Source organism: Paroedura picta, chromosome 5 (genome assembly GCF_049243985.1).
Source record: "Paroedura picta isolate Pp20150507F chromosome 5, Ppicta_v3.0, whole genome shotgun sequence".
In the NCBI taxonomy this organism is placed as follows: Eukaryota; Metazoa; Chordata; class Lepidosauria; order Squamata; family Gekkonidae; genus Paroedura; species Paroedura picta.
In genome coordinates, this window is record NC_135373.1 from 129,703,801 (window position 1) to 129,948,101 (window position 244,301).

The window sequence follows — 244,301 nt, forward strand, 5'->3', positions numbered from 1 at the left end:
GAGAATGGGGCCAGAGAGGATAGTGGCACAGAGCTAGAAGGAATTTTCGCATCGATTTGCAATGAATGACCAGCCAAACCTTACAAGGATTTAGCATCTATTTTATCAATAAGGAATCCCCTGGGAAGACTATGTTAGTTCAACCCATTGGATAGTAAACCTTTTTATGCTCCCTTAAGGCAGAGAAACTGCAAAGATCATTAAGACAATTGCTTGCTGCTCCTGGTAGCGAGCGGCCAATTAACTGAATGAGCTAACTGTTGCACCCTTCCTCCAACAGAGAAAGAGGAGAGACATCATACTTAACGCTGTATGCCCACGAGCCGCGTTCAAATGCTCATGCACAAGCTCAGGCTTATATGTATATGCTTATATAACACATTGACCGAATGCTGTAAGAATCATGACCTGCTCAATTTAAAAAATTCAGGGAAAAGACTGAGAAAAAGAACTGATGTACTTGAAAAAAACAGGTGCTCACGTGTCCAAGCAAAACTGAGGTTTAAAGCGGAGGCATCTTTGTCCTGCAGTTCTACGCCCTACGAAATCAAGTCCTACTGGGTACCTGCTATTAAAATCTGCTTCTAACAGTGTACAACCATTATAATATGTTCCCCACAGAGCAATTGGGTCATCTAGCGCAAACCTACTGGAAACAGAGAGCCAGCTTGGTGTAGTGGTTAAGAACGGCAGCATCTAATCTGGTGAGCCAGGTTTGATTCCCCGCTCCTCCACATGCAGACAGCTGGGTGACCTTGAGCAGGTCACAGCCCTGACAATGATATTCTTACAGAGAAGTTCAGTCAGAGCACCCTCAGCCTCACCTGCCTCACAGGGTGTCTGTTGTGGGGAGAGGAAGGGAAGGCAATTATAAGCTGCTTTGAGAGTCCTTCAGCCACGGAAAAGCAGGGTATAAAAACCAACTCTTGTTCTTCTACTATTAATAATAATGTGTTTGGATTCTCTTTCTGTTAAGATACAGAGAATGCCAGGAAGGGAAACCAGCAAAAGGTGGTTTTACTCACTAGGTAGGGGCATGTGCCTGACTTGAATGGCCCAAACTAGCCTGATTTTGTCAGGTCTTGGAAGCTCGGGGGGGGGGGGGGGGGGGCTTGGTTGGGAGGCCAGCAAGGAAGACTAGGGCAGCTTTGCAGAGGCAGCCAATTACAAGCCACCTCTGAACATCACTTCCCTTGAGAACCCTACAGGGTTGCTGTAAGTCAGCTGCAACTTGACAGCACTTTTTACACACACACACACACAGGGGAGCTTCCTTGCCATCATGCAAATGTCTATTTGCATTCTTCTGTCTAAGAACATAGCCAAAGACCAACATCCTCGGGGGCAGGGGCAGGAAATAATTTCCCCTTCTGTACCAACAACATCCAGCAGCCTCTTCCTAGGCATAGCTCAAATGGAGGCAGGAAAGCTGCGCTGACTAACAGGCCTCCAGTGAGGTCCTCAGGGAGGGGCTGTGTCTCAACAACCAAGCATCTGCTTGGCACACAGAAGGTCCCTGGTGGAAGCCCTGGCATCTCTTGTTGAAAGAACAAGGTAGTAGGTGATGTGGCCCGAGATACTGCCAACCTATGAATATTAGCATGCAAGACTGATTGATTGCATTTGTAGGACCACCCGTCTTGGGGCGGTGTCCAACAGTTTAAGACCAAGAGACAACAAACCATAAAATTAAAACTATCACAAGACAGCAATCGACATCCTTAAATTCCCAAGTCCAATCCACCAGGAGGCTGTGGGGTGTTTACATAAATTCCAAAGGTGGCTGGCTCAGTCTCCTTCTCTTGTATAGTAAGAGTAGTAAGGAGGAGAATTGGGTGAGAACGCACGAAAAGACTCCGTCTTGGCCATGCTGTTCAAAAACTGCAGTACACAGAAGAAGGAACACTCTTGCAGTGAAGGGGAACCCAAGCTATGGCTAGCCAGAAGGGCAGGTCCTTTATCCCGGTCCCAAGAGGCTTCTTTCCCCCATAGAGCAGATGGTTCCTTGCTTTTTGTCCAGAACCAAAAGCACCAGGGAACATCTATCACCTTATTTCTCTAAACTAGTCATGGCAGCAGGCATGTACCTCCCCTTCCAAGCGTTCCTCAAGGCCTTTGGGAAAGGAAAGCTGCCCTCTAAGGTTCATGACAGACAGTACGATCTAGTGGTTAAGGGTCTCCCAGTTCCTTGTCCCAATCCTCACTTTGCCATGAAGCTTCCTGGGTGACCTCAGGACAGTCTCACCGTCCCAGCTTAACCCTTCTTGCAGGGCTGTAGTGAAGATCATAGAATCATAGAGTTGGAAGGGGCCATACAGGCCATCTCGTCCAACCCCCTGCTCTATGCAGGATCACCCAAAAGCATCCTAAAGCAAAGATGAAAGGAGGTGAGGAGTCAAAGATAAAAATGCAACAAGGCACTAATACCAAGTTTTGAGAGCATAAGTCTGTGGTAGACCTAGCCATACACAATCTCTGCACATATAACTCAAGCATGTTTTGCATAGATCCTATTGTCAAGAATGGCTGGACATCATGTCCCCATGCAGCCTTTAATATGGTCTACAGCAGTGGTTCTCAACCTGGGGGGCGGGACCCCTTTGGGGGGGCCGAACGACCCTTTCACAGGGGTGCGGCAGGGCAAGCAGCCAGGGGGGGGCATCCACACAACAGCCTTGCGGGGTAGATCAAGATAGAGCGTTCATCTGTCTGGAGCAGCGGAAAAGAGCGAGATCGGCATGGTGGGACAAGAGGCAGAACTGAACGGAGAAACCCCGGGAAAACAAACAACTTACATACAATCATGAACCATGGATCTTCACGCCATTGGTCAGTTTCGGTTTAATTTCTGTGAAAGAACACTTGCATAGTTTTATGGTTGGGGGACAGGATTAAAGGGTCATGGCATTAGGAAGGTTGAGAACCACTGATCTACAGTTAAGGGCCAGAATATGCTCCCTTGGAACCACCACCACTAAAAGGTAAAGGTATCCCCTGTGCAAGCACCAAGTCATGTCTGACCCTTGGGGTGATGCCCTCTAGCGTTTTCATGGCAGACTCAATATGGGGTGGTTTGCCAGTGCCTTCCCCAGTCATTACCGTTTACCCCCTAGCAAGCAAGCTGGGTACTCATTTTACCGACCTCAGAAGGATGGAAGGCTGAGTCAACCTTGAGCCGGCTGCTGGGATCGAACTCCCAGCCTCATGGGCAGAGCTTCAGATATCATGTCTGCTGCCTTACCACTCTGCGCCACAAAAGGCTCTACCTTACCAGTAGTGATCTCCAAGTCCCAACTTAAAATTTTGGGAAGGAACAGGGAGGAAAACCCTCCTCAGCAGAATTTTGACTGCGATTCCCCTAAACAACAATCAAACAAGACCATGCTCGAAAAACTCCCAGGCACCCTGCAGGGTTCAAGTCGGTGTCTGGCACCCTGGCGGCAATGCGAGTGTCTCTACTCAGCTTCCCATAAAAACAGCCCTGCCAAAGACTTCCTAGCCCCCGGGGGCAATAGATGCTCATCGTATACAGCTCAGTGAAAAATTACAAAACAGATAATAGCTGGTTCCTTCTGTTCAAGATAAAAAGACATTGCAGAGCAAGGAAAAAACAAGTTCCTATCATGCGCACACACCTGTCAACCCTACCAAATTCCCCGGCTGCAGGAGAGTTGTCTGCAAATGACAACCAGAACACCATACAAAGAATTTTAAAAAATAGGTGGGGGGAGTGGAACTGTGTCCAAAATGAAGCAGGATTTGGATAAGCTTCACAGGATTTGGATAAGAGTTCGAAAAGCGTCACAAGCTCCAAATGCTCGGGGTGGCTTTAAACAGACTCACCCCATCAAGGGTCTGCTGCTGCAGAAGCAAAAAGGCTTCCAACAATAGGTTGGAACAGACAGGCTGCCTGGCCGGCCGCCCCTTTCTTTCCCCTTTCCAATCCAAACTAGGCTTCCTGACTGCTCAGACCTAACCCTGTTGCCAGGACGAGGCTCACAGAGAGACCTTTTGTTTCAAGGGAAATGATATTCTCTCCCCCGCTCACGTTAACGCCGAGGACTTCTCTGCTAGCTGCTTTGCCCTGGACCGTAAAAGACAAACCCTCCAAGGATGCTGGCAGGCCCAGAAACAGCCCTCGGTCGCTCCGGCCAACAGAACTCCGGATCTGGTCGCAGATCCTGCTCTTCTCCTCACAACAAGGGGACCCAGTTCCCACCACCGCTCCTTGTCCAAATTGACAGCTTTGGCAAAGAGAGCCCTTGGACAGGGTCCCCGCTGCTCACAATCTGCCCTTAACCACTGAAGGAGCCAGTCTCTCTCTCTCTGATCTGCTGGGGGTTACAGTAGATGAGTGATAGGGATGTGAGTGTCCTCCATAGTGCAGGGGGTTGGACTAGATCAGGGGTAGTCAACCTGTGGTCCTCCAGATGTTCATGGACTACAATTCCCATGAGCCCCAACAATTCCCATGGGAATCGTAGTCCATGAACATCTGGAGGACCACAGGTTGACTACCCTTGGACTAGATGACCCATGAGGTCCCTTCCAACTCTATGATTCTATGAAAAACCGACTCTGAGCATGGACAGAGAGCCCTCTTTAACCCCAAGCACCACATACACACACACAGCAGGGCTTCCACAAATGCACAACATCTGGGCAAGTCTGAGCCTGCTCCTGCTTCTGAAAACCAAGCAATGCCTAACTAAACACAACATCAAAGACCGGGGGGGGGGGGGACGGGCTCAATGCCAGGGTAGGGAAAGGGGTGGGAGCCCCCAAATGAGTGCGATGGCGGGCAAGGAAGAGGGCCACAAAGGCAGGAACTTCCCTGCTTCTGTGCTCATAAAACCCAGAGACTCCGGAGGCTGCCCAAGTCCATGGCAGGGCTAGGATTCTGGCCCCAATAAGAAGCATGCAGTGGGGCAGGAACACCTCTTGGGGTGGAGGGTGGGTCGCGGGGTAGTCAACCTGTGGACCTCCAGGTGTCCATGGACTACAATTCCCATGAGCCGATGCCAGCATTTGCATGGGAAGTGTAGTCCATGAGCATCTGGAGGACCACAAGTTGACTACCCCTGTTTTAACGCACAGCAGGGCCTATTTAAAAAGGCGGATTTCCTCCCGCGCTTTTCCGTCCACTCTGCGCGCTTTTCAGGATGCGATCGGACCGGGGGGGGGGGGGTGGCTTCCTAGGCTTATCGAGCAAGCGGCGACAGCGACCAGGAACTCCGACAGGGTCTCGCCTCCCTCCCTGCCCGCAGAGCCACGAATCCGGAATGCCAAACCCAGGCGCAGCCCGCGCGCCTAGCGACCGGCCCGGACGCTTCGAAAGCCGCCTTCGCGGAGCGGCGACACACAGCAAACGCGACCGGCCGGGCGAGCTGCCTTCTGCGCGGCCCCCGCGGAGGGCGCTGCGCCCGCTCTTGTCCGGCCAGGGAAGGGAAGGAAGGAGCCCTTTCGCCCTTGGGAGCTAAACCCCCAAGCCCCTCCCGTGCACGGAGCCGGGCAGCCCTGGCAATCTCCCCCGCATTGCAAAGAGCCGAGCAAGGCCACCCAAGCGGAGACCTCCCCGGGGGTCTGCGCGCCCAGCCTCCCGCTGCCCACCCTGGGACCCGGCCAGCGACCCCCCGGTGCACTGCAGCTCCCCGTACTTGCCCGCGGCTCCGGCGCTGCGTCCCGGAGGAAATCGGCTCGGCGGGCGTTAAGCCATCGCGGGAGGAGGGGGGAAAGCCTGACCCAGGCGGCGGCGACGAGGCTGCCTCGCTTCGCTCAAGGTCCTCCGCCTTGCAAGCTCCGCATCGCGGCGCGCCGCCCGGGCGCTCCAGACGCTCTTCGCCCGGCGCGAGCGGGACAAGGAGGCGCAGTGGCTGCAGCCCCGCCGGGCGAGTGGCTCGCGCACACCTTGGCAGCGGTGGCTGCAGTCGCTGCTGTTGCTGCTGCTGTTGCTGGACACGCGGGAGGGAGCCGCGGCCAGCTTGTCCTTTGCCTGCTTAAAGCGACACGCACCGTCTGCCCGGCTCGGAACGTTAAGGGAGTGGGGGGGGGACCGGCCAATGGGACGCCGAGCGCCAAGTGTGGATTTTTTTTCCCCTCCTCTCTCCCGTCTCACCCCCTCGCTCGGAAGCGGCGGTGGTACGCTCCGAACGCTGATTACAAAAAGCGGTGGCGGCGATTGGTTCAGGGACGCGGGGATGCGAATCCCGCCGGCCAATGAGAAGCGCGCCAAGGGAGGCTCAAAGGACTGCAGCAGGGCTAGGGCGCGATGCTTTTAAAGGGGCGACGCGTAACGGCCAAGGGCGGTTCCAGGTGCGTGGAGGGGAAGCCCCGGGGGAGGCAGCAGCCAAGCCGGCGGCCGCGCGCGCCCTGCAAACGTCAGCCTTGGCTTCCAGCGAGCCGGGGGAGCTGACATGCAAGCGCGGCGCCGGCAAAACCAAGGACGGGAAGCGCAGGCGCCGCGGAGAGCGCTGCATGGGCGGCCGAGCCACGGTGCTGGGGGCCCACCCGTTGCAGACCACCACCCCACTGGGCAGGGCTAGGGAAGGGTCTCTCGCGGCAGAAAAGCCATGCTGCTCGGGGGGTGGGGAGAGGGAGGGAGTTGGCTTTAAGATGAATTTCATTTGTTTTTCAAGAAGGACTCAGGTGGGTCTGAAGCTGCACAAGTGTTAATTTGAAGATCAACAGATAATCACTAAAAGAATGAATAAAATGTCGTCTTCAAGGTGCCAGTGGAGTCAAGCCTTCCTTTGAAAAGATATTTATAGAGCAGTTCCTTTTGCAGCCTGACCTCATGCATACCTACTTAGAAGCCCCATTTACCTTAGTGGCTTTCCTCCCAGGTTAGCAGGTATAGGGTTGCAACGTAACCTGCAAACCTCCGCAGCCACTTGTTTCCATGGCTTTGGCTACAGCCAGGACCCACAAACAGGGTTAGCCCTGCCTACTTCCATCTAGGATCTTGGCAATTTTGTGGCATTACAGGTAAGGTGATCTGGAGGGCGGTCTAAAAATCCAATAAATAAAAGAAATACGACACCTCAAGAGCCGGCATAGTGAAGGGGTTTAAGAATGGCAGACTCTAATCTGGAAAACCAGGTTTGATTCCCCGCTCCTCCACATGCAGCCAGCTGAGTGACCTTGAGTTCTCTTAGAGCTGTTCTTAAAAAGCAGTCCTTTCAAAGCTCTCTCAGCTTCACCTACCTTGTGGGGTGGGGAAGATAAGCTGCTTTGGGACTCTTGTGTTTACAGCACACACTGCCCCATATTAAAAGGAAGGTCAGACAGTTCCTCCAACTTTACTTCAGGGGTAGCTGCTTAGGGTTGCCAACTCCAGACTGGGGAGTCCATGGAGATGGGGGGGGGGGGCTGGGAGGGGAGGCATAATGCCCTGGACTCCCACCTTCAAAAGCAGCCATTTTCTCCAGCAGAATAGACCTCGGTCATCTTGAGGGGCTTGCTAAGCCTCACCTGTAGCCTGGTAACCCAGTACATGGAAATGTGCCAGACTCACACTGGAGAACAGGCATATGCCCCAAGTGTACTAACAGTACAATATTTATGCAAAACACCGATGCTGTGTGGAGTGGAGTCTTTCAGTACTGGAAGTGGGTATTTCTAGGGGGCTGTCAGCCCCTGCAGTAGCACAGATTTGCTCCAAACAGCAACCTAGTCTGCTCATGGGCATCTCGTGCAACAATCCTACCCAGGAGGCATTTCCAGCCATCTTTAAATCCAATCACATCTCCCGGCCTCCTCCTCCCTGTCTTGTCTCCGAGGGGCATTAAATTAGCTCAAGTCATCCTACTCCACTTCTAATCGCTTGTGACCAGATTGCAGCATAATTGTGTAATTAATCCCGGGATTAGGGGGGAGGGGTTAGTGTTCAAGTGCCCCTGCGGACCCCCTGCTGCGAAGTGCCAGATTGTTTAGAAGACAGGGTACTGGCGGAGGAGAGAGGACTGCAAAAGGGCAGGGGGGGGGAGGACCGGATGAAAAATTAATAATGCTTTCAAAAGCATTATCGTGCCATTTGAGGCATACAGGCAACATAAAACTATAGCAACAGGAAAGGGTCCCTCGCTCCTTCGCCTCTGCCTAACAGTCAGTGTCATAAAATGTTAATAAAGACCACAGCGTTTACCACTAAGGGGAATAAGGGAATCTGGCATTCTCAGCTGGAAAATGAACAACAAAAACCTGCCTAGGTTTCACAGGGCGATTTGCATCACACTTTTCTATCCACATCCATAGATAAGGGCACAATGTGTTGTTAAGAAGGGGCCACCCATAATTAAACTGCAGTCAAGTGTGCTTTTTCTCTCCCCCTCCCCCCTCCTTGAACAAAACCGGACCCCTTTAAACCCAGTTTGCCAGAGCAGCTGAGTCTGGTCACTGGGAGGTCATAAGGAAGATGGCAGGGATGGATCCAGGACACGTTCAAAGTGGCAGCCAAACCCCCATTCCCAAAATCCCCAGGCCTTGCAGCTCTCTCTTGCATGTTTCAGGGCCCTGCCGGAACTTCTACAATTCCGCAGGGCCTGCAAAAAGAAGCTCTTCCACCAGGCATTTGCTTGAGGCCGACTGTCCCATAACATCTACAGGTCCACCCCCCACCCCCCCAGACTGAGAGGTTGAACCTACCAAGGGTGTGTCAGAGTTACTGTTGTCGAAATACTCTTCTAGTTCTAGTTGGTATGTTATTGTTGTTATATTGTTATATTGATACTGATATTGTTCCATCTAAATGTTCTGAAATGTTTTCTGTAAACCGCCCAGAGCCGTAGGGAAGGGCGGTATAAAAATCAAAATAAATAATAAGTCTCAGAGGACAACTGGGGCACCCCCATGGTTATTCTTTAAGAAGCCCAATTTGGCTTGGAGACTACCAGTTCTTTGAGTGATTAGAGCACTAATTAGGGGGGAGGGGGTTATTGATTTTCTTTTCTCTGTTCCATATGCTCCAGTTAGCCTTATTTACTAGGCAGATTCTGGCAGGTAGCTGTGTTGGTCTGAAGCAAGAGAACTGAATCCAGCAGCAACTTTAAGGCCAACAAAGTTTATGTTTGGATATAAGCAAGAACTGAGTGACTTCACATGTGTAGATTCTTGCTTATACCCATAATTTTGTTGGTCTTAAAGGACTAGTACGCTCAAACTTAGTTCTCTTAGTTTGTTAATTCAAATGTTAATTTGCTGCTATTCATAGGTCTTACAAACTGCCTTAATCCAATCTCAGCTATAGTTATTGTCCAGTTACCTATGCATCTTAACTCTAACTAGCCCTTCCTGGCAACTAACCCCATACCAATCTATTTCAAAGTATCTGAAGAAGTGTTTGTGCACATGGAAGCTGATACCCAGAATTAACCTTTGTTAATCTTAAAGATGTCACTCAAGTCAGATTTTGTTCTCTTACTTACTGGGGACAGCCCCAGTTTCTTGATACAACTTCCCAGTAAATAAGTTTTGTTTTGTTTTTGGAAATGCCTTGTGCACATTAGGTGCTAACAGCTAAAGGTTCTGTTCTTTTCCCATTCATACTCTGAGTGCAGAAGAGCTCCTTCCATCTCTACTGCGCATCCACATGCACGAACGCTAAAGCACTGTGCAGTCCACATTCCACTATTTCATACACTGCATCTGCTCATAGCAGTTTGGAGTTTTTGACAACATATTATAGATCAGTTCTATTTTCTCCCCTCATATCTTAATCCAAATCACTCTTTTAGCTTTTCAATCAATGCTGGCTAGACGATTGCAGAGTAAACCAATAACCACCAGACAGAGATTTCAGCCACTGGGAGAAGGGATTGGGCAGAGATTCCTGGCATATGGGAAATAAAAAACATCCCTGTTTACATCTGCAAAATTATTATTATTGTTGTTTAGTGTATTTATTATCCACCATTCCCTTTGGACTCCGAGTAGGATGCATCAGAATACAACATACAAAAATAAAACATATGTCAATGCAGTACACAATAAATGATTGAAATCTAAAATCAGTTCCATCCCTAATTGCCTATTCTGACATTACAATGGGAAGGATGGAGAGAGGGGGCAGAGAAGTTTTACCGGCCCCAAATGGTGCATAATTGGGGCACTGATAGGAGATTCAATTCAGCTGTGTTTTGGGGCCTCAACCATAGCCTGTATAAAAATTCCATTTTATAAGCCCTGCAGAACCATTCTGATTGAGTAGCCTGAGCTGCTGCAGGTTCATTTAGTTACTTGTCTGGAGTGCATCTTAAGAGAAGTATGAGTTAAAGTACACTGAGATGGCACGATTTTCCTGTAAGTAGATTGCAGGACAGTATCCAGCTCCCTCGGAGCACAGCAACATCTCTCTCGTCAAGCTTTGCTCCCAAAACTAACATAGATAAACGCACAACATATGCCAAGTGCAACAATACAGTCAGTGCAGCAATCGGTTTTGTGTCTGTCTATAGTCAACAGCGGGCAGCGAGAGAGAGAGAACACGAACAAGGAAGATAACAGCCAAGCTCAGAGGAGATACAAACAGGAGGGATACAATGCTGTCAAATTATAAACATCTGGAATAATGCATCATTGTATCAGCAGTGACAGGGATCCTTTGATGGCAAATATTTTTCATCTACTGCACACGGCTTTCTTTTGAAGTCAGTGCCCCATCCACAGGGGCGTCTTTTTAAGTTCACATTTGCTGGAGCAGCCCCAACCATTTAAACAAGAGCTGTGTCTCCTGTAGTAATTGCTGATTCTCAAAACTATTCTCCACATACTCACAGACTACATTCTCATGGCCTTTCCAGGATATCAATCTAACAAACAAATAACTTTTACTTATTGGTGCTCACCAAGAAGTTAGAATCATAGAGTTGGAAGGGAACTCCTGGGTCATCTAGTCCAGGGGTAGTCAACCTGTGGTCCTGCAGATGTCCATGGACTACAATTCCCATGAGTCCCTGCTGGCAGGGGCTCATGGGAATTGTAGTCCATGGACATCTGCAGGACCACAGGTTGACTACCCCTGATCTAGTTCAACCCCCTGCACTATGCAGGACACTCACAACCCTATTGCTCATCTGCTGTAACCTGCCACCCCCTTGAGCCTTTAAAGAATCAGCCTCTCTGTCAGATGGCTATCCAACCTCTGTTTAAAAATTTCCAAAGATGGAGAACAGGATGCCTACCTGGGACTGGCTGGCTCATTGGGTGCAATCTAGTTTATACAGAACAAATTTAGAGAGTTCAGTGGCACCTTTAAGACCAACAAAGTATTAGCTTTCGTATTGATACCTTGAAGAAAACTTAGTGCGTCTTAAAGGTGCCACTGGACTCTCAATCTGTTCTGCTGCTTCAGACTAACATGGCTACCCACTTGAATCTAGTTAATACGGAGTCAGAGTCTTGCAAGGTTTATTTAGTGGTCATCTCTGTGTACTGAAGACTACATACTATATTAAAAAATATCAGTGCAACTAATTAAGCCAATGCAATAAATGAGAAGACCAAGTAGACATGATCAAACACATTTTTATCCCTCCCTTTGTCCAAGGAGGGCCAAATATATGCCTCTCACTAAGGTTACCAACTCTGGATTAGGAAATTCATGGAGATTTGGGAATGAAGCCCAGGAAGGGAAGTTTTGGGAGGGGAAGGATTTTGGGGGGTGGGCAATGCCAGAGAGTTCATCCTACAAACCAGTTATGTTTCCCCAGAGAAGAAATCACTGTAGTCTAGACTAGTAACTCCATGAGATCTCCAGACCCCATCTGGATTCTGGCAACCCCATTGTATTGAAAGGTTTTTTTTTTTTTTGGGGGGGGGGAAGAACTATATACATACAGTTGCTCCAGCATTACCAAGTGGGCCATACTGGCAAAATGGGAATTTGAAGCTGGGGTACCACAATCCTAGTCCAACCACTTCAGCATTCTGTAAATGTAATGTGCCAAGAGGGACAAAAATTATAGTGCCTACAAGTAAAAACAGGTGCTTTTGCCAAGCTGTAGCACAAAACTATAGCAAGAAGTTCATGGGGGAAGACTCTCATTAATAAAGTTCCAAGGTACTAATAAAGATAATAAAGATACCAGGGTTTTCACTGCTTGCTATAAATCTCTTATGCATTGCATAATGCATGTGCTTTTTATGCACTATTTGAGAGGAAGGTGGGCGCAAGGGTGTTTGTTTTGTAGTTTCCCAGCAAAGTCTGAACCTAGAAAGTGGGCTTTTTTTAATGCCCATCTGAATGACTCTTCCCGATCAGCATTTGGAACACTCATGTACACCCACACCCCAGACACCATAAAATACCATTTTCCGAATTTAGTTCTACATCTTGCTTTGCAATCTGGGACGTTAAGCCGTTTCCCCTTTTCTTTGTAGTAAGGCTGCCACAACCGGCTGACACATTGCACCTTTTTTTTAAAAAGTAGGCAAGGCTTTAAAATAGCTTTCTTAAACATAAATTTGTTACAATGACTCATCACACGCTAATTCAAATTCAATAACAGGAAGATGCTGAATGATTCAGTGGAAGGATGCATTGGACAGATGTCGAGAGACTCCCATTGATTACATTGACTTTTCCAGGTACAAGAATGAGTCAGAGGACAACCTGATGCAAACACTGTAGCAGGGCGAGAGCTCTTATAAACCACTGCTCACTTCTTCAAATTTTCACAATAAGCTCCTAAAGGTAAAGGTAAAGGTATCCCCTGTGCAAACACCGAGTCGTGTCTGACCCTTGGGGTGACGCCCTCCAGCATTTTCATGGCAGACTCAATATGGTGTGGTTTGCCAGTGCCTTCCCCAGTCATTACCATTTACCCCCCAGCAAGCTGGGTACTCATTTTACCGACCTCGGAAGGATGGAAGGCTGAGTCAACCCTGAGCTGGCTGCTGGGTTCGAACCCCCAGCCTCATGGTCAGAGCTTCAGACAGCATTTCTGCTGCTTACCACTCTGAGCCACAAGAGGCTCTTAATAAGCTCCAAGCTTGCCACAAGTCGGCCCCAAGCAAGCATGTCCGTCCTCAGCAAGGGCCAGAGCGTTTTCTATCCTGGCCCCCACCTGGTGGAACGAGCTCCCTGAAGAGATCACGGCCCTGCCTGAACTCCTAGAATTTCGCAGGGTCTGCAAAAGGGAGCTCCTCCGCCAGGCCAAACCCAACAACATCCATAGATTCCCCCTTCAGACTTCCATGCCTAGAACCAGTCTGACCTCTCTGGGGGCCTATTTAAGTTATCATTCCCTTTACATTGTTGTTGATGAAGATTTAGAACCACTGTTGGATTATTGTTGATGTTATTTTGGACTATGTTATATGTTAGATCGTTCCATGTATCCCCCCCACAACGTTATATGTAAACCGCCCTGAGCCATATGGAAGAGCGGTATAAAAATCTAATAAAATAATATAAATAAAATAATAGTCCTTAAGGCAGCCTTTCTCAACTTTTTTTTCAATGTTGAGAACCCCCCGAAACAGTCGTCAGGCTTCAAGAAACCTCCAAACAATCTTGGAAAATATGGATCAAATTAGAGACTAATGTGGATACATGACAAAACACATAGATGCATGGCAGAATTAATAATTTCTAACAGGAAATTACTACCTTGCTGGATCAGGGGAATGCTGTGGAGAGTTTTCCTCTCCGTAAAGCTTTTGATAAGGGTTGGGAAGCATAACTGGGCACATGCCCGTCCAGGGTCCCTCCCCTTCCCAATCCCTCCAGATTGCCTCATTGGCCTTTTTTTTTGGGGGGGGGGATCAACATGAACATATATGGTAATTTCACCTAAAAAAATCTTTGACAAATGTTTAAAAGTATATAAAAATAATTATCTCACACCCATTTGGAAAACCTTTCCAGGGCCATCAAGAAACCCCAGAGCTTCACAAAAGAAGAAGAGTTGGTTCTTATATGCCGCTTTTCCCTACCTGAAGGAGGCTCAAAGCGGCTTACAGTCGCCTTTCCCATTCCTCTGGTTGAGAAAGCTGGTTTTAAGGTGTTACTGGCCTCTTGCTCTTTTGCACTGCTGCAGACAGACTAACACGTCTTGATCAGTCTGATGCAAAGGACAGTTACCTGATATAATATTTATGTAGCACAGTTTGTTTACCTGCCCTTCCTCCTCCAAGGAAACTTCATCCTCTTGGTTTTTGCCCTCAAAACAGCCCTGCGAAGTAGGTTCAGCTGCAAGCGATATGGGCCCAAGATCGCCCAGAGAGCTTAATGGCAGAGCAGGGATTTGAGCCTCCCAAGATGTTGGTTCAGTAAAAACCATTGTGCCACTGGTGAGGATAAAGGATAATGCAGGACAGGGCTACTGCGCCTTTAATATTTCCTCCACCTTATAACTTCCTGCAGAAGCAGCTGGACATGATTCAGTGCTTTGGAGGTGGGGAAAAGCACACCTGCTGATGTTTGCCAAATCATTAAGCTGTGAAGTCTTGTTGTCCATTGTACTGGACTACCCTAGGCCTCAGCAATTCCCACAATTTTCTGAAGCACGACCCACTTCTAAAACATACAGTACATTCAGGACCCACTTGTACATTAACTCTACAATATGTTCCCCAGTCTGATATGAAATTAGGGATGCCAGCCTTCAGGTAGGACCTGGGGATCCCCAGGAATTACACCTCAGCCTTACAAAGATCAGTTCCCCAAGATGGAAATTGATAAACATTGCACTAAAACATATAATTCTCATAATTTACCCTAACACAGACCCTGGATGTTCCTGTGAAAGTTCTATACAAGATGTTTCCTCTCTCTCTTTTTCAGTCCAGCTATTGTTGATCTTTTACAACATCGTATCTTTTGCGTCCCAACCAGGAAATATTATTCCTAATTTGACCTGGCTGATAGATGCATTTGCTTTAAAAAAAAAAAAATCCTGGAAATATGTGTGGCTGCTGCTTATTTTGAAAGCGCTCAAGAGAATTGCTTGCAAGCAATCAAAATACAGCATTAGATGACTCATGGCCAAGAAGCACGATGTCTCCACCAGAGAAAACATACAAAGCTGCGCATAAGGACAGAGAACAAACTAATGCTTGGGAAACAAATGAATAATACATCGTTTGCCCTATAGGCAGGGATGAATTCAAAGCAGAGATTCAAACTAATCCGACACCAGGTTTATTTTATGCCCCTCCTTTAGTCAGAACAGTGCCTGAACTATTTAGAGTCCATGCTGAATCGGAACAGCAGAGAAAAAGAAATCCAGTTACTGCTTTAAAGGGCTCAGCTAAAACAAAATGTGGCCATGTAGCCTCTCGTACTTTGAATGAATGACGAACACGCATGGCAGAAATGAATAGCAAACAAGGACAAATCTCACCTATGAACGGCTGATCAACCCATCATTCTCTCTCAGTCTAACCTACCTCATGGGACACCATGAGTTCTGTGGGGGAAGGACAGGACCATTTGCATCATTCTTCCCTCCTGTTTTATTTTCATAACAACCCTGTGAGGTAGGGTAGACTGAGAGGGTGTGACTGGCCCAAGGTCACCCAGCAAGCTTCCAAACAGGAGTTTCCCAGATCCTAGTCTGACACTTTAACCATTACACCAGAAGAGAACAATCATCACCTGGGCAATTCTGACTTTGGCAGCGTCATCCTGAACCAGCCTAGCTCAACTTTTTTTTACTGTTGAGAAACCTCTGAAATGTTCTTCAGAAATGTTCTTCAAGAAACCCTAGAAGTGGCACAATCGTGCAGAATATGGTTGAGAAGCAGAGCTGTGGACACCCAGGGCCCCTCCCCTTCCAGGCCCAACATTGGTCATTTGGGGGGGATCAACATGACTATATATGGTCATATCACCTGATAAATTTTTAGCAAATTTTAAAAATATATAAAATATTAATTAACTCCCACCTATTTGGAAACCCCTTCCAGGGCTAAGAACCCCCAGGCTTTCACGAAACCCTAATTGTGACAGCCTGTCCTAAACAGAGCTGTACCCTTCTTAGCCCACTGAGGTCAATAGACTGAGAAAGGTATAATTCTGCTTCAGATTATACTCTAAAGCTTCTGCCTGCTTGTTCCTCATGCACATTTTTTGCTACTTGTGGAGCAGACCCAACTTCCTGCTGTCAGTCTGCCCATCACTCCAACCCCTTTGCAAAGCAACAAATACTTTACAAAATACCACCTATGACAGCTCCCTCAAGGGTTCTGCCTCGCTGCTGTTCAAATGGAAGCAAATGAGCAGATCCCGGCCCATTATCACCAATTGGAAAAGCCGTACCCAACTGAATAGTTTCCCCGCATATCACACAGCTGTTAAAGACGCGGCCCCTTTCTCAAGGACAAATGTTGCTATGTTACATAATACTGTTCCAAAACATCTTTCACACTAAATAAGACCAACCAGCAATAATCACAGAACGAAATACCAACAAGTTATTAGGGAAGCAACACGGCTTATCTTCTAAACTGAAGAACAAAATGAACTGCAAACAAACAAATTCTTCTGGATGGGAAAAAGCGGTCTGATGTGCTACTCTTCACAATTCTGTTTTCCTTCCTAGGAAGATGACCTGTGTTGGGGGGATTCTAAAAAAACCTAAGACAGATGTAAGAGCAAACTCTGCAATTTTAGCCCTTGGGACTGGTATACTATGAACCTTCTTCCTTGGCCTTTTTAATTGATCCATATTGGCATCTGTTCTTATTTTATGGGTAAGGCTGCCAACCACCAGGTGATAAATTACAAAAGATCTCCAGACCACAGAGATCAGTTCCCCCGGAGAAAATGGCTGCTTTGGAGGGTAGACTCTGGGGCATTTTAGGCCACCAAGGTCCCACCCCAGCTCCCAGCCCCAATTCTCTATGAATTTTCCAGTTCAGAATTGGCAATCTGTTCCAGAGATGAGCAATTTTTCTGAGTAAAATTCCACTTGTCATTCCCCCCCCACCCCTCAGCTCTAGTCAGCCAAGAACAGGTGCTAGCCTCCCCACCTGTTACCATCCCAAGGTCGCTTACAGCAGTGCTGTTAATTAGCTCATTAGTTTCAGCCAGCAACAGATGGGAAGAAGGGGGAATCTGGTCATCTTCCAGAAGGCCCTTTGGAGACACCTTGGTGATCAGCTGCAAGAGGTCAGAAGATCCATAGCCTAGGTTTTCTAGGCCATGTAGTATATTTTGCTAGGTCATAGTCTATCCCTTTCCATCCATGTTCCACCATCCTCAACTTTTCCATTTGTTGACTATGCTGTTTGCTTATGGACTGAATATGCTGAAGCATCAATAAATTAAGACCTGCACTGCAGAAAATGTGGCAAACGTATCTAGACAGTCAACTTTATTTTTTTGCGTGCTTGAATTCTTCACTAGAACTATGTTGTTTTAAGATATTTTTTCTTATAATAAATCCCATTGTAGCTTTATGGTTAACCAGTAACAACCCAGAGTAATCTTTGTTATGTTATTCATAGACAGTCATGCTCCAGATTTTCAAGAAAGGGGAACAGGTCTTTCAAACCAGGTTGGGTTAGCCAAAGATCTGTTAGACCACTTTCTTCTTCTGTGATAGGAACCATACTCTGGTTTCTCTTCATATCGCATAAATCTTTCGCCTTTTACTAAAGATAGGAACCCTAGATCTATTAGACCACTTTCTTCTTCTGTGATAGGAACCATACTCTGGTTTCTCTTCATATCGCATAAATCTTTTGCCTTTTACTAAAGATAGGAACCTTTCCTTTAGGAAAGACACCCCTGATCACAATTCCTGCTTCTTCTTTTAAATGTACAATACAAAAAAAGGAAGGTTCACAATAGAAAATGAAAAGAAAAACAAGGAACTTATCCAAGGCAATATTCTTGTTATAACAATATACATATTCAATACAATTTTTATATACATGAAGAATCAACTATAATGGTTTCTAGATCATTTCCATTTTCAATATCTTTTTCAGTGGTTGAGTCCTCCTATATAAGATTGTTGTAACAATAGTGAAGGTATTAGTGTGGAAAAATCCCACAGTATTTCCTTAAATTTGTGTTTTAATAATATCCATTGGCTCAAAGGTATCGGGGAATGTTAGTCGAAGACTCAACCACTGAAGAAGATATTGAAAATGGAAATTATCTAGAAACCATTATGGTTGATTCTTCATGTATATAAAAAAATTGTAGCTTACGTTCACCTTTCCCTCCTCTCCCCACAACAGACAATCTGTGAGCTGAGAGAGCAGGTGAGCTGAGAGAGCTTCTGACAGGACTGCTAGGTGAGAACAGCTTCTAAAAGGACTGTTGCAAGCCCAAGGTCACTCAGCTGGCTGCATGTGGAGGAATGGGGAATCAAAACCGACTCAACAGATTAAAAGCTGCCACTCTTAACCACTACACCACAGTGGTTAAGTGCTGGCTACCAGTCAAGAAATTATAAATCAAGGTATCCCAAACATTGAGATGAGCCAGGCCATCACACACCTGGCATCTAGTAGTGATAGCAAACAAATCAGGACTTGAAGATAAGAGGGAATTAGATACAAGGCACAGAGGTCTATTACTGGCTACTGGACATGGTGGTTGAAGGGAGCCTCCATATTCAGAGGCAGTAGACCTGGGAATACCAGTGCTAGCAGTCACCATGGGGAAGGCCATTGTATGCTCTGTTGTTCCCCTCCAGGTCTCTACAGGAAACAGGATGTTGGACTAGATGGACTACGAACCTTATCCTGCAGGATATTTCTTATTTTTTTTAAATTGAAATAAACATAGATGGAGACAATAATGAAAGGAGTAGACTGAAGGGCATACTAGCTGAACAGAGAATCCAGACCCTGGAACTCCAGATTAAACTAGAATAAAGAACAGGAAAGTTTGTATGTGTGTGTATACAGTTGCTTACATTGCTGAGTGGGCAAAACATGCCAGAAGAGAATTATTCTGCACTGGTTTCCGTGGGGATGGATGGGCAAGATGAACAAGTGATTTCATGTTCATTTCTGATGTCTATTATTCTTCCCCACTATGCCAGCATCCATGCCAAAACTCACACAGACACGTCTTTATGCTGCTTGCACATTGAGGGGGTGGCTATGGTCCTCGGTGCTTGGGGAATTTCAGCTCGTGACTCTTATTAACATTGACAAGAGTTATGCGCACACATCTCTCTTTTGTGCGTCTCAGCAGCTGACCCTTCTCTTCCTCACCGATCTGAACCCAGCTCTATTCTGAAGGCTGCCCCAGCCTCAAACGGTTTTAGCCCGCCCACAATCTGCAAAAAACTCTCTCCTGTTTGAGCCAAGAAGCCCTGCCAAGTGCAGAGCGAAAACACAGCTTCATGGTCTTCATGAGGTGACAACTTCAGGTGTTCCTCCGTCTCTCACCAGTGCTGTGGTCAGGGTGTGAATTCTTTTTTTTTTTTTAACAAGTTAACGAAAGCAAAGAGAAATAATTTGGGTTTCTACTCATCCCAGCTGGCCAAATAAATGTGGATTTTAGGTGAATTTTAGGCCAATTGAGGCATCGTAGTCTATCTTTACAGATATCTTTCACCTCACAAGTCCACCACAAAACACGCAGTTCCATAGATTGATTGATTTATTATACATTTTCCTTCCATCAAAGGCACTCAGAGTGGTGTCAGGATAGCCCGCTCTGGGTTGAGAAATTCTTGGAGCTTTAGGAAGTGGAACCTGCAGAGGGCTTGAAGAGGTAGACCTCAGAGAGGGATGATGCCATATAACATAACCTTCCAAAGCAGCTGTTTTTCTCTAGAAGTAATCATTGTAGTCTGGACGACAACTTTGTGAGGGAAGTTAGGATCAGAGTGAGCAATTAGGCCAAGGTCACACAGTGAAAATAGCGATGCCAACCTCCAGGTGGGAACTGGGGACCCCCCAAAATTACAGCTCCTCTCCAGACTACAAAGATCAATTCTAGAGATAATGGATGGTTTGGAGAGCAGACTCTATGGCACCATACCCCACTGAGGTCTCTGCCCTCCCAAGGATCTACCCTCAAATCTCCAAGAACTCCGCAACCTGGATATGGCAACCCTGTCTCCCCCAACCCCCACTGGTGGCCAGGGGAATCTGACACCCTATAGCAGTGATGGCGAACCTTTTAGAGACAGAGTGCCCAAAAGGGCAACCCTAAAGCCACTAATTTATTGCAAAGGGCAAACATGGCAATTTAACCTGAATATTGCACTCCTAACCACTACACCAAGCTGGCTCTTGATAAATAAATAATAAATAAATAAATAACAGCATGGCTAGTAGAGTCGGCAACTGACTGGGGAAAAAGCTGCCTAGCTGGTTAGTTCTTGTGCAAAAATGTGTAGGGGAAGCCTTTGCACAACACAGACATAAACATTATCACCTGCTGTGATCTTCCTCGAACTGTTGTTAAAGACACAAATCCCGTGGTTGGCCGAAAAGTAAAATGCCTGATTGCTGCTATGCCTCAAAAGATTGTCTTATCTTGGAGGATCCTTTCCCATATTGGTCTGAAAGGCCAGACCATGTTTCCAGTGCTCACACCTGTGTCCAGAGATACATACAAATCTACCGATAAAAGGATAATGTACATTTGGCTTTTTTGAAGAAAATACTTAGGCCAGAAAACATTTTTAGTTTTTTGTTCCAAGGCCAGCTCATCTGTCAAGCTGAATGCATGCTGTGATACAAATTAGTGTCACTTCGGGATTTCTAAGGATGGCTGACAGGAGATGTCCCTTTACTTCTAGTAGCTAGAAACCTGCCTTCATGGCTGCCAGGCTGCAAAAGAGAGCTGTCTCCAAGTTGGGTAAGGAAAAGGCTGTTTGTTTACATAAAAGAAAATCCTTCAGGCAAAAACAGCCCATTCCCTTAATTCTAGCCACATAAAGAGCTGGGATATAGGGATGTATATTCTTTATTAAAAAGTAATTTTAAAAACCACCTCAATGGGTACAATTGTACTCCAATTACACTGCTTAAGGCAGTGTCCCGAACATGGTGCCCACGGGCACCATCTAACGCATTTTCTGGCACCCACTTCATGTTTTTAGAAAGCGGGCAGGACCTGGTGGGCCTTTTCCCAACAACGCATCTAAGAATTACTTGGATTTCCGTTGGAAATCTGATTGGCTGTGCAGATTTTTTAAAAAATGGCTTCAGTTGTAGTTGCCACCACAACACAGCAGTCTTCACTGCGTATGACTGAAGAAAATCTGCAGTGGCCGATATGCTAGCACCACCTCGTGCAGCAGCCATTTTGTGGTTGTGCTCAACATGGTGTGTCAGAATTCTGAAGGTGCCTAAGAGCTCCAAAAGGGTGCAGGCCCCTGGTCTAAAGCATAGTTTGGGTTGCCAACTCTGGCTTGGAAGCTCCTGGTGACTTTCCTGGTAGGGCCTGGAGTTCTCCCAAAAGTACCACCATTCTTCAGACCACAGAGATGAGTTCTCCCATGGAGAAAATGGCAGCTTTGGTGTACGGACTCTCTGGTGCCACATCCCCATTGCGTTCCTTCCCTTCCTCCACCTCCATCTCCCCTCGGCACCATCCCCAAATGTTCAGGAATTTCCAGACCAAGGTGGGAAAATCAATTAAACTGTAGAATTAGACATTGGTCCAAGTGACCAAGTGCTGTATGTCCATTATCACCATCCATTTTCCCTGCAGGCAGTTGGCAACGCAAACAGGGAACCACCTGCAACACATTGCACTTTGCTTTTATTAGTTGCTGTGCCATAATGTTCTGCACCATAAGCTCTTTCATCTCGAAGATTAGCAAACAAAATGCTTATGGTTCAGGTTGGAAGGCACTGTAGACTCCAGTGTATCACTGAAAGGCAGCACAATGCCTTCCTTCCTTCCTTCCTTCCTTCCTTCCTTCCTTCCCTTCTCCATTCTCTCCATTATTTCCTTCCTTCCTTCCTTCCTTCCTTCCTTCCTTCCTTCCTTCCTTCCTTCCTTCCTTCCTTCCCTTCTCCATTCTCTCCATTATTTCCTTCCTTCCTTCCTTCCTTCCTTCCTTCCTTCCTTCCCTTCTCCATTCTCTCCATTATTTCCTTCCTTCCTTCCTTCCTTCCTTCCTTCCTTCCTTCCTTCCTTCCTTCCTTCCTTCCTTCCTTCCTTCCTTCCTTCCTTCCTTCCTTCCTTCTTCCTTCTTCCTTCCTTCCTTCCCTTCTCCATTCTCTCCATTATTTCCTTCCTTCCTTCCTTCCTTCCTTCCTTCCTTCCTTCCTTCCTTCCTTCCTTCCTTCCTTCCTTCCTTCCTTCCTTCTTCCTTCCTTCCTTCCCTTCTCCATTCTCTCCATTATTTCCTTCCTTCCTTCCTCTCTTCCCTTCTCCATTCTCTCCTCCCTCCCTCCCTCCCTCCCTCCCTCCCTCCCTCCCTCCCTTCCATTTCTAAACCACCCTCCCAGCGAGCCGGCTTAGTGATAGATAAATACAATGTTTAAAACAATAACATATACATTTAAAATTAGTTTAAAAGTTGATAACAGAGTAAAAATTAACAGCAACGGTTTCTCCACAGCAGGTGTTGAGGTTATTCCAAATAGGTCAGGCTGGTCTGAGGATGCACAGATAGACAGATAAATGGACAGATGGAATGGGTGGAGGCATAGATAGGTATGTAGGTAGATGTTAATTTTGGATCCTACAGTTGAGTATGAGTTTGAAGGGCAGGCAGTGCGGTGTGGTGGTTAGAGAGGCTGAGAGACTCAGGCTGAAATCTTCACTCTGCCACAAGGATCGCTTGGGCCAGTCTAAGCTACCTCACAGGATTGTCCTGGGGATAAAATGGGGGAAGGAAGAAACCAATATGCCCCCCAGAGAACCTCCCAAGGGAGGTGGGGATAAACATGTCTGATAGAATCTCCTTCCATACAGATATCTGACTAGGGTAACGACCCAGGCTACTCGGTCTTTCCCATGTGGCGGCTAGAGTAGTAATATACTTCGGTGTAGTAGTTAAAGTGTTCAACTAGGATTTTGGAGAGCCAGGATTGAAGCTGCACTCTGCCATGGGGCCTCTTTGGGTGACCTTGGGCTGGTCACATATTCTCAGCCTAATTTACCTCACAGAGTTGTTAGGATAAAATAGAATTGAACAGAACAATGGAATTGGGGATACAAATGAATGAAACAATGAAATAAATGCATTTGTGCATATTCTGTAATCCTTATCCATTTCTCTCCCCCCTCCTCCCCCCCTTTTCTTCCTCCTTAATTGTTGGAATGTAGGCAGCCAACATATTGGAAGTCAAGGCCTATTTTTTTACTTAAATTACTATGTTAAACTCCATTGAAAGTTAAAGATATATAAGTACACACAGTCACAAGTCTAAATATTTGTGCACATGCATATCAGTGTTCTAGTGGATATCCTTGCAGGATTCCCTTGGAACAATCCCACGTCTTATTTGTTTAGGGAACTGTGCAAACCAGCGTGGGCACAGATGGTGTTAGACGTACAAGCTAGCAATTCAGATGAGGGTTCTCAAGCAATTCTTAGGGCAGACCCCACCAGCTTTTCATAGCTAACCACACTGCTGGTATACCCACCCATCTTTATGAAAGCAACATATTTACAGAGAAAATTGACAAACCATTTTTTTCCTTCTTCCTAACCTGCAATTAAGAACAAGACCATGAAGGTTGTTTCAATTACAGCACATGCACGCACAAGGATCAATACTCACAGAACGGTGCTTAATTTCCCCCTCCTTCTCATGGGCTAAAATCCTTGCCGATCAGCACAGCGCTCACAATTTTAATAGGCTCCGCCGTGGCCAAGCTCCAGAATTATTGCCTCATCCTCTGCTTTTGTTCTTTGGTTTCCCCCCCGCACTGCCTTCCCCTCTGGTCCCATTTTCTTCCCTCTCCCAGACTGGGAATGTAGAGGATGCTGAAAACCAAGGTGGAAAAGGAAAGGCATTTCATATGCACATCTCCAGCATCTCAAGGGGGGGGGGTGGATTATGGATATGGCGCGATGATGCAGCAGGCCACTGGTCGTCACTGTTGTCATGGCAACCAAAATGTGGTCCCCTGTGGTAGAGAAACTAGAGGCAAAGATGGGTAAGAAATTGTGCTCTGGGCCCTCTGGAGAGGTGGTCGTTGGATACTTTTCACTTAACACCCTTTTTTCCCTAAAATACCACTGCAGAAAGGGAGTTGCTTTTTCAATTCTAGTTTCCAGTGTAATTCTGCTTTTGTATGATACAGAAAACCAATCTGACCTTTGATTAGATTAACATTTCCTTTGTAAGAATACTACAGGCATCTGAGAACACACACACATGCATATATATATATATATAGATCAAGGGGGCAGGATGAGATTCCCCTCAGAGCAGGAACTAGGGTTGCCAGCCTCAAAGCAGGACCTGGGGATCCCCAGGAATTACAGTTCATCTTCAGACTACAGAAATCAGTTCCCCTGGAGAAAATGGGTACTTTGGAGTGTGAACTCTGTGGCATTGTACCCACTGAAGTCCCTGTCCTCCCTAGACCCCATATCCAAATCTCTAGGAGATTCCCAATCTGGATCAGACAAAACCTACCCCCCTATCCTCTACTGGTGGCTGGGGGCACCCTGGCAACCCTACAGAAGACAAACCTTTAACTCATGAAAAAGCATATGGCAGCAATCCTATCAACGTGTTTGGGACTAAATCATAGAGTTGGAAGGGGCCATACAGGCCATCGAGTCCACCCCCCTGCTCAAGGCAGGATCAGCCTAAAGCATCCAGGATAAAGATCTGTCCAGCTCCTGCTTAAAGATCACCAGTGAGGGGGAGCTCTCCACCTTCTTAGGCAGCCAATTCTACTGCTGAAGTACTCTGACTGTGAATTTCCCCCACCTAATATCTAGTTCTACATGTAGTTTAAAGCCTCTGCTGCCATCAGGAACCATTCCCTGCCTTCCTCTAAGTCAGTGGTAGTCAACCTCTGGTCCTCCAGATGTTCATGGACTACAATTCCCATGAGCCCCTGCCAGCATCTGCTGGCAGGGGCTCATGGGAATTGTAGTCCATGAACATCTGGAGGACCACAGGTTGACTACCCCTGCTCTAACTGACAACTTTCAGATACTTAAGGAGATCAGACATGTCCTCTCTCAACCTCCTCTTCTCCAGGTTGAACATTCCCATGTGGCTTGGACCCCAAGCCCTGGGTCAATCTCATCGCTCTCCTCTGCACCCTCTCAATTTTGTCCACATCCTCTTTGAAGTGAGGCCTCCAGAACTGCACACCATCCTCCAGGTGGGGTCTGACCAATGTAGTATAAAGCGGGATCGTGACATCTTATGATTCTGATGTGACACCTTTATTGATGCAGCCCAAGACTACATTCACCTTCTTTACCACCGCATCTGCTTATATTTCGCTTATGGTCCACAACTATCCAAAGATTTCATTCATACACACTGCTTCCTAGAAGTGTATCTTCCATCCAGTATGCATACTTCTCATTTCTGTGACCCAGATGTAGAACTCTGCACCTATCTGAATTGAATTGTGTCTTGTTCTCATTTGCCCGTTTTTCCAGCGTGTTCAGATCTCGTTGAACTCTCTCTCTAGCCTCTGGCGTGTTCACTACTCCTCCCATTTTGGTGTCCCCTGCAAATTTAATGAGGACTCCCTCTACCTCCTCATCCATATCATTGATAAAAATGTTGAAAAGTCTTAGACCCAGTGCCAAACCCTGTGGCACCCCATTGCTCGCCTCCATCCAATCTGATGAGATACCATGGACAACTGCTCTTTAGATGCAGTTTTCTAACTGGTTCCCAACCCCCCCTAGCCATACGAAAGTTAGTTAAGACTCACTTCTCAGTGAAGGCATGTAATAGCAAGCTGTCACACTGCAAGTCTGTTCGTACTTGCTCATGAGTAAACCCCATGTACCTATCACAAGTTGCAACCCCCCAGCTGATGTACACCCCATGAAAATAGAGGTGACATGCACAGGATGTAGGATTGTTAGCAGGTTTGGAGAAAAATGGGTGAGCAATAAGCTTCGAAGAGCAGCTGCCTTGGTCTGAAGCAGCACAGTAAAGTTTGAGTCCAGTGGCTCCTTTGAGACCTATGCTTAGGATTGTATTTTAGGGAATCTTCTCACCCTATCAACAGAAAACATTCACAGAAGGTGAATCAAGAGCCTATGGGCTGAGCCTTGAAAAGCATGAGAAATGATTTTGGATTCTGGAGACTTATTCAAAAGCAATGTTTTGGAGTGCATCAGTATAGTTCATTTCCAAGTTACAGGCTCATATATCTCAAGGGCCTGTCAGATTTCTGACCTCCATTAACAGTCTGAATGAACTTGTGCTTGATATACACAAGCTGCTTTATAATTTCCAGTGCCCTGCTTTCCCTCACAAGTAGGTTGCCAACTCAGGGTTGGGAAATACCTGGAGACTTTGGGGGTGGAGCTGGGGTGGGGCGGGGCCTCAGTGGAGTATAATGCTAAGGAGTCCCCCCACCCAAAGCAGCCATTTTCTCCAGGGGGAACTATTCTGTGTCACCTGGAGATGAGCTGTAAAACTGGGGGATCCTCAGGTCCCACCTGGAGACTGGCATCCATACCACCTTAGGAGATGGTTAAGATAAGATTTTTGCTCAAGACCTTGCAGCAAGTCTTAGTCCAGTCTAATATCTAATAACAATGAGCCTATTAAATCTGTAGGTTCTCTCAGCGCCTACAACCAACAATTTTACAGGAACCAGAAATACCGAGCAGCAAACAAGCCAACAGTGGAACTTATATACAATTTGGAACTCCTGTCAAAAGATGTGATTGGTCCTCAGTGGAGGCCAGTGATTCAACCTTAAGCCTGGCTCTCGATTGGCCCATTATACCTTCTGCTATTGGTTAAGAGCCTGGGGCTGGCAAATCCCAACCAGAAGTTCAGGATGTTAGCCTTATGTCCCAAGGCCAGTCTTCTATCTAACAGCAACGGGCCCCTCACCATATGGATCCAACAGTGCTGTTTGTCGAAGTAAACAGTTGCTGCTCCCCCTCAACACCCGTCCCCCCAAGAACTGCAGGGAGCGATTGTGCAGTAGCAGCTGCTGTGTTCCGACCCACAGGGTTCTTGGGCAAATATACCTGTGTGTATATTTCACCTTATTTTAAAGTGTACTCCTAAAAGGTAAATATCTTAGAATCATAGAGTTGGAAGGGGCCATACAGGCCATCTAGTCCAACCCCCTGCTCTAGGGCTGATCCTGCGTAGAGCAGGGGGTTGGACTAGATGGCCTGTATGGCCCCTTCCAACTCTATGATTCTATCACATGTAGAAAAATATGTGTTTTTAATAATCTAAGTGCAAAATTTAGGGCCATTAAAAAAAAACAAAAAACCTCTCAGCGTGGTATAAATTCACGGACAAAAATAGGGTTTGTGGTTCCAATAAATGGCTATTGATGGTCAGAAATGCTTCCAGTTCTTCAGCGGGTGGCTTGCATTCTTGGCTTCAGTCTGCCTGCAGACCTTTCTGGACATTGTTTGGCAGCGGCGGTGGCTCCTTGCTAGGCCTGAGGAACAGGCGGAGGTGGCTAATGAGATCAGGAGGCTCATCTGCTCCATCACTCATGAAGGGAGGCATAAAAGTGATGGCGGCTAATGGCAGGCACATTCTCATCAACTGCCTCATCGGCTCAGTTCTCTAAGCGCACGGCTGTAACTGATGAAGAATGGGCAGTGCCACTGATGCGGTGGCCAGGCCATTGCAGAGAATGCACACTGCCGCGGATGTGCGCAGATGCTGCTTCTGCAGCCACAGACCAGAACGTCAGGGAACCCTTCAAATTTCTACATGTGCTTTAAAAGATTGCTCTCTTTAAGATTAACATCCTCCTGACAATGTGCCAAGCCTCTCACTGGCCCTCACTGGGGAAGATCCCCCCCCAAGAGGGACAGCAGTCCCCCACTGTGGGCCAATCACTGGCTTTTCCCTGCCCCCTTGCTCCTCTTCCACCTCTATACCACTTCCTTGCACTTTGTGTAAGAAGAGCTGGTAGGGGGTAAGATGGGGAGCTGGGGACAGGCATTCAGTCTCACTGCTCAATGCTCCACAGATATGCCACACTCCCGGCCTCCTGGCAGTGTTTAAGGTTTGCCCAACAAGGATGTTTTAAGGGTCATTCAAATAAATACAGCAAAAGCTGTCTGGTTGGAATTAGAAATGGTTTGTTAATTCTCTAATCTCTGAAAATCCAGCTCTATTTAAAAATAAAGACTATTTAGCATTAGAATAGAGCCTCTTGTGGTGCAGAGTGGTAAGGCAGCAGACATGCAGTCTGAAGCTCTGCCCATGAGGCTGGGAGTTCGATCCCAGCAGCCGGCTCAAGGTTGACTCAGCCTTCCATCCTTCCGAGGTCGGTAAAATGAGTAGCCAGCTTGCTAGGGGGTAAACGGTAATGACTGGGGAAGGCACTGGCCAACCACCCCGTATTGAGTCTGCCATGAAAACGCTGGAGGGCGTCACCCCAAGGGTCAGACATGACCCGGTGCTTGCACAGGGGATACCTTTACCTTTACCTTTAGCATTAGAATGCCAGAGGAAGATAATTTATATGACTATTTAAATCAGTCTTAGTCTAACTAAACAACTCAGAAGTGCTGGTAAAGAAATTTCAGAACAAGATTTAATTGTTTGGATTTAAATTAAAATTATTTAATTTTAATAATTCTGTCAAAAGCTTATGAAAACACTGTATCATAAACTGAAGCAAAAAGCAAACTATCTCTCAAGGACATAATAAGCCAGCTTAAAAAGACAAGCATAAACAATTTGAGGGCTGCAAAGTGACACATGGTATTGGACAGCATGTTCCATGCATATGTCTTGGCACAGAGACTAACTGAAAACTAAAGATAAGCGACACCAAGACCCATTATGCACAGAGCTGGAAATCCAGGATGGTGGCAGCAGGGCAGCCCCGATTATACACCCTGCTGCTGCCATCCCAGCCCTGGCCCAGCGCAGCGCCCCGGAAGACCTGCAACAAGGGAATGTGGAATCTTCCTCATTCCCTGTGATGCCACGGGTGCCTGTGGGGGCTGGGTCGGGCCAACCCCCTGCATAAGGGGCAGAGCCAGCCTGGCACTTCCCTCAACCTGGAGAGACACTGCACGCCCCTGTCGGCTCCGCGGAGCCATGGAGCTGACCGGGAAGTCCCCCACCACCACCATGGTGGGAGAGCGGCATGCTGCTCCCCGCCATTGTGCGGTGGGGGCCCCATTTCTCCCACCACCACCCCACACCTCCTTGCTGTTGCTGCCTCCAGGCAGCATGTCGGGCTTTCCAGCCCCGGTGTTGTGTGCGTGTGCACACCCGTGCTACGCCGGGGCAGCCCGCATACTCTGGGGGATTCCTCCCCTGTGAGTACACGGGAAGCGTGGGGCATCCTGCCCTGACGCAATGCCCGGCAGCAGCCTGGCGTATGCTGATACGTACCACAACTAGCAAACAACCTGATTTCAATAAAAGTACTAGTGAATTGCTATTTGTGCCATGGAGAAACTAACATGTAGGAATGAGCTGTGTATAAGTTTCCTTAGTAGGGCAAAGAGGGGCTCCCCAGTACAGGGGGTAAAACTGAAGCCCCTTCTTCCTGCGAGCCAGCCACATACTCTTAGCGTAAAGAGAAGGGAACAATGTCAGCCACTTTGTGTCCCCTGTTGGGGAGAAATGGAGAGTATAAACATGTTTGATGCAGTGTAGGGCTTGTGCCTGGAAGGCCCAGGTTCAAAACCTCACCCATGCCATAGAACCTCACTGGATGATCTTGATAAGGTCACCTTCTTTCATCCTAATCTACCTCACAGAGTCTACAAGTCTCTCCCCTTGTAGTTCCATTATTTTGTACAGACATCTGTGTAGAGGAGGCAATAAAACAGCACGTGCAAGATTTCTTTTTTATTATTAAGATGTACAGGCCACCCCACTTGAGCCTGTCATCTTAAGCAGTGTGCTACATTATGAGAATATACAGCGTAATAAAACCAATAAAAACATAGCTCTAGTTTAAAATTACAAAGTTACTTAAAAAGTTATGTGCCTAGAGAGTTTTTGCTCAGTGCTTCCCCATGATAGGGAGATGCTGGAAGACATCCCACCCAATCCATCGGGGAGGCCCACGAGATGTCCTGAACTTCCGGGCATACTGGCCTCAACCTGGCGGAAAAGCTCTGTCTTGGAGGCCCTGCGGAACTATGCAAGTTCCATCAGGGCCCTTACGTTCCCCAGGAGCTCATTCCACTGCGCGGGGACCAGGGCTCTTCTTTGGTTCTGGAAATATCCAGCTTCAACGTTGCTTGTTTTACACAGAAAATATCTGTCTATATATGCCATTTTTTGAAATTTTCCTAAAAGGTTTGCTGAGAGTAAAGCATTACATCTGGCCAAAGAAATGTCTCTGCATTGATTTGGCATTTGAAGATGATATAACGCTGTGTCTCCTGTATAGGGCAACATGAGCAGGCAGTGTGATGCAGCGGTAAAAAAGGCAAATGCCATTTTGGGCTGTATCAACAGAGGCATCACATCAAAATCACAAGATGTCACAGTCCCATTGTATACGGCACTGGTCAGACCACACCTGGAGTACTGTGTGCAGTTCTGGAGGCCTCACTTCAAGAAGGACGTAGATAAAATTGGAAGGGTACAGAGGAGAGCGACGAAGATGATCTGGGGCCAAGGGAACAAGCCCTATGAAGATAGGTTGAGGGACTTGGGAATGTTCAGCCTGGAGAAAAGGAGGTTGAGAGGGGACATGATAGCCCTCTTTAAGTATTTGAAAGGTTGTCACTTGGAGGAGGGCAGGATGCTGTTCCCGTTGGCTGCAGAGGAAAGGACACGCAGTAATGGGTTTAAACTTCAAGTACAACGATATAGGCTAGATATCAGGAAAAAGTTTTTCACAGTCAGAGTAGTTCAGCAGTGGAATAGGCTGCCTAAGGAGGTGGTGAGCTCCCCCTCACTGGCAGTCTTCAAGCAAAGGTTGGATACACACTTTTCTTGGAGGCTTTAGGATGCTTAGGGCTGATCCTGCGTAGAGCAGGGGGTTGGACTAGATGGCCTGTATGGCCCCTTCCAACTCTATGATTCTACGATTCTATAATTTTTTAGGCATCGCTCTGTGGCTCCCGCGGCTGATGTCTTAGGAGGGCTCTGAGGAGCGGATGGTGTCCCTAGACTCCCCCACGTGGGAACCAACTTGGCCATAACAATATCCAGATGTGAGATTACTTGCTAGACAGGCCTGGCGAGGGCACGGCAAACAGGGTGCCGGAGATTCCTGGAACTGCACGGAGAAGCAACATGCCGGAAGACTCGGCTTACGGTTCAGGCCGATCGGTAGCAGTAAAAATAACAACAGACAAGCATCTCTGCCGGCATGTCTCTGGCATCAGGCAGCTGGACAAGTGCTTTGTCATGTGATTGTTGAAGCACTCGACACGGAGAGCCCCTGAACTGTGCCAACACGGAAATGCCCTGGAACAAAAGACTGCCAGGATCTTCCATCCCCAGCAGACCTTGGAGTGGGGGGGGGGGACACAAGGAATGACCTATTTGGTGCATGTGGGGGGGGGGAGCTGTCTTGAAAATGCCCCTTGCACTTACTGGAGGGCCATTGAGGGAGGGAGGGACATCTCACCCACTCTGAGGAGTAAAAAGTAAGAGACAGAACAGTTGACTCTTTGTTGCGGTGTTATCTAGGGAAAAGGACACTGTATGTAACGCCATCAGCTTGTGCTGGGCCTCCGGCTTAGCGGATTTTTTCCTGGAAGGCAATCGAAGGGCCAGTTTTGGCAACATTGTAAGTTCTAGGAAATTGGTCTGACAGTTTAGATATTTCTTTGGAAAACTAAATGAAAACTTTGTACTTAAAAAGCCTTTAAGGATTCTAACAAAAGAAGCAAATAGTCTGACGCAAAAAAGGGACAATGTGGGTAAATCACTGTCAGGCTGTAGTTAACATAGGGCAAACTCCAACAAAGGGGTTTTCAAGGTAAATGAGAAACACAGGTGGTTGGACATTGCCTTCCTCTGCAGAGTCTTCCTTGGGGGGTCTCCCTTCTACGCCTTGCTTAGCCTCTGAGATCTGACAAGATGGGGCTATACTATACCACTCTACATCCCCCAAAATAGACAATACAAAGAATATATAAACACAGAAAAATAAAGGTGTGTGTGTGGGGGGAAACAGCAAACAGCAGGAATACTTCACACTAATCAACAAGCACAAAAGCAACAGTCATCTGGACCAGGGGTAGTCAACCTGTGGTCCTCCAGATGTCCATGGACTACAATTCCCATGAATTGTAGCAAATGCTGGCAGGGGCTCCTGGGAATTGTAGTCCATGGACATCTGGAAGACCACAGGTTGACTACCCCTGATCTAGACCAGCCTTCCTCAACTTTTTTTTACCATTGAGATCCTCCTGAAACATTCTTCAGGCCTGGAGAAACCCCAGAAGTGGCATGATCGTGCGGAATAGGTTGGAAAGCATAGCTGTGACACACCCACCCAGGGCCATTCTCCTTGCCACCCCCTCCAGACCCAGCATTGGCCATTTTGGGATGGGTGGGTGGGTTGACATGACTGTATAAGGCCATGTCACCTGATAAATGTTTAACAAAAAAATCAGAATATATAAAACATTAATTAACTCCTGCCCATTCAGGAAACCCTTCCAGGACCATCAAGAAACCCCAGGATTTCACGAAACTCTGCTTGAGAAATTCTGATCTAGACATATAGGAAGATCGAGTGATCTTAACCCAGCACTTAAAAGAAGGCAAAGCTGGTGCCTGGTGGGCGTCATTGGTGAAAACACCAACTCAGAAAGAACCATATCATTGACCATCACTTCTTAGCCTCAGAAGCTGCGGGTACCCCCAGAGCAGAACCTGAGAAGGTGACCTTAATGTAGACAAATTCATAAGGGAGGGGGTGGTCCAAGTTGGTCTAGTTGACGTACAAGAGCAGCCTTTCTCAATTTTTTTACCACTGAGAAACCCCTGAAACATTCTTCAGGCCTCAAGAAACCCCAAAAGGGTATGTTTATGCAGAATATGTTTGGGAAGCATAGCTCTGTACATGCCAACCTGGTGCCCTCCCCTTCCCTCTTTCCTGGTCCATCATTGGCCATTTTTTGGGAGGGGGCTGGGTCAAAATGACCCTATATGGTCATAAAGGTAAAGGTAAAGGTATCCCCTGTGCAAGCACCGGGTCATGTCTGACCCTTGGGGTGACGCCCTCTAGCATTTTCATGGCAGACTCAATACGGGGTGGTTTGCCAGTGCCTTCCCCAGTCATTACCGTTTACCCCCCAGCAAGCTGGGTACTCATTTTACCAACCTCGGAAGGATGGAAGGCTGAGTCAACCTTGAGCCGGCTGCTGGGATCGAACTCCCAGCCTCATGGGCAGACAGCTTCAGACTGCATTTCTGCTGCCTTACCACCCTGCGCCACAAGAGGCTCTTATCATATCACCCAATAAATATTTAACAAATTTAAAATATATTAAAAATTAATCAGCCCCCACCCATTCAGGAAACCCTTCCAGAGCTGGTAAGAAACCCCGGAGTTTCACAAAACCCTGGTTGACAAAGCCTGTATTAGAATGATAATATACCCGTCAAAAATTTCACACCAGAAAATAAGGAGTGCTCCAATATACTCCTGACTCCTCTGTTCTTACACTAAAGGTCACCCCGTTGCCAAACTATATTTATTATTATTTTTATTTATTACATTTCTGTATTGCCCTCCCAGCAAGCTGGCCCTGGGCGGTGGACATCACATTAAAACATCATCATAATAGCATAAGATATTTAAGGATTAATTAAAATGTCTGAACAAATTAACATTTAAAATTAAATTTAAAATTAAATTGAAGCAATAGCTTACATTCGAGTTATATACAATAACCGTCCAGATTTTAATTAATTATTTTAAAGCTTTTAGGAGCTTTGATCTGATGAGAGGGAGGGGGAGGAGCATGCAAAATTGTTGCTTCCCTTGTCCCAATCAGAGCAGAAGAGACATAATTTCCTCCTTGCGGCGGGAAAAGCAGTTGGGAGGGCGAATTTGAGTGGGAAAACATCCAATGGGGAAAAGTGTTGCATGCTCTTTCCGCTTGCTTGCTCTTTTACTGCCAGTCACGGTCTTCCAAGGCTGCTTTTCATTTTTAAAAAGGCAATGTGTTTGCATTTAATGTCTAGTTTGCCTGAATCCAAAGCCTTTTCTTTGCTATTATGTGCTATATTGTTTTATTCTATAGCCATCTGTCCTGGCCTGCAGGTGTTTTCCATTTGGTCAGAAATACTGAAAAATTATGTTCTGCAATATGTTATCACCAGATCAAAGTGCATCTTACCCACGGCACCATCTGACAATGCAGACTGTATATTTACACGGGACTTGAAGAATGTTTGTCTTTATTTATAACATTTCAGAGTCTTCATAATCCTTTGATTATGACCAAGAACTATGCATTAGATTGTATTTAATTTCTTTTTTGATGGCAACTTGATAGACTTTGTTGTGGTTCTATTAAACTGCTGGTATGTAAGAACTCTGTAAAAGTAAATAAGTCTTTTTGGTTTATTTTTTTCCTTTTGCATTCTTATTTATATGTGTGTTAAGTTCTGTCAAGTCACAGCCAACTTATGGAGACCTCAGCAAGGGGATTTCAAGGCAAGTGAGAAACAGAGGTGGTTGGCCATTGCCTTCCTTTGCAGAACCTTCCTTGGTGGCCTCCCAATCCAAACCTTATGGAAAAATCTCCCACTTAGTGATTTCTCAGCAGCACCTACTCCAAAAAACTGAGACTTATCTGATAAACAGAGGGAGCAAACCTAAGCAGGTTGCCTCAGAAGTAAATAGCACTGAGTTCAATAGGACTTGCTCCCATGTAAGCATGCCCAGGAGTGCGAACAAAGACCTTTTGATTGTAATAATTGGTAAGCACAAAGCAAGATTGCTCAGCCTTCATAATCACAATCTATGTGAATGACACTTATTGTTAGGAACCTTTTAAATCAGGCAATATAACAAGTGCTGTGCGAACACCAAACAACAGGACCTGCTCTCTCCTGGCTTACTTCACATCCCAAAGACAACAAACAAGAAAGGAATCTGTAAGACCAACACCCAGCAATGGCATAGTTTCAGCTCTCCTTATTAGGACAGCCTCCAATAAATTGCTGTCCCCAATTCTTGCCTCTAAACTTGTTTGTATATTGAACTGCTTAGCCTTGCCTTTCTTCAGAGTTCCTCAACCACCCCAGAATCTCTAGAGCAGGGGTCCCCCAACATGGTGCTCACTGAGTGCTTTTAGAAAGTAGGCGAGTCAGATGGGACTTTTGCCAGCAAAATGAAGATCCTTGTGCTATATGGTAGAGCAACGTTTTCTAAAAACCCAGGAGCCAACCATATGTCTCCGGGGTTTTTAGAAAACGTTGCTCTACCATATAGCACAAGGATCTTCACTGTGCAACTGAAGGTTGGCTGCTACGACCATAGAATCACAGAATCATAGAGTTGGAAGGGGCCATACAGGCCATCTAGTCCAACCCCCTGCTCAACGCAGGATCAGCCCAGAGCATCCTAAAGCATCCAAGAAAAGTGTGCATCCAACCTTTGCTTGAAGACTGCCAGTGACCATTTTGTAGCTGGCTTTGCCTCCTGCAGCAGCAGGATTTTAAGCCCTGCAGCTCCTCTTGGTAAAATGTCCTTCCCAAGAGCCCCTGACCCAATACTGATTAGCCGCATCTCGGATTCCCGTTTTACTGTAGCTATCTGCTTTCAGCTCTTGCACCTTCATGACCCAAAGCAGGTGGCAGATGGATCCGCCATGGTGTAACAACAAAAGGCGGGGATGGCTGAACTCCCTCAGCTCAGAGGAGCCGTGATATCCAATTCCGTCCTAAAATAAAGCTTGAGCGGTTAATTTATTAACCACCGCACCAAGCTGCCTCTAGGGTTGGCGACTGACTTGGAGAAACACGTGCAGTATTTTTAACAGGGGTTTAATGAGATACTATTTAAATAGATACTGTTTATTTAAGGGAAATTTCAGCAGCTTATTTCCACGTATTAGCTCTCTGTTAAGAGACAGGACATTTTTCTCCTGACTCGTTGAATGATCCCAGGCTGGAGCAGGTTAGCAGAAATCAACTTATTTACTCTGTATATACAAAAGGAAATTACCATATTTCTCTGAACATAAGAATAAATTTTTTTTCCAAGCGTGCTGTCAAGAAAAGAAGGAATTGACTTAAACTCAGGTATGTTACCAATATGTACGATTAAACAGGAAACCATGTCAATTACCTTGGTTGGGGAAGGGGTTATCTTACATTCATAGGCATCTTCTTTTTGGCTTAATATGGTACCATCATCTAGAGCAGGGGTAGTCAAACTGCGGCCCTCCAGATGTCCATGGACTACAACTCCCATGAGCCCCTGCCAGCATTCGCTGGCAGGGGCTCCTGGGAATTGTAGTCCATGGACATCTGGAGGGCCGCAGTTTGACTACCCCTGATCTAGAGCCTCTTGTGGTGCAGAGTGGTAAGGCAGCTGTCTGACAGCTTTGCCCATAAGGCTGGGAGTTCGATCCCAGCAGCCGGCTCAAGGTTGACTCAGCCTTCCATCCTTCCGAGGTCGGTGAAATGAGTACCCAGCATGCTGGGGGGTAAACGGTAATGACTGGGGAAGGCACTAGCAAACCACCCTGTATTGAGTCTGCCATGAAAACGCTAGAGGGCGTCAACCCAAAGGTCAGACATGACTCGGTGCTTGCACAGGGGGTACCATCATCTATCTTTCCACCCACCACCCACCCCCGCATCTGAGGCAAAGATGTCACAGAATACCCTCAAACATTTGGACTACTGAGAGTGAAGTATCAAGTCATGGAATACAAACTCAACACAGTCGCTAGAAAGGCGCGTACGGCTGGTTTGTGTGGTACTGAAACCTAACACATAGCCTAAACACAGGAATGGCAATGTATTCTATTAAAGAGGAAGAATTCTTTGTAGCAGGGGTAGTCAACCTGTGGTCCTCCAGATGTTCATGGACTACAATTCCCATGAGCCCCCTGCCAGCAAACGCTGGCAGGGGGCTCATGGGAATTGTAGTCCATGAACATCTGGAGGACCACAGGTTGACTACCCCTGCTTTATAGCATTGCAAATCAGCAAAATGTTTTGCGAATCTCATACAGAGGCAGTGTTGTTTAGTGAGCAGACGGTCAGATTACAATGGAGGAGACTGTGATTCAAATCTCCACATTTTCCGTGGGTGATCCTAGGCCAGTCATCCTCTCTTTCTTAATCTACTTCAAACAATTTTTGTGAAGGCACAGATGGGTAGCCATGTTGGTCTGAAGGAACAGATCAAAGTTCCCAGTATTTAGTACAAATTCATACAAGTTGTCCATAACCTGCTGTTCTGTATGTATAACGTTTGTCTTCGCAGAACAAATTTTGAGTCCAGTGGCCCTTGTAAGACCAACAAAGTTTTAATCAGAGTATAACTTTGAATATAACTTAATTTAACCCGCCCTCCCACCCTCTCTTTACCTATATGTGATGGTTGAGGAAATTCTGTTTCACAGTTTCTGAAGAAGCAGGCATGCACATGAAAGCTTCTACCTTTGTTAAGGTGACCAGATTGTCCCAATTTTGAAGGGACATCTGGGGGTACCTGGCAAATTGTACTTATGTTGAAATTAAAAAATATGTATTACAATACTATTTTTGCGTTCTATGCATTCTATGAAACTTTTTGTTGCTCCATATAGACCAAATTTTTAATCAAGAACCCCCCCAGTCAATGGTGTCCCGCTTTACCAATGTTAAAATCTGGTCACCTTAACCTTTGTTGGTCTTAAAGGTGCTACTGGACTCAAACATCTTTCTGTGAAGCTCCCCCTTCCACCCCGCCCCTGGCAGAGATTGTTTTCAGGATTACAACACCCAAATGGAGACAGTGGTCTACATAGTCCTCATTCTTCTCAGGGCGGGTCTGAGAAGTGTCCCGTCAAAGCGTCTATCAAAGGCACCGAAACAGCGAAGGGCAGCTCCAGACAGGATAAAGCCTCTTAACACCCCTTTCCTCTCTGTCTGGCCCACAGCCGCTAACCCCCAGATTATTTCTGAGTTGGGAAATCAAAGGGGGAAAGAAATCAGCTAGAGCTGTCATCTCTTGGGTTTTTGAAATGCAGCATGGCCGCAGTGTGTGGGCATAGAATCCCAAAGGGGGCAGGACGCCGACAGAAAGCCGTTCCCACATAACACAATCTCCCTTTCAGGCCTAAGCACTTCAAAATCTGACAAGTCACACCAGGCTACAAGGATGGTTTTGGCATTCCGATTGGGGAGGTCAAAAAAGCCACAAAGGTCTGATTTAGGGGTTATGTATAAAGATGGTTCTTAACAGGCCCCACTACCTGTCTCCCTACTGCATTTTTTCCTGCCTTTCCATTGGGGAACTCAGGGAAACATAATGATTCTCTCCTGATTCATTTTATTCTGACAACACCTTGAGCTAGGTTGGAGAGTGGATGACATATGGTAAGGTATCCAACCCTAGGTTAAGAAACTCCTGGCTATTTGAGGGTGGAGCCTGGGGTGGCAGGATTTGGGGAGGGGAGAGGCCTCAGGGGTAGTCAAGCTGCGGTCCTCCAGATGTCCATGGACTACAATTCCCATAAGCCCCTGCCAGCATTCACTGGCAGGGGGTCATGGGAATTGTAGTCCATGGACATCTGGAGGACCGCAGCTTGACTAACCCTTGGTACAATGCTTTGAGTCCACCCTTCAAAGCAGCCATTTTCTCCAGAAGAACTGACCTCTGCCATCTGGAGATCTGTTGTAATTCTGGGAGATCTCCAGGCCCCACCTGGAAATTGACCACCCGAGCATATAGTCACTCAGTGAGCTTTATGGCGGAGGGGAGATTTCAGCCCAGTCATTCACTTTTCCACCCCACTGTCTCTCCAGACATTTTAAGACTTTTTCACCAAGCTGGGGAGAAAACAATAAAGAGAGGGGGGGTGGAAATCCAGATTCTTTTAAGAGAAGCTGCATGGCTTCCTGTTCTGAACAATTTGTATGACCAGCGCAGTCCCTGAGTGGCCCCAGGATGCACCTGTCCACTGCTGATAGAACTAATTTTCTCTGGGCTTAAGCCCTGGCTCAAGTAACAGCCCAGCGTAAAGGTCATCTGAGTCATCCAGAAGAGAGCAATCTTGCCTGTCAGCAAGTCTTTCCCCTGGGCCTGTTTCTATGGCTTCCAGGTTGCCTAGATCTTATTAACGGTACCTGAGTTTTGAGGAGGGGACATGCCTGCCTTCACACAACAGGTTGCCAGGAGCACTGTGGCTGATAAAGGAACGTCATGCGTGCAGATATAGTGTCCACTTGACAGTGAGTGAAAAGAGACACTGACCAGGATAAATGGCAAGTGCTCCAAAAGGAGAACCAACCTTTTATTCAGAGCATCTGTTCCAGTACACAGTGGCAAGAGCCAAGCAAAATAAATAAATCGTTCCTTGGGTTGCTGTACCCAATTTTCAGTTTAACTCACAGGCACACACATGAAGCTGCCTTATACTGAATTGGACTCTTGGTCCAGCAAGGTCAGCATTGTCTACTCTAATCTTTTTTGACAGCCAGGATGGATTTCCCAAATGGGTGGGAGTGAATTGAATTTATATACGTTTTAATTTTGTTAAACATTTATAGGGTCATGTGACACAGCTCTGCTTCCCAACCATTCTCTGCACAATCGCGCCACTTCTGGGTTTTTTCAAAGTCTGAATGTTTCAGGGGTTTCTCGATGGTAAAAATGTTGGGGAAGGTTGGTCTACTCTAATTGGTAGTGACTTTCCAGGGTTCAGGCAGAGGCCTTTAACATCGCCAGTTACCTGATCCTTCCACTGAGACCCTACTCCTCCCCATAAAACTCACACATTTGAGGCTGCATTCCAAAACCAGGTACTGTAGAAGCTTATTGAAAGCACAGAAAGATTACAAGGGGCATCCTGGGATGATTCTCCGCCATTACCGCTTTTAATAAACCAAACTGTAAGGTAGGACTGAAAATATGCTGGGACTTTGACTTGACTTTGGCATCTTCTTTGCTCTTCCTTGTGCTGGACCTATGCAGAAATGGTCAAAATTATGCAAAACAAATCCGTACATGCAAATGACATTCATTGGTATAATTGAGACGTCACAGAATCCAGCTGTCTGGGGCACAAAATACTTTATTTTCCACATAGCATTTCAATCAGATGCATAGACATGGCCCTGCCCAAAGGGATCTAGGAACGTCTATGCTTCCGAGCTCAGGTTTCATGGGCTGAAAGGTAGGGGAAGATGATGAGGGTTAGATTTCTTTGGCCTGCCCTTCCCCTTGCACAAAGAAGTAAACAACAGTGCCCAGGGACACTTAATTAGAAATCTAATCCCAGTTTCATCTGCATCCAGTTTGATCCAGCAATTTCATGAGGCTGAAGACTTAGGGCAGTGAGGAGGCACTGAAGCTACCACTAAGAGAAAAAGCAATGCACTGAGTACAGCTCTCTCTCTTTCTCAAGCTCAAAGTCCAAAGAGCCAGCTTTGGTTAGGAGTGTGGACTTCTAATCTGGTGAGCTATGGTTTGATCCCCTGCTTCTCCTCCACATGCAGCCAGCTAGGTGACCTTGGGCTCCCTGCAGCACTGAGAAAGCTGTTCTGATTGAGCAGTAATATCAGGGCTCTCTCAGCCTCATCTGCCTCACAGGGTGTCTATTGTGGGGATGTCTGTTGTGGGGAGAGGAAAGGGAAGGTGATTAGAAGCCCACTTTGAGACTCCTTCAGAAAGAGAAAAGTGGCATATAAGAACTAACTCTTCTTCAAATGTGTGAACATAACTTTTCCATGTTGCTTGTGGTTTCACTTCATTATTGTTAATCTGAATTATCTGTATTGTTCTGTTGTATGTGAACTGCCTGAGCCTTCGGGGAGGGCAGTATATAAATATAATAAATAAGTAAGAGACAGTAAATACATTCTAAGCCTGCTGGTATGTCAGTCCCAAGGAGTTGAACATTTACAAACCCCAATTTGTTTCATCCAAATCCAACATTCAAACCACTGGGATTTACTTTTGGATACAGTAACTGGGTCTAATAGGGACAAAAATGTTGGCAGAGCAATTAACACAGCAAAGGTGCACAACCTGATGAACGTTTTGACAAAGGTTTATTCAGGAACTAACATACTTGATAATAGAGGAGAGGCAGAGATAGGTTGTTGCTACATCACTAGCTGAGAGAGTGAGTATGGAACTTCAGAGAAGAAGCAGGGTATTGCCCTAAGACCAACAATCCATAAACAGACAAGGAAAGACATCTAAACAGGTGCCTATTCCAACAACAACAAAACACCAACCCAAGCGAGACCATACAGAAGTCTCCAAGGTTCCAAAATCCCACTCAAGAGATTCCCCAAGCCAAAAGTTGACTGACACCACCAACAACCAATGAGGCGCTGAGACAAAAGCTTTTCATCATCAGAACAATCTTTAATTAGCTGATCCTTTCTTGAGTCCAGGGTGCTGTAGCCTAGCAACTGCTGAGAATTGCCAGCTTGTACAAAACAGTCTTTCGTTTAACTGCCTCAGGAGTGACTGGCAGCAAGAGGGGATAGATACACCGCTCCTCTATTAGTTTGAAAACCGTTCCATCCCTTGGTACTTTGCAGTAACCACAAGTTCCAGCGCTAATTCACAGAGGCTATCAAAGCAGGGAGGGCAGAAGAGTACTGGCTCAGCATTTCACACCAGAGAACCAACAGATGGAGACCTTCTTCTAGGAAACAATTCAAATACATTGTGGCCTATTTGGGACTAGGAACCCCAACCAGGCCCATTTTCTGTGAGGAACCAGAGACTGTCACACCTGAAGGCAGAAAAGCGTGTACAATTCGGCCCAATCCGCTTCCTTTCTGGATCAACTTTCTCCCAGATCAAATGGGCTAAAACTCTGGATATTTTACTTCCCTTCACCAATTCTTCCTCCCCCTAACTTGTGAGTCACCAGGTTCCGATTAATCAAGCCACTTGAGACCAAGGGAGCACCCCTAAGCAGGTCTACTCAGAAGTAAGTCTTTTGTTCAGTGAGGCTTACTCTCAGGAAAGGATTGCAACCCAAGGGATGGTTATGCTTGTGTGACTCAGTTCTCCAGTTGCAAAGAAACGAAAGCCCTGTCATGCCTTTTATTAAGAACGATCATAAATAAAACAGCATGGTGTTATGCTTTCCAACTGACTGGAAGGGGGGATTCTCCTATCCCTATAACTGAGGTTTAGCGGGATGTTATTTATCAGGGGATGTTTTTTACCCCCCATGCCATGAAAAGATTCAGTTACCCATTTCCAACAGTAAAGCTCAATTAAAGCAACCCTACCATTCTCTCCCGGCCTGGTAACAACCCTATAGAATACACAGGCTTTTGAGCTCTCAAGAACTCTTTTTCAGACTGGATGCTAAAAAAGAAGAACAAAACCTCCCAAATTGTGCGGGGAGAGGAGAAATGCAAGCTCTAGGGATTTAACATGATGGGTTGTATTATTTTGGTTGGCCTTACTGAGGACCAACCTGGCTTCTTACTTTTTGGTTCCCTGTTACTGGAGATAAAGAAACTGTTTCCTGTGTCAAGCAAACAAACCCCCAGGAAATAACGAATGGCCTGTTCATTAAAGGAAGCAAAGACAAATTATAGCTATAATTCTTATGGTGCTCCTTGGTCCTAAAATATCATGCCATTCAGAATGTAGCACAGACAGAAGGACTTCTGTGAAGTTAAAATGGTCCAATTCAATGACAATGAGCTATCCGATGATAAATATATAAATAAGTGATTTCTTGAACCACAGTAGCTGAACAATGGTACAGAAGCTAGTATTTATTTCTCTAATATACAGATGTGATGAATTCAGCCTTGGTTTATTCTTGTTTTTATTAATATACCTGTCTGAAATGCAACCTGTCTTCAGGCTCTGGAGGAAGGACCAGCAAGAGTCCCACAACCAGCAAGTTCTAGAAGTTCCACCATAAATTGACCTGTTATCACACAGAGACCTGTGCTTTAGTGTATTTACCCACTGCTCGCCTTCTGTTGTTATCCTTTGCTTTGTAAGGAGAAGATAAAGCTTTGCCTTTAACTGATTTTGTTCAGTTTAAGACAAAATAGCCAGAAAACCTGGCAGACTCTGATCAGGAGCAGGTGTAGTATTTGTAAGCTGACAAAGGAGAATTCAAGCTGACTGTACTATTTTATTGACCAATACCTAGTAACCAAATAGTAACTCAAATGCCTTTTGTTAAGCAGCCAGATGAAGTAATTTATTAACAGGGTAACTGAATGGAGACTCTAAGGCCTCCGCACTCCAAGCTCTTTCCTGGCATCTAACACACAGATCCAAAAAACAACAACAACGAGATATCCAAAATATGGCCAAAAAGTTCTATACTGTTCTGAGCCTTCAGGCACCTACGGAATTCTGATACAGGGACTTTGGGCACAATCACAACATGGCTGCCGCGGTAGGTGGAGCCAACGACAAAATGGTTGTCATGGGGACCACAGAGAGAAATCGCATGTGCAAAGAAGGAGAGGGGTAATTTAGCAAATACACTGAGGAAAAGATGTGAGAGAGAATAAAACAAACCCTGTACTGGCAAGTGCGTCTGAAACATTATTCTAATTTGTACGGCCAATCTGATCTCCAGCGGCCAATCAGAGGCCCTGTTTGTTGGAGGTACTGGGGCAGGAATCTGGCTTTCTGCATAGAAAGGGTGCCTTCTGCACAAGCGATGGTCTTATTGAGAGTTTTTATGTCTTTGTATAGAGTTGTATTAGAGCACTTACATTAAACGAAAGAATGTCACATTTGGCTCATCAATCACAAGCACACATAAATCTTTCCGCTTTCTGTTTCCAGAATCCTGACTACATTTAGTAGTATTTCAGTGGGAAAATGAAGGGTAATTTAGCAAAGTGGAAAAGATGTGAGAGAGAATAAAACAAACCCTGTACTGGCAAGTGCGTCTGAAACATTATTCTAATTTGTACAGCCAATCTGATCTCCAGCAGCCAATCAGAGGCCCTGTTAAGCAAAAGCTCCATGTGACTCCACCCACATCCGGCAAGTTCTTTATGAGTGCTAGCAAAGGCATCATGCTGAGGTCTACAGGTTGACCTCTTTGTGGGTAGCAGAGAAGGGCGGCCAACGTCCCCAAATTTTATAAACCCAGGTGTTTGCTGAATATCACAGCTGGTACAATATCTGCCAAATGTGAACCAAACCTATGTTCTAATATTCTCTCATTGAGGTACAATGGGACCAAAGAGGAGGAACATTGCAGTTAATCAAAACGAAGCATTGCATCTTGGGAATGGCAGCCTGTGGAAGAGACTGAAAGAGCAAGAGACTGAAAGAGGAAGGCTCATTGTTTGGATGGGGAACAGCCCCCTTTTCTGCCCTCCCTCCCCTCCAGGTCTGCTGCTGGTGTAGCTTGTCTCTCCTCCGGGGCACAGGGAAGCTGAGACGGCATGTTCTCCTTCCAGCTCTGTTGTGTGGCCTTGCTCCTTCCAGCTCAGCGTCTTAGTGCTGCTAATCTCCAATTAACAACCCACTAACACAGAAGAAACTCGGCGCTAGAGAGACAGCCCACCCTGTCCGCTGGCCCTGTGACCGGGCAGCGTTCTGAACAGGATTAACATGTGAGGCGATTTGCCCCCGGAGGCCTTGCTACAAGCCCTGGCCTTTTCTAATTCCCCTTGAGTGGCACCTGGTGGCATTCAAGAACTTCACCATTTCTTGCACTATGCCCTGTCGTAAAGAGCCCCAGTCACCATGCTACTCACTAGATCATGCTGTGGCTGCTATCGGTGGTCCTGGAGATCGCCCAGGAATCGTAACTGATCTCTGAACTACAAAGATGGGTCCTCCTGGAGAAAAAATAACTGCTTTGGAGGCTGCTGTAGCATCTCACTAAGGTCTCAATTATCCTCAAATCTGCATCCCTAGTCACCACCTGCAAAATCTCCAGTTGTTTATCCTCTTGGAGTTGGCAACTTGGATTCTGCCTGCCATCGCCCCGTCCCCAAAGGGATTTAACAGATGCAAAAAGAACAGCAAACCGAACAGCACCACAGATCCCTGGTTGGGAATTCCTGGTCTGACCACAATTCACTAAACTCTCCAACAGTGCTGCTTCTCAGTCCTTTAATTCAGGGGTAGTCAACCTGTGGTCCTCCAGATGTTCAGCAAACGCTGGCAGGGGGCTCATGGGAATTGTAGTCCATGAACATCTGGAGGACCACAGGTTGACTACCCCTGCTTTATAGCATTGCAAATCAGCAAAATGTTTTGCGAATCTCATACAGAGGCAGTGTTGTTTAGTGAGCAGACAGTCAGATTACAATGGAGGAGACTGTGATTCAAATCTCCACATTTTTCGTGGGTGATCCTAGGCCAGTCATCCTCTCTTTCTTAATCTACTTCAAACAGTTTTTGTGAAGGAAAACTCAGATGGGTAGCCACGTTGGTCTGCATAGAAAGGGTGCCTTCTGCACAAGCGATGGTCTTATTGAGAGTTTTTATGTCTTTGTATAGAGTTATATTAGAGCACTTACATTAAACGAAAGAATGTCACAGTTGGCCCATCAATCACAAGCACACATAAATCTTTCCCCTTTCCGTTTCCAAAATCCTGACTGCATTTCAGTGGGAAAATGCTTATAGCTGTCCATTTATGAATATTTGCTAAACAGTATGACACACTCAAGACAATGGGATTACTTCCAAATATACAGGGCTAGGCTACAAATCTTTCCTGGTCAGGGTTACCAACAGCCTAGAGGGAAAAATGCCCTGGCCTTTCAATAGAAGCGTCAGGTGTGGAAATTAGCAGTTGAAACTTATAGTATAGAGATAAATAACATCACCTGGCAAATGACAGTCCCTTTAAACCTCTGTTAAGGATAGTAAAGATAATGAACCTCAAGATGACCTAACTAAACCCCCTCTGGGCTCCCCATATATATACTCACCCCCCCCCCGAAAAAGCCAAGACCCTCTGATTGTTCTAGTTCACCCACACAGCTGTATGTTTTGTTGTTTTAAAATGTTTTAAATAATTTTAATAATTGTTTATAATTATCATTGCACTGTCTGTTTTATGTTGGAAGTCGCCCCGAGCTGGCAATGCCGGGAGGGACGGGATATAAATCAACGAATAAATAAATAAAATAAAAAGTGCTGATTACATTGTGCTCACAATGAAACTCCTAGGAGCCCTCTTTATTCGGGGAGATGAGGGATCATACTGTTTCTGAGGTCTAAGGAGACAACTCTGTGACTCTTCTGCACCACAATCACTACTTCCACAAATGTTTCAAAGCAGAGAGCTGTTAAAGACTTTAAGTTTTGAGCCACAAATCAGGAATTTCACCTGATTTCACCTGTTTTCTGTCTCTCCCACTGTCCTCAACCCTCCCCCAACCTCCAAACCAGGTGCGCTAACACTTTTGCAGTGGCTTCTGTTTGCATGGCAGGTTGATTTGATTCAGAAGTAAAAGCCTGTCCTATCGTACCAGAACCTGTGCTTGTCCCTGAAGCACATTTACCAATCACATTGGTGAGACTCACCTTCAAATAAGTCTAGACTATCAAGTTACATGGGGGGGGGGAATTGCGTGAGCCTAGGCCTTGATAGCTCCACACTGCCCCCAAGAGGCGTTTCAATGGAAATACAAAAACACTTGGAGACTGTCACTAAGTACCTGTATAGCTCAGGCCAGCCTGATCTCATCAGATCTTGGCTGCTAAGCAGGGTTTGCCCTGGCTAGTCTTTGGATGGGAGATCCCTAAGGAATACCAGGGTTGCTACACAGAGGCAGGCAATGGCAAACCACCTCTGAAGCCTCTTGTCTTCAAAAACCACAATAGGGGTCACCATAAATCAGCTGTGACTTGACAGTAAGAAAATAAAATCAACTGAATCCCTGATGGTCTTCAAGCAGCAGCTGGACAGATACTTCTGGATATTTTTAGCCTGATCCTGCACTGAGCAGGGGGTTGGACTAGATAGCCTGGATGGCCCCTTCCAACTCTATGATTTTATTATTCTTATATCCTGGATGCCTTTAGGCTGATCCTGCACTGAGCAGCGGGTTGGACTAGATAGCCTGGATGGCCCCTTCCAACTCTATGATTTTATTATTCTTATATCCTGGATGCCTTTAGGATGATCATGCACTGAGCAGGGGGTTGGACTAGATAGCCTGGATGGCCCCTTCCAACTCTATGATTTTATTATTCTTATATCCTGGATGCCTTTAGGCTGATCCTGCACTGAGCAGGGGGTTGGACTAGATAGCCTGGATGGCCCCTTCCAACTCTATGATTTTATTATTCTTATATCCTGGATGCCTTTAGGCTGATCCTGCACTGAGCAGGGGGTTGGACTAGATAGCCTGGATGGCCCCTTCCAACTCTATGATTTTATTATTCTTATATCCTGGATGCCTTTAGGCTGATCCTGCACTGAGCAGGGGGTTGGACTAGATAGCCTGGATGGCCCCTTCCAACTCTATGATTTTATTATTCTTATATCCTGGATGCCTTTAGGCTGATCCTGCACTGAGCAGGGGGTGGGACTAGATGGCCTCTTCCAACTCTACAATTATATTACCTCAATGGACTCTGCTTAGGATCCCACTCCTTAGAAAGCCAGCCAAAATAGATCTAATTCAAGCATCCTACTGAAGTCTATTGAATGAGGCTTACTCCCAGGAAAGCGTTCTTAGAATTGCTCTGTTAAGCTTGTGCTTAGTTCTTTCCTACTGATAATAAGAGAGACTGAGAAGGCTTTCACTTAGGCTGGATTGTGGGAACGATTGCTGTTTACCAGACAGTTTTCCGAGCAAGAAATAAAAAAAGATGGTGAGGCAGTGCCTTTAATTCAACCAACCAATGTTCACGGTATTGAATGCAAGCTTTTAAGTTGCACAGAGTTCTTCTTCTGGCACAGGTGGGTTACAAGGTGAGAGTTTCGACTCCTCCCTCCCTCTCTAAACAGCGGGGCTTAAGAATGCACAACTTTGGCTGCCTCATACCCCTGGTGACATTACAGTTCTTACTGTGTATGTTGTTTCAGAAGGGGACGGACCGTGGCATGGTATAGCCTGATCTCAGAAGCTAAGCAGGGTCAGTACTTAGATGAGCGACCACCAAGGAAGACTCTGCCAAAGAAGGCCATGGCAAACCAACTATGCTTCTCACTTGCCTTGCCTTACTTGGGTTGCCATAAGTTAGTTATGACTTGACAGCACATACCAACGTTCAGGAACGTAGCTGTTAGATCCATGGGTTCATAGGAGGCCGGGACCACTGGGAGTTTGATCATCTCTTTATTGTGACCCCAGCATGATGTTACAAGAGTCAAAACTGAACCAAAGAAACCCACAGCCAACCCTAACATATACAAAAGCTCCACAATAGATCTTCTGGCCAGGGCGCACTATTGATCACTTTCACTTTAAACCGACTGGATCTGGCAGAGGGGATCTAGCCATGCATTGGGTTACAGTGCAGGTTTAGAATCCTACCTCAACCTCAGGCTTGGTCCTCACTGGGTCCACAGACACAACAGTAGTCATGTTGGTGTGTAGTAGTCAGACAACATTTGAGTCCAGTAGCACCTCAAAGACAAACAAACAACAGGCCAGGCTAGATTCTGGAAAATTTTGGTGGAGGGATGGCTTGGGCATGAAAGTGGGCTCACCGTGGGTGGGCAGGTAGTTGTGAGTGTCCTGCATTGTGCAGGGGGTTGGACTAGATGACCCTGGAGGTCCCTTCCAACTTTTGATTCTATGATTCTATTAACATCTTATCTTACAAGATATAAGCTTTCATCAGTGCTCACATTATTAGATAAATGTGTCTGGTAAGGATTGCAGCAAAGTTGTCTGAGATTTAAGCACTGTCACCAAGCAGGAAACTGTTACAAAATTCGTACCAATATGCATTGCCCATTAGTAATTACATATAACAAAGAATAGAAATGCTGATCATTGTGGATCACAGCAGGGAGATCATGAGGTCTTCTTATGGCAGTCTTGGCACACACCCCCTATACTCCCCACACGAATTAAACTTATGTGCTCTTACACCTACCGGATGAGGACACCGATTTTAAGGAATAGGGTTTATGAACTTGAGGAATGAACTAGCTAATGGCTACCAAGAGTCCTGGAAAAAAACTTACTGTCCCTTTAACAGAGGCTGTTAAATTTTCCAGGTGAGGTTATTTTTGTTGTTGTTCGTGTCAGCCAGTCTTGAGGTTATTTATCTTCATAGTAGGAAAAGTTTCAAATGTTGATTTCCACATGGGAGACCTCCATCCAAAGAGCAGGACATGAGTTACCTCCAGGCTTTGGGTAACTCTTAACCAGAAAAGATATGGAGCCCAATCCTGTACATCTGGAAGTCAACCCGATTGAGTTCAGCACATCTTACTGTCTAGGACAGGGGTAGTCAACCTGCGGTCCTCCAGATGTCCATGGACTACAATTCCCATGAGCCCCTGCCAGCGTTTGCTGGCAGGGGCTCATGGGGATTGTAGTCCATGGACATCTGGAGGACCACAGGTTGACTACCCCTGGTCTAGGAGATAATCATAAACAGACCTCCTTAAGCACTTTCCAATGGAAACAGAGTAGTTTTTTTTCCTCCAGCAGAAACATGGGCCTGAATAACATTCAATTCCCTTGTCCCTTACTGGAAGCTGCAAGAGCTGACAAGGAGGGATGTGATTCATTTTAGGAGCCGGTCTGCTTCCTGAGGCTGCACGGTTCCCTCCACCTGAAACAACAGCCCTCCTTCGAAATGCAGAGCAATTCCCACAGTCACCAGTCCTCAGTGCTCTCAAGCCCATGCACAAAACCCCTTGGCCGTCCTCCAGACAGAAACATGTCTGGGGAGAAGGTTTGCAGCCTCTCACTTACCTCCCGTTTGGCTCCTCTCAAACGGTGCCTCTCTTCTTCACTCGCAGCAAGTTTTCAACGGTGAGCAACTGTCAGGATCCGATGCTTCTCCATATTTGGGAATCTGTGTTGGGTACAAGCTGGTAGAACTCAGTCTTCGCTCTCATGGTGCACACTGGGAATTGTAGTTCTCGTCAGTAGCACCCACTCAGAAACTTTGGCCAAGGTTTTGCTTTAAAACTGCAGTTTGCTTCAGTTTATTTCCCTGCTTTCGACACAACAGTTCAATGTGGATTTTAAAAAGAGTTCTGGTTTCTATAGGTCACTATGGGATATTGCTGTGAGGCCTCCCCTCACAGGGGATGGGAAGGGCATAGGGTTGCCAGCTCCAGGTTGGGGAAGTCCTGGAGATTTGGGTGTGGAGCCTGGGGAGGGAAGGGGAGGGATTTTGGTGGAATACAATGCCTGGAGTCTGTCCTCCAAAGCATCCTTTTCTCCAGGGTATGTAATCTCTGTGGTCTGCAGATGAGCTGTAATTCTGGGGATCCCCAGACCCCACCTGGAGGCTGGCACCCCTAGTATTGGATATTATTGATTTGGATCACCCAATTAAGATTTGGGAGACTCTCTCTTCTGAGGTTAGGAACTTCCAATTCTCTTTGGGGAAAAACCCGGATGCGTTAATTTTAATAGTTGAGGTCTAATTGCTTGTGACATTTGGGATCAGAAAGCATGTAGTTTAGATCAAACTGGATCAGGGTTATCGACTCCAGATGGGGTCTGGTGCTCTCTTGGGATGATAACTGATTTCCAGACTCCATAAATGAGTTCCCCTGGAGAAGATGGCAGCTTCAGATGCAAAATCTACCACATCCCACAAATTCTAGGAAATATTCCTCCCCAAATTTGTCCCAGAAGCACCATCTCCAAATCTCCCACACTAGGGTTGGCAACCCCAAGTTGAAGTCTTGTAAACTGACTCGTTTTTTTAGGGTATCCTGGAGATATTTTGCTGTGTACCCTGTGATAGCTGGATTAGTAGGTAGAACCTCTGTGGGCTGCTAAGGAGATAGAAGAAATAGGGGAGCTTTTCCTGTATGACACCCATGTTGAAAGGGAAAATGGTTGGCTTTGGAACGTAGCATCTTCAGCAATCTCCTAACCCCCATAGTTGATTTTTGGCAGTTCTCCCCAGTGCCAACCAGATGCTCCCACCAGAAGCTCTAGATCAGGGGTCCTCTGAAAAGGAGCTCTGAAGTGATGTGGTATTGGGGAAGGGGGTCCAGGCTGTCTTCTCTGCTCCCACTCTTCTTTCCAGCCTACATGAGGCAAAGCCACCATAGTAGTAGTAAAAGGCGGGGGGGGGGGAGAAAAATGAGGGCTAAGGGTGCTGGTAGTGATGTCACTTCTGGGGGTGTGGCCAGCTGACATCACTTCCAGGGCTCCTTGAAGTCTGAAAAATTATTTCAGGGGCTCCTCCAGGGTCAAAAGGTTGAGAAAGGCTGCTCTAGATAGTGAAAAAAAAAAAGGGAGGGGAGGATTTGTACTATAATTCAGTTCATCTCCCTGAAAAATCTCTTCCAAATGCTGCGTAACTAGAAAAAAAAACAGCATTTCCCCATTTCTGACTGCTATTATTTAAATAACTGTGCCCTAACTAACCTCTCCTATGCCCTACAAATTACACCCAATTACAAATTACACCCAAAATATGCATGGTTTGAGCGACCCCTAGTGACCAAAAAACCAGCTCCATCTGCCAAGCATGTTAATCCTTGTTTAAATTCTTCCACACTTTTTGGAAAAGGGCAGTTGCCAAAATGACATCCAATTCCAGCAGGAGATCCATCTGGTGCTTATGTGCCCTGTCCTATCTGGCTACCTGTGGCCTAGAATCTTCTGAAGCTTCTACACTTGCGAAATGGAGAAGGAGTTTTGCTCGCAGCCATCAAAGTCAGTAATTCACATGCTTCTCATAGCTAGAAGAGAAATTGGTTCTTATATGCTGCTTTTCTCTACCCAAAGGATTCTCAAAGCAGCTTAAATTTGCCTTCCCCTTTCCTCTCCCCGCAACAGAAACACTGTGAGGTAGGTGAGGCTAAGAGAGCCTTGACAGTACTGAAGAAGAGTTGGTTCTTATATGCTGCTTTTCTCTACCCAGAGGAGTCTCAAAGTGGCTTACAATTTCCTTCCCTTTCCTCTCTCCACAACAGACACCCTGTGAGGGAGGTAAGGCTGAGAGAGCCCTGATATTTCTGCTTGGTCAGAACAGCTTTATCAGTGCTGTGGCAAGCCCAAAGTCACCCATGTGAGGGAGCGGGGAATCAAACCCAGTAACCAGATAAGAAGTCCACACTCCTAACCACTACACCAAACTGGCTCTAGGGTTGACAACTGACTTGGAGAAACATGTCCTGTCTCTTTAACAGGGGTTTAATGAGATAATATTTACCTTCAAGTTAGGGGAAATTTCAGCAGCTTATTTCCACATATTAGCTCTCTATTAAAGAGACAGGGCATTTTTCTCCAGACTTGTTGAATGATACCAGATTGGAGCCATGGGATGATGTCCTGTCTTCAGTATAGAAGGCCACAGGCCCAGCAAGAATAGGAGCTAAGTAGACCAGCCCTGGTTTCTGATGGAATTAATGAGTGCATTCCCTCTTGGAGATGCTTTAACGAATGAATCAGGCAGCTGTATGCCAAACAGCCACCTGGAGATCTGGACATCTGATTGGAGGTAAACAGCAAGCTATTTGGAGGGATTTAATCTTCGTTCAAGTTGGATCAACCGCTGGATCAAGTAAAGCCCGGACATGCAAACTTCTCCTCCAGATACCGCATCCCACTGCGAGTTAGATTCTTTCTGACATTGTTCTAGAAAGGTGGCGGTGTCAGTCGGTGGAGGCCAAACCAAAGAGTTTGGTAGCATCTTAAAAGATGGGGGGGGGGGTTCTTGATTAAAAATTTGATCTATATGGAGCAACAAAAGTTTTCATAGAACGCATAGAATGCAAAAATAGTATTGTAATTTATATATATATATATATATATATATATATATATATAAAAATTTCAACGTAAGTACAATTTGTCAGGTGCCCCCAGATGTCCCTCCAAAAGTGGGACAATCTGGTCACCTTATATTATTCTAACCCACCTACCTCCACAGATCAGAACACCAACCAACCCTGGCTAGTCAGAAACGGTAAGCTAGGTGGTTTTAACTATGTTTTTAAAACCTCATTACTTATATTTAAATAGTGTTTATATAATAGCAAAAGGTATTATACCTATACATGTACATATTATACCTATTCTCAACAGACCCAGGGCCAGTATAACATCCATAAAACAGCAATAGGTATGGGTGTACATATATGTACATATACCTCCGGCTATTTCATGGGTGTTACTGGCCCTGAGTCTGTGGACAAAGGTGGGCTATAAACATAAATTTATTTATTAAAAAAATCAATGTATCATTCTGTCTGCCAGCCGTGCGGCGGCGCTTGCCCCTAAAACTACAGCCCCCAGAATGCAGCGGGGCGCTACGGAGGCGCAGGAAGGCCTCCGACTGGGCAGCAAAGGCGGCGCTGCGTGGGGCGGGACCCTTCCTGCTGGGCGGGGGGCGTGCAAAGTCCAAGCGCTTCCTCCCGTCCCTCCCTCCCTCCCTCCCTGAGCCGGCGCGGTGCTGCAAGACGCGATCCAGGAGAAAAGCGCATCTGTCCGCGCCCCACCCGGCGCCAAGGCCAGACCCGGGCCGGACTCGGTGCATGCACTTGGCTAGCCAGGGAAGCAGCAGCAGCGGCGAGGGCTGCGCGGGCATCGCAGCTCCGGGGGCACCATGAAGAACGACCTGCCGGGCGCGTCGGGCATCGGGGGCGGCGTCTGGCGGGGCAGCGATCCTGCCTGGCTGTCCCCGGGGGCGTCCCGGGCGGCCTCCCTGCTGGAGGAGGCGGCGGATCTGCTGGTGGTGCACCTGGATTTCGCCGCTGCCCTCGACCGCTGCGAGAAGGGCTGCCGGAGCCTCCCGGGCGAGGCGGACGGGGAAGACGCCGGAAGGTCGGTAGCGTTTCCTTTGCAAAATGGTTCCAGGGAAGCCAGTAGACACCTCAGGATCGCGCCCAGCGGGAAGACACCGCAAAGGACTGGGGAAACGCAGCACACCTGACAGGTGTGTCCTGAAAGTTGGATGATCTCCTAAAACAGGGGTAGTCAACCTGTGGTCCTCCAGATGTCCATGGACTACCATTCCCATGAGCCCCTGCCAGCAAACGCTGGCAGGGGCTCATGGGAATGGTAGTCCATGGACGTCTGGAGGACCACAGGTTGACTACCCCTGTCTTAAAAGGCATCCCATGAAGGAGACACCACCACTCTCCAAGGCAGCATGTCCCATCAACAACCCATGCTGCCAGGAAATGCTTCCCAATATTTCAGTGCAACCTCCTTTCCCGTCATTTGAACCCGCTGCTTCTACTCCTTGTCTCCAAGGCTGCAGGAAACCAGCTGGTCCCCTCTGTAGATTGAAGTGGGTCACCGTGTTGGTCTGAAGTAGCACGACAAAATCAGAGTCCAGTGGCACCTTTAAGACCAACAAAGATTTATTCAAGTCTTGAGCTTTCGAGTGCAAGCACTCTTCCTCAGACTATGAACTACCATCATGACAGTGGGAATATAAAGAAAAAGTTAATTCTGTTAAATTAGTAAACTGTGTCACAACATCCAAATGCAGCCATATGATCATTCTTTGCTAAAATAGCCAATCAGTCCCCTCGAATTCAATTGTAGTACACAAAAACATTGGAGAAATAAAACTATGTTTGTGATTAACAGTCTCTTGCTTATATATTCCCACTGTCATGATGGTCAGTTCTTAGTCTGACGAAGAGTGCTTGCACTCGAAAGCTCACGCCTTGAATAAATCTTTGTTGGTCTTAAAGGTGCTACTGGACTCTGATTTTATTGTCTTTTATGTAGTTCAACACAGCTACCCTGTGCCTTGTCCTGTAGAAATTTGGCAGGGGTGAGGAGTCCAATCCCCAGAAGTGATGCATGGAGTTACCTCTTCAATGCTCAGTGCAGAATGACAGCAAAGTTATTTTAAATGCTGTCCCAGAGGAATCTTTTAGCAAATGTTAATCTCTTTAACTCCACCTGAAGAGGGAAAGAGAGCTGGGCTTCAGTCCTCCCATAAGACTTAGAACTTTACAACTGCTTGTGAGCTACAGATGGGGAGTCTAAATTTCCTCTGGAATCATTGGAGGGGTTGGGTGGGGTCTGGTGAAACTGCCCTCAAAGTTGGGTTGCTGCTAGGAATTATAACATTCTCCTAACCCTGCTGTTGTTTGTCCTGTCTTCTTTCCTGAACCAGCTCAGAAGAACTGAGGTGCTCCTTATGCATTGTGGGTATCCAGGCGCTCGCTGAAATGAACCGGTGGAGAGAAGTCCTCCCCTGGGTCCTCCAATATTACCAAGTTCCTGCATGCTTGCCTCCCAAAGTTCTGGAATTGTGGTGAGTTCCCTTTTTGTATACAGATCTAATTCTCACTGTAGTGGTAAATCCATCCAGACTGCAGGTGAAGGGCTGAAGTTAGAGGAAGTTATACAAACTGTTCCCATGTATGCAGAAAACAAGATGTCAGCAAGTATCCTAGCATAGTCTTCTCCCTGAACACTAGCTTTCTTCATGCAAGGCGATTTTTGGGAGGCCTGTAAGGATCTCACTATGCTTCTTCCAAATGAATTTTATTTAAATGGGGGATGGGCTGCTTTTTTTCTCCCACTACAATCTCTCAAGTTTGGTGGCAGAAAGTGCGGTCATGTCTCGGCTGAATTATGGCAATTTATTTATTTATTAGATTTGTATACCGCCCTTCCATATGGCTCAGGGCCATAGGGTTTTCAAGGCAAAAAACATTCAGAGGTGGCTTGCCGTTGCCTGCCTGTGCATAGCAGTCCTGGACTTCTTGGGGCTCTCCCACCCAAGTACTAAACAGAGCTGACCCTGCTTTGGTTGGACAAGATCGGCCATCCAGATCAGGACTTCCAGAGCCTACTAATATATGTATTTTAAATTCATAAAGCGGAAGAGCCAGTGTGGTATAGCAGTTAAAGAGCAGCAGACCCTAATCTGGAGAATAGGATTCACTTCCCCACTCTTCCGCAGGCAGGCAGCTGGGTGATCTTGGGCTAGTCACAGTTTCTTAGAGCTGTACTCGCAGAGCAGTTCTGTTAGGGCTCTCTCAACTCCACCTACCTCACAGGGTGTTTGTTATGGGGAGAAGAAGGGAAAGATGTTTGTGAGCCGCTTTGGGTAGTGAAAAGGGGAGTATAAAATACCAGCTCTTCTTCTTCCTCCTCCTTCCCCCCAAAGCACATGTGAAGTGAACCTGGTTGTGCTCGTGCTGAAGAATGTAAAAAGAGCTTTGCCAGATCACTTCATGTTTCATATAGTCCAGTGTTCTCTGCAGGAGTCGCAGCAGTTCACCGGGGGCTAGGTGGCCAGGGGTCAAGATGCTTTCTGCCCTCGGCTTCAGTCACTTGATCACAACAACCCGTCCTGTTTGTCTTTGATGTCTGCAACGCAGTTATGGAATAGGCCTCCTACCCAGTCATTTCTGTCCAGAAGCACAAAGGTACAATACCTGCAGAAGCGACCTGCTGCTGTCCTTTTTGGAGCACACCGGGAGAAACAGCAGCTGAGTCACATCAAACAATCTTGCCCAGTGTGCATCCCAGTGTGCATCCCAGTGTGCAGGATCTTGCCCGTTATGCAGGAATTGGGGCCTTTGGGGCTGCATGCTCCTCGCTGTGCATATAAAGCATCCGCCCAGATTTATCTTTTGGTTGCAAGTTTTCTGTCTGCCCTTCTGGCTCAGGGCAGCACGAACTTGTGTGAGGTAAATGAGGCTGAACAGGAGAAAGTCACTTAGCAGTTTATGGGTTTCAGAGCAGCCCAAGAATCCAGCCTCCCCAGGGGAGTTCACCTCTCTTTTACTTTACTGGCCTTCGGTATGCCCTGCGCTTTGAGAACTCCCAACAATAAAAAAAGAAAAGTTGTTTTTATATCCTGCTTTTCAGTACCCAGAGGGGTCTCAAAGCGGCTTACAATCACCTTTCTCTTCCTCTCCCCACAACAGACCCCCCGTGAGGTAGGTGGGGCTGAGAGAGCTCTAAGAAAACTGACTGGCCCAAGGTCACCCAGCCGGCTTCATGCAGAGGAGTGGGGAATCAAACCCAGTTCTCCAGATTACCGTTCTTGACCACTACCCCACACAGTCCCCCCGTAAAAGCTGCCAGTGCCTTAAAGTGGTGTTTTGTTATTTCTTTTTCCCTAGCATCCTCCTCCATAACAAAGTCAAAGAGCCTCGTGTGATGCTGGATGTCGGGAGCGATTGGCTACGGGCCTCAGCCAATCAGCACCTGCCGACTTACGGCCTATTGGTTCAGCTGCATCTCTTTCACGTTCTTTTGCCCCTCGGGCACTTTGCAGAAGCCCAGGAGATGGTTGAAGGTTGCAAGGCATTGAGCAAGGAGCAGCGGCTGGAGGCATGCAGGATCCTTAAAGAGAAGAGGCAGCTGTGGTTGCAGCAGCCTGAGGAGCCCCCAGATTCTGAGGCACAGGCAGAGATAGCCTGGAAGACGCAGCTGGGTAAGGTTTCTTTTCAACCCGCTTCTTCTGCAGTAGAAACTGTGGCTACACAATTAGATTCATGATTCTGGAATAAAACTGCCCTCGGGGTTCTAGTATTTTGGGAGAGGGGGGGAAATCTGTGTCAATTCTTCCCCCTCATGCGTAATTTTATAAGCCTCTAACATGTCCTCCCTTAGTCATCTCTTGTTTAAATTGAAAAGTCCCAGATTCTTTAGCCGTTCCTTCTAGAAAAGCTGCTTGGTTCCCTCCTCTGTACTGTTTCCAGCCCTGCGATGTACCTTTTGGGGAGACGGTGACCAGAACTGTCCACAGTATTCCAAACGAGGCCGCGCCATAGGACTTTACAGGAGCATTAGAACATTGGCCATTTTATTCTCAATCCTTCTCCTAATAATCCCTAGAGCCAGCTTGGGATAGTGATCAGGAGTCTGGATTTGTAATCTGGTGAGCCAGGTTTGATTCCCTATTCCTCCCCCGCATGCAGCCAGCTGGGTGACCTTGGGCTCACCAGGGCACTGATAAAGCTGTTCTGACCGAGCAGTGAAATCAGGGCTCTCTCAGCCTCACCTCCCTCACAGGGGAGAAGAAACGGAAGGCGACTAGGATGCTTTGGGTAGAGAAAGAGAGAGATTTCCCCCAAAGATAGCTTGTCTTTTCAGACAAAATGTGTGCTGCAGCAGTGAAAAAAGGCAAACTGTACTTTAGAAGAGTTGGTTCTTCTATGCCTCCTTTCTCTATCTGATGGAGTCTCAAAGTGGCTTACAATCACCTTCCTGTTCCTATCCCCACAACAGACACCCTGTGAGGGAGGTGAGGCTGAGAGAGCCCAGATATTACTGAAGAAGAAGAGTTGGTTTTTATATATCACTTTACCTGAAGGAGTCTCAAAGCGGCTTACATCTGCCTTCCCTTACCTCTCCCCACAACAGACACCCTGTGAGGGAGGTGATGCTAAAAGAGCCCTGATATTACTGAAGAAGAAGAAGAGTTGGTTTTTATATGCCGCTTTTCTCTACCCGAAGGAGCCTCAAAGCGGCTTACAGTCGCCTTCCTTTTCCTCTCCCCACAACAGACACCCTGTGAAGGAGGTGAGGCTGAGAGAGCCCTGATATTACTGAAGAAGAACAGTTGGTTCTTATATGCCGCTTTTCTCTCTTTTTTGCTGCTTTCCCATTGTGTCTTTTTCTTATTTTGCAGGCTTAGTGTCCAAGAAGGTGTTGACCATCTTGGCCCAGCTGGGCAGAGCGCTGGGGTCCCTAGCGGGCCAGTTCGGCTCCATCCCCTACAAAATGGCTCTCCTAGCAGCTTTCGTGCTGTTTCTCATTGTGGTGAAGCTTGACCCAGGTATGAGAAAGGAAGACGCGCTCAGTTACTTCTGGTTTACAGGGAGATTTGGAAAAGCTGGATTTAGAAAGGGGGGTGATCTGGGCTGTTAGGCAGCATGGTCGAAGCCCCAAGTGTTTGAGGAGGAGGGGCACCGTGGGGATATTTAGAAGTGTGTTGAAGCCGCTGCGAACAGTGTAAGGATCGGGGTCTTAGAGAGGTCCAAAATAAGGGCACCGGGTCTTCAGGTGGAAGCTGGGAGGCCAGTTGTTGGGGAAGTTGTGATTATTATTGCTAGGTTTATTTATTAGATGCATTGGTTGCTCCCACCTAAGACAGGCTTAGGGTGACTACAATTGATAAAACAGATATACAAAGTGTGTCTTCCAGCTTGGTGTAGTGGTTAAGAGTAGCAGCTTCTAATCTGGAGAGGCTTGAGTCTCTAGTCCTCCTCCACATGCAGCCAGCTGGGTGGCCTTGGTCTCATTACAGTCCTCTTAGAGCTGTTCTTGCAGTTAAAATTAAGATGTTAAAAATCTTACAGGGGGGCTATTTTCTATCGGGCGGATTTGATGTTTTGTGGATGGGATTTCTCAAGCAGGGAGTCCAGCGTTCCTCTGCATTTCCTGGGGTTGCAGGGTGTATTCAGCTACATGAGAATCCGGAGGAGAGATGTCATTTGTAATGTTTAACATTGCGGCTGGACTGGATCGCTGCCTTGCATAGGTAAAAAAAAAAAATCAAACATGTTCTTTCTCTCCTCTTCCTCAGCATCTCCCACCTCCCTGCCCTTCGTCTACAGACTCACCCGGCTGTTCCATCAAGCCCGCTCGGCTGTATTTTCCTCACATTACAGGCCTCCCATCTGAGGTTCAGCAGGGCCATTTTCCTCGGTAATGAAACTCTGCACACTGGAGGACTGCTGAAAAAATCCTCTGTAAGCCCGTCAAAGTGATTCTGCTGCTGTGGTTGTGGAAGCTTCTTCAAGTCCGTAAAAATTGTAGCTGACGGCGCATTTGGCCTGAAGATGATCTTCACTGATTATTTCCCCTTGGTTATTTATCTCTTGAGGAGTCTGTGCAGTTACTCTCAAGCTCACTCGTGGACTGCCAAAATTCTTATACTCCCCAACCACCCTACTTTATAAACATACTCTATTGAAAGCAATGGGGCTCTCCCCCACGATAAATATATTCAAGATCAGGAGCGTGAAGTCTCCTCTTCAAACCTTCAACGTTCGGTTCAACTCCATCTTTTTAAAAGACATCTCAATTTCTGCTTGGTTCTGGGACTTCTCCTGGTGCATGCTGGGAAACTTGCTCTTTCTGGAGTCACCATTTTGCTCCGTAAGGGAATCGGAGCTTGGGGACTGTCAAATATTTTTTGTCTCTCGGTTTGGCAGGGTGTCTTTAGCCATCCTTTTCAACATTAAGATATGACCCAGGCTGCAAAAAAAAAAAAAGCCCTCCAAAAATTGGCCACAGCTCCTGTGCATTTAACAATCTACACGTGTTTAAGCAGGAATTCAACAGCTAATTTTTTTCATAGTATGGAGCTGATAAAAAGAAGGGACAAAACTTTAACCTCCTTTAATTTTCTGTTTCTCCTGGAAGGCCCTTTAATGATACAGGAGCCTTTGCTAAGAAGAAAAAGAGTATCAACTTGGGGAACACTCCACAAATGAATAATGAGGTTTTTGTATAAAAGAGAGCTATAATTTTTTATCAGCATGTGTGCTGGCTAGTTTAAAACAAAGAAACAGCTTGAGGAAAGGAACTGTTTTGCATTTTGCGGGGAAAGGGTTTGTAAAAAATGTTGTGCTTTTTTAAACAAACATTTTAAAGGGGTGGTTGTTATTTAATCCATCCATTAAAATAATTTCATTTTTTTTTGAAGACTGCATTCCGATCTTTAGTGCTGAGGGTTTGGAAGGGGATTTAAAGGGATTCCCATAGTCCAGAGGAAAGGCATCTTTCCCAAGGAGACGGCAGGTAAACGCTGCAAGCATAGGAATCAGAAACATCACAAAGAATAAAAGGATCTGCTGATTTCCAAAATGGCTGCCAGAGGGCGGTTGTCATATGTTAATTGTTCGCTGTTATCAATCCTTGCATATTTATGCACCGTATCAACTGTGGGTAAGGCATTCTGTATCTTGAATCTGTTTAGTCAACACACCACACATCGTGGTTGCCGGGATTCCGGGATTATGCAGCTGTGAAAAGAGCTGCATTTGCATGTTTGAAAGCAGTTGTGTTTGGTGGCGAATCATCCCTGCAGGACGACAAAGGAAAGGTTCAGCCTCGGCCATCTTGAGAGATCCTCTGTGTATTCCACAAGAGACCGCTTGAGTAGCAAAAGGGTTGGAATTTCTTTTGCTGTAGCAAAAAGGAAGAAAAAGTCCCCTTGCTTTCAGATAAAAAACTAGATTCAGATACCTTTATTGGCACAAGGAAAAAAAAGTATTTTCTTCGATGCAGCAAAGATAACTCTATTCTGTTCCATTCCTATCCCCGTGTGCCATTACGATTGCACATGTGTCTGTTTCTCCATTACATCAGCTGTTTCTGATTGGTCCCTGATCTCACATGTTCCCCCTCTGTCTTGCCCTGTGAAGACAGACGAACCTGGGTCCCTCCTCCCTCCTGCACTGGAAAGCTTAAAACTTCATACAACTGAAGTCTGTCCCACAATGGGAGAAACTCTGTACATGTTCTCTCATATCTTACGTCCTGTAATGCTTCATGTAACACAAATGTGCCGAGTGTTGTTTTTAACTGTTTGGGATCAGTCAAATCCTGATTTATCCGGCCTGACATAGAGAGTCCAGGACATTTTCTCATCCACTTACTGCTTTTAGTACGAGGAGAAGATCCCATCGTCTTTGGAGGGTACCCACATGGCCCCCCTCTTTGACTGTGGGCGAGTGATGCAGAGGGGCAGCTGAGGGGAAATGGAGGTTGCCAGGGCTGATTGTGACCTCCGTCCTCCACTGCACTGTGATGCTCCAGGACACTCCCCTGGGATGACATGCTTGGCCTAGGCCCCTTGGCACCAAACTGCTGAGAGTGAGGCAGCAGTGGGAACATCAGCACCCAAAGCTGCTGTGGTTGATCAGGAAGGAGGAAGGAGCTCCACTGCAGGCACCATGGTAAAAAGGGTTCTCTGGGGAAAGGGTGGCTCTCACTTCTAGAGAAGCAGGACCAAGGAGGTAGAAAACTGCTTTGGGCAACTGTTCTTCTCTAGGTCTGTGGCAGGGGGAAGAGAACCAAGAACAGGAGCTTCTGGAATGGCTAGGGGAGGGATGGAATGTGGCTACGCCAGAATTCAGCCAATGTTTGTCCATTCACATCACCACTGGGCGTGTGGCTGTGGCAGGGAAACACTCGGAAACTCCTGCCAGGGTGGGAGAAGGATGGGAAGGCTTAAATGTAGGCTGGGGGAGCATCAAAGTACAGCCAATGCAGTTAGTTTGAGATTAAAGTTCTAGGGGGGAAACTCAGTTTGGTGTTTGGCTAATGGCCGCATAGGACTATGAGAGGATGAATCTGAATCCAGTTTGTTAAAATGCTGCTTCCTGGTTGTGCACAAGATGGGTACTTTAATGACATGCACTTTAATGATGGGGACTAAGAAGGGATTGATGCACTTTAATGACGTGTCCTCAGGAGTGATCGATGGCCACAAAGTCCTGTTGTCCGATCCTTGAACACCAAAGGAGAAATTCTCTACAATGTATGCTGAACAGGATTCCGGTATAACAAAGCCTGTTTCATAATTTTCTTCAGTCGTATTAGCCAGATATCAGGACATAAGCTCTCAGTGGCACTTGGCTCACATCAGCTTGTGTTTCACTTCTTAAATGAGCGACTGCAGGAGGTATTTTTCTAGTATCTACTTATCCTCCATTTGAGATGCAGAAGGTGTTTTTTGGGGGGGTCCCCTAGCCCTATCTCCTGCTCAGTGCAGAAATATGCAAATACAGCATCCCCAACCAGGGATGGGCACAAACCGGCTCACAAGCCAAAATTTGGGCTGAACTTGGGCTGGTTCAGAGCTTGGTAACTGGTGTTCAGGGATGGCCTATTCGCCAAACATTTAGTGGACTTTTGGCCTGTTTGATTCAGCTGCTTGGGTTGCCCATTTAAGCCTAACAGCTGAGCAGTACAGCATCCAGCGTTCAGCTGATAGAATGGCTGGCAGCCATTTTTATCTTCATTTTCACTCTGTGATGCTTCTAAGTTGGGACACAAAACTGAAAGGTTAAATGAAGCCCCTTCCCAGGCAATCCCCCCCCCCTTCTTCTAGGAGAAAGAGCGAACATAACTGTGCTGAACCATTTTGATCTGTGTGGGGCATGTTCCATTCGTGGGCTGCCGTTAACCCTGAATTTAACTACCCTTTTTTGGTTTGGCATAACTCTATCCCCAGCAGATGGCTCTTCCAACCTCTGCTTAAAGTCATGGTGCCTTTCTTCTGACCTCTCTATCAATCAACTTTTAACAACTGAAGCAGTCTTAGAGTCACACACTTCTAAGTTCGTACAAGTTAGCGAGGCTAAAAGTGTATGATTTTGGTATTGCCCCACAAGTCACTGCTAAGTTGTTAACTTTTTGGACAAAGAGTTGCCTCCCTCTAACAGACTCTGAAAGGTATATGTTAACACAGCCCATGGCGCCGCGGACTAAATAAAGCCATAAGGGCTTAGGGGGAGGAGTTAGGGCGGGCTCTGTCCGGAATGAGGAAGGGTGCCGATTGGCCCCTTCCTCTGGACAGACCATCGGCGGGGCCAATTGGCAGGCGCGGGCCGATTCCCGCCCTGGTGAAAAAGGAGCAACTGCGAGCCGCGCGTAGCTCCCTTGCTGGCGGCCTGATGCGTCGGGAGGCGCAAAGCTGCACACAACTGCCGGAGGCTCCCTTGCCTAGCGCCCGCTGTATTTTGATTACAACGGGCTTGATTACTAGTTATTTTATAAAAGTAATGTTCTTGATGTAGTGGTTAAGAGTGATGGATTTTATTCTGGAGAGCCAGCTTTGATTCCGCCACTGCAGCCAGCTGGTGACCTTGGACTAGTCTCAGTCCTGTTAGTGCTGTTCTCACAGAGCAGTCCTGTCACAGCTGTCTCGGCCTCACCTACCTGGCAGGGTGTCTGTTGTGGTGAGTGGAAGGGGATTGTAAGCCACTTTAAGACTCCTTCGGGGTATAAAAATAACTGTTCTTGCCTCTGAGTCACCAAAAGCTTCTGTTGCCCATTTCCACACATTAATCCTTCATCCGTTAAGATAATTTTTCCTCAGGCCCTTTGGCGATCCTTTTCTGTTCTACGAACAATACCTCTTTCTGCCCACTGAAATGCCTTAGAGCAGGACAAAGGCGGCTGAAGGGGGTCTTTTCTTCTCAGCCGCCCCCGTCCCCTCACGGTTTCTCAAAGCTGCTTTGTTTTAGGCAGGCAGAAGCAACACCAGCGTGCATGAAACCATTAAATTTCATCCACAAACTATTTTGATATCTGCAAGCGCCAATCTAAGACACACAATGCAGTTGGGTTACAGAGCAGGGGGTATGTGGTGCACCGCTGAGCTGCAGATTTGTGGAAATGCAGACTTTCCCCAAGGAGGATGTTTTGGGGCCTCTCAGAAAACATGACCCTATCTAGATATATCTGAGAAAATTAAAAAAGAAAATACTTAGGGGCAGGGTTGCCCACTGATCTCAAAAACATGCCCTGTCTATTTTTAGATAGCCAGCTTGGTGCAGTAGTTAAGAGCAATGGCTTGTAATCTGGTGAACTGAGATTGATTTCCCACTCCTCCACATGCAGCCAGTTGCATGACCTTGGGCTAATAACAGTCTTGTTAGAGCTGTTCTCATAGAGCAGTTCTCTCAGAGCTCTCTCAGCCCCACCTACCTCACAGGGAGAGGAAGGGAAGGCGATTATAAGCCGCTTTGAGACTCCTTCGGGCAGTGAAAAGCAGGATATAGAAAACAAACCTCCTTTTTAAAAATAATCTTTGTCATCAAATGGCAGCCCTGTAGAGTTTTCAAGACAAGAGGCATTTGGAGGTGGTTTGACATCCTGCCCCAGGTTAATGAGCCTGGGTTTCCTTGGTGGGCTCCCATCCAAGTTCTAATTAGGACTGACCCCACTTAGCTCCTGAGATCTGAGTTGAGTCTGCACGGGGCTTTTTACCTACTTCCAGTCCCAATAAATCCCTCCCGTCTATACTGAAATCGATTTCCATTCTGATTTGGGGCACTTTAAATTTTCCCTCTGCAACATGCTTGACTGATCCAGAGTGACTCTACCTTTCCCCCATGATATCCAGGAGTGGATATAAGCTTCGATATTTGAAAAATCACAACCAGTATAAGTGTAGATTTCTGCTTTTTGCGAATTAACTTCCTGCTCCAAAGCAGTCTTCCCTGACTGGCCGGGGTGTCTTAACTGAGATCAATTGAACTACCTGGGGCAGTGGGAAGAAGGGGTACAAGGATGAGCATCATGCATTGTTTCCTCTGACTCTCTTTCTTGTTCCTTGTGCTCCAGCGTGAGTGCATCTCTGTTCACATTGGCCAGGCCGGAGTTCAGATTGGCAATGCCTGCTGGGAGCTGTTCTGCCTGGAGCACGGGATTCAGCCTGACGGCACCTTTGGCGAACTCCACAACGTCAGCAACGATGACTCCTTCGCAACATTCTTCAGAGAGACGGGCACTGGGAAGCACGTGCCACGGGCCATCATGGTGGATCTGGAGCAAACGGTTGTTGGTGAGTCTAGGAGGAGGTGCCCAAATTTTGCTGAGAGCAGGTAGGGGATGCCACCACAAAATGGCTGCCAAGAGACCTGGGGCCATTTTTGAAGGTTGAGAATTTCAGCTAGAGCAGGGAAGGCCAAACTGGGGCTCTCCAGATGTCCATGGACTACAATTACCACGAGCCCCTGGCAACACTGGCTCATGGTAATTGTAGTCCATAGACATCTGGAGAGCCCCAATTTGGCCAGCCCTGAGCTGGGGCTTCCAACTTATCCACTCTGGCAGGCAATGACTTGCAGCCACCACTTGGCTCTGATCTCTGCTTGAACTAGCAGTGGGGAACTTTGGGGGTAAGGAGACACTCAAGGATTTTACTGATTTCTGGTGAAATTCTTGAGAGCCAGTGATGTCGCGTCTCAGTAGGGATGTCAGCCTCCAGGTGGGACCTGGGGATACCCTGGACTGTTCTTGTGTGGTGGCCTTCCTCTAGACACCCTGAGGTGTTTGGAGCCTCTTGTGTAGGGTGGTCCAAGGGTGACTCTTCTCAGGCAGGCTTTCCAGCCCCAATCTGGGTCTAGAAGACCCCCTTCTCCAGAAAAATTAGAAAAGGGCTGACAGCAATGGTTTGACATCACTTCTATGGAAAACCCGGAAGTGAGTGAAGCCTTCTTTTTCTTGCTCCCTGTCTCAGAGTTTACCTTTTCCTTCCGGTTCTAGATGAAGTACGGGCTGGGGCCTACCGGCAGCTATTCCACCCTGAGCAGCTGATCACTGGCAAAGAGGATGCAGCGAACAATTACGCCCGTGGCCACTATACAATTGGCAAAGATAGAATCGATCTGGCCTTGGATCGCATTCGAAAACTGGTAAGAGCCCAGTCCCTTCAATGTATGATGTAGCCGAGTGGGGGAAGCATCTTTTAGGATGGACGCATGAAGATGAATCAGCTCTGAGCTGGGTTCCCCAGGTATGCCTGATCCCGTGAGATCTCAGAAGCGAAGCAAGGCCAACCCTAGATAGTATTCGGATGGGAGACCTCTAAGGATTGAGGTGGAGTTCCTCCAAGGAACACTAGGGATCATGACACAGAGGCAGGAAATGGCAGACCACCTCTGAATGTCCCTTGCCTGGCTGCCAGACAGTCCTCAGATCTGCTGGCTACAAGGCACACCTGCCAGAATCGTAGAATAATAGAGTTGGAAGGGATCTCCTGGGTCATCTAGTCCAACCCCCTGCACTATGCAAGACACTCACAACCCTATCGCTCATCCACTGTAACCTGCCAACCCCTTGAACCCTCACAGAATCAACTTCTCCATCAGATGGCTCTCCAGCCTCTGTTTAAGAATTTCCAAAGATGGAGAACCCACCACCTCCCGAGGAAGCCTGTTCCACTGAGAAACCGCTCTAACGGTCAGGAATTTCTTCTTGATGTTTAGACGGAATTTCTTTTGAATTAATTTCATCCCATTGGTTCTGGTACGTCCCTCCGGGGCAAGAGAGAACAACTCTGCTCCATCCTCTACATCAGGAGTAGTCAACCTGTGGTCCTCCAGATGTCCATGGGCTACAATTCCCATGAGCCCCTGCCAGCATTGGCAGGGGCTCATGGGAATGGTAGTCCATGAACATCTGGAGGACCACAGGTTGACTACCCCTGCTCTACATTGCATCCTTTTAAAGCCGTACCATAAATAATACTGAATCAGACCATTTAGGTCCCTCAAAGTCAAAACTATCCTCTCAGACCGACAGTGGCTCTCCAGGGTCTCAGGTAGAGGTCTTTCCCATCACCTCTCTCCAGATCCTTTTAACTGGAGACACCAGGGACTGTACCTTGGACCTCCTGGATGTCAAACAGACGCTCTATGACTAAGCCACACGGTCTCTCCACATTTTGGCAGAAGTCACATGAATATTTCCAGATTAGTGCACAATATGTGTCCTTGTTTGCATTAAATCACCAGTGAAATTGGAATATTCAGTTTCTGCTGCACAGAGGTTAGAATCAGACTGGGATTTGCGAGGCACAAGGTCAAAGTGTCTCTCTGCCATGGAAGCTCTTTCGGTGGCCTTGGGAAGGTCAGTCTCTCTCAGCGTAATGTTCCTCCTCAGGTTCTTGTTTTGAGGATTAAATAGAGGAGGGGAGAAGGATGTTGTGACCTAATCTGAGCCCTCATTGCAGGAGCACAAGAGGTGTAGATATCTTAAGTATGGGGATAAATGACCCTAAAGAACCATGGGTTCCTTCCTCCCAACGTTACAAAAATAATAACAGAAGGAAAATCAACGCAGAGGGAGTATCTCATTATTTGTAGTCTCCCTCTAAGATAGCCTTTCTCAACTTTTTAACCATTGAGATACCCCTGAAACATTTTTCAGTTTTCGAGAAACCCCAGAAGTGGCCCAATTGTGCAAGATACGGTTGGGAAACCTACGCCCACTCGAGGCCCCTCCCCTTTCCACCCCCTCCAGGCACGTCATAGGCCATTTTGGGAGGTCAACAGGGCCATATATGATCATGTCACCATATAAGTATAAGTATAAGTATAAGTATAAGTATAAGTATAAGTATAAGTATAAGTATAAGTATAAGTATAAGTATAAGTATAAGTATAAGTATAAGTATAAGTATAAGTATAAGTATAAGTATAAGTATAAGTATAAGTATAAGTATAAGTATAAGTATAAGTATAAATATAAATATATTAACTCCCACCCATTCAGAAAACTCTTCCAGGGCCACCAAGAAACCCCACGGTTTGACAAAACCTGTCTGAAAAACTTGCTGTAAGAAAAAGGCAAGCAAACAGACAAATCCTGCATGTAGAAAGTTAGCATTTCATTATGTTTTTGTTTCCAGGCAGACACCTGCTCTGGTCTACAAGGATTCCTGATATTCCACAGCTTTGGTGGGGGGACGGGCTCCGGCTTTACCTCCCTGCTGATGGAACGCCTGTCCGTGGACTATGGCAAGAAGTCCAAGCTGGAGTTCGCCATCTACCCAGCCCCCCAGGTGTCCACGGCCGTGGTGGAGCCCTACAACTCCATCCTGACCACCCACACCACCCTGGAGCATTCCGACTGTGCCTTCATGGTGGACAACGAGGCCATCTACGACATCTGCCGTCGCAACCTGGACATCGAGCGCCCCACCTACACCAACCTCAACCGTCTCATCAGCCAGATCGTCTCCTCCATCACCGCTTCCCTGCGCTTCGACGGAGCCCTCAACGTGGACCTGACCGAGTTCCAGACCAACCTGGTGCCCTACCCTCGCATCCACTTCCCGCTGGTGACCTACGCCCCCATCATCTCCTCCGAGAGGGCTTACCACGAGCAGCTCTCTGTGGCGGAAATCACCAGCTCCTGCTTCGAGCCCAACAACCAGATGGTGAAGTGTGACCCCCGCCACGGGAAGTACATGGCCTGCTGCATGCTGTACCGCGGCGATGTCGTGCCCAAAGACGTCAACGTGGCCATCGCCGCCATCAAGACCAAGAGGAGCATCCAGTTTGTGGACTGGTGCCCAACTGGATTCAAGGTGAGATAGAGCAGATTTTCTTCTGTTTTCTTCTGACATGCAATCTTGTGACTGGATACAACCATTTTCTGCACATGGAAAAGGAAGGAGATGTTCACTTAGACCAAGCTCTGGAATGGTTTTCCGAATGGGTGGAAGTTAATTCTCTTTTTATAGGTATTTATCCGGAGTATGAACATATATGGTCTTGTTGACCCCAGCCTCCTCAATGGCCTAGAGGGGGCGGGAAGGGGAGGGGCCCCAGATCGGCATGTGCACAGCTATGTTCCCCAACCATGTTCTGCACGACCGTGCCACTTCTTGGGTTTCTCAAAGCCTGAAGAATGTTTTTGGGGTTTCTCAATGGTAAAAAAGTTGAGAAAGGCTACTGAGCAGGGATGAAGAGGAAGCAGATGAGCTACTACTTCCTCTTTCAAGTGATTTCCGAAAGGGCCAGGATTGCCTTTACTTTCTCTTCTCCCTTGGGCAGCCCTCTCCTACAGGTGTGTGGGGCTGCAGACCTCGCATCTATATAAGCCTGAGCACAAGTTGAAAAGTTCATCAAAATATAAATAAAGAATCTATTCCACATAATATATTTTTGGTGGGGGGAGGAGCGTAGAGGGGCATATCTCTTGGAAGAGGAGCGTATCTCATAGCTGAACCCTCCCCACTCCGTTAACGGGGAGAAAGCCAAGACTGACTCTTTGTTATGGGGGGCAATCCAGTGGATCCCAGGGAGCATATCAGCAGGCACCGTGGGGATCCCAAGTTCCATACTGGGTGTCACCACTCTCCTTTGTTTTACGTCTCTCTTAAAGTCAATTTAAGCACTGTGGTTTAAGAGTGATCTCATTGGTTGTTGTCACTTGCTTTCTTCTGCTGTCCCTACCAGGTCATTTATAAGACAGTTACCTTTATGGACCTTTGATACTAATAGACCCAAGTTATATGGCTTAAAATATAAAGTATAAAGTATATAAAATATAAGAATTAGGTCGTGGGTTGAAGACTTCGTTTGTATCCCTGAAAAAAAAAACAAATTAAGAAATAAGTTTACTGAGGAATTACTGAGGAAATAAAATACAAAAAAGAGGATTTATACCTAGGAACTTATTTTGAATAAAGCTTTTTGCCATCACCAGCTTGGAAATTTCTTTCTGTTTATTCATCTTCGGCTGACGGGTCGTCTCTGCTTGTCCCTACCAGGTGGGCATCAACTACCAGCCTCCGACAGTCACCCCAGGAGGAGACCTTGCCCAGGTCCAACGAGCGGTTTGCATGCTCAGCAACACCACCGCCATCGCCGAGGCCTGGGCCAGGCTGAACCACAAGTTTGACCTCATGTTCGCCAAGAGAGCCTTCGTGCATTGGTATGTGGGCGAAGGCATGGAAGAAGGGGAGTTTGTAGAGGCCCGAGAAGACCTCTCTGCCTTGGAGAAGGATTACGAGGAAGTGGCGACCGACTCGTTCGAGTCCGTCATCGATGGCGAGGACCTTTAAAATACAGTTTGCTCCTCTCTGTGCGTTTCCGTCTACACTGTGTGTTTGTGGGAAACCAGATCTGTGACCGAAACTCCCAGCAGGCCGTGGCCAAATGCCCAGAAATATGTCATCCACCTTCTGTGCCAGGGGTGGCCAAACTGTGGCTCTCCGAATGTTCAGGGACTACAATTACCATGAGCCCCTGCCAGCACCTGCTGTAGTCTATGGATATCTGGAGAGCCACAGTTTGGACAAGGCATTCTATGCCATCATCCAGTTGTGCCCGAATGAGGGAAATGAATGAACAGCAGCCAAGGAAGGTTCCCAAATAGGTCAGAGGAAGTCAGGTGGGAGTGGAGCATGGGATGGAAAGCTGTGATGTCACTTCTGGGTGCTCTAGGAATTTCCCTATTCTCTATGGAATACACCATAAAGACTTGGGAAGTTCCTAGAGTATTGTGGACAATGAGCTGTCATCGTAAGCTCCCATACTTTTTCTCTTACCGCTCTTTTCAAGCATGTGGCAGGGAGTGCAGAAGTGCGTGAGAGCCAGTGTGACACTGTGGGTAGAGCCCAAGACTAGAGTTAGGGAAAGCCGGATATAAATCCTCTTTCACTCCTTAATTATCCTGGGCAACCTCGGATGAGTTGCTCACTGGCAGCTTAACCTTCCTCGCAGGTGAGGCCAAAGCCGGTGAGGATAAAATATCACCCTGGATATTTTTTCTCAGTGTGTTTGGTAGACGCATACTGATGTTCCCTGACCCCTCTAAATCTTGTGGATTGGGCTTGCTTCCTGTTCTGACTTGTTTTTGATGAACACAAATGACTCGTGTCTCTCCGCATCCTGCCTCCCTGCATCTCAAGCACTGCCACCTCTGGGTTAGAAAATACCTGGAGATTCGGGGGGGAGGGGAGTTTGGGAAGGGGAGGGGCCTTAGCAAGGTACGATGCCGCAGAGTCCACCCTCCGGAGCAGACATTTCCTCTAGGAGAACTGGTCTCTGTCATCTGGCCATAAGGTGTAATGCCAGGAGAACTGCAGGTCCCACCTGGAGGTTGGCCAACCTATAATGCTCTCAGCTGCATGGTGACTGCACGGGACAGCCTCTTGTTTCATGTAAACTGTCCTGAGCCTTCAGGGAGGGTGGTATATAAATTAACAAACAAATAAATAAATAAATACGGCCCGACCAGGAAGTTCTCCAGGCTGAAATGAACGGGGGCGGTTCCACAGTATGTCAAAGGAGCAGAGCAGACAGTCCTGTATGTTGCCTAATCCTGTAGGATGAATGTTCAAAGCAGCAAGAGAAGGGCTCAGGTGCCAAACAAGAGTCTCTGGCCCATACAGCTGCTGAGACTCTGTGGACAGCCCACATTCAACCTGTTCTCCAGCAGCCGCCCTGGCTGCCGGTGGAGTTCTGGATTAGGTTCAAGGTGTTGGTTTTAACCTTCAAGGTCTTACACAATCTGGGACCTGCGTATCCTACGGACCTTCTCTCCAAATACATGCCCTAAAGCAGGGGTAGTCAACCTGTGGTCCTCCAGCTGTTCATGGACTAAATTCCCGTGAGCCCCTGCCAGCATTTGCTGGCAGGGGCTCATGGGAATTGTAGTCCATGAACAGCTGGAGGACCACGGGTTGACTACCCCTGCCCTAAAGAGTATTTTGCTCAGCTAGTCCCAACTTACTGATGGTCCCTGCCGTGTCTGTAGACCTGCCAACAACCAAGCTTGAGATTCAAGGCAGGATCCTAGCTTACGATGTAACTGACCAATGTGGACTGGATCCTATTTGCCGGATCCAGTCAGTTTAAACTGAAACTGACCAATAGTGCACAGTGGCAGGAAGATCCATTGTTTGCTTATGTATATTTGAAAGGTTGTCACTTGGAGGAGGGCAGGATGCTGTTTCCGTTGGCTGCAGAGGAGAGGACACGCAGTAATGGGTTTAAACTACAAGTACAACGATATAGGCTAGATATCAGGAAAAAGTTTTTCACAGTCAGAGTAGTTCAGCAGTGGAATAGGCTGCCTAAGGAGGTGGTGAGCTCCCCCTCACTGGCAGTCTTCAAGCAAAGGTTGGATACACACTTTTCTTGGATGCTTTAGGATGCTTAGGGCTGATCCTGCGTTGAGCAGGGGGTTGGACTAGATGGCCTGTATGGCCCCTTCCAACTCTATGATTCTATGATTCTATGGCCTGTATGGCCCTTCCAACTCTATGATTCTACGATTCTATGATTCTAAATAAGTTGGGGGTTTCAGGGGGGGGAGTGGATCAGTTGCTACTTCTAACATGCCGGGGTTCTAATAAAGAGCTCTAATCACTACTATTTATTTATTTATTATATTTATATTTATACGAGTGTCCGTGTCCACCTAAGAACCCACCAGTCCCAGAGAAGGTCGCCTGGCCTTAACCAGAGGCAGGGTCTTCTTAGTTCCGGCTCCAGTCTGGTGGAACAAGTTGCTAACAGAGTTCCGGGACCTTGTGGAACAGCCTGTAAAATGGCATTCTTCCACCGGGCTTGTAAGGTAAAGGGATCCCCGGTGCAAGCACCGAGTCATGTCTGACCCTTGGGGTGACGCCCTCCAGCGTTTTCATGGCAGACTCAACACGGGGTGGTTTGCCAGTGCCTTCCCCGGTCGTTACCGTTTACCCCCCAGCAAGCTGGGTACTCATTTTACCGACCTCGGAAGGGTGGAAGGCTGAGTCAACCTTGAGCCGGCTGCTGGGATCGAACTCCCAGCCTCATGGGCAAAGGTTTCAGACGGCTGCCTTACCACTCTGCGCCACAAGAGGCCCACCGGGCTTGTAGTTGTGGCCAAAGCTAGCACTTCTTAACATCCAAATGGGCCCCCTGCCCGCTCCACCCTCACCACGTTTGCCTGGGGGGGGGGGGTTTCAATGTGATCTATCTGCCCTCAGGCTTCCACGACGGACCTTGTTGTTGTTGTTGTTGTTGTTTTAATGAATATGGAATTTTAAAATGCTGCTAGCCGGCCCAAGACTGTCGCCAGAGAGGGGTGGCCTAAAAAGAAATGTAAAATAAATCTTGGAGGCTCGATGGGTTTCTGGGGCTCTCTTCTTGCTTGGCTCTTTAATATTGATGCCACAGGCCTAGAAGTTTATATATAAATAAATAATCTATTTTAATTGCTTTAATTGATTTGAACTGCTATTCTGTTTTTTAACATGTTATAAACTGTCCCGAGGTGGCTGTGCCAACAAGGGCGGTCTAGAAATTTAAATACAAATAAATTAAATATAAATAAAACCATTGTTATTATTGATTTATTTATGTATTGGATTTTTATCCCACCACTCTCCAGAGACTCGTGGCGGGTCACACAAAAGACAGAATTACACCCCCAATAAAATAAATCACAACCCCCAATACGAAAACTCATAAAACCCATAAAATGGTGGCATAATCCCCAAACCTTCCCCAATTTATTGTCAAACCTGCACAGGTACAGGATCACAGAGCGTGGTAGCGCTGGCCAGAGCAGTGGCCCTAGTTGTCCCTGAAACCGGGCCTCAACCCAAAACCTTTCTTTGTTATTAGACTGAAGTTCGGAGTCCTGGTTGCCAACAGTGAATTTGGAGGTTACTTTTTTGACTGGAACCACATTAGAATTCATCTTTCCATTAGGGGGAATGCTGGCCCCCAAGCTCCCATGGGCACATTTGAAACTTCTTCTTTGTATGAGAGTCCTCGTGAGATCACTGTGGGGTGTCCAGTGGGTGATAACGGGCCAGGAGATGTGCAGATTGTTGTAAATTCTACCATTGACTAAACTTCCAGATGGATAACTAACCAGGAAGGGAGGAGAGGACAGATTTCTGCCTTGTAAGGGAGGTGCTAATGAGCCAGGAAATGGGTTTTTGGAAGAAGCTGTGCCGTGAAGGAGATGCATGAATAGCCTCAAGGAATTCCAAAATAACCGGAAAGGATGTATTACTGTCTTGCAAGCCCTGTTCATTCCCAATAGACGGAGGTTGATGATCCTCAGAGGGGCACAGGATGGACCTGTTTAATAGGGTGATTCCAGGTTTCCATGAGGCCCATGTGTAATGGGGAAGGATTGGGAGGAAGCAACATCTAAATTCTTGGCAAATAGAAGGTTATCACAAGTATCGAGGCATGCAATCCAGACTACTAATCCCGTAACCCTTTAAGAGCCAGGTTGGTATAGTGGGTTAAGAGCAGCGGCTTCTAATCTGGAGAACCGGGTTTGATTTCCCACTCCTCCACATGAAGCCAGCTGAGTGACCTTGGGCCCGTCACAGTTCTTTTAGAGCTCTCCCAGCCTCACCTACCTCACAGGGTGCCTGTTGTTGGGAGAGGAAGGGTAAGTGACTGTAAACTGCTTAGACACTCCTTTGGGTAGTAAAAAGAAGGATACAAAAAAAAACAACAACCCTAGATCTTCTTCTAAACGGAATATTTGTCAATGCATCCATTTAGAACTGATTCAAATGGGTAGCCGTGTTGGTCTGAAATAACACAATAAAATCAGAGTTCAGTGGCACCTTTAAGACTAACAAAGATTTATTCAGGGCGTGAGCTTTTGTGTGCAAGCACTCTTCCTCAGACTCAAGAGTGCTTGCACTCGAAAGCTCACGCCCTGAATAAATCTTTGTTGGTCTTAAAGGTGCTACTTTACGGTCCATTTAGAACTGCGGACAGCATCTGTTGGAATACGGAAACAGGTCAAGGCTCTCTCTGAAGTTCCTTCAGGTTTCATGATTCATTTGTGGTTGACTTTTATCTTAAAACGCCACAGTTGGCTTGAAGGATTCAAATGCCAATGAGATAATTCTGCCTTTGAAAGCCTGAACAGCCGTGCTGACACGGTGTCATAGTTAAAAGTGTCCCACAAGGACCTGGAAAATTAAAATCCCCACTTCTGCCATGGGAGATTGCTGGGTGATCTTGGGCCAGTCTCAAACTCTCATCCTCGCCTACCTCACAGGGTTGTTGTGAGGGGGAAACGAAGGAGAGAACAACAACATTAGCTGCTTCGAGACCTCAAGTGGGGAGAAAGGTAGAGGATACACAAAGTAAGCAAACAATGCTGAAGCCAGAACCCCTGAACCCCCAATTTTCAGTAAAATTCATGCTCCTCCCTGTTTCTTCAGTGATCTATACACAAATGCCTGTGCTTTCCTTTCCCCCAAACATCCAAGGGCATCATTTCCTCTCTCAGTTCATTCGCAAAGAATATGTGCCCCGTGGAAATGGGGATTAGCATGCAGGAGAGAGAAACCCATGCAAAGGGCTCCCCCATGATGTCAGCAGGCAAGGGTGTGAAAGTGTCTGGGGTGTTAATTATGACCTCTGTCCCCCCCTGCTCTGTGACACTGAGGGCCACTAGCAGCTGCTGCTCCTGCATTACAGCAACACGCTGTTCAGGAGAAGAGTGCAGAGACAAAACAGAACTTTCCGTGGCCGAACTGCTGACCAAGAGGGGAAGTGAGACTCCGTCAGAACACTATGGTGAGTGGAGATATGGGAAACAGAAAGTGGAGAGGTTGTTTTCAGCCACTGAATCCCTTGTGAGAACTGAGTGGCAGAAAGCACCATCCCCCCCCCCCCACTTCCTTGACTAGGTTATATTTTTTCTGGGCAGCCCGGCAATTGTGAATTTATGGAAATGACTTGACTGATGCTTTCTATCCGAGATTAAACCCTAGGGAGTTCATCGTAATATATCTGCTTTGGATTCTTGGGAGAAGGAGGGCATATAAATATGATAAATGCAATTTTTAAATAGAATATTTATATGTAGAGAGATGTTCAATGTTACCCCATCTGTTCCTACATTTGGGAACAGGGGAGCACAATACTGGATTTATTTATTGACCGAGCAGAGGAACTACGTTTGTAATATGATGCCGGTTTGATACATGAAGCTGACTGATACAATGCAGTCCTAAACAGTTATACCTTTATATGGGGCTTCCAACAGGTCTCTTTTAATTTCTTCTTTTCACAACTGCGAAAGCGTCTGCCATTAATCAATAACCTTAGCATTTTTATTTCCCTTATGTTCTTGTGAACCGACAATTGAACCCAAAGGACTGATAACTCTGTTATTCTAGCAAGATATTAAGTTGCATATTTGTGGGATAGCTTCACAATGCTGTTGACTAATTTCCTGCTAATTTACTGTGTCCTTATATCTGCACACTGAAGATACCTATTTCATGGTCTGAGGAAGTGTGCCTGCACACGAAAGGTCACGCCTAGAATAAAACTTTGTTGATCTTAAAGGTGCCATTGGACTCAAATTTCCTTCTGCTAATTCAGACCAAGACAGCTATGCACCTGGATCTAGAGTTATCCCTTTGGAAACCCACTGATCTCAATTGAGTTAGAAGGGTTTAGCTCGGTTTAGGACTGCACCATCAATAATTTGCCGGGTCACTATCCAGAGCTGAGGTGGAATTTCAAATTAAGTCTACCAGGTCAAAGGCTATTGCCTTACCTGTGGAACCATATTCTGACTTTGAACCTTCACCCCTTTCCTCGGGCAAAGAGGGAAGCACAGAGCTCATTTGAACCCATTCCTGATGCAGATGAATGGTCCCAGAGACCATGGGGAAGTAAACTGAGGTTAGTACTTTTATGAAGGAGTTATGGATCTCTATAAATGGATATGATTCTATGATTTTCAAGTCCCATAGAAAATAAAAATGCCGAGGGTTCTTTGACAGAAGTCATTTTTAATCTGGATTGTGAACTCTAGTTTCTGTAATTCCTAGAGCATGGGTAGTCAAACCGGCTCTCCAGATGTCCATGGACTACAATTCCCAGGAGCCCCTGCCACGAATGCTGGCAGGGGCTCCTGGGAATTGTAGTCCATGGACATCTGGAGGGCTGCAGTTTGACTACCCCTGTCCTAGAGAACGGGGGACAGTGGCCGTAGAGAGCACAGAGGGGATGTGACACCATAGAGTCCACCCTCCAAAGCAGCCATTTTCTTCAGGGGAGTGGATCTCTATAGTCTGGAGCTGTCATTCCAGGACATCCCCAGGACCCACCTGGAAGTTGGCATGCCTATTTTGAACCAGTTTAAAATTTTAATCTAGATGTATCTTTAGTAAGGTGGCCAACCTTCAGGTGGGACTTGGGGGTCCCCTGGTGTCATGGTCAAGAGCGGTAGCTTCTAATCTAGTGAGCTGCGTTGGATTCCCAGCTCCTCCTCATGCAGCCAGCTGGGTGACCTTGGGCTCGTCACAGCCCTGATAGTGCTGCTCTCAGAGAGCCATAATATCAGGGCTTTCTCAGCCCCACCTAACTCACAGGGTGTCTGTTGTGGGGAGAGAAGGGAAGGCAAATGTAAGCCGCTTGGAGACTCCTTTTGGGCATATAAGAGCCAACTCTTCTTCTTCAATAATATCAGGGCTCTCTCAGCCCCCCCTACCCCACAAAGTGTCTGTTGTGGGGAGAGGAAGGGAAGGCCATTGGAAGCCACTTTGAGATTCCTTTGGGCAGTGAAAAGCGAGGTATAAAAACCAACTCCTCCTCCTCCTCCTCCTCCTCCCCTCCCTTCTTCAAGAGCAGTTATAAGAAAACAAAAGAAATTCCTGCAGCAGGAACCTCAAACAATGCTAATAAGAAGACCTGCTAGCCCTGGAACAATCAAAAGGAGAAAAAGACCTAACCTAAGCAATCCACAATAAAGAATATTTTACAAAAATAAAGAGTGTCCTGCCCACCGAGCCCTCTGGGTGGAAGTGGCCAGTTCCTTAGCTTGCGGTCAAGACCATTAAGGCCGGAGGGGAAAGGCTGGGGACCCCTCCCTGAGCTCCCACAGACCCCTGGGTATCTGTGGACTCCTGGTTGGGAATCCCTGCCTTAAAGACTCCCACACCTAATATGGATAAACTTTCTAAGACAGAGCTTGCATTGCGAGATGCTGTCCATCACACATTTTATTCTGGAGACTTGGCAGAGTTGCCTTGGGCTGCTTTCATGCCTTTGGTTCACTCGCACGTAAGTTGTTTCCACAGGCTACTGCTGGGAAGCAAATCTGGTTCCCACTCTGCCCCCACCCCTCCCCACTCCTGGCATTATGCTGCTTCACAGAATCATAGAGTTGGAAGGGACCTCCTAGGTCATCCAGTCCAACCCCCTGCACTACCCAGGACACTCACATCCCTATCGCTCATCCACTGTAAGCTGCCACCCCCTTGAACCTTCACAGAATCAGCTTCGAAGCACCTTTCTGGTTTCCCCCCTCCTTCTTGCAAGCCTTCTCGTGCTTGTTTTGCTGCAGTTTCAGGGAAGATTACAGAAAAGTCAAAATTTGGTTCTTTCCAGCCCTCTTTGCATAATAAGCCCCAATGTAAAGGACTGGCCATTTATCTCCATGTCAGTCAGCAACATTATGCAAGGAACTGTTATTGCAGATGATGGTTGTTCCTTTTCCTGGCAGGCAGCTCTTGGGGCACAGTGGGAGTGCTCTGATTACGAGACTCCTGGCAGCAACTTGTGTCCCTTTCACTAACTTCCTTGGCTCCTGTTTATCAGACGTTTTGCAAGACAAGAGGAGGAGAGGATGGCCGGACGTTGTTTTTGCGTTAACTTAGAAGCATCTGCAAGTTTTCAAGCACTTTAACTGCAACTCCTACACGATCCAGGCTGTAAGAGTTTGGCGACCTCTCTGTGATTTGTGAAGCTGAGCTGCTTTTATGGATGGAGGGGTAGAGAGAAAGGTTTTTGGAGGGCCTGCAGTCAGTCCCGCAACCCGAAAAGGCCCTCCGGCCTTCTTGAGTTACAGAGAGGTGGAGAAATTCTGTTTCGCTGGGCCAAGTCCCAGGCAGAAGTAAAAATAACCCCACTTAGCTTGGGATCTCATTCCCAAGAGGTCTATCTCAGGGCATGATGGCTCTGTACCCAACTCTGTGCATTTGCTGCATGGAGACATTCAGGGGATACAGGTTTCCTTTGAGTTTGCAAACTTTAGAATTATATCAACTATTTGAAGCGGACTCTTTTGCTTGTCAATTATCTATCCAGTGCATTTTTAGCCCACCATACTAGGGATGCCAACACTCAGGTAGAACCTGGGGTTCCCCTGGAATTATAGCTCATCTCCTGGAGAAAATGGCTGCTTTGAAAGGTGGACTCCATACCATAATACTCCACTGATGTCCCTCCCTCCTCCAAATCCATCCACCCGGCTCTACCCCCAAAGTTGCCAGGCTTACGTGAGTTGGCATGACCGGTCATATCACCTGATAAATGTTTAGCAAATTTTAAAAATATATTTAAAAATTAATCCCCACCCATTTAGGAAACCCTTCCAGGGTTCTCCAGGAACCCCAGGTTTCACGAAGCCTGGGGCAGGGGTTATCCAACTTTTAAAGATCCTATTCATTTTGCACCATTTGTTTCTTTCTCTTTTTCTTGCCCCCCTCCGCCTCCTTGCCCGTTTCTTTTCACTGCACAAGAACAGCCTAGATTTGTCTTTCAGATTTGCTTGCTAGTGACGCTCCACCAAAAATGACACACGGGGAATAGAGGCAGGCCGAGTGGACCAACGGAGAGCAAGCGTGTTGCTTCTTTTTGACCTTTCTCTCTTCCCCCTCCGCAGCGTGAATGCATCTCTGTCCACATCGGCCAAGCTGGAATTCAGATCGGCAATGCATGCTGGGAGCTTTTCTGCTTGGAACACGGCATCCGCCCGGATGGCACATTTCACAACCAACCCAGCAAGATTACCGATGACGACTCTTTCACTACGTTCTTCAGTGAAACGTGCACAGGGAAACATGTGCCACGGGCCGTCATAGTGGACCTGGAACCCACCGTCGTAGGTCAGTGAGGATGGAAGCAAACGCCAAGGAGCCTACTGTATGGTGAAGGAGGAAGTGCAGGAACCAGATGGGAAGGCAGCCAAGATGGCGGAAACCTTTAATACCTTCCATTTCTGGTGCAATGCCTGCCTCCAGCCTGGAGAGCCAGCTGGGTGTAGTGGTTCAGAGCGGCGGCCTCGAATCTGGGGAGTCGGGTTTGATTCCCTGCTCCTCTACATGCAGCCAGCTGGGTGGTCTCCAGTTAGTCACAGCCCTGTTAGATGCCGTTCTCACGGAACAGTCCTATCAGAGCTCCCTCAGCCTCACCTTCCTCACAGGGTGTCTGTGGTTGGGAGAGGAAGGGAAAGCGATTGTGAGCCACTTTGAGAGTCCTTCAAGCAGTGAAAAGTGGGACATATAAACCAACCCTTCTTCTTATAGAATCATAGAATTTCATGAGAATTATCTGTTCAGCCGCTGCTTAAAGGCCGCCAGTGAGGGGGAACTCACCACCTCCTTAGGCAGCTGATGCCGCTATTACTGCAGGTCCTATTCTCTGCTGACAAGAGAAACCACTCCCTGCTCTCTTCCATGAAAAACTTTCAAATACATGACAAAGGTCAAGAGGGGACATGATTGCTCTCTTGAAGTATCTAAAAGGTAGTCACTTGGATGTGGGCAGGGATCAATTCCTGTTGGCAGCAGAGGACAGGACCCCCAGTAATGGGTTTAAACTTTGTGAAGAATGATAAGAGGAAAAAATGTTCATAGTTTAGCAGTGGAATCTAAGGAGGTGGTGAGCTCCCCCTCACTGGCAGTCTTCAAGCAATGGCTGGACAGATCCTTATCATGAATGCTTTAGGATGTTCCTGCATTGAGCAGGGGATTGGACTAGATGGTCTTCATGGCCCCTTCCAACTTATGATTATATAATCTTTCAGCGTTCCGCAGGGACTGTAAAACGGAGCTCTTCTGCCAGGTTGAGGCTGGGCCACGAGGTCGATCTGGCCCCCCATAACATCTATACTACTGTAGCAGTAGCCAAGACCAACTTGCTCCCTCATTCTCCCTCCCCCTTGGTTGGATATTGGGGGGGGGGTTAGTTTAGATGTTCTGCCGCATCTTGGTTTATTGTGCTTATTAGGTTTTGTTGTGATTTTAACGTATGGGGTTTTAATTGGGGTTTTTATTACTGTAACTCGCCTCGAGCCTCCAGGGAGAAGTAACTTACAAATTTAATTTAACAACTACAACAACAACAACAACAACAATATAATGTATCACCCCAAATACATAGAGTTTGTGGTGGAAAGTGCCATCGAGTCATAGCTGACTTAGGGCAACTCTTTAAGGTTTTCAAGTCCAGAGACAACGAGAGGGGGGGGTTTGCCATTGCCTGGCTCTGTGTGGCAGCCCTGGGCTTCCTCGGTGGTCTCCCATCCAGCAACAAACGAGGGCCGTCCCTCCTTAGATTTTGAGAGTCAGTGAGATCAGGCTAGCCTGGGCCAGGTCAGGGCTTATGCAGTTAAACACCGAGATATGCTGCCCGTCCTATCATGTCTTCCATGCGACCGAAATTATTTCCCCAAAAGTCATCAGGGTGTGCATTTCCTGTTCTCCGCAGATGAAGTGAGGGCGGGCACCTACCGCCACCTCTTCCACCCGGAACAGCTAATAGCTGGCAAGGAAGATGCGGCCAATAACTATGCCCGTGGCCACTACACCATTGGCAAGGAGATCATCGACATGGTCCTCGATCGGATTCGTAAGCTGGTAAGTACAAAAGGTGCCATTAAAAGTGGCAAGGAGTAGGTTTTGGGAGCAAGGAAAGAAAGCAATCTGGACTTCTAGAAATCCTCATCCCCTCACAGCTGTATAGTGCATGGCGGGTTTGAAGGACACCATTTAATTGTTTACGCCAGCATTTTTCCTATTGTCCTCTTTGGCAGGACAATATGTATGTCCCTTTGTCTTCAGAGCAAACCTTTTTATATGGAACCCAGCAGGACTCTGGTTACATAGACCTCTCTCCTAAATTAGTTTTCCTAATAGGAGAGTGGTGGCCAGGAAGGAATTTTTAAGGTGAAGGTGGGTGAGCGATAGGGTTCTGAGTGTCCTGCATAGTGTAGGGGGCTGGACTAGATGACCCAGGAGGTCCCTTCCAACTGTATGATTCTAAGTAGGCGGTTTTGATAATATTTTAATGATATATTTTAATTTAATGTATATAATAACTATTTAATTCATGAACATTAATATTCCCCCCGTCCCCATCCCCATCCCCAAGAATGGCTGCTTCTGAATTTTAATAATATAAATAAATAATGGAGGTAAAGGTAAAGGTATCCTCTGTGCAAGTACCGGGTCATGCCTGACCCTTGGAGTGACGCCCTCCAGCGTTTTCTTGGCAGACTCAATACGGGGTGGTTTGCCAGTGCCTTCCCCAGTCATTACCGTTTACCCCCCAGCAAGCTGGGTACTAATTTTACCGACCTCGGAAGGAAGGAAGGCTGAGTCAACCTTGAGCCGGCTGCTGGGATTGAACTCCCAGCCTCATGGTCAGAGCTTCAGACAGCATGTCGGCTGCCTTACCACCCTGCACCACAAGAGGCTCTTAAATAATAATTTCCTTCCTCTAAATAATGGTAGGAAGTCCAAAATGTTAGTTTAAAGAAATGTAGGACTGCTTCTCCCCCATTTGCCATTCAACAGTGCTTGTTGCACCTGCTGTTACCACTCCAGATATTTTCTCTGGGTTGGGCCTGCAAAGAAATCAGCAGGTTTCCCCCCTCCCTCAGCTGAGCACTGGGCCTTCTCTCCTGCTGCAGCCCTGATTGACTCATTCCGGCGGGAAAGAGTTTGAAACCAAGTTTTATTCACAATGCAATGACTGCAACTCAGCTTGGCAAACGCACTCTACAGAGGACATTCTAGGGTGCAATTCCTCTCTGGTTAGCTCCAGCACATACCTTCAACTAAATCCGCAGTTTACCTCTGGGCCTTTTCTCTCCAGCTGTTGGGGTCTTGCAGCTGGTAATACGTAGGCAGCTTCGAAGATTGCACATGCTTTGTGATCTTTTGCTCCCTAGGCCCTGAATTCTAAAACTTTTGACGGAGATAAAATAAAATGTTAAAGTGAAAATTACACATACTTCCCACAAATCCTTTGTGCCACATAATATTTTCCCCCCCTCCTTCATTTTTTAATTTTTGCAACATCTGCCTGAGGAATGGTTCTAATGAACTCAAGAAGTTGTTCAATGTTTTGTGCCCTTTGGGTTTCATCTCCTGGATATTCTAGATCAGCCATTCCATTCATAAGGGCCACTGGCCAACCCCATTGGACCTTGGGGTTAAGTAGAAGGAAGACATTTTTAGGAAATCTTTTCACCCGCTCTGAGAACCTTCCCACTTTTAGCATCGGGGGAGGGGCTGAAAACAGGAACAAAATTATTTGCTATGTTTCCAATTTTCTCAAAAATCAGTTCTTGGCACAACGGGCTCCTAAAAATCCCAGTAGCATCCTGAAAAAGCTTAGGTTAGGCAGTTGAATACCAATCGCAAACTGTAGATTCAGGTGAAACCGTTTTACGTATAGGCACAGTTTCAACAAGGCTCTGACCAAAGAACCCTGTATAACAGACCTACAAAAAACATATACTGTTACATTTCTGTGTTGGATCAGCCAGTCAAATCTGGGTCAGAAACATTTCCAAATAAGTTACGAATTAATTATTGCTGACACACACACCGCTTGGTTAAGCTTCGGTGTTAAACTGAGCATGCCTTCTACAACATGATAGATTCAAATGAGTAGCCGTGTTGGTCTGAAGTAGCACAATAAAATCTGAGTCCAGTAGCCCCTTTAAGACCAATAAAGATTTATTCAGGGCATGAGATTTAGAGTGCATTAATAAATTTTTGTTGGTCTTAAAGGTGCTACTGTCTTGCTCCTGCACACATGCACAGTAAGTTTCCCTCAACACTTGCTCCTTGACACCCTGACAACCTGAAGGCAATATACTGTTTTGTTTCATTGGGATAGCAATATCTAGATGGGTGCTGTGTGATGCCTGATTGGTTGAATATAGGGTGGCCAGGACCTTTGATACTGCCAGTGGGGCTTGTGGGGGAGCTTTCTGGGAGACGGAAGGAGTGTTGGAACATGCTGACATCACTTGGAAGTGACATTGGAGATGTCGGGAGGTGATGATTCTAACTTTTGTGCAAAACTCTATAGTAGAATTTGCTTCAAATCATCGAGTTTTGCCCAAAAAGCAGAGCGTCCCCTTTAATCACCCTGATGTTCCAACATTCCTTCTGGTTAAAGGTATGTGAGGGGAGTTGGGGGGTGAGTCCAGAAAGTGGGGCATTCCACCTGGACCACTAGACCTTGCAACCCTCATTAGATCACATAAACCACAAGAGAAGAGAGGTTAAAAGAAAAAAAGAGATGGTCCAGAAGGAGGAGCTGAAAGCAGGTGAAAATGGCATTGAACAGGTGTAAAAAAAGACAAATGTTGGAATTCTAACCAACTGAACACACTGGACTTGAGCTGAAGAAATCATATCTGAACACAGCAGAAATTGAAACGTAGTCGAAGAACTACTAGAAAGCGGAACACGTTTCACAAAATTGTGTTTTTCTTTTCAGACTGATTCCTGCTCTGGTCTACAGGGATTCCTGATATTCCACAGCTTTGGTGGGGGGACGGGCTCCGGATTTACCTCCTTGCTGATGGAGCGCCTGTCCGTGGACTATGGCAAGAAGTCCAAGCTGGAGTTCGCCATCTATCCAGCCCCCCAGGTGTCCACAGCCGTGGTGGAGCCCTACAACTCCATCCTGACCACCCACACCACCCTGGAGCATTCCGACTGTGCCTTCATGGTGGACAACGAGGCCATCTACGACATCTGCCGTCGCAACCTGGACATCGAGCGCCCCACCTACACCAACCTCAACCGTCTCATCAGCCAGATTGTCTCCTCCATCACCGCTTCCCTGCGCTTCGACGGAGCCCTCAACGTGGACCTGACCGAATTCCAGACCAACCTGGTGCCCTACCCTCGCATCCACTTCCCACTGGTGACCTACGCCCCCATCATCTCCTCCGAGAGGGCCTACCACGAGCAGCTCTCTGTGGCGGAAATCACCAGCTCCTGCTTCGAGCCCAACAACCAGATGGTGAAGTGTGACCCCCGCCACGGGAAGTACATGGCCTGCTGCATGCTGTACCGCGGCGATGTCGTGCCCAAAGACGTCAACGTGGCCATCGCCGCCATCAAGACCAAGAGGAGCATCCAGTTTGTGGACTGGTGCCCAACTGGATTCAAGGTCAGGAGGGACATGTTTTGGCTTTCCTTTATAAGGCCTTTGGTGTAGATGGCACAGTGCAGCATTGTTCTGTTGTAACGAAGCTGCCTTAAATAGCTGCCCTAAACTGGAGCTGTCTTTTCATGAACAAATCCTAGGCAGCTGGAGGTATTGATCCCCATTTCAGGGTGTCCGTTTTAAGGTTAAGGCCTGCACAATTGGTGCTGCCCTTGTGGTTGCATAATTTCATAGATGCAGATCTCAGCTGCATAGGATCTACTCACGGTAAAGGCTGAGAGACTTGAGAATGTTCAGTCTAGAGAGGTGGAGAGGGGACATGATTGCTCTCCTTAAGTACTTGAAAGGTTGTCAGCTGGAGGACAGCAGGGAGTGGTTCTTTGTGGGCAGCAGAGGATAGGACCCACACTAATGGCTATAAACTACATTGTAGAGTGGTACTGGCTAGATATTGGAGAAAAATTTCCACAGAAGAGTACAGTAGTGGAATCGACTGCCTAGGGAGGTGGTGAACTCCCCCTCTCTGGTGGTCTTTAAGCAGTGCCTGGATAGATCCTTATCACGGATGCTTTGGGCTGATCCTGCATTGAGCAGGGTGTGGGACCAGATGGCCTGTATGGCCCCTTCCAACTCTAGGATTCTATTTGAGGAAATCCCCCTCCATTGTTTTGGCAGAATTAAATTATGATCGCCTTTTGTTAAAAAAAAAATTGGTGCAACAGACTAACTCAGTTATCCCTCTAGGAGGATATATTGGAAAATACAGCCTGCTCTCAAGAGAGGAAGTGCTTAGGAGCAAAGATTAGGGGCAGGGCTTCTACGTTGGCATGTGTGGTTTTGCATGCCGTCATCTTCCTTACACGGAAGATATTGGCGTAGAGCAGAAAGTGCATATTTCCTGATGCCTGCTCCTGTGCCAGTCCACAGCTGAGCTTCCATGTGTCACAGCTCCTTCCGCATCCTCATATCCCCCTGGAACTAGTCCTAGCGGTTGCAGCTTCACTTACACTTTCCAAGGAAACCCACACAAATCCGGTTTCTGTGGTCGCAGCTAGGCAGTGCCTCCTCCCCATCTCTAAGAAAAGATGCTTGGTGGGGTTAACCCTTTAAGGACCACCCGTTTCGATCAATTCCCTATTGAATGTACAGAAGTGCATCCGGTGGAGATTTGGAGGAAAATGTCTTTTTAATAGAACTGCCTCATCTCGTCAGAAATCAGAAGCGAAACAGGGTTGGCCCCAGTCAGTACTCAGATGGGAAGATCACCAACATGTCCGGGAATGCTATGCAGAAGCAGGCAATGGTAAAGTTAATCTCCTGGCTTCAAAACGCTACAGGGGGGGTGGCCAAACTGCAGCTCCCCAGATGTCCATGGACTACAATTCCCATGAGCCCCTGCCAGCATGGGCAGGGGCTCATGGGAATTGTAGTCCATGGACATCTGGAGAGCCGCAGTTTGGCCACCCCTGGCTCTACAGGTTTGCCATCAGTCGGTTGCAACTTGATAGCACTTTTCCGTTACCAGCGTGCGGAAATGGGCCAATCACTCTTTTTACGGCACGGAGGGAAATGACGTCTCCTACCAAATAAGAGCCTCTTGTGGCGCAGAGTGGTAAGGCAGCCGCTGAAAGCGCTGACCATGAGGCTGGGAGTTCAATCCCAGCAGCCGGCTCAAGGTTGACTCAGCCTTCCATCCTTCCAAGGTCGGTAAAATGAGTACCCAGCTTGCTTGCTGGGGGGTAAGTGGTAATGACTGGGGAAGGCACTGGCAAGGCCACCCCATATTGAGTCTGCCAAGAAAACGCTAGAGGGCGTCACCCCAAGGGTCAGACATGACTCGGTGCTTGCACTGGGGATACCTTTACCTTTACCTACCAAATAAGAAAGTGCAAGGCCACTATGGAAAGTACAGAACATTTTCCTTTGGAGCTGGCAACCTTGCAGGAGACCCTAGGTTGGGCCAACAGATGTAAAGTACCAGAACACCATACATACTTGGGGGTGGGTGCGATAGAACGACTCCCTCTGTTCTGCGTCAATGCACTCCCTGCGGCCATGTCCGAAAGGGAGCTGTTCCCCAAATAAGGTTATTTTAATCTAGCACAAGCAATGCGATATTCAGGAGCCAGTCAGAAACTGTGGAGGAAGGAACCCCAATTGGTGCCACCTGCTTTCTCAAACAACTCTTGGTGGCTTCAGCCATCATGCTTGGGAGGCCAGGCTCCAGGTGGCACCTGGGGATCCTCTGGATTCACACCTCATTTCCAGGCATACGGAGATCAATTCCCCTGGAAAAAAAGGCTGCTTTGGAGAATGGACTCCGGAGAAGAAGAAAAGCTGGTTTTTATACTCTGCTTTTCCCTGCCCGAAGGAGTGTCACAGCGGCTTACATTCACCTTCCCTTCCCCTCCCCACAATAGACACCCTGTGAGGTGGGTGAGGCTGAGAGAGCCCTGAGATTACTCCTCTGTGAGAACAGCACTATCACGGCTCTGACTAACCCAAGGTCACCCAGCTGGCTGCCTGTGGAGGAGCAGGGAATCAAACCGGGCTTCCCAGATTAGCCGCCACTACTGTTAAACATGACACCAGGCCAGGCTACTGTTTCTATAGGCCAGGAGTAGTCAACCTGTGGTCCTCCAGATGTACATGGACTACAATTCCCATGAGCCCCTGCCAGCATTTGGACTAGATGGCCTGTATGGCCTCTTCCAACTCTATGATTCTATGATTCTAGGGGATGGCAAAGCTTATATACCTGGGCCGTGAAGATTGGGCAAGGGAACGGTCTTAGGTGAGAAACAGGCATTCACACAGGAAAAGAGCATTCTTGGATATGCGTAGGGATTAACACAGTTCACACGTCTGTTGTTTAGCCTAACAAGGGAAGGCAGCCTTGAATGAAATAGCGAGGAGTAGCGGAGGTGGGATGAGCCTTTGATATGCAGGCGGAGGCCAAAGGGAAGGTGGCCTCAGCCGAGGTGCCAGAGCCCAGCGGGAGTTCTGGGAACAGCAAACAGGTTGCAAAATAGATTCAAGTGGGCAGCCATGTTGGTCTGAAGCAGCACAACAGAACAAAATCAGAGCCCAGTGGCACCTTTAAGACCCACAAAGATTTATTCATGGTGTGAGCTTTTGAGTGCAGGTATGTTAGTCCGAGGAAGAGTGCTTGCACTCGAAAGCTCACGCCTTGAATAAATCTTTGTGGGTCTTAAAGGTGCCACTGGACTCAGACTGTAAAATGTCAAAGAGTCAGGGCAGGAGCTGTAGCTTCATGGCATGAGCTACCGCCGGCCTTCCCCTGCCACGTATGAAACCTCCCGTTCGTCTGACGTTCTTCGCACTGCCCGTTTTTTAAAGCTCGCCTCTCCTTGGCATTTCTAGGTCGGCATCAATTACCAGCCTCCCACCGCAGTCCCCGGGGGCGACCTGGCCCAAGTGCAGAGAGCCGTCTGCATGCTCAGCAACACCACAGCGATTGCCGAGGCCTGGGCCCGGCTGGACCACAAGTTTGACCTGATGTACGCCAAGCGGGCTTTCGTCCACTGGTACGTCGGCGAGGGCATGGAGGAAGGCGAGTTTTCCGAGGCCCGGGAGGATCTAGCTGCGCTGGAGAAAGACTACGAGGAAGTCGGAATGGACACTTTCGAGGAGGAAAATGATGGAGAAGAATTTTAAAATACAGTTTGCTCTGGAGTGGACCCAAAGGCGTCTGGGCGGCTCTCCTTCCCACCCGGGCATCACTTGCTGGCTTCTTCGCTGAGCACTTCTGTTCTTTCCACGGGTCTCGTATGCCAGACCCCTTGAAAGGAACGGCAGGTGCACAGCAGGAGTTGGGGGAGTGGTGTCCAGGCTCCATCCTTTCCAGGTTGCTCTACAGCAGGGGTGGCCAAACTGTGGCTCTCCCAATGTCCATGCATGTCCACCACGGCAGGGGCTCATGGTAATTGTAGTCCAAGGTCATTGGGAGAGCCACAGTTTGTCCATCCCTGCTGTACGGCACAATAGCCCAGCCTTTTGGCTCAGGGGCACCGAGTGAAAATCACCCACCTGTTCTTTGGATACCCGAATAGTTTAAGGTGATTGGATCCCTGACGGACTTTCCCAATCAGGGCACGACGGTTGCTTTTGAATTTACTGGCTCCCACTGGGAGATCAGCCCAGCACAAGCCACTCCACGGTACCTGATTCTGATCCTGCCTCGGACCTCGAACTCTGGTGCTTTGCAGATACACTGTAAAACCAAAACCAAAAAAGGAACACAACACAACCTTTACAAGTGGGAACTCAGAAGTTGAGCTGCACAATAAAATATTACAAAAACAGTAATTATTTATTGTGATGCACAATTTAAAAACAGAATAAAAACTACGTATATTTCATTATTTTCCAGGATCCCACTCAGCCACACTTTATAATCAGTTCAGACTTTGTATATAGTGTGTATTGTTATAATTCTGACCACTGAAGGGTCAAAACGTGTTTGTTCTTATGTGCAGTTAGTTCTCCATAGTTCTTATGTAGTTTTTATTCTGTTTTTAAATTGTGCACCACAATAAATAATTACTGTTTTTGTAATATTTTATTGTACAGCTCAACTTCTGAGTTCCCACTTAGCAGATACACAACAGCTGGCTCCATTTTCGGCCGCAAACATTTTGTGGTTGTGCCCTGTCTTAGAATTCCAAAAGTGCCCAGTGCCAAAAAAAGTCCCGTCCCCCCCCGATTAATGTGTAGAAAAAGGAAATTAACCTTTCCTGGCATGAGGATAAAGAACTTCACTTGGAAACTAACAATTCCCCACCAGCTCTGAGCAACTGTCCCTCTCTACCTTGGATTTGCTACTCCTTGCTGTTGATGAGCAGCATAGCAAAGCTTGACAGTCTAGTGAGGATCCACCTGCTGCATCTGATGAAGTGGGCCTAGTCCTCACAAACCTACGCTGGAATAATAGCTGCATTTCACAGGAAGTTGCTTCCTGCTGACTTAGACCTTGCATCCAGCAAGGTCTGAATGGCCTGCTCTTAGAAGCTGTAGCTTTCCAGGGTCTCAGGTGAACATCTTTCCACCTGCTACCTGTACCTCTGAGTTGCAGGTGCTGGGAACTGAACTGGGGATCTTCTCCATACGTTGATCTTCTCCCATGCCCACCCACCCCCACCTTTGCTAGTGTTTTAGCTTTCCACAAGGTCCCTCTCTGTTTTTTGCTGCCACAGCCTAATTACTGGGCTGTCCCACGCTACCTTCCTTCTCCCTGCTGCAGCTGCCCCTCTGAAATGACATGTTGCCCGAAGGTTACGGCAGATCTTTGGACTGCCCTGATTCATCCTGTGTCTAAAATAGCAACACAGAAAATAACCCCACCTCCCAATGCAGAGCTCAAACAACACCCGTGGTCTCATTTTACATCACATCCCACGGCTGAAACGAAACTTATGACAAGCCAACTAACTTATGCGCTAAAGAGAGGGTTTTTTTTTTTGCCTGGTCTGGGAGAACCTGCCCCCACCACAAACACTGGTCTGCTCACAGAGTTTTCAGATCCAGGTTGGGAAACTCCTGGAGATGTGGGGGTGGCACCTGGGGAGGACATGGACCTCAGTGGGATACAAAGCCATGGAATCCACCCTCCAAAACACCCCCTTTCTCCATTGGAACTGATCCCTGTCTGGAGATGAGCTGTAATTCCAGGGGATCCCCAGGTCCCATCTGGAGGCTGGCATCTTGATCTGCCCCTTTTCATTATACAAAGTCTGCAGACATCTGCTGCTCAGACTCTTTACAGCCAACCACTCACTCTAAATATTTATTCTTTGCCTACAAAGCATCTTCAGGGCAGTTTACAAAATGCTACCCAGATAACACCTCAGCTAACCCCTGAGCCTCTGGCCTGCCAAAAAGACTCTCCTTGGAGTTGCCAACTGCTTGGAGGGGGAAACTCCCTTTCGCTTTAGCAGAGGCTCGATGGGATGGTATTTATAAAGCAGTGTTATCTTTATGTCAAGGAAAATCTCAAGAACAAAACAAAGGGCCACACACCGACTGGAGCCAAGAGAGGAGGAAAGAGCAATGCTGCAACGGAGAAGATGATTTGATTCCGAAATATTAACAGATATTTTGCATTGTGCTTCTTGCGGGGGGGGGGTCTATACATATATTGCAAATGAAAGGGAAAAGTGAACCATTGTCTTTGAACTGTTTCACATAATCGTTAGTTAAAAAAAACAAACAGACCGAGGCAATGATTTTTAAAATGTTTTCAAAGTGGGAACTTCTGAGCACGTACAAGGAATTTTTAAAGATCAAAAACCACCGGAAACTTAAAATAATGTTGCAATCATTATTGCAGGATTGCGGAACAAGACAAGCCGTTAATTTCAAAAAGTGATTGGATCGAGTGGGGAAAAAAGGAAGAATGACCAAATCATACAGATCTGTGATATATAAGAGCAGCAATACTCCCATTAAACCAGCTTCAGAAATTTTTTCCCCCATTTCCTCTGCATTTGGCAAAGTGCCAGCCAGGAAAGGTTTCCGTTTAACCCATGAGGTACCAAGGTTGCTAACCTCCTGGCTATCAGATCTATAAGGAGCCTTGAAGAGGCAATCAGTTTGCACGTTATTCTGTTCTAAAAAATGTACTAATGGTGCATCTGTTTTTGATGTAAGGTATTATGCTCATGTTCCCCAATGGGTGCCTTAAATTTCCCTTTTGATTTATCACATGGAATTTGTCACAGGGACACAAAAAAACACCCAATCAAAGCTGCGTTGTAACCGCATTGCTGCGTTGTAACTGCATTGCTGCATTGTAAACCAGAGTTGGAAAACATGGTAGGGTGTCCTGGGTGTTTTTTAAAATCATGTTGGATGATAAAATCCTTCATAGAACTCGTGAAAACTGCAGAAGGTGGTCTTTCAAGGGAAAACGACCCCTTGGTAAATTAAATTCTGGCAAGGTTTAGGGATGCCATCCTCTTGGTGGGACCTGGATATCCCCTAGAATTAGAGCTCATTTCCAGACTATAGAGATCAGCTCCCCTAGAGAAAAGGGATTTATTATTATTATTATTATTATTATTATTATTATTATTGAAATATATTTCCCGCCACTCCCAAGAATGGCTCGTGGTGGGTTGCAAATTGCCCCCACTAAAACCCCAATGAAATCCTATTAAAACAATATGGAACATAAGTACAATAAAACCAAACAGGCAAAACCATGGTGGTATTATTCAATTCTCCAATCCCCCCAGACACGTATCTAAATAAGGGAATAGGGAGGTGGCCACGCAAGGCCCAACGCTGCTTAGCACCGTGGGGAGGGGGAGGGGGTCCCAATCAGATCTTCCTCCTATGGAGGGTGGACTCTATGGCATTATACCCCACTCAAGTCCCTGTCCTCCCCAGGCTTCATCCCCAAATCTCCAATAGTTTCTGTTGGGTGGCAAATCTGATGAGTTGGCCCAAAGGTACATCATGCAACACGCTCCAATTCTCATAAATGCTCCCCCCCCCCCAAATCCAACACTGATGTGATCAGATTGTGAGTGGGTGGTCAGGAAGGGCTACATCAGTGCTTGACTCTTGTGGTCCTTTCTTGCCCACCCAGGGAAATGCAAATCGCCACTTTGGGACTGGGAAACAAATTTCTTCCAGGCCAGAATAGCCAGAGATTTCTTTTTTTTTTGGGGGGGGGGGGTTTGAGGTATCATCTGGTCATGGAATGGGGGTCACAGTAGGCGGGCAGGTAGTTTCCTGCATTCTGCAGGGGGTTGGACTAGATGGCTCTGGGGTTCTCTTCCAACTCTATGATTCTCTGATAAGTAAGAGTTTGTAACTGAGACTTCTTGAGTCAATTGTTAATTTTTCTCTGAGCGGCATCTCCCCCTTACACAATGTGGTCTTGGGATAAGCAGCACTGAAGCATTCCCCTAGGATACTAGAGCTGCAGGTTGGGAAACACCTGGAGATTTTGGGGGTTGGGGTCTGAGGAGGTTTGAGGAGGGAAGGGACTTCAATCAATGGAGCATAATACTCTTTCACAGCAGCCTATTTCTCCATGGGAAGCTCTCCATCCACTCCCTGAAAGCTGGAAGCTCTAGAGCAGGGGTAGTCAAACTGCGGCCCTCCAGATGTCCATGGACTACAATTCCCATGAGCCCCTGCAAACGCTGGCAGGGGCTCATGGGAATTGTAGTCCATGGACATCTGGAGGACCACAGGTTTGACTACCCCTGTTATTGCTTGGGCAACCTCCACTAGCAGGATAATCCTTTTCCCCATGCATGGAAAGCGTCACTTCCCGATTTCTCGAGCTTAAATAGCTGAAAAGGCACAAGAACAGGACAAGACATTTTTTCTCTGATCAGTTGGTAACCCTCATTGTTACTCCTCACACACTGCCCTTTTCTTTGAGGATCTGTTTCTTCCATGGACTGACAATAAGCACATGAAGCTTCCATGGTATACTTGTGAGCTCTAGATCAGGGGTAGTCAACCTGTGGTCCTCCAGATGTCCATGGACTACAATTCCCATGAGCCCCTGCCAGCATTTGCTGGCAGGGGCTCATGGGAATTGTAGTCCATGGACATCTGGAGGACCACAGGTTGACTACCCCTGATCTAGATCTTGGTCACAATCAACAGGACAAGTAGCTGTCAGGCCTTGTGAGTCAGCATCCCAGAAACATCTGTCCAAGAATAAACGTGGCTATAGCAGCAGCAGCAATTAGGATACCGGGACATGTAAGCTGAAATGAGTGGAGAAAAAAATGTTCTGAGCAAGCCTGTTTAAAATAGGGGGGGGGGGGAGAGAGAGAGCTTCCTATGTTCTATGTATAACTCTGGGATTATTTATTTAAATACCAGTTAGGGAGGTTCCAGGATAGAAGCGGCTATTTTAATGCAAATATTTATCTTCGCATCGAAATGTACAGACTGAATTTCTCGTGTTTTCTGAGCCCTGAAAAACCAACATTGTAATAAAACTGCAACATTAAACACAAAGTCTCATTAAATGCCACAGCATGTGTAAGAGCCAGTTTGGTGTAGTCGTTAGGAGTGCGGACTTCTAATCTGGCAAGCCGGGTTTGATTCTGCCCTCCCCCACATGCAGCCAGCTGGGTCACCTTGGGCTCGTCATGGCACTGATAAAGCTCTTCTGACAGAGGAGTGCTATCAGGGCTCTCTCAGCCTCCCCTCCCTCACAGGGTGTCTGTTGTGGGGAGAGGAAAGGGAAGGCGATCGTAAGCCATTTTGAGACTCCTTTGGGTAGAGAAAAGCGGCATATAAGAACCAACCCTTCTTCAGTAATCTCAGGGCTCTCTCAGCCTCCCCTCCCTCACAGGGTGTCTGTTGTGGGGAGAGGGAAGGGAAGGGAAGGCGAATGTAAGCCGTTTTGAGACTCCTTTGGGTAGAGAAAAGTGGCATATAAGAACCAACTCTTCTTCTTCTTCTAAGCTAACCTTATAAGGCTATTTGTTTTTAAGGTAGACTCAGGTGAGTAGCTGTGCTGGCCTGAAGCAGCAGGACAAAGCCTGAGACCAGGTTTTATATAAACTGCCAAAACCTTTACGACCAACTAAGTTTTATTCAAGGTATACGTTTTGGTACCTGACAAAGCGTGCGCGCACATAAAAGCTTATACCTTGAATAATACTTGGTTGGAGGCAGAAGTGCCACTGGACTCAAACTTTGACCTGCCGTTAGCGTTCTGCACAGGATTCGTCCTCTTAAAGCAATACAGATTTAACGACAGTGGGTCTTTTCTGGACTTTAAATTCCATGTCTTCAACTTAGGCATGTGTTGAATTGTATTAATTTGCTGGTTAATGTTTGTAGGCTAGCAGGCTACAGTGGAATCTAGATGTACAGCAACCCCAGGGGCATTTCAGATCTCCCCCCTCCTCCTTGCCTTGCTTTTTCAAACTTTTTCAAACTTTCATTTCCACTGATTCTAGCATAGTCCTCAGAAGCAAGGAAACAGAGGGTGTGGCTCCCTTTGCTTGCTTTCATATCACAAACCCTCCAGTTCTAGGCCAAGGACTTGTCCAGCAAGCGAAGAACAAGCGATGAGAAGACCCAGAGAGCAAGCTTATCCTTGTGCCGAACAAAACTGTTATGTAGTGTCAAGGAACATTTCACACGATGAACTCTGGCACCAGAGCGGATCCGAATAAGCCAGCGGAAAACAAGTTCACAGCAAAACAGGAGTGTTTTGCAAGGGAGCGTGTGGCATCGATGATCCCTCGTCACTGCTGCAGTGCGGGAGCATTTCCCCTCTTTGCTCCTGTCTAGACATTGGCCCCCTGGCAGGCCAGAGATACTAGTAGATTGTGGATCTGACCTGGCTAGCCCAGTCTTGGAACAGGATCGTCCCTTGTTAGAACTGGAATGGGAGACTAACAAGAAAATCCAGGTTTGAAATGCAAAGGCATGCCATGGCAAACCACCCCTGCTTAATCCTTCCCCTGGAAAACGTGCAGGGTTGCCGTGAAGATAGATCCAGGTGCGAGGGCCGCATTGGTCTGAAGCAGCAGGACAAGGTTGGCGTCCGGGCGACTGTGGCCCTAAACCAGTAAAACTCAGAAAGTAAAACTCGTGTGGAGGCTTCAGTCTGCATGTCGAACCTCATCCAAATCTCTGTGTGGAATCACTGACAGTGGTGCTGTCAATGTCTGACCCTTGGGGTGACACCCTGCCATGTTTTCATGGCAGACTCAATGCGGGGTGGTTTGCCAGTGCTTTCCCCAGTCATTACCGTTTACCCCCCAGCAAGCTGGGTACTCATTTTACTGACCTCAGAAGGATGGAAGGCTGAGTCAACCTTGAGCCGGCTTCTGGGATTGAACTCCCAGCCTCATGGGCAGAGCTTCAGATAGCATGTCGGCTGCCTTACCACTCTGCGCCACAAGAGGCTCATTCATTATTGTATATAAACTGTTTTTTTTTCTGGGGTTTCTCAGTTCAGTTCTGCCTCTTGCCCCACCATGCCAATTTCGCTCTTTTTCACTGATCCAGACACACAGACGCTTTATCTTGATGTACCCCACAAGGCCGTTGTGTAGATGGGCTGCTTGCCCTGTTGGGACCCCTGTGAAAGGTTTGTTCGACCCCCAAAGAGGTCCTGACCCCCAGTTTGAGAACCACTGCCATAGAGTTAGTGAGATAGACAGGGATACTGACCACTCACCTTTGATCTCACTGACCTGTTCCTAGAAGGCAGTTTCCTGTTCCTGTTTCCTGGTCTCTCTTCCTCTTCTCCATCTCTCAAGCTTGCCACACGATGGAACGGAGATGCCTCAAGCATCTCTCTCCATCCAGCGATTTAGACTACAATAGAAACCTCTTTGAGCCTCTTGTGGCGCAGAGTGGTAAGGCAGCCGCCTGAAAGCTTTGCCCATGAGGTTGGGAGTTCGATCCCAGCAGCCGGCTCAAGGTTGACTCAGCCTTCCATCCTTCCGAGGTCGGTAAAATGAGTACCCAGCTTGCTGCTGGGGGGTAAACGGTCATGACTGGGGAAGGCACTGGCAAACCACCCCGTATTGAGTCTGCCATGAAAACGCTAGAGGGCGTCACCCCAAGGGTCAGACATGACTCGGTGCTTGCACAGGGGATACCTTTACCTTTACCTTTAGAAACCTCTTTACCTCTAAGTATGTACGGTCTCTAATAAATAGTTTTCTATTAGTTTAGTACCATGTTGGTGAGCATGTCTTTTTTGTTGTTTTCTGACCACATGCTCTCTGCCCCCAGGCTTGCCTCTGGATATTAAGGCCTTACCAATGCTTCATGTCCTTCAAATCCTACATTCTGGAATTAAATCTCAGTGGTTTCTCACTGGGTACTCCTCTGGGTACCTGTGCACCTGTGATTCCAGCTTCCTGAACATACTCCTCTGAATATGAACACCACAGTTGGATGCAAGAGGAACAAGGACTAACCACAGAGTTGCCCGCTCCAGTCCGAGAAATTCATGAAGATGTGGGGGTTTGGGGAGGGACCTTGGAGGAGTATAATGCTAGGCCAATTCTGCAGACATGCAAAATTTCGCTGCAGCACTCTCTCAGCTGCCCGGAAATTTTCTGCCTTCACACTAAAGTCGGGGTCCTCAGGCGCAGAATGCCGACATCAGAGGCCATCATGCCGTTTTTTGAAGTTGGGAAAAACCACAAACTGTCTCCCCCAAGCAAAAAACCCCACAAGACAATGTGATTTTGTGCTAGTGCACTTCCACCCTTCTCCCACTGAATTCCTGCCTTTGTGTAAAATTGAAAGACAACCCTAGTTATATACAATAACCAAAAATGTATATTTGATGGAATTCTGGGCATGCTCAGAGACACTCTTGTGTCCAGCAGCTTCCACTAGAACAGCCATCTCCCCCCCCCCCCCGAATGCATTAATTAACAGTTACTTTGTTATTATCAGTCAATAATATCAATGTTAGAATTAGTTCTATGTAATGTTTCATGTATAGTTTCTTCAATTCCATGTAAACCGCCCTGCGCCTTCGGGGAGAGCAGTATATAAATGTGGAAAATAAATAGATAAATAAATAAATAAATCTGAGCACACACCAAGGACCAGATGATATGATTCCTTCCCTTTTCTTTCCCTTGACCAAGGTCGAATTTTCTAGCAATTAATGACATCAACAGTGACAAAAAAAAAGAGAGACGATATTTCATGTGGTCGGTTCATGTTCAAGCCAATTTAAGAGGCGGATTTGCCCAAGCCCACCGACGACAGCGCATTATCTGACCTGTGCCCCTTCCCCCATAGACCAGCCCCCTCCCCATAGACCCTTTAGGATCCCCCTCTCACATTTCCCCACCTGAAGCCCCCTCCAAATGCGCCAGGGTCTCCCAGGGGAGCCTCTGGCCCCAGGTGAGCATGGTTGAGCTCGACAGAAGCCAGAGGGCTACAACACCCCCCTCCCCCCCAAACGATGCCGCTTGGCCCCGCAGCCAGGGGGGGGGGGTCCCTGCCTCTTCAAGAGACCCAACCTCTGCTCGCTCCCCCGCTCGCTCGCTGTCGTCGGGAAGCCCACCCTGGCGGCGCTTCGCCCGCTGACTCCGGAGCGCGCCGCTAAGTTTCGCTTTCTATTCTCGCCGTCGCCGCGGCCGGGAATCAAAACCGAGGCGTGGGCCGTCGCGGCGCTGCACTGCCCCCTGCAAGAGGCGCCGGAGCGGAGCGCTCGCCGCCAAGTGGAAGCGGCGCGGGAAGCAGTAAGTCGCCTGGCCCGTTCGCTCCTAGCCGGCCGCCTTCTGCTTGGGTCCCGCGGGAGTTTTCGTGCGTGGGGGGGTGGGTGGGGTTCCCCCTCCGGCCAAATGCTTCGGCGAAAGTCCGGCTACAGCGCTGGAAAGGGGCGCCGCGTTGGTCTGCAGCAGCAGAATCGGAGTCCGGAGTCCAGTCCTTTAAAACAGGGGTAGTCAACCGGTGGTCCTCCAGATGTCCATGGACTACAATTCCCATGAGCCCCTGCCAGCATTCGCTGGCAGGGGCTCATGGGAATTGTAGTCCATGAACATCTGGAGGACCACCGGTTGACTACCCCTGCTTTAAAAGACCGACTGTGTTTAATTCTGGGCGAGAGCTTTTCGTGTGCACGCACACTCATTCGGATACTGCGGAACGAGACTTCCTCAGCAATTGAACATAGGTAGAGTGTGTGTGTGTGTGTTTGTGTTTCTGTGTGTGTTGGGGGGGGGTAAACCAGTTGCTTCAACCCCATTTTAGCTCGGCTTGTGATTCCGTGGCTTATGCGTCTAGATCTTGATTAGCCCATCGTGGCAGCCAACCCCCCCCCCACACACAAACACACATGCCTTACCTATAGGTCAGGGGTAGTCAAACTGCGGGTCCTCCAGATGTCCATGGACTACAATTCCCATGAGCCCCTGCCAGGAATTGTAGTCCATGGACATCTGGAGGACCCGCAGTTTGACTACTCCTGACCTAGAGGTAATGGTTGAAGAAGTTTTGTTTCCCAGGATCAGAAGAAATGTCCATGCACAGGAAAGGTTATGTAAAGGTGTCACCTGTAAAGGTGAGGCTGGGCTCAGACTTTGTTCTGTTTGTGAGGTTGGGTGGGACGGACTGATCCCGAATGCAGCCAAATCCTTACAGGGAAAACACAGCGGAGCCTTTGTAGGTCTGCCCAGTGAGCGGGCTTCATCTCCAGGGAGAGGGCGGGAGATTGCAGAGGTAGGCAAGTGGAATTGGTTGGTTTTCTTTCATCCTGCTAAATAAAAATTGTGCATATATTTTTTTACAGAGAATGTTTATTTTTCTGTATTAAAATTATTTTCCCCATGCAAGAACCTCTCATATCCAATGTTTATTGATTTTGGGAATAGCTTTCTTCCCCCTCCCCCCCCCCAAAAAAGGGTGAATGCAATTCCGGCTGCCCATGAAGGTCATTTAATTCTGACAAAAATAGAGTCTATTTTCATAGTGCTACTTCAGACCAACATGGCTACCCACTTGGATTTCATTCTGAGTACTTTGGAAAAGCTGAGTAAAATTCATCCCAGTATGTTTTTGTGGACTAGAACCAGCTTCTTCAGATAGCTAAGGCGGGTTCTCTCTAGGAAACAGAATGGGAGCGATAGTAGACAGGTCTACTTAGAAGTAAGCCCCATATTAGTTAATGGGACTTACTCCTTGGAAGGTGTCCTGAGAATGCAACCCAAAGCCTATGCTATGATAAAATTTGACATTTTTCTTGCAATTGAGCTACACTCCTGGGCTTAATTCTGAGCATCGGAACACTTAATCAAAGTAAGCTCACCTGATACACTGGCTAGGAACTGTGATGTTGTCTTAGATACAATGAAATTATACAGTCCGGTCCTATACATCAATATAATAACAATGAGAATTGTTTTTATACCCCACTTTTCACTCCCTGAAGGAGCATAAAATTTCCTTTCCTTCCCCACCACAACCACGTTGTGAGGTAAGTGGGGCAGAGAGAGCTCTGACAGAACTGCTTTGTGAGAACGGCTGGATTCAGGGGATGAGCTTTCAATAGTCAATGCTACCCTCTCACAAGCCCACATCCCAAATATCACGTTAGTCTCTCCAGTGACCTTGGGATAAAATCTAATTGATTGTCTTTGGCCATGTTTACTGACTCTATGGGAACAAGGATTTGTGCTTCCCAGGGTAAACCACCCCAGAAAGGGCTATTGTGCAATAAGTGCTCATTCCTGCATTTTCACCAAAAACTGGGTGGCAGTTCTCCATGGATTCCCTTTTCTGTCCTGTATTTTAAACATACTCCTCTATGCACAAAACTGCCCCGATCCTGCCTGCTAAAGGATGGAAAAGTCTGATCTGGGAGGGGGAGCTGCATGCAAGGGTCAAAATTAGGGGTAGTCAAACTGCGGCCCTCCAGATGTCCATGGACTACAGGGGCTCATGGGAATTGTAGTCCATGGACATCTGGAAGGCCGCAGTTTGACTACTCCTGATCTAAATAAATTAATTTATTTTTGGTACTAGGATGTGTGTGTGGGGGGGATCTCATGGCAGAAGGTAGGGAGGGTCCATTTCAGTCCCTTTCTCACCCTTTCCTCAAATTACTTTCACCCCCTGTCTGTCCCGTGTGCAGCTCCACTCAAATATACAGTGTGATCATCTGTCTGAGGGGGAGGTATGAATCTAGCCCTCAGGTCTTCCCTCTGATTCTTCAAGATAGCCCTGGTTCTTGCACGGAACTAGCCAGCCTCAGGAAATTCGCAGTATAATATTTCCCTTTGCGGCTTGCCTTCTTGGGTCGGAGCCAAAGCATGCAATAAGGTGGGTTTTAAACTTGCTCGAGAGCCTGTGACGATTCAGTCCTGCCCAACAAAACAATATGGCCATCTTCTGCACAGGATCCCTGAGGACTGCGCTGCTTGTCTTTTGTGAATCAGAGTTTGTTGCATTTTCGGAAAGCTTGTGTGTCTTTTCATGCTCCCCCCCCCCTCCCCAAATCGATAAACATCCCCTTCAACAGCCAAATGCACACACAGTGTCTGCAGTAGATCAGCTAGATTCCAGTCCGGGAGGACCTTTGAGACCTACACCATTTCCATGGCTCAAAGCTTCCTTCGCCTTGAAACCTCATGGGCCAAAATGCTTACCTTGTTCATCTCTAAGATGCTGCTGGACTTGGGTGTCGTTTCATGGAGGTAGCTGCCTTCCGAGGGCTTGCAAACCTATACATTAGGGCCGTGGCTACTGTGGGCACCAGCATCTCAGGAAGCGATGCCTGAGCGGATTCCCAGCCTTCATTTGTCCGGAGAAAGCGTGCGAGGAGCAGACCTAGAGATAAGGTGTGCCACACCCTTTCCCCTCCTCTGCAGGATTCCCCCCCCCCCGCTCAAAATTCCTTCCGAATGCTGTCAGCATGGTAGGTGAATTCCTTCCAGGCTGGATTCTGAAGATGTTTGGTGTGGGGGGATCACTTGGGCATGAAATTGGAGCCACTGTGGGTGGTCAGGTAATTGTGAGTTCTTGTATTGTGTAGGGGGTTGGACTAGATGACCCTGAAGGTCCCTTCCAACTCTGTGATTCAAGCTGCTAGAGTCAAGCACCTCAGAAATCAACATAAGTGTTTTGCAGGATAAGCTTTCAAGAGCCAAAGCTCCCTTTGCCTAATTTGGTAGCAGACAATGTGAAAAGAACGTAATTGGGAAGCCACCACTGGGGTAGATGGTGCAAACCTGAGATCTGACTTGGGAGGGGACTGTCTCATATGCAAAGCCACTGAGGGGAGTGACGGAGCAAAGAAATGACCGGCAACCTTCACTGCAGCTGCATTTTGGTAAAGGAAACTCCCCCAGTCCTCAGTGGTTCGCACATCTGCATTGCGTCTGGTTTGGCCCTCTGCCTCCCTCTCTGAGCCTGCCAGATGGGAAAGGAACTGATTTTAGTCATCGAGTGGCAGCCCACATATGGTGTCCCTTTAGGGTTTTCAACGCAAGAGATTCGCACAGGTGGTTGGCCATTGCCTGACTCTGTGTAGCGACCCTGGTATTCCCTGGCGATCTTCCATCTAACTACTGAGCGAGGCCGACCCTGCTTAGCTAGTGGGCTCTGACAAGATCAGGCTACGCTGGCCCATCCAAGCCAGGCTCAAAGAGCCGACGGCAGGGATCTAAGAAGCGGATTCCCTGCTGCCACCCAGGCAGTAATGGAAGGAAGTCTCAGGTACTGCAAAGGCTTCTGGGGCAGTTTCTGGCTGGGAGGGGCACCTGTGGGAGCATGGCTCTCCTGCAAGTCCCAGACACATAAAGCACAGAGGGGCTGTTGATTCTGACAAGCAGCAGAATTCCACAGTTTTAAACCGCTCTGGATGTAATCGTTTGCAGCAAAGGGGGGTCCGGAACCTTAGCAGGGAGAGAGGTTTCTGGGGAGCCGTGCAGTGGGTGGCAGATCCGGTTAACTCCCCCTCCTCAGGTTTCCCCTCCGAAATGCCCTCACCCACCATGCGGCTGTGGAGCACGTACACGGCCCCCAGGCATTCAGAGCTTCCCTAGAAACCTGTAATTCTAGCTTATTCCCCAGTACCTGTGCATAGCAGTGATGAATTCAGGGATAGGCTTAGGGTCTGAGCTTCAGGCAGGTAAGATATGTATTGCATGAATTTCTCCTTTCCTTCAAATCACCATTCTTTTTAGAGGAAAATAACCCCACCCTCCATGTTGCTGGGGGGTAAACGGTCATGACTGGGGAAGGCACTGGCAAACCACCCCGTATTGAGTCTGCCATGAAAACGCTGGAGGGCGTCACCCCAAAGGTCAGACATGACCCGGTGCTTGCACAGGGGATACCTTTACCTTTACCATGTTTTTAGGCTTTTTTAGGCTGGGTAGCTGTGTTGGTCTGAAGCAGTGGAACAAGCTTGGAGGCGGGTGCATGCACTTGAAGACCCAGAATTGAATGTTGCTGATCTTTAAAAGGTGCCACTGGATTCAAAAGTCATCGTCCTGTCTTCCCAGGGATTTAGGTAGAGGGGAAATGAGAATGCATTAACTAGCGTGAAATGACTCGAAGACCATCGTTACTCAGGTCTGACGAAGGAAGTGGTGACTCTCGAAAGTTCATTCCCCCCCAAAGGTGTTGTTGAACTCAAATCTAACCGTTCCGTGGATCAGCATGGCTGGCCCCTGAAACTAGAAGGCAATCAGTAATTCAGAAATTCAATTTCTCTAAAAATGGGTTTTTTAATGTGTGTGTGTTTGTTAAATTGTACTGAGTCGCTGAAATGTAAATGCAGCTCTGCAGAACCCAAAGGGCCCAGCTGCCAAGTCAGGCTGATTTGATTGGTTCGTAGGCAATTTCCCGCAGGGGGAAGCAGCTTGGGATGGCTCCCCCCTCCCCTCCCGCCATCGGTCCTTTTGCAAATAATCCTTTCCTTGTTCATGAAGTGCAAATGATAGCTGTCTTTGATGCATTGCCAGGGAAAGCCAGGCGCTGTTCACTTAAGATGGTCCGTGGCGTTTCAGGAAGTTCTTGGAAATTTGGGTTGGGAAACAAACCTACTAGTGTTTGGTGCTAGTTGGGTTAGTCCAGGAAAAGGGATCACATGTGTTTTGTTTGTGTTTTGGGGAGGGAGCTCCGTGGAAGCTGTTATATCCCGGTTCGAAGGAAGCCAGGAGGACTGGGAGTTCAATCAGCTCTCTATTAGGATCTCAGCATGGTGTTAAAGGTAAAGGTATCCCATATGCAAGCACCGGGTCATGTCTGACCCTTGGGGTGACGCCCTCCAGCGTTTTCATGGCAGACTCAATAGTGATTTGCCAGTGCCTTCCCCAGTCATTACAGGGTGATTTGCCAGTGCCTTCCCCAGTCATTACCGTTTACCCCCCAGCAAGCTGGGTACTCATTTTACCGACCTCGGAAGGATGGAAGGCTGAGTCGACCTTGAGCCGGCTGCTGGGATCGAACTCCCAGCCTCATGGGCAGAGCTTTCAGACTGCATGTCTGCTGCCTTACCACTCTGCGCCACAAGAGGCATGGTGTTACAAGAAGCAAAACTGAACTGAGAAACCCTGGAACCCCACAACTTATACCCAGTAGGAAACAATGGATTTTCATGCCAGTGTGTGCTATTGGTCAATTACTTTGCCGGCTTCAGTCCTGCTTTGGACCTCAGCAGAACCACGAACAGAACGGAAGCCCCCCTACAAAGCGTCTTAACTCCTCCAGAAAAAAAAAATCTTCAGAGCTTGGAGATCAATTGTAACTCTAGAAGAACTCCAGGTACCTCTTGGACCTTGGAGACTAGGGTTGCCACCTCTGGGTTTGGAAATAGCTGGAGAGTTTGGGGGCAGAGTCTGGGGACGGTGGGATTTGGTGAGGGACCTCAGTGGGGTCTAATGCTATACCCAGCCATTTTCTCCAGGGGTCCTGATCTCTTGTCATCTGGAGATGTCTTTCATGTGTAACCCTAGAGCAGGGGTAGTCAAACTGCGGCCCTCCAGATGTCCATGGACTACATTTCCCATGAGCCCCTGCCACAAATGCTGGCAGGGGCTCATGGGAATTGTAGTCCATGGACATCTGGAGGGCCGCAGTTTGACTACCCCTGCCCTAGAGTACCTATGTTACGAAGACTCTCCACACACACACACTCTCTCTCTCTCTCTAACCAACCGTATTACGTTTTATGGGGTCCTGAATCTTTTTACTTCTGCTGGGAAAACTGTAAAAAAGTTTGGGAGATGCTGAAAGGGCAGTTAATCGGGAAGAAGAGGGCTAAACGGCCCCCACTTCCCCTTCTTGTTGTGCTTTACATATTAAAGCAACATCTCCAGGAAACACTGCACATTTTTCGAGATCGCTGTCATTTGTATCCTGGACAAGAACAACTAGCAGGCCTTGACTGGCACGATCTAGAACGATAAGCATCCTTCTACAGCAGTGTTCGTACCAGTCAAGGTCGGCTAGTTGTTCTTGTCCAGGATACAAATGACAGCGATCTTGAAAAAACAGGAAGGGTGGTAATGTAAGGAAATGTTTGTCGTAAGTAGGAAAACACTCAAAACCATCGAAAATTAAGCATGGCTTTTATTCAGCATCTGATCCCAACGCTTATTAGACAAGAGGACACAAGTAGACAGGCTAGCTTGACAACAGGGGCCAGCCTCCAGGTAGGACCTGGAGAGGCCCCAGAATTATTGCCTGGCTGCTGAGATCAGCTTCCTTGGAGAAAATGGAAACTTGAGTTCTATGGTGTTGTACCTCACTGAGGGCCCTGTTCTCCTCAGGCTGCTTCCCCAAATCTCCACGAGTTCCCAAACCTGGATCTGTCAACCGTACCCCCCCCCCCATCTCAACCCCATAACTAGGGGCACTTGGAAGTTCATATCATCATCAGGGAATTGCGGACATAACAACTTGTTTTTGAAGCCTCACCTGGGAACGTGGTAGCCGCAGCTCTCTAGGGTCTCTGACAAAGATCTTTCACGTCTGAGGCCTTTCACAGCAAATCCTGCTCAGTCCTTTTATCTAGGACCTTCTGCATGCAAAGAAAATGCTTCGCCACTGAGCCATGGCCCTACAGAGAGACAGGAAGAGGGGGAAAACTTCATATGAAAGTCTCCCCCCCCAAAAAAAAAAAACCCCACAACCCTTCAGGTAATAAAATTGAGCTATTATCTGAAATAACATAAGCACCTTTCTCTTTTGTTGCACTGTACAGTTGATGGGCCAGGGATTGGGACGGCCAGAAAGAAGCAAGTTTGTCAGGCTGGAAGAGTACCAGACCATCATGACTGTTGAAGAGGAAGAGGAGGAGACACAACATCCCGCGGATGCCTCAGAGAAGCACAGTCAGAAGCTGAAATCCATATGTGGACTAGCCGACCTAAAGAACGGTACTTGGTAGAATGCCTGCTTTGGTCTTTCTCCCCTTTCCCCTCCGCCTTCCTCTTTTCTGTCCTTATGGATAGATGGGAGGGATGCATTCAAGTGCCTGTTAAGGAAACTCGTAGTAGAGCTGTTGGGAGGCTGCGACTCATGCCACAAAGGCATTGATATCGGAGGTGAAAGCCCGCTCGATGTGTGATTAAGAGTGGCGGTCTCTAATCTGGCGAGCTGGGTTTGATTCCCCGCTCCTCCACATGCAGCCAGCCTTGGGCCGGTCACATTCCTGATGGCGGCCTTCTGACCAAGCAGTCCTGTCATGGCTGTCTTGGCCTCCCCTCCCTCACAGGGTGTCTGTCGTGAGGAGAGGAAGGGAAGGTGATTGTAAGCCCTTTGGAGACTCCTTTAAGTAGTGCTAAGTGGGGTATAAAAAACCAACTCTTCTTCCTCCTCTCTCTCTCTCTTTGCTGTGAAGTCACAGCTGACTTATGGGGACCCCTTGGAGTTTCCAACCCTAGAGATGCTCAGAAATGGGGTGCCAATGCCTGCCCCTCTGTTGCAAAACTTGGTGGTCTCCCATCTGTCCCTGCTTAGCTTCGCAGGTCTGATAAGAGCAAACTAACTTGGCCTATCTGGGTCAGTATCCTTATTTTACTTAATGCTTTATTCGTTTATGAATAAAGGCCTTTTCGGTCCTGGCCCCAACCTGGTGGAATGAGCTCCCGGGTGAGCTGCGGGCCCTGCGGGATTTGTCAGCTTTCTGCAGGGCCTGTAAAATGGAGTTCTTCCGCTAGGTCTATGGTTAAGGCTGGGGTCAGCGAATCAGGGACATCGCTCCCCCCCTAGGAGTTGGAGTGTACGCTACTCCCCTATCCTTTCCTCTTCACCTCTTTGATAATTGGGGGAGGGATGGGGTTTTTAGCCGTCATGTTAGTAGATTGATGTTTTAATGGGAATTGTAATGGGGTTAGTTGTTGTGACCCGCCTCGAGCCTGTCGGGAGAAGCGGGAAATAATAATGATGATGATGATGATGATGATGATGATGATGAACTGCTTTGTGTGTGTGTGTGTGTGTGTGTGTGTGTGTAGGAAATCTCTTCAATCTCTTTTCCTTTGACTCTGTAGCGGTGAACTTGAGGGTCTCCCTTGGCTCAGAATTCTATGTGAGGCAGTGGTTGGCGTGTCTGTCTAGGATCTGGGATGTCCGGATTCAAATTCCCATGCTGCAATGGAAACTTGTTGGGTGACCCTGGGCCACTCATATCCTCTCAGCCTAGCCTACCTCACAGGGTTGCTGGGAGGACAAAATGGGGGAGAGAAGAATGACGCAAGCCGCTATGTTTCCCCATCAAGGAGAACGGGATAAATGCAGTATGCGAAATCATAAATAAATTGCAATGGCTTCCCACCAATCCGTCCTTCCATTTTGAGGAAACCCTAAGCTATGTTGTTCTATCTGCAGAGCTTAATACATTTCAGAGATCCCCAAAGGCCTTAAATTAAGCGTAAGCATTGAGCAGATAACTCAACATTGGTAGGTTGTTTGATATGGGGGGGGGGGGGCAGATACTTTGGGGCTTATGGGTAGGGACCTGCCCATTCTTCTCCTTAAACAGCATCTGCGGTCCATATCGGAACAGAGAGCCTGTAACTAATTAAGGGAGCATCTTTCTTTTCCTTGCCATTTGCATGATGTTTGTCTTTCATTTTTCTCTCTGCCCCCAGAAGCTGTTGGCCTGTACAATATTGGACTCAGCTGCTGCCTCAACTCTTTGCTTCAGGTTTTCTTCATGAACAGACACTTCACTGCAATACTCCGGAGGTGAGCCAGGCCAGGAAAATGTCTATCCCCCCCCCAAAAAAAAAACCTGGGACCACTGAGGCAACCTTGACTCCCCCAGGCTAAAGCTGAGAAAAACCCAACTCACTTACACTATCCCATCTCCCCAAAAATCTCCTAGAGGGGATGTGAAGAGGGGCGCAGATGGAACCCACAAGCCACCATTCACACCACTCTAGAATCACAGAATCATAGAGTTGGAAGGGACCTCCTGGGTCATCTAGTCCAACCCCCTGCACTATGCAGGACACTCACATCCCAATCGCTCATCCATTGTAACCTGCCACCCCCTTGAGCCTTCACAGAATCCGCCTCTCCATCAGATGGCTATCCAGCCTCTGTTTAAAAATCTCCAAAGATGGAGAACCCACCACCTCCTGAGGAAGCCTGTTCCACTGAGAAACCGCTTGAACTGTCAGGAACGTCTTCCGGATGTTTAGACGGAATTTCTTCTGAATTAATCTCATCCCATTGGTTCTGGTACGTCCCTCTGGGGGAAGAGAGAACCCTCAATATGGCAGCATTTTAAATACTTGAAGATGGTTATCAGATTCCCCTCTCAGTCATCTCCTCTCTAGGCTAAACAGACTAAGCTCCCCCAACCTTTCCTCATACGTCTTGGTCTCCAAACCCCCCTATCCTGGAAGATAACCAGTATATACCACATTGGGTTTCATAACTGGTTTACTGAAGAAGAATAGTTGGTTCTTATAGGCCACTTTTTTCTACCCACAGGAATCTCAGTGCCTTCCTTTTTCTCTCCCCTCTGTGAGGTGGATGAGGCTGAGAGAGCGCTGGTATCACTGTCTGGTCAGAACAGTTTTATCAGTGCTGTGGCGAGCCCAAGGTTACCCAGCTGGCTGCATGTGGGGAAGTGCAGAATCGAACCTGGCATGCCCGATTAGAAGTCCACTCTCTTAACCACTACACCAAGCTGGCTCTGCAGCATTAGAGATAAGGACAGGGCACAGTTGGTTCAAATGACGGGAAAGGAGGTTCCATGTCAATATTAGAAAGCATTTTCTGATGGTAAGGGCTGTTTGCAGATGAACTGTGCTGGCCAGGAAGGTGATAGACTCTCCTTTGCTGGAAGCTTTTAGGAAGAGACTGGATGAGCACCTGTCAGGGATGTGTGATTTTTAAGTCCCCCAAAAGATCAGGAGCTGGACTGGATGGCCCTTTGTGGTCTCTTCCAGCTCTGTGCGATTCTGTGAATTGACTGATAATGGTCTTCAGACTGTGGCACAATCATAAGGAAGCATGTTAATTAATTTTCTGCTGCTTTACAGTGTGGTCCTTAAGTCTGCTTACCAGCGAGCCAGTCCAACCAGCTTATTTCCAAGCAAGTTACCATTAGGAGTACAGCCTTCAAGGATGGGGCCTGGTTTTTGCTCGACTAAGATGCTTTGGGTCATGATCCCTACCCTCTCTTTTCCAGGATCAAAGTGCCATTTGATGCCGTGGACCAGAAACAGAGCGTCCCTTACCAAATGCTTTTGCTTTTGGAGGCGATGCAGCGGGGCAAACAAAAATCCGTGCATCCGGTGGCTCTCGCCAGGTGCCTTTCAAATCATGGAGTCAAATGTAAGGAGCAACTGGAGGGCTTTTTCCACTCAGGGGGACAGACTTGCTTTTTCATTCTCTGCCCTGTGTAACTGAAGAATGGGGAAATGCAGTTTATTGGGCATGGTGGAAAATGCAACCGTTTTGTCTGTGGGCTCTTCCCTGTTCCCATTTTTGCCACTTGTGTATCCCAGTTTCCAGGGTGGTGGTGGTGGTTGTCCTTTTCCACATTTGTTTTGCTCCCTTCAGTGGGCAAGTCGATGCTACATCTCTGTATGTCCGGCATAATTCCTTGCTGATTTAAACTGCAGGTTTTTGTATCAGACATACAGCTGTGCCATAATGAATTGGCCACCAGGGGGAGGAAAACATTTGCAGAAAAGAAAAAAGAAAGAAAGCAAAAGAGACAAGGGCTGAAAACAAGAATTTGAAAGAGCTCTCCGTTTAGTGGACGATGGGCCAGGATGGAGTGCTGGGGGAAGATTAAATGGAGGGAATGGATCGGATTTGGGAAGTGCTCCAAAGAGCACAAGCAACACAGATCCATGATGCTGAATTGTAACTTCTCATTTTTGTTCAGTGTTTGTTCTCTATGACGCTTCTCAACTGTACCTGATCTTCTGGAACCTAATTAAGAGCCAAATCACAAATTTAGATCTGGTAAGTTTCTGGCTTTGTAAAGAGGAACATGCCCTTGCAGTTCTGAAATCATCCATGGTTCTGCGTAATATTGGTGCGCTTTCTGCTTAGAAATTTGATTTCAACACCAATATTCTAGACCTCATGAAAGTTGCCGCTTTGGTAGCAGCTGTATACACCTGTGTACACCTGCAGCTGTCTCAGCCAGGGTCTTGTGAAACCTTGCGGTTTCTTAATGGCCCTGGTAGGGCTTGCTGAAGAGCTGGGAGCTAATGCATTTTTAATACATTTTTTTTACATTTGTTAAACGTTTATCAGGTGATATGACCACAGATGGTCACGTTGACTTGCTTCCCCCTCCGAAAATGGCCAATCATCAACCGGGAGAGGATGGGAAGGGGAGGAGCCCTGGATGGGTTACACTTCCCAGCCATATTCTGCATGATTGAGCCACTTCTGTGGTTTCTTGAAGCCTGAGGAACGTTTTAGGGGTTTCTCAAATGGTAGAAATAGTTGCAAAAGGCTGCTGTAGCAGTTCTTGCCCACCGTTGATGATGTTATTGACTGGCTTCATGGTTGTCTCTGCCCCCTCCTCTTTCCTTTTAAGGCTGAGAATCTGACAGAATTGTACACCATCCGCTTGCAAGAGTATCTGGTGTGTCAGAAATGCTTGCTGGAGACAAAGAAGAACAGCAGCATGCTGATGCTCCCCCTCCCGATGTTCAATCATGATTCTCAGCGGGTCTGGACCTTGGTAAGCTGAGTGCTCCATCGCGGAGCGCACACATCTAGGATAGGTGCACACCCTTCTAGGCCTGTTCGGCACATTCAGAAGAAGAAAGAAAAGCTTGTCATCTTTGCCTAACACAACCCTCCTTCTGTCCTTGCAGGAAGATTCGTTGCATTGCTTCTTTACACCAGAACATCTGACAGGGGACAATATGTGTCACTGTGAGCGATGTGACAAGGAAACAACGTGTCTGCAGGTAAACTGCAGGCTGCCCTCCTCTCTAGATACTTCCTCTTGGGCATTTAACACACACACACAGCACTTTTGTGAGAATGGAGAGGCAGCTTGGTGTGGTGGTTAAGAGCGACGGCCTGTAATCTGGAGAACCAGGTTTGATTCTCCACTCCTCCTCCCCATGCAGCCAGCTGGGTCAGGCACAGTTTTCTCTGAGTTCTCCCAGACCCAGCCACCCTACAGGGTGTTTGTTGTGGGGAGAGGAAGGGAAGGTCTTTGTAAGCTGCTTTGAGACTCCTTCGGGTAGAGAAAGTCGGGGTACAGCTCTCCTTCTCTTCCTCCTCCTCCTTTGGGTGAGTGTGATGTATGTGGTCAGAATGGTGCTAATCTGAACCACCATGCAAATGAAGACTTGTAAAAGATCCAATCACAGACTTTAGTTATAGACTGTATGGGCCAATCAAGAGGCTACGTTAAGGGCCTATCAGAGCTCTTGGCGCACCCACTGAATTGTATATCAATTTGTGCTTTCCCTATTGTTGCTGTTGTTCGGCATTTAGGTTGGTGTTTGGAATTCAATAAAAGAGCTGTGTTTTCAAAGAACTTGTAGCCTGTGTCTACCGAACCCGCAGCCTTATTAGTGAGCTTGTTGCCAGACAAGTACGAAACCACCAATACTGACGTAATACATGCGTGATCCAGATCTTCTTAACCTTGCACCTCTCTCCTGCTGATCTCTGCATTCCATTCTCCACTATTGATTGCTTCTGTCTATCCTCTTGCAGGGCGTGAAAGTAACTCGACTGCCCCAGACCCTGACCTTGCACCTGAAACGTTTCTGCTCCAGGCACGGCAACGCCACTCGGAAGATCAGCCATTACTTGTCCTTCCCGCAGACTCTAGATTTCAGCCAGATCCTGATGCCAGAGCAATATCAGGCAGACTTTCCGGAGGAGGTGGATGACTTCTCTCCGTCACAATTATAGATATAATTACCTTTGATGGCATAAAATTCAAATAAAGACAGAGAACCACAACACAGATGGACATGATAAACACTGAAACCTGATGCGCAGACTTGCATTTTTGCAAATACGAAAGATAGACTTAACATAGAACCTTTGCAACTTTAGCCAGTTCTAGTTAGTGAGCTCAGTAGAGCAGGGGTAGTCAACCTGTGGTCCTCCAGATGTTCATGGACTACAGTACCCATGAGAATTGTAGTCCATGAACATCTGGAGGACCACTGGTTGACTACCCCTGCAGTAGAGGACAGGCTTTCTCAGCCAGGGTTTCATGAAGCCCTGGGGTTTCTTGATGGCCCTGGAAAGGTTTCCCAAAAAGATGTAATTAATTATTTTTATATATATTTAAATCTTATGTCATGTGGCGATATATGGTCATGTCGACCTGCTTCTCCCCTCCCAAAATGGCCAGTGATGGGCCTGGAGGGGCTGGTAAGGGGAGGGGCCCTGGGTGGGCGTGTCCACAGCTCTGCTTCCCAGCCGTATTCTGCATCATTGTGCCACTTCTGGTGCTCCTCTAAGCCAGAAGAATGTCTCTGGGGTTTCTCAGTGGTAAAAAAAGCTGAGAAAGGCGAAGAATAAGGAGACCTGGACTCAAGCTCTCATTCCCTGTACAACCCCCATTGGATAATCTGCAGTCACATATTCTCATCATAGCCTACTTCACAGGGCTGTTGTGAAGATAAACATGAAGGAGGGCAGAACTTTGTGTGGCACCTTCAGCTTCCTGGGAGGGAAGCAGAGGTCAAATCCTGTGTCTAGCTCATTTTGCTCTTGGGGATTGTCACGTTCTGAAATGGCCTTGGGATGCCCGTTCAGTTGGCTGGAGGCCAGATCACTCCCCCCTGTGTCCAGCTCAGAGGCCACTGCGCAGTTGTTTATAGAAAAGCAGGGTCTGGACTAGGCCAGTGCTCGTGTTGACAGCTGCTCCGTGTGGCTTTTTGCAGGGCACTGGGTTGTACGATCTCTTTGCGGTTGTTGCACACTCAGGATCAGCCAGCTGTGGCCACTATTGCGCTTACATCTGGAGCCTCCCGGAACACAAGTGGTACTGCTTCAATGACTCCAGCGTCTGTCAGGTGAGGAAAACAGCCCCGTAGGTAAGCCAGCTATGGGAGCGGCGGTATAGATATCAAATAAATAATAAAATCATAACCTTATTACTACGACTACAACTACTACTACAACTACTACTACTACTACTACTACTACTACTACTACTATTATATCCAGGATGGATGTGATCGGTGTTGTGAATCGATCCCAATAAAGAGTGCTGCATTGTGCTCTCTTCCCTGCAGGTGGCTTGGGACGATGTCAAAAGTACTTTTGGCCACACGGGTCTCCATTGGTAAGAGGGACAATCTGCTTTCTCTTTTGTTCCAAGGGCCAGGGATCTTAGGAGGCTGGCTACCACTCAGCTACCTCGCCTTTCCCTCCCAAGTCACAGAATCAGATTTGGAAGGGATCTCTTGGGTCATCTAGTCCAACTCCCAGCACAAAAGCAGGACACCCACAACCCTATCGCTCAACCACTGTAACCTGCCACCCCCTGTGGCAATTAACGCATTTTATCCCATAGAATGAGATGGAGATGGGAGGCTGATGACCCCCAATGTATGTAAATGAGCCCCACTGGAATTTCAAGAAGCGAGTCGGGGAACCTTAGTTGCTTAATCCTTTTAATGTCCAACTGCTTCATTCCCTGTCCCAGTATTCCTCCCCACCTCCTCTGGCTCTCCGCAGAGTTTCAGCAGCGTATTCAAAAGCACACTGGTGCAGTGCTGATTGGCTAGCCTAGGGATCTGGCTGTTGCTGGCGGACAGGAGTAAAGGAAGTGAGAATTCATAGAATAATCATAGAGTTGGAAGGGGTCATACGGGCCATCTAGTTCCACCCGCTGCTCAATGCAGGATCAGCCTAAAGCATCCAGGAAAAGTATCTCTCGAGCCGCTGCTTGAAGACTGCCAGTGAGGGGGAGCTCCCCGCTTCCTGTAGCAGCCCATTCTCCTGCTAAACTACTCTGCTTGTGAACCCCCCACCCCACCCCGATATCTAGCTGGTACTGTTCTACACATCGTTTTATGCATTAAAACAGGCAGACCCTTCTACTCCAACCCTGGAGCCTCTGGACCTCTTGGGCTTGGGAGGTCATTCCCCTGCTTTAAAACAATGTATTGATGTTTTCTTTTGGCCTTCATTTGTTATGAGCCAGCAGAACACACAATTCAAGAAGGCGTACAGGAGGAGGAAATCATACAGGAGAACTCCCCTGCAGGACAAGTGACTTTTGTTCTTATGTGGCCAGGCTCAGAGCTGATGCGTCACTTTTCATTTGTGAGGGGTTTCCCCCCACACCTTTGCAGGAGCAAAACTCATATGCTAGCCAAGAGAGGGAGACGTCTGGTGGATGTGAGCCTAGGATCCCTTATTGTCTGCCTGCCTAGAATCCATTATTGACTGATTGCCTAGGATCCCTTATTGGCTAGCTGCCTAGAATCCATTATTGAATCATTCCCTAGGATCCCTTATTGGCTGCCTGCCTAGAATCTGTTATTGAGTGATTGTCTAGGATCCCTTATAGGCTACCTGCCTAGAATCCATTACTGAGTGATTGCCTAAGATCCCTTATTGGCTGCCTGCCTAGAATCCATTATTGAGTGATTCCTTAGGATCCCTTATTGGCTGCCTGCCTAGAATCTGTTATTGAGTGATTCCCTAGGATCCCTTATTGGCTGGCTTCCTGAATCCCTGTTTATATTTCATGACACACACAACTGCAAACTTACTTTCTGTGCCATGTGGGGCTGTAGGATTCTGACCTGACAGCAGCCCAATCCCTGTGCTAATTGGTTAGGACTTTCTCTTGTTTCTTCCTACAGGAGTGAGACAGCCTACCTTCTGGTATACCGGAAAAAAGAGTCAGCAACTGCAGTCTGATCCGCAAGGTTTTCATCATGCACTGGCAACAGTGTGGCCATGCTCAGAAGGAGACAGCTGGCGTAGAAAACACCGTAGTTTGCAGACAGTCTTGGACAGCTGTGCCTTGTTGGTTTCCACGGAGCCTCTTCTATAGCTGAACTCTCCTTTCCCCTGCAGGACTAAGAATAAGATGCAGTAGTTTAGGAAAGAGGGATCCTACACCTTCTCTGAACAGTAACTTCTGGCATTTTCTTAGGATATGTTTCTTTTAATGGGTTTTAAGCTGGTTGATAGTTACCAGATGTTCACTACAGAGCCCTAGTAGTTCTAGTCTGGTGAGAACTGTGTTAAGAGGCTTATCTCCTCCCAGAATTGGGTTCCAGGATCTCCTTGGAAAGGATCATGGGAGTTAAACCAGCTTATTGGTAGGATAGATCCGCCTTCAGGTTCAGCAGCCCATCTCCACCTACATGGAGTCCAGATCCTGCTGTCCAAGAGCCACAGCAGGGACCCATGCTCAGTTTGGCATAGTGGTCAAAAGAGCAGCGGACTCCAATCTGAAGAACTCTTCCTCCACATGCTGCCAGCTGGGTGACCTTGGGCTACTCACAGTTCCCGCAGAGCTCTCTCTTAGTCCTACCTACCTCACAGGGTGTCTGTTGTGGAGAGATCCAAATGAGTAGGCGTTTTGGTCTGAAGTAGCACAATGAAATCAGAGTCCAGTGGCACCTTTAAGACCAACAAAGATTTAGTCAGGGCGTGAGTTTTGGGGCGTGAGCATGGTCACAACCAAATACAGCCAATGATAATCCTTTGTCAAAACAGCCAATCAATGTATGGAGACGGATGGAGCAAGCAGCATATGAGGAGGTGGGAACCTTTGATCACTGATAAAAGGCAGTTTGGTCTCTCCTTGTGTTTTTGTAAAGTACACTGAATTCTAGGAGATTGATTGGCTGTTTTGACAAAGGATTATCATTGGCTGTATTTGGTTGTGACACAGTCTACTGATGTAACAGAATTGAATCATAGAATCATAGAGTTGGAAGGGCCCATACAGGCCATCTAGTCCAGCCCCCTGCTCTACGCAGGATCAGCCCAGAGCATCCTAAAGCATCCAAGAAAAGTGTGTATCCAGCCTTTGCTTGAAGACTGCCAGTGAGGGGGAGCTCACCACCTCCTTAGGCAGCCTATTCCACTGCTGAACTACTCTGACTGTGAAAATTCTTTTCCTGAGATCTAGCCTATATCGTTGTACTTGTAGTTTAAACCCATTACTGCGCGTCCTCACCTCTGCAGCCAACAGAAATAGCATCCTGCCCTCCTCCAAGTGACAACCTTTCAAATACGTAAAGAGGGCTATCGTGCTTGCACTCGAAAGCTCACGCCCTGAATAAATCTTTGTTGGTCTTAAAGGTGCTACTGGACTCTGATTTTGTTGTGGAGAGAGGAAGGGAAGGCGATTGTAAGCTGTTTTTGGACTTCTTCAGGCAATGAAAAGCAGGGTATGAAAACCAACTCTCTTCTTCAGCTGACGCCCAGTGCAAACGGCCCAAATCTAACTTAGTGGACCAAGGAATCCAAAGGTTATGGCCTACCTGTGAATGTCAAAGACCCTGGCAGTGTGGGTTTCCGCTGGCCTTTACAGGGGCAAATGCATTGCGCATTATCAGGGAGCATAGAACTCTTACCTGATAATGGTTCAATTCTGATTTACCAGTATGTAATAGAGTATAATCTGTGTTTATTTTATTATTTTATTTATCTGCTCAAATGTTTCATATCCATGTCTGTGTGATCTTGGGTCACTATATAAATCTGTCATTAAGAAGGGGGGCATGGAGGAGACAGTGTTTTATTTAATACGGAAAGGAGTTTTATATATGCTCATTATATTATTATATATTATATATTATCTGCTCAATTGCTTGAAATCCAAAACTGTGACCTTGGGTATCTATAAAATTGTCGTTAATGGAGGGGGGGGGCATGGAGAAGATAGTGTTTTATTTGATAGTAATTATAATTATTTCCTGAGAAATAAAATTGTAATTTATTTTGAAAGCTGCTGTAGTACTGCCATTTTTATCTTCATAAAAATCTAAATGCAGCAAAATCATTCTATGGAAATATGCATTTCCTGGTATTGGAAGGAGGAAGGAAGGAAGGAAATTGGATTTTATACCCTGCTTTTCTCTACCCTAAGGAGTCTCAAAGCGGCTTACAATCACCTTCCCTTCCTCTTCCCACAGCAGGTAGGTAGGGCTGATAGAGTTCTGACAGCGCCGCTCTGTGAGAACAGAACTGACTATCAGGACTCTGACTAGCCCAAGGCCACCCTGCTGGTTGCATGCGAATGAGGAGTGGGAAGTCAAACCTACCTCACCAGATTAAAAGCTGCCCATCTTAGCCACTACATCAAGCTGGCTGTTTATTTCTTTAAAAAAAAATTTTTTTTATAGCCCGTTCTTCCTAGATGCTCAGAGCAGGTAACAAGATGAATTAACAGTCAATAAAAATATAAAATCTTATAGGAAATCAATAAAACATTCTATTACAGTTGTTGTTGTTGTTAGGTGCGAAGTCATGACCGACCCATCGCAACCCCATGGACAATGATCCTCTAGGCCTTCCTGTCCTCTACCATTCCCCGGAGTCCATTTAAATTTGCACCAACAGTAGCCCCCAACTAATTTAGATTTTTTTGGGGGGGTGTCAGATCTGGAGGTTGGATTCGGTGTAAGAGGGAATTCCAGATTTAGGGGGAAGAGGGAGATCATGCCTCATGGGTCAGTTTTGTCATTTAGACATTCAGGTGTTGCAGCTGTATTAGAAACTCAGCAGTAGAACTGATGTTCTCAGGATTTAGGTAGGGGTGGTTTTAAAAAGATGCACCAGCGATCCCAGAGAACTGCTAGTTTCTGCCCATGCCTTATCAAATTCTGCCCAAATTCCTACGTTTCATCCTGCCTGCAACAAATGAAATAACACATGAAACAAATACAAATAACACAGGCTAACAAAGAGATGAATATTTTTAGGACTTGGGGGCTTGCAAGTCATTTGCTCCCACTTGCTGCCTCAAATGTATTATTAGCAACCATTAGAGTTGCTAGGATGTTGTCTCACCTTGGACTTTGGTATTCTTAAGCAAGAAATTGCTCCTACGCACTGTTAGACTAACAACATTCATCATTTCTCAGATGACCTTGGACCTATTGTTTACTGTAGTAATAACAAGAGATCTGTTCCAGACGATCAAAGAAATCAAAGGGAAGTTTAAACCATGGCAAGGGATGCTGGAAGATCAAAATCCCTCAAGTCAAAACGTTGATGTCCTACAAGCTGCCAGAACAAGCTCAGCTTGCAGTACACATTTGCAAAAGGCAATGCAACGATTGGCTGGCTAGAGCAGGCTTTTATTTCAATTACCGTATATAGCCACGTATAAGTCGAGGAGGGCTTTTTCAGTGTGAAAAAAGGTGCTGAAAAACTAGGCTTATATGCGAGTATATAGGGTAATTGCACAGGACAAAATCTTGCAGAACAAATTTAGAGTCCAGTGGCAGGTTTAAGACTGGCACAGTTTTATTCATGGTATGAGCTTCTGTGGGTACACACATTTCCTCCAATACAATGTCATGGGGTGGAAGTAATCAGTTCAAACTTACAGTCAAAGTGTAAATGTAAGTTTACCTACAGCTTAATGAAAATGGTTAACAGATTCCAGAGGTAAACAGGGGTAGAAACAAGCAAAACATTTTGTGTACAATAAACATGTCCTCAAGAAGAAGAAGAGTTGGTTCTTATATGCTGCTTTTCTCTACCCGAAGGAGTCTCAAAGCAGCTTCCATTCGCCTCCCCTTTCCTCTCCCCACAACAGACACCCTGTGAGGGAGGTGACGCTGAGAGAGCCCTGATGTTACTGCTCAGCCAGAACAGCTTTATCAGGGCCAAGATGCGCCCAATGCCACCCAGCTGGCTGCATGTGGAGGAGGAGCAGGGAATCAAACCTGGCTTGCCAGATCAGAAGTCGGCGCTCCTAACCACCACACCAAGCTGAGAATAATGAGCAAATATATAATCAATAGCTGACAGCAGTTACCCGTCAGGGCAAAATCTAGAAATTATGGGGAAACAAATACATCGACAAAAGAGTTGAAAGGACAGATTCCTTCAGAAAAGAGTCTTTTCCAAAAGAGCCTGCAATTATAGGAAGTTTCTAGAAAGGCTTTCTCCACAAAGAATGGCTACAACCCACCTTTCAAAGCTCAAGGCCTCCGTGCAGCCAATTAATGCTCACAGTTTTCCTTTTGTCAATCATAAAGCTCCCGGGGATTTCGAACAATTCTGCAGGGATCATCACTGTACCTGCTCTCTGTGAAAGGCAACCTGCTGGAGAGGCAGAACCAAGAGGGATAAAGAGGTGGTGTCACTTTCGGTCACTTCCCCCTTGTGTTTTTTTTTTTGTCACTGACAGCCAATCATCAGGTAGCTTGGACTGGAGGCTATTTAATCCAAGTCACCCAGGGGTGGGGATGGCTATTCTGCCTTGGATTTCTCTGCAGAGGGAATATAAGGGGTGCGTCATGCAGCCCTACCTGAAGCTCACCAACAGGGCAAAGATGCCACTCCTGGGATTAGGCACCTGGCAGGTAACTGGCAGGACGTTTGTGTGTGTGTGTGTGTGTGTGTGTGTGATCTGCATGAATTCGTATTGTGTTCAATTATTCGCTGGCTCGAAAGTTGTGGGAAGAACCGGTTGAGCTTACTGTGTGGTTTCTTTTCTTTATGCAATGGATTCCAGATGTTAGAGCAGGTGCCACCCAGGTGAGGTGCCTTTCAAGCACTGGGTAGAGCTTTTTCCAATTAACCATCACCAAATCAGCATATGCTTTTAGGTGGGGCAGAGGGGACTTCTCGGGGAAGCTCCCATCTCGGAGAAGCTCCCGTCCTCGTTTCTTCTGCTGGTTTCGCTCTGCCTCTTGCTCTGGTGCAGCAACTGGGACACTCGTACCAGAGCCAGCTTGGTGTAGTGGTTAGGAGTGCGGACTTCTAATCTGGCATGCCAAGTTCGATTCTGCGCTCCCCCACATGCAGCCAGCTGGGTGACCTTGGGCTTGCCAGAGGGCTGATAAAGCTGTTCTGACCGAGCAGTGATATCAGGGCTCTCTCAGCCTCACCTCAGCTTCCCTTGGGTAGAGGAAAGCGGCATATAAGAACCAGCTTCTTCTTCTTCAGTAATCTCAGGGCTCTCTCAGCCTCACCTCCCTCACAGGGTGTCTGTTGTGGGGAGAGGAAAGGGAAGGCGAATAGAAGCCGCTTTGAGATTCCTTCGGGTAGAGAAAAGTGGCATATAAGAACCGATTCTTCTTCTTCTTCAGTAATCTCAGGGCTCTCTCAGCCTCACCTCCCTCACAGGGTGTCTGTTGTGGGGAGAGGAAAGGGAAGGCGATTGTAAGCCGCTTTGAGATTCCTTCGGGTAGAGAAAAGTGGCATATAAGAACCAATTCTTCTTCTTCTTCAATAATCTCAGGGCTCTCTCAGCCCCACCTCCCTCACAGGGTGTCTGTTGTGGGGAGAGGAAAGGGGAGGCAAATGTAAGCCGCTTTGAGACTCCTTTGGGTAGAGAAAAGTGGCATATAAGAACCAGCTCTTCTGATCCTTCTCCTCCTCCTCCTTCTCCTTCCTTATTTCTTCCTTCTTCCTCTTCTTCTTCAATTTGTGGAATGAGAGCAGTTCCAGGGAGGGCAGAGAGAAACTGATGCCCATTCCAGAGAAAGTGGAGCCCCATTGGGACCCACTGAAATCAACACTGTGAGATCTGAGCACAAAGAGCGATACTGTGCAGAATTAGGTGCCCATTTACAGGAACTGCGCATAGGATTACACCCATCAAGCTCTTCAGCATAACTTGGGTATTTGTCATTGGGTACTGGTATTATATGATTATATGCTTAGGGATTATTCAGTGAAAGCGATACCCATGAGAGTTTCTTCTCTCACCTCCCTGGTAACTAGGCACGGCAACAGGGTTTTTTCTTTTCACCTGCCTTTGTACATGCACACCTGCCTTCATGGGCACACAATAGCATTTCTGATAAATGGACATTTCCCATAAGCTCCGTTGATTTTGTCACCCTAAAAAATTAGTTCTCATAATTTAGATTCAAATGGGTAGCCGTGTTGATCTGAAGTGGCACAATAAAATCAGAGTCCAGAAGCACCTTTAAGACCAACAAAGACTTATTCAGGGCGTGAGCTTTCGAGTGCAAGCACTCTTTGTCAGAAGCAATAAATAAATCTTTATATATGAATAAATCTTTGTTGGTCTTAAAGGTGCTACTTATTCTACTGGCCGGTTTATGTGTTTTATATTTTATTATTATATCGTACGGTTGCTAAGATTAGACCTCTGAGGAAGACCCAGTGAGGGCCCAAACTCATCAGCTCTGAAAAGGTCCAAGTCCTAGATTGTATAGTGCCCATGATAACTTTTCAATAACGGCCTGTGTGTGTTTTTAACCGTAAATATGTTGTTTTAAAGTTGTACATAATAAATGTTCACGTATTTTTGTAACCTGTTGTACAGACATCCAACCTTTTAAGTCCTAACTATTTCCAGTTTGGTTTTTTGTGTTGTTGCTTTTTCTTTTTGTGTTGTTGTTTTTCTTTTTTTGTGTGTGTGTGTGCTGTTTTTTTCTTTTCAACAATTTGGAACTGTGAATAAACGTAATGCAAGGCCAAGGATTATTGCCACAGTGGCATAACTACCATTCTCTGTGGATCCCTTCCATACACCTTCCTCTCAACCACAGAGCAAAGGAACCCTACGGAGCACTTTCATGCACACAACAGACCTGGCCTCTTGTGGCGCAGGGTGGTAAGGCAGCGATATGCTGTCTGAAGCTGTCTGCCCATGAGGCTGGGAGTTCGATCCCAGCAGCCGGCTCAAGGTTGACTCAGCCTTCCATCCTTCCGAGGTCGGTAAAATGAGGACCCAGCTTGCTTGCTGGGGGGTAAACGGTAATGACTGGGGAAGGCACTGGCAAACCACCCCGTATTGAGTCTGCCATGAAAACGCTGGAGGGCGTCACCCGAAGGGTCAGACATGACTCGGTGCTTGCACAGGGGATACCTTTACCTTTACCTTTAGTCATCTGGCCGTCTTTTAGGAGTCCTGCTCAAGTATTTCAGGGGTGGGCTGATCCATGCAGTTCCCCTGGACACACAACCCGCCTTAAGCTAAGTCAGACCTTTGATTTATTGAGATCAGCCTTGTCTGCCGTGATTTGTAGGGTCTCAGGTGGAGATTTTTCACATCATATTCTACCCAGTCCTTTTAGCAGGAGATGTTGGGAATTGAACTTGGAACCTTAAACATGCAAAACCACTGAGCCACAACCCTGTTGCTAGCTTCCCTAACTTTTCTTGGGGCCAGATTTGACGTGTCGGAGGCAGATGACTGGTTGGGGGTTAATTTTTGCAACAGAAAGAGCAAATCGGTAGAATTCTCCTTAAGATGGACACAGATTCTAGAGCAGGGGTAGTCAAACTGCGGCCCTCCAGATGTCCATGGACTGCAATTCCCATGAGCCCCTGCCAGCAACCACTGGCAGGGGCTCATGGGAATTGTAGTCCATGGACATCTGGAGGGCCGCAGTTTGACTACCCCTGTTCTAGAAGCTGCACAACACCAAGACCAGTTTATCCACATTGCACATATCCACGTACATGTTGTGCAGTCTCTAGCCTCGCACTTCCAAGGGTCCCACAAGGTGCCTTCCCCCCCCCATGGATCAGGGCCGTAACCTCTCTCCTCCCCCTTTTCCTCCTTTAAGGGCACTCCGGGGGGCCCCACTTTCCACTGTTGAGGGCCACCCTCCGTCTGGCTGCTCCCGCTGCCATTGTACTCTGCAATGGCCCCGTGAATGCTTAAACTGGCTCTGGTGCTACGGGCCCCACAAATCCTTAAGCCACTCCTGCACAACACTGTGGGACGGCGATGCTTCTTCTGCCATCCCATCGCAGTGGGGAATTGAAAAGGTGCTCTGAAACCCTGACACAGATTGACCTTCCCTTTCAGTCTCCTTTGGGCAAAGTGAAAGACGCGGTCAGGCTGGCAATTGACACTGGGTACCGACATTTCGACTGTGCCTACGTGTACCAGAACGAAGGGGAGATTGGAGAGGCCATCCAAGAGAAGATAAAGGAACGGGCTGTGGCACGAGAGGATCTCTTTGTTGTCAGTAAGGTATAGCTGAGGAAGCAGAAAACGCGGAAGGGGGGGGAGGCCTTAAATGTTATGCCCTGAATATTATTCTCCAGCACGCATGCAGTGCTCCCTGTGTACCAGAGCTGCTCCACTGATTTCAGCCGAGAAAGCAATGGCATGTACAAATTCTTTTGCACTAGAAGACCAGCTGCCTCTAATATTATTATTACTATTTAATTTGTTACCCGCCACTCCTGAGCAGGCTCGTGGCAGGTTACAGACGTCCAGTTAAAGGCCCCATTGAAACTCCATCAACATGGATACAAAAATATAAGGTACAATAAACCAAACAAAACCAACAACATGGCAGAACCCCACCCCCACCCCCCCATCTCTAGAGGGAAGAGGAAAACATTAAGGACAAGAATTCCATCTGTGCATCAGGGAACACATGTGCCAGGGATTGCCTATGCATGTGCACATTAGGAAAGTTCTTTAAAATAATAGAGTGGAAAGCGAAAAAAATAAAAATAAAACAGGCCGGATACAAGACGTCACTGGATTTCTCGGTGCTTTGGTATCAAACTGAATCAGGATAAAGGTACTGGGGAAGTTGGTCCATAACAATTTCCACTTGTGTCTTTTTCCCAGTTGAAATCGCATCCTGAAACGACCACTTGTCCCTGTGGGGTGAAATAGTTTCTTGTATGGTTCCTGTATTCCCCTCCCCGGACAGTGCTAGTAGTATCTTTGGGGAAGAGGCACTGAAGCAGCCCTTCTTGCAGTATCGCTTCCACTTTCAGTCATTTGGAAATAAGAAAAAGTTAAGCCCGTCACAGATCTTCAGTGCAGGATCTGCATAAGCCAGTGGTTCTCAATCCTGGGGTCGGGACCCCATTTGGAGTCACCTGGCCCCTTCCCCGGGGTTCCAGGTTGCAGGCAGCGGTGGGTGGCAGCGTGCGGAGGTGGGTGGAGGTAGCGGCGGATGGAGGGATGGCAATGGCTGCGCATGCACCACCCGCACACGCACACACACACACTGCCATCGCACCAGCCACCACTGAAGATGGGGTTGCGGCGAAGAACAGGTTGAGAACCGCTGGCTTAAGCCCTTACTTTCTCCAGAATCATCCGCACCAGGCTTTGTGCAAAATTCTGCACATCTGGAATTTGACGGGATGAACCTCCCCGAAGTCAACCTGAGGCACTTATTTAAGTGGTTTGCTGGTCAATTTGCAGCTGTGGTCTACATTTCATGAGAAATCCATGGTGAAGGGAGCATGTGAAAAAACGCTTGCGTCTCTAAAACTGGATTATGTGGACCTCTACCTCATGCACTGGCCCATGGGATTCAAGGTACCTTTGCTTCCTTATCTCCTTATTGTAAGATTCCTCCCCCTTTAAATTGTGTTACCTCTCATGTTCACCAGAGGGTAGGATCGACAGCTCTGGGCCGGGAAATATCGGGAAAATTTGGGGGTGGAAGAAGAAGATGCCACTTGAGTCTCAAAGTGGCTTATGACCATATGTGGTCATATCAACCCGCTCGCCCTTCCAAAATGGCCAATGGTGGGCCTGGAGGGAGTGGGAAGGGGAGGAGCCTAAGGTGGGCATGTCCACAGCTCTGTTTCCCAACCATATTCTGTATGATTGTGCCGCTTCTGAAAACCTGCAGAATGTTTCAGGATTTTTTCAACAGTAAAAAAAAGTTGAGAAAGGTTGCTCTAGAGAGGGGCACATAAAGTGCATCCTTAATAATCGATACTGGGTAACAGTCGTACTGGGAGCACGTCAGAAAAGCTATTGTGGATGTTTTATGGAACCAGGGTTTTTGTATGGTCATAGGCAGCAGGCAAGTAGATTATAAATAAGTTTTATTATTTATTCTACACCACCCCTCCCCACAAATGGGCTCAGGGCAGTTCACAGCATGAAAACAAACATCAATAAAACATCATTAAAAGCATCAGAAAACCATAAGCAGCACTAATACTCCCCCCCCCCCCCCAATCTGCTGGGATAATGCATCTGTTGTTAACTTTGCTTCTCATGACAGGCTGGAGAAGAATTGTTCCCCACAGATCACAATGGTTTGATACTGCCCAGCAATACAGATTTTCTGGACACATGGGAGGTAGGTTGAGTTTCAATATTGGCCGTTTCAATATGCCGAGGGATACAGCACCAGGGTGCTTAAAGACATAATTGAGAATATTGAGAATAGAAATAATTTTGTAAAGAACGAGGAGAGAGAATCTTAACACTCCAACTGCCTGTCTTCATTCTGTTCTGGAGGCAAGCAGGGAGGAAGGGTGCTCCAAGGAGCAGGAAGTCTCCAGTTTAGCCAATCAGGACGCATGACAAGATTGTTGGGAGAATGTTCCTATCTAAGTATGCCCCCCTATAGGATATTCTTCATATGCTGTTGAATTGTACACCCTTCAGAGCTTGCATTTTTCAACATGTGTCCCTGCTTAGACAGTCATTTGCAGTTGGGGTCTAGAAATGTCCTGTTGTTAATCTTGATGCCAAATCCTCTGAGGAACACGTTTGGAAACCAGCATAGAGATGAACATTCAAAAAGGAGCAGGTACAGGTGTGTGTATGGGGGAGGGGGAATACTGGCTTCACTTCCCCTCCCGTGAGGTAAATTCCATTCTTACAATGGCAACAAATAGACATTCTCTAGAGTAGGGGTAGTCAAACTGCAGCCCTCCAGATGTCCATGGACTACAATTCCCATGAGCGTTCGCTGGCAGGGGCTCGTGGGAATTGTAGTCCATGGGCATCTGGAGGGCCGCAGTATGACTACCTCTGCTCTAGACTCAGGACCGCTCCCATCCTTCAAGCTGACGGCCTTATGCTTCATGGCTAGGTGCCCAACAAGTTATTCTGCATAATGGTTTCAAAATAAATATTATACTTTAAAAATGGCTCCAGGAAGTGGAGTTGGTGCTTTTGTGACTGACACAAATCCTGGCCAATGAGCACCGTGCAAAGCCAGCTTCATCTGACAATCCACGAAGCCTGATTAGCAGATGACGATTCACGTGCCCCAACTGCAGTGAATGTAGTTCCACAGCAGGTGTATTACTGAAATTATGTCCGTCCGTATGCATCTGGAATCAGAATGGCTCATTTAGGGGCATCTCGTGGGCTTGAAGTGGTAGCGATTTGCTTTTACATTTAAAAGTCGAGTACATCCTACTCGAAAGTTTCTCTGCCCTGGTTTTCCTATGTCTCTTGTGTCCAGTCCTGACCTGCATCGGACTTCACCAGATCTTAGAAACTAAGCAGAATCCACTCCAGCAAGTATTTGGATAGGAGACCTCAAAGGAACCCCAGGGGCATGGTGCAGAAGCAGGCCATTGCCCATCACCTCTGAGAGTCTCTTGACCTGAAAACCCCACCAGCTGTGAATGCATGTCACTTCCCTTCCTTTCCCTTGTCTCCACAGGCTATGGAGGATGTGATGGATGCGGGCCTGGTGAAATCCATCGGCATTTCCAATTTCAACCCGGAGCAGATAGAGAGGCTCTTGAACAAACCGGGGTTAAAACACAGGCCGGCAAACAATCAGGTGTGCCGCTTAGCCATTGGGCTGCTGTCCAAACAGAATGTTTTTGTGGGGATCTGGATTTGCGGGGGTCCTTGTGATAGTATGACATCCTGACCTGGATGACCCATTGTTCCTGTTTTTGGTAATCCCAATCCTATATAGAACCATAGAATCATAGAGTTGGAAGGGGCCATTCAGGCCATCAACCTGCTCAACGCAGGATCAACCCTAAGCATCCTAAAGCGTTTGCTGGCAGGGGCTCATGGGAATTGTAGTCCATGAACATCTGGAGGACCAAAGGTTGACTACCCCTGCTATATAGGGTGCCTTATTAGAAGGCTGCAGTGAGAAAGGCAGTCAGTTAACAAAGTAAACGCGATAAACATTGAACAGGGATATAATTTACAATCAGAATAAGGAGTTTACTACACCAGGCTGGCTCTCTGGGAACGTAATGAGCAGGTGACAAATATGAGGGTTATGAGGCCGAGGCAGGCAATGGCAAATCAGGCCTGGGTGTCTTGCCCTGAAACCCCCACCAGGGGTTGCCATGAGTCAGCTGTGACTGGACGGCCCTTTCCAACTCCACTATACATTCTTGGCCTCAAATGCCAAACCCCTGTACCTTCTTGGGAGCAGGGATTGAATGTTTGTGTTTGTAGATTGAGAGTCACCCATACCTGCCTCAGGAAGAACTGGTGAATTTCTGCCAATCCAAGGGCATTTCCGTGACCGCCTACTGCCCTCTTGGCGCTCCCAACTGGATATGGTAAGGATGCTCCATCGATCTTCATGAATATTATGATGATTAATTTAAGTCATATTTATATTTATTGTGGGTATGCAATTGTTTGGAAATGAATGGGGGTAAATTAACAGGGGGGGAAACCCTTATTTGTTATATCTGTTGTAGTAATGACAGCCCCCATGCCTTCGTTTCAGTAGCTTCTAATGGTCTGGTTTAGCGAGTTCGAAACCAGAGGGTGGAAGTCAGAAATGAGAAATTAGATCGGAAAAGAAATTAGATTAGACCACGGGTAGTCAAACTGCGGCCCTCCAGATGTCCATGGACTACAATTCGCTGGCAGGGGCTCCTGGGAATTGTAGTCCATGGACATCTGGAGGGCAGCAGTTTGACTACCCCTGGATTAGACATAGAAAATAGAATCCTAGAGTTGGAAGGGATCTCCAGGATCATCTAGTCCAACCCCCAGCACAATGCAGGAACTCACAACTACCTGCCCACCCACAGTGACCCCAAGTGATCGCCCCCCCACCAAAAACCTCTAGAATCCAGCCTGACCTGGAGGAAATTCACCTACCAGCCCACAGTGGCGATCAGCAATTCCCTGGGCTTGCAAGGAAGGGCCACAAGAGACAAACACAGGCACATCCCTTCCTGCCCACCCACTCCCAATCTGCGTACGTTCACAAAATCTGCATTTTTGTCAGATGGTTATCTAGCCTCTGCTTAAAAACTTCCAAAGAAGGAGAACCCACCACCTCCCGAGGAAGCCTGTTCCATTGAGAAACCGCTCTGTCAGGAACTTCTTCCGGATGTTTAGACGGAATTTCTTTTGAATTAATTTCAACCCACTGGTTCTGGTCGGACTCTCTGGGGTAACAGAAAACAATAGATTAGACATATGGAATAACTGTGCTTTACAGCTAGGAATCCTGTGTGCCGAAACCAAAGCAAGAAGACAAATGCCTGTAATAATATTTGGGGCACAAATAAATGTACGTGCTTCTTGGCCAGGGGTAGGCAAACTGCGGCCCTCCAGATGTCCATGGACTACAATTCCCAGGAGCCCCTGCCAGTATTTGCTGGCAGGGGGCTCCTGGGAATTGTAGTCCATGGACATCTGGAGGGCCACAGTTTGCCCACCCCTGCTGTTGGCGATGCAGGAGAAGGGCTACTGCTGGGGGTCGATGTCAGGGAAAGTGTGGGGAAACCTGCCCTGTGGAACCCCTTTGTGGCTGTGCTGTGTCAACCACTGCAGCAGCAAAGGGGATGCCTCATTAGCCAGCCCCCGTGTTAGAGTTGCCAGAATTTTGGGGATGGGGGCCTTAGGAAGGCAGGGTTTGGGAATGGAGTATAATGTCATAGAGTCCACCTTCCAACGCAGCCTCCAACTCTGTTGCTTAGAGATCTGTTGTAATCCCAGGAGATCTCCAGCCACTCAGCCTTTTCCAACCTTTTGGCCCTAGAGGAACCCCTGATATATTTGTCAGGCTTCAAGGAACCCTGGAAGTGGTGACAGTGTAGTGGGCGTGGAAGTAGGATGTGGGAACCAGCCAATCAATCATGTCCTGCTTCCCATTGGGGAGTAAGAGACTAGGCCTGTAGAGCAATAGGGGGAAGTGGGCTCCCGTGACGTCCAGTGATGTCAATGGCCATCCAAACTTCTGGGAAAGGCCACGTAACCCCTGGGGAGCTCTCTTGTAACCCCCAGGGCCCCCCAGAACCCTGATTGGGAAATCCCTGCTAGAAACATTAGCCTCTTTATCCAGCAAAGTAATCTTCCTAAATAAATTGTTCTGTTTAACTGGTCACATTTGCTGGCATGGTTTTTAGGGAGCAATAAACAAGTAAACAAACTTCAGAAGCATCCCCGTGAACTAAATAGCTATTAAAAATGAAAACCTGCATTCTGCTTTTGTAGGGATAAGCCCAAGGGTCCTCCCCTCCTGGATGATCCCAGGATCAAAGAACTTGCAGCCAGACACAGTAAAACCACAGCTCAGGTATCTCCTCCATATATACATTTTCTTATTGATTGGCATGGCCACGTGCTAGCATTGTAAGGTGCCTTTTATCTCTGTTGTTATCATGAGCCTTATGGAAGGGCGGTACAGAATTACAATGAATGAATGAATGAATGAATGAATGAATGAATGAATGAATGAATGAATGAATGAATGAATGAATGAATGAATGAATGACCCTTGTAGGCCTGAACTGCTTGCTCAGTTGAGGCCTACATTCCTGCCTCACTGTTATATTTAATTACAGAATATATTCTAACTAGAGTCAACACTGGCAGTAAAAGAGGATACTTTTTGACTCTCAGTAGAAGGTTTAATTGGGATTGGTTCAAGATATTTTGCTATCCCAGCGGCAGTTCAGGATCTCACCTCAGTCCAGGCTGGTAGTAGCAAAAGACCCATGACCGCAGGCATTTGCCATGGGTGCCTCATGTTGGTGGTGTGGAATAAAACCAAGACCTGGTGCTTTTCCAGCACACTCCTATTTTTGTATTTCCTCAAGGAGCTATTTGGACAGAGAAGCATATCTCCCTTTAAAGGAAATACTTCTTTACACAATGAGAGATTAAAGTGTAGAATTTACTGCCTGAGGATGTAGTGATGACCAAAGGCACAGACAGCTTTCAAAGGAGATTGGACCCATTCCTAGCAGAGAGGGCTATTAGGGGCTCCTAGCCATGGTGACTGAAGGGCTCTCCCCATTCCAGAGACAGTAAACCCCTGCATATCTGTGCCAGGAGGGGAAGGCCTCAAACTCAGTGCCCTATTGGTTGGACCTCACGGTTGGCTACTGAGACAGGGTGCTCTTCCAGGTGGACTGCTAGTCTGATCCGAGGGCTCTTCATATGTTCAACCGTTGTGCTCTGTTTCCCTTAGGTTTTGCTCCGTTTCCAGATTCAACGAAATGTGGCTGTCATCCCCAAATCAATTACTCCCCATCGCCTTAAAGAGAATTTTGAGGTAAGGCTGCTTGTAAGACGATAACCTGGGTCATTTTACCTGGAAGCCATTTTAGCTGAGATGGCTAGAAACACTTTTGTATACTAGAAGCACATTTAGAGTCATGTTTTTGTTATGTATGAGGATATTTGTTCGAGCAATAGAGTACATGTATCTGAGCTCGTGCCAGGACATGGCTTCTTGGTTAAGGTGACCACATTTTAACATCAGTAAAGCGGGACACCATTGACTGGGGTGTCAATATATCCAGTTGGTTGATTAAAAATTTGATTAAATTAAAAAAAAATTAATCTTGATTAAAAATTTGGTCTATATGGAGCAAAATTTTTTTCATAGAACGCAAAAATAGTATTGTAATGTATATTTTTAAATTTCAACACAGGTACAATTTGCCAGGTGCCCCCAGATGTCCCTCCAAAAGTGGGACAATCTGGTCACCTTATTCTTGGTCCTTATTTGGAATGCACTAAAATATTGCAAACAGCCAATCGGCAGAGTGTGGTTAGTAGCCAATCATAAGGGTGTGTTAACAACCAATAATGAATCCAGGGGGCGTGGCCTGAACCAACTGGATATGTATATAAAGCATCTGTGTTCCATTTTCCTCCTTGTTAATAAAAAAATCTCTTCATGTTGGCATTGAAGCATCTGCATCCTGGCGGAACCCACACATCTAATAATTTCCAGTTATGTTTCTGAAAGAGTCACTTGAATTCTTCATTCCATCTAAAGACAAAGAATGCATTCTGGCATAGAACAATAGAGAACTGGCAAATCTAAGGGTAGAGATTCTTGCAATTAGGAACCTGTCCAGTGTGGGCTAAATTTTTCTCCTTGAACTTTTCAGGTGTTTGACTTTGAGCTTAGCCAAAAAGACATGGAAACTCTATTTAACTTCAACAAGAGAGAGAGAATCTGTACCCTAAACGAGTAAGTGCCTCCCTTGCTCTCTAGGAACCACTGACTACAAAAAAAACCCCAGACCCCAAGAATCTCCTGCAGAATCAAAACTATTGTAAGATCAAACTGGTATCTTTGGGAAAGATAGCCAATTCAAAGGAAATTCTATATCACATTTTTGTAGACCTCACGTAATACCCAGAAAGCCAACATAACTGACAAGGGAAGATGAAGAGTGCTTGCACTCGAAAGCTCATGCCTTGAATAAATCTTTGTTGGTCTTAAAGGTGCCACTGGGCTCTGGATTTATAAGGAAAGAAAAGCCTCTCAAGAAATAACACAGCCTAAAGCAGAGGCATAATATACAAACCACGACTTCCAAATTAAAAGAGTGGTTGAATGAACTCCCAGAGGAGATCTGTGCCCTGTTGCAGCTAGTACAGTTCTGCAGGGCCTGCCAAATACAGCTCTTCCACCAGGCATTGGGTTGAGGATAGTGAACCCACAACCCCTCCCATTCAGACATGCCCATTAATCACATCATGGGGGAATCAATATCTGCAAAAATACCTGCGGGGTGATGGTCGAAATGTTAACAGTTAAACAGTTCTATTGTTGTTGATGTTGTCATTGTTAATTTGATGCAGTCACTGAACTTAGATTGTATCTTTTATTTGATTCTCATGTTCCATGCAAACCGCTCTGAGCTGCAATGAAGGGCGGTATATAAATGTAAGAAATAAAAAATAATAAATTTTAAAAGGGTTGATTGGTTGCTACCAGGATTGCCTGCTGCTGCAGGTGCCGCGCTGCAGAACTGTGCTATTTAACTCTACAATGAAAGTCCTCAAACGTGGGTTTTATTTACCCCTCCCATGGCTGCATATTGCAAATTCATGCATAAGGGCTAAATCAAGCTCTTTTTTTCTTTGCAGGTGCCGAAACCATAAAGATTATCCTTTCAAGAGGGACCATTGAAAGGGATCTTTGGCACAAGAAGATGGTGATCTACTGCAGTTGCTCATAGCTTGCAATCACACCTGCCATTACACAGATACTAGCCTTAAATTAATGCACAACAATTAAAGAGAATCCCAGCCAGATATGGACTCAGCAGTGTTTTTGGCACCACCAGAGATACTTTCATTAGGAAAGTTGTCACCTGGTGACGAGATTTTAGTGGGATGGTCTCTTCCCCCCCATAAGCAGGGATACCAGCTGTGAAAAAGAAGAGTTGGTTCTTCTATGCTGCTTTTCTCTACCCAAAGGAGTCTCAATGCGGCTTACATTCGCCCTCTCTTGCCTCTCCCCACAACAGACACCCTGTGAGGGAGGTGAGGCTGAGAGAACCCTGATATTACTGAAGAAGAAGAGTTGGTTCTTCTATGCTGCTTTTCTCTACCCGAAGGAGTCTCAACGTGGCTTAAAATCGCTTTCCCTTTCCTCTCCCCACAACAGACACCTTGTGAGGGAAGTGAGGCGAAGAGAGCCCTGATATTACTGCTCGGTCAGAACAGCTTCATCAGGGCTGTGACAAGCCCAAGGTCACCCAGCTGGCTGCATGCAGAGGAGAAGTGGGGAATCAAACCCAGCTTGCCAGATTAGAAGTCACCACTCTTAACCACTATATTGCACTGGTGTTATGGTTAAAGTGGGAAGTTGAGATTTGAGGGTAGAACCTGGGGAGAGAAGGGACCTAATTGGGATATAATGCCATAGAATTTGCCTATCAAAGCAGCCATGTTCTCCAGGGGAACTGATCACTGTAGTCCGGAGATCAGTTTTAACACCAGGAAATTTCCAGGTGGGTGCTGATAAAGCTGTTCTGACGGAGCAGTAATATCAGGGCTCTCTCAGCCTCACCTGCCCCACAGGGTGTCTGTTGTGGGGAGAACAGCAGCATATAGAGCAGTAGAGAAAAGCAGCATATAAGAACTAACTCTTCTTCTTCAGTAATACCAGGGCTCTATCACCCTCACCTCCCTCACAGGGTATCTGTTGTGGTGAGAGGAAGGGAAGGCAATTGTAAGCCGCTTTGAAACTCCTTCAGGCAGTGAAAGTGTGGTATAAAACCCAACTCTTCTTCCTCAGTTTGCCAAAAAAGTTTAACTTGGCAGCTTCTGCTTCCAGAAGGAGATCTGAGTCTAGACTTGGAATGAAACATTGTTTGGTTCTGCCCTCCTTGACTTACTTGCCAGTCCAGTGACAAATCAACTCCTGTACTAGGACAGCCTGTTAACCTGCCTGGCCCCCACCCAAGTATGCCAGCTCGTTTTGACAAAACACAAGTCGCCCATCACTTCAATGCTACCATTTTATTCCTGATGCCATTTTGTCATGGCAGACAGGGAATGTGCCACTGAATAAGTGTCATTGCAAAAATCAATGTTGTTTGGAAAGCCTAAGTTTGACCAGAGGCCCAAACTTGTTATTCAAGAGGGCAAATTTCACCCTGGTAATGGAACCGAGAGGATAGACGCACCGATGATGAAGCCAATCTTGCTTCTTATTCATTGGGCTGCATCGGCCACTTCAGTAGGTAGCCTGCCAGAAAGCAGGAAGGGGCCCACCAGCCAGGAGAGCGGGGCATTGTGGACAACGTAGTCAAGGACATCATCCATATTTCCCTGAACTTTCAGCACCTTCTCTTGGCTCTGGCTCAGGAGGGAGCTGGAAAGCTCTCGGAAAGAGCCAATTGTTGAGAACGAAGAACGGAGCTCACCAATACTTTGGTGGACTTGCTGCATTTTATCTTGCAGGCCGTGAGGGAACCCTTGGATGATGGATGCCAGTGTTTGGCAAGCAGCCTGCAGTTGTTGGCATATCTTGTGGAACATGGTCAGAGTCTGAGCTTCTACCTGCAAGAGACAGTTAAGCCCTTAAAAGCCCTGTTTAGTTTAGCGGGGAAAGAGCCCCCCATCCCTTTTGCAGGGGCTGCCATAAAAGCTATCTTCCAAAGCAGCCATTTCCTCCAGTGGAGCTGAATGTCAGCCATCTGGACCTCAGCGGTCGCAGCTGTCAGCACAATCTATTAATGAAGTTTGCTTGAGTCTTGGAGAAATGGAAAGCGTAGCTGATCCCAGGGCTTCTTACTATGGCCAGACACCCCTGCACCCCTAGTGGCTGCAGCCAGAACTGCAGCTTAAAAAATAAAAGGGAAAACATTCAGCTGGAAGTCGCAGAATGATACAGGTTCTGAGGCCCTCCTTCAAAAGCCTCCCTTAAGCTGTATCCCAGACAGACTCCCCCCCCCCCCATCCATCTCCTTGGTATGCCACTGTTACAACATCCTTTTCCTGTTCTCTATTTTATTATCACAACAACATCCCTGTGAAGTATGTTATACACAAGGGGCGGTCAAACTGTGGCTCTCCAGATGTCTATGGGCTACAATTCCCATGAGCCTTTGCCAGCAGCATAGTAGGGGCTCATGGGAATTGTAGTCGATAGACGTCTGGAGAACCACAGTTCAGCCTCCCCTTTTATAGACTGAAAGTGAGTGACTCATTCAAGGTGGGATTGCCAACTTCCAGGTGGTACCTGGAGATCTCCTAGAATTACCTCCGGACTACAAGGATGAGTTCATTGGCAGGAAATGGAGATTGGCATCTAAGACAATATGAGCAACAAAAAGTAGATCCTACCTCGGGGTGAGCTACATTCTTCGCTTCAGGATTCATCTTGCTCCACTCCAGACACAACAGGCGGAGCTTCTCTTGGTTCTCAAGCAATTTTTTGCCCACATCTTGTTTCACATGTTTAATCTGAAGGGAAAGAAGTAGCTAAAGGCTTTAAAAGAAAGCTCTTGTCTGGTCCCTATTGATTTGTGTGGTTCCCTACATCGTGGATAATCCAGTTACACTCAAAGCCTAAGAGACTGAGACCCACATGACGCGAAAGATTTAAGCCTTTTGAATGGATTATGAATGGATTATGGAATAGGCTGCCTAAGGAGGTGGTGATCTCCCCCTCACTGGCAGTCTTCAAGCAAAGGTTGGATACACACTTTTCTTGGATGCTTTAGGATGCTTTGGGCTGATCCTGTGTTGAGCAGGGGGTTGGACTAGATGGCCTGCATGGCCCCTTCCAACTCTATGATTCTATGATTCTATGATTCTATTAACTGTTTTGATCTTATTTTGTTGATTGTATGATATACACTGCCCTGAAGGCAGGATGTAAACTGAAATGATGATGATAGTGATGATGATCTTCTATACTCTGCTTTTCTCCCCCTATAGGGAACCAAAGCAACTTATATTGTTCTCTCCTCCATTTTTTTCCTCACAACAACCCTGCGAAGCCAGTTAGGCCGAGTTTGTGTGACTTGACCAAGGTTATCCAGCATGGCGGGATAGGAATTTGAACCCAGGTTGCCTAGATCCTAGGTTAGCTTCCAGCCATCTCCTACAAGGCCTAAGGATTCCTGAAGACTATTTAAAAGATGCTGTGACATCTTGAAAAGCTATTCAACAGGCCAACATTAAGACATTATCAGACCTAACCTGATATTGGCCAGGCTAGCCTGATCTTGTCAGGGCTCAGAAGTTCAGCAGGGCTGGCCTGGTTAATCCTTGGAGGGAGACCACCAAGGAATATTAGGGTTGTGATGCAGGGGCAGGTAATGGCAAACCACAGCTGCTTGTTTCCTGCCTTGAAAACCCTACAGCAGGGGTAGTCAACCTGCGGTCCTCCAGATGTTCATGGACTACAATTCCCATGAGCCCCCTGCCAGCAAACGCTGGCAGGGGCTCATGGGAATTGTAGTCCATGGACATCTGGAGGACCACTGGTTGACTACCCCTGCCCTACAGGACTACTACAAATCAGCATTGACTTGACATCAAAAAACAACAACAACAACAACATGATCTGTACAACTCTAATTTAACTTTATAATAATTAGTATTATTATAACTTTATTTTTATAACCCGCAGTTCCCTTATGGCTTTGGGCAGGTGACAACCCCTGCCCCCCCCCCCAATATTCAAAATCATAAGCATTTCATAAAATAGTTTATATAATTGAGGTTAAAATTACTTTCTTTAACCTCCCCCCCCAATATTCAAAATCATAAGCATTCCATAAAATAGTTTATATAATTGAGGTTAAAATTACTTTCTTTAAAAACCACCTCCTAAAAATGTTCCGGAAGGGGAGCTAATTTATATAGGGTGGCTTGGTATCTTGTGGGTGGCATTCTTGTGCAGGGAGGTCAGTATATCCTCGATGTTAGTTGGTTTCCTGACCTCAGCCGTAGGCCTGGTAGAAGAGCTCTGTCTTACAGGCCCTCCAGAACGGTTGAAGGTCCCAGGGGGCCCTGACCTCCCCAGGGAGAGCCTTCCACCAGGCTGGGACCAGGGATGAAAAGGTCCTGGTTGAGGCAGTTTTACCTCTTTGGGGCTGGGAATCCTGAATAAGTGCTTATAATGTTCCCCAAAATCCAACCATGATGTCGTCCCATCCCATTTAAAGCAAACATGGAAAGCAGAAGTTCTGAGTGATCGTCACTGGATTTCGTTTTGAGATCAATTCATACCAGGTCCAGAGCCTGCTGAAGCTGGGAGAGAGAGTTGTAGACGCTCTGCCTTGTTGCCTTCAACTTTCTTAGGGAGTGCTGACAGGCCCTGTGGCGGGGCTTGGCCGAAAGGGCACCCAGGCGCACCAGATACTCTTGTGGCTGCACAGGAACTACGTCACCCTCCTTCAGATTGGTTGCAAGCTCAGCTAAGGAATGGAGAACCGCAGTTCTGTGATGGATCAGAGGGCCGATACTACTCCCTCCCTGGCAACTGCTTGCAAACGCTCTCCTGTAGACACCTCCCTGACTTCTGCAAGGATTTCCCACCTGCCACCGGGACACATGCAACTGCCTTATACTGAATCAGTCCACTCAAACTGACAGCGGCTCTCCAGGGTTTCAGGCAGAAGTCTTTCACACCCCCTACAGTCAAATCTTTTACCTGGAGATGCCTGAGATTGAACCTGAGGCCTTCTACAGGATGCTCTACCACTAAGCCACAGCTTCTCTCTTTGGCAATCAAAACTGGCATGCATTACTGGTAGAATTCAAATTTGCAAAGAGGGACAAGGCACCAGTCTGCTTACAATAATAAAATAGTGCTTTTGTGATGAGAAATGTATTTAGTATAAAGAGAGAGAGAGAGAGTCCTAACTAACTGTCTAACTGTTGTTCTGCATTCATTCTGTTAGCCATTCATGAAGCACGTTGGCTCTTCCCATCAGCCACTTGTAGAAACAAACTTCTTCCTTCTTCTTTCCTCCTCCTCTTCTTCTCCATTTGCATTCACTCTAGGGCTGGGTATTTTATCAAAATGTGGTGTCCTGAGATACAATAACAACTGTAAGTTGTGGAGCTAGAAACATAGCCTGCTCAGGGAGATGCAGTAGGGCAGGACAGGAAACTGGAAGCAAAACGTGGAGATATGGCCTGGGCCTAAACCGACTTAAAGACGTCTAGCTGTTGCAGTAAAGCTGGAACTTAGTTGTATTCAGTTAATCGATACAACCCCAGTTGCAGTTCTCACTACCTTGAGGATAATTTTAAACTTGAGGTGGCAGCTAGAAGTGTTTCAAGCTAGTGTAGAAAGTTCTCAGAAATTCTGAATTTGTCCTGAGAGCTTCTTGCCAAACCCCTGAAGCAATTGCCATTTTGAAACTATTGGCTTGTGGATAAGGACACCACTGTTTGGTACCCTGTGACAATATTTTCTTGTCTAGCAGGGTGCGGAGATCGCTGACTGGCTCAATGGGGAGTTTGGACTGTGTATAACACTACCTCCACGATGCGACTAAATTTGGTCATGTCCTAACTGATATAGTTATGCTATCTGTTTCATCTTCTTATATTATATCCTTGGTTTTATTGCTGGTCTATGACTGTAAATCAATGAATTAAACAAAGCACTGTTTTGAGTCCACCCTTTAAGTTACCTACCCAGTTCTAGGGTTGTGATAGGGAGATACCGATCCACCAGCTTTTCAGATCTCTCATGCAACACCTTGGTACCTCCAGCTGCTTTCTGGCCCATTCTGGACTCCTCAGCAGTGTTTGGGATGTGGTTGACAATGAACTTGGTGGCTCCCACACTGGCCTGCGCTGCCTTCCTGGTCACACCCAGATGTCCAGACATGCTGTTGGCAAGGGCATCATTGGTACCTGCCATTATGGGCGACACTGGCTCCTTTGTGCCCAACCCGATCTACAAGGCAATATGATGTTCTTAATCTTCAAGCAAAGGTTGGATACACACTTTTCTTGGATGCTTTAGGATGCTTAGGGCTAATCCTGCGTTGAGCAGGGGGTTGGACTAGATGGCCTGCATGGCCCCTTCCAACTCTATGATTCTATGATTCTATAACTTTGATGCAAAACACAGTTACCAATTGGGAGGGGCTTGGCGTTCTCCAGGAATTGCAACTGCCCTCTAGATTACAGAGATCAATTCCACAGGGGAAAAATAATAGCACTAGAGAATGAACTCCATGGGATCACTTTCCCAGGAGATATGTCCCCTCCTCAAATTCCACTCTCCTGCTGAAAGCAGGAGTTTCATAAAAATAGCTGAGCAGTGGGAAGTTCCCTGCTGCTCAGCTGTTCATTTCAAATGCTTCACCCCTTGCTTTCTGTTCCCTGTGAAAAGCAGTGGGGAGCAGAAAGAAGGGGTTTAAACTTTCAATGGCTCAGAAATCAGGTCAGTTCATGAAACAACATCCCCATTCATATTTATTTGTTTATTATATTTATATACTGTCCTCCCCAGAGGAATGGGGATTGTGCCCATCGCTACTGATGAGGCTCAAGAGCTCCCGCACGCATGTCTAGTGACTCCTATTGCATTAGCTCTCTGCTCAAGTTACCTGTTCAGCTGTCAACTGAAGAAGCGGCAACCTTTCCTCCAGAGTTCTCAGCCTCCTAAAAGCACAGTTACTTCCTGCTGCAACTAAAGAAACAAATGTTAGTCTCTTATCATGATCTAATGACTGGGGAAGGCACTGGCAAACCACCCCGTATTGAGTCTGCCATGAAAACGCTGGAGGGCGTAACCCCAAGGGTCAGACATGACTCGGTGCTTGCACAGGGGATACCTTTACCTGTACCTTAAAGCAGGGGTGGCCAAACTGTGGCTCACCAGATGTCCATCGACCATTTTAAAATGAGAAACTGCAAATTTTTCAGACTCCGTATTATTACATTATTTCACCTCAGTCCTTTAGCCACCCTGTGAAACGGGGGGCTACCGAATCCTCGTTTGGGCTTCACTTGGAACTAACGTGTTGAACTGTTGCCTGAATTTTTAAAATACTACTTGTATTGTACACAAATTTACAGTATTATTTGGTTATAATTGTCTTGATAGCACTTTATAAAAGACTACTTTGCACTTTGGGAAGCATTATTGACTATAGTTTCAGTCAGAATTACACAGCCCCTTCTTTCCCCCTGGTATTTTTCACTTATTATGTGCCTCAGTTTTTGTTTGTTGTAGCCTCCAGTTGTTGGCTGGAAATCTCCTTTATTATAGAGCTCCAAGTGACAAGAGATCAATTCACATGGAGAAATGGCTGCTTTGAAACATGAATTCTACGGTATCATACCCTATTTAAGTCCCTCCCTTCCCCAAAGTCCTTTCTCGGGCTTCACCTACCAAATCCTGCCTTGAAAACCCTACAGCAGGCAACCCTATTCTACCACCAGGCTCACAGTACAATCTTTAAGATAATAAAAGCTCAGGACAAAAATAAGTCTTTTATACCAAGGGTAGTCAACCTGTGGTCCACTAGATGTCCATGGACTAAAATTCCCATGAGCCCCTGCCAGCATTTTCTGGCAGGGGCTCATGGGAATTGTAGTCCACGGACATCTGGAGGACCACAGGTTGACTACCCCTGCTTTATACCACAAATGCTATGGGCAAGGAGATGTTTTACAAGCATTTAAGGTATAAAGCAGGTATTAACACAGTTAATTCTTTTGGTGCTTCTTACAAAAATCGTATCATTTTCTAAGCAACGGTTGTACTGAAAGCAATACGAGTACATGGGCTAGTATAATGAGCTCAAACACCCCAAGTATGCTTCTATGTGCTTAGGACAGATTGGCAAGCATCAGTGACTTGTAGTACTACATCATAACACTGTTATCCTCACACAAGACTAATATGCCGCCTATTAAAGTTCAGCAATAGCTTCAGTATATGTTTGGTGCACATTCTATTCCACAGGCTAGAAAAGGCTGTTCACAACATCATTTTGGTTTTACTCACTTTGGGGTTCAGGTTTTGTCGGGATTGGCTGAGCCCCACCCTTATCTGCTGGGTCACAGAGGGGTTTCTTGTAGAAGTGGGTCTCCTTAGTTGAGCTGTGAGCAGTGGTTGCCATGTCATCGGCAGAGTTGAACAGGGGCACCTGGTGACTCTTCTTAGGATGCTCTCAGGTGGAGAAAGGTTTGGTTAAAGTCTGTTGGGCAGGTACCTAAAGATGACTGGCCAATGGTAGGGCAGCTTACCAAGTCAAGGGACTCCTTGCTTCACAATCTTCTCTGATATTAAAGGGACAGCTGGAGGAACCAGTTTGAATGTTGGCAAGGCAACCGTATTCCCCTTCTTGGAAAGAAATCACATCAAATAGGAACAGCAAGAATAAATTAGGGTGGCCAGCATTTTTTCTGGCAGGGCTCCTGGGCCTTTAAGAACAGCAAAGGAGGCTGCACCTAAATAGGAAGGTACAGTTTAAAAAAAAACAGGAAGAGACCCTCCTGACTGCCCCATCAACCAATGAAGTTTACCAGGTGGATCAATGAGAAAACGGCCTTTTTTGGTGGTAGGCCCATGATTTCGCAACTACCTCTCCAGGGAAGTGCAACCTGCCTCTTTGCTTTGGGTCCTTGAGAGGCAGTTGAAGCCAGTTTTATTTAGGACTAACTTATTTTCTTATTTATTGGCAGTCTTAATTGAAACTTTAAATGCAAGAGTTCTTAGAAGAAGGAGCTGGTTATTATACCCTGCTTTTTATACACTGCTTCTCACTACGCTAAGGAGCCTCAAAGTGGCTTTTACTATCCTTCCCTTTCCTTTCCCCACAACAGACTGACGACTCGAAAGTTCACGCCCTGAATAAATCTTTGTTGGTCTTAAAGGTGCTACTGGACTCTGATTTTATTGTGCTACTTCAGACCCACACGGCTATCCATTTGAATCTATCCACGGATTGGAGTGAGCCCAGGGGTGCCTTGCTGGTACCCGGTTGCAGCCAAACTAGGCTGAGGATTAAAAAACACAATGGAAGCCCACCAACTGAAAGGACACCAACAAACAGTTGTTCCCTCTTGTGTTGTTTCATTGCAGTAATTGGAAATAATGTAGAGCAGGGATAGTCAACCTGGGGTCCTCCAGATGTCCATGGACTACAATCCCCATGAGCCCCTGCCAGCATTTGCTGGCAGGGGCTCATGGGGATTGTAGTCCATGGACATCGGGAGGACCCCAGGTTGACTACCCCTGATGTAGAAAACTAGCAAATACGGCATGTCAAACATCAAGTGCTCTCAAAGGCCTTTAGAAAGACATGCGTGTGAAGCGTTCACATTGTAGGGAGAATTATTTCACTTGCTTAATACTGTCTTGAGGTCCCTCTAGTGTAGACACAGATAACTGCAGCTCCTAGGTTAGAAAATTCCTCACCATTTAAGGTGACGGATTGAAGGTTTGAATGAGAAACAAGAATGAGAAGTCTTTGGATTGCAGGTGAAGAGGCACATGTGTGCACAGTCTGTGGGTAGGTTCATGGATAGCAATAAATGCACAGTAACCGGGGTGCACCCGCTTGACATTGTGGTCAAGAATGGAGGCCTCTACGCTGGAGAGCAAGGTTTGATTCCCCACTCCTCCATTGGCAGCCAGCTGGGTGACCTTGGGCCAGTACTGTTCTCTCAAACTCTCCTCCCTCACAGGGTGTCTGTTGAGGGGAGGGGAGAGGAAAGGAAGGCGACTGTAAGCCACTCTGAGACTCCTTCGGGTAGAGAAAAGCGGCATATAAGAACCAACTCTTCTTCTTCAGTAATATCAGGGCTCTCTCAGCCTCCCCTTCCTCACAGGGTGTCTGTTGTGGGGAGAGGAAAGGGGAGGCGAATGTAAGCCACTTTGAGACTCCTTCAGGTAGAGAAAAGCGGCATATAAGAACCAACTCTTCTTCTTCTTCAGTAATATCAGGGCTCTCTCAGCCTCACCCACCTCACAGGGTGTCCGTTGTGGGGAGAGGAAAGGGGAGGCGACTGTAAGCCACTCTGAGACTCCTTCAGGTAGAGAAAAGCGGCATATAAGAACCAACTCTTCTTCTTCTTCAGTAATATCAGGGCTCTCTCAGCCTCACCCACCTCACAGGGTGTCCGTTGTGGGGAGAGGAAAGGGGAGGCGACTGTAAGCCACTCTGAGACTCCTTCGGGTAGAGAAAAGCGGCATATAAGAACCAACTCTTCTTCTTCTTCAGTAATATCAGGGCTCTCTCAGCCTCACCCACCTCACAGGGTGTCCGTTGTGGGGAGAGGAAAGGGGAGGCGACTGTAAGCCACTCTGAGACTCCTTCGGGTAGAGAAAAGCGGCATATAAGAACCAACTCTTCTTCTTCTTCAGTAATATCAGGGCTCTCTCAGCCTCACCCACCTCACAGGGTGTCCGTTGTGGGGAGAGGAAAGGGGAGGCGACTGTAAGCCACTCTGAGACTCCTTCGGGTAGAGAAAAGCGGCATAGAAGAACCAACTCTTCTTCTTCTTCAGTAATATCAGGGCTCTCTCAGCCTCACCCACCTCACAGGGTGTCCGTTGTGGGGAGAGGAAAGGGGAGGCGACTGTAAGCCACTCTGAGACTCCTTCGGGTAGAGAAAAGCGGCATATAAGAACCAACTCTTCTTCTTCTTCAGTAATATCAGGGCTCTCTCAGCCTCACCCACCTCACAGGGTGTCCGTTGTGGGGAGAGGAAAGGGGAGGCGACTGTAAGCCACTCTGAGACTCCTTCGGGTAGAGAAAAGCGGCATATAAGAACCAACTCTTCTTCTTCTTCAGTAATATCAGGGCTCTCTCAGCCTCACCCACCTCACAGGGTGTCCGTTGTGGGGAGAGGAAAGGGGAGGCGACTGTAAGCCACTCTGAGACTCCTTCGGGTAGAGAAAAGCGGCATAGAAGAACCAACTCTTCTTCTTCTTCAGTAATATCAGGGCTCTCAGCCCCACCTCCCTCACAGGGAGTCTGTTGTGGGGAAAGGAAGGGAAGGCGATTGGTAGTTGCTTTGAGACTCCTTCAGGCAGTGAGAAGTGGGGCATAAAACCCAACTCTTCTTCATTCTTCAACCTATGACTGTCTGTAAAGGCTTTTTATTGGCCAGGTACTCCGCAACAAAACAGAATGTCTGTTAAAGGTTATCTATAAATATCTTCCACATACCCTGAATCTGTGGAGGATTCCTCCCCAAAATGGGCAGTACTCCCTTCTGTGTGACACAGAAACTTTCCATTGCAGAGGGCAACCATCCCGAAAACTGAGGACAAAGAAAGTTGCTATGCGCACATTCATGTGGTACACTTGCACAGGGGTATGCTCACCTGGCCTTGGAGGAAAACAGAGTTCATGTTCAACAATGCAATTTCTCCTGATAGACCCAAAGTGGTTCGCCGTGTTGGTCTGAAGCTACAGAACAAAGTTTGACCTGGTCAGTGTGCCCCTTTCCTCCCCCACATGTCCCAAAGTTTTGACCAGGCATGGAAGGCTGCCGTGGGCTGCCTCTTTCCTGCCCCTTCCTCCCTTTCTTCCAAAGGCAAGGCTGGGTGGGCAAGTCCATATGGGGGCCTGCCTCTTTCCCACCTCCACCTCTCCCAAAGGCCAGGCTACTCTGGGAACACCACAGGGGATGGGCTGCCTTCTTCCCACCCACCCCACATCTCCCAAAGGCTGGGCTAGGCTGCGTAGGAAAGGTCATGGGGGAGGGGCTGCCTCTTTCCTACCCCTCATATCTCCCAACTGATAGGCTGGAGAGGTAAGGCTGTGTGGGGAGGGCTGTCTCCTTCCCATCCCCCCATCCTCAAGGGCCAGGCTGGGGGGGGGAGGCTGCTGGATTTCCCCAGCCCTTCTGAGGATATGGAGGTTGGGGGAGAGCAAAGAGCACTCCCATGGTCAGCTGCAGGGCCATGGGGAGATGTTGTGAGCCCAGGTCCTGTTAGGGAGGACTCCTCAGAGGAAAAGCTTTGCCTCAGCTGGATGAGAGCTTAGCTCAGCCAGATGTACAATGGACAGAGAGCTCTGACCAGGAGGGAATGGAGCTGCAGACAAACCAGGGCTTAGATACCAAAGTTGTTGCAGGAGCTCCTCATTGCTCTGTCCAGCCTCCAGCTGCAGCTCCCTGTCTTGTCAGCCTGAACCAATTAAGTAATGGCAGCTATGTGCTAGAAGAGAGCTCCAGTGTAAAAGGCACCACACCATGTTAGCAAGAGAGATGCTGACTGCAGAAAACTATGAGTCATCACAGAGTGAGGACTGAGAGCCTGGGAGGTCTGGGTTGTGGACACTGCTGATGCCCTTGGACTGCCTGAAGGAACCCTTGACTCAGTGGATTCAGTTAAGACATTCATTGTATTATCTGTCCTTTGGCATTCTGTTTTTGAAATACTGATTATCTCTGCCTACCTTGCAGCTTGTCTGTGCTTCCTTCCAACAGAGAGCTGAAACCTGAGACCATCACAGGAGGCAAAGGAAGCAGCTGGTTTCCCTCCCTTGCCTGGAGGAGATGGAGAAAGGCTGAGAATGGAGCAACTTACCAGCAGCAGGACCTTTCAGAGAGGTGAGCACCCACCCAGTAAGCAGCAGGAAGAGGACAGATAAGCCTCATGATTGGCTCTCATTGGCAGTGTTCTCTCTCTATTGGCTGCACACTCCCAGGGAGGGCAAATCAGGTAGAGATTGAGTTGTGTGTGCAATTCGAACTGACTGGCCCTCACTGAAAGAGTGCAATTTGCACTGCTTGTCCCTAATTGGCAGAGTGCAATTTGAACTGATTGGCCCTCATTGGCAGAGTGGTATCTCCCTACTGGCAGCACACTCCAAGGAAGGGCCGATTAGGTAGGGATTGAGTTGTCTGTGTGCAATTTGAACTGATTGGCCCTCATTGACATAGTGCAATTTGCATTGCTTGGCTCTAATTTACAGATTGCAATTTGAACTGAGTGGTCGTCACTGGCAAAGTGGTATCTCCTTACTGGCTGCACATCCCCAGGCGAAGAGTGAGTTGGCTGCACATAACTTCAAGTTTATAATGTTTAGTGGTATGCTTTCAGGTGAGTGGGGAGACTGGTGTTGTGGCAAAAGGATTCTCACTGTTTAATAAGATTTAGCTTCAGGCAACTTTGCTGAAGCCCCTCTGCTAGAGCTCCCAGAAAACTGGACAAAGAATCAAGGCAAGTATTTGGCTGGCTGTTCATTCACTGGTAAAACTGTACTAAAGCTTGTCCAAGCCTGTTAGAACTGTTCTCACAGAGCAGTTCTGTCAGAACTCTTCCAACCCCACCTCCCTCACAGGGTTCTGCTGTAGGGAGAGGAAGGGATTGTCAAGCCACTTTGAGATTCCTTCAGGTAGTAAAAAGCAGGTACAAAAACCCAGCTCTTCTTCAACATTTCATAGCACGATTGTCTTTTCCAGGGACTTGTCTCTACTCATAACACAAGCAAAACGAACCCACTGATTTATCTTTGTGGCAGTCCAAGGGATTCACAAAACTCTCCTCCAATATGTTTCAAAGGAATCAACTTTCTTCCTGTCACTTTTCTTCCTTGTCCAACTTTCAGAGTCCCTACAAAAATTAGCCTGTTTCATCAGTATTTAGAAACAAGCTGCACCCATAAACACGTTTTTGGAAACACTTGAGTTAAATTGGCTTCTCTGTTTCATTTGGGTATGATTTGAATAGCCTAGATTTCAGAATCACAGAGTTGGAAGGGGCCATACAGGCCATCTAGTCCAACCCCCTGCTCAACGCAGGATTTCGATCTAACCTCCCCTGTTCGACAGGTTCAGTTTATGGAATCTGTCTTACCATCTGGCATCGAAGAAACCTGAATTGATTAATGATCCGGTTAACGAAAGTTGGGCATTAACCCTTTCAAGAGATGCTGAACCCAAATGAACTTCCTGAACTTGAATATACATCGAAAGCGGAATTTTTGGCTCGAAAGATGTATGGAATAACATAGCTATGGTACTACAAACCAACAACGTGACAATTAGACAGGTTTTATTGGAAGCAACGCTGAATGAAAAATACAATCCAAAATCTTTGGCAAGATCAAACTATGAGCTAATTGAACACAAACTGCATACCTGTAACTACAAAAAACTCCCAATGTGAATGTAGAGTCTAGGAACACTAGAGTTATATGCTACAGCAGAAGCAGATTTTCCCTCCTCCTGTGATATGTGAAAAAACACTGCCAGGAGCAGAGGATCTTTATGGACGAAACTTCTGGGTTGGGCGGCTGCAATGGGGAACAGAAACAGGGAAAACCTTTCCCCCTCCATTAACAAAACGGCAGTAGAACGTGACCCAGTCGTTTTAACAGAAAGAAACTGAACCTTAATTCCTGCAAGAGGCATCAAAACACAGGCCTTCTTTGTCAGGCATAGTCAGAAGGAGATGATGGACAAAGAAGTTAGAAAGTTACTCTTCACCTCCACAGAAGTCCAACCGCTAATTCTGGCAAAGGTTTTTCTGCTCGATGAGGACAGCACAATTCACGCCCCCAAATTCTGTTGCTCAGAATGGATCGAACCGCTGCTTGGAAGGCGAAGGTTTCTAGATGCAGTGGCAAGAGAGCAGATGAACAAGCCGGGATGGTTATGACAGACGCCCTGTGCTCTGTGACTCTCTCAGGAGACCGGGGTTTTAATATTCAGCTTTGAAAGGATAGTCTTTGTGATTGGCGCACCTAAAGAAAGAGACACTCTGTCAGAAGCCTGAATCAAGTCTTGACGTCTGTTCAAATAGGACGCTGCCCTTAGCTGGGTAGCGGGGCTAGCCCCATATCAGGAGCTAAGTAGTTCGGCCCTGCTTAGCAATTGGATGGGAGACCACGAGGGGAGTCCAGAGTCACTACACAGAGGCAGGAGACGGCAAGCCATCTCCCAACGTCTCTTGCCTTGAAAATCCTATGGGGTGACTGAAAGCCATCTGTGACCTGATAGCAAACCCAAACCCAAATGCAAACACACACAAGAGTTTGCTAGTGGTTCAGGTAGGTAGCCATGTTGGTCTGGAGCATCAGGACACCAGTGGCACTTTTAGTTTTTATTAAAGGTACTAGCAAGAAAGCCCATTGCAACCAGGAATACAATGGGCGCAAGGACCCAGGGGACACTGGCAGGCACAGATCTCTCTCTCTCTCTCTCCTTTGCAGCAGGAGCCACAGGAGGTAATCAGGGCTGTTTGTAGCAGGGAATGAGGGCTTGTTTGGGCAGCTCTCTCTGTCTGACAGCAGAAGCCATAGCAGTTAATGAGAGCTCGTTAGCGGTTTGGCAGGGGTCTCTGTGTCTCTCTCTCACCTGCTGGCTCCTGCAGCCTCTGAGAGCAATGTGGCTGGTGTCCAGTGAGGGAGGGAGGGAGCTGTAGGTGCAGAGCTTTGCTGGCTGCACCCTGATTGGCCCTATTCCAACTCGGACACCCCGGACTGTTCCACCCCCAAGGCAGCTTCACAAATATTAAGAGGAGGAACAATGGATAAGGATGTGCAGGCATGCTTTGTCAGAGCCAGCGTGGTGTCGTGGTTAAGAGTAGTGACCTTGAATTTGGAGAGCTGGGTTTGATTCCCCACTCCTCCCCAGGCAACCCACTGGGTGACCTTGGGCCAATCACAGTTTATTTATTTTTATTTATTTATTTTGATTTTTATACCGCCCTTCCCTATGGCTCTGGGCAGTTTACATGGAACGTTGCACAAAATTACATAGGACATTATAACAATCTATCAGGTAACAATCATAACGTAACATGAATAACAGCACTGACATATCCCTGGGGAGATCAAATTGTTCAGTCGTGGAAGGGGCGTCTGAGGGGGGGACCAGTTCTGTCAAAGCTCAGCCCCACCTGCCTCAAAGAGGATCTGCTGTGGGGAGAGGAAAGGAAGGCAACTGGCAGCACCAACCAATAACCCTAAGCCCCCATCAGCTGCACTGACAGAAAAATGTAACCACAGTGCAGAAAATCGCCGACTGTTATATACGGTAACCATTTTGTTCTTTCTCAATAATCATGTTGCTTTTAGATTTAGGCCTGCACCTCAGGGTTATTGCTCACTGCCCAGTTATCTCTCTTGGCACGGTTCCCGGATTCTGCACCTGGACCCATAGATAGCGTGGCTGGCTTGTGTGAAACTAACGGTGTTGGAAAGGCGGGAAAACTGATGGATTAAGTGTACCAGTCTGGGCTGTGGGTGCCAGATTCGTCTATGAAGATCCTGAGAGAGCAGCTTGAATAAAACAGCCTTCTTGAAACACAGAGGTGTTTTTATTTGCAAGTCTGGGATCTTGACAGTTAAGTTATAAACTGTTCAATACAAGGTCCCTGTTAAATGGGTTTTATGTTTATTTCGAGTCGTGGAAAGTAGGATAGGAAAGCCAACTCTTCTTCTCCTGTATACCTCAAATAAAACTCAATTGGCCTTAAAGGTGTCGCTGGACTAGAGCGCGTTTTCTTGGACTGCAGGCTCGCGCACAATACGAGAAGCTGTTACTTACGTGCTCAGGGCGCATACTCTCCAGTTCCGGTTGAAGCTAAGGATGCTCTCCGTCTCTTGCTTGGACAACTCAAAGTCAAACACCTGGTCAGAAAAAAGGTCTAGTCAATCCCAAGTACTCCGTAAACCAGGGGTAGTCAACCTGTGGTCCTCCAGATGTCCATGGACTACAATTCCCATGAGCCCCTGCCAGCAAACGCTGGCAGGGGCTCATGGGAATTGTAGTCCATGGACATCTGGAGGACCACAGGTTGACTACCCCTGCCGTAAAGGTTTATAAGCAGAGTCAGATCACTGGCCTATCAAGAGCAGCATTTTCTTCCCCTATGGCAACTGCTTTCCCCGGTTTTTGACAGGTCTCTCACATCACCTCTTACTTCAATGGTTCTCAACCTGGGTCAGGACCCTTTTAGGGGTCAAACGACCCTTTCACAGGGGTCGCGGCAGGGCAAGCAGCTTGGCTGGGGGTAGAGGCGCTGCCACTGTTGCCGCTCCTCCTGAAGGCGCCCACCAATTTATATACAATTTATAACCAATTTCTATGCAATCATGAACAATGGATCTTCACACCATTGTGTTTCGGTTTCATTTCTGTGAAAGAACACTTGCAGAATTTAATGTTTGGGGGTCACCGCAACACGAGGAACTGTATTAAAGGGTCGCGGTTGAGAACCACTGGCTTACTTGATCCTTTTTGCTGGAAATGTCGGGGATTTGAACCTGAGACCTGCTGCATGCAAAGCAGATATTCTCCCACTGAGCCACGACCCCTCCCAATTTCTTTACTGCATTTCTCTCTTTTGCTCAGGTTCCGAAGTATGTTTGAAAGATTGGGATGTGTATTCGTTAATGTTTGAAAAATGGACTGCTACTTACCCCTCTCCTTGTTTTCACAAAATCTTTCCCAGGCCGGCAAAGCGATTCAGCAGAAAATGGACTAACAGTCTTGCACAAGTGAAAAAGTATTGACTATTCATCTATTCTTACCTTAAAGTTTTCCTCAATACGTGCTGGGGTGATGGATTTGGGAATCACAATCACATTTCTTTGGATATGAAATCGGATCAGGACCTGACAACCAGAACAGGACCAAAACAGGGTAAGTCTTCCCTGCCTTCTAACAAAAGCGCTGAGAAGAAACAATTAGGATGTCGAATGGACAAAATGGATGTCTTTGCCAGTTGTGTGCACAGACACACTGCAAAGTTAGTGCCTTGAAGTCAAAGGAACGCACCTGAGCTGCAGTTTTGTTGTGCTTAGCAGCAATCTCTTTGATCTTGGGATCATCCAGGAGGGAGGGATCCTCGGGCTTGGCCCTGCCAAGGAAGCCAAGAGTTCAATTTAAAATAAGAAAGCCAGTAAGGTCTAGTGACAAACATCCATTAGGATCCCCAGCCCCAAGGGGATCAAGCAAGCTGGGTAGAACGCTCCGCCAAATGAGACCAGAGTGCTGCAGGACCTACAACAGTTCTGCAGGGCTTCCAAGGGAGAATTGTTCCCCTAGGCTTACAGCTGAGCCACAACAAGAGCTGACATCTTATCCAATAGACCTCTCTGCCTGCATTCACATCTTCCAGCTTGGTGTGGTGGTTAAGAGAGGTGGATCCCCATCTGGAGAACCGGGTCTGATTCTCTGCCCCTCCACGTGCAGCCAGCTGGGTGACCTTGGGCTCGGCACAGTCCTGTTAGAGCTGTCCTCACAGAGCAGTCCTGTCAGAACTCTCTCAGCCCCACCTACCTCACAGGGGGTCTGTTATAGGGAGAGGGAGGGAAGGCAATTGTAAGCCGCTTTGGGACTCCTTCAGGCAGGGGAAAGCAGGGTATAAAGCCCAACTCTTCTTCTTCAAGTGACTGCAACAAATCTCAGGATAGGATTTTATGGGCAATTTTAGAGATTAATATATTCTGTAATTTTTAATTAAATCAGTTTTTAGGCTATATTTGAACATTTTACGTAATTTTAAGTACGTTGTAATCCACCTTGAGTCGGCCGAATGGAATAGAACACTACAGAATAAATAAAATAAAGGAGGCCTTGTAATTATGAGTTAAGTATTGGAATAAGACAAGAGCTCCCCAGCATGGTGTCTGTGGGGATCAAGAAGCCTACTGACGCATTTCCTTCAGACTTATAAAAGGAGCTTTTCCCCCTGAGCCAAATGGGGAGGGCAGGCTATAAAAATAAAGATATTATTATTATAAAGTAGTGACTCCATCTTGGCTCTCCTCCCTCACTCCAGTGGCAGTTCCCTCAAATCTCCAGGAGGTGTCACTGTTGCGTCAGCAGAAAGTGCCTGTGGGGAGTCAGCTCCCTCTGGCACAGTGTTGCCAACTTTGGGTTAGGAAATTCCTGGAGATTTGGGAGTGGTTCTTGGGGAAGGCCAAGTCTGGAGAGATGAGGGATCTCCGTGGGATATAATGGCATAGATTCCCCCCTCCAAAGCAGGGATTTTCTCTTACCATACCTGAAGAATGGTAACCCTGAAGTCTGGCATAAGACAATGCTTGGTTTGAGAAGTTTTAACATTGTATGACTTCTCCCAGCTCCCACAACAGCTGTTTTAGAACTTCCTTCGGGCCAGGAATCTCCAACAGATTCATACTCCCAGAGCGAAGAGCCCTGTGGAGGGCCTACGGAGATAGGCCAGGGGTAGTCAAACTGCGGCCCTCCAGATGTCCATGGACTACAATTCGCTGGCAGGGGCTCCTGGGAATTGTAGTCCATGGACATCTGGAGGGCCGCAGTTTGACTACCCCTGAGATAGGCGCTCCCACAGATATGGTGGGCCCAGGCCACAAATGGCCTTAAAGGTTAGAACCAGAGCCTTGAACCTGATCTGAGCCACAACTGGCAACCAATGCAGCTGCCACAGCACAGGCTGGATATGGGCCCTCCAAGATGTTCCCGTGAGGCTCCTCACAGATGCATTTTGCACCAACTGCAATTTCTGGCTCAGGGACAAGTGTGGGCCTGCGAAGAGCCAAGCTCCTGAGATGTTAAATTGTGTGTGGGAGAGGACTGCTCCCTGAGGAATTCCACAAGGGAGTCGATAGGAATGCGACAACTTCTCCCCCACTGCCACCCTCTGTGTCTGGTTCCTGAGAAAGGAACGTAGCCATCCCTGATGGGCCCTGGGTTATGGTCACTGCGTGACACAGAATGTAGGACTGGACGGGCCATTGGCCTGATTCAACATGGCTTCTCTTATGTTCTTATGAACACTCTGTGTGGGACAGTGATGCCCTGTATTCTTGGTACTTGGGGGCCATAGTGGGAGAACTTCAGGAGTTCTGGTCCTGCTGGTGGGCCTCCTGATGGACCCTGGGTTTCGGTTACAGTGTGACACAGTATTGGGCTGGATGAGCCATTGGCCTGATCCAACATGGCTTCGCTTATGCTCTTAAACATGCATTTTTACATACACAGCAGTGCTACACACAGGAAAGTGTCTCTTTTGATTGTTTTCATCACCTGTTTGCCTACTCAGTTGGGATGAGTCAAGAGGAATAAATCATAAGAGGGGAGTCCCAACGTCACGGTATGTTTTGCCAAGCGTTAAAAGAAGCCTCCCAAATATTCTTACCATGGCCTGTCAGGAGAGCCAAGAGGGCTGTACGCGGTGACAGAGATCCCTTTGGACTGGCAGTAATTGATGAGCTTTTCTTGGGTGAGATATGGGTGGCACTCGATCTGGAAGTACAAATGACAAGGTGGGCAATTCAGGCAAACAAACAACCACAAAGTCAACTGCAGAAGTCAATAAATATGCTGGCAACGTGACCCCAGAATGGTCGGGATAACCCATGTGATTAATCCAAAAATGGAACAAATATGGTTGAGGAAGCAGCAGCAGAGGAAACCATGTCTTTGGGGGTTAATTGCAGGTCCCTCCCCTCCTCCAGAAAGTTGCGCTTTGGACCCCTAAACGAAAAGAGCAACCCGACAGCAGTTTTCAAGTTGGAAGCAGTTTCAGAGATGCATCATTTCCCATGATTTATGGAATCACAGAGTTGGAAGGGGCCATGCAGGCCATCTATTCCAACCCCCTGCTCAATGCAGGATCAGCCCAAAGCATCCAGGATAAGTCTCTGTCCAGCCGCTGCTTGAAGACTGCCAGCGAGGGGGAGCTCCCCACCTCCTTATGCAGTTGATTTCACAGCTGAACTACTCTGAATGTGAACATTTTTTGATATCTAGCTGATACTGTTCTCCATGTAATCTAAACCCATTACTGTGGGTCCCATCCTCTGCCACCAAAAGGAACCTTTCCCTGCCATCCTCTAAGACCGTTTATGCACTGGAGGTTTCATGCCGGGCTGCAGGCTGGAGTTTTAGTCGTGGCAGGTTGCCCCACCTCTTCCTACACCCACCTGGGGGAGCATTTGGCCCGGTGTGCCTCATCCGCCCCCGATTTGTGCTCTTGCACGGGAGCTGGGGAAGTGAAGTTCCCAGTGCATAAACGGTCTAAGTGACAATCTTTCAGATCCTTCAAGAGAGCCATCCTGTCCCCTCTCCACCTCCTCTTCTCTGGGCTGAATGTTCCCAAGTCCCTCAGTCTTTCCCAAGTCCCAGATCATCCTTGTCGCTCCTTAGCAGGGCTAACTCCTGCTAAGCTTCTGAAATTTGACCAGACAGGGCTAGTTCAGGTCATCCCTGCCATTCCCTCTGAGCTAAGATGGGCCAAACTCCAGTTGATTGCTAGTTAGTTATTTGGAGAGGCTAGCCATTTGGAGCTAGAGCTGAAGTCCTAAGGAAAAGATGGAACTATAATAACTCCTGAAAGAAACTGGCCCTGCCCCCTAATCACCCGGGGTTGGCAAACCCCACAGCTTTCGTGTTGCATGTAAAGTGTGAAGCTCACGGCATGACAGAAGAAAGGGACCTTGCAAAAGAAATTGACAGGGACATCTCCACGGAAACTCGATTTATTATAGTAGGGAATTAATCTCTCTGTGTGAGAGATTTTATCTGCAGCCCGACAGAAGGGCCTTTATTCTGAAAGTCTAGCATTGGATCTAGCAGGGAAAAGCAGCTGTCGTGTGTTCTTTACCCATGGAGTAACCTGGGGAAAAAAAACCAAGCTCTGCAGCAGCCGTTTAGGCAAAAAAAAGCGAGAGAAAAACAGATCCTGTCAGGCACAAACTGTCTGCCTGACAGTAGATCCACTGTTCTGAATTTCAACGCTTCAAATGAACTCATCTTCTCTGTTTTTCAAGTGATCTCCCAACATGGTGCTCGTGATCGTTCTGCCACCTTTTGCCCAAGTGTTTTTCCAGGGTCTAAACTAGAGATTCCTAACGAGGGGTCTGTGGGAGCTCTGAAGTGCTGTGGTATTTGGGGGGGGGGGGGAGTCTAGGCTATCTTCTCAGCTCCTACTCTTCTTTCTGGCCTACATGAGGCAGAGTCACTATAAAAGGGAAAGGTATCCCCTGTGCAAGCACCGGGTCATATCTGACCCTTGAGGTGACGCCCTCCAGCGTTTCCATGGCAGACTCAATACGGGGTGGTTTGCCAGTGCCTTCCCCAGTCATTACCGTTTACCCCCCAGCAGCAAGCTGGGTACTCATTTTACCGACCTCGGAAGGATGGAAGGCTGAGTCAACCTTGAGCCGGCTGCTGGGATTGAACTCCCAGCATCATGGGCAGACAGCTTCAGACAGCATTTCTGGTGCCTTACCACCCTGCGCCACAAGATGCTCTAGAGTCGCTATAGTAGTAGCCAAAGGAGGGCCAAGAGTGTGGGTAGGGGGTTGTGGGAATTGTAGTCTATGGACATCTGCAGAGCCACAGTTTGCCCACCCCTGGCATAGTGGATAGAGTTCAGGACTAGGATCCGGGTCAAATCTCCACTTCTACCACAGAAGCTCGCTGGGGGACATTGGGTCCCTCACAAACTCTTTGCATGCCCTACCTTACAGGGTTGGTGTGAGAGAACAGCGGAGGGGAGAATGGTGTTCTAAGCTCAACTGAGGAGAATAAATAAATGCAAATTAAAACAAAAGAAAAAGGAACAGTGGTTGTATCTACATCTATACATGAACTGTGAGGGACTGCTCATTTACTATCAGCTGGCAGTTAAATTGAAATTTTACACGGCAGTTAAACAGGGTTATGTTCCTTATAACCCCACCCCCACCCCCAGATTCTATATCTCCTCAGAAGTAAGCCCTAAATGTCTCCCTGTGCACTGACAGGAAAATGGGTTGTCTCAATGACTGCCCAAAAATGAACCATGAAATGCCTCTGAAGGCCACACACTCTGAGCAACACATAAAACATACAGTCTGCCTCACTCCTGCAGTGACATCCAGTTATTTACTAGAGAAATAACAAAAATTGAGTCCAGTAGCACCTTTAAAACCAACAAAGATTTATTCAAGGTGTGAGCTTTCGAGTGCAGGCACTCTTCAATGAATTACCATTGTAACTGTGGAGATTTAAGGCAAAATCAAGTTGCAGTAAATTAGTTAACTGTGTCATGATATCCAAATTAAGCCATATGATTCTGTGGTCTTCCTGAGCCAGCGTCCAGTGGGTTTTATTTGGGGGTGGGGATTCATTTAGTCTGAGGAAGAGTGCATGCACTCAAAAGCTCACGCCTTGAATACATTTTTAAGGGTTCTATTGGACTCTATTTTTGTTGTGCGACTTCAGACCAACACAGCTACCCACCTGAATCTAGCTAGATGGATGTCCTTGCCCTCAAGGCATGTGTGTGAGGCAAAATACACTGGGATAAGTGATGTGCCATCGGCACATAGATGCTAACGGAGAACGTACAAGCTGTATTTAGAATGAAATGGTACCCTTGAAACGACTTGGTGCCTCTGTCAGATGATACTTTAATTTTGGCACGGGCAATAATGCTCCTTTCTTTCTTCCTTCAACACACTGGGGGTGGAAAAAAAAAACCTATTTTCATTCACTGGCCTTCAGTCAGATTTTATCTTGCTTTGGTAACAAGCAAGCAAGGAGGCTGAGCTGAACTGGATAGAGTTACACAGTTCCTGAAGTGTATTTCTAGGTCGGGCCGTGAGGCTCTGCTGCGAGGGGAGCTTTACAAGAACGCCCACGTTCATGTTTTGAATATTAGTCACCACTTCACCCTGAGGCACGGCTGAACTAATTCGGCAGCATGCCCGGCTACGGCAACACCAAGAAAGCCCCTTGCTTGGATTAGGCAAAACAAACTGGGATAGGCCATGGGCATCTGTGCGTAGATGCAAATGGAGATCTTGCAAGCTGTATTTAGAATGAAATGGTATCCTTGAGCCGTTTTGGTGCCTTTGCCACACGATACTTTAATTTTGGGTTCCACAGCTCTTTATGGCATTCTTTTCCCCATTCACATATTTCAACCACCCTTTTGAACACATAATTAGGTTGTTTCTGGATGCCACGTTTTACATGTTATTGTTACTTTATAATCCTTTTATGGTTTGAGGCTCATGTCCGAAAAGCAGGTAGCTACCTTGGCCTGAAGCAGCAAAACAAAGCTCTGGTCTCTTCCCAAGAGAGCTGGAGGAGATCACACAGGGCCATCCAGTCCAGCCCCCCCCCCCTTCTTGGGGACTTAAAAATCACACACTCCTCACAGGTGCTCATCCAATCTCCTCCTAAAATCTTCCAACAAAGGAGACTCCCCCATGCTCCGCGTATTCCACTGACGAACAACCCTTTCCGTCAGAAAATGCTTCCTAATATTTCAGTGGAACCTCCTTTCCTAGCATCTGAACCCCGTGCTCCTAGTCCTTGTCTCGAAAGCTGCACTAAACAAGTTGGCACCTTTAAGACTAAGCAAGTTTTATTCAAGGTCTCAGCTTTCACGTGGAAGTACACTTCTTCAGATATGGTGAAAAAGAATTCTGGGTTCCGGGAGAGTGCCCCCGGGGGTTCTGCTACGTGGAAGGAAATTTTAAAAAATTAAAATCTTAAAAGAGATCAGTATTTTCCTTATATGGGCAGGTCGACCTGTCACCTCCCAAAGTGGCCAATGATAGCCCTGGAGGGGGTGGGAAGGGGAGGGCCCCCGGCCACTCAAACCTTTCCCGGTCAAGGCTCCTCTCACTTGGTCAACCTGTGTCATTGGGGGTGGCTGGAGTCAAGGGAGGTGAGTTTTTGTGGTTGGTTGATTGAGGGTCTTTGGGGTGTGTGGGACCTGCCTTGCCTGGAGTTCGGGCCCCGTGGCGGTCAGGAGTGCGAGACCAGGTCAGGCCCCTGAGCAACTCTGAGGCTGGGAATGGTGAGAGGGTGGGGTAGATGCTTTGAAGGATGGATCTTATAGTACAGTCACCCACTGAAGACCTTGTCCCCCCCCCGGCTCCTCCCCCAAATCATAGGAGTTTCCCAGCCTTGATCTGGCAACGCTACCCCCCTAGGGTTACCAAGTCCCCCCTGACCTCTGGTGGGGGGTGGAGGTTGCCAGATCCAGGTTGGGAAACTCCTGGAGATTTGGCAATGGCGCCTAGGGAGGGGAGGGACTTAAACGGTGTAGAGCAGTGGTCCCAAACCTTTTTATCACCGGGGGCCGGTCAACGCTTGATAGTTTCACTGAGGCCTGTGGGGGGGTAGTCTTTTGCCGAGGGACATCGCTGTCGCCGCCTGAGCCCCTGATCCGCTTGCTTTCCCGCTGGCACCCCTGACTTCCTGCCGCCCGCTGGGGGGCGATGCCAGCAGCAGCTGCACAGTGCTACGCCGAGGGGGAGCCCCAGCCATGGAGGCCGCTGGAGAGCACCAAAGTTGAGCCGGTGGCAGAGTGGCAGGGCAGCCTCTGAGGCAGCATCCGGGGAGGAGGACGAGGAGGAGCTGTGGCCCGGTACCGACTAATCTACGGACCGGTCCTGGTCCCCGGACCAGGGGTTGGGGACCACTGGTGTAGAGTACCAGAATCTACCTTCCCAAGCAGCCATTTTCTCCAGGGGAACTGATCTCTGTAGTTTGGAAGTGAGCTTAATTCCAGGGGATCCCTAGGCCTCACCTGCAGGTTGGTGTCCCTAGCCGAAGGCTACTACAGGTTCATAGATAAAGGTGTGAGAATTGTGCACAGCCTTCACAAGGATTCCTATCTTCCCAGGTTTCTCCGGCAGCCATTTCTGACCCTGGGAAAATATATTCTCTCTGGTCATGCGAGGACTGCCAACCCTCTGGTGTGATCCCTGAAGATCTCCCAAAGTTACAAGTAATCTCCACATCACCCAGATCAGTTCCGCTGGGGAAAAATTGCTGCTTTGCACAGTGGGCTTTCAGACGAGATGAATGCTTCCTTGTTTAGCTCAATCACGGCTTGCTATTTAGCATTATGCACACACAAAAGTGCAACTAACTTCTCATTTAACAAGGATTTTATTTTGTTAATGATGCCACGCATACTGTAAACAAGTGAGAGCTTTTTAAAGAAGGTTTTTTGGGTAGGAATTTAGAGTCCACCGTGATTTGTGTGTGTAAATCTCCCATCTAGATGGCTTTCTTTCTCCACCACACAAGATTCTGGCTGTTCTGCTGAAGACAAGGACTCCCGGTGACATGCCTCGTCCAAGGGGCAGGGAGTGGTAGGGAGGCGTGGCCAGCTCACATCCCTTCCGAGGTTCCTCCCCGATCAGAAGGTTGAGAAAGGGACCTTCTATTTATGGGCTATTCTGTATGCTCATTTTACTTGCATGAGTTTCTTTTTCATTTGGGTTCTTGTCTGTTCTGCATATGTTTTCCTCCCTCCAGTGGTCCATTCAACTTTACATCTTTTTATAGATTTAGGTGGGTAGCCATGTTGGCCTGAGGCAGGCTTTCTCAACCAAGGTTTCATGAAACCCTGGGGTTTTTTGGTGGCCATGGAAGGGTTTCCCAAACCGGTAGGAGTCAATTTTTAATATATTTTTTAAACTTGTTAAATATTTACCCAGTGATATGACCATATATGGTCATGTTGGGCTGCCCCTCCCAATGACCAATAATGGACCTGGATGAAGGGGGAGGGGCCCCGGGTGGGCGTGTACACAGCTCTGCTTCCCAACCAGGATTGCACCACTTCTGGGGTTTCTTGAAGCTTGAAGAATGTTTCAGGGGTTTCTCAGCAGTAAAAAAGTTGAGAAAAGCTGGCCTGAGGCATGAGAAAAAAAATTTGACTCCACTGGCGCCTTTAAATCCAACGAAGTTTAATTCTGATTATATGCTTTCGTGCACACTTCTTCAGATACAACTCTGAAGAAGTGTGCATGCTCATGAAAGTGTATACCCAGAATTAAACTTTGTTGGTCTTAAAGGTGCACATCTCTCTATGTTTGGCATTATTTCCCTGCAGATTTAAACACCTGGTTCTTTTGTTAACGATATACCAATGTAATATTGAATCAACCCCAGGGAGCAAAATATATCCACAACCTAATACTCCTGCCCACCCAAGCAATAGGAACTTACAATTAAAGAAAATGAGAATGCAGAAAAGCCCCTTGTCTCATATTGAAGAACTGTCTTCTATCTGAGTTTCATCTTCAGGATCTGGCCTTCTAAGGAGCAGTCAGGGCTGATCTCCTCTAGGACTGACCGGTTTGTTCGCCTTGCAGTCCAAGGGACTCCCAAGAGTCTTCTCCAGCACCAGAGTTCAAAAGCCTCAATTCTTGCAGAGGAGGTGTAGCCAGCCACAAACTGGCTGCCCCATCTAACTCTCACACATGCAGCGAACATCCTTCTGTTATGGTGGCAGGTACTGCCCAAATAATGTTGTTAAGATTCTGCACAGCCTATCAAATCTCTAATGGGCAACCAGAAGCCTTACTGGCACCAGGAAAGGTATTGGACAGGCACCAGGAAAGGTATTGGTGGTGACCACACACCTGCAGACACCACCCAGGGGACCCCTGCAATAGGTGCAGACGGCATCAGCTTGTTCCAAGACGGCATTGTAAGCATCTTACCTGGTTATTTGCTGGCTTGTACTTCAGTCCAGGCTTGTTCAAGATTCTCTCAATCTGTTCATGATTGAAATTGGAAACGCCAATGGCTTTCACTAGCCCAGCGTCCACCAGCTCCTCCATTGCCTGAGAACACAACAAAGGCCAGACATTATGATTCAGAACATACAAAACAGCATGCTCCCTGAAATCTTGTGGAGGTGCCTGGCCCTGGAGCTTCTCCTCCTAGCAGAACGTTTTATCAGAGGGCATGCAGGATTGGCAGGACATTATTAGTTTCTGTAGGACTGGCAGGATACCGCTCTTCCAAGAGGTTTTTCATAGAATCGTGGAATCGGAAGGCATCTCCAGGGTCATCTAGTCCAGGGGTAGTCAACCTGTGGTCCTCCAGCTGTTCATAGACTACAATTCCCATGAGCCCCTGCCAGCATTTGCTGGCAGGGGCTCGTGGGAATTGTAGTCCATGAACACCTGGAGGACCACAGGTTGGCTACCCCTGATCTAGTCTAACCCCCTGCAGAATGAAGGGAACTCAGAACTACCTGCCCACACACAGTGACAATTCCATGCCCAGATGATGTCCCCTAATCCCTGGTGAGTCTGGCCTGGAGGAAATTCGCCTTCCGACCCCAAAGTGGTGATCGGTATTTCTGTGGGCATTCAAAAAAGGACCCCAGAGCCAAGCACTGACACAACCCCTCCTGGCCACCCACTCACAGTCTGGATGAATATTTAATTTCTATGCCCTCCTTTCCCATACGGCCTCGGGGCAGTTCACGACAATAAAACACATTCAACAAAACCAATGACCATAATAAAATACAATAAAAAAAGAAATCCCCTCACCCCCAACCCACTTTGCACCCTCTGCCAGCTACTCCAGACCAGAGAAGCTATCAAATGAAAATAACAAGTAGGCGATCCAAGGTGGAGGAGATTAAATCTGAATTAGCCGTTGCGTATGTAACCCAGGCCTCGGAAGTGAGGGAAGGTTCAAGGCTTTAGGCCTCCTTCCCTCCCACTTTCACTTTGGCTGAAGCAAAGTAACTATTTATGACAATAGAGAAAAGAACATCTTGCACAGAGGGTATTCTCCCCCCACCCCAACTCTTTTCCCTTCCGTTGCCTTCCCAGTAGTCACTGTCCCAGAAGCACAATTTCTTTGTTAAATGTGGTTCAGCCGCAGTCCCTCATAAACAGGCCTCCAGTGGGAAGGAATGTTCATAGGGCCTCTCTCCTCACCATCTGAGAGAAGACATCAGCTTTGGTTCAAAGAGAGATGGTCTGGGGCTAAGTCCTCCAGAGGAAAGAGGGCGCACACCAGGCAAAAATTTCTTCAGCTGAGGCCTTTCAGTGGTCCCAGCCTTGGAGGGGAATTGGACACAGAGGGATATCACAGATAATTCCTCTGTGTGGAATCACTGTTGCCATTGCTGTAGGGCAAAGGAGAGCATAAAGGGGAACTCTCCCCAAGAGGAAAGAATCCCTCTCACAGGGCAGCTAGACTTGCATGGCCAGCGTGTGGAACGGGGCCTCCGTCCAGAGAGCCAGATTGGTGAAGTGGTTAGGAGTGCGGACTTCTAATCTGGCGAGCTGGGTTCAATTCCCCACATGCAGCCAGCTGGGTGACCTTGGGCTTGCCACAGCACTGATAAAGCTGTTCTGACCGAGCAGTGATATCAGGGCTCTCTCAGCCTCACCCACCCCACAGGGTGTCTGTTGTGGGGAGAGGAATGGGAAGGCGACTGTAAGCTGCTTTGAGACTCCTTCAAATAGAGAAAAGCGTCATAGAAGAACCAACTCTTCTTCTTCTTCAGTAATCTCAGGGCTCTCTCAGCCTCCCCTCCCTCACAGGGTGTCTGTTGTGGGGAGAGGAAAGGGAAGGTGAATGCAAGCCGCTGTGAGACTCCTTCGGTAGAGAAAAGCGGCATAGACGAACCAACTCTTCTTCTTCAAATTTACGAGCAAACTGCTTTCCATATATCTCGTTCTAGGTATGCCGGAAAAGTCATCTTCCCCGCCCAACTTAATTCTTACCTCCAACTTACTGGGAGGTGGAACACTTCAGGGCTGCCCAAGCAAAGTATGCAGCACAATCTTAACAAATGCAAACTTGGAGCTTTTGTAACGTTTTAGTTGCAAGCGACACCAAGACCTGACGTGCAAACAATCACACAAAGCAATCAGAAACATTTGATTGTAGGTGAGCGTACCTCCCAGGTGTCCAGGATGTTTGTGTTGCTGGGAATGGTCATGCCTTTTTCATCGGCAGGAAACAGGTCGCTGCCAGCCTGTCAATACAAAAGAACAGCAAGTATTTTACTGGAAACCTACGAATATTAAAGCGTATTTTTTACTTAAAGTATGTTTACCTGTAAACATATGAAGATGTATTTATACCAAGCCAGACTACTGGTCTTTCCCAGTCTTAATATGCAAGATTCTTAAAGACAATGGTTTCCGTGTGTGTGCAATGAGTGGGGCCACAGGTTACAGTAATGGGTTTGTGAATAAATATGCACACTGAACATAGCCATTTTTAACTTTTGGTCATGTATTTTCTCAGTGAAAGGAGAATAATAGTATAGCTACTACCATGAGGTAGGCCCGTGGATTTTTCTTTGTTAAAAAGGTCTCCGTCGTTAAAAAGGTTCAGAACTTCTCCTCCTAGAGCAGGGATGGTCAACCTGTGGTCCTCCAGATGTTCGTGGACTACAATTCCCATGAGCCCCTGCCAGAATTTGCTGACAGGGGCTCATGGGAATTGTAGTCCATGAACATCTGGAGGACCACAGGTTGACTACCCCTGCTTTAAGAGATACTAAGGAATGATCCTGCACTCTTCCAAAAGTACCCAACTTTGTTCAGTCCCAGGGAAAGAACGGGTGACTTTCTGACCCGCAAGGCATACAACCAATCAGCCATTTTAACTTTTTCCTCTAAAGCCAGAAGGCAGCCAAAACAGCCATCAAGCTGCCAATCCAATTACAAGTATTCATGAGGCTGGAATAAAGGGCAGCTGTGACATTACCCAATAATATACTTGATAGGATCACTTAGCGTTTCCCCTGACTTCCAGAGATCGCCTACAAATCTAATCCTAAACTCCTGACCATGCAATAGTCCTAACAGCAACAGGAAAGCGTGTCAAGTGAAGTGTCTTGACCAGAAAAGACTTTCACTTTTGCCACCTAGGCAGAAAGAATGACCTGGTAGTTTTCAAATACTTCCCTGCTGGAAATAAGGTCTTTGTAAAATCTATGGAGGTGTGGAGAACATACCTTGAATCCTATAGGCCAGTGAATTAGATAGAGGTCCAGGTAATCCAATTTCAGGGATGCCAGGGTTGTCTTGCATGCCCCCTTCACCAGGTGTTTTTCGTGGAAGGTGCACCAAAGCTGCAGAGGGAAGAGAGCAATCATAGAATCACAGAGTTGGAAGGGGCCATACAGGCCATCTAGTCCAACCCCCTGCTCAACGCAGGATCAGCCCTAAGCATCCTAAAGCATCCAAGAAAAGTGTGTATCCAACCTTTGCTTGAAGACTGCCAGTGAGGGGGAGCTCACCACCTCCTTGGGCAGCCTATTCCACTGCTGAACTACTCTGTGAAATTTTTTTTCCTGATATCTAGCCTATATCGTTGTGCTTGTAGTTTAAACCCATTACTGCGCGTCCTTTACGTTAACTCTGAAGATATTTAATGTAGCCCACATCCTTTTCCTGAGTGAGAAGTCCAGCATGCGCACTGGCCAATGGATTACATTCATAGGCCATTTCCCGCTGTGGCTTGGATTTACAGCACCCACTTGCCGGGTTGCGGTCCCCTAAAGCAGGGGTAGTCAACCTGTGGTTAGGGTTGTGCGATTCGGCTGGTTCGGCGGCCGTTCCCTCCGGGCGCAGCCAGCGCCACTCCGCGCGGGGGGGAGGGCGGTGCCGGCAGCGGCGTGACAGCGGGCGCAACCACACAGGCACGCCTGCGTGGTTGCGCCCGCTGTCACGCCGCTGCCGGCACCGCCCTCCCCCCCTGCGGTGCGGCGCTGGCTGCGCCCGGAGGGAACGGCCGCCGAACCAGCCGAATCGCACAACCCTACCTGTGGTCCTCCAGATGTCCATGGACTACAATTCCCAGGAGCCCCTGCCAGCAAATGCTGGCAGGGGCTCCTGGGAATTGTAGTCCATGGACATCTGGAGGACCACAGGTTGACTACCCCTGCCCCAAAGAGCTGCCTGTTTTTTCTTTTTGCTGCTAATATGACTATGCAGAGATCATGGGCACTATACCCCCCTCCTCAGCCTCTTTGCTCACACATCAGGACAAGCAGTGGTAAGGATGTCAGCCCATTTTACAGCTCATTTTACTGCTCTGCCCATTTTACAGCTCATCTCCAGGCATCAGAGATCAGTTCCCCCTGAGTTGCACAGTCCACGTAGCAAGCAATGCAAACAACTGTTAAGAGGCAATAAATGTATGAGAAAATATTGGAAGTGTTCAATCTAGATTATTTAATGTTGTCCTGAACGAGTTGAAAATGGGCATATGACAGCAGCCAATCAGCCTCTGGTAACTGCCTGGTTTCAACTAAGTCTTTATCAGAGCCTTCATTATAACATATCTACAATCAATACATAAAATAATATAATTATCATCACCCTATGATCTTCAGTAAAGAAAATGTACATGTATGAAACACAAAAACATCAAGCAATTTCAATATTTCTCCATATCTTTATTGCCTCTTATGGTTATTTGCATTTCTTTCCCCCTGGAGAAAATGGCTAAAGCCCCACTGTTTTAACAAAAGGTATGGCCATTGCATTCCAGTGTCTGTTAACAACATTAGAATTGTTTTTTTTTTCTCCTCCAGTTTCACATCAGGAGGGGCCTATACATCCGTGAACGGTGCATGTGTACAAGCCCACCCAATGCAAAAACCTGCTGCATTGAATAAGGATAAGACGATCTTCCATTATGGACTGGGACTCGTCCTGCAGCCAGATCTATCAAGTTTGCTTTGGAAATGTTTCGATGCCTGCAGAAAATTTTTCTTTCCCACCATAACTTCTGCAGCCTTGGAGTTTGTTGATTGTAAAAATGCAGAAGCGGAGAGACAAATGACCTTGTCAGCTGCATATAGCTGCTGTATCCAAACACACTGGCTGTTTGGCATTCCATGTTGTTACGAGTTACTGTTGAATATATTGCCAGTGAGGATTTCTGTGTCCTTTCAGCCGCAGGGATTTTGCTCATTTTGCTACGATATAGACATTTATTATCACTGTGCTGTTAGAGCCAGTTTGATGTAGTGGTTAGGAGTGTGGACTTCTAATCTGGCGAGCCGGGTTCGGTTCTGCACTCCCCCACATGCAGCCAGCTGGGTGACCTTGGACTCTTCACAGCACTGATAAAGCTGTTCTGACCGAGCAGTGATATCAGATCTCTCTCAGCCCCACCCACCCCACAGGGTGTCTGTTGTGGGGAGAGGAAAGGGAAGGCGAATGTAAGCTACTTTGAGACTCCTTCGGGTAGAGAAAAGCGGCATGTAAGAACCTCTTCTTCTAAAGCTTTATTATGTTTTTTAAAAACCTTGCATTCTGCTTTTTAAACCTTTGTGAGCCGCCTTGAAGATTTGGCTTGAGAAAGACAGGATATTAGCCTTGAACAGAGCAAGGCTCTAAACCAGGGGTAGTCAAACTGTGGCCCTCCAGATGTCCATGGACTACAATTCCCAGGAGCCCCTGCCAGCATTTGCTGGCAGGGGCTCCTGGGAATTGTAGTCCATGGACATCTGGAGGGCCGCAGTTTGACTACCCCTGTTCTAAACAGAGTTGACGTCTAAGAAGCAATTCTCATTGGGAGCACACTGCGTGTAAACCAGCACAGGAACAGGGCAAAGATTGAAATAATAGGAAAAAAAATACCTTGCTGACGACAAACAGGTCTTCACGCTTCACGACGCCTGCCTTGATTTTCTCTTGGATTCCACGGCCAACTTCGTCTTCGTTCTGGTAGACGTAGGCGCAGTCAAAATGGCGGTATCCCACATCGATTGCCTTCTTCACCGCATCGGCTACCTTCCCTGGGGGAGACTGAACAAGCAAGACAAACCCTGTTGAATTACCTCATTTGGTGATCTGGTCAAACATTTCTGTTTCCCTCCAAACCTTTTACAGTAAGTTTAAGATAGCGAGTGTTTGCTGGATCATTTTGTCCAGACTTGCCTTGCTACACCTCAGGGATAAACAACCAAAAGCAATTATTTTGCAGGCCCATTCCACAAAGGGTGTCTACACCCCACCTGTAAAAGCGAGAGGCTGCAGTTACTCTAAGATAGAAGTACCAGAAGTAGACACTGATTAGGACAGATGGCCCCTCCAGCCAAAGACCCGGCCTGGCTAATTCCCTGTCACCGTTAATCAATGGCAGTTGTTCGCCTCCGGGTTTGCTCTGTGACTCTAATTTATAGAGAGGAACAAACAGCAAAGAAAAGATTACAGGCTGGGGGAAGGAATAATTCTCCTTTCTCCCTCCCTTAGTCCCATCCTCTTTTTATATATGATGCAAATGGTTAACTGTGGCACTGTGCATGGAAATCCATGCCACCTGCCTCCCTGGCAACAGGGATTGCCAAAAAGGGACTGTTGTATCAGATATTTTCAAACCATGCTTGCAAGCTTGGGGGGGAAACACAGGGCTTTTGAGCAGAGGGTCCTGAAAACAGCAGACAAGTCTCTCCAAAAGAGTCAGTGTACCTTTGTAAATCTTCCCCACAGAAAGCGGTTCTGTTCATCCAGATGGGCTTTACTTTGTTTATGCCTCTTTACTTTATCTGCCCCTTCCATACAGCAGCGAATACATGTTGTACCTTCCTTCATCCTGATCAGGGGTAGTCAAACTGCGGCCCTCCAGATGTCCATGGACTACAATTCCCAGGAGCCCCTGCCAGCGAATGCTGGCAGGGGCTCCTGGGAATTGTAGTCCATGGACATCTGGAGGGCCGCAGTTTGACTACCCCTGATCCTGACATTCTTCCTTTCTTGTCCATTCTTCAATCACAATGCCTCTCTCTCCGGGTTGGATCCAGACAACTTTTCCTGCTAATTCTCCCGCAATTCCTCTCCTTATCACAGACTGTCCATAACTTCTATCCATTTCACAATCCCAAAAAAATCCCTTTGGGAGGGGGGAGGGAGAATCAAAGGAAATATCCTACCCCCTTTTTCACTGGCAGAAAAGTGGACTGGATTCACCCCTATATATTATTTCTATCCTACTTTTCTGACACACATCTCCCCAAAGTCGTTCACATCAATAACTATACAGGTGGGCTACTTAAAAAGACAAAGGTATACAAGGAGAGGAATGTGAGGGGGGAAAAGATAGGAGAAGGGACATTTAAAACTGAATCAGGCAGACCTTCTTGGAATTAATGTGGCATGGCAGCGTATCTGTCCTACCACCTTCTGGCCAGTGGCATTTGGTTCCCATTACTCTTTTCCTGGGGGGTTAACATGGTGACTGTTTTATTCTCTCTTCTTTATGGCCTCAAGGCAACTGACAGCTGAAGTAGGGCTATTTCTATGGGGGAAAGGGGAGAAAGGTCCTTGAGTCTGCTGTTTTTCTGGTTGCTGGCTGGGCCAGGTTGGCCTCCTTCCCAGGATGTTCTTTCAGGAAGTGACCAAGTAAAACTTCCAGACATCACTTATTTCTCTGGCTGGTGACTGAGGCCAGAGCAGTGACTGGAGGGACCACCTGTGGCTCCTTTCACTGTTCCACAATGCAGCACCTGCCCCATGGCCCAAAAGAATAGAAGGTAAGACCTGTGCCCGGTAGGGCTTGTGGCTGGTAGGTAGGACCCCACCCTGAAAAGCTGGAGGACAGGTAAACGGCAAGACTCCGTGAACTGCAGACCTTGTGCCAGGGATGGAAAGGACCATCCCATGAAACACACCCACTGTTCTCTGTAGCATTTATACTGTCTTTGCAACTCCTGTCGGGAGGAGAGCAACCTGGCTACGAAGAAGAGAGAATAAAACCACCGCCATGTTAACCACCCAGGAAAAGTTAGCTGGCCACAATGAGGTGGAGATTTTACTCCCTACGCTCCACAATTCACTTGCTCTCTGCCAGGCGTCTTGGGAAATCTCGCTCTCTTGCTGGAGCTGCTTGGCCTCATGCTGAGGAGAAAGCAGGCAGGCCCAGAGGGAAGCCGCCTCCCCCACCTTGCCAAATGCACAAAGGATGGCTAACCTTCAACAGCTGTGCAGCGAGAGCCCAACATTTGCACAAGTAATCTGGGTAATTAAAAGGGCTATTGTGATGTATTTAATATTAATAACTGCATTGTATGCCGTGGCATGTGTGTGCTCAGTGAGTTCTGACTCAAGGGTAGGAGACCTCCGACTGTCCACCTGCTGTTCTCACAGTTGCTTAGGGGCAGAAAGGGGGTGTGCTTGTTGTCATGCTGTCCCTGAAAGTGATGCTCTAGCATCCTCCTCAAAATCCTGCATTGAAATGGCACAGTGCAGGAGTGACCTCACTCCCAGGTTTGCCCTGGAAGTGATGGTGTGCCAATGGTGTGACATCATTTCCCCTGTCCCTGCCTGCTCCTGCTGGTTGCTAGGCAATGGTGTTAACCTTAACTGCACATGGCATGCAACTGCTTCACTCCATTAACATAGGGACCGCCAAACTGTGGCTCTCCAGATGTCCATGGACTACCATTACCATGAGCCAGTCCATGGACATCTGGAGAATCATGTTTTCACCACCCCTGCACTAACATAATTCTTCCTGTATGTCATGAATCTATACTCTCCTTATCCACAAAGTTTCTTAATGCTTACCCCTTCTCTTCAGCCTTCCATCACACAACAGAAATGTTCATGCTGGCTTTCAGTAAGATCTGATTTCTCCAGTTTGTGAGTACATCACTTTATTTTTTATTGGTCTTATTTCTTTCCTTTCCTGTTCTCGATCTACATTGCGCTTTATGGCGTCAGATTATAATCCATTTGCAAAGGCTCTTTTTAATTTGTTACCACAGAACTATCTTAAGACAAATATGGTCTAAAATTGGTGTTTTCCAAATCTGGTGGGTTTTCAAAAATCTATAGGGTGGAAATATATCAGTGTTAGGTTTTGGGGGATAAAATTATAAACAGAATCGCATAAAACGACTGAGCGGGTTTTGCCTCTGAATATAATCCTCTGAAGGTTCTGCAAGGGTTTATAACAGACTAATTTCATGGAATGGTTTGGGATTTGCTAACAGCAAAAAAATACTGGCAGCTTTCACCCACCAATCCAGAAACACTGGTTCACAAAGATTTGTCAGCCAGCAAAAATGTCAAAGTTATCCAATCCAAGTATCCCCTGTGGCTACAAACACTTAGCTCCATGCTCTGATAAGATGGAGCTACTCAGAGCTATCCCAGCTGCTAATGAGTATACAGTAGGCATTTTTCATTTTTTCTTTTCCTTTGAGGCTCTCGTATCTTGTTTGGCCAGGGGTGGAGCAGGTTTATACGAAGAATGGCTGAGTGCACACATCCGTCATTTGAAATAAAACGAGAGCGGCCACAGGAATACAAATGGAAACTCAACGAACTTCCTAAAAATTTTATCTCCAGTTAACCTAGCTGCTCCTTGACTGCACAATTCCCTATTCATCCCAAACATTCTATGTTTAATTTTTTTAAAGAGTATTTATGATATTTTTGTCAATTAGGAAAAAGGAACACGAAGAACTGCTTATCAATAAAAGGTTTCTTTATAGTTTCCTCTTTAGAAATGTCTTTGGCAAGTGCTCCAAGGGTCAAACCAGGTCTTACAGTTCTTAGCATTCACCTTGAAAGCAGAGAATCCAAGTCAAAAGCAAAATTGAACTGCCCCTTTCCCCCCTCAGTAAAATGCATAAATTAGGACTGTTTCAGGACATAAGTCTGGGGAGGATGGGATTCTGGGAGGGGAAGGACCTCAGTAAAGCAGTTTGCTTCCACACTTCTCCTCCACATGCATCCAGCAGTGTGACCTTGGGCCAGTCACAGTTCTCTTAGGGCTCTCTCAGCATGATCTACCTCTCAGGGTATCCGTTGTGGGGAGAGGAGGGATAAGCGACTGTGAGCCGCTTTGAGACTCCTTCGGGTAGTAAACAAGCCTCTTGTGGTGCAGAGTGGTAAGGCAGCAGACATGCAGTCTGAACCTCTACCCATGAGGCTGGGAGTTCGATCCCAGCAGCTGGCTCAAGGTTGACTCAGCCTTCCATCCTTCCAAGATCAGTAAAATGAGTACCCAGCTTGCTAGGGGGTAAACGGTAATGACTGGGGAAGGCACTGGCAAACCACCCCGTATTGAGTTTGCCATGAAAATGCTGGAGGGCATCACCCCAAGGGTCAGACATGACTCGGTGCTTGCACAGGGGGTACCTTTACCTTGGATAGTAAAAGGCAGGGGTTAAAAAAAAGATCTGCTCCTTACCAGAGCAGATAGATCAAGATGAACAGCAGAAAGGAGCAAGAGTGGCTCAATATTTCATGATCCAATTTTAATTAATGATGGGAACCACCACGAGCAGGTATATAACAGGAGAGGCCGTATATAATAAACATGATTATAAATTAAGAGTCTCTTAGCACCTTATAGACTAACACAATTTGTGGCAAGATATGAACTTTTGGACCCTTGTTCATCTCTACAAGAGCATGTCTAAACTTAAATCCTGTTATTAGAATTTTTAAATTAAGATTTAAACAGTACCATTCCAGGTCCTTTCTTCCCCTCCTACCAAAAAGGACAGGAAGACCACAGGGCCAGGCGGAACGACGAAGGCGATCTCCCTTTTGCAACCGCCTAACAACTGGAGAGAGGAAATGAAACCGCTGGGAAAGCAGAGGACGACTGTCTAAAAACAGTATACCAGAGAGGGCCATTTGTAGGATTTCTCTCTTCTCTGCCGCCCCCTCTTAGCCCAGGCTCATAGAACAGAAGCCCGGCAGAACCGCGACCCGCACACGCCAAACGGGACAGCAGCGAAAGCAGATTTCCGATCCAGCCCCCAAGCCCCCCATCCCAGGGCTGTGCGCACAAGGAGAGCCGTGCTTCTGGCTCCTTTTCTCCTTTGTGTCGAGGGGGCGACAGCTGCGGGGAGGCAGAAAAGGGGACGCGGCGAATGCAACTGGGAGGGAGGGAAGCAAGGCAGATGCAATGCAACAAACACACAAACACACACACGCACCCTTCCCTGACACGCATCCTGCCGCCGCGCTTGCAGACACCCACCTTCCAGGTGCCCAGTCCCACGATGGGCATCTTGGCCTTGGTGTAAAGCTCCACGTACTTGGCCATGGCTTCCCACGTCCGAGGCACAGCGACGCTAGGCCGGGAGACGCGGCGAGCAACGACACCGCCCCCCCGAAGCGAACCGGTTTTATAGGGTCTGGCCACGCCCCGCGAATTGGGGGCCGGGCTGGAATTGGGGGCTGATTCTGCATGGCTAAAGAGGCCGGGCTCCCGGGCGCCTCTTTTGCTCCGCGTTGCGCGGGACGGGCGCTTTGTGCGGAAAGGAGGACGCGGCGGGTTGCACGGCGCGTCCTCGTCCCGCCTTCGACCACGGGGCTCCGGCTTTGCAAATCGCGCAACGGCATGTTTTCCCTTGAGCAAGGATAAGCACCATGATCAAAAATAAGCACCGATCGGAGCTGTTAAAAACAGTGTGCAGCCGAATGCCAGATGCGCAATTCAAGGGGAAAGTCCAACTCTTAACGGATTAACTTTCCATCGATGGATAAATATTGTATATATATTCCAGCCCCCCACCCCTGCTTTCTTGATCAGGAAGGCAGCGTCGGGCAAATTAGCTTTTTGGATGAAACAACGATTTAAAAGATTATGTTTACAGTTCTAAATGTTGCAATGTTTAAATTGTGTATGTTAAAATAACATTGAAATGCGCTGCTCCAAAAGCCACTTTTGTACAACTCGAAATCTGAAGCCGTGCAAAAGTTGTATGATAGTTTGCTTTGGAAAAAAAGACGAATGTGAAACGTGAACAGTCGAGGTTCCCCAGACCTTGATCATGTGCAATCAATCCCCCCCCCCAAGAAAAAAGAGATTCATGTAGATTCCTCTGCTTTGCAAAGGAGGAAATGCTAGGATGTAATTTTGCCCTTTTAAAAAGGTGTGAATTGGAGCTATAAGGTTTGCCAAACTGTGTTTGTGTAATTTTTCCTTTCACTTGCTCTTAAGGTGTATGCACACACACACACACACACACACACACACACACACACACAAGGTTTAGTTGGAATTCTTGGTGTCCCTTGGGTGAAGCTTCAACCTTCTGTATTATTCTGTATAACAACCTTCTGTATTAAAGCATCATACTCCTAGTTCTGGAGATATTCTGCCCCTCTAGGCTTTCAAATGTCATGGAATATTACTCTGCACAGCTCATCTGAGAATGTGTGTCCTCAGAGAAGGGGAAAACACAGACGTGTTTGTAGCAGCAAAATTTTTTTTACTGCTGGAATTTTTTAAAGCACTACCAGACCTGTGGAGTGGGGATAAAAAAATCCATTTGAGAACCACACAAGCCAGGATCACCAATGAAAGCAGAAGAAAAAAGTCTCGAGCTGGCCATGGCGAAATGATTTATTCCAATGAAAACAATAATGTTCAACACAATTTGAAAACGGATTCCTAGGTATAGTCTGTTTTCAATATCTTCCTCAGTGATATTTTCAGTATTGTTAATAACTGAATCTTCTCTAAATGTATTCTTTTGTGCAATGAAGTTATAGAAAATAACTGTCTCTGGTCATATTTTGCTTTTTATAGTTCAATCCCAAATGGTCCTGCAACATCCAAATGTGTAGGGGTCTACTAATAATATCACAATGTGTAATTACTCTTCAGCAGCGTACGCTTCCAAACCAATGGATTTAGGCAGGCATTAACCCGGCTTTAGTGAAAGTGAGCCTGCAATTTGCTCCCTCAAAATGAAACGCCCAGGAATTAAGGGAATGTGAAAATCCATTCAGGTGGGTAACCTTGTTGGTCAGAAGCAACACAACAAGATTTTGAGTCCTTTAAGACCAACAAAGTTTAATTCTGCGTATAGGCTTTTATGTACGTGCACACTTCTTTCATGCACATGAAAATGTGTAAAGAAAAAAGAAAAAGTGTCATGGTTTGTAGTTTGAAGAAGTTCAATTAATCTGTACAAACCCATGACACTTTTTATTTTTTCTTTACACATTTTCACTAACTCTATTTCAGTTTTCCTATCTTAAGCTTGCTCTATTGTTTCAGAATGCCTTTGTAAGCCACGATTTTTATTATGCCTTTGCAACTAAGAATTGTCAAACCTTTGCTCTGCTATTTGTACTGTGAAAATTGACTTCCTTTCCCCGCTCCTCAGTAACTTGTCTGCCAGCTGTCTCTTAGCAAGTTGAAGACAGAGGGTTCCCTATATAAGCAACCGTGCCTGGGGGAAAAAAGGAAGACAAGGTTAAATCTAGATCTGAAGATAAGAACACAGTGATCATAAAAGTGAATATCACTCCTTGTATAGCAAATTGAGTGGCTGGTTGCCATCTTTTACCTCAAATAATGCACCACCCAGGGCAACCTCCTTACACTTCAAAGCACCTCAGGAGGGGGGGGGGTGTCCTTGGAGACCCCTGGCATGTACAAATGTCCCCTCTCCAATCATGTCTCTTCCCCCTTGCTATAGACCTCAGCTTGTTCATGAATAGTAACAAGGTTCTTCTACAGTTCAGTCAAAGCAATTAAAAGAGCAGCAACCTTGGACTTGTTGATCACAATTAATTTTACCTCATGGGGAAATTCAGCGCTGCCAAATGGCCTCGCAGGGAATTTGTATGTATTTTATTACATACTGGATACTCAGCGCTAATCCATATGCTAAGAAGGATTCTCTGAGTTTGGTAGCAGATAGGTTATGGGAACCATGTCATGATCTACAGAGCATATAATACATGCAGTTTAGAGAAGGTGGAGAAAGAAGGCCTTTTCTCCGGTTCTCACAATACAAGAACTCATGGGCACTCAATGAAATTAATTCATTTCAGATAAAGGATGTAGTTCTTCACCCATAGTTATTGTTGTTATTATTATTTTTATTAAACTTTTATACCGCCGTTCCCTTAGGCTTATGGCGGTTTACAAGATAAAAATCACAATAAAACCCATAGTTAAAAGCCCATAGTGTTAACACGTGGAATTCAATGCTGCAGGAAATGGAGGTAGCTACAAGCAAGGAAAGCTTCAAGGAAGGTGTGGATAAACCTATGGAGCAGAGGTCCATCGGTGGCTATTAGCCACAAGGTATAGGTGGAACAAGAGCCTCTTGTGGCCCAGAGTGGTAAAGCAGCAGACATGCTGTCTGAATCTCTGCCCAATCCCAGCAGCCGGCTCAAGGTCGACTCAGCCTTCCATCCTTCCGAGGTCAGTAAAATGAGTACCCAGCTTGCTGGGGGGTAAACGGAAATGACTGGGGAAGGCACTGGCAAACCACCCCGTATTGAGTCTGCCATGAAAACGCTGGAGGGCGTCACCCCAAGGGTCAGACATGACCCGGTGCTTGCACAGGGGATACCTTTACCTTTATAGGTGGAACACTGTGTTTCGGGCAGTGATGCTCTGTATCCTTCGTGCTTGTGGGGACACAGGTGGGCTTCTGGAGTTCTGGCCCTGCTGGTGGACCCTCTGATGGCACCTGGGTTTTGGCCAGTGTGACACAGAGTGATGGACTAATCCAACATAGCTTCTCATGTTCTTACGTTCAATGCTATAGTCCTATTGTCATTATTGCTAAACAATATTGTGACTCACTGGCAAGCAAGTGCCTTCCAGGTTTTCATTCTAATTGAGACAGAACTCTTCCTGTGTTATACATTATTTGCTTCCCACCATGTTTCTAAAACAGCCCCTGATCCCTGAGCATGTGCAAAACTATTTATAGTTAACTGCAGATCAGGCAAAATCCAGAAAGTAATTTACAAAAAAAATGAGATACTGACGTGGGTGTGTCAAAAGCAAGAGCCCATGCCAAATCAATAGTTCCTAGGGCGACACATGTGGTGTCTCAGATGGCAAAAATATTTCATTCTATATCAGGAGCAGGATACACATACTAATTAATCTGCCTGGTGAGATCAGGACCCTGTGGGATCTTCAAACAGTTCCAGAGGGCCTGTAAAAGAGAGTTATTGTGCCACGCTTATGGTTGAGGCCTGGGAAACATCTGATTTCAGCTGGCCTCCTTGCCTGATTCCCATCTGGACTCCATCAGGCACTCATTAGACCCCATTAGGCTCTCCCTCCCTAGACAGGAAACAGAATAGAACAAGGTTCATCATTCAGGGTTTCCCCAACCACGGTACTGCAGTACTACGTGGTACCACAAAATCCCCTCAACGGCACGTTGGCATGCGGGGGAGTTCAAAATGGTGACTGGGGAGAGTCCTCCCACCCTGTGTTTCATTTCCAGCTCCGAGTGAAGGTGAAAAAGCTTTTTAAAAACTCTACCTTTATTTGGACAGGTTGACCCGCCCCCTCACAAAGTGGCTAACTATGGGGCTGGAGGGGTATGGAAGGGGAGGTCCCTGGCCATTTAAACCTTTGATGGCCAAGGCTCTTGTCACTTCCGGGGGGAGGGGGGCCAAGGCAGGGAAGTGAGGCCAGCTGACATCACTTCCTGGTACCTTGAAGCCAGAAAAATGGAAAAATCCCGAGTCAAATAATTGAAAAAGGCTGGTATAGTTAGTTTTATATTTTCCCCTGGATTTTATTGTATTTTATAATGTTGTTTTGTTATTAACCTAATGCTGAGATTTTAAATGTTTAGATTGCATTTTAAAACTCTTTTGTACTCTGCCCCGAGCCCTTGGGAAAGGGCCGGCTAAAAGTCGGAAAACAAATAAATAATTGCCAGGTAAGGAACTGGCTGCAAGAAGGTGAAACGCTGTTTGCCTTGAACATACCTCTGCCCGGAAGAAGAAATCTGATGACTTATCAGTTGCCTGGACAAGGTTCCTTCCCGTGTTCATGGCCTGCATGGAAATGATACGTGCGAGACCAAAACGTAGCATGGCAAGATCCATGTTCAAAAAGGATTGGGAAGGGGCTATAGCCCGGTGGTAGAGTGTCTGCTGTGTTTGGAAGATCCCAGGTTCGATGCCTGCTTCTCCTGTTGAAGATCTGGCAGTGGGTTGAGGCAGACATCTGGCCGAGACCACAGGACAGCTGTTGACATTCAGAGCAGGCAGCACTGACCTTCACAAGCCAGTGGTCTAAGGCAGCTTTGTGCGTATTGATTTGAAATGTGCTGCTACCTAGATGTCATTGACAAGCCCAATCCTGCTGCTACAGCAGCAGGCATCCATCCACGTGACCTTTATTATTACCATAAACACAATTGATGCTGCACGAGTGTCTTCTTTTAGTCACTATTTGTGTGTTGAAACAAGGACTGTGAGCCTGCAAAAGAACACAGTTCACTTTGCAGAAAAAGCCTTGCAGGTTCTGGATCAAGCTTTGTCACCCCATTTAGCCACAGAGGAAGAACAACCCCTCCCCAATTATTTCACAGATGAAAACTGGGATACTATTGTACAATGCCTTTGTTATTGTTGCTATGTTTTTGTTTTAAGTGCCATAGTGATCTGCAAGGTTGCAGTGATTTCCACGAATTTCCCACTCAGGTCTAGGAAGCCACCCCCCACCCAGTTCCGGAACTCAGTGCTAGTGAAAAGCACCTCTAAAAAGGCCCTGCTGATGAATACAGCTAACGTCCTTTTTACCTAGCACAGAATCTAGCTGGAGTATGTAACGGATGGAGGTTATTTTTTTTGCTGCTGAAGCAGTTCTCACACTATTTGGGAATGAGACTTACTTCTTCTAAATATACTGTACATTTTGGGATCCACTCCCCAAATACCTTTGCCTCTCCCTAACTTAGAATAATAGAATAAGAGTTGGAAGGGATCTCCTGGATCATCTAGTCCAGTGGTCCCCAACCCGAAGGCCTTGGTGCCGGGCCGCGGCTCCCCCCCCCGCAGTAAAAAACTTCCCAGGCCGCAAGCTTGCGGCCCGGGAATCTTCTTACTGCGGGAGGGGGGGAGAGGGAATCAAGGCCGAAAGTGCTGCGCATGCGCGGGCGGGCAGTTGCCCTGCCGATCCCCAGCCTCAAAAAGGTTGGGGCCACTGATCTAGTCCAATCCCCTGCACTATGCAGGACACTCACAACCCTATCGCTCATCCCCTGTAACCTGCCACCCCCTTGAACCTTCACAGCATCAGCCTCTCCCTCAGATGGCTATCCAGCCTCTGTTTAAAAATCTCCAAAGATGGAGAACCCACCACCTCCCGAGGAAGCCTGTTTGAAATGCAGGAATATCTCGCAATTATATTTTATAATAACTTTAACATGTATAACATTATGGAACTACCTACTGGACAGTATGATCAATTTACACATGAAGCACAGACAGATTCAAATCTGCTGTTGAGATGGGATCCATCCATCCACCAAAACCCACCCACCCACCCACCCACCCACCCATCCATCCATCCATCCATCCATCCATCCATGCTCTTCAGTGGAGACCTAAAGCAGGCTTACATCCTCCTCCTTCTATCCTTTCAATTCTCACAACTACCCTGTTTTGTAGAGTTTTCGGAGAGCTGTGTGACTCACCCAGCATGGCAGTGTGGGGATTCAAACCCAGATCTTTCAGATCCCAGTCTGATGATTTAACCACTACAATGATACTCCAGAGGGCTGCTCTTTTGATTGAAGCAGTAACAGGAATGAGAGTGTAATTGTGCGAGTTAATTGCACAGCGAGCGCTACCACTCCCTACAGCGCACAAATTGGTGGCTCAGATGTATTTTCTGGTGCCACAGCATTCAGGCATATGCATTTATGTCGTGATATTGTGGTCGCATCCAAGATACAACTCCCCACCCCATGGAACTTCTGGAAATATTTGGAAGAAGAGTGGACCTCCACAACAGAAACCCTAGTGCATGTATCAACAATTTTAAACGGGCATTCTCAAATCTTCCTCAAAGGGAGCACATGGGACACAACCGAGCCATGATTTACAAAGATGGAGACCAAAAAACAGGGCCTGATAGCTCAGGATATCAGGTCCTGAGCCTCAAAGGAAGGGCAGATTAGAAAAATAAGAGGCTGTTAAGAGTATGCCTACCAGCAGCTCTTTTTGCAGGAGTTAACAAAACATTCTGCTTAGTGAACACTGACCTCTCGTGGCTACAGAGGGATCATGTTGTCTACTGGTTTGCTGTTCAACAATTATTTTTTCCGATCCCTATATCCTGAGCCATGACTAAGCCCTACCACCAATATGTCCATCCTTTCCAGGGTCATCGCTGTGACCAAACAAATCCACACCTCCACTCCCCCCCATATTTCACTCAATTCTGCTCCCTGACCAGTCAAAAGCCCCAGGGTGGTTGTGAGCCTGGAATAAAATAGAGGACAATGTAAACAAAGTTAAGTTTCCATTGGGGACGAAGAGGGTTGTAAGGTGCCCCCTGCCCAGATCCTGGGAAGACAGGGACCTCAGTGAGGTACAATACCATGCCCCCCCCACCAAAGCATCTTAAGGGTGCCCCTGGACTCAAATTTTGTTCTGCTGCTTCAGACCAACACGACTACCCATCTGAATCTGGAAACATATATAAGGTAGCCTGCCAATGAGCAAAACGATACAAGATAGAAAAAGCAAGGAGTCCAGCAGACCACATGGATTTTAAAATGGGTGAAAGTTAAGCCAACAAACCACAAATGGAAAAAGTGCTCAACCCAGGAAAAAGTCCACGTGTTGAAGGTATAGCCATCTTGCAACTGCTGAACAGGCCGGGCTTCATCATTAAATTGCCATATGCAAATAGCACCAGCAGTTTTTATTCCACTATGAGAGAAAGTGTACATTCAAAAGATTTTCCCCAAAACACCCAAAGATTGACTTCACTGTGTACAGAGTTAAATGGATCCAGGTGTGCGAAGAGCATGAATTCACCCATGGTGAAGTAGCGCAGCTTTTCAACAAGCCCGAGGTGAGCATGAACAGCCTGGTTCCCAATCCATGCATGCAGACTAGGAACCAAGATGGCACAGGCCCTGAGCTGCTAAAAACGCTGCAGGTGAATCCCATCAAAATCTTCACTGTAATCAATTCAGCTTACTCCTGAATAAGCATCTGAGGATGTGACTCATGAGATTTTCTATTCCGCCACACATTTTGCAATGCATTATCAATGCACTTTCGAAGTAGATTTTCCTGTTCTACAGAGGAAAACCCACCTGCAAAAGCACACAGAAAGTGCATTATTCTACACACGTACAGAATGAGAGGGACACTTTTCTAAAGCTACAGACAGACAATCATGGCTACAGACAATCTAAAGCTACAGACAGACAATCATCTGCCTACTGAGAAAGGGTGCACAGGATCCAGGTTGCTTAAAAAAAAAAACTTCTCTGCAAACGAAGAATCATACAATCCTACAGTTGGAAGGGACTTCCAAGGTCATCTAGTCCAACCTCCTGCACTATGCAGGACACTCACAACTACCTGCGCACCCACAGTGACCCCAATTTCATGCCCAAGGTCTACACCAGCCTCGTGGAATAAGCCCTGGAAAATGTTGCAGGTTTCGAGGTAACCCAGAAGTGGTAGAATCCTAGAGTTGGAAGGGACCTCCAGGGTCATCTAGTCCAACCCCCTTCACAATGCAGGAATTCACAACCACCTGCCCACCCACAGTGACCCCAATTTCATGCCCCAGTGATCCCCTTCCACCAAAAATCTCCAGAATCCAACCTGGCCTGGAGGAAATTCACCTGCCTCCCCACAGTAGCAATCAGCAATTCCCTGGGTATGCAAGGAAGAGCCAAAAAAGCCAAAATCTGGCACATCCCTTCCTGCTCACCCACTCACAATCTGCCTAAATTCATAAAATCAGCAAATCCCCCGGCCGCAGCCCCAAACGCCCTTTCACTTCCGAGGGTGCGTGCACGTCGGAAGGCGTTGCGCCAGCAACACGCGGGCAAGCCTTCCTCCGCCCCTTCACGCAGCAGCCCGGGCCGGCACCTGAACCGCTATTGGACGCGCCTCACGTCAATCTCCTAGCGACCCCGCCTCCTTCCGTGCAGCTACCGGGGAAGCCGGAGCCGAACGAGACTTATTAGGTCACTTAAGGCCACCCCCCGTCGGCCGGGGCAGCCTTTTCCCTGATAGGACGTCGAGTTGATCCGCGCGAGTGAGTGGCAAGGGAGCCTCCAATCAGAGGGCGCAGCCGCTAGCCGCCTCTCATTGGTGCCCCACGAGCAGCCAGCGCCAAGCTGTTGGAACTGTAAATGCAGTTGGGGCAGCGGCGCTTCCAGGCCGGGGGAAGGGGCTGCATGGCTGCCAGGTAAGCACGCCTCGCTGGGATCCCCTTGATTCCGGGGCAGGGGTCAGGCCGCTGCAGCCGTCGCGTGGAAGCCTGGCGAAGCCTCCCCAGTGTGCATGGGTGCATGCTTGGCTGTTTGCTTTTATTGTTGCCTTTCTGGCGCTCTCTTTTTGGCACCGGCTCCCCCCAGCGCTCCCAAATGCTGGGAAGCTACTCTGGTCTGTGCGGGACCGAAATAGCCAGGCTTCTAGGGTCACTGGGGTAATCTTATAGGTCGCTTTCCCTTGGGAATCCCAATCAGGATTTGACTCCAGGTGCCCAGGGATGGATTAGCTGCACATGGCATGCCGTTTGGGGTTCAGCCTTAAAGGTTAGCTGGTGTAAATTGCTTGCAGTGTGGGTGGAGCGGTGAGAATGGGCTGGAGGGCGGTGTAGAAATGGAAAGAAATAAAACATAATATGAACTTCCATTTTTGAATGTTCATAATACTTACAGCACTGTTAAGTTGGGGCTTCCTAGTCCTCCCTCCTGCACTCCTCCTTTTAATAGGATTTGATTGACAGTCGGTAGCAGGTAGAAATGTAGATTTCCAGCACGTTCCGTGCAGTTTGAGGTGCTGTTAAAAGCAGACGACCAAGACATATCAACCCCCCTCCCATTTATTACTATCTATTATCCTCAGATCAAGAAGGATTAAGAGAGAGCGTCATGAGATTTTTGAAATCCAGGGTTATCCAGGCCACGGAATACTGAATGAACCGATCCTTCAAGGGCCTGTTTGCCAAACAAAATTGAGCACTGATTTGCACGAGTTCAGCAAAAAAGCAAAACAAAACAGATGTGTGTTGATACCCAGGAGACTGTTCCGGCAGATGCTTTGTGTGAGTCAGAGCTGGCTTCCACAGTGACGTGGAGATGCTCACCTGTTCCATGAGTCTGATAAACTGAGCTTTGACTCACAAAAGTTTATGCCGGAATAGTCTTAAAGTGTCACCGGGCTCCTGTTTTTGTTTGGCTGCTGCAGACTACCAGGGTTACCTGTCTGGAATTAGCGCGCAGGTAAATATTTCCTCAGTGATTAGGAGGGCACAGGTCCTGAACTTGTTGCTTTGTTAAAACAAACTTGGGACTGTGTTGACGAGTACATGGGCTTTAGTGGTCGTTCAGACTTAGGATCTCATGAATTCAGCGCTTTCTTGAGCATATTTCAAATTGGAGTGTGGTTGCGTTTCTTTTTAAGTAATGTGTGCCAAGTGGGGCTTAATGCATTTCTGTACTGGTCCTCACCTTCGTGGGAACATTCCATGTTCCTGGCTCAGTTTGTTAGTTCAAACCTGGAAGTTCCAGAAGAGCGCATCTATATAACCGTTGCTTGTGATTCTAGTTTGGCAGGGTGGCTTACATTTGGAAACACAGCGTTAAGCGCATGCATTATTTATGTGCGTACATTAAATATCTTAATGGAGGTTTCAAATTCCGTGAGAACGTAGTTAGGAAGCAATATATGCATCCTCAAATGAAATAAAAGGCATTTCCCAGCTTACGTTTGCTTGGTGGTTTTAGTCTGTCACTTTCTCAGGGCAGGGCCTTGGTTTCTTGTGCTTTGTGCTTGGTATGCCGCTTTAAACAAAACAGGGGGGATGAGAAAGTGGCCACATCAACTGTACTGCTGCTTTGTGGTTGTCCAGCTAGTGTGAGCCCTAAGTATAAGACCCTGCATTTCAGTGGGTTTAATTTGACTCGCTGAGATGTTCTTTTCTGTGCAATTCTTGCCATTTTTCTCCATTGCATCTGCTGACCCTCCATTTGAGAAAGGAAGTGGGTTTTTGAGAAAACCTGATTGGGGGAAATGTTGGGATATCCTAAGCAGAGCATGGTTTGATTTGGCACACTTATGTTGGCTTACTGTACAAATTTTGTTAACCAAATGTACTGTGGTGTTGGGTTGCATTCAGGATGCGCACAAAGGATATGCATACAGGATACGTGCATGGTCACACAGGTTTCTTTTCTTTTGGGGGTGCATCAAGTTGCAGTCAATTTATGGCAGGGGTGGCCAAACTGTGACTTTCCAGATGTCTGTGGACTACAATGACCATGAGCCCTTGCCAATTGGCCTTACTGGCAGGGGCTCATGGTCACTGTAGTCCATGGGCATCTGCAGAGCCACAGTTTGGCCACCCTTGACTTACGGCAGCCCTGTGGGTTTCAAAGGTGGTTAGCCATTAAACATTGAGGTGGTTTGCTGTTGCCTGCCTCTTGGTAGTAAACCTGGAATTTCTTGGTGGTCTCCCATCATACTATTAACCAGGGCTGACCCTACTTAACTTCCAAGATTTGATACAATTGGGCTAGCCTGGACTAGCCAGGCCTGGGCCCAGGACCCTTTAATCCTGCCCTGTTTTTGGAAGGGGTTTGACAGGCCACCCAGCCCAACCTGCTTTAGTGCAAAAGCTCCAAAGCAAGGCCTTTCCTGGCAGATGGCTCCCCTGCCTCATTTGCATCTTTAACAGGGATGTCCTTTGCTGTTCTGGCTTGCTGTCCTGATTTGCTCCCTCATCGCCACGTGGAGTTCACGAAAGAGCTGTCCTTTCTTTTCTTTTAAAAAAGAACATGCTACAGGGACAGAAGGAACAAAAGGAATTCTTTAGCCTTGAAATGCGCATCCTGTTTCACTGAAGTGGCTGGTTCCTGTTTTCCTCCTGTGCAGCCTTTCTGTTACGTGGCTTGTGGAGGGGGAACTCTACCTGTGCAGTTCTATCTGTCACACAGCTGTTAACAAGACACAAGATTCCTGCTGGAAAAAATAGTGCCTACTTCCAGAAAATTCAACCCATGAAATAAGGCTTGACCCCCCTTCTATGTGCAGTTTCTTTGCCTCTCTTCTTAATAAAACTACAAAAAGCTTTGCCTGTTAACAGTTGCTGCTTTGAAAAGATTAATCTGTTGAATCTCTGCCTAAAACTTTAGGATCAGAACTGGTGTTAAAAACTCTCCAGGAGGAGAAGCATTTGCAATTTCAAAATACTGGGAACCAGCTCTGAAATGGTGGCCTGCCTTGATTTGAGGCTAGTAGGAATTGCTGTCATCTGAGATTTTGAAAATACTTTGGAGATCATGATTTCAGTACAAGAACCTGTGTGGTGTAGTGGCTAAAGTGTGGTGGATGCTTGTAGAGAACGAGTACAATTCCCCACTCCACCATGTGCAGCTTGCAGGGTGACCTTGGGCTAGATCCAGTTCTCTTAGAGCTATTCTCGCAGAGCTGTTCTCCTAGAGCTCTCTCATCTCCACCCTACCTCGCAGAGTGTTTGTTGTGGAGAGAGGAAGGGAATGGAGTTTATAAGATGCTTTGAGACTCCTTTGGGTAATGAAAAGAGGGGGCTAAAAGATCAGCACTTCATTTTCTTTGAGGTACCATTTTATTATATAATATATATAAATATAATAAATACATTTTAGTCTTCTCCTCTCTGGAGTCAGCAACCAGAGATGTGTGCAGGGTTTCTTAGATTCTTAGCTTTATTGTATGTCCTGAAGCTGGAAATGTTGCCCAGTTCACAAACCTGCCCAGAGTTGTAAAGAATGGGCGGTATAAAAATCCAAATAAATAAATAATAAATAAACAAGATGGCGCCATGCATATCTGGAAGCAGTCTCTCTCCTAATGCATGGTTTGGACATAAAGCTCTAACGACTGAGAAGGTTTTGTGCATGAAGCATAATGGAATAGACAAGTTCTAAATTTGGACAGGTATATGAAGTAGAAAAAGTGGGAGATTCAGAGAGGGAGAGAGAGAGAGAGAACCAAGAAGGTACAGATAAGGACTATAATTTTTAGAACACACATCTTCTTTGAAAGTTTTCAAAGAGAGGCTAGATACCCATCTGGTAAAAATGCTAATTCTGTAAATGTAAGCAGATTGTAAGTGGGTGGACAGAAGGAGATTGTGTAGGTGTTTGGCTCTTGTGGTCCTTTCTTGCATTCTGCAGGGGGTTGGACTAGATGACCCTAGAGGTACCTTCCAACTCTATGGTTCTATTCTATGATGCACAGTAACATTTCTCTTGCCATGTAGGTAGTCAAAACAGATATCTGACCTATTGAGTGGTGCTGTTTCCGGTCTGTTTGCCTTGGCTTTTAGTCTGGAGAGGAAGCGTGGATAGTTAACCTGGTTAACTATCACAGCATTAAGTCTTAAGGATTGCATTGTTAAATCTAGAGGCATCTCCTTGATGTGTATTCAGAACAAAGTTTGAGTCCTGTGGCACCTTTAAGACCAGCAAAGTTTTATTCAGGGCATAAGCATTTGAGTGTACGTGTGCTTCTTCAGGTACAGTGAAACAAAATTTCCTCAACCATTACATATAGGCAGAGGGCGGGCAGTAAATTAACATATAGTATAATGAAGATGTTTAACTGATTCCAGTTAATAAATAAAATGGAAACAACAGGCTGAGCATATAAGGTTACCATTTGTTTAGGTTAAATGGGGGGGGGGCATGGTGAAGGAAATAAATATATCAAAATTGGAGATCGGTGGGCAGATGTATCCTTAATTGTGGAATGCTGAGATTCATTAACTGAGACCCTACCTGGATGCTCTATCTGTCCCCTCTCAAACGGAGGCATCTTTACAGCATCTTCTTCTTTGAAGTGGGGCAATTAACTGTGTAGAGTTACTTATTAATTCAGGTAGCAACCTACCTGAATCTATGCTCCTTTGATGGTTGCAGATGAACAAAAAAAGATGTTGCTTATATCAGATACATGCCAGTCATGCTCACCAATTCTCATAAAACTGACCAATGCAGTTCACAACCTGCAATGTTGTGATGCATAAACTGGGAAGGAACGGCATGAATCCTTTAAGGCAGCTACATAACACATGTAGAGCCTCTTGTGGCGCAGAGTGGTAAGGCAGCAGAAATGCTGTCTGAAGCTGTCTGCCCATGAGGCTGGAAGTTCAATCCCAGCAGCCGGCTCAAGGTTAACTAAGCCTTCCATCCTTCTGAGGTCGGTAAAATGAGTACCCAGCTTGCTTGCTGGGGGGTAAAAGGTAATGACTGGGGAAGGCACTGGCAAACCACCCCGTATTGAGTCTGCCATGAAAACGCTGGAGGGCGTCACCCCAAGGGTCAGACATGACTCGGTGCTTGCACAGGGGATACCTTTACCTTTATAACACACGTAGGGTGTTAATGCAGCCGCAGGGATAGATCCTAAAATCATGGCTCTTTGGCAGTGGAGCAGATTGGTTGGTCCTGGGGCTTGATTCTCCTAGGAAACAGAATAATTTTTGCAGATAGCTGACCTTGGATTGGCTGGCAGGGTGGATAGATTACGTAGGAGGCCTGTTCCTTAGTGCTTATGTGTTGTAAGTGGGAAGCAAACAGAACTCTGCTTTACGCAAGGGTCCTGGATCTCAGAGCTCAATCTTCATGCATGGGTGTTTTTATAACGCACTAAACAGCATAGCTATCTCCCCCCCTTTCTTTGTAGGTAATGATGCTGATTGTATTTAATTCAAAGTTTTAAGTCTCCTCTCTGAATCTGTGTGTGTTCTAGGACATCCTTAGCTGGATCACTAAAGACGGTACGTTCCGGCAGGACAATGGCTGGTAGGAGAGCTTCTTGCATCAGAAGACTCTTTGCGCTAGTGAAGAAGACCATTGTTCAGCTTAGCGCTAGTGAAGAACACCTGTAGAATAGGTCCACGAGATCCATAATAATTAATGTTTGGAGGGGTCATGGGGAATAATGTCTGCAGCTGGTGTTTGTGTGTGTGTTTGGGTAGCTATGTAGTAATAGTTGACCTTAGTTCATTTTTCACGTCTAATAAGGGACTTGGGGTGCGTTGTGCCAATGGACTGTTGAACATTGAAGGCTGCCTGTTGAGCATCATTCTAGAACAGGGGTAGTCAACCTGTGGTCCTCCAGATGTCCATGGACTACAATTCCCATGAGCCCCTGCTGGCAGGGGCTCATGGGAATTGTAGTCCATGGACATCTGGAGGACCACAGGTTGACTACGCCTGTTCTAGAACATACTTTCTCAACCAGGGTTTCAAGAAGCCCTGGGGTTTCTTGACAGACCTGGAAGGGTTTCCTGAATGGCTGGGAGTTAATTAATGTTGATATATTCTAAAAAAATTTTGTTAAACATTAATTGAGTGATACAGCCATATATGCACGGGCTTCTTGTGTCGCAGAGGGGTAAGGCAGCAGACATGCAGTCTGAAAGCTCTGCCCATGAGGCTGGGAGTTCGATCCCATCCGCTGGCTTAAGGTTGACTCATCCTTCCATCCTTCCGAAGTCGGTAAAATGAGTACTCAGCTTGCTGCTGGGGGGTAAAATGGTAATGACTGGGGAAGGTACTGGCAAACCACCCTGTATTGAGTCTGCCATGAAAATGCTAGAGGGCGTCACCCCAAGGGTCAGACATGACTCGGTTCTTGCACAGGGGATACCTTTACCTTTATAACCATATATGGTCACATGGACCTGCCCCCCTCCCCCCCATGGCCAATGATGGGCTTGGAGGGGGTGGGAAGGGAAGAGGCCCCGGGTGGGCGTGTGACAGCTCTGCTTCCCAACCATATTCTGCACAATTGTGCTACTACTGGAGCTTCTGCCTGAAGAATGTTTCAGGGGTTTCACGATGGTAAAGAAGTTGAGAAAGGCTGTTCTAGAACACGGGGGATCAATCACTGGTAGATAGGTGGAGGTGGTAACCCATCTCCGGACTGATGGATGCTTCAGCACAAATTTCTTCTGTTTTTAAGGCAATAATGGTATCGTAAAGCAACTAAATATTATCTGTAAACAGGCTGGAGGGAAATATGTGGATTCAAAGCCAAACAACAAAAGTGCCGTCAGAGCTTGGTCACCTGCTGGATATTAGTCATCTGTCTCTGCAGAAGTTTCCATTAGCTTATACTCTGCTGTGCCAACTCTTTCCCGTTGGAGGCCTGTTTTCTTCCCTCCTTTTTCTCCCAGCGCTGTCACCTGGCAATTTAGAATCCTAGAACTGGAAGGGGCCTATGCCGCTCAATGCAGGATCAGCCTAAAGTGTCCCCAATAAAACAGTATCTGTTCGGCTGCTGCTTAAGAGAGAAGGGAGGGAGAGCTCACCACCTCCTTAGCTGATTCCACTGCTGAACTACCTTGACTGGGTGCTTTAAGGTGAGCAATGGGCATTCCCACTGTGCCCTGATTGTCAGAGGTATCTGCCACAGCTGGAAACAGAATACTGGACTAGAAAGTCAAGGTAGCACATGGGTTTGTGACAACAATGCAGGTCAGTTTCATGTTACGCAACATTTCCTAAAAGTCCTGGGACACTGCTGACACATGATGAGTTTATTAGAAAGTCACAGGTTCTGTTTCGTGTATCTTTGTGCTTCAAGGAGTATATGTCAGATTCTTACATTGCCCCCCATGCTCCCTCTACCTCAGGGGTAGTCAAACTGTGGCCCTCCAGATGTCCATGGACTACAATTCCCATGAGCCCCTGCCAGCAAATGCTGGCAGGGGCCCCTGGGAATTGTAGTCCATGGACCTCTGGAGGGCCGCAGTTTGACTACCCCTGCTCTAGCTAGCTCAGAGTGGTATAAACGTTTCTCTGTTTCAGATTTCAGCCCCATAACTGCCGGCAGATTAGGCTGAAAGAATATGTGGGACTGGCCTGTGAAGTTCATGTCAGTGTGGGAAAATGAGCATTTGGGTCCCCCAGCTTTGTATCTCTACCACACTGCCTCCGTAGAGTTGACCCTGCAGCATAAGTTTAGTTCAGATGCAGGTTTATCACCAAGGTTGGGCTGTACCACATCCAATGTACAGGTGTTGGCTCGCCTTCCAGAAATTTCCCATTGCATGTTGCGAAGAAGTCTGTTCTGGAGCCATTACAGCATATATCTGCTTTTTAAATGTGGATGGACATTTCTGGGACCATACAGCTGAGCAAACCCCCACTTGCAATCTGAAGTGGTACAGTCTAAACCTAGTTTTTCTTTCTGAGGGAGCCTTAGATAAGTGATCAGATTCCGTTTCTGTAGTTCTAGCTGCAGGAGGTTTCACTGCCTTGTCTTTCCTCTTAGGTAGACTGCAGAACTGTGCCCTTTTGCCGGAGACGTGCGTAGGATGAATACGTTTTCACTGGCTGAGGTGAGTACGGCAGATGGTACATGACGGGGTGTCTTTTTGAAAGATCGCATTGCTTGTCTTGTTGAATATGTAAGCATGTTCTTGTTGCGGGAATACGCAAGCTCTGTAGTGCGCATCATTTAGCAGCAGATGAAGAGTAACCTACTGGGGGCATCCGGGGAGATCACTGGTCAGACCGCAGCTGGAGGACTGTGTGCAGTTCTTGAGGCCTCAGTTCAAAAAGGATTTGGGCAAAATTGAGAGGGTGCAGAGGAGAGCGATGAGGGCTGGGGACCAAGCCCTGTGAGAAAAGGCTGGGGGACGTGGGAATGTTCAGTCTGGAGAAAAGGGGGTTGAGAGGGGACAGGATGGCTCTCTTGAAGTGTCTGAAAAGATGTCGCTTGGAGGAGGGCAGGGAGTGATTCCTGCTGGCAACAGAGGCTAGGACCGGCATTAATGGGTTTAAACTACGTGTAGAATGGTACTGGTGAGATACCAGGGAAATTTTTTTCACAGGGTATTTCGGCAGTGAATTAGGCTGCCTAAGGAAGGTAGCATTGAGCAGGGGATTGGACGATTTATTTACTTATTTAGGGATTTATATGGCCTGTGCAGTTAGCATATTCAAATTAGGAAACCCCTGATGTTTTTCAAGTGTCCTGATTGGCTCATTTGGAGACTTCCTGCTCCTTTGAGCACACTTCCTTCCCGATTACTTCCCAAAGAATAATTAGTCAGTTAGACAGTTAGGACTCTCTCTCCTCTTCTTTAAAAAGTTGTTTCTTTTTTCAGTAAAACTATAAGAAACTCGTGCTGTGCTCTTTCTTTGCTTAGTCAAGGTTCCTTGAACTAGTTTGAAACACTCATAGGAGAGTATTGAGCCTATTTTAAATGTGGTGTTGGTGTGGGGAGTAACCCTATTATCTAGGGCAGCTGTCCCCAACCCTCGGGCCGGAAACCAGTACCAGTCCGTAGATCAGTTGGTACCAGGCCGCAGCTCCTCCTCGTCCTCCTCCCCGGCTGCTGCCTCGGAGGCTGCCCTGCCACTCTGCCACCAGCTCACTTTTGGTGCTCTCCAGCATCTGCCATGGCTGGGGCTCCCCCTCGGTGTGGCACTGTGCAGCTGCTGCTGGCAGCACCCCCAGTGGGTGGTGGGAAGTCAGGGGCGCTGGCGAGAAAGCAAGGGGAGCAGGGGCTCAGGCGGCGGCGACATCCCTCAGCAAAAGACTACCCCCCTCCTCCAGGCCTCAGTAAAATTGTCAAGCGTTGACCGGTCCCCGGTGATAAAAAGGTTAGGGACCACTGATCTAGGGGACTTTCCCAGATCAGGATTTGGGGACGAGACCTGGAAGCTAAAGAGATCATGCCGTGAAGGCCGTACCAGTTTCGCTCAAATCCGTCCCTTGAGTCTGCCCTCCCACGGGTTTTGGTCTGCCCTATTAGCAATTCGTAATCCCGTTGGGATGCCGTCGATGAGATTGCAGAGCGGTGATGAGGCTGGAGATAGCCTCTCTGAATCCTCCCTTCTCAGCAGAGGAGGAAAAGGGGAACGAGCCGCCAGCTCTCCTTTCTGCCCTAGTTTCAGGGTTGCTGCAAAGGGAGGATGGTGACGTCCCTGGGGAACCTCTTGCATGGCATCCACAGCGGCCCCCGGTAGGCCTAACATTTCCCAGTTTCTGTAGTTAGGAATCTGGGAACGCCAGTCCTTACGGCAGGGATAGTCAAACTGCGGCCCTCCAGATGTCCATGGACTACAATTCCCAGGAGCCCCTGCCAGCGAATGCTGGCAGGGGCTCCTGGGAATTGTAGTCCATGGACATCTGGAGGGCCGCAGTTTGACTATCCCTGCCGTAAGGGGTTGGAAATAAAGCGGCCGATTTTGTAATGCCCCCTGTTTGGATCTGCGGTGCGGCCTCATTTGGGATATTGCGTGGAGTTCTGGTTGCTCCGTCTCGAAAACTGTGCCGTGGAGCTGGCAGTAGTGCAGAAGAGGGGAGCCGAAATGATTACGGGGTTGGGGTGCCTTCCTTACGAGGAAAGGAGCTTTCAGTTTAGACAAGAGGTGGGGGGGGGGAAGACATGATGGAGAATTATAAAATGACACATGGGGTGTTGAGAGTTAGCAAAGAGAACTTTTCTTCCCTTCACCAGGATCCTAGATCCATTGAAGCTGATGGGCAGTGGATTCAGGACAGACAAAGGAACTGCTTTAAGCAAGGAGTGATTAAAATGGGGAACTCACGGTCAGAGAATGTACTGATGGCTGCAGATAGAGAGGGCTATTAAAGGGAGATTAGACAAATTCACAGCTGATAGATAGTATCAGCAGCTACTAGCCACGGTGATTAGAGGGAACCTCTAGATTCAGGGGCAGTCAACCTCTGAACCCCAGAACCAGGGAAGGCCTCAGCTTCTGTGCTCTGTTGTTGGCCCTCCTGAGGAACTGGTTGGTCACTGTGTGAGACAGGATGCTGGACTAGATGGGTCACTGGTCTGATCCAGCAGGGCTCTTCTGATGTTCTTAAGATGCTGGACTAGAGGGACCCCCGGTCTGATCCAGCAGGGCTCTCCTTATGTTCTCAGGATGCAGGACTAGATGGACCCCCGGTCTACATGGATCCCTGGTCTGATCCAGCAGGTCTCTTCTGATGTTCTTAAGATGCTGGACTAGAGGGACCCCTGGTCTGATCCAGTAGGGCTCTTCTGTTGTTCTCAGGATGCTGGACTTGATGGACCCCTGGTCTGATCTAGCAGGGCTCTTCTGATGTTCTTAGGATGCTGGACTTGATGGACCCCTGGTCTGATCCAGCAGGGCTCTTCTGATGTTCTTAAGATGCTGCTCACCAGTCCATTTCTGACCACCTGTCAACCTGAGGAGCAAATTTTACATGGTGTGTGCCGCAGCCCTACAAGAACTTGTACTTGCCTCGTCAGGGGTCCAGCAGTGGTTAAGCGGGTGACAAATCTCATAACCTCTTTTACTGCATCTCCTCTTGCTACGGCCGTGCACTTCAATTCTCCCGTTCTCAGGAGTCTTTTCCCTGTCTTCAGAAGCACTAACCCGGCCTGCCCTCAATCTGGCAACCTCTTATTTACCCATTCGTGGCCTGTAAAAATTATTAGGTTTTCTTTAACTCTCGGGGAACCCCCTTTCTCCTTTTTGGATGCAGGTCGGCCGTGAAGCCCTACCACGTTGCAGAGGACTCTGGATCCTCGTTCTAGTTCGTGGGCGGCCAGAGCCGTCCGCACCTGGGCTCGCCTTGCCCCATTTGAATGGAGAATGTGACCTAGGGCGCACCCACGCTTGGCTGCAACTGCATGTTGCCAGGAGCGATTGCTAGTAGCAGGCAAGCTGTTTCTCAGGGAGGCTGGTCGGCTCTTTCTCTCTCGTCAGTCTCTGAGGCTGCCCAAGGCACCGCTTGGGGGGGGAAGAACCCACCTGTCCAAAGCGCTTGAACTCTCCGTTTCGTTTCTGTGCAGATGACCTCTCATTAAGACGTTTCTCCTGCCAACGTCCCGAGACGGTCCCGCTCGAAATGGCCAAGAACAAGCTCATCCTGCTGCGGCACGGGGAAGGGGCCTGGAACAAGGAGAACCGTTTCTGCAGCTGGGTGGACCAGAAGCTGAGCGGCGACGGGGTGAAGGAGGCCCGGGCCTGCGGCAGGCACCTCAAAAACCTGGGCTTTGAGTTCGACCTGGTCTTCACGTCCATCCTCAGCCGCTCTATCCAGACTGCTTGGCTGGTGCTCGAGGAGATGGGGCAGGAGTGGGTCCCCACCGAGGCTTCCTGGAGGCTCAACGAGAGGCACTACGGGGCGCTGATCGGCCTCAACCGGGCGGAAATGGCCCTGAACCACGGGGAAGAGCAGGTGAAGCGCTGGCGGAGGAGCTACGCTGTCACCCCGCCGCCCATCACTGAGTCCCATCCTTACTATCACGAAATCTATAACGACCGCCGGTATAAGCTGTGCGACGTCCCCTTGGAAAAGCTCCCCAAGGCCGAAAGCTTAAAGGAAGTCCTGGACAGACTCCTTCCCTACTGGAACGAGAGGATAGCGCCGGAGGTGAAGAAGGGCAAAACGGTCCTCATCTCTGCTCACGGGAACAGCACGCGAGCTCTCCTGAAGCATTTGGAAGGTAACGTTGTCGTTTCTTGGCTTAAAGAACCTAGTGAATACGATATCATAGAATCATAGAGTTGGAAGGGGCCATACAGGCCATCTAGTCCAACCCCCTGCTCAACGCAGGATCAGCCCAAAGCATCCTAAAGCCCTACCAATGGGTGATATTTATTGATTTGTCTTAATTTTTTTAATTTAGTGATTTATATTTTGCCCCTCTCGGTTACCTGTCCCAGGGCAGTTTACAAAGTCTAACAACTCAATAAAATGATTCCTAAAGATATAAGCCTGCTTAAAATATACATAAAACCACCCTTTAACATGGTTGCACCAATTTTGATTGCTGGGGTCAAGTTGTAGCTAGCAGATATTAGCTTATAGGGAGGGCGTGGGGGAGGAAAGAAGGGCAGAGGGACCAAGAGGGTGGCCTGATACTGTTGTTATCTATGTATGTTTTCTTTGCATGCTAGTTCAGAAAAAGGCACCATCTTCTTGCATCATGGGGTGGGTGGGTGGGTGTTATCTTTTAGGTTACATCTGCACCGGAAATATATATATATAGATCCGGCTTTAACTGTCATGAAAGAGCACTGCAGATTTTAGCGGGTGGAGCTGCTTTACGCTGAGTCTGGCTGTTGGACTGTCAGTCTTGGCTCCTCTAGCCGGCAGCTGCTCTCCAGGGTCTCTGGCAGAGGTCTTTCGTATCAGTGAATGGTCAAAGGCTTTCGTGGCCGGAGGCAACCGGCTGTTTTAGGTATGCCAGGCTGTGTGGCTGGGGTCCTTTAGGGACTAAAACTACCGGACTGCAGCCACACACAGTCTGGGATACACACAATGGCCAGTCTTTTGTATCAGGGGTAGTCAACCTGTGGTCCTCCAGATGTCCATGGACTACAATTCCCATGAGCCCCTGCCAGCAATTGTAGTCCATGGACATCTGGAGGACCACAGGTTGACTACCCCTGTTCTGTATCATCTGCTACCTGAACCTTTCAGGTGGGAAATGCTGGGGGCTGAACTTGTGGCTTTCTCATAGAATCATAGAGTTGGAAGGGACCTCCAGGATCATCTAGTCAGAATGCAGGAAATTCAGAACTGCCTGCTCATCCACCGTGGCCTCAATTCCATGCCCAGATGCTCCCCCCCCCCAAAAAAAAAACAGAATAGTTGGCCAGTCTGACCAGAAGAAACTCATTTCCTGATCCTGAAGTGATGATGGGCATTTCCCTGGGTATGCAAGAAAGGGCCACAAGAGACAAACACTTGGAAATACCTTCCTGCCCACCCACTCACAATCTGCCTCATTGCAGAATCAGCATTTCTGTCTGAGGGCTATCCAGCCTCTGTTTAAGAATTTCCAAAGGAGGAGAACCCACCACCTCCCGAGGAAGCCTGTTCCACTGAGGATCCGCTCTAACCATAGGGGACTTCTGGATGTTTAGCCTAAAATTCTTCTGAATTTTGAGGTGCTCTGCCTTTCTATTCCACTTCCCCCCCTCTCCTGTCAGAAGTCTCTAGAGCGCTTGGGGTCAGCAGGACCCACAGATCTCTGGCTATAGGGCCAGCTATGGGGCCAGCTCTTAAACCTGCGGAGTCGCTGTTCCCTTTACAAAGGAGCTGTACGCTTTAATAACTTCTGGTCGCTCCGCAAGCCAGACATCTGGATTGATGCTTGAAAAAAGAACTTCTGCCTCTCCTTTTGCTTCTTCCTTTAACTCATGTTCTCAATATGTCTGTGAAGGGTGGCTTAGGCCAAGAGCATGCCTTGCGTAAAGTCCCTTGATAAAAGTGATGCGCCTCTCAGAGGCATCATTCATCCTCTTCCCTCTGTACCACACTGGGCCCAGCATGGCCCGCTGTGCGGTTGTCCTATGTTGTGTCACTTGAGGCTGAGCATGCCCCCCCCCCCCCCCAATATGGCACTTTTAGAAACTGAACAGGCCTGGGCGGGACCTTTGCCCAGCAAGGCCACGGGAGGTTTTGATTGGCTGTGCAGGTTTTAAAAAACACTGCTTTGGCAGCAGGCGTCCCCGTAGCCCCCTGTGTCTGACGGCAAACTGGCTGGCTCTCCTTGGGGCTTCCTGTGGCAGCCATTTTGTGGTGGCAGCCATTTTGTAGCTGTGCCAAACCGTGTCAGCATTCCAAAGGAGCCTGCAGGCTCAACAAAATTGGGGACCATGAGTTTAGAGCAGGGGTAGTCAAACTGCGGCCCTCCAGATGTCCATGGACTACAATTCCCATGAGCCCCTGCCAGCGAATGCTGGCAGGGGCTCATGGGAATTGTAGTCCATGGACATCTGGAGGGCCGCAGTTTGACAACCCCTGAGTTAGAGCATGGGTGTCCTGCCATGGAGAGGGCCTGTTGTAGCTTCCCTGAATGTGTATGGGAGGCTTTCTAGGCCTGTGACATATAAACCTTTGCCCTACCTGCTTGCTCACCTCGCTGGCATTGAGCTATCACCTGCTTCTCTGCAGTAGACAAAACAGCTCCAACACACTGTCTGCATGTGCGTGTGTGTGTTTGTGTAGGTTAGAACGACACAGGTGAGAATGGTGGTATCTCATACCTGGGCTTTGTCTTCCAACCTTCTTGCCCCAAAAGAGTTGGTGGCCATTGTGTGAGAGAGACACAGAACTGATGCTGTGCTCTCTTTGGGGTGAGGCTCGTATTGTCCTGGCCCATCGATCCGTAGCTGACATCAGATTGTGTCATGCCGTGCTCTGGAATTGATTATTAACTCACACCTACGTTGGGACCGTCTTTCCCAATAGCAGACCTGCCTGTCGTTTTCAGGCACCGCCAAAATTGGGCCAGCCCTCTTGAAACAAAAAATACCGCACAGACATGGAAGACTAGAGCCACTGTGAATCAACCTGGTGCTTCCCTGGTTATTCTTTCACTTTCTCACCCAAGCTGTTCTCTTGTGAGTGTAGGTCATGAATGGAGACAGCTGTGGTTGGTTCCAGTTTCTGATCTGGTTATCAATTTGTATGTGGGGAGGGGGAGACACCAGCCAAATTGGGAGCCTCCATTCTGGAGAACCAGGTTTGATTCCCCACTCCTCCACCACATGCAGCCAGGTGGGTGACCTTGGGCTCACCACAGCCCTGATAGTGCTGTTCTGACCAAGCAGTAATATCAGGGCTCTCTCAGCCTCACCCACCTCACAGGGTGTCTGTTGTGGGGAGAGGAAAGGGAAGGCGAATGTAAGCCGCTTTGAGCCTCCTTCGGGTAGAGAAAAGCAGCATATAAGAACCAACTCTTCTTTTTCTTCAGTTAATATCAGGGCTCTCTCAGCCTCACCCACCTCACAGGGTGTCTGTTGTGGGGAGAGGAAAGGGAAGGCGAATGTAAGCCGCTTTGAGACTCCTTCGGGTAGAGAAAAGCGGCATATAAGAACCAACTCTTCTTCTTCAAAAAAGTTTCAACAGCTTGGACTGCTATTGATTTCCTGTTGTGCTTAGGTGTTGTAGGGGGACCAAAGCACATTTATTTTACGTATTCTTTTTTGTGGGATTTATATTCCACGCTGGCCAGAAACTCAGCTTAGATTGATGCTCTGGGACTGCAGTGCAACCTGATCCAGATGCAGAAATGCGAAGAAAGGTCAACTGGTTTGTGTTACGAACCCTATGGAGTAACCAGACACTGGCCTGACTTGACATTCCATTTATATGCCACGTCCTTAGTCTCTAGAAGGTTTTGAACCGTCGGCCTAATTTGCGGAGACCAGAGAGGGCAAGAAGACTCCTAGGGTCACCCCTGGGCTCTCGTCCAGATTCCACCCTTATTTCTTTGAGCAAGTTATCTCAGCATGAGAATCCCCAGGAGCTGTGCCATCTGTTCAGTGCTGGCCCCACAATCAGGAGTATACATATTTCTAGAGGCAAGGGGTATGTGTATTTAACAGGCTTCTCTGTTCCGTGTTCTGAGCATGGGCACTAAACTGCCTCATCACTGGCAGTCTTCAAGCAAAGGTTGGATACACATTTTTCTTGGATGCTTTAGGATGGTTAGGGCTGATCCTGCGTTGAGCAGGGGGCTGGACTAGATGGCCTGTGTGGCCCCTTCCAACTCTATGATTCTATGATTCATCAAGGATACCCACATTTCTCATCCCAGAAATTGTCCTCCCTTCTCTGTTTTCTTTCACCATCTTGATTTGCATTGCACAATCCCTAGAGGCCCTCCTGTTCACAGATGCACCATCCTCTTGGGTTGAAAAAAGCAGAACTTGTTTTATTTTGAAAGATTCTTAAGCTGTCCCCATCCTCTAGTGAGTAATGGAAGGGGTTGTCCCCCCCAGTCTATTAATATGACACAGATTGGGAAGCGTAGGTGTATTTGGGAGAACAAGCTAGTAAATTTGTTTGCAGAGCTTTCAGGGGGGGAAAGAAGTCACCTGAAATGATTTTAATTGGCAGAGAGCGTTAAACTAGGGGGGGGGGGGAGGAGTGCATGAAAGCATCTGCCAGAGTGCGTTAAAAGTCGTGCGATCAATAAAGAGCTTTAAATAGATATACAGTGAGGCGTCCGTCGGTGTGAATTAAGGTCGCCGTTTTTTCACTCTCATCCGATGCTTGCATATTCAGAAGCAAGCTCTTTTTAGTTGCAGGAGAGCCTGGTCAGAGCCAGCTTGGTGTGGTGGCTTCTAATCTGGTGAGCTGGCTTTGATTCCCCTACTCCTCTACTGCATGCAGCCAGCTGGGTGACCTTGGGCCAGTCCCAGTTTTCTTATGGCTGTTCTTGTACAGCAGTTCTGTCAGAGCTCTCTCAGCCTCACAGGGTGTTCTATTGTGGGGTGAGGAAGATAGAGGTGTTTGTTAGGCCCTTTGGTAAGTGAAAAGTGGAGTATAAAACCCAACTTGCCCTCCACCTTCCTACCGAATGTAAGTTTAGATGTATATATGTGTGTGTGCGTGTATATATGTATGTATATATATGTATGTGTATATATATGTATGTATATATTTCACTGGCTGAGTCGAGAGAAATCATTCATGGAGCCAGCGTGATGTATTACTACTACTACTACTACTACTACTACTACTACTACTACTACTACTACTACTACTTCGATTTATAGCCCGCCACTCCCCTAAGGCTCGTGGCGAGTAACAGCATATAAAAACCCATAAAACCCGTAATACATAAAAACATCCTACAAAAACACACCTTCCAACCCAACAGTAGCTAAAGGTGTGAGACAGTTGAACACACGAAAACTGCCTTCTACTGAATCAGACCCTTGACGCTTCAGAGCTAGTCTTGTCTACTCAGAGGGGCACCGGCCGTCCAGGGTCTCAGGTAGAGGTTCTTCCACTCCCTTGCTGCCTGATCTTCTTTAACTGGAGTTCCTGAGGATTGAACTAGGGACCTTCTGCATGCCAAGCAGATGCTGTGACGCTGAGGGAATGTTTTTTGACTGACATTCCCCACAATACTTTACAGAGCCGGTGGCCTATTTATATATATAAAAATTGCTTGATAAGAGTATAAGGAATCAACCACTGAAGAAAAATTGTGAAAACGGAGTATGTCTCGAAACCGTTTTGGTTGGTCCTTAAAAAATTATTGACATATAAAATTTATTGTACCAATTTCCTTGGAAAGGTTCTGTTTTTCTCTGTTTATGCATTTTGAACCTTTCTTCATTTTTCGTATGGTTGTCTCATTGTGACGCTGAGTCACAGCAGATCCTCAGCTGACGTATATAGTCTTTTCGAGCATAAGAGAAGTCTGTGTTCAGTTTTGATTCGCACACGCATGCTCTGTGCTCGCACACGTGCACAAAATGTGTGCCACAGATACTGAAAGTCTCGGAAACCTGGTTGAGGAGACATTTCACGGCAGCCAAGGTTCCTTCCCGTTTTCCAACGTAATTCTGCTTCCTTTCCAGGCATTTCCGACGAGGCCATTGTCAACGTCACACTTCCGACCGGCATTCCGGTCCTTCTTGAGCTTGACGAGGACCTACGCCCGCTCGGCCATCACCAATTCCTGGGCGACCAAGAAGCCATCCAAGCCGCCATCAAGAAAGTGGAAGATCAGGGGAAAGCCAAGCCTGTGGAGAAATAAAGACCACTTTTCCCTCCCCCCAATGCACGCTCTCTCATCCGTCGTCATGTGTAGTAACAGATGATGCTCGGTGATTGCACTATTCTGCCGACTTGCGTTTAGTCTTAAGTGCTCAATTAAGTGGTACATAAAGGTGGTGGCTAGATGCTAGCGCTTCGTCTTGGGAGCCATGCGGTCAGAGTCTAGTCTGTTAGAAAGTGAATCCCCTGGATTGCGGCTAGAGCTATGAAAGATAATTGCTGTAACTTTCCCGGATCCTATGTCTGTGGGTGGGGAATTTAATGCTGTGTGCAATTTCACGATTCGCTTGTAGATCCACCTTCTTCTTTGCCGGTTGAATTGGGAAGTTGGGTTTTTGGGTGGGGGGGAGTGAGTACCTTGGCTGTTTCTGGTTTTTTTTGGGTCAGTAGCCCCCCCCCGGCCACCTCTGTTATCGCCACTTCCCTTTCCCTTGTGGAGTAAAAATCAAGTGGGGGATGGGAAATTTTCAGGGGACAAAAATCACTTTTTCCATATTGAAAAAGAAAAAATGTCCCACAATAGGATCCCAAATGTGGGGTGTGTCAGATTCAAGCTACATCAACCGCACTTTCTGTAGAAAGCACCTTTTAAAAATTTGTCTCAAGCAACAGTTATAGTTTCTGTCATTCACAAGCATTAAGCCTTCCAGGAATTTTTAAAATCTCTATTTTTTCCCACTAGAGGAGGTCTCCTTGGATATTTGTGATTTATTTTCTCTCTCTCTGTTCCTGTACTACAGTACCCAGCATTTTTCAACTTTTTTATCCTTGAGAACCCCCTGAAACATTCTTCATGCTTTCAGAAACCCCAGAAGTGGTGTGATCATGCAGAATATGGTTGGGAAGCAGAGCTGGGGACACACCCACCTAAGGCCCCTCCCCTTCCCATCCCCTTCAGGCCCATCATTGGCCATGGGTGGGGGTTGACATGGCCAATATATGGTCATATCACCCAATAAATATGAAAAATTAACTCCTACCACTTTGGGAAACCCTTCTAGGGGGTCAGGAAAGCCTGGGGTAGACAAACCAAGATAGACATGGGTTGTTATTAGCTAAATGATTCGTACAAGTGCAGGATCCAAGCCAGACAGAGTTGGTGGTCTCCCAGTGGTCTGTGAAGCAGAAGAAGCAAGCTGACGTGGGTCAAAAGAAGATTTTAAGGAGGGCCAAGAAGTAGGCTGTGACCACATCTCTCCTCCATACCACTCAAGGAATTTGACCCTAAGGCCAAGGTGATACTAGAAGGTATATTGAAAGAGTATCATGGTAATCTCCAATGAAATATATTGTGCACAATAAGATACAATATCTAGCTACTGAGGAAGTTACCTATCTCCGAAAACGAGGTATCTGCTGGGACTCGTTCTAGCTTGGCTTCTAGGATTTGTATGAACTACGCGTAATAAATCTTCTTTTGAGCCCCGTCAGCTTGTTTCTTTTGCTTCACGGACTCCCCGGCTGACGAGTCTTCTCTCTAACCTCCAGCTAGTAGCTGGAGATCTGCTATGAGAACTCATTTCTAAGCTACAAAGATCCGTTCCCTCGTAGAAAATGGCCACCGGGGGAGGGGGATTCTGTGGCATAATACCCCAATGAAGTAACCCCTTTCCGCAAACTCCGCCCCTCCATAGGCTCCACCCCCAAAATCTCCTGGTATTTCCGGACCCAGAGGTGGCCATTCTAAAGCCAGGTGGGTGCCCCTGGGTGAATGAAGGCTTCAAACCCCACCAATCAGTTTAATGGGAAGGGCTGGAATCTGCTTTGCCCCGCCCTCTCTGGAACAGCCAATGGGTGAGACTTCAGCCTTTTTAAACACACAAGCCTATTAGTGCCGTCCTTGTGAAGGCGCATGCATGAAACTTTTAAGGGGAGGGGGCTTCCAGAAGAAAGATGAGATGGGGAGGGGCTGTGGCTCAGTGGAAGAGCATCTGCTTGGTGTGCAGAAAAGTCCCAGGTTCAATCCCCGGCATCTCTGCTTTAAAGGGTCAAGCAGCAGCAGATGTGAATGACCTTTGTGTGGGACCCTGGAGGGCTGCTGCCAGTCTGAGCAGACGAGTTTGATGGTCGTAGGGTCTGTTTCAGTAAGAGAAAGGGGTGGCCCAATGGTAGCTCTCCGGATGTCCATGGACTACAATTCCCATGAGCCCCTGCCAGCAAATGCTGGCGGGGGCTCATGGGAATTGTAGTCCATGGACATCCGGAGAGCCAACATTGGGCCATTCCTGATAATAAGGCAGCTTCATGTGGATTTCTCACAGCTTTGTCGCTCTGTGTTACTTCCTTGGGAACGAGTAAAGGATGCTCTTCAACTCAACAGGGAACGGACTCCTTTTTTTCTTTCGGCACACACTGGGCAAAGCCAATGGGAGGACAGGGGGCGGCTTTTCACACACGTGGGGCTGATTTCAATTGCTTGGAAGTCATCTTCTCCTGATACGACCTTTGGCCCTTCTCCAGCCCCAATTTGTTCTTGTCCCCACTGGTGCCTCTGTGTTAAGTCTCCTACGCTCTCTGAATTGCAAGCATCCCGAAAGGGGGGGGGATTAAGCGAGGCCAGATTGATCTTTTTTTGTTGAAGTCCAAAGGCGGACTTCGGAACTGTTCTTTCTCTCTGTATTCCTCCTCCCTTGAGCAGAGATTGGAGGTTTGCTACCTTTAGCGTCACCGATTTGAAACTGAAGTTAGGCTAACGTTCTGTCCGTGAGGATCTCACTGTGGGAGGGCGTTCCTCTTGAAACGAACAGTGGTGAAGGTTGTCTTTGGACTTCTCCCCTTGACCCATGAATGTGCTAATCTGGGTTGAATGTTGGCATGATACTTTCTCAAATACGAGCCCCTCTTTCTTTATATCCTTGCCTCCCCTTCCTGGACTTCCAAGGGCATCTCAGGCTTGGGACACTGAACGGGCTTGTCTGTTTGTTCTCTGTGGTCCCGCTGCAATACACGGTTGGCTAAACTTTTTGCCCTGGTGAATCGTTATTTGAACTGGGTTTATTGTGCCTGTGAAGCACATCTTGACCTCCTGGAGAGGAGTTCTTGGTTCATTTTCAAAGGTTTGAGCAGCATTTGGAAACTTTAAAGAGCCACTGCTTTTAGCCTATTCAGAATTTCATTCAGGGGAAGGAGGGTTTTAAAAAAATGATTTCGGTATGCATAGTTTAAAGCATGGGTAGTCAAACTGTGGCCCTCCAGATGTCCATGGACTACAATTCCCAGAAGCCCCTGCCAGCGAATGCTGGCAGGGGCTTCTGGGAATCGTAGTCCATGGACATCTGGAGGGCCGCAGTTTGACTACCCCTGCTTTAAAGCTTTAAAGTATAGCACTCCAGCAGGGCCATCCTGCGCAGAGTTACTCTGATCCAAAGCCACTGAAACCAATGGGCTGAGAGTGCAGTAATTATCATAGGACTGCATTGCAGGTGTAAACCTCTACAATTTCCCTGTTATTGAGATACCCCTAGGTAGCCTATAGGGTCATGATTGTCGGCGTGGTCTTGTGGTTAAGAGCGGCAGCCTCTAATCTGGAGAGCTGGGTTCGATTCCCCGCTCCTCCACATGCAGCTGTCTGGGTGACCTTCGTCACAGTCCTGTTAGAGCTGTTCTCACAGAGCAGTTCTATCAGTGCTCTCAGCTACCTCATGGGGTTTCTACTGTGGGGAGAGGAAAGGAAAATTGTTTATTAGCCACTTTGGGACTCCTTCGGGTAGTGAAAAAGCAGGGTATAAAGACCAGCTCTTCTCAAAATATGCATATGCTGCCTGTTTGTACATCTGCACTATGGATCGTTTCCTCCTATGGCATCGTCCTTGATAATTTAGGTCAATGAAAGATCGCTTCCTGTTGCCAGAGAGGGGAATTGCATCAGACCTATGCAACTTGTGACTTATTGAGCTGAAGGCTTCCCAGCAGCCATGCACGGGTGTTCGATAAAATCATTTCCACCGTCCCGTGTAATCTAGGACTGCCGTACTGTGTACAGTCCGGAGGGTGAGGTGTCACCAGTTGTGCAGGCCTGACTTGCTTTGCGAAGGGCGTTCCTTTGGAGCTGAGGTCCTGTTCAACTTGTCCAGTCTCAATAGGTCTCCAAAGGAGACGGTTCCAGTGCAGGGATCTGGCCTGTAAGGAAGGTACCCAGTGTAAATATGTCGGACACAAAAGCAAAATGCAAACTGGTGCGTCCAACACCCATTGCATTCTGCTTTTGGGATCTGGAGTCTGGCAATGCAGTGGATAGTTTGTCCGTTCTTTCAGGCTGTTTATCAATTTTATAGTTGCTGTGAGCTCTGCATGCTCCCTGCAGCACCAGCACCTAGTAGAATGGGGGAAGGTCAAAGGAGGAAAGACTGCAGCCATTTATAGCTCTTCCTTTACAAACACACCAAGGAGCCTCTGTGTGTTGGAGCATTAGTACTGCTTTGATCTGTAGTGGGTCTTTCCCTACTCATCTCGCATTAGGATTTGCAGCATTCTGTCATTTGGTGGGCAGCAGTTTTTGGAGAGGCACAGATGTTCTCGTCAAACACTTGGAAATCATCACAAAAAAGTCGTGTCCGCAGACGGTTTACAGGGGAAAAGTAATGGAAATTGTAGGGCCGGTCTGAAATGTGTGCACAACTTGGATTTCCTGAACTAAACTGCTTCTGCACCTGTACCAAGTGATAAATACAATGTGGTTTACACTCACGAAATGTCGTGTTGGTATCTTTACGAAATGAGGGGGATTTGCTTTGACTCGAGCGGTAATGACCTTTCTTTCTTAGATGTTTATGCCCCTTTGGGGGCAAGGAATGGCTTGCAAAGTAGTTCACTGGAAGGCAGTGGAGATGGAGATGCAGGGTTAGGAGTGTCTGGGGCCTTTTATGGGGGAGAGCTGCTCTCCAAGTGCCCCACCTATCCAACTCTAAGGCTTCGGACAGGAGTTAAGGGGGACAGCAGTAACCGTCAGGAACCAATCCATTCTTGGCCTTCACACCTATTTGCATGTCTGAAAACTCACTCACAACAGCAAGTTGAGCCTTGCTTCAGAATTTGATCATTACATATCATTTCCTGACCATCTTGCTTGTAAAAATACATTGCACATGAGTTGGGGATCCCTCCACAAACCTGTTGGTGGCCCCAAAGAGAGTGTGTAGGGGGGAAATGCTGAAGAATGGAGAATGCTTGGAAGTTGTTGAAGGCTATCCTGGTTGGTGGCAAGATGCTGACTAATGGATTTTCTAATGAACACCCAAATACGAGAAACATTTCCTAAGGGACTTGCTAATGAATTCTGCCAAGACACAGGAAAAGCACTGTCCCCTGGGAAACTTCCAGATAAGACAGGAATGTTATGTGTTACACCCCCCTCCCCCAAGAAGTAAATAAAATGCCCAGCAACTGTATACGTGTTCCATACTTTGACACAGAGATATCGTGCTGTGTTCTACCTCTGAAGATGCCAGCCACAGTTACAGGCAGAATGTCAGGGACTAGAACTACCAAACTCTGGCCACACAGTTCAGAAAACCCACAACAACTGATGCCACGGAAGTTTCTCTGTTAATGCAGCAGGAAAATGCCAAATGCCACCACCCCCGAAGGAAAAAATATGACAAACAGGATATAAAAAATCAGGGATCATTCTCGTTTAGCCACACTGGCCTCAGGTGGGGAGATGCGTGTTGCTGCAAGGAAACACTGCTGTGAAATACCAAGAGCTTGTGGCGCAGAGTGGTAAGGCAGCCATCTGAAAGCTCTGCCCATGAGGCTGGGAGTTCAATCCCAGCAGCTGGCTCGAGGTTGACTCAGCTTTCCATCCTTCCGAGGTCGGTAAAATGAGTACCCAGCTTGCTGGGGGGTAAACGGTAATGACTGGAGAAGGCACTGGCAAACCACCCCGAATTGAGTCTGCCATGAAAATGCTGGAGGGCGTCATCCCAAGGGTCAGACATGACTTGGTGCTTGCACAGGGGATACCTTTACCTTTACCTTATTGTTCTAAGAAGTTCCCTCGGAGAAGATCCACTGGGCACCTAACTGAATTGCAAAGATATGAATGAACAGCAGGGGGTGCCAGAGCGCTAAGAAAAAGCTTTCCTCCTTTGGGTCAGAAAGGGGGATGGAAGGAAGAACAATAATATCCATTTTCCCGCTTTAATGTTTTACTTTTTTTTTTTGGAGGGGGGGGATTGGAGCATCTGGCCCCAGCTCAAGAACAGTGTACCACCATGGCTAAAATAACAGGCTGGGGTGTGGGGATCTGAAAGTTTAGGGACCGTCTTGTGCGTAGAAGCTTCAAAAGTCAAGTTTCTTCGGATAACATGGGGCTGACTTCTAAGTAAACAAGCAGAGGATGACATTGTGGGGGTGCTTTGTAAGCCACTTCCTTTGGGCCTTGATTCCCACCCAGCCCTGCTCTCTGCAGAACAGGGTTAAGAGTACTGGCTGCCCTGATCCTATCACATTTTGGAAGCTAAGCTAGGGCTGGCCTTGGCTAGTATTTGGATGGGAATCCTCCCAAGGATTTGGATGGAGTTCCTCCAGGGAACATGAGAAGTCCTCATGACATGGAACCAGGAAATGGCCAACCACCTACGAACGTCCCTTGCCTGGTTGCCAGACATTTGTTGGATCTTCTGGCTGCTAGGATTGTGCGCTTCAGCGGCGGAAGCACACAACCCTACCTACGCTGTGCATGCCGTGCAATAAGAAAAACAAGTATAGGCTCCAGCTTCTATGGCCCTTATTAGGAAAATGGATAATCTGAGTTAATATGGGGCTGGGGGGGAAAGGGAGGGGTCCTGCTGGCTTAGAGGTCACAGAGTCGTTGGCAGGGGTCTAAGAAGTTAAATAGCATGATATCAAATGCACAAAGCTGCCTTCTGCTGAATTGGGACCTTTGGCCCGTCCAGGCCAGCGTTGACTACTCAGACCGGCCGCAGTATCCCAGGAGCTCAATCAGAGCTCTTTCACATCATCTACTACCCTCGATCTGGAGATGCTGGCACGGGCCCCGGGACCTTCTGCCTGCTGAGCAGGTGCTCTGCCAGTGAGCCATGGCCCCTCTCCAAGAGTCACATGGATGCAGAAATGGTTCCAAATTTTGGGGGCCCCAGGCAGAGAGTGGCCAGCACAGACCCCCACTCCCTTCTGCCCACCTACTTGTAATCTGCCTAAGTTCACAGATCAGCATTTCTGTCAGACGGCTACCTAGGGCCTATTCTGCACACAATAGGTAATGCACTTTCAATGCACTTTAGAAGTAGATTTTCCTGTTCTGCACAGGAAAATCCAACTGCCAAAGCACATTGAAAGTGCATTATCCTATGTGTGCGGAATGGGCCCTATCTGCTTTAAAGCTTCCAAAGAAGGAGAACCCACCAGCTCCCGAGGAAGCCTGTTCCACTGAGGAACTGCTCTGTCAGGAACTTCTTCCGGATGCAACAGTAAATCTTGCAATGCTATCCTAAAAATGCCTTGCTTGGGTGTAAGGCCCATTAAACAGACCTGGGTAGAATTCTTAGAAACCTTTCTAGGTCAGCTCTGTTTATTTGCTTCGAAATCAATCTGATCCCCGATAATCCAAATATTAAGTGTTCTTTTGTGCTGGAATTCTGTTTTCACGGAGATCCATGAAACATTAAAGGCCAGTCCAGTCATGAGCACTTCCTGGTGGCAATGTCAAAAGCTTCCCAGCCAGGGATAAGACGACGATTTTTCCAGTAGTACAGTGGGTTGGTCATATTTACATTCTAAAATCTAAGGCGCCTCCTTGAGCCTAAGTGCTAAAGCGGTCAACAGATTACATTACATTATATATCTGTATATATAGAAATGAAATAAACTCACGGGTGTGTGGATGTTATCCTTGGGCAAATCCCAGGGTCCTACCCCAATGATTGAAGGTTCTAAGGAAAGCAAGGAATGGGCAGGTTTACTGAAAAATAATTAACTAGAGAGACGGGAGGTAAAGGTAAAGGTCTCCCCTGTGCAAGCACCGAGTCATGTCTGACCCTTGGAGTGACGCCCTCTCCGTTTTCATGGCAGACTCAATACGGGGTGGTTTGCCAGTGCCTTCCCCAGTCATTACCATTTACCCCCCAGCAAACAAGTTGGGTACTCATTTTACCGACCTTGGAAGGATGGAAGTCTGAGTCAACCTTGAGCCGGCTGCTGGGATCGAACTCCCAGCCTCATGGATAGAGCTTTCAGACAACATGTCTGCTGCCTTACCGCCCTGCGCCACAAGAGGCTCATAGAGAGATGGGAGAAATACCTTCTAAATGGGAAAAATGCAATGGTGGGCTCTTCTCAACAGCTTAACAAGGTGAATGCAGATCAGGAAGGTTTTCTTGATCGCTTGGTTCCTGCTAGCTAGATGTTAAGGGAGGGAGGGATCTTTATTTTGTGGTACCCCTTTCTTTTATGGGAAGGGAAGGCATGTGGTAACAGGGCTCTGGAGGTCTTCTGACATTTCCCAGGACAAATCCAAGTAATCCCAGCACTTAATCAGTGCTGAAAGCTCTGTCTTAAGCTAATGCTATCCAAGTGTAATCACTTGTGGTTTGCCGTGGGGCATCGCAACTCCTCTTCTGCCCTAGCAGTCTTCAACACATCGGCAAGTACAGAAGCAAGAGATGAACTCCTTTCTTGATTAGAAGGGATACTGGGAAGGCAGGCCACATGGCTTCCTCTACGTTTTCCTGCACAGGAAGTGGGAAGCGCAAGGAAAACCCTGCCACAGGCCAAACTAGCCAAGGCCTTCTTAAATGAGTTGGGACCAGGTGCTAATTCTCAAAGCACAGTGAGGGCCTACTTTGGATTAGGACTCGTGATGTTCCTGCCGATATACTATGCTGCATGGTAAGCACATGCTGAAGCGCAGATGCATGTTGTGGGGATACAGGTGGGCACCACCAACTTCTGCTTCTTTCCCCAGCATCTAGAAGAAGAAGAGTTGGTTCTTATATGCCGCTTTTCCCTACCCGAAGGAGGCTCAAAGCGGCTTACAGTCGCCTTCCCATTCCTCTCCCCACAACAGACACCCTGTGGGGTGGGTGAGGCTGAGAGTGCTCTGATATTACTGAAGAAGAAGAGTTGGTTCTTACATGCTGCCTTTCCCTACCTGAAGGAGGCTCAAAGCAGCTTACAGTCGCCATCCCTTCCCTCTCCCCACAACAGACACCCTGTGGGGTGGGTGAGGCTGAGAGAGCCCTGATATCACTGCCCGGTCCGAACAGCTTTATCAGTGCCGTGGCAAGCCCAAAGTCACCCAGCTGGCTGCATGTGGGGGAGCGCAGAATCGAACCCGGCATGCCAGATTAGAAGTCCGCACTCCTAACCACTACACCAAACTGGATCTCTAAGGTTGCCAATCTCCATCTTGGCAGCTCTACAACATGGCTTTCCCAGCCCTGTTCTCTGCTGCTTTGTCAAACTTCACCACCTCCTTTGCTAGAGTTGCCAGAGCTTTTGAACTGGTCCCTCTCGCTGTGCTTCCGGCATATGCAACAACGCCCAGGTGGTGCTATTTAGCTCCATGCCATAACAAGCAGCAACTACCTACTTCCACATACTTACACCTCTACTAAAGATGGGTCTCTCTCTCTCTCTCTCTCTCTCTCCAGCAGCAGCTGCTGTTTTTTTCCTGAGCCAAGGAGTAGATTCTTTTTATCTGGCAATTGGTGAGAAAGCAGCAGAGGGAAGGGAAGGGAAGAGGCATCACAGGAGTCCTTGGGAAAAGGAGTCCGCCCTTCACACAGAGGGGAGCAGCTGTGGAAGAGAAGAGAATGGGTCTTTGCGTTGGGCCTGGACTGTCCCAGCTGCAGAGCTCTCCTAGCCAAGACTGCCTGTGGCCAGAAATGGTTCAGCTAGGCCTGCCAACAACCCAGAGGGTGGGGGGAAAGCCCTGTCCCTTTAGCAGTGGTTTCACGTGACCTTGGTTACCAGGCAATGTCATCTAGCTGCATGCCATGCAAAGATTCAACTGCCCATTGCTCTAATGTTCTGTCACTTCGGACCGAAACGGCTACCCTCCTGATTCTCTCTTAATAGTATATCGATTAACTCCATGCTTTAGAAAGCTTCATCTGCCCATTTCCATACATCCAGAAGAAGCACCCTTCCTCTCCCCACAACAGAGTCCCATTAAACCTCTGTCCAAGGGAGATGTCATTTCTCTCCAGGCTTGTTGGCCACTGTGTTTGCTTATCCTGACCCCGCTCTTGGCTTATTTATCTTTTGCATCCTGCTCCACCTTGAACTCCAGCTGGGCAAGACTTGCCGCTCTGCCTCCGATCCTGCAAAGGTTGCTTCCAACTCACTTAGCCTGAATTTTCACGTATGTCAGCACCGTCTCCTCCTCCTTCCAGTCTGACTTGACATATATTTACTGAGGGGAAAAATCCCGCCAGCCCTGCCCTGGATAGACCAGGCTAGCCTGATCTTATCACCCCTCGGAAGCTGAACAAGGTCACCCCTGGTTAGCGCTTGGATGGGAGACGACTGAAGCCCGTCCAGCACTGCTGCAAAGACAATGGCCAATCAGTGTCTTGCCTTGGAAAGCCTTCAGGGTCGCCGTGGGTCAACCGCGACCCATTGATTTACTTCCAAATAAGCGTGCTTAAGATTTGCAGCTTGTCTCTGACAGCCGGGGCGAACCCTCCCTTTGATATCTTTTAAAATAATCGGCTACATGTGTTTTAATTGTGTCCAGGCAGACAGGGGCCTCTTGGCAGCTGGCAGGAACATTTTGTTAGAAATCTTAATAAATGCTACGGTAATAATTTCAAACTGCGGCCTGCCCTATGGGAACGTCTGAGACGGCTGCGCATTCAAAGGTACAATAAAAACATTTGTTTTTCAGGAAATCAAAGCCGAGCGGTTAGATCTTTGTCTCGATATCTCTGAAGAATCCTTTCAACTAGAGTCTAGATTTCAGTGGCGCTATCCGGACTCTAAACCATCACCAGAAGTTTCCCTTCTTTTATGCTAACCTATCCTAAGCACAAGAGCCTCTTTGTGGCACAGAGTGCTAAGCGGCAGAAATGCTGTCTGAAAGCTCTGCCCATGAGGGTGGGAGTTTGATCCCAGCAGCCGGCTCAAGGTTGACTCAGCCTTCCATCCTTCCGAGGTCGGTAAAATGAGTACCCAGCTTGCTGGGGGGTAAACGGTAATGACTGGGGAAGGCACTGGCAAACCACCCCGTATTGAGTCTGCCATGAAAACGCTAGAGGGCGTCACCCCAAGGGTCAGACATGACCCGGTGCTTGCACAGGGGATACCTTTACCTTTTAATCCTAAGCACAAAGCAATTTCAAATCTGTAAAATGGGGAATGGAGAAAATGATCATCTCGTAGATTATCATCTCTTATTTAGATGTTTTTTCTCCCAATGTGGGTTGAAAGCAGTTTATTACAGCCTCCTCACAGGCACAACCTTGAGAGAATGACTGGAAGAAGGCCAGCCAGCCAGCTTGCAGAGATGAGTTAGGATTGGAACCCCAAGTAGCTGCACTGGTTGGGAGACGATGTCTGTTATGCCATGAACTGTAAACTGTACGGATGATGGCTTTAATGGGGTTTTAATGGGGATTGTCTTTTATGTGGGCTTATTATGTAACCTGCCATGAGATGGCTTGCCGTGAGTAGCAGGATATAAGAAGAAGTAGAAGAAGAGTTCTTATCTGCCGCTTCTCTGTACCTGAAGGAGTCTCAAAGCGGCTTCCATTCGCCTTCCCTTTCCTCTCCCCACAACAGATACCCTGTGAGGGAGGAGAGGCTGAGAGAGCCCTGATATTACTGAAGAAGAATAAGAGTTGGTTCTTCTATGCCACATTTCTCTACCCGAAGGAGTCTCAAAGCGGCTTACAGTCGCCTTCCCTTTCCTCTCCCCACAACAGACACCCTGTGAGGTGGGTGAGGCTGAGAGAGCCTTGATATTCCTGCTCGGTCAGTGCTGTGGCGAGCCCAACGGGAGTGAGGAATCAAACCTGGCTCACCAGATTAGATGTCTGCACTCCTAACCACTATGCCAAGCTGGCTCTTGGTATAAGTTGAATATAATAATAGTAGTAGTAGTAGTAGTAGTATAAAAATCAATTAAAATAGCAGGGAGTGACACAAGTCACACATATATAAGCTAGTTATGTCCTAACATCTAAAGACCTAACATGTTTTGACCTATACAGCTCTTCCTCAGAGGTCAATATTATGTACACACAATTGTTTTAGAAAAACATACAAACATACTTAAAATATGTGTTATATCATTTTTCAATCACCAAAAATGTACCAGGGTTAGTACAAAGATTACCAGACTTATGAACTGAAAATACCCAGGTAGTTCAAGAATAATGGCTATTTAGGATGGTCAAATGAGTCACAAATTGGGATCAAGATTACAGTGAGAAATATCAACAGCCTCAGATATACAGATGATACCATTCTAATGCCAGAAAGCAAAGAGGAACTTAAAGAGCCTTTTGATGCGGGTGAAGGAGGAGAGTGCAAAAGTTGGCTTGAAACTCAACATCAAGAAAACAAATATCATGGCATCCGGCCCTCTCAATTCCTGGCAAATAGATGGGGAAGAAATGGAGGTAGTGACAGATTTTATTTTCCTGGGCTCCAAGATCACTGCACCTAAAACAACAACAAGGGTATTCAAGTGGATGTCCCTAAAATATCCACTGGATGTTAAATGTTCTTATACAAATAAGGATATTTCAAGGGGCTGTCTTCAGTAGCCCATTCCAAAAAGGAGATGCATTTTTTAGTAGTTCCCGATTTAACCAACCTATTAAATATTATTTTAATATTTATTTATTTAGATTTTTATACCGCCCTTCCATACGGCTCTGGGTGGTTAGTGTCCTTTAACAGAAGCTTAGTATAAGGAAATGGGTGGATGAAGCTTTTCAGGACGTAGGGCATCTAGAGAAATCAGTTTAAAAGTGGGGAGCCCACACTGCCCCAAGACATCATAGTGAAGGGCAGTATATAAACTGAATCAATGAACAAACCAATGAATAATGAATAAGCCAATGATTGGCCCTCTGCAAACATGGGAGACGCACAGCTGGCTTTCTTCTGTGTTCTCAGCATTATTCAATTAATTTATTTTATAACCAGATGGTCAGGGGCTTGGAATTCTCTCAGGCTTCTCCTTAGTCACAAACCACAAGGAAATTCCCTATGCAAGCCTCATTGAGATGGGTGGACATTTCCCATTCATTTCAATGGGGCTTGCCCACAGAACTGGAGTCTTTGTATTCAGTTTTGTTTAGAAGAAGAAGAAGGTTTGGTTCTTATATGCCGCTTTTCTCTACCCGAAGGAGTCTCAAAGCAGCTTACAACTGCCTTCCCTTTCCCCACAACAGACATCCTGTGTGGTAGGTGAAGCTGAGAAAGCCCCTGATATTACTGCTCTGTGGAGAGCTCAGGGTCACACAGCTGGCTGCATGTGGAGGAATCATAGAATCATAGAGTTGGAAGGGGCCAGACAGGCCATCTAGTCCAACCCCCTGCTCAATGCAGGATCAGCCCTAAGCATCCTAAAGCATCCAAGAAAAGTGTCTATCCAACCTTTGCTTGAAGACTGCCAGTGAAGGTTGGATACACACTTTTCTTGGATGCTTTAGGGGCCTGTAGATGGCCTGTATGGCCCCTTCCAACTCTATGATTCTAAGAGGAGGAACCGGGAATCAACCCTGGCTTGCCAGATTAGAGGTCCGCACTCCTAACCACTCCACAGCGATTGTACTGTATAATTGTATGGTTATTCACATGTTATAGACTGTTTCATGTACTGTTCTTATGTAAACCGCCCTGAGCCTCCGGGAAGGGTGGTATATAAATATAATAGACAAATAAATAAATAAATAAAATAAAAACTCCAGCCTTTGTAGATTAAGCTCAGGAAATAGGAATGGGCAGGATCACAGTTTAAAAAAATAAATCAACAACGTTGGAAACTGATTCTCAGTTCTGAGAATTATTCAATATTTTGTTGACACATCAATTCTCCACCACCACCTTTTTTTTTCTCCAAGAGAGAATCCCAATTCCCCATCCTGTGTTCTTTAATAAATCATTGGTCATCTTGACGTTCTGGCTGTACAGCAGCTGTGGATTTATGAAGCTCATTTGGGACTTGGGAATTGCTCCAAATGTTTAACGGAGCCACGGAGCGAGACAGGCTTCTTAGCACATGGGGAGGCTTCAGCGATCAAGTCAGGAGTTCAGGTCCAGGTCCGTCAGCAGTCCCTTGATCATTCGTAGCTTTTTGGATTCCTCTCCTGAGTTCGCAGAAAACTTTAGATGGTGTTAGTATTTTCTGTGAAGGCCAAATTGTTTTCTTAATGGAACATCAATTAGAGCTGCAATGCATTTCAAAAACATGTCGGGGAGGGGGGGGGCAGAATACACCATAAAGAAGCCAAAAGCAATAGCTTTTATTAATTTTTTAAAAAAGAACTATGTTGTTTTGTAGAAATGCGTGTAGAACAGTGATTCAGTTTGTCATCTCCACTGTGGAGGGAGGTTGTAATTATTTGTTATTTACTTAAAAGCAGCACGTGATACATGTGGGGCTGGGGTCATGTAACGGGCTACCTTAATGCCTGGTTCAGAAAACCCCAAGGAGGCAATTTCACCTCTCCTATCTCCTCATGGTTGTGTGCTAAGTTAAGGCAGCCAGCTCCAGGTGGGGAAATGCCTCGAGATTTGGGAGTAGAGCCTGAGGAGGGTGGGCTACAATGCCAAGGAATCTGTCCTACGAAGCAGCCATTTTCTCCAGGGGAACTGATCTCCATCATCTGGAGACCATCTGTAATTAGGTTTGCCGGGTCCCTCCTGGCAACTGAGCTAATGGGGGATAGGGGAACTTAACCAGGAGCAGGAAGGATGCCCAGCAGTGTCGTGAAATCGCTTCCAATGTGTACCAGAAATGATGTCATTGTGTTGTACCGTCATGGTAACACTCTGGTGTCTGGGCAAAAACTCTTTGGTAAAAATGTCTTCTACCCTAGAGTTTTTAACCAGGTATCAGAGTGTCACTGTTCCATCACTAATGTGATGATGTCACTTCCTGTACATATCTGCTCCTGCCAACCCTTCCCCCCCAGCCATCTAATCGATGACGGGGGATGGGACCTGGGATTCTCTGCCTCCAGCAAAGGGGCAGGAAGGCTGGCGACCCTAGCGGTAATTCTGAGAGCTCTCAAGGCCCTACCTGGAAGTTGTCAACCCAAAAAGTGAATTGTAGAGAACAGACAGACTGGTCCAAGATTTCAGCAACCAAGTGGAGTCTGGCTAGCAAAAGGAATAATATCCACTGTGGGTCATTTCTGCCCTTGCTGCCTGCTTTATGGCTATCCCTTCCCCCAGGAGAGTTTCCATGAGCTTGGGAGTATTTCTCTTCCTAGACTCTGAAGTCCTTATAAGCCCAGTGAACACAAACAGAAAAGGTGTGTTCTGTTGTTCTGGTAACGGGATCCCAACAATGTGATGTAGCTCTCGACGTTTTGAGCACTTTAGCAGAAATCAGTCAGTTCTGGACCTCAGTACAATCTGCGGTCTGAACTGAAAACTTAAACAGAGTCACTCCCTTCCAAGTCCGTTGAAATGAGTGCTCTTAGAAAGGCGTGACTTTATTTAGGATGGCATTGTCAAGCGTGGGAGATTCTGAGGACTTGGGGGGAGGCATTACCTGAGGATGGTGGAGCCTGGGATGAGGAGTATACCCAGCAGGGAAGAGCTGCATTGAGTCCTCCTTCCAAAGCTGCCATTTTCTTCAGAGGAGCTAATCTTTGTGGCCTGCCGATCCATTGCACTTCCCGGAGGACTCAAGGCCTTACCTAGAAGTTCATAGAATCATAGAGTTGGAAGGGGCCATACAGGCCATCTAGTCCAACCCCCTGCTCAACGCACGATCAGCCCTAAGCATCCTAAAGCATCCAAGAAAAGTGTGTATCCAACCTTTGCTTGAAGACTGCCAGTGAGGGGGAGCTCACCACCTCCTTAGGCAGCCTATTCCACTGCTGAACTACTCTGTGAAAAACTTTTTCCTGATATCTAGCCTATATCGTTGTACTTGTAGTTTAAAGTTGGTCACCCTAGTTCAGACGATCTGTCTTGACTGCAGAGCATATTGTTAACAAAATCCCCCTGGATTTCCGTAAGAGTTCCATGCTAGAGTCCGATTTATTCATAGCTATTTCTGCAGATATTTCTCTCTTGGTTTGAAATCGATTTTTGCTCCCCTTAAATCCCTCAGGGTTCTTTCTCTGATGACTGTGCTCTACTCTTTGAGTGGAGTTACATGAAATCAAACTGGGACTGTGTTAGGACAGCAAGAAGGAAAACTCCCACACCAGACGGGGTTTGACGGTTTGAAACATCGATGTTACCACCCATCTCTGTCGCTGAGGCCAGAAATACATTCTTTCTGTGCAAAAGAAGGAACACAAGGGCATTAGATCACTGCTCTTTACATGTAATTAAACCGCACTGAGGCCTACAGGAAGGGATGGGTTCTTTTTGTTGGCAGAGTCTGAATACGCAGAGAGGGGAGCACCAGACTACTTAAAAAACAAAACAGTTTTATTCAAGAAGAGAAAGGCCTATGTATAGAGAGAGAGAGAGGGAGAGAGACCTAACTGCTGATTGTTGTCTGTTTTCATTCTGTTTTATCAATTGCTGTTCTGAACGCAAGCAGAGAAGAACTATACTCAAAAGACAGGAAGACTCCTCACACTTCAAGACACGGAAGAAGATAATCTGAAAATCATCAGGAGGTTTCTATCCAATCTAGGCCAAATATACATCTCCTCAGATGCCTCCTGCAGGACACCCTGTATATTCTTCTCAGTTATGCGCACTGCAGACCTTGCATATTTTTGCTGCCCTTGGCTGAAAGCTGGACACAACGCTGGGACCTTAGCCATTCAGAAGAATGGAAATTTGCACAGAGCAATGTTCTCAAAATGGTGGATGAAAATCCCAGATATCAGCTCATTTGGAAGTTTAATGAGAGCAATGGGGTCACGCCCTTTGCATTTTTTGTCTGCCTTCTGCTTGGAGCTGTAAAACTGGCGGATGGAACAGCTTCCTTCATTCTGGGTTGTGCCTTTGCCATCAGAGACTATTCCAGAGTGCATATGCCGCCACGCTCTTCTTTTGCCTCCCAGCCTCTCCTTCCCCTGAGGCTGGCTTCTGACTTGTGTTCAGGCCAAAAGCATCCCAGCTTCTGGGAAGCCCTGCCTTTCATGTGCCGGCTCTCCCGGCTTGGCTTTCCACTGTCTGCCCCCCCTCCCCAGACCGGCATCTGCAGTCATACATGAAGAGTTTTGGTGAAGCACAGCCGAGCTGTTCACGCCGTCTGGGTCCGCCTGTGGTTTATGGCAGACTGACAAAGTGGTTGACCACGTTTCAGCCAGATGGGACGGCAACGTAACAGATAGCGGCAGTGTCCCTTTCTGAGGAGGGGCGGAAGGCCCAGCCCCTAATTTCACTCAGGAGTGCCCATTATTTCTTTTGGGGGACCGACAGGCTAATCTCCAGGGCCTTCTTTCCATGTCTGAGGAGACATTCTTTTACCACAGACAGTGTTTGAATAACCGGCACTTTTATTGTGGAGTCCTCAGACTCGGACAGGTGAAGGGAAGAGTGCCTCAGGTGGGCAGCAGGGGCAAAAATATTTCCCACCAATTGGGGGCAGGCGGAATAGGGTTGCCTGGGGAACTTGTTTCTGTCAACTGGGGATCACTTGGAATTCTGGGAAATCTCCAGGCTCCACCTGGAAGCTGGCAAACCTGGGGATAGAGTGTCTCACAAGCAGTTAACCTCCAAACGCAAGCTCTCTCTCTGACCAAACCTAAGTGCTCCGGACCTCTTTCTTTGTCCCACCACTGCGCACCGTTGCTAGAAACCACCAGGGTCCTTGTTGAGGTTGCCAACCTCCCCTGGAGCCACCTGGAAATGTCCTGCTTTTACAACGGACCTCCAGACTACCAGGCAACATCCCCTTGGAGAAAATGGCCACTTTAGAAGGTACAATTTATGGCTTTATGCATTGCTGTAGTCTTTCCTCTCCCCAAATCCCATCCTCCCCAGGCCCAATTATTTACCAGCTCACAGCTGGACACACTATCTCTTGTAGATCCCCAAACTTCCATTACGTACATGAGGCTGTTGAGTTAAATCCGTGGATTTGAGGGCAGCCAGGACCACTGGGAGTTCAATCACCTCTTTATTGGGATATCAGCGTGGCGTTACTTAAATACACTAAAAGCAATATTTTGCTCTTCAAAACCAGGCAAGTTGTACCCATCAGTGATCTAGGAGCTTGTCCAACAGGATTGGACCAGCAGGGTTTTGATACTCTGCAGCTGCTATTTCCTCCTGAGGAGCTGGTCTCTGTAGACTGGAAAGCAGGAGAATTCCAGCCCCCTTCCCCCCCCCTGATGTTGGGAACCATACCTCTGGATCTGGGAGATTTGAGGGTGGTGGCAGGTGCCTCTGGCTGAGGCTGGTGGAGTTTGGGGAGGGGAGGAAACACTGCAGCAAGATGGTTTTTTAATGATGTTAGTCATTTTATGATGTTAGTTATTTTTATGATGAATATTGGTTAGTCATTTTGGCGGCCTTTATTATGAATTGTTTTTAATTTGCAAAATCAATAGTATTTATTTACTTACTTACTTCTTGGTCTTATCTAGTGCCCCTCCATGAGAGTTCCCCACACACATTATCTATCTATCTATCTATCTATCTATCTATCTATCTATCTATCTATCTATCTATCTATCTATCTATCTATCTATCTATCTATCTATCTATCTATCTATCTATCTATCTATCTATCTATCTATCTATCTATCTATCTATCTATCTATCTGCCCGCCCGCCCGCCCGCCCGCCCGCATTCGCGGGCAGGGGCTCTTGGGAATTGTAGTCTATGGACATCTGGAGGACCACAGGTTGACTACCCCTGCTCTAGGCAACACAGAACATCTGAAGAAAATGGCTACTTGAGAGGGTGGGCATTATACCCTGGCGAGCTCCTTCCCTTCCTGAAACCCTTCCATTCCTAGGTCGCACCCTCCCAAATCTCCAGGAACCTCCCAACCCAGAGTTGGCGACCCTAGTGAACTGGCACTCCGCTCATAATTTTGAGACAAAGGAAAGAGGCGGGTCGGACGAATGATTGCAATGCGGCAGAAAACAAAGCCGAACAGTAGACAAAACGCCCGGTTACTCGAGTCTACTGTATAATCTGGAGGGTTGTGGGAACTGCCGTGAACAATGACTTCATTATTTATGGTTGTTTTTGTGTGGTTAGAGTTTTAATCCTTGCTTTGGGGCACAGACAGAGGTCATAGATGCCATAATTTTATTAAACGAAATAGGAGGAGGGGAAGGGGAGGGGAACAATAGGTCTGGAGGAGTCTGAATGACTGAAAACCATCCCCCAAAAAACATTTGGCATGGGATTCGTCCATTTGCCCAGGAAAGATAACCAGACGTTTCCTGCTCAGAACACCACCAGAACCTTTCCAAAAGTCTTGGGAACGTCTGGGCCAGCTGAAGAAAGTCAAGGAACTTATGGTCAGGAGCAGGACGATCATTTGCAAGGAAGAGGTGGAGGAAAGCAAGAGTTACAAGGAAAATGCAAAGATCTTCAAGCCTGTTAAGTTTTCTCCTCTGAGTTCAATGGCACCTTTCAGACCAATATATTTAATTCTGGGTGATTTCAACTTTTCTTGGCTTTACAGGTGCCAGTGTAGACCCTCGGGGTGTGGTGGCAGCAGCATTAACCAAAAAATCTGCTCCACCTGGCCCCAACCACTTTGTATAAACAGTTGGGGAGCCCTGTTTTAGAAGAAGAAGAAGAAGAAGAGTTGGTTCTTATATGCCGCTTTCCCCTACCCGAAGGAGGCTCAAAGCGGCTTACAGTCGCCTTCCCCTTCCTCTCCCCACAACATTTGAATTGTTGGCTGCCTCGGCCTTTCTGAGGGAAGAAAGGACGGAGATGGATTTTGTAAATGCTTAAGTAAAAAAGCAGGGACCTTCATGTTCTGATTGATGCTGGAGACAGAACTTAATAACGGCTGACAGATTCAGGTGGGTCGCCGTATTGGCCTGAAGCGGCAGAACAAAATCTGAGTCCAGGGGCACCTTTTAGACCTATAAAGCTTATAGTTTGAACAAAATGTCCTAGGTCTTAAAGGCTTCACTGGACTCAATCTATCTTTCTTCTGACTTCTGTGTTTTGTGGTATCAGGACCTCCCCCGCCCCCCCCCCCCGGGGCCGTCCATCGCCCCAGCTTACATCTGGTTGATACTGCCAGGATTGGATGAGCGAGGAATTTAGGTCTGGTAGGAGTTTTAGGCTTGCCATCTTTGCCAGTTTTTAAACTGTGGGTTCTGTATGTATTTATCGGCGAGATGATAATCTCGCCATCTGATGTCTGTATGTTTTTATTCTGTTGTGATCCGCCACGAGCCAGCTGGCCCGGGAGTTGGCGGTATAGAAATGTAATAATAAACAAACAAAAAGAGGGAGTGGCTGTTCTCCTGGCTGTGCCAAATAGCTTTTGGGGCATCCTGTGAGTTTTATTTTGTCCCAGGCACAGCCTAATGCTAGGGATCCCCTGGAATTGTAACTCATCTCCAGAAGACAGAAAATGGCTGCTTTGAAGGGTAGACTCCATAGCATTAAACTCCACCGGGGTCCCTCCCTGCCCCAAATCCCACCCACTCCCGACTTCACCTCCAAATCTCCAGGTATTTCCCAACCCAGAGTTGGCAACCTAACCTGATTAAGTCCCTGGAACACTTAGTCTTTATTCCACCCCAAAACTTAGTGTGTAGGACAGGGCTTTCTGGCCTGTCCTACACCAAATCCTCCCAGCTTTATATAACTTTTGCTAATGGGCTCAAAAACCCTGTTGATTGTCCGTGCTAGCTTAGTGAGTCCCAATAAAGGGATTGTCCAACACTACTTTTAGATTTTTGTTTTTAAGGAATCAAAAGCTGCATTCACGCATCACTGTATATTGTACGATTGTTGCATTGTTTGTTTCTTTATTCACTTCATCTATCCACTGGCTTTCTTCCCAAAGGGGGCCCAAAAGGGCAGGCATCTCTCTCCTCCATTTAATTCTCACAACAGCCCTGGGAGGTAGGCAAGGCTGAGCATGTGTGACTGGCCCCCGGTCACCCAGTGAGCTTCCATGGTAGTCTGGGGACTCGAACCTGGGTCTCCCTGATCCGCGTGTGATGTTCTGACTACAGCACCATGCTGCTTCTCCTTTCTAAGAACCAAGGTAGATTACGGAATATATGTTAAAATAATTAAACATGGTGGCTAAAAAAGCAAATGAGATTTGGGGCTGCATCAAATGGAGTATCGTGTCCGGATCATGGACTCTACTCTGCTCTGGTTCGGCCTCGCTTGGAGTACTGTGTTCAGTTCTGGGCACCCCAGTTGAAGAGGGATGTTGACAAACTGGAGCATGTCCAGAGGAGGGCAACAAAGATGGCGAGGGGTTTGGAGACCAAGACGTATGAAGAATGGTTGGGGGAGCTTGGTCTGTTTAGCCTGGAGAGGAGATGACTGAGAGGGGATCTGATAACCATCTTCAAGTATTTAAAAGGTTGCCATGTAGAGGATGGAGCAGAGTTGTTCTCTTTTGCCCCAGAGGGACGGACCAGAACCAATGGGATGAAATGAATGCAAAAGAAATTCCGTCTCAACATCCGGAAGAAGTTCCTGACAGTTAGAGGGGTTTCTCAGTGGAACAGGCTTCCTCGGGAGGTGGTGGGTTCTCCATCTTTTGAGATTTTTAAACAGAGGCTGGATAGCCATCTGACGGAGAGGCTGATTCTGTGAAGGTTCAAGGGGGTGGCAGGTTACAGTGGATGAGCGATAGGGCTGTGGGTGACCTACGGTATTGCAAGAGCCAGCCATGCGCAAGATCCAGCCAAATCAGCTATGTGCAATTTTTGTTGGACCCTAGAAGTGCAGTCTGCAAGTGTTCCCAGCAGGTGGCAGTAGCGCTTCTTCTTTTGGTGTCCCTGTTGGGCCATAGATAACCATGCTAAATGCAACTGGTCATGCAAGCCGTGTTCGTCTGGCTTTTCCTTGTCAGAGGTGTATCCTTGGATTGGTTTCACCTTCCGCTCTCTGAAACGTTATCCCTTTCACTCAGCTGTGCCTTGGATTTCATCTGTTTTAGGCCTAGGAAAAGGAGAGGTCTACTTGCTATTTCCTTTACAAATATCGAATTGAGGAATGCATAAAAACCAAGGCCAAGAAGCTCTCCTTATTGGCCAGACAGCTTGATGGCACAAGATAGATGTCCTATTGTGTGTTATGGAGTATTTATCTTAAAATGTGTTTCTTTAGTGAGGATGAAATTAGTACAAAGGATTGCATCAGTTACGCCTCGGAGCTTAAATTGAGCTGTGGAGATGAATTGGTCTGAAGCAGCAGAACAAAGTTTTAAGTCAGGGGTAGTCAAACTGCGGCCCTCCAGATGTCCATGGACTACAATTCCCAGGAGCCCCCTGCCAGCGAATGCTGGCAGGGGGCTCCTGGGAATTGTAGTCCATGGACATCTGGAGGGCCGCAGTTTGACTACCCCTGTTTTAAGTCCTGTGGCAACTTTAGGACTGCAGAGCTTAATTCTGGGCATATGCTTTCATGTACATCTGAAGAAGTGTGAGTGCACATGAAAGTGTATACCCAGAATTCAGCTTGGTTGGCCTTAAAGATGTTCGGGGACTCACACTTGGTTCTTTAATACATTGGTCCCCAACCTTTTCATCACTGGGGACCGGTCAACGCTTGACAATTTTACTGAGGCCTGGGGGGGGGGTAGTCTTTTGCCGAGGGATGTCACCACCGCCTGAGCCCCTGCTCCATTTGCTTTTCTGCTGGCACCCCTGACGTCCCGCTGCCCACTGGGGGGCGCTGCCAGCACCAGTTGCACAGTGCCAAGCTGAGGGGGAGCCCCAGCCATGGCGGCCGCTGGAGAGCACCAAAGGTGAGCTGGCAGTAGAGTGGTAGGGCAGCCCCTGAGGCAGCATCTGGGGAGGAGGACAAGGAGGAGCCGTGGCCTGGTACCGGTCCCTGAACTGGGAGTTGGGGACAGCTGCTTTAGAAAACTGAGGTTCTTCTTACTGCCAAATAACATTTTAAAATGGAGTTGCCCTTTTGGTCTCTTGCCATTCTTTCTTCTCTGATGTTCTCCTCTTCCATCTCTTTTCATTGTGGCTTGGCTCAGACGTCATGCAAAACCATTGTTTAATTAAACAAACTCGAGCTAGTGTGATCCTCCCAAAGCCGGCCGTTTTGCTGGCTATAGTTATGGGAGGGTATTTCCAGCTAGCATCTCAAGCCATGTTCTGAAGGATAGAATCATAGAATCATAGAGTTGGAAGGGACCTCCTGGGTCATCTAGTCCAACCCCCTGCACTATGCGGGACTCACAACCCTATCGCTCATCCCCTGTAACCTGCCACCCCCTTGAACCTCCACAGAATCAGCCTCTCCGTCAGATGGCTATCCAGCCTCTGTTTAAAAATCTCCAAAGATGGAGAACCCACCTCCTCCTGAGGAAGCTTATTCCACTGAGAAACTGCTCTGACTGTCAGGAACTTCTTCCAATGTTTAGAAGGAATTTCTTTTGCATTAATTTCATCCCATTTGACCTGGACCGTCCCTCCAGGTGGGACTTGAAGATCTCCTGAAATTAGCAATCAACTAGTGGCAAGAACGCACAAAAGAATAAGTTCATTAGCAATATAAACACACACACACGGAGGGGGGGGGAGTTAAAACCTCTACTAATTAAAAACCAAGATGGAAAACCAAGATGGAAAACAAGTGCTCCAATTAAAAGCAACCATGTCGGTTTAAATCCATAGCTAAATCTGCCCAAGAAAGTTATTCTCCACCGATGCAACTGTCTTCTAATAAATAAAGAATTCCTCCGTCCCGACTCTGGGAGGCTGGTCCAGGGGAATGAACCGGCCCTGTGATCTGGCAGTCCTAAAAGATGGGAACACAAGGAGCAGGCATTCTGAAGAGCATAACTGGCACATATCAGAAGATGTGGTTTGATGGTTATTTTTACTCCCTAACTGCTCATCGGCAAGCAGCTAGAGAACAGTATGATCCAAGTACTTTCCAAGCCATGTTACTGTGTCCGATGAATTAGAGTTAGATTCTTGTTTCAATGAGATCATGGAATCATAGAGCTGGAAGGGGCTGTATGGGCCACCTAGTCCACCCTTCCTGCTCAACGCAGGATCAGCCTAAAGCATCCATGATAAGTATCTCTCCAGCTGCTGCTTAAAGACCACCAGTGAGAGGAAGATTACTACCTCCTTAGGCAGCCCACTCCACTCCTGGACTACTGTGACTGTGAAATTCCCCTCCCCAACCCCCCGATATCTAGCCAGTACTATTCTACATGTAGTTTAAAGCCATTACTGTGGATCCTATCCTTTGCTGCCCATAGGAACCGTTCCCTGCCTTACTCCAAGTGACAACCTTTCAGATACTTAAGGAGAGCAATCATGTCCCCTCTCAACCTCCTCTTCCCACATTCCCACAACCCTCAGGCCCTGGATCATCCTCGTTGCTCTCCTTTGAACGATCTCTGTCCATGTCCTTTTTGAAGTGAGACCTCCAGAGCTGCACACAGCACTCCAGGTACGGCTTGACCAATGCAGGAGACAGCAGAATTATGCCATCCTGTGATTCTGATGTGATGCCTCTTTTCTTACCTCCCAAGACTGCATCCCTAGGCTGTCTGCTCATATCAGGTAGCAGCTGGCGAACCAACTCTGAAACAACAAACGAGGAACATTAATTTTTAAAAAGTAGTTTAAAGTGAATAAGAACAGGATCATCCATTCCTGGTCATTTATTATTTTTCAACCTCTAAACTTGCCGCCTCTGTTGTTCAGTCTGCTGTAAGAACATAAGCCATGTTGGATCAGGCCAATGGCCCATCTAGTCCACCCTCTGTGACACAGTGGCCAAAGCCCAGGGGCCTCCTAGAGGTCCACCAGCAGGGCCAGAACTCCAGAAGTCCTCCCACTGTTGCCCCCCAAGCACCAAGGAAACAGACCAGGCATAGCATTCCCTCTAGAGTCTAGACCAGGGGTAGTCAAACTGTGGCCCTCCAGATGTCCATGGACTACAATGATGTCCAGATGTCCATGGACTACTATTTCCATGAGCCCCTGCCAGCATTTGCTTAAAGAGCCAGCCTGTAAGGTGGGAAGGAAGCACCAGCTTCAAACTTGCAGAATGGCTTTCTTTGCCACCAGGGCTACTGATTAAGACAGGGAGGGGACTTCAGGCCATTCTAACTGGGCCCACACACAGTTGCCCAGAATCCTCTGGGTTTGGCGAGTCAGCTGAGACCAGAGAGCCAATCCAGTGCAAGCAGCTGATGTAACATTCTTAGCGCAGTTGCCTTCCATCAGCTTGGGCAACTTGTTGCAGGGGAGGGCCAAGAAGTACCCTGCCAGAGTTGCCAACGACCATGGGGGCCTGGAGACCCCCTCCCCAGAGTTACAACCCATGACCATCAAGATCAGCTTTCCTGGTGAAAATGGTAGCTTTGGAGGGTGGACTCTATGTTGTGATATTTGTACAATGTTGTTTGCTGGAAACGTTTTTCTCTGAATGATTTCTTCTGGATTACTTTCATTATATATACCAAGATAAAGGTAAAAGGTAAAGGTATCCCCTGTGCAAGCACCGGATCATGTCTGACCCTTGGGGTGATGCCCTCCAGCGTTTTCATGGCAGACTCAATACGTGGTGGTTTGCCAGTGCCTTCCCCAGTCATTACCGTTTACCCCCCAGCAAGCTGGGTACTCATTTTACCGACCTCAGAAGGATGGAAGGCAGAGTCAACCTTGAGCCGACTGCTGGGATTGAACTCCCAGCCTCATTGACAGACAGCTTCAGACAGCATTTCTGCTGCCTTACTATCCTGTGCCACAGGAGGCTCTATATACCAAGATATCATGGGGCATTTCCCACGGCTTAAAAATAGCACAATGGTTGCTGATTGAAAACGCTACTAATTTGCCATAACGCACGACGTCGTAAACAATCTGCAACAATCCTGAAACCGACCCGCAAAAAGCGCTTCGTTGTAGCGCTTCTAGGGGAATCCAGAAAACTGGATTCACCCTCCGGATAGCGATACACTCCTGCAACCAATCTGCAACAGTAGCGCTAAAGACCTGTGCGTTACCATTGTTGCGGGTTCTTCAAAGTCCCTCCTCCCGAGCCTGTCCTCCAAACTTCCGGCGAACTGTTCGCCATTTTTTTTTTCTCCGAGCGAGCGGGGATCTACGAGGCAACGGGACAGCGACTGGCTTTCAAGCACGATCACTTTCGGAAATTCTGCCCGGACACCACAAGAGTTTTTCACAAGCACAGTGGCACACACCGTCACGTTCCCAAAATTTGCCCAAAGCTTAAAACCCCGTCTACCATCGGCCAGTCCTAGCGGAGTCAACGTACAGGGAGCATTTTAAAAAATTTTCCTCTGAGCGTGCCAACGAACATTCGCCGCTCGCAGTCTCCTGCTTAGCTTAGAGGGGTTCAATAGACGTGATTCGTGGTGATTTCATGAGGGGCGGCTTATGTGTAGTGGGTCTTTGTGTGGTTCCCAGTGCGTGCTTGTGCTTGGGTGCGGACAACCCCTTCCATTGGCGGCTAGACCTCCGGCAAGCGGAGTTGCCGTCCCCCGTTCATTTTAAAAAATTTTCCTCTGAGCGTGCCAACGAACGGTCGCCGCTCGCAGTCTCCTGCTTAGCTTACAGGGGTTCAATAGACATGATTCGAGGTGATATCATGAGGGGCGGCTTATGTGTAGTGGGTCTTTGTGTGGTTCCCGGTGCGTGCTTGTGCTTGGGTGCGGACAACCCCTTCCATTGGCGGCTAGACCTCCGGCAAGCGGAGTCGCCGTCCCCCGTTCATTTTAAAAAACATTCCTCTGAGCGTGCCAACGAACGTACGCCAGTTACATGTCATGTTTGGTTGATTTATGCTCTGGCTGGTGAATATTATTGGGGAACTGCCGAGTACTGCCGCACTTGCTCTCGGTTGAACACCGGCATGCGTTTGTGTAATGGCGGACATTTTCCTAAAATGGCTCCCGCTGCATGTTCAAACTGCTCTTCTCGCGTGTAAACGAATACGCGCATGCGTTAAGTCAAACAACAAGGGCGCCAATCTGGCCATTAGGAGCAGATCCTGTTCCCGCGCGAGGAGTTTTGAACGTGACATGTGACCTGATGTGGCCAATGTGCGTGTCCCCTGCTGCCCTCCACCAATCAGGAGCCGGCTAGTCCCTTTGTCTTTGTGTGCGGGAAGGTATATGATCCGTTGCACCCTGCACCTCCCACCACCATTTTGCTCAGCTACTAGCAAAAGCAACATGGAATCGTCTTCTCAAGCCTCGTCCGTCCCTGCAACCGGCCGTGGCCCAACTTGGAGGGACGCGGAGATCAGGGACCTGATCGGGATTTTCTCGGAGGAGAAAATCCAGGACGCGTTCCAGTCCTCCCACAGGAATAGGGAGGTTTTTGAACAAGTGGCTATTAAGATGCGCGCCCTGGGCCACAACAGGACCGGCCTTGAATGCCGGTCGAAGACCAAGACAATGAGGGCAGAGTACATGAGAGCCGTGAACCATAACAAGGGTTCCGGCAACGAAAAGGTGACCTGCCCCTACTTCGAGGAGCAGCGCCAGCTGTACGGGGACGGGGAAGGATCCGGCAGGCCGAAGCGCGTCGGCCGGAGCCTTAAGGTGGTTCGGAAGCCGGCTGCCCCGGTCGAGGAACCACCCGCTGAGGAGGATCCCGGCGAGGGAACCTCCTCCAGCTTTCGCCCTCCACCCCCCGTCCAGCAACGAGCCGCGGAATCGGTAACGCTGGACCTGATCGCCATCGTTCCTGGGGAGCCAGAGGAGGCTCCTGAGCAAACGCCCCTTGCCTCCGGTAAGTGATTTTCTTTTTATTTTATATTTCCTTTTAAGCAAATGTGTGTTCTGACGTTTGGGCATCGTTTTCTCGTGTGTTCGTTGCAACGCATAATACGGTAGGCTGTGGAGAGCTTGCTGTGGTTACTATTTGAAACGGTTTTAATTTTATAATTTTATAATTTAATTTTTAAAAGATTTTAAAAGAAGGTAGGCTGTGGAGTGCTTGCTGTGGTTACTATTTGAAACGGTTTTAATTTTATAATTTTATAATTTAATTTTTAAAAGATTTTAAAAGAAGGTAGGCTGTGGAGTGCTTGCTGTGGTTACTATTTGAAACGGTTTTAATTTTATAATTTAATTTTAATTTTTAAAAGATTTATTAAGATGGTTGGCTGTGGAGTGCTTGATGTGGTTAGTATTTGAAACGGTTTTAATTTTATAATTTAATTTTAATTTTTAAAAGATTTATTAAGATGGTTGGCTGTGGAGTGCTTGATGTGGTTAGTATTTGAAACGGTCATGTTTAACCAACAGCCCCAAAATATTTGCAGCATGCCTCGCCCATAGGCCTTCTGCAGTACTTTGGCTCACAACTTTGGGAGCTTGCTTTGTGGTTCATGGTGTATGCTTGCTCGTTTTTCACTATTTTCTGCTCTTGTCCACAGAGACACAGTTGCCAGGGACGGGGCCCCTAGAGTCTCCAGCAGCACCTGACGTGGATAGTGATTCGGGGGCATCAACTAACATTGGTAGGTATTAGTAAAAATAGGGGGGGGGGGCTGTTTTAACTGCTTTGTGCTTTTCTGTTTGTGCAGGGCAGCAGCACTGCTAAGAGAAAGAAGAGAGTCCCTCTGCGTTGCTGGTGTAGGCTTTGAAGCTGGCTTTGCCACCCTTTGGTCCTAGATCTGTTTTTTTTCCTTTTTTTGCAGATTTCATACCCGGAACACAGGAGGAGGAACAGCCTAGGGTGCTTGGACCTCCTGCCCGGCGCAGGCGGATACAGATTCAAGATGGTGAGCGTGCATGACCTGTTCCTTTCGAGCCATAGCTGCAGGACAATGTCGCTAGGCACTAACCATGTGCTCCCTTTTAATTGTTGAGAGTCCTGCTGTGAAAGTAGGCAAAAGTAAAAGCACACCATGGGCAAACAAACAATAGCCATGTGCTCGCCGGGGATTGTTTAAATTCTTGGCAGGAAAACACGGGGACAAAAAAGAACACCATGTCCACCATGGTGTGTTTTGACTTTTTGGATGTTACTAACAGTTTTGTTTCTCATTTTTTGCCAACAGAGGTTCTTTCAGATGAGGAGGAGGAACCACCCCTGGCTCCAGGCAGCCCACCACCTAGAGGTGCGCTCCCAGCAGAGGAGAGGCTTACGAGGGAACGCGGCAGGCTGAGGCGCGTCTCCGTCTTGACAAGCGTGGGAGAGAGGCTCCTTGAGCACTGCTATGAGGAGTCACGGCGTGCCGCGGCCGCTGACCAAGCCATGCTCACACTCATTGCCCAGGAGGGGAGAAAATTGAGGGCAGTCCTTAGAGAGACAAACCAAATCCTACGCGAAGGCGTGGAGGAGGTGCGTCTGATAAGGAGACTCATGGAGAGGGCTGTAGCGGTCATGGAAAGGGCCTACCCTCCACAAATCGCCCCCCCACCACCACCCACACCAACACCACCACTTCCAGCACCCACCCCACCGACTCCCTCTCAGAATGCCTCCACCCAAACAAGAAGGAGGACTATTCTCGGAAAGAGAAAAATAAAACCAGCAGACAAGTACTCCCCCTCCTAGTTTTGCCCACTTTTTCTATTTCATGTTATCTGTGTTTTGTTGTTTGTTGAATAAAGTTTATATTTTTGACTCTGTCTCTGTGTACCCTACTGTAGAATCTGCAAGGCTGAAAGCGGCCTCTCTAGTGATTGTGTATATTGTGGTACTGCTGTGTGGGTTGGAGGTTGGAGGGGTGTTAGTTCAAGGAGTTTTAGGAGTGTGGTGTGGGGTTAAATATGTGCGAGTTTAAGAAGTCACACTGGAGTCTTGTTATAAAATTTGCAATAACATTTTATTTTAAAAAACATTTTAACAGGGGAAAAACATTAGGGAATGAAACTTGGAGCCCCACCAGCACCACCACCCCCCACCCCCCTGGAAAACCAATTTTTTTTAACAAAAGTATACATTTAACAGGGGAAAAACATTGGGGAATGAAACTTGGAGCCCCCCCCCCAACCCCTACCCCAAAACACAAACAGGAAACAAAACTCAGGTCCCACCGCTCCCCTCCCCAGCCCCTTCCATCGCCCTAACTCTCCTGCACAGCCGTCCCACGGTCCCCCTAACTTTGCGCCGGAAGAGCTCTTCGTCCTCCTTCTTCTTAACTGTGGGGAGGGAGAAAAAGTACACATTAGTACCACACATATTTTCAAATTTCTTTAGTTTACATGCATACACTTTTAAGTGGCCTTAGCCACAGTGTGAGAAGAGTTGGGCAGTGGGGAACATAACCTACGCTCTTCCGCCTCCCTCTGTTGCCTGTGCTGCTCAATCTCCCCTTTCAGCTCCGCCACTTGAGCCTCCAGGGAAGTAACTCTGGCCTCCATGGCACGCAGCCTTGCCTCCACAGTTTCAGCTATAGAAATCAAACAAAGAATTTGATCACACTCCAAAAGGAAGCATCACATCAGGCTCCCATATGGCTCCGTGTGGGTACACACACATGGGTCTCCCTCACAGACATAAAACTCTCACCTGCAGCCTGTCCCGAGGTGGAAGGTCCCTCTTCCTCCCCCTCCTCACGCTCAGGTGCTGTTGCCAGCTTGGATGGTGATTGTGTGGCTGGGCAAAGAAAAAGACAAATCATAATTAAAAGCACACAAAACAGAGATGAAACACAGCTGGTGGACACACCACAGTTAGAGTCTAAGCGCATAACCAAAGTGGTTCTACAGTACTGGCTGGCTAAGTCTGAGGGGGTTGACAGCATCTAAATACTTTCTCGAATTTCATTGGGGACAGTAGGGGAAAGAGGCAGCTAGTCATTCCATGCATGTTTAAGGGCAAAACACAACGAGGGCAGCACTCACCCATATGCCTCCTCATGTCCAGGGGGGGCTTCCCAGCCTTCTCCCATATTTTCACCATCTGGTCGTGGAAGACCGTCCTCCCACTTGGCTGCGGGATCCCCCCCCACTGTTCCAGACTGTTTAGGAAGTCCAGCTTAAGGCGCTTGAATTTTGTCCGGACCTGCTCCCAGGTCCGGACATAGCCCCTCTCCCTCAGCTTTGAAGCCAACACCAGGTAGGCACCCTTGGTGTGGCAGTGGGTGCTGGCCATTAGGCGGCCAACACTTTTTGATTGTAGCACCAGCTCCAGAAGTGCCTCAGCCTCGGCGCGCTGCCAGAAGGAGCCCTTCCGTGGCTTCGGCATCTTCGGAATGACGGTTAGGGAACGAACGTGCGTTGCTCCGATCGACCACCCCGTTTTTTAAATGTATCAAAGCTGCCCACCAATAAAATTATTCCTTGGAACATAAGTGGATTGATCCTCCGGTTTGACAGGGGTCGCCAATACTTCCTGGCTACCCGCCTCCCCGAACTTTCCCCATTCAGCGCTTCCGTATTGTGTTTGTCAATTTCAGTGGGGAGTTAGCATTTAGGGCTGTCAAAGTGCTTTTGGACCAGAGAATCCCCGTTTTTTTGCTGGCAAAGTACACAAACCGCACAAGACAAGGTTAAACAAAGAACACAAAACTTTATTCAACAACAGAGTAGGAAAAACAATTAAACACGCCTCCTGTTTCTGTAGATGTGGGTGGCTATGGCGTCCCGAACCTTGCACCCCTCAGCATATATCCTTTTTCTCCTTGCTTCAGGGATGTCCTGTGTATCCTGAAGGACTACAGGTTCAGGTTCGTCCTCAGGGAAGGGGATGTTATGTCCCTTGTCCTCGCATATGTTGTGCAAAATCACACATGCGATTATCAGCGGAGTCACATTGTCAATATGTACATGGAGTCGTGACATTAAACAACGGAACCGTGACTTCAAACGTCCAAAGGCACGCTCCACTACATTCCTTGCCCGGGAGTGACTGAGGTTGTAGTGGCTCTGCACGTCCGTCCTTGGCCGCTTGTAGGGAGTCATGAGCCAGCGTCGTAATGGGTAGGCTCCGTCCCCGAGGACCAACGCCGGCACACGCACGCCCTCAATGGTGGCGGTGGGGTTTCCTGGAACAAAGACCCCTTCGTCCATGGCTTTCCTGAGGTTGGATTCCCTGAAAACAAGGGCATCATGCCTCCTGCCACTCCACCCCACCTCGGCATCGATAAACCGGCCGGAGAAGTCCACTGTTCCTTGCAGGAGAACAGAGCAAAAGTCCTTCCTGTTCCCGTACTCTTTTATGCTTCCCCCGGGGGCACGGATAGGGATGTGGCTTCCATCGACGGCCGCAAAACAATGCGGGAATCCAAGCCTGGCAAACCCGTCCATACTCTGGAATAAGGGAAAGAAAAGAATATAAGCCATTGCATGTCAGCGTGGGGTGTATCGCGTCTTCGTTGCTGACCTGTCAAACAAGAAAAAAAATTTAAAGGGCAAAAGGGAATAGAATGACACTCACCGCTCCAAGCCGGTCTCCGAGGCACACGACTTTGCTGAACAATTCCGCCTCCATGGCGAGGCAGAACTCCTTAAGGATATCGCCAACCGTAGTGACTCCGAGTCCGAATTGCTGGGCTACTGTCCGGAAGTACTGAGGGGTGGCCAAGTACCACAATGCGGCAGCCACCCTTTTTTCAACTGGAACGGGGCGCCGCATGCCAGTGACTTGCCTCTCCATGCGTCCACGTAGAGCCTCCACGAGTTCAAAAAATGTCCCCCTCGACATCCTGAAGTTGGCAATCCAGTGGTCATCATCCCAGCGAGTCCACACAAAATTCTCCCACCAGTCAGAGGATCGTTCGTCCACCCAGAACCGGGGGGGGAACCGGACCTCTGCCAGAGCTTGCCAGCGTTTCTTGGCCGCCATGGTTACCCTTACAGAACGTCTTCTGCTGCTGGTCAGCGTTCCGGCCACCCGTTCTCGGTACTCCGCGATAGCATACGTCCGACGCGACAAGGCGGTATTCATGCGCTGGACCACCGCGAGCATGTAAGCCAGCAATTGAAAAATAAGCCTCTCCATTGCAACGTTGACCTGTGCTGCGGGCAGTAGGCTACGCAAACAAAAGAGTGAGGCCGACCGCGTGTCTGCCCAGGTGCATATAAGCAGGTAACCTGTGGGCGTGTACTGTGGGCGGGGATTAACCAATCAAACATGTCAATGCATCTGGTTCCTAGAAAACAATAGAAAACACGTTCCAAGGGCGCCAATGATTGGACGATAACGCGTTGCTACGGGGTTTCCTGGGTTTTTTTAAAAAAAAGGGAACCCCGACAAGTTCTGCTTCAGGGTCGAGGTCAAAGGTGTGCCTGCAGTTTGATTGACGGGCACGGGAGGCCAGAAGCGCTAAAAAGGGACCTCCTTTGTAGCGATAAGACGGAGAACCGGAAGCCTGTGGGTTACGAAAGTGGCGAGAAGTGAAAGTGCCAAATTCCGCAAAAACCGCAGCTGTGCGTTACGGGCACGGCTAGTTACATTTCGCTACTTGAAGTAGCGCTTTCACAAACGGCAACCAAATAGCAACTTTGAGCTCTGTGCGAAATGGCCCCATGATTTAAACCGGAAATAAGACTTCTTTTATTATTTACACTTTATTGCACAAACCGAGATGGTTGGTTCTTTTCGGTGACATATTGTTTTCATGTGCTCCTGTGCTGTTCCTATTCAAGAGTCTGGCCTGAGAATCTGTGAGGAACCAACGAAAGAACAAAAATAATCTGGGAGTCGTTATTTTTTAGTTGGCTATTTGGGTGTGACCTGGATGGCCCAGGCTAGCCTGATCTCATCACAATTTGGAAGCTAAGCAGAGTCAGTCGTGGTTAGAATTTGGAAGGGAGACCACCAAGGAATACTAGAGGCAGGCAATGGCTAACTGCCTCTGAACGTCTCTCACCTTGAAGACGTCATGGAGTCCCCATAAGTTGGTCATGACTCTGGGAAGGTTCAAGGGGGTGGCAGGTTACAGTGGATGAGCAATAGGGTTGAGTGTCCTGCATGGTGCAGAGGGTTGGACTAGATGACTCAGGAGGTCCCCTCCAACTCTATGATTCTATGACTTTGGAGGGCAACAAACAAATACATTTGAGTCTACCCTTGTATGTGGGGTTTTGGCTGCTATGAATATGACTCCTTCTAGACCAGCCTTTCTCGACTTCTTCACCATTGAGAAACCCCTGAAGTATTCTTCAAGCTTTGAGAAGTGGTGTGATCATGCAGAATATGGTTGGGAAGGGTAGTTGTGTACATGTCCACACGAGGCCCCTCCCCTTCCCACTCCCTCCAGGCCCATCACTGGCCATTTTGGAAAGGGGGGAAGGGTCAACATGGCAACATATGGTCATAACACCATATAAAAGTTTAACAAGTTTTAAAAATATATTAAAAATAATTAACTCCGACCCATTTGGGAAACACTTCCAGGGCCATCAAGAAACCCCCAAGTTTCATGAAACCCTGGTTGAGAAAGCACGTTATAGACGTTGACTGTATGGAAAAGTGCATGCCCAAGCTTGTGTTATATCATGTTCCCCTTGAGCTTTCCATTATCTCCTCTTCCCTCCGACATTCAATTAATATTTTTAAAGCTTTCCGTTTATAGTTGGCGTCTTAACCGGCCATTGAACCACCTATCCAGTTTCTAATTCGGCACACTCTGTGCACGAGAATTCCCCGATGACGGAAAATATTGCTTTTTTAGGACCGGACTACCTCTGCTGCAGAATATCTTCCTTATCCCCCCGAAAATGCAAGAATGTTTTGGTTACCCAGCAGCTAGTGCAGTCTGTTTTTCAGTAAGTGCATCAGTACGCGTTGTTTAAACATCACACACAATTTAAAAAAAAATCGCTGGCAACAAAGAACCAGCTTATCATTTGCAACTCTTAAGCTGCAGCCTGCAGCTATACAAATCTGGAAATAATATAAATGTGAGCCACAGGACTGCAGCTTTGGTTTTCGAGAGGCTTACTTTAAAGCTGGTATGTAGGCTTGCTGAGAGACCGAGAGGTTGGCAAAGATGCGAGCGATTTGTGGAATGCGTCTTTGGAGGGGATTAAAAGCAAAACATGCATGTCTATATATAAAACCAGCTCCAAGGCTGGGATACAGCTTGGAAGGGGGAATGGGAGCGTTTAGGACATAAAGGTGTTTAAAGCGCAAAAACTGTTCAAAAGCATCTCCCCTTCCGTCGGATTAAACTCAATCCCTCCTAGGAAGGCTAATAAAAACAATTATCATGAGAAATCCAGGAATGAACAATTCAGCCATTAAAGGGCAACTAGTTATGGATGTGTGCAAGTCTTTCTTGTGACCCATCTAAGGTAATGTCAGATCTGACAAGTTGTTAAATGGATAGAATGTCTCCTTCCTTCCTTCCTTCCTTCCTTCCTTCCTTCCTTCCTTCCTTCCTTCCTTCCTTCCTTCCTTCCTTCCTTCCTTCCTTCCTTCCTTCCTTCCTTCCTTCCATCCTTCCTTCCTTTTGGAATTTATATCCCATACCAACATATGTCTTCCTTCCTTCCTTCCTTCCTTCCTTCCTTCCTTCCTTCCTTCCTTCCTTCCTTCCTTCCTTCCTTCCTTCCTTCCTTCCTTCCTTCCTTCCTTCCTTCCTTCCTTCCTTCCTTTTGGAATTTATATCCCATACCAACATATATCTTCCTTCCTTCCTTCCTTCCTTCCTTCCTTCCTTCCTTCCTTCCTTCCTTCCTTCCTTCCTTCCTTTTGGAATTTATATCCCATACCAACATATGTCTTCCTTCCTTCCTTCCTTCCTTCCTTCCTTCCTTCCTTCCTTCCTTCCTTCCTTCCTTCCTTCCTTCCTTCCTTCCTTCCTTTTGGAATTTATATCCCATACCAACATATGTCTTCCTTCCTTCCTTCCTTCCTTCCTTCCTTCCTTCCTTCCTTCCTTCCTTCCTTCCTTCCTTCCTTCCTTCCTTCCTTCCTTCCTTCCTTCCTTCCTTCCTTCCTTCCTTCCTTGTTCAAATAATTCTGCTTTCATTCCAGATCTTATTCTGGAACTTTTTGTTTGGATCCAGCTACCTATAAGCCAAAGATGCTAACAGTAGGTCCCTTGTGACCTACCACCCAACAGCCTCATTCAGCCCCAGAAAGATTCTCACAACGTGGCATTGGGTTGCCAGCTGCTTGTTTGGAAATTCCCAGACGTTTGAGGCCTGTTCAGTGGGGCAGCTCCTCCTCCTCCTTTATTGGGACAGATCAAAATATCACAAAATAGCTTGGCGTGAGCTTTCAAGTTGGTGGAGAGGATTTCCAAGTCGTAGCCTGCTTCCGGTGACCCAGTGTTGGATTTTCGAAGCAAGAGTCATTCAGAGGTGGTTCGCCATTGCTTGCCTCTGGATACTCATCTTGGTCTTCCTTGATGGTCTCCCACACAGGTACCAACCAGGAATGACCCTGCTTAGTAGTCAAGATCGGCCCAGATCTGGCTAGCCTGGGCCATCCAGGTCAGGGTAGCTTACAAGTTACTTAGAACTAGTTATCAGTCCGGGTGTTTGGTGCAAGTTGCTTCCATGGAGGAAATGACAGCTTGGAAGAGCAGACTGTTACGGTGTACCATAGAGTCTAGGAGAAACAAAGTCCTAGAGTGACAACCCATCAGTGCCGAGTTCTTTCCTGTCCCTAAACTCTGCCCTCCCCAAATACTGCCCCCCCATAGCTCCAGGCATTTTCTAAGTTAGGGATGGCAGCCCTAGGCAGAGTTGCCAGGACTTGGCTCCCCAGGAAATGTCCATATAAGTTAAATGACCAGTTCACTCTTGGCAGGAGGAAAAGGCAGAACACAAGCTGAGTCCAACGGCATCTTTAAGACCAACCAAGTTTTATTCTAGGGCCTATTCTGCATCTCTTGATTTTCCCGCTTTTATTCTTGCCGATCTCCGCCCGATTCGGGCTCGGGCATTATGAGTGATCTGCAACAAACATTATTTCCGAAACGAAACAGCTTTAACATACTTGCGTCATCTGCAGCACGTTAGTTTAAATCAATTCCTGACATTCTGACGTACTTCCCACCAGAGTGCGCCTGGATATGTTTTTTTTATTACCGTATTTGTACACTTTTCCATTTCTCTGCTGTCTCAAACAATCTAAGCTCTCAAAACAGAGCTGAACAGCGTATTTACCCGTGAAACAATTATTCCCCCTTTCTTTCGACTCCGTGAGTCGACCAATTAGCAAGAGAGAACCACGCAGTGTCAGCATTGGAAACGCGGGGGTTGGTTGACCAATCAGCAAAAGACAGTTCCGTAACGTCACCATTGGGGAGGAGCGGGGGGAGGAATGCCAGTTAATCCAAGTGCCGAGGACATCTACACGTGGATCCTTTGGTGCATCCGGCGTGAATTGGGAGATATTCCGGAAAATAAGCGCTCCCTGATATTCCGAGGGAAAGGTACGGTGAATGCGGGTCAAGGCATGACGGTTGCAGATGGAAAATTTCCATCGATGGAAATCAAACTGGAAATCGATTTCAGTGTAGACGGGAGGGACTGAATCGCCCTGGGAGTGGAATAAAAGCTCCGTGCAGTTTACACCTAGGTGTGAGCTCTCCTGTGTGCGTGAAAGGTGCTAGCACTGTTACGTTTAGGATTTCTTTCTGCTATCCTTGGGAGACATCTGGCAATTGCTCCCTTGTTAATTGACAGAATATGCGGGTGTGTTTGTGTGTGGGCACACCCACGAGGCCTTCATAGCCTAACCAAGCTTATCTCAGGATCAGAAATGTTTATAATCCATCCTTCTAACTTCCCAGCCTGCGAGATAATTCATTTAATTGACTACAGAGTTTTAAAAAATATATGTTTGTTTGACTGTGCTTTGTTGAGTCTATCTTTCAGGACTGATAATTGATTAAAGGCTTTTCCAGCGCTGCTCCACAATTGATTAGTTTGATGGAACAGATTGGGTCCTCTAACAATAATCAGGTTTTGGGGTTTTTGAAATGAACGCTAAGAAATCTCATTATGCCAGCTGAGTGACCCGCGGACACAAGAGTTTCAAAGAGCATTTTTACTGCCGGTTCTGAGAAAGGCATATTACTTTGGAAAGCCCATGGAGGTTCCTTTCCTCCGCTGACCTCTAGTGCTTTCCCAACCTGGATCTGGCAACCCTGCCCGCCCCCCATCGCTTACCTTTGGCCAGGGGTACCTGGCAATCTAACTCCCTTCCCCAAACCCTGCCCTCCTCAAGCTTCATTCCCAAAATCTCCAGGGCCTAGTCTGCACACAATAGATAATGCACTTTCAATGCACTTTAGAAGTCGATTTTCCTGTTCTGCATAGGAAAATCCAGCTGCCAAAGCACATTGAAAGTGCATTATCCTATGTGTGCAGAATGGGCCCAGGTCTTTCCCAATGCTGTACAGGCAACCCTAGGGCTTTCATTTCTTCAATGTGTTTCTCTTGATCCTGGAGCAATTTGTTTATGGCACTCACCCCCTCGGAAATTATTGCTTTATTAACTGTGATAATCCACTAAACAGGGAGGGAATCTGATAACCCTCTTCAAGTATTTAAAGGGGTGCCATGTAGAGGATGGAGCAGAGTTGTTCTCTCTTGCCCTGGAGGGATGGACGAGAATCAGTGGGATGAAATTAATGGAAAAGAAATTCCGTCTAAACATCCGGAAGAAGTTCCTGACAGTGAGAGTGGTTTCTCAGTGGAACAGGCTTCCTTGGGAGGTGGTGGGTTCTCCATCTTTGGAGATTTTGAAACAGAGGCCGGATAGCCATCTGATGGAGAGGCTGATTCTGTGAAGGTTCCAGGGGGTGGCAGGTTACAGTGGATGAACGATAGAGTTGGGAGTGTCCTGTATAGTGCAGGGGGTTGGACTAGATGACCCAGGAGGTCCCTTCCAACTCTGTTATTCTACGATTCTAGGGAAGTGTTTTTAGATGAGGCTCGGTGACACTTATCTCTGCTCATCTCTTGTAAAGGGGGACATATTTCAAATGGAGGCAAAAAATGGAATCTTCCATCCAGGAAATCTGAGTGGGCTGGGAGGAAGAGAGAAGCTGAAAAGTTGATCCAGGTGGGATGGTCATCCTGAGGAAATGCAGTGCCCATCCATGGTGGCACGTGCATAGCTTGGGTGGAGAGACAGGAAAGAGATGCCTTCGGTTCAGGACAGTTGCACTGGGAGGGGGATGACCTTGATAGGAATAGACACAGCTGCAGCTGTTGGGGGAGGTGTATGCTTTAAAAGCAGAGAGCCCCCCCCCCCGAATAACCATGCCCTTCTGTGTAGGGTGGGGGAATCCGTAATAATAACCAGGGAGACAATACGGGACAGCATCCCATTTCCTGACCAGCCGGGACAATTTGATATTAGCGCGAGAACATTTAACTCCCCGTAAAGGGCAAGGGGTGTTGAGAGGGAACAATGTCTGGCTACCTCGTGGTGACCTTTGCCAACCCGCCTGCTAAGAAAATAGAACATTCGTCATGGTCAGAAATAGCAACAGAGTTCTGTTTTGTGGTTGTTTTGGGGCAGTGTGTTTGGATTTGCCAGATGAATCTGGAACTCGATAAAAAATTGGGTGTTTTTTTTCTTTTGTCTTAGAATAAAAGCCGTTCAAAAGGGGGTGGTGCTGGTGGTGGTGGGGCTCAAGTTGGCTTGTTATGAAGATAAGCTTCCTGGTGCCACAGCACTCTTAGAATCATAGAAGGATAGAGTTGGAAGGGACCTCCAGGATCATCTAGTCCACCGGGACTCAACCTGGGGTTTGGGACCCTTTTGGGGGTCAAACGACCCTTTCACAGGGGTCGCAGCAGGGCAAATAGCTTGGCGGGGGGCACCATCTACACAACAGCTTTGCGGGGAAGATCAAGATACAACGTTCATTTGTCTGGAGCAGCAGAAAAGAGCAAGATTGCTATGGTGGGGCAAGAGGCAGAACTGAACTGAGAAACCCCGGGGAAAAAAACAATTGATATGCTATCATGAACAATGGATCTTCATGCCATTGCTCAGTTTCAGCTTAATTCCTGTGAAAGAACACTTGCATAATTTTATGGTTGGGGGTCACCACAACAAGAGGAACTGTATTAAAGGGTTGCGGCATTAGGAAGGTTGAGAACCACTGGTCTAGTCCAACTCCCTGCAGAATGCAGGAAATTCACAGCTCACAACTTCTATCCCAAAGCAGGCCTTATCTGGAAATTATCTTCTGAAGATGTGACCTTTTCCAATGTCTTCCATATGGCATGAGCCAGTGAGTATTGTTCTTCCGTGTTTTGGCAATATTGATTGGTTCTGTATTGATTTGGCCCTTCTTAACCCCACTTGTATGGGGACCCCGGGTGGCTTACGAAGAGGTACAATCGAAGCAGGAAAGAAGTACAGTAAACTGAAATTAATAGTACAAAAACGATAATACAGATGACAACATCCTGGACTGATCTTGGACTAGGGCTGGCTTGTTCGTGGCCACGGCTATGAGCCATGGGCTAACAGCCAAGGGCAACAATTAATTCTTTGCTTCTTGACTTTCAGGTTGCACTAAAGCAGGGGTAGTCAACCTGTGGCCCTCCAGATGTTCATGGGCTGCAATTCCCATGAGCCCCTGCCAGCAAATGCTGGCAGGGGCTCATGGGAATTGTAGTCCATGAACATCTGGAGGACCATAGGTTGATTACCCCTGCACTAAAGGACATTTGCCTCTGGCCATGCCCACAGTCATATCATCTGCAGAGCAAACAAGCTCAGCCCAGGGTTGTGCTTTTGACCAGGAGTAGTCAAGCTGTGGTCCTCCAGATGTTCATGGACTACAATTCCCATGAGCCCCTACCAGCAAACGCTGGCAGGGGCTTATGGGAATTGCAGTCCATGAACATCTGGAGGACCACAGGCTGTCTACCCCTGCTTTAGACAGTTATTTTTTGTTTGCACTGTTTTCTAATTCTGTAACCATAGACCTGTTGCATTGTTCACTGGACATCTTATGCTGCCTGATTGCCTGGTTCTTTATATTTCTGTAATCCACCTTCACTCTGTCCTAGATAGGCCAGATTAGCCCAATCTGGTGAGATCTCATGGAGCTAAACATGATTGGCCCTGGTTGGTACTTGGATGAGAGGCAACCTAGGGAGTCCAGGGTGACTATGTTACAACAATCAGAGGTCTCCCGATGGCAAAGTTAGTGAATTAATTGGAGACTTGGCAAGAGGCAAGTAACTATGGGATCTCCACCTATGTGTACCAGGTCATTCCCTTGAGAAATTCTTAAATAAACCTGGATAGAGTAAACTGGGAAATTGCTTTATTAAAAAGAATTTAAGGGCAAATTGCAAACATATAGTACAGTTATTGAAATATACACAAAAGAAATCAACTAAGGACAAGCAGGGCTGAATGGGAATAGTTTTGAAGAAGTAGGGGAAGCAATAGTTACTGTCATGATGTGGAGGTGGCGGTGGGTTCAGCAAAATTACCAGGATATAAATGAATCATAGAATCATAGAGTTGGAAGGGGCCATACAGGCCATAGAATCATAGAGTTGGAAGGGGCCATACAGGCCATCTAGTCCAACCCCCTGCTCAACACAGGATCAGCGTTGAAGTAAGTAAATAAATAATTTAGTGGTTGTCTAGAACTGTATGGCCTCAAAAAAGTAAATCCATATAAAAGTTGGTCTTCCTGACTTGGGAAGATATTTGGATGGACAATGTATACACGCAACTGTGTTCTTAGTTTTATTCCAAGGGCAAAATTTGTGGGTTTTTTTATCACAGAAAGTTCTTAATGTGTAGTACAGAACCCTAGAATTTCGATAGCAGGCTGGAGACAATCTGCATTCGAATAAAACTTTGCGAGGACATGTGATTTATCAGGGTTGGACTTCCAATTGCCTTGCTTAGCAATTTGTTAGCTTCTTCCTATGACCTTCAGTGAACTGGATGAAAAAGACTGAAGTTAATTAAAACGATCAGTTCTGAGATATCTGTTGAATAGGAAATTGAATTGCTCTAAAAGCTCCACTCTGTATTTTCATAACAAAGATTTGGCGCCAGGCACCAAAGAGCAGCTTGTTTTTTTCGGACTAGATTGTGTTCGGACTGAATGAGAAACAATGACTTTGGGATAGCTCTGAGTCTACTTGAATATAAAGATGTTCAAATTTGGAGAAAATCATGCTTGGGTTGCAACCTAAGATATAATCTTCTCACCAGCAACAGGGGAAAAAAATATCCCTGCCAAAAAATCTAGGCTTGGGAAGAGAATAAGGTTGCCAACTCTTGAGTTTGGAAATTCTCGGAGATCTGAGGCTGGATGCCTAGGGAGGTGGATTTTGGGGAGGGAGCATGGGAAGCCAGAGGAGCAGCTGGAAAGGGAGTATCTCCTGGAAACTCCAAGGGGGAAGGTTGCAAAATCCCTTCCCCAGAGAAGGCCCTGGTTGTCCTAAGCAGAGGGGCAGGGCCTGGCCTGGCCACAAGTGGAATTGTGGGAGGCTGGAAGAGCAGCCAGTAAGAAGCCTCACCTCCTGAAGTGCAGGAGGCAGATTGTGAGACTGGGGTGTCGGTGGCAAAGCTGAACCTCTCCCCCTCTTCAATAAGAGCATTACTTCACCCTTTTATTTCATGTCCTGTGTGTGAAAAAGTCCTGTTACTTGATCTCATGTGGTCCTGTGCTGGTGGGAATGTTAATTTACAACTCTTAAGGTGTTAACAGGTAAATAAACTTGAGTTTTTGGTATTAAAAAGGGTCTGGTGCTCTGGACCATTTAGTGTCCCCTGCTCAGGTAGTGCCAGCACACTGGGAAAGCCCAGGGGAGGAAAACAAGGCATACTGGATGGTTCCCAATTCTCCAGGCGGGACCCAAAGATTCTTAAATTTTCCTGCAGTGGCTAGCAGATCTTTATATCTGAGGCATCCTATACGTAATTGTCGAGGTCTGATAAATGTTTAATGATATATATATAAATGTTTAATGATATATATATATCATTATATATATATCATTATACACACACACACACACAAATATAATTAATTACTTAATTAATTAATTAACTCCCACCCATTAGGGCAATCCTTCCAGGGGCATCAAGAAACCCCAGGGTATCATGAAACACCAACTGAGAAAGCCTGCATTGGATGCATCACCCACCCAAGCTGCTGTGCAGATGTACCCTCCGTCTCCACCACTTTAATCTGCTAGGCAATGCAGCGTTAATCAACGGCTTCTCCCTTGCAGAGCCTGGGAACGGAACAATGTTGCGGAACCAAGCATTAAATCAAGGTTATAAAATACTACTTAAAAACCTCCCGGGCGTATGTCCCTCTTCAAAAGGAGGTTTGGTGACAACATCCGTTCATCTACTTTCAATCAAGCCGACAAGAAAACTCGACTGAAACCGAATGGCCGCCAGTCGGTATCTGATGGGACGCTCTCGTTGGTTACCCGTAACGACATCAAGATGTTGTTAGCACTTCAGAGACTTTGGAGGGCCACTGAAGCACTTTGACTGGGCAGATGTCAGAGCAAGAGCTTCGTGGAAGGAATTGGAACTCTGGGAAGCTGACGGGCTCGCTGGGGAAAGGATTCGGGAGGCGGGGAACCGGGATTGAAGGCCACCGTCCTCTGTGTGGGAGGCACATGTGATCGCCAGGGGAGGCCCAAACACAGTCCTGGCCCTGACCAAATTCCTGCTGGTCTGCTTGTGCCAGATGGCACAGTTGTAGTTAGAACTGAGAGGTGTAGGGTATTGCCATCATAATGGGCTGTATGAAGGACAGGTTTTTTGAGTATTTAGAAGATGGTTTGATGCAGACTGAGTTCGTGGCAGACCTGGTCCTATAAGCAGAAAGAAATAGAATTGGATGGGGTTTTTTTAGGTGTATCAAATTTGAGCAGAAGGCATTCTTATCAGGCTTGCCAGCTCTGCGTTGGGAAATACTAGAGACTAGATGTAGAGCCAAGAATGGCTGGGGTTTGGGGCAGGGAGGGACCTCAGTGGCGTGTAATGCTATGGAGTCCACCCTCCAGAGCAGCCATTTTATCCAGGGGGGCTGACTCTAATCATCTGGAGGTGAACTGTAATTCCAGGGGACCCCCAGGTCCCACCTGGGGAGTGGCATCCCCAGTTCTTAAATTTTAGAAGCGGCTTGCAACTCCTGACAATCGAAAAGGGCACCGAAATATTATGGACAAATACTATGGGAGCCTGTTGATGCGGGTGAAGGAGGAGAGTGCAAAAGTTGGCTTGAAACTCAACATCAAGAAAACGAAGATCATGGCATCCGGCCCTCTCAAATCCTGGCAAATAGATGGGGAAGGAATGGAGATAGTGACAGATTTTATTTTCCTGGGCTCCAAGATCACTGCAGATGGGGACTGCAGCAAAGAAATTAAAAGACGCTTGCTCCTGGGGAGCAAATCTAGACAGCATCCTAAAAAGCAGAGACCTCACTCTGTCAACAAAAGTGCGTCTAGTCAAGGCTATGGTCTTC

The 244,301-nt window shown here is 47.3% G+C and overlaps 9 protein-coding genes and 1 long non-coding RNA gene across 32 annotated transcripts in view; 6 read left to right on the top strand and 4 right to left on the bottom strand.

Annotated features, from left to right (window-relative positions):
• Positions 1-6,083, bottom strand: part of MICAL3 (microtubule associated monooxygenase, calponin and LIM domain containing 3) — a 237,879-nt gene extending 231,796 nt beyond the window's left edge. For 8 of the 17 annotated variants that reach the window (XM_077340668.1, XM_077340665.1, XM_077340667.1 and 5 more), the window contains exon 1: positions 5,662-6,082. The gene's annotated coding sequence lies outside the window, so the exon portion shown is untranslated. Of the gene's footprint in view, positions 1-5,661 lie in introns of all 17 variants that reach the window. The other 9 variants (XM_077340672.1, XM_077340673.1, XM_077340671.1 and 6 more) reach the window with 4 other exon arrangements.
• A 46,505-nt stretch (positions 6,084-52,588) lies between these two features.
• PEX26 (peroxisomal biogenesis factor 26) lies at positions 52,589-60,912 on the top strand. Of its 2 annotated transcripts, none has more exons than XM_077340681.1 (5): positions 52,589-52,774; positions 55,412-55,552; positions 57,378-57,691; positions 58,892-59,038; positions 59,789-60,912. In XM_077340681.1, the coding sequence occupies exons 1-5, from the start codon at positions 52,674-52,676 to the stop codon at positions 59,884-59,886; spliced, it is 801 nt and encodes a 266-aa protein (XP_077196796.1). In that variant the 5' UTR covers positions 52,589-52,673; the 3' UTR covers positions 59,887-60,912. The 2 variants fall into 2 exon arrangements, with proteins under 2 accessions (XP_077196796.1, XP_077196794.1); XM_077340679.1 differs by lacking the exon at positions 52,589-52,774 and adding an exon at positions 53,659-54,099.
• Positions 60,913-61,801: 889 nt separating this feature from the next.
• LOC143838780 (tubulin alpha-8 chain-like) lies at positions 61,802-70,821 on the top strand. The gene is made up of 5 exons (XM_077340678.1): positions 61,802-62,168; positions 65,566-65,785; positions 66,490-66,638; positions 68,636-69,316; positions 70,505-70,821. Exons 1-5 carry the CDS (start codon positions 62,166-62,168, stop codon positions 70,796-70,798), a joined length of 1,347 nt encoding a protein of 448 aa, XP_077196793.1. The 5' UTR covers positions 61,802-62,165; the 3' UTR covers positions 70,799-70,821.
• A 5,324-nt stretch (positions 70,822-76,145) lies between these two features.
• LOC143838782 (tubulin alpha-8 chain) lies at positions 76,146-92,974 on the top strand. Its single transcript, XM_077340682.1, has 5 exons — positions 76,146-76,286; positions 80,392-80,614; positions 82,218-82,366; positions 85,248-85,928; positions 89,310-92,974. The coding sequence occupies exons 1-5, from the start codon at positions 76,284-76,286 to the stop codon at positions 89,601-89,603; spliced, it is 1,350 nt and encodes a 449-aa protein (XP_077196797.1). The 5' UTR covers positions 76,146-76,283; the 3' UTR covers positions 89,604-92,974.
• A 6,074-nt stretch (positions 92,975-99,048) lies between these two features.
• LOC143838783 (aldo-keto reductase family 1 member B1-like) lies at positions 99,049-133,302 on the top strand. 4 transcript variants are annotated; one of them, XM_077340684.1, is made up of 12 exons: positions 99,049-99,157; positions 106,627-106,801; positions 108,518-108,614; positions 110,071-110,216; positions 110,776-110,855; positions 111,442-111,588; positions 111,725-111,820; positions 112,584-112,754; positions 113,771-113,902; positions 114,125-114,174; positions 115,706-117,148; positions 117,200-117,589. In XM_077340684.1, the coding sequence occupies exons 2-11, from the start codon at positions 106,630-106,632 to the stop codon at positions 115,761-115,763; spliced, it is 1,149 nt and encodes a 382-aa protein (XP_077196799.1). In that variant the 5' UTR covers positions 99,049-99,157; positions 106,627-106,629; the 3' UTR covers positions 115,764-117,148; positions 117,200-117,589. The 4 variants fall into 4 exon arrangements, with proteins under 4 accessions (XP_077196799.1, XP_077196800.1, XP_077196798.1 ...); XM_077340685.1 differs by having other exon boundaries at positions 108,521-108,614; XM_077340683.1 differs by lacking the exons at positions 99,049-99,157; positions 106,627-106,801; positions 108,518-108,614; ... (5 more) ...; positions 113,771-113,902; positions 114,125-114,174 and adding exons at positions 123,832-123,999; positions 125,200-125,316; positions 126,017-126,094; ... (4 more) ...; positions 132,096-132,178; positions 133,084-133,302 and having other exon boundaries at positions 115,760-117,148; positions 117,200-120,400.
• A 1,142-nt stretch (positions 133,303-134,444) lies between these two features.
• LOC143838791 (perilipin-3-like) lies at positions 134,445-144,781 on the bottom strand. Of its 2 annotated transcripts, XM_077340704.1 has the most exons (7): positions 144,766-144,781; positions 141,437-141,599; positions 140,031-140,113; positions 139,108-139,372; positions 137,689-137,876; positions 135,793-135,912; positions 134,445-135,006 (listed from the first exon to the last, which is right to left on the bottom strand). In XM_077340704.1, the coding sequence occupies exons 2-7, from the start codon at positions 141,549-141,551 to the stop codon at positions 134,659-134,661; spliced, it is 1,119 nt and encodes a 372-aa protein (XP_077196819.1). In that variant the 5' UTR covers positions 141,552-141,599; positions 144,766-144,781; the 3' UTR covers positions 134,445-134,658. The 2 variants fall into 2 exon arrangements, with proteins under 2 accessions (XP_077196819.1, XP_077196818.1); XM_077340703.1 differs by lacking the exon at positions 144,766-144,781 and having other exon boundaries at positions 141,437-141,917.
• Positions 144,782-147,423: 2,642 nt separating this feature from the next.
• On the bottom strand, positions 147,424-172,343 carry LOC143838793 (aldo-keto reductase family 1 member B1-like). The gene is made up of 10 exons (XM_077340706.1): positions 172,125-172,343; positions 166,766-166,933; positions 164,128-164,244; positions 163,060-163,137; positions 160,850-160,972; positions 153,526-153,632; positions 151,176-151,257; positions 150,929-151,012; positions 149,943-150,025; positions 147,424-148,135 (listed from the first exon to the last, which is right to left on the bottom strand). Exons 1-10 carry the CDS (start codon positions 172,188-172,190, stop codon positions 148,093-148,095), a joined length of 951 nt encoding a protein of 316 aa, XP_077196821.1. The 5' UTR covers positions 172,191-172,343; the 3' UTR covers positions 147,424-148,092.
• Positions 172,344-181,181: 8,838 nt separating this feature from the next.
• Positions 181,182-201,977, top strand: BPGM (bisphosphoglycerate mutase). Of its 2 annotated transcripts, none has more exons than XM_077340708.1 (4): positions 181,182-181,313; positions 189,395-189,461; positions 192,921-193,577; positions 199,462-201,977. In XM_077340708.1, the coding sequence occupies exons 3-4, from the start codon at positions 192,977-192,979 to the stop codon at positions 199,638-199,640; spliced, it is 780 nt and encodes a 259-aa protein (XP_077196823.1). In that variant the 5' UTR covers positions 181,182-181,313; positions 189,395-189,461; positions 192,921-192,976; the 3' UTR covers positions 199,641-201,977. The 2 variants fall into 2 exon arrangements, with proteins under 2 accessions (XP_077196823.1, XP_077196824.1); XM_077340709.1 differs by having other exon boundaries at positions 181,210-181,313; positions 189,399-189,461.
• Positions 201,978-225,749: 23,772 nt separating this feature from the next.
• Positions 225,750-229,480, top strand: LOC143838789 (uncharacterized). The gene is made up of 4 exons (XM_077340699.1): positions 225,750-227,686; positions 228,336-228,419; positions 228,600-228,683; positions 228,963-229,480. The coding sequence occupies exons 1-4, from the start codon at positions 227,065-227,067 to the stop codon at positions 229,460-229,462; spliced, it is 1,290 nt and encodes a 429-aa protein (XP_077196814.1). The 5' UTR covers positions 225,750-227,064; the 3' UTR covers positions 229,463-229,480.
• Positions 229,481-229,923: 443 nt separating this feature from the next.
• Positions 229,924-230,713, bottom strand: LOC143838798 (uncharacterized). The gene is made up of 3 exons (XR_013231461.1): positions 230,420-230,713; positions 230,181-230,300; positions 229,924-230,049 (listed from the first exon to the last, which is right to left on the bottom strand). It is a non-coding gene; the product is annotated as an uncharacterized LOC143838798 (long non-coding RNA).
• Between the last annotated feature and the right edge of the window lie 13,588 nt (positions 230,714-244,301).

Coding starts and splice junctions, on each gene's coding strand:
- LOC143838793 (XM_077340706.1), bottom strand. CDS start 172,190: ATGGCCAAGTACGTGGAGCTTTACACCAAGGCCAAGATGCCCATCGTG. Junction 164,245..166,765: donor ACCTGTTTGTCGTCAGCAAG/GTATTTTTTTTC, acceptor TTCCCTCTGCAG/CTTTGGTGCACCTTCCACGA. Junction 150,026..150,928: donor GTATTGAGGAAAACTTTAAG/GTAAGAATAGAT, acceptor TTTTCTGACCAG/GTGTTTGACTTTGAGTTGTC.
- LOC143838791 (XM_077340704.1), bottom strand. CDS start 141,551: ATGGCAACCACTGCTCACAGCTCAACTAAGGAGACCCACTTCTACAAG. Junction 137,877..139,107: donor TATCACAACCCTAGAACTGG/GTAGGTAACTTA, acceptor TCCATTCCTTAG/CTGAGCTTGCAACCAATCTG. Junction 135,913..137,688: donor TTCAGCAGGCTCTGGACCTG/GTATGAATTGAT, acceptor CTTTCCCTTCAG/ATTAAACATGTGAAACAAGA.
- LOC143838789 (XM_077340699.1), top strand. CDS start 227,065: ATGATCCGTTGCACCCTGCACCTCCCACCACCATTTTGCTCAGCTACT. Junction 228,420..228,599: donor GGGGGCATCAACTAACATTG/GTAGGTATTAGT, acceptor CTTTTTTTGCAG/ATTTCATACCCGGAACACAG. Junction 228,684..228,962: donor GCGGATACAGATTCAAGATG/GTGAGCGTGCAT, acceptor TTTTGCCAACAG/AGGTTCTTTCAGATGAGGAG.
- LOC143838780 (XM_077340678.1), top strand. Junction 65,786..66,489: donor TCTGGAGCAAACGGTTGTTG/GTGAGTCTAGGA, acceptor TTCCGGTTCTAG/ATGAAGTACGGGCTGGGGCC. Junction 69,317..70,504: donor GGTGCCCAACTGGATTCAAG/GTGAGATAGAGC, acceptor TGTCCCTACCAG/GTGGGCATCAACTACCAGCC.
- LOC143838782 (XM_077340682.1), top strand. Junction 80,615..82,217: donor CCTGGAACCCACCGTCGTAG/GTCAGTGAGGAT, acceptor TGTTCTCCGCAG/ATGAAGTGAGGGCGGGCACC. Junction 85,929..89,309: donor GGTGCCCAACTGGATTCAAG/GTCAGGAGGGAC, acceptor TGGCATTTCTAG/GTCGGCATCAATTACCAGCC.
- PEX26 (XM_077340679.1), top strand. CDS start 53,882: ATGAAGAACGACCTGCCGGGCGCGTCGGGCATCGGGGGCGGCGTCTGG. Junction 55,553..57,377: donor CCCAAAGTTCTGGAATTGTG/GTGAGTTCCCTT, acceptor CTTTTTCCCTAG/CATCCTCCTCCATAACAAAG. Junction 59,039..59,788: donor TGTGGTGAAGCTTGACCCAG/GTATGAGAAAGG, acceptor CCTCTTCCTCAG/CATCTCCCACCTCCCTGCCC.
- LOC143838783 (XM_077340683.1), top strand. CDS start 120,041: ATGCTCACAGTTTTCCTTTTGTCAATCATAAAGCTCCCGGGGATTTCG. Junction 124,000..125,199: donor ATCTCTTTGTTGTCAGTAAG/GTATAGCTGAGG, acceptor GTCAATTTGCAG/CTGTGGTCTACATTTCATGA. Junction 128,289..130,185: donor GGCGCTCCCAACTGGATATG/GTAAGGATGCTC, acceptor CTGCTTTTGTAG/GGATAAGCCCAAGGGTCCTC.
- BPGM (XM_077340708.1), top strand. CDS start 192,977: ATGGCCAAGAACAAGCTCATCCTGCTGCGGCACGGGGAAGGGGCCTGG. Junction 193,578..199,461: donor TCTCCTGAAGCATTTGGAAG/GTAACGTTGTCG, acceptor CTTCCTTTCCAG/GCATTTCCGACGAGGCCATT.